General features: G+C 39.3%; 4 protein-coding genes across 6 annotated transcripts; 3 read left to right on the top strand and 1 right to left on the bottom strand.

Moving 5' to 3' along the window:
- Window positions 1–5,297: 5,297 nt before the first annotated feature.
- LOC130911165 (RNA-binding protein Nova-1-like) lies at window positions 5,298–136,684 on the top strand. Of its 3 annotated transcripts, none has more exons than XM_057828946.1 (5): window positions 5,298–5,462; window positions 11,531–11,599; window positions 44,429–44,572; window positions 110,088–110,254; window positions 124,092–136,684. In XM_057828946.1, exons 1-5 carry the CDS (start codon window positions 5,333–5,335, stop codon window positions 125,112–125,114), a joined length of 1,533 nt encoding a protein of 510 aa, XP_057684929.1. In that variant the 5' UTR covers window positions 5,298–5,332; the 3' UTR covers window positions 125,115–136,684. The 3 variants fall into 3 exon arrangements, with proteins under 3 accessions (XP_057684929.1, XP_057684928.1, XP_057684930.1); XM_057828945.1 differs by lacking the exon at window positions 5,298–5,462 and adding an exon at window positions 7,533–8,138; XM_057828947.1 differs by lacking the exons at window positions 5,298–5,462; window positions 11,531–11,599 and adding an exon at window positions 7,533–8,138.
- A 38,206-nt stretch (window positions 136,685–174,890) lies between these two features.
- On the bottom strand, window positions 174,891–180,665 carry LOC130911168 (DNA-directed RNA polymerase I subunit RPA34-like). The gene is made up of 3 exons (XM_057828953.1): window positions 180,292–180,665; window positions 180,045–180,186; window positions 174,891–177,446 (listed from the first exon to the last, which is right to left on the bottom strand). Exons 1-3 carry the CDS (start codon window positions 180,371–180,373, stop codon window positions 176,852–176,854), a joined length of 819 nt encoding a protein of 272 aa, XP_057684936.1. The 5' UTR covers window positions 180,374–180,665; the 3' UTR covers window positions 174,891–176,851.
- Window positions 179,986–185,713, top strand: LOC130911166 (interferon regulatory factor 2-binding protein 1-like). The gene is made up of 2 exons (XM_057828948.1): window positions 179,986–182,041; window positions 184,748–185,713. The coding sequence occupies exons 1-2, from the start codon at window positions 181,035–181,037 to the stop codon at window positions 185,010–185,012; spliced, it is 1,272 nt and encodes a 423-aa protein (XP_057684931.1). The 5' UTR covers window positions 179,986–181,034; the 3' UTR covers window positions 185,013–185,713.
- Window positions 185,714–204,404: 18,691 nt separating this feature from the next.
- LOC130911235 (hepatocyte nuclear factor 3-gamma-like) lies at window positions 204,405–218,566 on the top strand. The gene is made up of 2 exons (XM_057829068.1): window positions 204,405–204,723; window positions 213,881–218,566. Exons 1-2 carry the CDS (start codon window positions 204,652–204,654, stop codon window positions 215,117–215,119), a joined length of 1,311 nt encoding a protein of 436 aa, XP_057685051.1. The 5' UTR covers window positions 204,405–204,651; the 3' UTR covers window positions 215,120–218,566.
- Window positions 218,567–288,358: the final 69,792 nt, after the last annotated feature.

The following is a 288,358-nucleotide window of genomic DNA, read 5'->3' on the forward strand; positions in this document are numbered from 1 at the left end:
AACATTTTAAAGAAAATATATTTGTTAAAATTTAAATACATTCGATGAAAACAATAATACGGAGGGTTAGAAAATTACTAGAAGGGAAAAAAATATATATAGAAAATCCAAAATGTAATTTAATATATCTTCAAGTCAAAATAAAATGTATTTTAAAAGTATTACTTTAAAATGTTTAAATTTTTTACGCATACAAAAAAATTCTAGTTAAAAACACAAATATTACTAAAATTACTAAAAATGTATCATTCATTACTTCTCAAAAACCAACGTATAATAATGTATATTTTTAAAAGTCCACCCACAAATAATTCAATCAAATAATTCAATATTGATTGTTTTCTAATTATTTTGTATTTGTTGAACATTTATTTAATTTTATATTAGTATTTTTTAAATTTTATTTGATGTGCACTTTGCTTTGCAAAGCTCCCTTCAATTATACGAAATATTGAACAAATAAAAACGTGGAAAAAAATATTTGGGAAAAAAAATAATTCAATACATCTTAAAAACATATTGGTGTATATTAAAAAAAAAAAGTTCTTTGAAATGTCATATTAAAAATTCAAAAATGTTTGGTGAAAAATAGACCGTAAAATTATTTTCGGAAAAGTACAAATAAATTGGTTGTTTTTACCGATATGGTTTCATTTTTTTTTTGGGAAAATTACTGTTTCTGAATATGCTGCTCCTCCACAGTCTACCAACAGATGGCGCCAGAGGATGACCATACGAGGAATAAATCATTTTAATGAACATTACCAGCACAGATGTTTTTTTGTCTGCAAATTAAAAAGCTTCTTATCACATTCAGCGATGACTAAACAATTTATTCGTCGTCTTCTTCTTCTTAGACATGCTGTTGTGTTATTTGGACTCTCTTCGGCGTGGCGCAGACGGTGACACAGGTAACAAACAGGACCTCACAAAAAAAAAAAAAAAAAAAACATCTGCTCGTAAAAAGCCCAACTAGCACCGGCCGGGCGTGTGTTTTTACTGCCCATCGTCCCGCTTGACTTTTTCCACATGGCGGCGGCGTTGGCCGGCGGGAACGTCTGGCGAAACATCTGGACGGAGCTTGAGAGCGCAAAAGGTGCCCGCCGCTCCCGAAGGAGCTGCCACATGGTCCCTTCTAACACTGCTGCATTTTTTGCTGGACATTTTTAAATGCATAAAGAATTGGTGCTGATGGCTTGAGGAGCTTCATTTAAGTCTTTGAGGGTGATAGAAGTTCAATCCATTTTGGGCTGTCAGCCAGTGTTGTATTCATCAACGATGACTATGACGAAAATATTTCGTCGACGAACAATTTTTTCATGACAATAACGGGCTAAAAACATATTTTAGGAGACTGACTTAGAACACAAATGCCAGTTTTCGTCTGACAAGACGAGAACAAGACGAACATCCGCATGTTAACAACGTATGACGTGTAGTTAGCCTGCTTGGTTGTGTCGCTCATGTGACGTGCTGCGACCCTCCAACTCACCCACTAGTCTAGTGTCCTCTCCAGTCACCCCATTGCTTGTTTTGAGACACACTTGGTATTATTTGTCTCCTTATCTCGGCAAGAGAGAATATGCAATGTTGTTTTAGCCTTTAAAGGTCTGTGCTGAGTCTAAATGTAACTTGTAGCGTTAGCATAGCATTCATTTCACGTTAGCGTTAGGCTATTGCTAACGGCGAGCATCTTCCTCTCGGGCAACTTTTTTTTACGTACAGTTCGTGGTGTCCATTAAAAAATAATGTAGCCTACTGTTTTCCTGCTGAGTGTGTATTATCACGTAACAGATTTGTAGATGCTAAAATATAATAATTTTTTGTGTTTAAACTAACAGTTGAAGTTTATTGAGAAAAAAATGTTCATTTAATTAGAAGCTTTGTAATTAATCAACTAGATTAATCGCATTTTCCTCACGTAGCAATGTTTGTCCCAAAGGGTTTTTTTCCCCCGTTTTTGTGGATGAATGAATCTAATAATCTATCCTGTAAAATTGTGACTAACTGCATTTCTGTTCAAAACTGGAGGAAACTAGAGGAGCACTCTCAGAAAGCAGAATTCTACCTAAACAGCCAAATTCAAAACATCACCATATTTGATAGAATTGGTACTCTTCCGTTTCAAATGCAAGTTTGATAAGTTTGGTTTTTAGCAGCCATTTTAATTTATGTCTTAGTCTTTTGGGCGAAAATACTTATTAATTAGTCTTAGTCATATTTTAGTCATTTTAAAATGTGTTTGTCTTCGTCTAGTTTTCATTGACGAAAACTCTGACTAATTTCGTCTCGTTTCAGTCAACGTTTCCTCAAAATGTTTTCGTATGTAAAATTCAAAAGTTTTCCAAAAATAAATAAAGGTTTCGAACAGTTTTGAATGAGCACTGATGGATGAGCACATATTGTAGCATCTACAAGGACAACGCCAACTTACTGGTGATAATACACACTCAGCAGGAAAACAGTACATTATTTTTCAGTTGATTATTCCCACCTAGACACCACGTACTGTGTGTAAAAAAAGTTGCCCGAGAGTTTAAGAGGACACTCGCTGTTGGACTTGCTTTATGCTAACACTATTGCTATGCTAACGGTATGAGTTACATTTAGTGTGTGACGATCACTCAGCACAGACATTTTAAAGGCTAAAGCAACATTGCATATCCTCTCTTGCCAAGATAAGAAAACAAACGTTACTGTGTGTTTCAAAACAAGCAAGCCTTGAGAGGACAACGATGAGTTGGGTGGAGATGCAACACAACCAGACACTGCAACGATGCATGCTAACACTACTCATAAATATGTCACACATTGTGAACATGTAGCGGAAACTATGGCAAATTTTCGTCTCGTTCTTGTCTCATCAGATGAAAACTGGTATTCGTCTCGTCATGTTTTAGTCTCCGGAGACACGTTTTTAGCTCGTTATCGTCATGAATTGTTCCTTGACGAAATATTTTCGTTATAGTCATCATTCATGCAAACAACGTTTGATACAAACATATAGTATTTCAGACCTTTGTCACATTTAACTTTATTACTAGAGATCGGCGATCGATCGGGTCCGATCACGTCATTTTCAAAGTATCGGAATCGGCAAAAAAATATCGGCCATGCCTTTTTTTAATAAATATATATATATATTTTTTAATTAAATCGTTTTCTAATTGTATTTAACGTTACAGACATAATATGTTACACTCATCCAGAGTCTTTAGTTTAGGTTTAAGGTAGGGTTATCAAATTTTATCCCGATGATGGCGGTAATTAATTTTTTAAAAAAGGTATCACGTTAAAATATTTAATGTAATTAATGCATGCGTTGCACGACCCACTCACACATTGTCGCGCTCAATCTGTAATGGCGCGGTTTTACCTATATATAGAGTTAAAAGACAGCGTATAATGAGTAGAGTGAATTTTGGCAGCCTTTGGAGCCTTTATTTAATTGGCTAAAGCCTTGCAATCCCTCTCCTGATTAGAAATATCATGGGAAGCAATGTGGGGAAGCAAGGTTGCAATTGATCTTTTTCATAACACCTTATGTTATTTACCAAGGCAGAGAAGATATATCAATTGGTAGCACTACGCACAGTCATGGTTCCACTTCCCATCACGCATTTGGGCATGGCTACAGTATCATTTACTGAAAGCTCAACAAATACACTAGATGGCAATATTTACTCACAATATACAAAGCCACAAGTCTTTCTGTCCGTGGATCCCTCTCACAGAAAGAATGTTAATAATGTAAATGCCATCTTGAGGATTTATTGTCATAATAAACAAATACAGTACTTATGTACTGTATGTTGAATGTATATATTCGTCCGAGTTTTCATTCATTCATTCATTTTCCATGCCGCTTATTCCTCACGAGGGTCGCGGAGGTGCTGGAGCCTATCCCAGCTAACTTCGGGCAGTAGGCAGGGGACACCCTGAATTGGTTGCCAGCCAATCGCAGGGCACAAGGAGACACACAACCATTCACGCACACACTCACACCTATGGACAATTTAGAGTGTTCAATCAGCCTACCATGCATGTTTTTGGGATGTAGGAGGAAACCGGAGTTCCCGGAGGAAACCCACGCAGGCACGGGGAGAACATGCAAACTCCACACAGGAAGGCCGAAGCCCGGGATTGAACCCTTGATCTCAGAACTGTGAGGCAGACGTGCTAACCACTCAGCCACCGTGCCGCCTCGTCCGAGTTTTATTCATTTTTTTCTTAATGCATTTCCAAAATGTTAATGATCGGGAAAAATTATCGGGAATGATTGGAATTGAATCGGGAGCAAAAAAAAGCAATCGGATCGGGAAATATCGGGATCGGCAGGTACTCAAACTAAAATGATCGGGATCGGCTCGGGAGCAAAAAAACATGATCGGAACAACCCTATTTATTACCCTAAAACGGGTGGGCAAACTATTCCATAAACGGCCGCAGTGGCTGCGAGTTTTTGTTCAAACCCATCTTGAGGACAGCCTTTCACCAATCTGGTTTCTTACAAATACAGTTAGTTAATTGCAGTCAGGTGCTTCTTTTTTTCGCTGAAACCTCATTGGTTAAACTGTCTGTGCAGTTGGAACAAAGACCAGGACCCACTGCAACCCTCGAGCACCAGTTTGCCCACCCCTGCCCTAAAAGGTAATCACTTTATCTGTTCCATATTAAAAACATATTGTGCAATCTTACGAATAATCCCTTTATTCGTTCTTGCATTATCTTCAACACAGACATAGAAACAAAAACATTCAAAATAGAATCTACACTACATAACCTCTGTTTTCTGTTGGTTCTCTAGTAAATAAATAATCATAATTCACAAGATAAAGTCCTACCCCTATCTCAAACCTTATTTTCCTCATCAGAGGTCTAAGAATTTCACAATTTGCATGCTTAAATACTGGAGCGATCATTCACCGGAAAGCCTCTCGCAGTCAAAATGGATTTGAATGGCCGTGAATGCTAATATTTCAGTGCCACTGACGCCACTAGACGTCCAATCCATTTTGACTGGGAGGGGCGAGTAAACGAAGTTAGTCAAAATGGATTTGACGTCTAGCACCGTCAATGGCAGGCAATGATTTCGATGAGTATAAAGGATTAATTTGTATCCCTATGTCTTTCGTTCTATTTGTGTGCACGTGTGTCTGATTTTGTCTGTGATCGTGTGCCTGTATGTGTGCGTGCGTGTGTGCATACGCATGCGCGTGCACGCAGCCAGTGTCACCTTGGCTACATGCTACAGGAGGCAATGAGTGTGCATCTGTGCACTGGACAGATGAGAGAGAGACTGATTGCCCTGTCAGTTTAATAGCGTGTGTGTATGTGTGTGTGCGTGCGTGACAAACAGCCGGAGAGGAAGAACGAGGAGGCGAGGGTGCTCCCGCGAAGATCGAGCAGCGACCGGAGATTCACCTCTCTTTACAGCGGCGCCGACATGTCAACGCACTCAGGTAGGTCACGTGACCGGTCACATGGCGTCCATTTTCTGTCATCGCGTCACATGGTGCTTCCTTGAGCAAAGACATTTAAGGGCAGTTGAGTGATTTTGACACTTTGGAGAACTTTCTTGAAGGTTCATAAAAGGCATGCTTGAGTTTGGTTGGAAGAAGCATGCAAGTCCATCAAAATTGTTAGGGATGAACAAGAACTCAGATTGCTATGTGCGTTTAAATTTTAGGAAATGTTTCCATATGCAAAAAACATGAATGGTAGATTATTTGACCACTCCAAATGTAAGTTTAAATGGTTGACTTTTTGTGCCCCTGTGATCGGTTGGCAACACATTCAGGGTGTCTCTTCTCACTAGAATCCGCTTCAGCACCCCAAGACCCTAGTGAGGATAGCGGTAAGGCGAATGAATAAGTGAATATTTAAACAGCAAAAAGGCCACCTCAGGTATGCGCTAATTATGTTCACTTTTCTTCAGATAAAACTTTTGTGGTATAAGGACGAGGGCCACATACATTTTTTTTAAAAGTATGGACCAGTGTTGTTTTCGTCAACGATGACTATAACGAAAATATTTCGTTATTGAAATTTTTTTTCATAACGATGATAAGACGATAACGAGCTAAAAAAAAAGTGTTTTGGGAGACTAAAACATAACAAGACTAATGCCAGTTTTTGTCTGACGAGACAAGAACGAGACAAAAATGCACAATAGTTTTCGTCATATGTTCACAATGTGTGACATTTTATGTGCAGTTAGCCTGTATCGTAGCAGTGCCTTGTTCTGTCACTAATGTAACGTGCTGCTGCTCTCCAGGCTTGCACACACGCACACATGGTAAGATTTTTTTTTTTCTTCAGAGAGAATATGCAATGTTGCTTTAGCCTTTGAAGGTCTGAGCTAAATGTAACTCCTAGCATTAGCTTTGGCATTCGCAGTCGTGTTAGCATTAGGCTAATACTAATGGCGAGTGTCTTTTTTTTTTTTTTAAACATACTGTTCATGGCGCCCAGGTTGGTATAATTACTTGAAAATAATGTTCTGATTTCCTGCTGAGTGTGTATTATCACCAAGTTGGCGTTTTATTTTTGTATTCGCTACAATATGTGCTCGAAACTGTCAATGTTCATTCGAAACAGTTGGAAACTTATTCATTTATTTTTTACAGTAATTTTTTTTATTTGACCGACAAAAAACGTAGACTAAAACAAGACAAAATTAGCGTGGTGTTTGTGTAACAAAAACTAGACGAAGACAAACATGTTAAATGGAAATTGTATTTAAAATAAAGGTCTGTAAAAATTACAGTATTTGATAAATTGCCTTTTTTTTCATGACATTACGATCTAAAAAGTGTTTTTCTAAACTACTTTAACCCTATATTGCTAAATGTATCACATTTGAGACTATTTCAGAATTTTGACATTTCTTTTTGAAAGAAAAAAATGATGGATGCAAATCAACACATGCATCTGCAGGTACCATGAGAAAAACAAACAGGATTTAGCAAGGGTTATCGATATCTGAGCGCTCGATGCTGAAAAAAGGTTTCATTAGGACCTTATTTTTCAAATTTTGGGATTCTCTAAAAATTGCTTTATACTGCTGGCATTAATTAAAATTGTTCAGTCGCAGCCAGCCGCTCCCAGTCCAAATGATTTGGGCATCAATCGCGGCCAATGACACTGAAACATGATCATTCAACGTCAGCCTTCCTGGTCAAAATTGATTTTTATGTCTATCGTTGTCAATGGGAGTGAATGAGTTAAGAGAAAAACGGCTACATGAATGGTAAAAAAGCAACATGATTCTTCATAGTATCAATGTATGAGTAGAAAATTGATATTTTAGCAATAATTAACGTAAAAAGTCCGAAATAATTTCTCCGTTGCGTGAAGCCGAAGTTGCCGGGAAGCCCCTGAAGGCACCGCGAGAGCCTGTGACGTCACGCCCTTTCTTCCCATCCCCGCCCCCTCCGCAAGCATCGAGCGAGAGTAGGGATGCTCTCCGAACGCGAGAGCGACTGCAGCATCTTCAGCGAGACGACGCACAGCAGCACGTCTCTCTCTTTCCTCCTCGCGCGCGCTCCCGACTACCTGGCTCAACGCGCACGCACGAATCTTTTGTCCCTTCGACTGCGCATGTCTGCTTTTTGCATCCCTTTTCGCCCGGATTTCGTCGCAATGACACGCGCGTGATGGAAGACTGACGTGAACGCGCTTGTAGCAGCAGCAGCAGCAGCCAGCCAGCCTCTCCTGGAATCTTCTCTTCTCCCCCCCCTCCCTCGTCCACCTCGTCCTCCACCCGCCATCCTCCCTCCGGCGCGCACAGCATCTCCCACGCGCGTGCGCGAGAACCCCACACCGCTTTTTTTTTTTTTTTTGTCTATAGTGCGGACGCGCGCGCGCCACCCTCCCGAGGACTCGCCCGCGCGGCCACGCTGCGTCAAGAAGAGAAAAGAGGAGGGAAAAGAAGGGGGGATTTGAAGCGGACCGAGGCACCATCCGAGAGAGCGCAAACATGATGGCCGGCGGAGCAGTGCAGCAGAACGGCCTCTTCGCCACCCCGCACCACCACGGCCAGCAGCCGCACATGGAGGCCGACCCTCCGGACTCCCGCAAAAGACCCCTGGAGACCCCCACTGAGGCCAGCAGCACCAAGCGCACTAACACGGGAGGTAAGAGATGCGCCAGGCCGGGGGAAGGAGCGACGACCGACGGATGCACGGCTGTGGCTCGCTCCGGTCCATGTCCGGCCCTCGGAGTTGCGTGGCGACGCTTTATTATCACGGCGATTATCATTATTACCATTCTGGAGCCTTCGCTCCTGTTTAACGGAGCGTTTTATCGGCCGCGTGACGGGAATGAGACGAGCAGGCGCGACCCAGGGATGCGGAGGCGAGGCTACCACGTTAGCCTCGCCTCCAGCCTGGCTCTTTTTCCGAACAAGTGGGACGTAAACAAGTGAAATCCGGATGCGGCTGGCGCGTGAAGGCATCATGACCTTGTGTGTGAGAGTGACTGAGATAATCTCACACATCAGACGCCATCGCCCGATTAACAAGCAAGTGCGTCAGTGTGCACTCACACGCCAGCGAGTCCCTCTTATTATGATTCTGATGCTTATGAATATTCTGATGGTCCACATTACGCCATGGCAATCTCCATACTTGTTTTCTTTTTGTGTTTACATGCTGTCATGCATCCCATCACAGCATTTCAATCATCATGCAGTCACTGCAAACACTATTGTACATTTAAGAGCATATCTGACACTTAAAAACACAGAATAAATGTAATAGTCAAGCACATTTCAAATGACAAGCCGTACATTGGCAGTCATTGTTGTGCGACATCACCAAAAATGTCTACCAGTTATTATGTTTTGAAGCTAAAATACAAGTTGAAGGTTGTCAATAGGATGTCAATAGAAGGTTCTGGATTCTTAACTCATTGGATGCGATTGACAGGGATAGACAAACTAGAGTTGCTTGAAAAGTGTTTTTATATAGACCATATAATGTCGTTGGCTTATTACTACGTACAAGACTGTAACTACACATCAACAACTTTATTACTTTTTAAATAGCTTAAATGTTATTTTGTAAATTGATGCATTGGCTGCCCTTGACGGCCATGGACGTCCATTCCATTTTGACATTGGAGGGATGGCAGCGATCATTCCTGGACAAGAACCGGAGCCGAGCGAATGATCGCTGTCAGCGTTCCATATCAAAAAGGATTGCACGTCTATCGCCGTCAATGGCACTGAAGCATTATCATTTAATACCAAATTTGATATCTATTGCTGTCAATGCAGTGAATGAGTTAAGATGTCAGCATTTAGTCCAAATTTGTTTATTTTATGCTGATGGCGGAAGAGATCCTCAGACATGAGTTTAAAGCAGGCAGTTTTTTTTTTAATAACCGGCGGTACATTTAAATCGCTTCAAATCCGTTAAATCTGCGCCGCATCAAAACATTTGCCGAGTAGCTCTGAGTGACCTACTTGCCGAAAAGCTACCAGAAGAACACTGAGGCGACGACTTTGATTAGCGGGTTAAATGGCGTCGTGTTTAAGTCCACACCGTTTACAATAGCTCGTGTTTATGTTAGTGCTGCTTCTCATTGGTCAATTGAAGCAGTGATGTTTGGGTTAGTGAGTCAGTATTTGGGTCGTAGAGATCAGTGCGGTTAAGTCATGTTTTTAATCGTAACTCCAATTGGCAGTGTTTGACTCGTGTGTTATGTTATTCGTAAGGTAAGACATGTGGCCTGTTTAAATGATGACATTTGAAGTCAGTTTTTGATTATGAGCTAATGTCATATCAGTATTGGTTGGATTCATGAGTCAAATCAGAGATGTTTTGATGAATCTGTTATGATAGAGTAGATAAGTTTGGCTGGCGACTTGAATCAGTTATACTTGTGGTCAATTAATGTTTCTACGATTGACTTAAATGAGTGAGTTTTGAGTCGAATCAAAAATGTTTTGGAGTAATGTCTGATGATTTGAGTAGTGACTAAATCGATGATGTTTTGATGAAAGATTGAAATCAGTTTTAGGATTTGTGAGTTAAATCAGTGACATTATGATTGAGCTGAATTAACATTTCAATTGGTGATGATTTGAGCGGTCGATTAATTGATGAGTGACTAAGTCAAGTTTTTGAATGGAGTTAGATTAATGTTTGATAACCGATTTACGCCTGTATTGGTTTGATGGGTGGGTTCAATCAGTTCAACAGTTAATGTTTTGCATCGGAATTTTAATCAGTGATTTCATTATCGACTCGAATCGGTTGTATTTGTATGAGGGAGTTAAATGCTTCCATTGATTTGTGACTTAAATTAGCAACATTTTGATGAGTGCTTAAAATAAGCAGTATTTTGTTGAGTGACTTTAATTCTTTTTGTAGTTAAAGCTGATGTTGTAGTTAATAAAAGAAATTTGTGACGGTTTGATATTTTTACTTGTGGGTTAAATGTCTTAATCTGATTGGTAATTGAAATCAGTGTTGTTTTGGTTCGTAACTTGAATTAGTAATGATTGAGATAAATTAATGTTTACTTCAGTGAGTAAGTTTTGATGTGCGAGTCAAATCAGAAATGAGTTAAGTCTGATATTTTGAGGAGGGACTTAAATCGATGAGGTTTTAATGAAAGATTTAAATCAGTGTTGTTTTTATGCGTGTTTCAAATCAGATACGTTACGATCGAGTTGAATGAACGTTTGAATCGATAATTTGATAAGTGAATGAAAGTCATATTTTAATGGTGTCTGGGTGAGTCTAATCAATGAGGAATTTATGAGGGACTTAAATTAATACCGTTTTGATAGGTGACTTAAATCAGTGAAAGGTAAATTGATGTTTTGCACGGTAATTTTAGTCAGTGATGTTTTCTTAATTGCCCTAAATAAGTTGTATCCTAACGGTGTTTCGATTACTGACTCAAACTAGCGATTTTGATCGGCAATTTATATGTTGATAAAGCTGATTTTTACGTTCGTATCCAAAATCTGTAATATTTTCATTTGTTAAATCTGGAATATTTTTACTCGTGAGTTAAATCCTTCATATTGTGATTAATAACTTCACAATGTTTTGTCTAGGTCGCAACCACCGATGTTTTGTGTTAGGTAATTTAGATTGATGAGTTAAAGCAGCGAGCAACTGAATTGTTGATGTTTTGACATTTGACTTAAACCAGTGACGTTTTAGTGCAGCTTAGTGCTGCATGTAAAAGCCCCCCTCTCTGGGGATGCTGAGTGCAGCAGGCAGGCAGCTCGTCCATTTAGACAAATGAAAAGCTTGGGATGATGATGAAGAGCACGATGAAGAGGAGGATGAGGAGCGACTTAGCGGCCTCAGCCAGCAGACTGAAAGTGAAAGATCGTAACTTATCGCAGAGAAAAATGTCTTTGGATCCAAACGCGAACTCTAAATCAAGTGTACTTACTAGCTTTAGTTTTAGCGTTTAGCTTAGCCGTCCATTTGGTTGTTTCTGTGAACAAATTAGTTGACGCTACACAACCCCGACCCCCCCTCTCTGCTTCCTCTCTCTGTAGTGGCCTTCCTGCAGCCCCTTTTTGAAAGCGAAGGCATTGTTTTCCCACACCAAGACACTGAGACCCATGGTAAGACTGCTTCTTTCTACCAATACCTAACCTTTACACACATACACACACGTGTACACACAATACACAAGGCATGCTAATGTGCTTTCCAATGTATCCATGACATCCATTTTTTTTAATTCCATGTGTTTTCTTTCTCCTCGCTGCCAAACTGGTGAGATCTCATGACCTTTGACCTCATGCCAGCCATGCCATCATTTGGGCTTGTTTTTATTTCTCATGTGCAATTTTAAAGCCTAGACCTGAGCTAGTTTGATTAGGTTTTTTTTTTTTCTTTCAGCAACAATAAGGGGGATTTTACTTTTTTTTTTTTTTTTTTTTTTTAAATTTGATGTACAGCCCCCCCACAAAATGCATAAAGCGAAGGTCCGGACTAGGGCTGCAACTAACGATTATTTTTATAATCGATTAATCGGATTATTAATTACATGATTAATCAGATAATTGTCACTTTTTTCAATTACCTTGACAGTTTAACTTGAATTTGTTTTAGGCATGTTGTAAGTAACAATGAAGACAAAATGGATGACTATTTCCTTCAAAAATAATACTTTTTTTTTCCAGCTTCCAGACTTAACTTTAGTCTACAACTGTACTGTTTTAAGTACATAAAACCTGGTTTTTAATAAAGGTTTTGAGCATAAAACATAAGAATTTCTCAGACAAATGTCCTGTTCAATCAAATAAAAAGTTTTGCTGATTGACATTTTTTATCATGTGGGCAAAGCGCTGATATAAATTGTGCAAATGACTCATTCAAATTCTTTAAATAAACTAAACAACAAATTTGAATCAGGAAGAGATGGAGTGTAATGAATCAGTTTTCTTTATCAAACAGTTGTTCACAAGTACAATCCAAATCCAATTTCAAAGCATTCTCTCGTATGATAATTTACAGTTTGAATGGGAGCTTGTGTTGAAATGAGACGCTAAGGTGTTATATGAATGGGTTTATGTGTGTGGTTTCTTGATAAAAAGAAATGACATGAAAGATTTTTTTTTTTAGACCTGTCCTCTTCAGCTCCTTTGACATGGAGAATGGTAATATGAGTGTCCTTATAGTCTGAACAGTTTTAATGTATCACGTTGGCGTATGATATGCTCCCGTTGTGAAGAAATGAGAAATCTTTACTATCTGACAATAACACAAGTGCTTATATACTTCTCCAAAACACAATACAAAAGAACACTTAAGATTCTGATTAGCATAATTGCTAACCGATTTAGCACTTTGTGCTAAGTAGTAACGTCTCATCAACAAAGAATACATACATTGGCTTCATTTACTCACCTGTGAAGGAGGCACACTGGATCTAACAACACAAAAGTCAATCTAGCTCTCGACACTTTGTAAAGTTATTGATTCAGCAACCCTACCCGAGTGTAGCTGTGAACTCTCTTGCTTTAGTCACTGGCACATTACACACAAAGACCCAAACGGGACTGCTCTTAGCTGCCGGCAAAAGTCGGTTGTCAAAATTATTGGCAACTAATTTAGTAATCGATTCGTTGTTTCAACCTCAGTTTGGACAATAAGTTTTAATAAAGTGGAAACATAAAACTATTAAATGTAGCCTTAACCTTAAACCCTATGACAAGGAGTGGTATTTGATTTTCTAAAAGTTCACACATACTAAATCTAAAAGTAGAAAAAAAAGTTTATCGTGTATGGGACTACACATACTGCTTAATATTAATTGTATTTAAATGTTGGCTATGTCAGCAAGAACAAGGCCATTTCAAGGCAAGATTGGACTTTTTCCCTTTCAAAAATCGAACAAATAGTGCAATACAAATACAATTAATTAATTAGCTGCCATTGATGGTGATAGACGAACCAGAATTGTGTTAAAAATGACCGGTTTTTACATTGACACATAGTAACTGGCATAATAACACTCGCTACACTGAAACTAAGGACACATCAACAACTTTCCAACTGTTCTGACTGCTTTAATTTTATATTTGAAATTTTAACTAATTGCCTGTCACTGACAACGATAGACATCCAATCCAGTTTGACTGGGAAGGGGTTGAATGTTCATAGACTTCATAATGGTATTTACGGGACACAGGGCGCGGCGCCGATTAATAGGGGGCCTATCTCCGTCAAAGCTGACCGAGTAGAAACGCAGACAAAGAGCTTTTTACATTGAAAATTCTTGTGAATAAATGCTTAATTCCCTCAATCCTTTATAGATATGGCTGTAAAACAGTCTCGATTATTGGTTAAAAGTTAAAAAAAATCCTGCAGATAGCATTTATTTTATGTAAATATGTCGAAGAACGATGCTTTTCTTTAAGTCACACACCGCCTTATCACAACAAAGAGCTCTTTACGTTTAAATTCTTGTGAATAAATGCTTAAATCCCTCAATTCTTTATAGATATGGACGTAAAACGGTCTCGATTCTTGGTTCAAAGCAAAAAAACGTGCAGTTAGAATTTATTTTAAGTAAATGTCGATTGTGCTGCTTGCCTTAAAGTCACACTGTGGCGCAGCCTTACCACAGCAAAGAGCTTTTTACGCTTAAATTCTTGTGAATAAATGCTTAAATCCCTGAATTCTTTATAGATATTGACGTAAAACAGTCTCGATTATTGGTTCAAAGCAAAAAAAAAAAAAAAAAAAACGGCAGGTAGCATTTATTTTATGTAAATATGTCGAAGGACGAAGCTAGTCCGTAGCAATTAATTTCTCCCATTGATTTTTTTTCACAACGTTTCAAAATGCATGCATGGTATGAAAAATATAATAATTACTTTGAGTCCTCGAACAAATCACTCCTGATACAATCCTTCCTGTTGGTATGCGGTACAGCTTTCTTACTTTCTTACCAGCATTATATATGCTGCGTGCGTGTGTTTGTGAATAGCTCCTCAGTATGTGCCCGATGTGACCTGTCAATACCATTATGAAATCTATGGCTCGTTCATTCAATCTTAGCCATGGGAGTTGGAAAGTCCTAAATTGACTAATCTTTACACAGTCTTGAATAAGTATTAAATTTTGTCAGGTTGATTTTTACCTTTCAAGTTTTAAATTGTGCTGCATTGTGTGAAATTGGACTGAGGCAATGTTTTGACACCCTAGAAGCCTCTGATTTGCTATGTTGACCGCAAAATTTGCCCCAGATTTGGCATTAAATTTTATTTTAAGTAGTTGTAAAACGCTCTTTAAAAGTCTTAAATCTTACCCGATGAAACGTGAAAGACCCAAAACTAAACAAAGGAACTTTATATGGGAATTTTGGAGGATTACACTGTGTTTGGATGGCAGGAACTACTGCTGTACTTTCTAGAGGCCCAGAACATCTTTGACAAAACATGTTTGACTGGAAAATTTTTGTTCCAAAAAACAAGAATTTAAAATTGGAACTAAAGCTGCAACTGTTATTTATTTTAATCATCGATTAATCCGTCAATTATTTTTTTAGATTAATCAATGGACCACAGGATAAAATGTGCATCCATTTATTTAAGAAGTCATTTTTGTAGCGTGGCAGTGCAAAAAAAAAAAAATGAACATAATTATGATTCAGTTAGTGGTTTGGTCCAGGAAATGTCAGAAAATTGGTAAAATGTGGATCATTCCTTTCCAAAGTTAAAGCAGATGTATTTTAAAAATTGTACTTTGATTAAACGCAAGCAGAATCTGAGGATTTGGACAATTTGAAGTTAAACACGATCTTGAAATGGAAACAGTATATAATGAGTGGTTCAGATTCAGATGAACTGTATTGTAATTGCAGAACAACAAAATTTGCAGTCGCAGTCCTTGCAGTCCTTGCAGTCACAGCCTTGCTGTGGACCATTTTTTTCAATTTCCACCACAGGTTTTCAATAGGGTTGAGATCTGGCCTATTTGCAGGCCATGGCATTGACTGGATGAGACTTTCTAGCTCTGTGGCATGATGAATTGTCGTCTTGGAAAATGATTTAATTATCCCCAAACATATTTTCAACTGAAGGGATCAGAAAGCTATATAAAATTTCAATGTAAACTTGTGCATTTATTGAAGATTTCACCACAGCCAACCTCCCAGTGCCTTTGCCTGACATGCAGCCCCATATTATCAAGGACTGAGGGAATTTTTATGTTTTCTTCAGGCAGTAATCTTTGCAAATCTCACTGGAACGGCACTGAACAAAAGCTCCAGCATCATCATCACATCCAATGCAGATTCTTGACTCATCACTGAAAATAATCTTCATCCAGTCATTCACAGTCCAAGGTTGCCTCTCCTTAGCCCAGTGCTTCTCAATTATTTTCTGTCACGCCCCCCCAAGGAAGACGTAAATGTTTCGCGCCCCCCCAAACTCTCTGCCGCCACTGTAAATAGTATCATTTGTCTATAAAATTACTATTACATCTGCCTAACATTGTGTCCTTTTTTTCTAATAAAGAAAAAGGTAACATAGATCAACTTATAATAAAGTATAACTTTATTAACATTGTTTTTTTTGTAACAGAATACTTGATGTGCATCAATTTGCCTGAATTAAAAAAAAAAAAAATTCACATCCAAACTAAAAAATACACTCAAGGTACATTTTTGACCATTTGATACAGAAAAATAAAATGTAATAAAATCAGTAAATAATACCAAATTAAAATTGATTAGAAACATTCACTCATGAGGCCAATGTGCCAAAAAATTTGACCGAAAAAACAAATCTGAATAAAAGGGGGAAAAAAGTGTCCTTGGACAGGACAGTTTTAATTTTTGCTGCTCACAGTATTTGCCTCCTTTGCAATGGTGTGGACTTATTTTGCAATTAGCATGCTAACAATGCTCACTGGCTTACTGATATAACACTGACAAAGCAGGACGATTGTTGGCAATATTCGGCACGTTTTCACTGAAAAAAACAAGCGGCTTAACAATGAGATTGGGGTCTAATGTCTTTAAGTGGCGTCTTAATTGATTTGGCTTCTTGCTGTCTGCTATAATTATTTTTAGACACAGTAAACAGTGGTCTTTCATCATCACCCACTGTATTAAAAGTCAAAGCTAAAAGGCAAACGGCACGAAAAAAGCGCATTCACGGCGGCCGAGGTAGAACCGTAGGTGAGGGCGGTTGTCGTGACGATCCCAAGCCGAAAATGGCACTTCTCGGGCGGCGACGTGAGAACCGGACAAGACAGTGGGTCGCTGCGTGAGTGAGTCAGGTCGGAAAACGGCTTTCGAAAACGGCGGTGGCACACTGCTCTTCATATCTGTTGTCTGTGTGTGCTGAGTGCTCTTCCTTAGTTCAAAAATACTGCGCGCACTCTGAAAATGAGAGCGCCACTGCCACCTACTGAGTGGATGTGCAAGTACACTTTATTCCAGTACAGCAAAAAAAAAAAAAAAAAAAAAAAAAAAAAACATGTTCCCCGAGGTCACATGCGCCCCCCCTGGCATTGCTCTGCGCCCCCCCAGGGGGGCGCGCCCCACTATTTGAGAAGTACTGCCTTAGCCCATTGCAGCCTTTTTTTATGTTTAAGTGTCAATTATGGTTTCCTTTTAGCTTACCTGTATGAAAATCCCATTTCCTTTAGGCGATTTTGCACAGTTCTGTCACATCCCTTGATTCCAGCTTCCTCCCATTTCTTCTTTATTTGTCTTGTTGTACATTTTCTGTTTTTAAGACATATGGCCTTTAGTTGTTTGTCATGACGTTTGGATGTCCTCCTCGGTCTACCAGTACGCTTAACTTTAACAACCTTGCCATGCTGTTTGGTCCAGCTGACTGTGAACTGCCCACATGTTTGGCAACCATACGTCTAGTCTTACCTTCTTTAAGAAATTTGATAATCCTCATCTTGGTCTCAAGAGACATCTCTCTTGTTGGAACCATGATTCTTGTGAATCCACTTGGTCCAGCAGCCCTTCAAGGTGTGATAACTGCACTATTTTTAACTGCTGACTAACGAGCAGACCTAATCTGAGGCAGGGGCCCAATAAAGGAAAGGAAATTAACTGGGTAGGTGTGTATTTTCTACTCAAAATGGAGTGATTCCATATTTTTTCTTCAGAATGGAGTGATTTTATATTTATTTCCCTGCACTTGCGCTGTAAAAGTAGGATTTACTGACCACCAGTGTTGTTAATAACGGCGTTAGAATATAATGGCGTTACTATTATTTTCTTCAGTAGTGAGTAATCTAATTACTTTTCTCATCTTGGCAACGGCGTTACCGTTACTGAGCAGGGAAAGGCGTGCGTTACTATGCGTTACGATGTTGGTTGACGGACTCGAGAAAATGTTGAAAAAGATGGACTCACGGAGACGAGAGAGCATAGCAGGAGTGGGGAGGAGGCAAGGGAGTGTCACGCCGTTGCAAACGCGATGCTACTATGCTAGGTGGCTCCAATAATACCTGACTGTAGCTGATAGCCTACAAACTACACCCACATGATGCTTAGGTACATACCACATAAGGTGGGGAGAACAAGTATTTGATACACTGCCAATTGGTTTTCCCATTGACTGTGTATCAAATACTTGTTCTCCCCACTGTATATACAGAACTAGATGCAAATGACAGACACGACGGCATTAGCAACATGTATAATAAAGAACTAGATGCGTTAGTAAACAGACGCCATCTTAAAGCAGTAGACTTCTCAGGACTTAAATCTATCTTTAAATGATGAAACCGTTTTAAAACTTACACATATCGAAAATAGACAGAAGGGAAGTTAATGCAATCACAGGAGCAATTTTAACAACTTTAACGGTTGATTCACAACATTAAATGACTTCCACACATAGGATAAGTTACTATCTAGTTATCGCAATATCCGCAATACCCGTGTCTAGTTAAGTTTAGGGTAAAGAATCAGGCTAGGGCCATTGTCCCAAAAACCCTTTAAACTTCTCATTGTGTGACCTGTTTTTTTTTTTTTTGTTTTTTTTTTTTTGAGGGAAAAAAACATGAAAATGATCACCAGTTACTTTGCCAAGTAACTAATTACTCTTACATTCAGGTAACTGAGTTACTAACGCAATTACTTTTTAGGAGAAGTAATTTGTAACTGTTGACCACCACAATGGTTTTATTCATTTCTTTTAGTGTTTCTGAATGCCAAGGAGTTGCACTTTGGAACTAATTCATTATTTTTCAAGCTTTTTATCTGAGTTTGTTCTACATAATAAAATGTCTGAGTGAGTGCTCGTCCGAGACCGGTGATTCCATACTTTTTGCTAGGGGTTGTATATATCGAGGTGTTAAAAGCCATCGAATCCAAATCGATCAAAACGCAAAACATAGTGTCAGCTTTTGGGGATGTCGTTTTGTTTTGTTGTGAAATTGTGGAAAACATTCAAATTTCATTTTTTCAAATTGTGTGTGACTTGATAGCTTTTGGGAAATATCAAAAATAGGATACAAACTATAAAATCCGGCCGTCTCTGGTGTGTTAGACACTCATCAAGAAAGCGAGAGTCATTTTTAGTCGCCGTATGTGTGTTAATATACAGTACGCATGTGTGTGAGTCTCTGTGTGTGCTAGTTTGCTATCTGGTGGTCTCTGTGTGATCCAAATGGCCGCCTGCAGCACATAAATCACAGCAAATGTCTCATAAAAAGAGCTAAAGGTCCTGAAAAGATCAATGAGGAGCCCCTACAAGCCCCCCTAATTGAACTAGAAGGGTTGGTAGTGAATGATCATGTGTCAATGCCATTGACGGCGATAGACGTTTAATGCGTTTGGACTGAGAGGGGAAGGCAGCTATTGTTCGATAGTTGCCAGCCCCTCCTAGACATCTATTGCTGTCATTGGCAGCCAACGTTTAGATTCTGGTTGATAGAGCATTATAGCGCTTGATTTTCACTGCTGATGGAGGGATGAAGGCACGATTGACATTTGCGCGAGTCGCCATCGAGCGTGTCGGCCATTAGTCGCGCAACAGTTTAGAAGGAGGAGGAGGGTTCTTCTGGTTCTTGTGAATGTGTTGGAGGAGCAGATATGGCCTCCAGAGGAAGGTCTGAACTTTCAGTTGCCATGGCAACCCAACTGGATCACCGCGCTAGTTCCTCGCCTTCTATACTGCTTTCATCATCTTTTGCTTTTTCTGTTGTTGCCAGCTTCTGTCTTTGCTTTATTTACATGCTTTTCTTTTTAGTCCTCATTTTATTCTTCGTTTTTATTTAATTTTATTTCTTTTTTCCTTTTCTCCCTGTTTGTATTTCTTTGCATTTTTTACCCTCGCTTTCCCCAAAAGTTTTTTTCCCTTAATTGACACATTTCATTTCATTGTTCATCTTTGTCTTTGATTTCAACCTTTTTTTCTACTGGGTTATCTTTCTATTCTTCCCTTTTTTAAAATTTTACATCATTCCAAAACACGTCTTGTGCACGTTTCTCTTGTGCTTTATCTTTCGTTCCTCATTTTCTTTCTCATTCTGTTCATTCCTTATCTTTTCTTGCAGATTTTTTGTGAACCTTTTCCATTTCTACATTTTCCAGTCTGTCTTTCAGTTCTTGACTTTGCTTTTGAATTCTTTGTGTGGATTCCAACTTTTCATTCCTTGCTTTCCTATCGTCCCCCTTATCTCTTCATTTTCATTTACTTTTTTCCTTCCATACATCCAAGTAAGTTACTTTAGCAATCTGTTTTTCCAATCTTTAACTTCATTTTTCTGCTTCTACTTACTATGTATACTTTTTAAAACTCTTTCTTTCCTGTCACTCCTCATACATTTCATTCCCCCTTATCATTTTCTTTCATTCCCTCGTTTCAACCCTTTCCTCTTCATTCTTTGTTTTCCATTCATTTTCTCCCTCCCCTTGTTTTTTTTTTTTGTTTTTTGTTCCATAATCCCTTTGTCTTCCGCCCTTTTCACTTTCCTTGACTTTCCACTCTCGACTGCGCAACGCGTTCCAATTCAATCTGTAAATTGTTGGACTGACGCAGCGTTTTCTTTTTTCCCCCCGGAAGGTCGGGACAAGGAACATACACACACACACACACACATACACATTAGTAGTATAAGACAGGCCGTTGATAGCTATTCAGAATAGAATGTCTTGTGTTTTTGAGCTCTTCATAATATTCTGAAAATTGACAAACAGTCGTACGAATCAGTGTGAGGAACTGCGGCATTCCGGCTAGCATTTTCCTTTCCTTCGTTCTCCTCGTACATTCTAATCATGCTGTGCTCCCTTATTCCCTCACCCTCCTCTACCTTCATCTGCCCATCCATCCACCCATCGCCCGGCAACCACCACCGCCATCGATCGGGCAGGGCCGTGAAGCCAATCGCTTTGACCTCTTCTACTCCTACGCCTTTTTTTTTTTTTTTCAAAAATACTGCATCAATGTAAAAAAAAAAAAAATGAAGGCGCCAAAAGGCGGCGATGTTGGAGCTAAGCGAGGCGGGCGATTGGCTGTTGAGCATGGCGATGAATATGGATGAGAGGGGGTGATGAGAAAAGGCTGAGCCAAGCAAGGAAGACAACCACGCACCTCCCCCTCATCCCAACACACACACACACAAAATGGGAAAATGATTGTTAGCATTGTTAGCGTAGCCGGTTCCATTTGAGCTGACGTCTGTTGAAATACAATTATATGGAGAACAAAAAATCAAAGTGCTTTTGTTGAGTTTTTAAGCCTGAGTTCACAAGTTGTTGTTAGCATTGTTAGCTTAGCCGCTTCCATTTGATCTGACGTTCGTTGAAATTGTAGTTACATGGACAAAATCACATTTTTGCTTTTTTTTGATAGTTTCAAGCTTCAATACAAACTCAAAATAAACACAAATTAATTCCAACGTTGTTAGCATAGCTGCCTTCAATTGGTCTTATGTTAGTTGAAATAATTAAATTAGTGCTGCAAAAATTAATCCAATAACTCGAGTATTCGATTAGAAAAAAATATTCAAATAAAATTTTGTTGCTTCGAGTATTCGTTTAATTAAAGTGGCGTTGCTTCGAGTATTCATTTAAGTAAAATGGCGTTGTAAAGGTTTATTTTGAAAGTGTTTGCATTTCGTTTATTATTTTACTGAATCCAACTGCTCCCTGTTCAGACCAACTTAAGCTAAGTTTTTGTTTGAGCTCATATTTTTTAATGCATTCGTAATTTTGTTTATAGGGATATTTAGCCGTTTTTCGTGGGATTATTTGTCTGAACCCTTTGTTAGGAGCATTGTAAAAAAAAAATGTTGGCATTTTATAGCATCTAAGCTGGCAGACTTTTGCTAACTAAGTTAGCCAATTGTTCTTTTGTTCTACATAGATCCATATTTTTTATTTTTTTATACTGTTAGTGGCTCAGCTCAGGTATTTTAATTTTTCATTTTCCTTATCCAATTACTCGATTATTCGAACTAACTCGTTCATCAATTAATTGACTACTAAAATAATCGATAGCTGCAGCCCTAATTGTAATTACACGGGAAAAAAAATTTCCATAAATTCTTTTGTTGATCGTTTCAAGCCTGATTATACACGTAAACCACACACAGGCGACTGTTAGCATTGTTAGCATTGCCCCTTCCGTTTGATCTGACTTTGAAATAATTGTAAATAAATGGAGAAAAAAAAATAAACACCGAAAACATTAAAATAACTAGCTGCCATCCCCTCCCAGTCAAAACTGATTAGTTGTCTATCGCCAGCATTGGCATCCAATAAGTTGATACCATTTAAAATTACATTTTTAGTTAGAAAATGTTCCATAATTCATGTAAAATACAGAAAGAAACATTCTTCTTCCTTGACAATTACACCATGTTTTTGTTGCTGAATAAAAAGCCATTCAATAGACTATGTATGATATAATACTGTATGCAGAGCCTCACTGTTCCGCTTCACAAAATCGAATGTGTTACACAGTACACAATTCACAAATTATTTGCGTATCTTCATGGTAAAGCTTGCCAAAATTTTCAGCGTTACACATCAAAGGTTGGACGCCGACTTGAAATGTAGACGACACACAAACGGCGTCAAGCAATCCTCTGACAACCTCTTGATGAGCTCCAAGTATATTTTGGCATATCTTTCCTAGAGTAGACAGCTGGCGGAGCCTCACTGCTGTTTGGTGCATGCGTCTATGTTCAACCCCCCAACAAAAGACCCCCAGCACCAGGGGGGTGTTAGACAAAGCACGTACCCCCCTTCACTCCCTTAAAGGAGATGAATATTTGAATCCCCCAGAGGTCTCTCCCCCACCCCCAAACTCCCCTACATCACTGTCCAGCCAGCTGACAAACACAGGAACAAAAATGTCTTCTTTTTTTTTTCTCCCCTCTATCTTTCAATGTTTACCACAATATAGCGAGGCTTCCAAATCCGTTCGAGAAACACGAGCAAAGCGGCGAGCATTAACGAGCTCATAAAGTGGGCGCTGGCCCGTCTGGTTCTGCACGTTACGAGCGGAACGCACGTTTAATCCGCTTGTAATCCGAGAGCCGGGTGGACATTGCAAGAATTTAGCCCCAAAATGATTCCTGTAGTTTATGAAATGATAGAAATAATGGACCCTGGTGGTAAAAGTACTCTGTAGTTGAGTAGTAGTAGCGATACATATTTTAAAAATAGAAGTCCTGTTTTACATGTCAACTCAATTACTTCAGTGAAAGCGAAAGGTTCCCATGTTAACCCCTTGCATACAGTTTATCTGTAGTTGTGGGCTACAAGTAATAGACTAATCGTCAACTAATCAATTATCAAATGAATCGACAACTATTTTGATGGTCAATAAATTGTTTAGACATTGTTTGTCCAAATTGTCTTTTTCAAAACCATTTAATGGCAAATATTGTCTTATTGTTTTACTATCTTTATTTTTGTAATTTTAATAAAAGGGAATATATTTGTGGCGGAAAACACTCAGGTGAGTTGAAGTTTCGCTCTAAGAACCGCAATTTGACCAAATTTCAAAATTGTCCAATATGCATGTGTGATACGTCATTGGAAAGCCTAAAATCTCAATTTTCTGGGGGTGGAAAAGTTTTGAACTGGAGGACATTTTTTAAAAAATGGCTAATTTTCTTGTGAGAGAAATCAACACTGGATCCAAAAAGATTAGTGCAGGTAGAATAAAAAAAGCAAACGTGACGCTTACCATAGAAATAAAGATGTGAATGATATCAAAATATAAACATGGTGTGTACATCCATGAACTGGGTCGACAATAGGGCCTAGAATGTCGATCTCGGCCGGCAGTTCTCTTCCATTCGCTACTCTTTATAAGTTAAGGTGACAATTCTTATTGTGGTAACACCGCCAAAGAAAGCGCCTGCTTCGTCAGGTTTCTAATCATTTACTCTATCAACTCGCCTAGCGTCCGCTGCTGTTGACGCTAGGATCGAGACAGAAAGTAAAATCTCGCTGTCTTGCTCACCGTCACGTCAGCCCCGCGGTGCGTTCATAATTTGTTTTGCTCTTTGTAATTGCTATTTGCAGTAGTAACAGCAGTGTTTAATAAGGGTTTAGTATAGGTTTTTGGGCTGTGGAACAAATTAATGGGATTATAATGTATTCTTATGGGAAAATCCTGCTCGACATACGACTATTTTGACTTACAAACAAGGTCCTGGAACAAATTAACTACGTATGTAGAGGTACCACTGTGTTTATCATCTAAAATGTTGGGGAAAATGCAACAGTCCCCCCCAAAAAATACAATTAAGCAATAATTATGAGATCGATATCCGTGACCTATTTACAGACACTATTTATTTCATTGTGACGTAATTTGTTTAAAAGTTTGAAATGTGCGAGTGAATAATTTTATAAAGTCGTTAATTTTTTTTTTTTTTTTTTTACTTAATATTAGACATCAATTAATGATTCTAAGCTAAAAATTATACACATTTCAAATAATATAATTACTTCTTTTTATGGCTGGGTTGAATCGAAAGCGGTTGCGCAGTGTCTGTAAAGGGGCGTCTCCAGGGTAAAACGGACAAATTAAAAATAGTTCGGGGGCTTGAAGCGCCATGAAACTGCTATGCCAGCATAAACACATATTGTTCTATCAAACATAAGTTCTTTTGGCTTTAAATACAGCAGTTTATTTTAAAGAGGGGTGCAAAAGCAAAAACTGCTTTTTCAGCCTTGTCTATGTTTTCCGCCATATATATATATATATATATATATATATATATTTTAAAACCCTAAATATTTCATCAATATGTTTTAGTATCTTTTTATTTATTTGATTTTATTAAAATGAAAATGAAAGATGAAAGATGAAAAATGAAAGAAATAGTAAATTGCGTCTTTATTTTTTTTAAATAAAAATACATTTAAAATGTTAAAACTATGTATTATATATACTTTTTCTACTGCTACTATTTCTACTTTTTTAAACTTTTATCTTTATTTATTTATTTATTTCTGTTAATTAAAAAGGGGAAAACTATTTTTTCCACTGCTTTAAAACATTTATTTCATTCTTATGTGTAAATGTTTGTTTTAAACTATTTTTATATTATTGTTTTTATTGTTTATATATTAATTTAAATTTCTTAATTAGGAAAACAAATGGGAAAAACAGTAAATATTATCTTATTTTTAAAATCTTTCTAAAAAAAAAAAAAAAAGAAAAAGCAGTAAATATTCACTGATTTCTGTAGTTGTCAGTCATTCACTGAGGACTACATAAATGTTATTTGAGCTATAAATATAGTGATTTACATGATTTACTTTGGTGGACCACACAAAATGATCTATTCCCCTGAGCTTTGAGTTGACACCTCTGCTCGACCCTCATTCACTACATTGACGGTGATAGACGTCCAAATGGCACTGAAACATGATCATTCACTTTCAACATGTTTACTGCATTAAAACCAAATCTTTAAATTGACTTTACAGGCTCTTTAAGTTTATTATTCATATGTGTGTGTTTGGCGGTGGTGAGGATGAGGAACTTGTAAGCGTTGGGGAGAAAGAGGACCCCCTTTTCCTTTTGCCCCGGGGACACTAGATCCCCAGGATTTAAGCCCTCAATCCCGCAGCATGTGGCGCCTATTCTGGGCCCGCTGGGTCGGCGCTGGCCTTAGCAACAGATTGCACTGTTTACAAGCCCCGTGATGGTGTATTATTTATGATGGAGCACCCGCAAACACGTCGAGCTGTGCTTATGAAACCTGCAAATAGCACACGCTCATGAGAGGAGGGTTAAGTTGACCTGTACGGCGGGGTCATTGGTTGCCGTCATTAGGGAAATCCTAACGTTTCGAACAATGAAGTCACGTCAAAAATAATCTTGCTATGACTTGAAATATAGAATTTCTTCACCCCTTCTTAATCCAATTTTATTTGTATAGCCCCATATCACAACAAGGTTGTCTCAGAGGGCTTTAAAGAGTCAATTTGATACCCAGTCAGATACAGTAAATGAATGAGATGAGTTCATGTCCTGGGCATCCCCCATCCTTAGACCCTCCATGGCGGCAAGGAAAACCTCCAAAAACCCAGTGGGAAAAGAGAAATCTTGGAGAACCACAGTCAGGAGTGATCCACGCCCAGGACGGAATCAGAATGTAAATAAAATACGGTTTAATGTTGTTGCAGGGGATGTTTACGGTGACTCTGTGCAAAAGATAAATGATAAAATAATACTTCACGCCCTCAGTCCATTGCGGATTTTTTTTTTTTTCAATGAAAAAAAAAAAGTACAGATGAGCTATCCCGAGCAGATCGCGGAGTCACTCTCCCTCCCTCCCTTTGTTGGTCACTGGAGTTGCTTAATAAAGTTAACGATGATTGACAGACGTTCAATGTTTGGCATTGCCAGAGAAGCGAACTTCAAAGCGGTGCATGTGTCAATCATCGTTTAACTTGTTAAACAGTTGCTGTGGCAACTCACTGTGTGTAAGTGAGAAGCTTGAGCAAATTTCAGTGGACTCACTCACTGAAGCATTTAATAAAGCCAAGCATTTTTCTGCTTTATTGTTGTTTAAAAATAATTCTGTGGGACAGTAACATGTTCAAAACTTATCATAATAATAACTTTTGAAGTGCTTAAAAACATTTATTATTATGTATATATACATACTTTTTTTTTTTTTTTTTTTTTTTTATACCTTAAGGAAAAAAGTCCAAAAACATCCTGTATATATCTCTTTTCAATGATAAATCTGAATAAATACATTGAACAAACACACACAATTAAAAATTTTTTTTTTTTTTATGGGGCGCTACTTCACGGTTTTTCCCTTATCGTGGCGACTTCTGGTCCCTATTAACTGCGAAAACTGTAGCACAGAAATATATTACACAACAATTATAGTCATGACATTACCTCCTAAAGTATTGCGAGTCCCATAAAAAGAATTATCTTTGAAAAAAATCACCATTATATAACGCAAAAAAAACCTTAAATAATTGTAGTACACTATCAAACATTTACCTCTGTCAGTCCCATCCAACTTAATGTATATTCATATAAGAAATCAATCAAAATACTATAAGTGAGAAAGAAATGAGAAGAATTTAAAAAAAAAAAAAAATTTTAAATTGAAATAAAAAAGAAACACAAAGAAAAACAACAAAAACAGAATTAACAAAAATAATAGACTGCTGGCAAAACGTATTGGCACCCCTGCAATTCTGTCAGATAATGCTCAATTTCTCCCAGAAAATGATTGGGAGATCAATTACAAATACTTTGGTAGTAATATTTTCATTTATTTTGCTTGCAATGAAAAAAACACCAAAAAACATCATTAGCATTTTACGCAAAACTCCAAATATGGGCCGGACAAAAATATTGGCACCCTTTTAAAAAAAATCATGTGATGATTCTCTAATTTGTGTAATTAACAGCACCTGTTACTTACCTGTGGCACATAACAGGTGGTGGCAATAACTAAATCACACTTGCAGCCAGTAAAAATGGATTAAAGTTGACTCAACCTCTGTTCTGTGTCCTTGTGTGTACCACATTGAGCATGGAAAAAAGAAAGACGAGCAAAAAACTGTCTGAGGACTTGAGAATCTAAATTTTGAGGAAGCATGGGCAATCTCAAGGCTACAAGTCCATCTCCAAAGACCTGAATGTTCCTGTGTCTACCGTGCATGGGGTCATCAATACATTTAAAGCCCATGGCACTGTGGCAAACCTAAAAGCTCTCGGCAGTAGCCTTTGCTAGAGCTCAGAAAGCTTTCTGAGCAAAAGCATGCGTCACTGTTTGGCCTGTGTTGCCTAAGAAAAAGTCAGTTCCAAGAATACAGTCATCAAAGTATAACATTAAAAAAAAAAAAAAAAGGCCCAAAATCAAGTGGTTAATCATTAAGAATTCTACAAAATAAGTAGAAATAATTAAGTCTCAAGTTCAATAATAAATGAGTCCTATAATTTCAACAATGTTGTAAACATAATCATAATCATAAACAAAAGAGGTTCTAATAAGTTATATCATAATATAACGAATTTTGTAAAGCTGTGAGAATAAAGTAATCAAATTATAAAGAACAGGAGGAATAAAATGTTGGAAATAATATTTCAATATGTAAGATACAGTAATTGTATCACTAAAATTCCTAAAATTCCAAAAGCTGATCATATAATTATGAAAATGAAGGCATAAAATTACATTAAAGGGATCCTTTATTTTTAAGACAAGTAATTCTTAAAAGATAAATATTAGTATGAGTTATATAAATTTGATATTAAAACCCCTCTTAATGTTTTTTTTTTAAATAAAGTTTGTAAAATTATTTTAAGTGTTAGGTCGCCATTCTTGTTACGTCGCAGTGCGTGACGTCACCGGTCCCGTTGCTGAAATTTCAGCGTGTCACTCATTAGCTTTCCCCAACATGTCGTCAATTCTACCCTTCCTATTTGAACCAGATCTGAAAAGTGAAGAGCAGGACAGCACTGTCAGTCGTTCACAAGACGAGTTTCAGGGAAAAATGCGTACAGCAAATACCTGATAAGACAAAAGTTGGGCAAAACTGGTGATGCGAGAGAGTCCTGTTGGGAACTCCGGTTGGGAGCGAGATTGCATGCTGTCCGGTTTTATTAGCAGATATTCAAGGTAAGCATATTGCGTTTTCAAACTTATCCCAATACATTTATGTACTGTAGATTGTTAGCATCCAGAGCTGTCGTGTGCTTTACATACAGTACAGGCCAAAGAGCACACCTTGTGTAATCCATGTCTTGTACATTGTAACGCGTGGTAGCTAGGATACGTGTATAAAAGTACCAAAAAGGGGAGAAGTTTCCACTTATGCACATTTATTCACAAAAAATATTTTCACCTTGACCACTCTTCACTCGGGAGCTCAGCAGTATGCAAACACGCGTTCCCTGACGAACTCCAACATTGTTGTAAGGTCCACGTCAGAGTCACTGTCGTCACTGTAGCCTGCCATAGTGCTTTAATTATTTAGTATGATTTGGGGAAAACTCCCACGAAGACTAGTCAACAAAAAAGATAGCAATAGTAATCCAAATCCGCGTTTTTTACTCACTCGAAGATCCAGGAATTAGACCGATCCCATGGCAATGTCGCAGCCGACTGATCCGAAAAGCCGCTGTGGGACCGACAAATCCAAAAAATGGACAGATCCGAAACCAATATTGCAGACGCGGTGGGACCGTCGGATCCAGAAAATAGACGGATCCCTTACTTGACTGAGGATCCAGGAAAAATGTTCAGGCGCCAGTTGTAACGCGTGGTGGGTAGGATGCATGCATACAGGGACTAAAAAGGGGGAGAAGCTTCCACTTATGCACATTTATTCACTAAAAATAATAATTCCACCTTGACCACTCACTTCACTCCCCTTGTTTCCACTTGACTGGAAATTGCATCCAAAAGCAGCACATCGTGGCATTTTACTTTGCGAGTTTAGGCAGCAATAAGCAATTGTTGAACACGCTACACATTTAGAAAGATCCCAATGACGTCATCACTGCGAGCCCGCAAACCATGGCGCCAACTAACGGTCAAAATATGGATTAAATATTATAAAATATTGCCATTGATTTAACATTTTATGTGTTTCTAACAACATATTTTAGTACAAGAGAACAATTGTGGTTTATTAGAGCCTACATGTATTTAAGTTAGAGGATCACTTTAAGTTGTTAAACTGCGAGCATAAATACATAATAAATAAGATAAAATAAGTATCAAGTTCAAGTATCATGGAGTCTTGTTCACGAATAAATTTCATGCGGAAAGACATTCATAAAACTGGAACAGTACATAAGTGAACCGAACCAAAATGCAAAACCGAATCATTTCATTACATCCACGTGAACTGTTACACCCTTAGTGAAAAGGCGTCTGACACTTGAGGCGTCCATGCAGACACTCCCACTGTTGGTTTTGCATGTAGCACTTAGCTTGCGCTAATAATACTTTTTAAGAGGAAAAAAAATCAAAACCAAACCAAAAAGGTACATAAGTGAACCCAACCGAGACTCTTCAATACATCCACAGGAAACATTACACACTTAGTGATCAGTGTATCAAGTTGCATATGGCGGAAAACACTGTAGTGACTTGAAGTTCTGCTCTGAGAGCCCCAATTTGGCCAAATTTCAAAATGGTCCTATATGCATGTGTGATACAACATTGGAAAGTTTAAATCTTAATCTTCTGGGAGAAGAAAAATTTTAAACAGGAGGGCATTTAAAAAAATATTTAAACAGCAAAACCTAACTGGAGGTGAGAGCACGTGAGAGCATAATTAAAGATGCCATGATTTTAACGAGATATTATCGCGTACTAGCCTCTTTTCCATCCAAAAACTCCATGTAGCATATATCACCGAGTGTCAAGACATAGCTGTGAATGGCCACAGCTTGATTTTGGGGGGATTTTATGGGTGAAACATGGTCATATAACAAGTGTTGCGATGCAGAAATCGCAGACATCAAGGAGTGGTTGAGATTTTCATTTTCATATATTTACCCTTTTAAACATTTTTTTTTAATGTTTCTTTGTTCGGATCGATTATTTATCATCTGAAATATTGGGGAAAATGTGACAGTAACGACAAAAATAGAATTAAGCGATAGTTATGCGATAGATATCCGTAACTTTTTTATAAACGCTAATTTTTTCATTGTGACGTAATTTCTTTAAAAGTTTAAAATATGCGAGTGAATAATTTTTTAAAGTTGTTTTTTTTAAAACTAAATATTAGACATTTATTAATGATTCCAAGCTAAAAATGACAAACATTTCAAATAATAAATACGTTTACTTCTTTTTATGGCAAAGTTGCAACAAAACTGGTTGCTCGACGTCTGTAAATGGGGGTTTCCGGGGTAAAACGGACAAATTAAAAATAGTTCGGGGACTTATTGCCATGCTATGGCAGCATATAGACATATTGTTCTATCAAACACAACAGTTCTTATGGCTTAAAATACAGCAGTTTATTTTAAAGAGGGATGCAAGAGAAGAAACTGCTTTTTCAGCCTTGTCAGTGTTTTCCACCATAGACTGATACAATGAAACAATGATTAGCCACTTGTCTTCCCACTTGTCCTCGGAACTCCTGTGGTGTGGAAGAGTAAAATCAGCTTTTCTCCAATAAGTGTGGAAAACATTTAACAGAGGGTAACAAGTTATTTTTACATACAGTGGTACCTCGACATCTTATCATTTCGACATACAATCTTTTCGACATCCGACGAAAAAATTGACGTGCCATTTGTTTCTACATCTGACGACATGCTCGAAATACGACGATTTATGACAGTGCTGCAGTTTTTCCTGCAGGATGGTCGCACGGTGGATTTTCTAGTGAGAGAAATCAACATGGATTTCAAGAAGGTTAGTGCAGGTGGTGAAAAAATGAGACAGGTGATGCTTACCATTGAAATGGAGATGATCGAAAAATATGAGTGTGGTCTTCTCGTCCGTAAACTGGCTTGACAATAAGACTGTAGAATGTCTAAAGATCTCGACTGCCGTTTATATAAGTTAAGGTGACAATTATTATTATTGTAATATCACCTAAGAAATTGACAGCTTCGTCAAGTTTTTAATCATTTATTTCAGAACTTGTGCAACACAACACGCCTACTGCCCGCTGCAGTTAATGCCAACAACAAAACACTAAAAGAGAAAGGGAAATCTTTACCGCACCTATCTCACTCTGTCACATCAGCACATTCGAACCCGATTCGTTATATGATTACAGGAACTATTATTACTATTATTATTACGATTGTTATTCATAATTTGTTTTGCTATGTGTACTGTACTTTTCGGACGATAAGTCGCAGTTTTTTTCATAGTTTGGCTGGGGGTGCGACTTATACTCAGGAGCGACTTATGTGTGAAATTATCAACACATGATATAATTTCACATGTTATTTTGGTTTTTTTAGAGGTGATGGTTTGGTAAACTTGTTAGCATGTTCTTTATGCTATAGTTATTTGAATAACTCTTAATAGCTATGGCCACGTTCGCATTCTGACCTTGGCAATGTGTGTTCAATTGTGTTATTGACTTTTTTTATATTGAAATGCATGCTTTTAGTTTGTGGCGCTTTCACGCCCAAGTGGGGGCGCACTCGCACTTGTTTGCATGAAGAAGAGTGCTCCCACGCCAGAAGAAGACGGACAGGTACGCAGCGTCTCTGAGCGAGTGGGTGAGAGAGAGAGACATGGCTGCGAACCTACGTTCATTGTTTATTATTGTAAAATATCTCGACAGAGGCAACGTCTGTGTGTATCATCTTTTCTGTTGTTGTTGTGTGTTTTCCACCCGCGAATGGACACTTAGAGCCAGTTGTTTGTTTGAAAGATGTGCTAATGCTAGTGAACCCATGCTAACCGTTTGCGTCATTGCTGTAATAGCGCCTAATAATCATTTATTTTCGTTGATCCTAACCTGTTTGGTATCGAGGACGAAATTGATTCAGCAAATTATACGGACGTCCAGCATCGTCATTTGGAAGTTTAGCTCGCTGTATAGCCAGGACCGAGCCGTAGCGTCATGGTGAGGACGGACATTTTCGTTGGGCATTTTATGGCTGGTGCGACTTATACTCAGATGTGACTTATAGTCCGAAAAATATGGTAATTGCCATTTGTAATCGTACCAGCAGGATTTATTAAGGGTTTAGTATGGGTTTTCGGTCTGTGGAACGAATTAATGGAATTATAATATATTTCGATATGTAATGTATGTATTTCCAGTATGTATTTCGACTTCACAAATAAGGTCCTGGAACGAATTAAATTCGTATGTAGAGGTACCACTGTACTACATAGTAATAGAAACAACCAAAATTATGTGATTTTCAGAAAGCGAAGTATTTCCCCTTTAAGTAAACAAATTACCAGAAATAAACAGGAGAATGTTCTCAAATGACTGACAAAATTGTGGACTCATGTACTTTTTGGGGGGAAAAAAACATTCACGTCATTCCTATTTAGCAACTCCCCTGCTTTGTTAACGCGAGTCATTTATAATTAGCCAGCCTCCATGTAGAGCGGGTCAACTCTGAGGCTTTGTGCAGCGTGCAAGTGGGTCACCACGGCAAGGAGACGAGGGACAAGTGCATGATGGGAAACGCCGAGGGAGGAGTTGAAAAAACGCATTTCTTACATCACAGTGTCGATAATAAGTAAGATTGCCAGTTTAGTGTGACATTTCAGTGGCACTCTCGTAGTCATTGTCAGTAAAAAGACGGTCATGGTGTCACGTGACAACTGACGCAACACGACAAGCTCGGTGGCATGTTGTCAAACGGAGCGCGCTGAACAATGACGCCTGTTTCTTTTTTTATAATACGTTGTCATTATGGCCGCCAAAGGCTTTTGTTAGTGGCAGGCGGACAGGAAGTTGGTAGCTTGAAGTTATGCTTGCCTTCCTCTTGGGACTGCGGGCCATGGGAAACACCTGTGGCGGGACTAAGGAAGGCTTTATTTTTAGAGGATGATGTAGGACAATAAAAAGCTGAAAAGGACTCCAGGGACAGGCTTGGTCATACGAGTTTTTTGTTGTTGTTGTCAGCTCATTTTTTGACAGTTTTCGTCATGTTACGGTCGGTTAGTTGTTTTGCAAGTGTTTCTTATATGAAAGTATACAGGATTTCCCCTAGAATTTTTGGAAGCTGTGGTGGTGGGCTGCATCGGAGTTGGACAGCTTTACCATGTTGTGCCATGGTGAAATTGTGTCATATCATGACACAAGAGATTTTTTTCCCACGTTTCCCCAAGAAGAACAATACCAAAGATCTATTTGAAATATTTCATTATCCAGGCTAATGTCGTAGCTCTGACCTACGTTACATGTACGTAAAATGCATAGCTGATTACAGCTACATTACCCTACGTAATAATCTGACTTTTTTTCTCGTAGCAATAGTACGACTTACATCTCGTAGTCCTTTTTCCTTATATTTGGCCCTAATACGTACTACATTACTATAACAATAATAGTCTTTCTGTTAATGGAACAATGACGGAGATTTGCATAGGGAGGTTAGGGACATCAACTAGCAACTTTTCAGGATGCTCAAATCGTCCCCACCTATTTATAAGCAACCTCATTTGCATTATATAATGATTTATAGAGGTCATTTAGATAGAATTGACCCTACCATTATTCAATGGATTACTTTCATTATGTTCAGACTTACAGTACACTGACGCCATTTTTTCCCCTCAAACACATGTTCGATTGGCTGATGACTAGTTAAATTCCCTTGTTTTCAGTGTAAATCTACTAGAAATAAGTGAAATTATCTGCCAGTGCTTCAAGTAATTTTTCTCAGATTTCTTGAAATAAGATTATTTTCAGCTAGCTATTTTTCTTGACACATTTATTTTAAGCAAAAAGAGTATATTTAATCTTAAAAAATGAAAAATTTTTGTCAGAAATATTTCTAATTCAAGAATTGATAGTTCAAAACATTGTTAAAAAGCTTTTTTCTCCCTTGATTTGGGTGAAAAATTACCAACCTTTAGATGTATGGGCTTAATAAGAGCAAATGGTAATATTTACCTAGAGTAAATTGAAAAAAAATGACCCATTAATTTGTTAACTAGTCTTTAACACTCAAAACAATATGGAGAAAATTATTTGACTCTACAGGATTAAGACATTATAAATTTGCAGTGTGAAAGTTAATACAGATGTATTTTTGCATTGATCAATTAGCCTGTCAATTAATTTGGTGCATATTGGTGAGAGATGTAGCCTTGACCTCCATTCACCCAATCTGTTTGGTCTTATTAATGTCCTGTCCCCAGCAAAAAGTGCACATATAGGTTATGCTGTTATATCGTCCCTACCAATATTGAGACCAAACCTACGCCCTTGTAATGGACCCATTTCAAGGAGTAGGGGAAAATTCGAATTGCTGTGTAAAGAGTTTTACTAGATTAAGTGAGAAGGTGAATAGTTTTGTTGTTGTCCGTGAACTACATTTCCACACAAATGCACATAGAGGTACCATTTATCTTAGCAAGGAGACGTATGAGTCATTTTTCCCAGAGCTCGCAAAACTTGGAAAAAAGCGCGTTTATCAAGGTTTTGTTAGCCGCGATTGCGTATATCCGTCTACCGTAACAGCCTGATAGCCCAGATTTAAGTACGCCCGCCCCTCTACTATTGAATGCTTCTTTGACGTTAGCGCAGCGGTGCTCTAAAAATAGAGCAAGGCTCGATTTTTGGTGTGCTCTCGGTGCAATTTTACTCAAACAAGTCCACCGCCAAAAGTCCAATCAAAAATATTGTAATTCCCAAATGGAGGGAAGAAGGAGAGGAGTCGGTATTGGCTTACTCACTTTATTGTGGCAACAATAATAAAGAAAAACAATAACAAAATAACAGCGGGCTGCCGCGACATGCATCTCGCTGTCTTGCTTCCTTTTACGTCACAGCTCGTCTCTTAAGGGGGCCGCGCTTAGTTACGGACATTACAATGCACAATGAATAGGTTGCCACTGAACACTTCACACTAGGATGCCGCTGGTTTGAAACGGCCTTTTAAAAAAAAAATGTTTTGCAAGGCGTGGCGGCTTTCATTTTGGTGTGGCGGTGTGCCACAATCTTTTATATGTAGGGGAAACCCTGGTATAACTTTTATATAAAAAATATATATATAATCATTTTCAAAATGATAACATACAAAAAGAGGAACTAGGGCTGGGCGATATGGCCGTAAGTAGGTATTGAGCAGATTTACCTCGATAACGATAAATTCGCCTACGCGGACTGTTATAGAATTTGAAAATCTGAATCAATGTATGAACTACAAATGAACCGTTTCTCCGTGATTTACCAGTTTTCAATTTAACATGTAACAATTGTACACGCAATCTAAACATTAAATATATAAAAATGTCTTGTAAATAATAAGATTTCAAGTGTGACCATTTATAACAGCTTGTATGAGTTGAACAATATACATTATAAAAATCAATACAACAACTGTGCAAACATGTCATTGTAACACAAATGCCGTACAGCTTGAACAGTACACTTCAAACAACCTATTGTTTATGACTACTGTGACATAATTACTCAACACAAGCGTTTACTTCAAGGTTTCAGGTTTTTTTACCAGATCATTTTTTAAAAATACATGCTCGCACACACACACACTAAAGCTATATTGCTCTTATGCCAATGAAACATTTAGGATGATGGCAGTAATGAGACAGAATGACAGAATAAAGCAAGCACATACAAAAAAATAGCTGTGGCCATTAAACGGTCGCTGTTGAATTAGAATTTATGCTGAATGCTTTACCATCATAAAAGAAATCAAAGAAATCTCACACACAGAGATACAAAATAACGCAGCATACTAATTGCTAAATGCTGTCCGTGCACAATCCCCTCATTAAGTTCAGCCGTTTCGACAAGGTTGGAGCCGCTATCCGATTCCATCACGTTCATTTGTAGCCACTATTAGCCGCTAGCATTAGCCTGTGGCCTGGTTACCAGTTGAAAGCACTGAAAACACACGCTCCTGAAATCGTGAGAACTAGGGAGGAAAGTGGGTGGAGGCCGCCAAGAGTCTACTTAAGGTCGGGTGAAAGTTTGGCGAAGCTCCCTTAAGCCTGACTCCATCACGTTTGCTTGCTTGTTAGCATTAGCCCACCGGGCTTCTGTTTGTTTGAGTTCCTGATAACCACGTGACTTCATAGGTAAGCACACTGACTGCTTTTTTAAAGGGGAATGAACATAGCCAAACAACAAAGCAGGATGAAAACACTATATTTTCTTTTATTAAATTACCGAATTGACCGACATGGTCAAAATTACGTCGGTCATCGTGAAGAATTTCGGTAACAGTAAATTTTCAGTGTACCGCCCGGCTCTGAGATGAACACACAAATGTAAGATGTATAACTCATTGGTTGCCATTGCTGACAATAGACGTCCCATCCATTTTGACCAAAAGGGTTGGCAGCGATCATTGCTTTCAGCCCCTCCCAGTCGAAATGGATTGGACATCTATTGTCGTCAGTGGCAGCCAATGAATTCATATGTTTCACATATCCTTGCCTTTCATACTCTAATTGTTCCTGTTCCCCCTGTAGGATGTCTATTACTGTCAATGGCATATTTATATAAGGTAAATATAAAAATATTAGACACAATTACAAAAATTAAAAGATTCATTGTAACTCAAAAACTGAAAAATATTTTAACAATATTGCACACATTCTGGGAAAAAAAAAAAAATTACAACTCCAAATTTTCTCCGTTGTTTTGTGTATAAAATCGATCAAAATGGATGGATAACCTGCTTAAAGTTGATCGTTTATGTAGTTTTTTGTAGGAAATTTGAAATCGTTGACGGTGTGATGTCACACCACGCCTATTTATGAGAGTACCTGCCCAGTTTGTGCTTCCGACACTTCCAAAGGCTGCACAAGGTCTTAATGAGATCCACGGATAGAAAGACTTGTAGTCGGAGGAGTGCGTAGCTGCCACATGGTCAACACGAATATGGCGTAAAATAATGCTTTACTACACGGCGAAGACGTAAACAGAGAGCGGCATGCAGTTGTTGTGCAGCTAACATGGCAGGATATGTCTGAGGAGAACTTTTCTACATTTCTGTCCATGATCAAACGTAAGTAAATAGTCCTTTATTTAAAGAAAGTTTGTAGTTTTTACTTCACTGCATTCGCAGCCATTTTTAACACAAAGTTGCAATTTCTGATGGGGTTGAAAATTTGACAGAACACCGGGCACACGAAGAGGGCAATAAGCCGAGTATAGCGCTCTCCCAGCGGGGTTGTGTGCAAGAAGCCGCCGGTCGTCAGCAGAGTGGCATTTTTGGTGGACAATCAGCCACAAAATGCAAGCCACCTCCGTATTAAAATGTGTGCCATGATCCCAGTATTTGACATAATACAAAATACGATGTTTACTCACTTCCTTGTAAGTCCAATGGTCCCACAGTAGGGATTGTTTTGGCCAATATCCGCGGTGAACGGGAACCTTTTGAAACCCAAAAAGGCTCACACGCCTCTCCCTGGTGCAGCAACAATTTTCTGCAGCCGTTTGGCTGGCGTGATGTGAAAAATAAACAGATTAATCCGCAAAATCAGCTGAATCCGCAGTCCATCTGCACGCTTTAAAGCCACGCTGTATTGTGAGATGCTGACCCGGGTGACGTCGCATTCGTCCTAAACCCGAGACTGAAGCCGGAAGTCACTCATTTTCATGGCGCGGGATTCAAAAATTGATTATAGAAAACGATCGCTTCCACACACATCCAAGCGGTCCATTTCATTCAGGAGCATAAAACACTGCGTGAAATATGAAATAAACATGCTTTTTGGTGTCATACACACTTTAAAACAGTCGGGCAAGCAAAAATGATCAACAAAATACTAGTAGCTTGATGTTGTCTTTTAGTTGACAGTTGTAGCGCCTCCTGCTGCTTTGTCATGAATTTAACAGCCTGACAATGTATTTTTATGCAAATGAAAATGTCTATTCATTCATTTTCCATATTTTAACCGAAATAATTCAAAGTTGACATAGAATTTTTCCCACTCAGATGAGTGCTTCGGCCCGACTTTGTGAGGAACTGTGGCCCTAAAATAATAATCATATTTTAATCTGCTCCCCCCTGAGGTTATGTGTCCCGGATTATCAAACATGAGGATGGCACATGGACTCAAATCTGATGTGATACGCTCACTCACTAACCAGCATGTTTTTTTTTTTTTTTTTTTTTTAATTATTATTTCATTGGAGTAAATGAAGGTTAAATGTTAAGATGACATCATACCTGAGAGTATTTTCCACTCGAAGGGTTCGTTTCACAGCTCATATGGGAAGGTGTTATCTGTTGCTACTTACTACGGGTGGAATGGTAAGCCAAAATTCAGGGAATGAACACATAAAAAGTAAATAGCATTTCTTTTGTGTAAACAGGAAATGAATCAAAAATTTAAAAAGTGCTTACAGTCCAACAATCAGTCTAACAGATCGTTATGGTAGTTATTTAACTATTATTATATAACTATTGTTTAAACATTTTTAATTAATTGACATTATTTGAATCAAAATATTGTTACTCATGTATTTTGATTAAAAATTTAAAATAAGAATCATAAAGGAAAAAAGAATATTCTAGTATTCTTTTTTGTATTATTACCGTAATTAAATTACAAAATAATTTAGGAAAATAAAAATTGTTGTTGTTCAGTTTTTAAAATATTCATTAATTTTACCACATGTAGTAAATTAGGAAAAAAAGGAAAAGACTAAATACAGTAGGTTTTTTTTAAACTTATTTATTAAATATCATACAATTTGAAATCGATCCATCCATTTGATTCTTGAATAATTATCGTTCGATCGCCATCAGCTCCTCCCATTAACTTCTTCAATGCCATTGACGATGACAGATGTACAATCAAGTAGCTCTTCTGCTGTAAATTTAAATGAGTTTGCCACTTATTCAAATGGATTGGACGTCTTCGCCAGCAATGGCAACCAATTACTACTTAAAATGGATCTTCATGAATTTCAATGGATCAATGAGAGTGAATGAGCTAAACAAGAAAAGTACATAGAAAAAAATGTATACACTGCTGGCCAAAAGTATTGGCACCCCTGCAATTCTATCAGATAGTTCTCAATTTCTCCCAGAAAATTATTGCAATTAAGCCTGTCGCAATATGCAAGGCAAGGCAAGGCAAATTTATTTATATAGCACAATTCAACACAAGGCAATTCAAAGTGCTTTACATCACATGAAGATCATAAAAATCACATTTAAATCAACACAACGTAAAAACCAAGACAAAAAATCGCAAATTAATCACAGAATAAAAATAAATAAATAAAAATAAAACAAAAATAAAAATAAAACAAAAACTACTACTACTAATAATAATTGAAATCAGCAATGGAGATAAGCACAAAAAGAATAGAAAGCAGGTAGATTGAAATATATAGACAGTTATGGATATGCAGTGCTAAACAAAATCGTTTTTAGTCCTGATTTAAAAGAGCTAACAGTTTGAGCATACTTCAAATGTTCGGGTAGCTTGTTCCAGAGGTGAGGAGCATAATAACTAAATGCTGCCTCACCCTGCTTGGTTCTTGTTCTTGGAACATGCAGAAGACCGGTTCCAGACGACTTTAGGGGTCTAGATGTCTCATAGGAATCTAACAAGTCAAGCATGTATTTTGGTCCAAGGCCATTAAGTGTTTTTTAGACGAGCAGTAGAATTTTATAGTCTATCCTTTGACTCACTGGAAGCCAATGTAGCGATTTCAAAACCGGTGTAATGTGGTCCAGCTTCCTTGTATTTGTGAGGACTCTGGCTGCAGCATTCTGTACTAGCTGCAGCTTCCTGACTGATTTTTAATCAAGACCTGTAAATATACCGTTGCAATAGTCCAATCTGCTGAAAATGAATGCATGCATAAGTTTTTCCATGTCTTGTTGAGTCAGAAGCCCCTTAATTCTGATTATATTTTTTAGATGGTAATAAGCGGATTTAGTGACGGACTTTAGATGGCCATCAAATTTTAGGTCTGAGTCAATAATTACGCCAAGGTTTCTGACTTGATTTGTAGCTGTAAGTGACATTGTGCTAAGTTGGCTGCTTATCTTTGACCTTTCCTTTTTTGGCACAAAAATGATCACCTCTGTCTTCTCCACATTTAACTGGAGAAAATTCTGGCACATCCATTCATTGATTTGATGAATGCATTTACTCAGGGAGACTAAGGGACTATAATCATGTGGGGACACAGAAATGTACAGTTGTGTGTCATCTGCATATGCGTGATAGGAGATGTCATACTGTTCCATTATCGGAGCTAACGGAAGCATATAGATGTTAAATAAGAGTGGTCCAAGAATTGACCCTTGAGGGACTCCACACGTGAATTGGGTTCGTTCTGACTGATAGTTTCCGATTGACACAAAGAAATCCCTATCATGTAAATAGGATGTGAACCATGCAATAATTTGCAATAATCCATTTATCGCGTGATAAATAAAAATGAAGGCGGTAATTTTTCCGCTGCGATTTATCGCCTCGCGTGCATGTGCGTGCGCGCGTGCACGCACGTGCTGTTAAAAGTTCGGATTCCTCGTTACCAACTGCGCAAAATGCATCTTCGTTCCAGGTCTGGCAAAAACTAGCGCCGGAGCCAATCATTCCCATTATATCCTATTGTTCAACATATACCGGCCGCGTCAGTGCTCTGGAGTGACTGTGGACCATCTATGGCGCGCCGGTGTTGTTGACGTGTGGGCGCTCCCATCAGGAGTGACATTTCACGCGGGGCGGCTATTTTTCGGCACAACGCCGGATATTTACAACGAAGTCCGCAAAAACATTGTTATCGACTTGGCTCCGGCGAACAACCTCGCTTTGACAACAAACAGCTGAATGAAATTAAGAGTGCTGTGCTTCAAACTCGTCCTGTTTATAAAGGTCGATTGTCATATGCTGGTGTTGTGTATTAATGAGCAGACGTGACTTCAGCGGCGCTTGCTAACTTTTTTAATGCGCGCACACACTAGATATCATGAAATGGCAAACTAGATGTGCTACGGCCCATGCCATTGGCTACGTGAGCCCAGAGTGATTATGGGACACGTAGTCCATATACTACATCGATGAATTCTGAACTGTCATGACTGAATGGAAGTTAAGAAGGCCAAATCAATCCATACCAGTGACTATAGATAATGTTGCAAATATTGTTAATTCAGTACGTGACACAGATGGATTCGGACCACAAATAGGATGTCTTGCTCATGTAGTAAACCTAGCTGCTAAGAGAGCTGTAGCCATCAACAGTGTGCCCTGCCTCACTTTACAAACAGTAAAGATTGTTCTCAGCACTTTTATACAAATTTTTTTCAGATCAGTAAGAAGTAAGCACATAAATATTATGCTCTAAAATGCATGTTTATATGATGGCAATTTAATTTTTGCTAGTTTTTTTTTTTTTTTTTTTTTTTTTTTTTTACAGAGCATTAAATGTATTGGTTCGGAGATGGAAAATCGTGTCTCCCGTAACAAAAATCGTACCGAACCATGACTTAAGTGTATCGTTGCATCCCTATGGAACACCATTGCAGAAGCTATGACGGGAAAAGTTTTCATTTGCCTAAATGCTTAAGTTATTAAGTGCCTTTTTTTTTTTTTTTTAAACACATTTTATTTATTCTGTGTTTCTGTGCGGTATTAATGCTGTTGTTTTTTACTTAAGAGGCATGGTCTATTGTATTTAGTTGTGATTTCTTAAGTATTTTTGAATTTAAGAGTAAATATTTATCGCTTTGAAATGGGTGTATTTGATCTATTAATATATACTGTATTCGCACTGTGTTATTGTAAATTGGTTAAAAAAAATTTGGGGGGCGTAATAATATCGCATATCGCAATAATTTATGAGAATAATTATCGCACACTAAAATTTGTTATCGCGACAGGCCTAATTGCAATTACAAATGCTTTGGTAGTAATATCTTCATGCGTTTTGCTTGCAATGAAAAAAAAAAAAACAATTCAATCCGATTAAATTCCAATCATTCCAGACAATTTTTCCCGATCACATACATTTTGGCAGTGCATTAAGAAAAAAATGAATAAAACTCGGACGAATATATACATTCAACATACAGTACATAAGTACTGTATTTGTTTATTATGACAATAAATCCTCAAGATGGCATTTACATTATTAACATTCTTTCTGTGAGAGGGATCCACGGATAGAAAAACTTGTAATTCTTAAAAGATAAATGTGACTTTGTATATTGTGACTAAATATTGTCATCTCGCCATCAGTTGTTGAGCTTTCAGTAAATTATACTGTAGGCATTTAACTGTTCTGCCCAAATGCATAATGGGAAGTGGAACCATGATTGTGCGTAGTGGCACCAATTGATATATCTTCTCTGCGTTGGGAAATAACATAGGGTGTTAAGAAAAAAAGATCAACTAAAACCTTGCTTCCCCACATTGCTCTCCACGATATTACTAATTGTTGAGAGAGGGACTGTAAGGCTTTAGCCAATTAAAAAAATGCTCCAAAGACTGCCAAAATGCATTTTACTCATTTTCCGCTGCCTTTTAGCTCTATATATAGGTAAAACGGCACCATTATGATTTCAACGCGACAATGCGTGAGTACGTCGTGCAGCGCATGCGTTAATTGCTTTAAATATATTAACGTGATTAATTTAAAGAAAATAATGACCGCTGTTAACGTGATAAATTTGATAGCCCTACTTTAAGCCAAAACTAAAGACTCTGGATGAGTGTAAGGCATTTTGTCTATAACGTTAAATACAAATAGAAGACGATTTAATTTAAAAATACATATATATTAAAAAAAAAGGCATGTCCGATATTTTTTTGCCGATTCCGATACTTTGAAAATGACGTGATCGGACATCCCGATCGATCGGGACATCTTTAGTGGCAATACTTTTGGCCAGCAGTGTATATAAAATCTGAAACATTTAAATTCACAAATTCTCGCCAAATCAATGCAACAACAAGGACTCTTGTCTGCATCATTTTTTTGCTCGTTGAATATAGTAGTGAGGAGATGAGTATGTTACAAAGCACTACTTTATTCATTTTCAGTTTGCCAACTGACACGCCAGGCAGTCTTTATTTACCAATTCATGTTGGTTTATATTCCGATATCCTCTCCAAGGTTCATTTTTCTCCCCCAAGGGTTGTTATGATTTTAATCCATCGCCATCAGAACGTGGCGCACAAACATTTCGGGTTAGGTTCCGCATTGCGGACATGACAACAAGAAAGAAAAAAACTATTCGCCCACAAATGTCAAAACACATGCGATCCTGTGGAGGTACGCTGGCCGCGATTCAATTCGAAGCTAGCTCCCCGGCTTCTTGTCGCCACGCCAACGCTCTGACGAGGACCAGATTCCACGGGCCCGACGCCTAAATTAGATCAGGGCCGCGCCGCGTTCAAAGGCTTCGCGGCAAAAGCGCCGGCAGGGAATCCTCACATTATGGAAATAATGACCCATCGTGGGTATCGGTCATCGTTTGATTGTCGCTCGAGTCCCAATGGGAACTTCAATTCAATTTACATGCAATGTAATTGAGGTAAAAAAAAAAGGGCATGAGGACTGAACTACAAACAAGTTGTCATTCACTTTATCTACTTAACTCATTGCCTGCCATTGAGAACAATAGATGTCCAATTCATTTAAACTGTGATTGGACGTCTAGCCCCGTCAAGGGCAGCCAGTGAGTTAATAAATTGCTTCAACAATTTTTTTTAACAAAAATTCTGGCATGAGGAAAAAAGGTACAAACAGACCCCAGGCTGTTTTTTTTGTTGCGCTTCAAGGGAAAGTTTGCCTCGTCCTAACTTCCTGTTTCCTGTTTTTCCTGCCGCAGAGGAAGGCGAATACTTCCTGAAGGTTTTGATCCCCAGCTACGCGGCCGGCTCCATCATCGGCAAGGGCGGACAGACCATCGTCCAGCTGCAGAAAGAGACTGGAGCCACTATCAAACTGTCCAAATCCAAAGACTTCTATCCCGGTAGGAACAATCATGGATCAGTGGTGGTCAGATTGAAATGGTCGGTCTCTGAAAAGGTGAAAGATCATCAAAGATGGACCAAGATTTCTATTCAGATTGCTGAAGAATATTAAATAGCGCTGAAATTATGAATTTATGGTGGCTTGCTCGGTAGTTGTTTTGATCAAATTGTTGTGTTATTTGTTTCAGCATAGAAAACTGGATAATGGTTTGGCCTAGTTGTTTTCATACAATGGTGTCTACTGTTGTATTTGAGCATTAAAGTGCCTATGACGGGATAAATAGCATTATCATGTGAATTAGAATCAAATTTTGAGAAGATTTGACTATATTAAACAATTTGGCAAACGCAGATGACGAGAAATTAAGTCTTTTAATCTGCCGTTTAGCCACGCCTGTCTTTATAGCGCTCTAGCGTCCCCAGCTGGAGGATGACGTGGCAGGGTCACGATTTCAGCTAAATTAGAATTCAACCCATTGAGAGGGAAGGTTCAGAACGAGGAAAATATGACACAGAGCAGCAAAAATGTCATCATTGCTTCAATCTCTCTACTCCAATATTTTTACAAGATATTATTTTTATCTAAGTATTTTCCCCAATTGCTAAATAAATGATATGGTCATGACAAATAAGTCTTGTGCTAAATGGAATATGAAATATTAAAACTGCATTTATTCAGTCTGACATGGCAAAATTACTCAATAATGGTCAAAACTGTCGACTTCTTGCACCTTCCGAACGATATTTTATGCCACCATAGTTAGTCCGGCTTTTTTCATTTCCCTACCCCGGCTTTGGAGAGCGTAAACAAATCAGGAGGCATGACATCTAGCCAACATGCTAACCCAAACCGAGTGGCGTTTCCGGTCTTATTTGCACCTTTCGAAGCGAAAAATCACACAAAACTACCCTGGATCATATCACATGGCGGAGGGGTTGTCGATTGTCTTCGCCGATCGGCAACCGCACCGGCAGTAAACAAGTGACAGCTCGCTGTTCCCCTGCTGCGGGCAGTAGAGCTCGTTTGCCGGGGAAGCAGCTGGGGAATGACTGCTGGACAAACTGGCCGACGTCGGAGGAGCACGTAGCTGACCAAGCCCAACCCGAGGATCATTGATCAGAATCCTATATTGCCTGTGTTCTGCCAAATTTTGCACCCTGATCATATTTTACTCCCAAAGCTGTTGTGGCTTTGAATAAGCCCTCTTTTACATTTAGTTAGACTCTCAATGTTATCCACAAGCGCTAAATAAACAAGTAACATCGTAAGCATATGTGTTCAACACGAATATTTCGTAAATTAATGCTTAACGACACAGCGAAGACGCAAACAGTGAGAGAGCGGCGTGCAGTTGTTGTGTGCAGCTAACATGGCGGGATGACTTTTCTACATGTCCGGCCATGATCAAACGTAAGTAAATATTCCTTTATTGAAAGAAAGTTTGTAGTGTTTACTTTATAATTACTTTATTCGCAGCCATTTTTAAAACAAAGTAGCAATTTCTGATGGGGTACAAAATTCGACAGAACACCGAGCACACTAAGAGGGCAATAAGCAGAGTATAGCGCTCTCCCGGTGGGCAAGCGAAGAGGACCGAGGGGGGTGTGTGACAAGCCGCCGGTCATTGGCCGAGTGGCATTCTCGGTGGACAAGGAGCATTGTCAATTACAAAATGCAAGCAACCTCCGTATTAAAACGTGTGCCATGATCCCAGTTTTTGACATAATACAAAACACAACGTTTACTCACTCGTAAGTCCAATCGTCCCACAGTTGTCGGATTTGTTTTGGCCAATCTCGAGGTGGGGGTTTTTGAAACCCAATAAGGCTCACACGCCTCTCCCTGGTGCAGCAACAAAGCCCTGCAGCACATTTGGCTAGCATGATGCGAAAAATAAACGCATTAATCCGCAAAATCAGCTGGATCTGCAGTCTATATGCATGCTATGAAGCAATGCTGTATTGTGAGATGCTGACCCGGGTGACGCCACATTTGCATTCCTCCTCAAAACAGGAATTTATTCCTTTTCATGGCGCGGGATTCAAAAAATTGAATAAATAAAACTATCACAAGCACATTCAAGCGGTCCATTTCATTGAGGAGCATAAAATACAGCATGAAATATGATATAAACATGCTTTTTTTTCTGTCATAGGCACTTTAAGCTAACTGCTAGCAAGCATTCAAAAATGAAGTATATACTTTAGTGTATGATATGTGTAATTTTCTTTAGCTTTCCAGTTGACCTTACCTGGGGTCTAATAACCTGAAAACCATAATTGAACTGTTTTTGAGCAAACAAAATTTGCCAAAGGTTGCATTATCATGGATTGATCAACATATGATTGTAAAAGAGATGCTTGGTTGGTGTCCGGAATGATGGATGATCATGAATGATTTATGGCTTGATACTTGGTAAATGGATTTTTTTTTTTTTAAATAATTGGTGGCTGAATGGATGATTTTTTTTTCTTTGTGGAAATGATAAATGCAAAGATTTCTGTGTGACAAAAAGGAGTCACATATTCAATTCTGCGCTTGAGTTTGAATGATTTTGGGCCTTGTCAAGAATGACCCAAAAAGTATTTTTTTTAAAAGCACTTAGGGCTGCAGCTATCGAATATTTTAGTAATCGAGTAATCGGCTGAAAATTCTATCGATTAATCGAGTAATCGGATAAAACATTTTTTTTAGGTAAAGAGCAATTATAAATATACATGAGAAAAAAAGACATTTAATCCAATATTGAACTATTTTCAGTCAATCAGTCTTTATTTTCAATGTACATTGTTAAAAACAGCCAACAATTGCATCTCAGATGTGACTAGAAAAAAAAAATTCACTGCTTTCACTCAAAAAACTTCTAGATTTAAAAAAAAAAAAAAAACATATTTCTTACCTAAAAATGTAATTATGCTTGATAACACACATCACTTGAAAGCTACGCGTTTTTCCCATGTGTTTAAATTGAATTTCCATTTGTGTCAAGCTATTTTTAAGTTCTAGTTAAGTTTTAAGTTAGTCTAAACTGTAAGTGCTGATAGGATTTTGAGTTTTTGCAGTGTTCAAAATAAATGTATGATACTGTACCTGCTGTATTGGAGCACATTAGGGACCAGTGCTACTTGGTGTTTTATTCAGCAAAGACTACTGAGCCAAAACTGACAGTTAGCTTTATTATGTTTTAATTTTACACCCTCATCACGCTACAGCGCTGGGTTTTTACAGATTAAATAAAGCCTGTATGTAAGACACGTTAGCCACGCATCGACGGTGGTCATAATCAATAGAAACCTAGCCCTCCGAAGGGCTAACGTTACGTGAGCGAGTGACAGTAACGTTATATTTATTAGCGATGAGAAGTCTACTGCTTAAAGATGGCGGCTGTTTACTAACGCTGCCCAGATGCGGCCGAGTCTGTCATTTCGCATCTAGTCCTAAATGCATTTGATATCTATGAGACACATCGGACACTACCTGCTACCACACTAGCATCATGCGGGTGTAGTTTTTTTAGCAACGTCGGCGTAGTTTGTAGCGGCTGTCAGCTGCAGTAAGTTTATTTTTATTTTTTTTTATTGCTTCTTCCTCTACACACGTGACGTCAGGGCGTTGTCCCGCATTAAAAGTAGTCTGGGCAAAACGTGATGCTTAGAGCTGGCAAAATGAAACGATTACTCGAGGTGAATAAAATTACTCGGATCAGTTTTTAAACTCGAGTTACTCGAGTTGCTTGAGTATTCGTTTCAGCTCTAAAAGCACTACAGCTAACCAATTCCTTCCTGCATTAATAGTTCATATTAAGATTATTATTCATGTTGCTAACTTGTCAACAAACACTATTTTAAACTCACGAGCATGTATAGTTCTAGCTAATCATGTGTGATTATTATAAAGAAAAAAAAAGCAAGAACCCATGGTGAACAATACATCAAAAAACACTGATATGTCAAGCTGGGGGTTGTAAAATAATGTTCGCGGGCCTCAACTGGCCCCCTTGCCACATATTTGATACCCATCTTAGTTGCTTAAAATTCCCGCCGTGTGCTACATTTCGCTGCACTGTTGTCATGGCAACAGCTTGTGTGTATCTGTCTGTGTATAACACAGCCACTTGCCAGCCAATCCCAACGCCAGAATGTGCGTGTGTGTATATTTTTCCCTGCTAACACACATTTCTATTTGTTTACCACTAACACGGGTGGCCATTTTGTTTGTTTGATTCGCCGAACAAGGCGCCGTTGTTGTCGTTTGAGCCCGGCCCGCCGCACCCGCCGCATACACACACATTGCGGCAGGTGGGCCTTTTGATTTGTCACCCAGGAAGAACCTTGTCTCATTTGCATACAGATGCCCCCTTCAGCGCACACACAGCTTCTTCAGTGGAGACATGAGGAGTAGACAAGCGTCTCTTTCTTTTCTTTCCTTCTTTCACCCGCTCAGTTAACTCATTCACCATTGACGGCGATAAACGTCCGAATTGTTTGAAATGGAAAGGGCTAGCTGCGATCGCATATCGCTGTCAGCCCTCCCAGATCAAATGGATCGGACATCTATCGCTGTCACTGGCAGCCAGTGAGTCAACGTGCAAGTCTGGAAGGAGACGTCGCATCTAATGTAGACAAAAAGGACTTTTACTGCAGCATTTTGGCCGGAGCGTCTCATTCCTGTCCTCTCTCGCTCCTCGGAAGACATTAGTCACTTTCTTCCTCGCGCACCCCCGCCTTACCCGTTCCTCAACTCCCCCCCTAAATTGGACTGTACCACTTTTCTCTTATGTGAAAGAGAGACATTGAAGCTTGAAAATAACCTTGGCTCTCAAGGAGGAGATGCACATGTGATGTTGCCATGGCAACAGTGAAATATCTACTTTAGTACACCTGCTATTCCTGCATCCTTCCTTTCCTAAACCTAACTTTCTACCATCATTCTATTCTTTCATTGCCCAATAGCCATTTGTTCTTTTGCATCCATTGCTGAACCCGGTAACACTTTACAATAAGGGTCTCTTAATTAACATTAGTTAATGCATTTTTAGACAATAACTAATGTTTAAGTAACATTACTACAGACATGTTCAAAGTCCGGCCCGGGGGCCAAATGCGGCCCGTGGTCAAATTTAATCCGGCCCCCAGCCTCTGTCGTAAGATCAATAACGTCCGGCCCGCACACAGACTTAATAAATTGGTCACCAGTACTGCTACAAGCATATGAAGTAGCTTACACACTAAATGCTGCTCCTCATTTACCCATTAAAAGGCAGCAGCACTCTAAGCAACATTACCCCGTGTGACCCTTTACTTCCAATTTTCTAAAATAGCGACAAGCAACAACTAAAGTTGACTGCAATGGCCGACACTTCAAGGATAGGTGGAAATAGGACTATTTCTTCACTAAAATACACAACAACTGTGTCTGCCTCATTTGCAAAGAGACAGTTGCTGTTTTTAAAGAGTTCAATGTGAGGCGATATTACCAAACAAGACACGCTAACATGTACAATAAGATTACAGGGAAGATACGCAGCAAGAAATTGAAGCAACTTGAAGCTAATTTAATTTCCCAGCAGCAGTATTTCGCAAGAGTCGAAACAGAACACCACAAAGGCTAATTGCGAGATTGTTGAAATTATTAAGTAAAAAAAAAAAAAAAAAAGCAAATGTGACACACAGAATGACTTGCTAAAATTTGCCTGAATATATTGTTCTACGTAAGGGACGTCAGCCAAGGTCGGCCCCCCACATTTTTACCACACCAAATCTGGCCCCCTTTGCAAAAAGTTTGGACACCCCTGCATTACTATAATTAATATAATTGCTTATCTAACATTTATTAATATATTAATTAACATGAGTTAGTGCATTAGCTAATGCATTAGTTAATGCATAACCAGACAGTAACTAATGGTTTGGGAAAATTAAAAAAAATATATATATATGCCTAGGCATATGCCGGTATGAGATTTTCACGGTACGATAACCGTGAGCAAAAATACCGCGGTTTCACGGTATCACGGTATTGCAATTATAGCTCCAAAATTTTGAGATGTATGGGTTTAAAAAAAAAAAAAAAAGAAAAAGAAAATTTTTTTCCCATTGAAGAGGATTTTTTTTCAAAACATATTTGCAAATTGGAACATGAATATAATGTGAAAATAGATAAATTAACAAAAAATAACGAATATTTTATATAAAATTAAAATGAATAGAACCTAGACTATACCCACAGCCACAGCTCAAGTTGCTCAATATTAGAGTAAGAACAAGATAATTGCTATAAAAAAGTAAAAACACTTCTAAATAAAAATATACACTGTATGACTTTTTTTGAGGGGGAGGGCTCAAGTGAAGTTTCGCCATTTTCAGCCACTGTGTCAACTCTGGTCTACATGATGCCATACCTTTGTGTTAAAAAGAAAGAATTCATAAGTTAATTAAAGTTAATTTAAGTTAGTTAAAAATGTATAAGTTAGTTTTATAAATTAGTTAAAATGTAAATATTGTTGAGGAAAGGTTTCATCTACAAAAAAAAAGTGAGGAGTGAGACCTCCTTTCTCAATTAGCGATCTTTGACGCGATCCTTTTTCTTCCCCCCTTCTTCCACTCAAGCTTGTTTCTCACTCAGCGGCTGTGAGACATGAAACGTCGACGAAGCTACTCTCCCAGCTTAGCCTAGGCTAACATTCGTCTTTGTAAGTTTTAGTTAGTTTGTATATTGAATTTGAAAGGAAAATGTGTGTTTTGTTTTTGGCGAACTTTTTAATGGTGCTACTGCTATCCTGTTGAACCTAATCACATGTGGAAAAATCGAATTGTACAACGTTTTAAATTTATTCATTTGTATATTTCACCACGATTTGAGAGCTCAATAAATTGAAGAAAAGTACGCCTTGTGTTTGGAGGGTGTGTTTTTGGGTTTGCTGGCTGTTTAACAGAATAGCGTCACTGACACTCACGGCAACAAACAGGGGAAGGGTGAGCGCTGCCGCACCAAGCCACTTCGGCTGCATTTTGGCACATGAAAAATAGCAAATACCGGACTAAGGTATGACGGAAAATTTTAGTGGTTTTGAAACCGCGACGTTTTCACACCACGGTAAACCGTGAAACCGGTAACCGGCACAAGTCTATATATGCCTATATAGAGTTAGGGTTAGGGTTTAGGGTCAGGGTTTGTTAACTTAGCATTTATAGTTATAGCGTTTATCTTAGTTAAGTATTGCTTAACCTTAATTAACCATTACTGAATTTTTTTTGGACCCTTATTGTAAAGTGTAGCACACGTATCCCTTAACTAAGAAATTATAAATGCTTACGTTCCCCCCTCTTAACCTTTATTAAACATTACTGAATGCTTTTTGTACCCTTATTGTAAAGTGTAGTACACGTATCCCTTAACGAAGAAATTATAAATACTTAAGTTAGCCCCCCCACCCCCCCCACCCCTCCTTAACCTTTATTAACCATTACTGAATGCTTTTTGGACCCTTATTGTAAAGTGTAGCACATGTGTTCTTTAATTAAGAAATTATAAATGCTTAAGTTAACAAACCCAAGCCCTAATCCCTAACCCTATGTAGGCCTATATTTTTATTTTTATTTTACCAAACTATTAGTTACTGTCTAGTTATGCATTAACGAATGTATTAACTAATGCATTAACTCATGTTAATTAATATATTAATAAATGTTCGATAAGCAATTATATTAATTATTGTAATGTAGGGGTGTAACGGTACACAAAAATCTCGGTTCGGTACGTACTGTATCTCGGTTTTGAGGTCACGGTTCGGTTCATTTTCGGTACAGTAAGAAAACAAAATGGAAATTATAAATGTGCTAGTTGTTTATTAAACACTTTTGTGCTTTCAACAATGGGAACAGTAGCCTATACAAAGCTAGAATTCTGCTTAAAAAGTAGGGGGTATTTAAAGATAATAATCCAACAACAATTTGCCTTTCAGATCCCGCGTATTGGTCAGCTTTCTTTCTGAAAGAAAGAAGAAAAAATAAGTCAGGTGCTAAAGAGAAAAGCAATCTAATGACAAAGATTTTAACATGTATTTCACAAATGAAATGCCTCAATGATTTTTTATGAACGGTTTTCAAAAGCTTTATTGGTGGATTTTCTCAAGTTAAAGCGCCACACAGAAATTAATAAATTTAATTTTGTAAGCAGGATCTGTGTATTATTTTTATTGTTACGGGTGTTTTAGCTCATTTCAATTTATTTTATTTAAATGAGCTATTATTTATTTTATTATGTGTTTGTATTTTACAAATGTGATGTAGTATTTATTTATATTGTATATTTTATGTTGTATAACTTTAGTTCCAATGTGGTTATGATTGCATATTAGTTTGAAAATTGACCGGATCCACCGTATTTTTACATGAGTGACTTCCGGTCTGCTAGCTAGTAGTGTTGACGCAGGAGGGCTGCGTCTCGCGTCAAATAATAAACTCTGCCGTTCTTTTCTTGAGCTGCTTCTGGGACGCGCCTAACGTGCGGCCGCACTGCGACCGGTGTGCATTGGCTGATTGACTTTAATGGGCGCGTTTCACTGCGTTCTCGCGGCAGCCACATTGTCGCGCCGTTGACGTTTCTTACTGTCCTACCGTGTTGGTCCTCATTATAGTAGAGAAGATGGAGCAAATATAATCTACACAAAGAAACTGTAACCCGATTGACTCGCAGCCTCGAAAAGTAAGGGTTATATTACGTCAGAAACTCGTTCGGTACGCGTCCGTTCCGAACCGACCACCAAGAACCGAAATGGTTCAATACAAATACATGTACCGTTACACCCTTATTGTAATGTTACTTAAACATTAAGTTATTGTCTTAAAATGCATTAACTAATGCATTAACTCATGTTAATTGATATATTAATAAATGTTAGATAAGGGATTAAATGAATTATTGTCATGTTACTTAAACATCAGTTACTGTATAAAAATGCATTAACTAATGTTAGTTAAGGGACCCTTATTGTAAAGTGTTACCGCTTAACCCTTTATAGAGCCCTCGTTTAACTCATTGCCTGCAACTGACAACGACAGACGTCCAATTAATTTAAATTGGGAGAACTAGCAGCGATTCTTCCGCCTCCCTTCCGTTAGCTTTACATCCTTTCTTCAGACCTACTTTCCCCCTAACTTCTTCTTTCCCTTCTTTCTTCCCTCCTTCCTTCCTTTGTCGGTTCTTCTTCTCATCCATCACAACGCCGATCGGAAAAGTGCAGCAGCAGCACTTCAGGCCGTGTCAGCCAATTAGAAGTTGGCACAATGCGAGCACGATACGCGCCGCCATTCATCCTCACGCACACGCACTCGCAGTATGACAGCTTTATTACAGTGTGAGTTGATGCTAGTCCAAATATAACCTCGGTGTCTCAAAGGACAAAGCCGCAATCACAATGAGGGAAAAAGCAACAAACGTGAGAGTAACAAAGAGTCGCATAAGGAGGAATTCAATTTCATTTCCTGATCATTTGTCTTTTGATGTCACAGCCCCTGCGATGTTTGCTGCCTCATCAGTTCTTTACTAATGAAGCCGAGGCCTCTCTGCATTAAATATTCATCCCTTACACCTGTTTTCTTTTAATGACAATCGACCCGCTTGCTCGCCCCCCACTATATTGAGCACAAGCATGCGGAGGAAAAGTCATAAACTCCAACTAAAAGCAGCGAATGAATTACTATCGATGGGCTCCACACACACAATAACACCCACATACCTAATTTAAAAGCCTCACTCTATGTTGTTACATCACAAAAACACTCAGATGATCATGTAACACTTTATGAAAAATAGCTCTTTGTCTGGCGGTCTATCTAATGAATAGGCCTGTTGCGATAACAAATTTTAGTATGCATTATATTGTCTCATGAATTATTCCTATAAGCGATATGACTGTCAATTTTTTTTTAACCAATTCAACCACTAATGTAGTCACAATATACTGCTGGCCAAAAGTATTGGCACCCCTGGCAGTTTCTGTCAGATAATGCTCAATTTCTCCCAGAAAATGATAGCAATTACAAATGCTTTGGTAGTAATATCTTCATTTATTTTGCTTGCAATGAAAAACACTAAAGAGAATGAAATACAATTAAATCATTATCATTTTACACAAAACTCCAAAAATGGGACCGACAAAAGCACCCTCAGCCTAATACTGCCTAGCACAACCTTTAGACAAAATAACTGCGAACAACCGCTTCCGGTATCCATCAATGAGTTTCTTACAATGATCTGCTGGAATTTTAGACCATTCTTCTTTGGCCAACTGCTCCAGGTCTCTGAGATTTGAAGGGTGCCTTGTCCAAACATTCATTTTCAGATTTTTCGACAGGTGTTCTATGGGATTCAGGTCTGGACTCGTTGCTGGCCACTTTAGAAGTCTCCAGGGCTTTCTCTCAAACACTTTTCTAGTGCTTTTTGAAGTGTATTTTGGGTCATTGTCCTGCTGGAAGACCCATGACCTTTGAGGCAGACCCAGCTTTCTCACACTGGGCCCTATATTATGATGGAAAATTTGTTGGTAGCCTTCAGACTTCATAATGCCATGCAAACAGTCAAGCAGTCCAGGGCCAGAGGCATCAAAGCAACCCCAAAATATCAGGGAACCTCAGCCATGTTTGAGTGTGGGGACTGTGTTCTTTTTTTTTTTTTTCCCTGTAAACTGTATGTTGATGCCTTTCCCCAAAAAGCTCTACTTTTGTCTCATCTGACCAGAGAACATTCTTCCAAAACGTTCTTGGCTTTCTCAGGTAAGTTTTGGCAAACTCCAGTCTGGCTTTTTTATGTCTCTAGGTCAGAAGTGGGGTCTTCCTGGGTATCCCACCACAGAGTCCCTTTTCATTCAGACGCTGACGGATAGTACGGGTTGACACTGTTGTACCCTCGGACTGCGGGACAGCTTGAACTTGTTTGGATGTTAGTCGAGGTTCTTTATCCACCATCCGCACAATCTTTCGTTGAACTCTCTCGTCAATTTTTCTTTGCCGTCCACATCTAGGGAGGTTAGCCACAGTGCTGTGGGCTTTACACTTATTGATGACACTGCGCACGGTAGACACAGGAACATTCAGGTCTTTGGAGATGGTCTTGTAGCCTTGAGACTGCCCATGCTTCCTCACAATTTTGCTTCTCAAGTCCTCAGACAGTTCTTCGGTCTTCTTTCTTTTCTCCATGCTCAATGTGGTACACACAGGGACACAGGACAGAAGTTTGAGTCAACTTTAACCCATTTTGACTGCCTGCAAGTGTGACTTAGTTATTGCAACCATCTGTTATGTGACACAGGTAAGTAACAGGTGCTTTAATTACACAAATTAGAGAAGCATCACATGATTTTTCAAAGGGTGCCAGTACTTTTGCCTGGCCCATTTTGGGAGATTTGTGTAAAATGATAATGATGTAATGTTTTTTCCCCTTCCCTTTGCGTTTTTTCATTGCAAGGAAAATAAATGAAGATATTACTACCAAAGGATTTGTAATTTCCATCATTTTCTGGGAGAAATTGAGCATTAGCTGACAGAATTGCCGCGGTGCCAATACTTTTGGCCAGCAGTGTACATCCTAATAAATCACCTATTCAAATGGATTAAATTGCTGTTCTTAAATAAAACACAACCTATATTACAAATAATGAATATAAAAAAAAAAAACACACACAATGCGTAATGAGTCATTTGAAAGCTAGCTAAGTGCAGAATATGAAATAGGTGAGAAACCCAATGCCTTTGCCAATCAGATTTTTCATAATGGGTGTCATTTTAAAACTATTCTTAATGTAGAATTTGAAGTATGCGAGATTAACTCTGGAAATCTTTATTTTCATGTTGAACAAGACATACTATTATTTTGAAAGTACTTTTGCTAAGGCGCTTACTGTAAGCTTTACACTCAGTCATTAAAAAAAAAAAAAGTGCACGAGTCTTCTATTTTTGTCATGCATGTGATGTTAGTAATAGATTTTTTCTTTTTTCGCATCGTTTGCAAATGGTGTAAACCAGCGAGTTTTCATGTTTGAAGTATCACCTTTTAACCGCAAGTTTGCGTTTTGGAGAAGACTGCCAATGTTTTATTGCAGGTTAAAGTGGTTGGTACATTTTTCCATTAGCCTCAAAGTAGCAATGCTAATGTTTTACAATGTTTAATCCAGATGTGTTTCCTTATTTTCTTTGTCTGAACTTTAATTCTATAGTCTGTCGATGACCAATACACATCTGTGAAAGGAACTGGAGTCTTATATGCAATCACCACGCACGTGTGCCGAGTTCATGCAGCGAACGCACGCACGCGGCGACAAATCGTAGCCGGGAAAATTACCGACCTCATTTTTATTTACCGTGTGATAAATTGACTTATTGCATAATACGACAGTCTTACTAATGAGCATGTTTTCCTATCTATAGTGTGCGTCAAATTCGTTTCTAACCACAACTGATTCACCGCCATTGATAGCGATTGACGTCTGTTCAATTTTAAGTAGGGTCTGGCAGCAATTGAATGATAGTTTAGTTTTCTTTAGTTGAGCATTTTCCCCTCTAATGGAGTTGGCTTTTATTAGTTGTAAGCAGTGTTGGGCACGTTACTTTAAAAAAGTAATTAGTTACATTACTCACTACTTCTTCCAAAAAGTAACTGAGTGAGTAACTGAATTACTCTATAGTAAAAGTAACTAGTTACCAGGGAAAGTAACTATTTCCATTACTTTAAAAAGAACTTGTTGTATGTCAAAGAATTTGAAATTTTCTGAGCAGTATTCGAGTCAGTGGAATAGAGAAGAACAGACAGGTAGTTAACTTGTTAGGTGCTTCAGCAGATTTGAATTGCTTACCACAGATGTCGACAAGAGCTTTGCCCCGGGACATAAATTACACATTACATGCAGGTTCTTTCCTTTAATTTCGACAAACTTGAAATAGTGTCTATATCTCCACCTTTTAAAGGACAAATTTTCTTCTGAATGCTCTGCCACCCCGACCCTGTGCATCTGTTTTGCGTGTGTGTTGTGCCGCACGCACTGTTCCGGTTTGCTTGTGAAATCACCAGGTCTGATTGGCGTACCACGACACATGACTCTAACCCTCAGCCACTCACAATCACTTCCATCGCATCTCTCGAGGGGCCGCATTCAGGTAGGCTCGTTTCCCGACAATTCATGTCGCCTACAAAGCGTCTGCCGTCCTCAAGATGGAAGCAGAATTATTGCTGGCTGACAGTGGGAGATGGGAACGAGGCTAGCATCAGGTGTAGCAAGCACAGAAACGTTACCAAACTTTGGAAAGCATTGTCTAATTGAATGAGCAGGGACAAACAGCTTGGAGTCAGAAGTACGTGCGCTGTTCTCGAACCTGAACGCTCCCCAAGTCTTAGATGACAAATCAACAGAGCAGAGAGTCGACTCGACACGGCTGGTAGTTTCTTCAATTTATTCAGAGTAAGTAATGCACCGCTTTTGACCGTCAGTAACGGTAACGGTGTTGTAACGGCGGAAAAAGTAATTAGTTAGATTACCCCGTTACTGAAAAAAATAACGCCGTTACGTAACGCCGTTATTCCCAACACTGGTTGTAAGTAGTGATATCCCGATCGCATATTTTTGCACTCCAATCTGAGTCACCTGATTAGGAGAATCTGCTGATACAGAGTCCTGATCCCATACTGGAAAAAAACAAATCCAAACATATTACAGTTCTGTACTGTCTACAGTACTTCCTCTTCCGCTTTTTCCGGGAGTGTTTCAAAGTATTACACTTATATATTTTTGTTTCTTTTGGCAATGCCATTGTAGTTTTAGATTATTGTGTCACTTTGTAGCCCTGAAAATTTTATTTTTTTCATTCATTCATTCATTCATTCATTTTCCATGCCGCTTTTCCTCATTTTTTCACAAAAATCAAAAACCCGATCCTTTTCACCCGATTCCCATCCTCTGAAAAATGGCGCAATCGTCCCGATTTCTGATCACGTGATCGGATCGGGGACACTCTACTTTTAAGATTGAATTACCGTATTTTTCGGACTATAAGTCGCAGGTTTTTTTTCATAGGTTAGCTGGGGTGCGACTTATACTCTGAAGCGACTTATGTGTGAAATTATTAACACATTATTCTATCATTTCACATGTTATTTTGGTGTTTTGGTGTAACACTGATGGTTTGGTAAACTTGTTAGCATTTTCTTTGTGCTATAGTTATCTGATTAACTCTTAATAGCTATGTTACGTTAACATACCGGCCACCTTCGCATTTCGTTGTTCATGCATCATGTAACATTATCATAGGGTACACGTATTCAGCATGTTGTTCTCTATTCTATTTTCATCTAAATTGCCTTTCAAGATGACATATCTGTTCTATTTGTTGAATTTTTTCAAGTTTTTTTCATTTTATCAAGTACATTTCCCCCCAAAATGCGACTTATACTCCGGTGCGACTTATGTTTTTTTGCTCTTCGTTGGGCATTTTTTGGCTGGTGCGATTTATACTCAGGTGCGACTTATAGTCCGAAAAATACGGTTGCTTTTTTCTTGTGTTTTCCTTTGATTGAAATTAGTACTTTTCGTTTCAATTTTATTAGTTTTAACATGAAAGGTTTTCCTAAATTGGGTTATTTGTTAGACGAAGGATTAAAAAAGAATAACAAAACCTGTAAAAAGAAATAAAAATAAAAAATTATTCAGTCCTTTTGAATTTTGTCATTTTGACATGCAATATGGGTCTAAGCTACAAAAATTGAGGGATTTTACTTTTGTAAACTCAAAATACATTTTCACTTAGTTTTAAATATTTTGGTGAATGACGTTTATTAAATTCTAGTTTTTGTCATTTCATTAGTTTTACACCAAATATCATCAGTTTTCTAAAAGAATTGCTAGAACAAATTTATGTCCTAACCAGGGGTCGCGTTAACCGAATATTTTCCGTCGTTGACCGGTTTTTTAAAACGGTGACGGAAAAAACTGAAATCTATCCGTCATTTTGACAGGTTACAATTCACACCCCAGACCACAGGGTGACGAGTGAGCATATTAATTAGCTATTGTCACTCTTGATGCATGACGTCGTTGGCCTTACTCGGAAAAATGTCAAGGCAACTGAGCGTCCGAACTAAGGCTACGTTCATACTACAGGTCTTAATGCACGAATCCCATTTTTTCGTGTTTTTCCGACTCGAACGAGGCATTAACTTGACGGTCTGAGCGTGACAAGTCGCATAGAATGGGACCATTTCAAATCCGATCTGGGTCACTTTCGTACGTGGTCTAAATCCGATCTGGGCCACATTTTTCCAGACTGTCGCGGCGGTCTGTACTGTCCAGTCCCGCAGATCGGATTTAATGCAGCAATTACGTCATCAAAAAGCGAGAGACGGTACGGTAGCTACGGTAGCGGTGTAGCAGTGCGTTATTAGCGCCTAGCTTGCTTTGAACACGGCTTTTTAAGAAGGATCGGACTTGACAACAGTCATAAAAAAATAAAAATAGGTTTGAGGATAAGCCTGAGAATGATCGGTTTTCTCTCTGCTCCATATAAGCAATATTTCAACATTGCTTACACGGCCGAGAGTCGGGGCAAACTGCCCGTATGTGTGTGTGACATGCACGAACAGTGCGTGCATGCTATCGATCATTATACTTATATACTTAATTTGAATATAAGCCTAAAACGGGGATTATATATGCCTGTTATTTGTGTCCTCTTTTTAACAGCAACAAGCCTATGGCTACGTTCATACTACAGGTCTTAATGCACGAATCCGATTTTTTGTCATATATGTGCACTAATTCGCAGTCCGACATGCGCTGAGCATCAAAACAAATGACCATACAATCACACATGCTGGCAGTGATCCGTCATTCCAGGGATATCATATTTTGCCTATTAAAAAGAGGACACAAATAAGAGGCATAAATAATCCCTGTACAGGTTTATGTTCAAAGTATATGGATCGATAGCATGCACGCACTGTTCGTGCATGTCACACACACATACGAGCAGTTTGCCCCGACTCTCGGCCGTGTAAGCTATGGTGAAATATTGCTTATATGGAGCAGAGAGAAAACCGATCATTCTCAGGCCCTTCTTTTTTTTTATTTTTTTTTTTAAGCTAGGCGCTAATAACGCACAGCTGCTTGATGTGTGATGACGCGGTGTGGATTTTCTGTTAAGCTTGTTCGGACAGAATATTAATTAAAGATAAATGAAAACTAAATACTATTGAATATGTCATTATTAACATTTTAAAAATTTAAGTGACGGGTAAAAATAGATTATGACCGGATTTTTATGACCCTGTCAGTCAAAATGACAGACAACGAAAAAGTCTAGCGCAACCTCTGGTCCTAACCCATATTTTTATAAAAAACTTTAACTTCACTGTAACTCTTGCAACCCTGTTATGCATATAATCTAGGGGTGTCAAACGGTTAAAATTTTTAATCGAGTTAAATACAGCTTAAAAATTAATTAATCGTAATTAATCGCAATTAATCGCAATTCAAACCATCTATAAAATATGTCATATTTTTCTATAAATTAATGTTGGAATGGAAAGATAAGACACAAGATGGATATATACATTCAACATACGGTACATAAGTACTGTATTTGTTTATTATAACAATAAATCAACAAGATGGCATTACCATTATTAACATTCTGTTAAAGCAATCCATGGATAGAAAGACTTGTAGTTCTTAAAAGATAAATGTTAGTACAAATGATAGAAATTTTATAATAAAACCCCTCTTAATGTTTTCGTTTTAATAAAATTTGTAAAATTTTCAATCAAAAAATAAACTAGTAGCCCGCCATTGCTGATGTCAATAATTACTTACACAATGCTCATGGGTGCTGACATCCATAAAATCAGTTGCACCCAAGTGCCAGCAGAGGGCAACAAAACTCCGAAAAACACAACAAGTACACATTTCACTGTGCTGTCATTTTAATCTGTTTGAGCGGGGCATTTGTGCGTTAATTGCGTCAAATATTTTAACATGATTAATTAAAAAAATTAATTTCCGCCTGTTAACGCGATAATTTTGACGGCCCTAATATAATCAGATTTTTTTTTTTTTTTTTTCAAATTACTTATTTACACAAGTTTGTCCTCATGGTCAGGAGTAATGCCTAGCTAGTGTACTGTAGCTAGTGTCTACTCCTGAGAAATAGCTAACAAAGGCAACCCTGTTACCAATTACTAAATATCAAATAAATCATGTCATAAACATTTTACCATTGATCAGTAAATTGAGCTAATCAAGTTTTGATAGTATATAATAATGTATTAATATGTTGCAACATACCAGAGAAGTGAAGGCTTATTTTTTCAAGAATTACCAAGCAAATATAGCCTCCATTTCTACTAACCCATATGCAGGAAAACCCCAGATGCAAGTTCACGCAACATTTATTTTGAACCACGATGTACCTTTCATCCACTCGTTAGCTTTTGGTTATCTACCGCCGCTGTCACAGCACGCCACCATTTTAGAACGTTGCCTCTAATCCCGCTCCATGATTGCAGCACACAAGCACATCTGTCACACACACTCTACACAGTAACGCACACACCTGCCACGCACACACAAACACACGCCGTTGTAAGCCTCTTATATAGCCGCTAAGCTCCCGCGATGCAAAAACATCACAGAGCGAGGCAAACATGGCCGCCGTTCAACACTTGCTGTGATGTATTGCGTGGAACACGACGGGCAGGAGCGATCAGTATTCAAGAGTATTTATGGAACAATTTTCAATTCACCTCTGTATTTTTCACGCCTCCCTTTTCACATGCCCCATCCAGATGTTGGACAGGACAGGTGCGCGCCCCCTGACTCATGGGGCACATCAGTCAATGCCCCGTTGCTCCGCTGACAGGCGCGACTAATCGATCCATGCGCCGCATCTGCCTCCCCGGCGGGGTCAGGACCGGACCTGCCTGCCTCCTTCTCCTCGTCTCCATCTCAGCTTCGGTCACTTCGCTTTTGCGACTTTCAGGATTGTCAAGCAAGGGCGAAAAACTGACGGATATGGCTCGGTGCTCGTTATTATTGGCCTTTTAATAAGGAAGTGTTGAGGGTCCCAGAGAGGCCTAAGCATGAATAGAACGGCGGGCCTGCCAATCGATCCTACTGCATAAGTGCGTGTGTGCGTGCCTGTAAGTAAGTGTGCGTGTCCATTTTGCATGTGTGTGAGCGATGGGATAATGTCTTCTTCCAGTGAAATACGACCGTTGTAAAACCTCAAACACTTTCTCTGCCTTTCGTCACCCCTACAACACACAAACACTGAAATGTTCTCACAAACACTACGGTAGTGAAATGCTGACACAATAACTACACAACAGAAATGTTCTCATAAATACTACTGAAGCATCCTGACACTCATAACAGAATTGTTTTGCACTCACTCACTGAGCAAAAATGTCACAACAAAAATGCTCACACCCACAAACTCAAATACTGTCACACTCACTACTGACTCACATCCAGTATACAGTACAGGTAGTCCCAAGTTAACGAACGAGTTCCGTTCCTGCGCTGGCGATGTAACCCGGATTTCCGCGTTAATCGGAATTTACCTTTAAATAAGACCCTCTAAGAAAACATGTATTATACATCATTGTACTGTCCTCGCCAAGACGTTGGAGCCAAGTCCTAGCTAGACAACGAGCTAAGCTCCGAAATCACGATGTCAGACGTCCGTGTGGTTTGACATGACATCAACACTTGCAAAATGAAACTAAAATAAAGTGAAATTAAATCAGTCTCATCTTCAATAACAGCGATTCAAACTTGCGTTTAAAAGTAGCTGATGATACAGCAATAACAAACGTTTAGCATGTATCAGCTAGCATCCGCACATCACCAAAAGCAATCACATAAACTCGCCCCAAGTATTCGACCACAAATGAAAACGAACAGTAAACAGTACAAAAGGGGTTATATACTATCATCGCCTCTGGATGCTTCACAAGCAACAAATGTGCGCGCAGGCTGTCACCTCTCCTCTCGGCTGGGGTCTTCCTCATATGTGCGTGCCGTGTGTGGGATGGGCAGTGTGTAAATGCTCTTGCGTGCGGAATTATAACCTTCTCTACACTTCCTGCATTTTTAAAAATATTTTTTATTTTAACAGTGCATCTATGTACGGAGTCACAGGAGTGCTAAAATTAAAAATAAATAAATAAATGAATGAATAAATAAATGAATGAATAAATAAATATAAAGAGAAATAAATATATAAATAAATAAAACTATAACGGTATACTACTCCTGGTTGGAAAGCCCCTCCCAATGTCATTTGATTGACAGATCGTTTCTCTGCGCATTTGCCATTTACATTCCCAAAGAGGAAAGGCGATCGACAAATGACAATGACAATGTGAAAGCCAAACAGAAAAGGCAAAGGCAAAAAATACAATTTTCAATTTTTTAATAATTTTCAATGAAAAATATTGTCATTGTTTTTTCCGTTTGTGGTTGTTAATGACCAAAAGTAAATGTCAATGACAAAGTATACCGTTATATTTTTTATTTATTTATATATTTATTTCTCTTTATATTTATTTATTCGTTCATTTATTTACCCATTCATTTATTTATTTATATATGTATGTATGTATTTATTTATTTATTTATTTATTTATTTATTTATTTTTAATTTTGGCACTCCTGTGACTCCATACTATGTGTGTAAAGATTATATGCACGTAAGTTTGAGTAAAAAACAACCAACCAACAACCTATTTTGAATGATCACAATGGGAGTATGTCAGACTCTCAATGTGAAACATTAAAACTGTTCAGAATCCGGGCACTTAGACTTCCATTCTCTGTGTCAAACAGCTGAACAGGACAGGTTTATAAAAAAAAAAAAAAACAACCAACCAGGAAAACTAACGCGTTACAGCATAGCAAGTCGCCGCTCGACCAGCGGCGGGGTTGCTCCCTCCTGACTCAATGCCGAGCAAACTGGAGTATATAAAAAATGCAGAGGGGAAAATTAAACCACGAAACCGTAACGCATGGTACCCCAAGTCACACAGGCACTCCCACTTTCGTGACTTTTTGGACTGTCAAATTGTCGCCACTTCCAGGAGAGCGAGACTCACAAAACGGCCGCCCCGTCTCGGCCAATCACCCTCACACGGTACGTTTAGCAACAGCATGCAAAACACAATCTTTACATTATTATCCGATTTTGTGTAACAATTGGTACTGCTTAGCGCAGTATGCTATAGCTAATTGTCTGTGATCTTGCCATTGTTGATTTTGAATAGCGTCCGCGCTGTACTTCCGCTTCTAAGGATGCCCTGCGTGTACCGTCACAGCCTAGAGCAGGGGTGTCCAAACTTTTTGCAAAGGGGGCCAGATTTGGTGTGGTAAAAATGTGGGGGGCCGACCTTGGCTGACGTCCTTTATGTAGAACAATATATTTAAGCAAATTTTAGCTAGTCATTCTGTGTGTCACATTTGCTTTATTTATTTATTTTTTTTTAATTAATAATTTCAACAATCTCGCAACTAGCCTTTGTGGCGTTCTCTTTCGACTCTCGGGATCTTGCTGCTCTGAAATTAAACTAGCTTCAAGTTGCTTCAATTTCTCGCTGCGTATGCTCCCTGTAATCTTGTCGTACATGTCAGCGTGTCTTGTTTGGTCATATCACAATGAACTCTTTAAAAACAGTGACTGTCTCTTTGCAAATGAGGCAGACACAGTTGTTGCGTATTTTAGTGAAAAAATAGTCCAATTTCCACCTATCCTTGAAGCGTCGGACGTCGCAGTTAACTTTTTTGTTGTTGGTGATTGTTGCCATTTTAGAAAACTGGAAGTCAAGGGTCACACCGGGTAATGTTGCTTGGAGTACTGCTGCCTTTTAGTGGGTAAATGAGGAGCAACATTTAATGTGTAAGCTACTTCATATGCTGGTAGCAGTACTGCTGACCAATTTATTAAGTCTGTGTGTGGGCCAGACGTTATTGATCTTACGACAGAGGCTGGGGGCCGGATTAAATTTGACCACGGGCCGCATTTGGCCCCCGGGCCGCACTTTGGACATATCTGGCCTAGGGCATCACAGCGCCACGCCATGACGCTGCACATAAAGTAGCAAAGCGCACCCTGGTCCGGTTGCATTCACAAGCGAAGCAGACCGAAAAAAAAAGGAAAAAAAAACATGATTTTTGAGCGGACCAGAGTTTAGTTGTTTGTTCCGAACTAGAGTTCGGATGCGCATTCACAATAAACTATCTGAGAAAAAGAACTCTGCTCCATTTAAAACGGACCAAACAGTGTTCGTGTGAAAGCGCTCTTAGTGCCACCTGCGCTCGTCATGCTAACACAAGCATTTGCTAACTGCCCCCCTCAAGACAGTGATTTCAACCACGGGTGCGCTCTAATTGGTTGTTTTAGGAGTGACAGATTTTATTAAGATATCGTGCAACTTTGAAATTGTGATAAAAATGCGTTATGTCTCCATTAATGCTGTAAAATGATTATTGCACCGTTGGAATGACTGTTGGTAGTGTGCCGGTGTGCCTATTCGTGAACACACACGCAGCTCGTCAAAATGTTGGCGTGCTCACCGCGAGACATGAAAACTGCAGCACATGTTGGAAATAAAAGTCAAAACGTAAGTGTGCTCACACACATACCCACACACAAGTTGGAGCTGACATTATGATTCATGAGTGTGTGCAGTAAGAAAAGTCATGTGATCATATTAAAGACTTCCAGCTTGACTGCAATGCACACCAGAAAGTAAAAGGTGAAGAAAGATGTTCCACATGGTGTATTGTTCATTATAAACTAAATAGGCGTCCAAGCCTTGGAGGGAAGTATCACATTTAGTGCCATCGATAGCAATAGACGTCCAATCTATTTTGACAGTGAGGAGAGGGCAGCGAATGAGAGCAAAAGTAACGATACATAAATGATGAAGAAAAAAACAAACAAAATATATTACATTAGATTATGGTAAATAGGATAAAAAGGCAATAAAAAATGACTAACAGAGTAATGAATTCATAAATTAAAAAAAAAAAAAACAGTACGGTTTGTGTCAGTGTTGTTTATGGCAGCCATTTTAATTTTCGTTTTAGTCTGGTTTTTAGATGATAATACTTATTATTCTTAGTCATGTACTAGTCATCTCAAAATATGTTTGTCTTCGTCTAGTTTTTGTTGACAAAAACGCAAGACTAAATTAGTCTAGTTTTAGTCGACTTTTTTGTCGGTTAACTTAAAAAAATGTAAAATAAATAAATACATTTTTAAAAGTTTCCAACCGTTTCGAATGAACATTGACAGTCGAGCACATATTGTAGCGTCTACAAGGACAACGCCAACTTGGTTATAAAACACACTGAGCAGGAAATCAGTACATTATTTTCAAGTAATTATACCAACCTGGACGGCACGAACTGTATGTGAAAAAAAAAAGTCAGTGAGTTTAAGAGGATGCTCGCCATAAGCGTTAGCCTAATGCGAACACGAATACGAATGCCAACGCTACGAGTTACATTTAGTGTGTGACGATCATTCATCTCAGACTTTCACAGGCTAAAGCAACATTGCATATTCTCTCTGGCCAAGATACACACAAAACAAATCTTACCATGTGTGCGTGTGTGCAAGCCTGGAGACTGGAGAGCAGCAGCACGTCACATGAGTGACACAACCAGACACTGCTACGATGCAGGCTAACTACACATAAAATGTTACACATTGTGAACATGTAACGAAAACTATTGCACATTTTTATCTCGTTCTCGTCTCGTAAGACAAAAACTGTCATTAGTCTTGTTATGTTTTAAACCCAAAACACGTTTTTTAGCTCATTATTGTCCTGACATCGTAGTAAAAAAAAATTTTCGTTGATGAAATATTTTCGTTATAGTCATCGTTGACGAAAACAACACTGGTTTGTGCATATGTTTCCATGGGCAACAAAATTATTTATATGATTACATTAAAAAATAAAAATACTTCAAATATAAATATAAAAGTCATGATTTCAGTTCAAAAAATTAATTGATGAATTTGAAAAAAATTCGCATATTTTGCTCTTTGTTTTATGTAAAATAGGTTTAAAAATAATGTATCCATTTATTTTAAATCAAAATACTGTATTAGCCCGAATATAAGGCGGCCCTGATTACAAGACGACCCCCTCGTTTTCAAAACTCAAGTTTGAAAAAAGACTTTTTGAACACGAAATTAATTTTTATACAGAAAATAATTACAGTACATCCGAAACAAATGATTATAACAATATATTTCAGAGAAAAAGCATGTTATTTTGCCTCATTCAAATCTTAATATCTGAACATTTAAATATGTAAACTAAAGTGCAGTCACATTCATAAATGAATGGCTTCTGGTTTTTGAAATGTAAATAAACCAATCTATTGTGATAAAACAACAAAATTGCAATAACTGCATTATCCATCAAGGTGAAGTCTAACTGTATGTGTAGTCTTGAAACAAATCTGAATAAGGAAAAACATTGCAATGAAATAATGCAAACTGGTTAAACTAAAAAGAGCTGAGATCTGTCATGACAGAACATCGCTTCAATGATATCTGGCGCCATCTAGCGTCATGAATGGGGAGAGTAGCTGAGATCTGTCATGACAGAACATCGCTTCCATGATATCTGGCGCCATCTAGCGTCGTGAAGGTGTCTAATGTCTAGACAGTAAATATAAGATGACCCCCTCTTTTTCAGTGTTATTTCAATGCAAAAAACACTGTTTTATATTTGGGCCAATACGGTATTTTTGTGTGTGTATTTTGCCCTTTTTTCCTTAAATCTCTTATAGCTAATCTGCCATAGCTATAGCTAATGATATCTTTTGGTGGTGGTTTTGCTTACAAGTTAGCCAAAGTCAGTACTAAGCCCCATTAGTCCCTTTTTCGGAATCTTTGATAGATTCTGAACTCACCCAGATTTTTATTGGCAACCCGGTAACTGAATTTGAGACCCCTACTCTACAGTACCCTGCTCTAATCTAAAGTAATCAAATACATATTACATTTATTTTGCTTCTGTGCGCGTGTGTGTAGTTGCCTGTACTGGGTTTTAGCACATTGTTGTCAACCGTGCAAACCCAGCAAAATGTTTGAAGCAGGATGTTTTCTTTTTTTTTAATCATTCCAGCTGTGCACGTGACGATGACGGGTAGGAGAAAGGGCCAGTGAAACATGTTAAGGCATATAAAAAAGGAGAAAGGAGAGGAAAGTTGAACGTGCAGAGGTTTCTCAGAGCTTCAATAGCCACCAACTGCCAGGGACAATAGAGGGGGCGAGGCACCCTGTATGACAATGGCGCCTTTGACCCCGGTCATGAGGAGGAGGGGGTCCCCATCTGGCATGGTGCAAAGGAGAAAGTGTCTTAGAATAGAACGGAATATAGTAAACCAGAATAAGCAGTAGGAAGCATGTAAATGAAAACGTCGTACATGTTTTAAAAATTCAGCCCGACGGTAGTTTAGCAACATGAAATCTACGAATCATGTCTTTCATGAATAGATCCACAAAAAAGTCTCAAGAAGCCATGCCATAAAACACACAGGATGTCAGCCATTTTGGTTTGAAGGGGGCATTTGCAAGGGTCCTCCACAGGCTAACTTGCCCCATAATTCTAAAAATTCAGCCCCTGGAGCCAATTTGGCTTAGCCACATAAAATTTGGTAGACTAGTCCATCATGAGTACACCTACAAAAACGTCTCAAGAAGCGAGGCTTTAAAATACACAGGATGTCAGCAATTTTGGTTTCCAGATGGCTTTTCCAAGGGTCCTCCATATGCTAACTTGCCCCATAGTTCTAAAAATTCAGCCCCTGGAGCCAGTTTGGCTAAGCCACATGAAATTTGGTAGACTAGTCCATCATGAGTACACCTACAAAAACGTCTCAAGAAGCCAGGCTTTAAAATAACAGGATGTCAGCAATTTTGGTTTCCAGATGGCTTTTCTAAGGGTCCTCCATATGCTAACTTGCCCCATAGTTCTAAAAATTCAGCCCCTGGAGCCAGTTTGGCTAAGGCACATGAAATTTGGTAGACTAGTCCATCATGAATAGACCCACAAAAAAGTCCCAAGAAACCAGGCTCTAAAATACACAGGATGTCAGCCATTTTGGTTTGAAGAGGGCATTTCCAAGGGTCCTCCACAGGCTAACTTGCCCCATAGTTCTAAAAATTCAGCCCCTGGAGCCAGTTTGGCTTAGCCACATAAAATTTGGTAGACTAGTCCATCATGAGTACACCTACAAAAACGTCTCAAGAAGCGAGGCTTTAAAATACACAGGATGTCAGCAATTTTGGTTTCCAGATGGCTTTTCCAAGGGTCCTCCATATGCTAACTTGCCCCATAGTTCTAAAAATTCAGCCCCTGGAGCCAGTTTGGCTAAGCCACATGAAATTTGGTAGACTAGTCCATCATGAATAGACCCACAAAAAAGTCCCAAGAAGCCAGGCTCTAAAATACACAGGATGTCAGCCATTTTGGTTTGAAGAGGGCATTTCCAAGGGTCCTCCAATGGCTAACTTGCACCATAGTTCTAAAAATTCAGCCCCTGGAGCCAGTTTGGCTTAGCCACATAAAATTTGGTAGACTAGTCCATCATGGGTACACCTACAAAAACGTCTCAAGAAGCCAGGCTCTAAAATACACAGGATGTCAGCCATTTTTGTTTGTAAAGGGCATTTCCAAGAGTCTTTTGAAAGCTAACATGCCCCCCAAAAATTGAAGTCGCTGTAACCAATTTGATGTAGAGAGCAATGTAAAATTTGGTTCACAGGTCCATCATGAGCAAACCCTCCAAAAAGTCCGAAGAAATGAGGCCAGAAACACACAGGTGTCTGACATTCAGCAGTCTAGTGGTCATTTCCGTGAATCCCTGCCCCCATCAAATTTTGGGGAAAATTCAGCCTCTGAAACATGTCACTTAAATGGAAATTCGGTAGACATGTCTATTCGGAATCCCCCCTCAAAAAAAAAAAATAAAATGTCACGGGGCATTAACAGAAAAAACACACACAGGGGGTCTTCCATTTTTGCTTGAAGCAACCATCTGAAAGGTAATTTCTAGGCATCCCCTCTCGGGGAAATATTTTTGGAAAATTCAGCACCCGAAGCATATCTCTTGACAACATGAAATTTGATAGGCATGCTCATGATGAGTAGACACACAAAAACCATGACTAAAAACACTTTGCCTTTAACTAGTAATTTTTGGCTAATTGTTCAAATTGGTCATAGCACATAATACATACGCTGACTGCTGTTGACATGACTAGACAAGAAACACTTTTGGTGAACCCACCACGAGCCCCTCTGGCTCCACCCGCCCCCTCCTGCGAAAAAGCGTCGCCACGAGCCACATGGAGTCAGCCGGGTTGAAAGTGACAACCGCTGCTGTGATGTCACTTCTCATGGCGACGCTCCACTTTACTGCTTGCTAAGCTACGTGAACGTCACCACTGATTATTCTCAAACATACACAGTAGCACTCAGCACATGTACTGTGATTTGTTGCGTGTCGCCACAGTGACACACACATGCACACACACGGCCTTCTCGTGTTCACGCTGTGCCAATCGCTCTTGTATACACTGATTGCCATTGACTGCAACAAACATCTAATCCATTGAACTGTGAGGAGCTGCGTTTAAATTTATTTTCCTGTTGATTTCAACTCGATTTCGACACTCCCAAAACAACACTTTACAGTGATCCCTCATTTTTCGCGATAAGTGAAAAACAGCAAAGTCCCCCCAGCCCCCTGTGAGAGAATTTTATTCATGCTTAAAACACAACCATTATACATCATATTTTGTATGCTTTTGTTATGCTTGCATGAGAACATTGTAGCATAGAGCATCATTGTTATATTAATCTGTTTGAGTGTGCCTTTCCATAGCCTTGACTATTGTAGACTGTATCACAGTACAGTATGCCCAAATATGAACTGTTATGTTCCTGTGTTTTCCATTATACCCTGAATGAATACAATGGGTGTCTGTGGACCCCCTTATCAGATCCGACTCACTCTCTACCAGTCTGGACCGGTGTTCAAGGTCTCAGCTCATAGATGTTTTTGTATGGAAAAATACCCAGGTTTGTGAGATGATAAGCTTCGTTTCTTAGTAAGTTTCGTTTCACGGTGGGCTTCGGCACCGCTCTTTCAACAGTATAAATGTCCAGCCTTTATTGTACTTCTGGGTGATCACAGCTCCTGGCTGAATCACATCATTTTGTACCTGAGAGCTCTTGTTCATATAGCCTTCAAAGCAAAGCAATCCATGGTTGGGGTCTGATTCATTTCCCTAATTGAGCTATCGAGGTAACACTCGTCTTGGAGTTCAAAATTGAAAAAAAACAAAAAACATTTGCTTTAAATTGATTTACTTCTGTTTAGATCATCGTCTTGTTGCTGCATCTATCCTCTTTTTAGCTTCAACTGTCTGACAGATGTCCTCAGGTTTTCTCACAAAACATCCTGATAAACTTTTGAATTCATACTTCCATTAATGATTGCAAGTTGTCCAGGCCCTGAGGCATCAAAACAGCCCCAAATCATGATGCTCCCTCCACCATGCTTCACGGTGGGGATGAAGTGTTGATGTTGGTGAGCTGTTCCATTTTTCCTCCACACATGACGTTGTGTGTTACTCCCAAACAATTTAACTTTGGTTTCATCAGTCCACAAAATATTTTGCTGAAACTTCTGTGAAGTGTCCAAGTGCCTTGTTGTGTACATTAAACAAGCAACAATATTTTTTTAGACAGCAGTGGCTTCCTTTGTGGAGTCCTCCCATGAACATCATTCTTAGCCATAGTTTTACATACAGTTGTTGTGTGCACAGAGGTATTGGACTGTACAGGTAATATCTGTAAATCTTAAGCAGACACTCTTCGGTTCTTTTTTAACTCTCTGAGTATTCTGTGCTGAACTCTTGGCATCATCTTTGGTGGACTATCAGTTCTTGGGAGAGAAGCAATAGTGCCAAACTCTCTCCATTTCTAGACAACTTCTCTGACTGTCGATTGATGAACATCCAGACTTTTAGAGTTGGTTTTGTATTCTTTCCCAGCTTTATAGAAATCAACAATCTTTGATCACAAGTCTTCAGACAGCTCTTTTGACCGAGCCATGATGCACATCAGACAATGCTTCTTATGAAGACATTTCTTACCAGGTGTGTGTTTTATAGTGGGCAGGGCAGCCTCTCATCAGTGATTGGGATTTTGTAAAAATTGGTTTCATTTGCTCTTTAAGTCTTCTTAGGCAGAGGGTTCACTTATGCATGCTATCCTCATTAAAATATGAAAACCTATAAATGTTTGGGCGGTTTTAGTTAAAGCAGACACTGTATTTTCATCTGTGTGATTTTGACAAAGATCAGAACACATTTGATGGTGATTTTATGCAGGAATGTGAGAAATTCCAAAAGGTTCAGATACTTTTTTGTGCCACTGTACTGTACTGCAGTCAAAGGCAGCCAATGCATTAACAATGAAAATGCAAAAATAAACTTCATTACTATTGAGAGTAGTGAAACATCAAATTTACTCCATCACGACAAATTTCTGGCGACCGGTGATTGTGCAAAAACAGATAACTGAGTATTGATACTTTTGCAATCAAATATCATATCCAGTAGGGCCTACATTCTAATACAGTGGTACCTCGACATACGATCGCATCGGCACATGATCCTTTGAACATCCGACGTAAAATTTGACTCTTCATTTGACATATGACAACATGCTGGAAATTCAACGATTTATGACAGCGTCGCAATTTCATTGTTTTCCTGCAAGACGGACGCACGGCAGATTTTCTTGTGAGAGAAACCAATGTGGATCCCAAGAAGGTTAGTGCAGGTGGTGAAAAAAAGGAAAAAGGTGATGCATAGCATTGAAATGAAGATGGAAATGATAGAAAAATATGAGCGTGATGTGCGCGTCAGTGAACTGGCTCAACAATACGGCCGGAATATGTCTACGATCTCGACGGTCATCCCTCGACCCCCGTTTGCCAGTCTTTATAAGTTAAGGTGCCAATTATTATTGCTGTAACATCGGCAAGGAAGTCGCCAGCTTCGCCAGGTTTTTAATCACTTATTTGAGAATTTGTGGAACACCACACGGCTACAGTCCGCCGTAGCCGACGCCAACAACAACAGAACAAACGTTGAAGTAAAAACTCTAATGCACCTCTTACTCTGTCATCAGTCACACGGTGCGTTCAGAAACAGCATGCAAAACACAACCGCCACATTAGAACCGATTCGTTACATAATAATTTGTATTATATTATTATTCCAAATTGTATTTATAATTGATTTGTTTTGTGATGTGCAATTGGTATTTGTAATTGTACCAGCAGTATTTATGAAGGATGTAGCATAGGTTTTTGGGCCATGGAGCGAATTACCAGTAATCAAATTATAATGTATTCTTATAAGAAAATCCCAGTCGACATACGACCATTTCGACTTACAAACCAGGTCCTTAAACGAATTGAATTGGTACGTAGAGGTGTCACTGTACAACATTTCAGTTGTGGTACAACCCTACTCCAGGGCCGGCCCAGCCTATACGTAGACTATGCAGCTGCTTAGGGCCCCTGACCACTAGGGGGCCCCCAATCTGGCACTTGTTTAATTTATATTGTACGTTGTTTACTACAGTTTGCTTTATTTGACTTTTGTGAGTTTTGATTCTCGATTACAAGCTTAAAAAAAATAAAGTTCTTCCTTAACTTCTTTCTTTCCTCTTTTAGAAAAAGGTTTGGCGCTATCTACTGTAAGTACTGACAATCATTTGGGGTGAGAAGTTTGAAGTATGCAGTGCAACAAAATCTGATTAATATACAAAATATGGACGTATGGGTTGGATTGCATGTATGGGTTTCACAGTACACTGTGACGAAATGGTGGGCCAAAAATATGGGCCCCTTTGCATTATTTTGCTTAGGGCCCCCAAATGGCCTGGGCCGGCCCTACCCTACTCCCTGTTGATATTGGTGCATTTCTGGATCACTTCCTGCTGATTTTGGGGCATTTCTGGGTCACTTCCTTTGATTTGGGGGCATTTGTGGGCCACTTCCTGTTGATTTTGGGGCATTTCTGGATCACTTCTGCTGATTTTGAGGCATTTCTGCGTCACATCCTGTTGATTTTGGGTATTTATAGGTCACATCCTTTTAATGTTGGGGCATTTCTGGTCACCTCTTATTTATTTTGGGTCACTTCCATTTGAATTTTGGGGCATTTCCACATGTCAGTTCCTGTTGATGTTGTGGCATTTCTGGGGCACATTCTGTTGATTTTGGGTCACATTCTGTTGAATTTAGGGCAACTTTAGGTCACTTCCTGTTTTTTGGGGGGGCATTTCGGGGAGTCATCAGTTTTCTACCTTATTCAACACATTCTCTCAAAAGATTTTTGCCGAGCTTGCATTTTAAATGGACTTCTAACGCCGTCAATAGCAGTGAATGAGTTAATCGCTCATGCTCTCTGAGAGACACACAAGCATCCTGTAAATAGCACACATACTTTGATTTGTTCTTGCGTTTCTGCAGCAACACACACGCACACACTCGTTCACCTCTATTGGACAAAGCAGAGGATTGTGGGACGCCCATCGCCGTGGTGATGGAAATCAAAGTGACAAGCACCGTGCAGCCAGCAACCCCACCACTCCTCCCCCTTGCACTCCTTCCTCTGAGTGGCCCCCTCCCCCAACTCTCCCCCCAAGCAGGTGTAAGAGCGGCAGAGAGAGAGACGTCTTTCTTCACGTTTTGAGCCGTGTCCAGACCCTCTTGTCTTCCGGAGCCCCCACCTCGCATTGCGTGCATTTGTAGCTACTTAATAAGACGTCAATTTTTTCATATAAATGCTGATATGTTTGAGGAGCACTTAAACGCAACACAAACTTATTCCTGTTAGTTCATTTACTGCCATTGACGGCAATAAACATTGAATGCATTTAGCTTGGATGGTTGGCATTGGATGGTCACGCTACAGTGCCATTGACGGCGATAGACCTCCAATCAATTTTGACTAAGAGGATCTAGCAACGATCTTTCGATTGATTACTTCTTATATTACAGAAATGAAAGAATATGATATTTTTTGTGGGTTTTTTTTTTTTATCAAGAGGGTAATAAAAAAATGACAATTTGATCAGTAGATTAGAAATACAGTCTGAAAAACAGATTAAACACTAAATAATAGACCAAAAAAGGAAAACATTTACTGTTTTTTCCTTTTTTATTGAAATATATGTATAGCTATTTAATTATATATATATTAGGGGTGTCAAACGATTAAAATTTTTAATCGAGTTAATTACAGCTTAAAAATTAATTAATCGTAATTAGTCGCAATGAATCACAATTCAAACCATCGATAAAATATGCCATATTTTTATTTTTTTTTTATTGTTGGAATGGAAAGATAAGACACAAGATGGATATATACATTCAACATACGGTACATAAGTACTGTATTTCTTTATTATAACAATAAATCAACAAGATGGCATTACCATTATTAACATTCTGCAAACCTGTTAAGTTTCACGATTTGGACTCCCGATTTTGACCCCAATGCTCACGCCTCACGATTAGAAAGCCAAATCTCCCGATTTTCCAAAAATGTCAATTTTTTTTTTTTTTTTTTTATACGTTTTTGTTTGTCACCGTTTTGTAACGATACCATTCGGCCCGATTCGGAAAGTGACCAACAGCGAATAGCCTGGCCGTCTCCGACTTCCCTGCCCTCCCTCCCCTTCAGAGCTGGAAAAGCCCAACCCATACATCTGACAGGGAGGGAAGAGGCGAAGCACCACCGACTTCCCAAGATGCTGGCACTAATAAACCGGCTTTTAGACTGGTTCAAGTCTTTATTTTGGAAGGAAGAGATGGAGCTGACCCTGGTCGGCCTCCAGTATTCGGGAAAAGCGACGTTCGTCAACGTAATTGCCGTAAGTCTTACCTGCCAGCGATAGCTAACTAGCCTAATGCTAATAGCATTAGAGCTAATGATGGGAGAACGATGACGAGGAAGAAGTCGCTGCTTTACTGTGTTTTCGTGGATCAAACATCATGGAATATTAAACCACTGCGGTCCTACCCCCACAATATATGAATTTAAGTGAGAAAGCGTATCGTTACTTACTTGAAGTTTAATCATTTAGATTCGCTATTATGCTAAAGCTAAAGTGTATACTATACACTTTATTACATTATATCATTATTACTGTGCTGAAACAAAAAATATAAAGTTTCAATTCTAGGTTACAATTCAATTAAAAAACTGCCATGACAAAGATACTTTTAAAAACAAATATGATTAATTTTTCTAAATGATGTAATTAATGTTTTTAATCTTGCTGATTTAGTCTCACGAAACCCTAATTGGAGTGATGGTTGATGAGATGAAGAGGCTGCTGAGGAAGCTGATGTCCAAATTTGTGCAAATGGATGTGATCAGGAAAGCTGAGGATATCCTAGATGTTGATTACAGGAACAAGGAGAACTGGCATGACACAGGCAACATAGCAGTATCACATGATGCCAGACAATACATGGAGCAAGTTGAAGACTATCTCTGATGCCACCAAAAAGAGGTTCTTTGACAGTGTAGTTAATTTTTACACAAGTGTTGTGACCAAAATGAACTTGAAAAAAAATGGTTGCATTTTGTCTTAGCGATTGTCACGCGCGCGCGCGTCATCGGGGTTGGCAAACAGAAATCTCCCTATTTGCAATTTCTACAACTTAACAGGTATGATTCTGTTAAAGCGATCCATGGATAGAAAGACTTGTAGACTTAAAAGATACTTAAAGACTTAAAAGATAAATGTTAGTGCAAGTTATAGAAATGTTATATTAAAACCCCTCTTCATGTTTTCGTTTTAATAAAATTTGTAAAATTTTCAATCAAAACATAAACTAGTAGCCCCCCATTTTTGATGTCAATAATTACTTACACAATGCTCATGGGTGCTGAAGCCTATAAAATCAGCCAGCAGAGGGCGGCAAAACTCCGAAAAACACAACAATTACACCTTTCACTGTGCTGTCATTTTATTCTGTTTGAGTGGGGCATTTGTGCGTTAATTGCGTCAAATATTTTACCGGGATTAATTTTAAAAAATTAATTACCGCTCGTTAACGCGATAATTTTGACAGCCCTAATATATAGGTGTGTATGTATATTTTTTAATTGTATTAAAAATATCATATTTAGGGGTTCCCTTTTCTAATTAAGATAAAGAACTTAAAGAAATAGTAGATAAAAACGGAATATTAATGTTTCTTTTCCTTTTTTTTACTGGAAAATATATATTAAAAGAATATTTTTAAAATTTGAACGGTCCTATTTACAGATTTTTCTTTAAAAACCCCCCCAAAAAAGGTTGTAAAATTAATAGACATTTTGAAAACTAAAAATGAATAAAATGTTTTATTTAAAAATATTCACTTTTTATTGTTATCATTTATAATTTCATATTATTCAAATATATTATTATATAATTATAATTTTATTTTATTTATTTACCTTCAGTGTTTCAAAGCAACATTATGTAACGTTTTAGTTTTGGTTGATTTTAGCGACGCCGGTGGACAATAGTGGTAGTGTTTTGCCTTAAGGAAGACTACGTTTCCCATGAGGACCAGCGCACTCGTATAGTGTCGTAAAATCACCAATCAATCAAAATCAATCTCCTTGTCGCCTGCAGATGGATTAAACGACATTTCTGTTTCCAGAAACTGTGGGATTGATGAATAGTAATAAGGTAATGAATCCAGTTATGGCTAAGCAATAGCATATAAGGCTTAGCAATTGTGTGGCTTACTGTGGTATCCTTGTAGCCTCCCTTTTCTTTCCCTCCTCGGACATTTTTTTTTTTTTTTTGCGTCTTTTGTTGCTCTGCCATCTCTTCCATCTTTATAATGAATGGGGAAAGGGAGAAATGATGTATGCTGTAAAGCAATCAGCACATTTGTAGTTGTTTTATGTGGCAGGGTTCCTGCCACCTTCTTCAAAGTTATTTAGTGCTGGCGAAAGTGATACAGAACCCCTCAAGATATAAAAGGTGTCATTCAACTAGTTGTCACTCGACATATTACAAATGTGATGAAAATATTTTATAAGGGTTGAAAAGTTACCTAGCGTTGCTTTAATTGTTAAATTATAATGTGCTAAATGTAAACACATTTTGTGTCTCTTTCGTCTATCGGTGTCAATGGCAGCTAGTGAGTTAAATGGACAATTCAGTTTAGTGAAATTGAAGGCAACACAAATATAGAATCTTTGTGTGTGTGTGAGACGTCACTGTTTTCGCCACATCAATCAGTACGAAACGAAATACAACGCCGTTGAACTTATGTCAAACCTCTTGAAGGGACGCTTGTCTTTTTTATTTGTGGATTTGAATGCACTCCCCGAATTCTTATTCCTAAAAATTCAAATGAAAACCGCATGTTAAAAGCAACGTCAGCACTTGCACACACCAACATCAGAGTGTATTTCCCGCACCCTGATTGGCCCTCGACAACAATGACACTCAGCGTCGCCGGTCGCTGTGGCAACCTCCCCCCGGCTGCCACAAAAGGGTCACATTTAAAAGGTCCAAATGGGCTAATGTCTCTCTTTCTGAACACTTTCTCTGGCGCACTCTCACTCGCCCGCCACAGATGTGTACTCTTAAAGGGCCGGTGCGTCCTTTTTTCCTGCAGTGTAGAAGAAGGTGATCAAGGCAACAAAGACACACATTGAGGAGGCTTTTTCATCTTGTCTGGTGGGGGCGGGGGGCAACACACATACACACGACAATAGAGCAACTTCCACAGCTGCCCCTCCAGCTCCTTCTTTTAGTAATTCTCCCCCAGTGAAAGCCCCCAATGCCCTACTCAAGCACCCCGCCCCCTTCTTTATGATTAATCCCCCCTCCTCAAATACCGCCCCTTACCCTTTATGATTAAGCCCCCCCCCTTCTTAGTCTGGGATCCCACAAAGCCGTCAGCTGTCATGACCACTGGACTTTCCCTGTAATTGTGAGTGCGATTGTGGTGTGTTTAGGGACACTCAGGAGTAGACAGATGAAGGAAGGCCACATGAAGGAAGCTTTTTTTCATACACTTTCCTTTATTATCTTACCTTTTCTTATTTCCTCTTCTTACTCCCTATTAATCATTCAGTCCTTTTTCCTTGCCTCCACTTTTCTCCTGTTATTTCCTTCTTGTTCTTCTTCTATCCTTCTCTCATTTCCTTACCACTTTTTCCTCTGCTTATTTACTTGACCAAGGGCGCAGGTTTGCTTAGGGACGGTAGGGACATAAGACTTGTAACTTTTAAGGATGCTGATATTGTCCCCAAATTTTAAGCAATCTTATTTGCATTATATAATGACTTCAGGTATACAGGTAATTTAGATTGTCTTCCCATATGTTGTAAGGATAGAATTGACCCTACCATTATTAAGTGAATTACAGTACTTTCATTATGTTCAGACTTACATTGACCCCTTTTGAGTTGAATATTTTCCCCTCAAACACACGTTTGATTGGCTGATGACTTGACCCCCCCCTCCACCCCCTCCACACACACACAGCCCCGACAGAAATACAACATGCCGCCTCCGCGCCCTTCGAAGGCAACGGATATAACAAGTTTTTTTTTCCACCAGCAGCAGTCACTGTAAGTAATGTAAAAAGAAGTCAATGTTGTTAAGGTGGGGACCACACCACTAATTTTGCAACTGAAAGTCCGATCTGCATCACAGTTAGCATAAAATCAATCTATGTGAATTTCTTGAACTCTAGGAGAAAGCTGCTTTGAGAGAAATATCCTCCTGTATGTTTTCTACTGTTAATGCTAATTAAACTGGAAGAAATGTAGTGAACCAAGGTTTACCCCCTTCTCCCCAGTTTTCATTTTTATTTTATCTATGTGGTCTTAAAGCAGCCCAAAAAACTTTCATTTTTTGTTCAGTTTGGTTGTGCTTATGGACAAAAGCTGTAGTGTTTTACTTTACGGAAGGCTCCATTTTTATTAATATTGGTAAGGTTAAGGTTATCGTCCCTTCCAATATTAAGACCAAACCTACGCCCTTGTACTTGACGCAGAAAGTCTTTTATTGAACTTGTCTTGATTTTAGGGCTGTTGCTATCGATTATTTTAGAAGTCGAACTAGTTAGTTTGAATAATTGAAGTAATCGGCTAAGGAACATGGAAAATTAAAATACCTGAGCTGAGCCTCAAAGAGTATAAATAATTTAAAAAATGATCTAAATACAACAAAAGAACAACTGGCTAATTTACATAGCAAAAGTCGCTAGCTTAAATGCTATAAAATGCTAAAGTTTCTTTGTTATATATTTTTTTTACAATGCTCTTATCAAATGGTTCAAACAAATATTCAAAAAAAAAAAAAGCCAATAAACTAAGTTACATATGCATTAAAAGACATTACCTCAAACAGAAACTTATGTTGGTCTTACCAGGGAACAGCTGGATTCAGCCATGTGAAATGAGTTATGTCATATTCACTGTCGCCACTAGAGGGCAGTGTATCCACCTAAATCGATAAAACTAAATGCAAACACTTTCAAAACAAACCATTACAACGCCACTTTAATTAAACGAATACTCGAAGCAGCAAAATTTAATTCGAATCTTTTTTTCTAATAGAATTACTCGAGTTAATCGATTCATCGTTCCAACACTACTTGATATCTCGCCATCCACCTTTCTTTTTTCTTTCTTGTTTCTCTTCCCATTTCCCTGGATCCATTTATTTCCTCTTGTCCTCCTTTCCTCATCCTACTTTCCTTCCTATACTTCTTTGCATGACAGCCTTATGTTTTATTACTTTATTTCTCCTTCCCTTCTTCTTAATTTTTCCTTCTCCCTAACTATATTTGTTTTCCTACTTCCTTAGTTCATTTCCTCATCCTACTTCCCTTCCTTCTTCACCTGAGTCTTTTCCCCCATTTATTTCCCTCCTTTCCCTTCCCTCATTTTGCATTCCTTCATTTACTCCTTTCCTTCTTTTTTCTCTTTTTCTCCCTCCTTCTCATTTCCCACTTCACTCGTTCCATTTCCTTCCTCTTGCCTTCCTCTTTTTCTTTCCTATCCTCTCTTCCTTCCCCCTCCTCCCTGCCTTTCTTCACGCTCACCTCTCTTTTTCGCTGACATCTAAAAAGGAAAAAAAAAAAGCTTTTTCCGTCTGTTTTATGCGTGTGTTGTTGTTTGTCTTGACACAAATCAAAAGTAATCGCCTTACATGTGCTTTTCATTCATGACGATGAGCTCACACATACACACACGCACACCCGCGCACAGGATGAGCTAATGTAGCTGAGTTGGCTAAAATTGATCATGTGTCAACTGATTGTGATTCTTGATTTTTGTGTATTTTGGGGAAAACATTATACTAACATATTATTATCATACCGTTGTAAATATATCTAAAACAAAAAGCTGACCAAGATAATGAAAAAATAAGCTAACAAATGTTGCTCACATGATTTTACTGGGGACAAGTTTTTGTTTTAGAAGAATGTTTTGTTTTTAGTTCATTTTTGGGTACGGAATTCACAACAAATGACAGTTTTTCTCTATCACGTCTAGGGATGGGAATTGATACGATTTTTACGATTCCGATTCCATTATCGATATTGCTTAACGATTCGATTCTTTATCGATTCTCTTATCGATTCTAATTTCGGGAAAAAGAAGAACAAACATTTTGATTGGCATCAAGTTTATTTAATCAGAACTCACAACCTTACAAACTCACAACGAGGTCAAAAGAGGCCCAAAGCCTCAATGTTAACTGTGGCAATAAGTGGCAAATGCACAAGAATGTGTAACATTTTACTGAAACATTTTTCTAATAGAAATAAAAAATATTGGTATATTTTGGCATATAGGTCGTTGTTCTGCCTTTGGCAATGTCCCCAAACTTTTTCCTGTGAGGGCCAAATAACTTTTCGCTTCTCTGATGAGAGGCCGGGGTCAGTTTGTAACAGAAAAATTGTGACGATTGCAGGAGTGCGAAATGTAAAAAATTATTGTTTTTCAGAAAGCCACAATCAAATAACCCTCTGTGGATTCTTCTCGGAACAAAAGTAAATAAAATAAAAATAATAATATAATATAATAATGATAAATAATAATACCACTATTAATTAAATAGATAATAACCAAATAACCCTCTCTGAGTTATTCACTGAAAAAGGCCAGGAAATAAATAACACTACTGAGGGAGAAAAAAACAAAAAAAAATTCAAAATGCTCTCTGGAATTGTTCAGGGGGCCGGACCAAATATGGAGCCGCGGGCCGTAGTTTGGGGACCCCTGTTTTTATTTACCAGTATATTGAAATGCATGCCTTTTAGTTTTTATGGTGCTTTCACGCTCAAGTGGTGGCGCCCTTGCGCTTCCTCACGCGAAGAAGAGCGCGAAGAAGAAGAAATGCCGCATCCAAGCCAGTGAGCGAGTTAGTGAGAAAGGGAAACACTGCCACGAGCCTACGTTCTTTGTTAATGTTTGTAAAATATCCACAGAGCCAACCCCTGTATGTATCATCTTCTGTGTTGTTGTGTGTTTCCACTCGCGATCGGACATTTAAATCCAGTTGTGTAGTGGTTTAAACGATGGGCTAATGCTAGCGAACGCATGCTAACTGTTTGTTATGACTGTGTTAGCAGCTAATCATCGCTGATTTACGTTGATGCGAACCTGTTTGTTATTGGGGACGAAATTGAGTTGTTTCATTTCTATTTTTAGTTTCAACTGATGGTTGAATAAAGTCAGCAAATTATACCAACGTCTTCTGCATCGTCATTTGGGAGTTTAGCTAGCTGTATAGCCAGGACTGAGCCTTAGCCTCTCGGTGAGGACAGTGCAGTCTATTCCCTCCCGATGCAGTTATTTCCATCTCGCAATGACTGCAAGTCGCTTTGTTGTAATTTTTCCTCGTGAAGTGAAGACACTTTCGAGCGTTCGAACCTACGTCATTGTTATGTTTACGGCGGCAACGCTCGTGCTAAACTATCGTAACCTTTCATTTTCACCCTTTTTCCTGGTGAAGTGTAGCCAAACTTTGGAGCGAGTGGTTCTTGGCGCCATGCTAGTTTGATGCGTCTGGACAACTAGACACGTCACGACGCAATATGCGTCTTTAGGGATCGTTAAAGGGATCGTTAAGGCTTTTTCATTGTGATGTCGAGGCCTCGAAACACTCGGAACCGGTTCCGAATTGGAATCGGATTTCGATTCCCATCCCTAATCACGTCTTTGTTTTTGAACTATGCAATCCCTGATGTCTTGTGACAACTACTGCACTTAACATGTACAGTATAAGTGCTTGTTTTATGAAAATTTATAAATCATTGGCTGCAACTTGACTCGCGGTGTGCCAATACATCGATTATTACACTACCATTCACACTACCGTAGTGTACATAATGAAAAATCTCATATGATCGACTACAGTTCAAAAGTTTGGGGTCGCTTAGACCCAGGGGTTAATTTGTGCTGGATCCTGCCGGAACAAGATCCAGCACCTCTTGATTTTGGCCTCCCTGTGTTCCAGGACTTATTTGAGCAGATCCGTCACCTCTCGTGTATAGAAAATAACGTATTGGCCCGATTATAAGACGGCCCTGATTGTAAGACGACCTCTTTTTCAAGACTTGTTTGATAAAAGACTTTTTGAACATCAAATTAATTTTTATACAGAAAATAATGACAGTCTGAAACAAATGATTATAACAATATATTTAAGAGAAAAAGCATGTTATTTTGCCTCATTCAGATCTTAATATCCGAACATTTAAATATGTAAACTAAAGTGCAATTACATTCGTAAATGAATGGCTTCTGGTTCTTGAAATGTAAATAAACCAATCTATTGTGATAAAACAACAAGATTGCTATAACTGCATTAACCATCAAAGTGATGTCTAACTGTAACTGTAGTCTTGAAACAAATCTGAATAAGGAAAAACATTGCAATAAAATAATGTAAACTGGTTAAAGTAGTTGCTGAGATCTGTCATGACAGAACATCGCTTCAATGATATCTGGCGCCATCTAGCGTCATGAATGGGGAGAGTAGCTGAGATATGTCATAACAGAACATCGCTTCAACGATATCTGGCGTCATCTGGCGTCTTGAACGGGTATTATGTCTAGACCGCGAGTATAGGACGACCCCCTCTTTTACAATCTTATTCCAATGTAAAAAACACCGTCTTATAATTGGGCCAATACGGTAATAATAATATGTGGACCGGCGATTTCCGTGGCTCGTTCGTCGTCGCGCCTATGTCCGGTTCTTCCTTCTGGGAGGCTCGTCATCCCTGCACTGTCATAAGTACTTTGCGTTCCGGCACCTTATGATTTACAACCGAAGCACTGCTTAGACCCCAAACTTTTAAACTTTTCGACACGTGACGACTCGATTACGATTCATAAATGTTGAAAAACTATGATTTTCCCTATAACTCCCGAATCCTCCTGTCCAATCCACAAACAGACGATAATCCTAAACAACGCCCAAACACACCTTTCTCCTGCCCACAGCCCGCTCCGAGAGAGCCTTCACAAAGACTGAATGTTTAACTAATCGCTGTCATTTTTCCTGGGAACTTTTTGCTGACTTGTGATATGGTGACCTTGAAACGAGTCTGTCTCCTCGCCTGAGTCTTTCGGTTTCGCCTTGCCATTTGATCGCTGTCGACCTAAATAAATTGTCAACTTGTGCTTCAAAGCCTTTTCCCAGCTTTCAAAATGGAGTCAGTACAAGACGTTAAGACTAAGGTGAACGCGCGGAGTTTTGCCTTTTGGCCGGGTTGTTGTGATCTCGCCGGCCCAGGTCGTTGGATCTGCGCCAGCGCAGGTCCGGTGGTTCGGCTGGCGTGATTCCGGCAATCTGGTTAAAAGTTCAGATTCTTTCATAGGCGATAGCCAATGGCAGAGCAGCTATAAGTATGTTACATTAAGTAAACTTTAGGAGTTGCGAGTAGAGGCCCATACTCTATTTTAGCCTTTCATATCCTGAAATTTTGTAAAAAGAGGCAATATTTTCCCGTTGAGGTGTGTTGTAACATGAAATTTCCGTATATAGAGACGTTTGTAAGTAGAGGTGCCACTGTATCTTTTCAAAGAGTGATCAGCATAAAAATCGAACAGAACAGAAATTTGCTTTTAAATGGTTCCCCGGTGTTATTTTGACTTGTTAATGTCTTCAAAATTATCTTGACTTTCATTCTTGAGGCAACAAACTCCTGTGCGGCTACTGTAGAGGAAGCAAGAGGTTATGTTCATGACCTGGAAATGTGACAGTGGACACTTCAAATTTTGGGGTGGCATACCAAAACTGAAAGCCTTGTTTCCCTGCATCTTTATAATGATGTCAGAAACTGGCCAGTAGGAAACTACCAGAAATACTTACGAAAATGCCCACTGATAAACTTTGGCCGAGTGTGTTACATTTAATGTTACTAATGACCTAATCTGCACAGACTAATAACAGTATCGCTAACATTTGGAGTTCACAACAATTATGTATCATTGCGTAATAAATATATAAGTAATAAACAAAACTACCAAAGGCGCACAGATCGATCGGCCAACTGATTTAATAAATTTTGGGGGATCGAAGATTGGTCAATCACCAAAAATATAACCAATCTTGTCTGCTGATCGCTTCCAGCCACATTCATTTAGCCACATTAGCCTGCTAGCATTTGGTCACGGACATTCCTTATCACTAATATGAGCATATTAAGTGCACTTGTGTATTTCTAGACCACAAAATCATGTTTACGATTGCAATTTCTGTCGCTTGTTGCTACGTTAATGAATAGCAAATAATTAAATTTGTATTGACGTTCTGTTTCATAATTGTTTTGCAGCCGCTATATGGCCTCATTACTGTCTTCCCTTTCTTAATCAATTCAGTAAGATGGTACCTCTTTAGTGCTCACATTTGGCTCACATTCTAACTTTTGCGGCATTAAAAGGTATTAAGATTGAAAAAAAATTTAAAACTTGCAAACTTGTTATAATTTGGTCGTTCTCTTCTCCAGAAAATTAACTTATCCATTGCTGAAACATTGTGATTTTCTATTTAGAAAGCAAAATGTCCCCTAGTGGCGCCTTTGGAAAGTGTTTGTCAATGCTCATTTGTTTATACCTGCCTTGAAGTTTGACTGGTGACCAGTTTGGTTGGAATAGATGAATGGCGTTTTAACACGTTGGATGCCATTGATGGTACTATACGTCCCATACATTTTGACTGGGAAGTCTGGCAGCTCCCAATAAAAATAGACTGGACGTCAAGCGGAGTTAATGCCATACATAACAAGCGTCCACACAGTTAGCCGTGTGGTCACTCACAGCGATGACATCATCCTCTAAAAAGTTGTTGGCGACGTCGAGGCCGATGATTCAAACAAAGTGAAACAAGATGGTTTCGTTCTCTCAGATTGGCGGACTCCAAAGCACATTAAAAAAATGCATTGGAGAGAGGCCACGCCACCAAAGCGCTGCTTTTGTTTTTCTTGGGTTGAAGTCGGGAATGTCATGTCGGACTTTTTTTTTTTTTCTTTTTAAAGGAAGCGGCAGTGTTGTGACATTCAGTGTGTGTGTCAATGTTATAGCGACACACACAGAGATACAGTGGAACAAATGCAGAGCAGATTGTCGGTGCAGATGATGTAAAGGAGCAAGCATGCCGGCCGACCTTCGTAGCCAACAAGCTGTGTTGAGCAAATGTTGTGTGTGTGCGTGCGAGCGTGTCAGGAGGTCAGCCAATCACAAACACGCGCCAAGGGCGCAACTCATTCTTTTGGTTCTGCGCGCCACTTTTTGGACAGGTTGCGTTAAACAAACGCTTGTTATGCAACCTAAAGGTGACGTCTTTTTGGAGTGTGTATGTGTGTGTGTCGCATCGGTCGTCATGGCAACACATTTTCTTCATTAGATTCTTGGATTTTGACTTGTTACCATGCATACGTCAGTTTGAAAATAGCAAGTTTTTTTTTTTTAATTAACCCTTTATAGGGCACTTATTGAACTCATCGGCTGCCATTTACAGCGCTGTACGTCCAATCCATTTTGACTGAGAGGGCCGAATGAATGAAAGCCAAAGTGTATTTCTTTTTTATTCCTTTTAATTTTAGGAACATTTTCTCAATGCATAATTTGATGTATTCAAAGAAAACTATATGAAAAGTAATATTTTAAAAATTGAATGTTGGGCAAGTTAATTAGTAAACTCTGAGTTAACTCCTAAATTAATTAACGTTAATTATTTCAATTGTGCATTAATAGAGCCTACAAAAACGTTAACCTTACTCAAAAGTAGGGGTGTGACAAAATATCGAAATGGTGATATATCGTGATACTTTGTATTCCAAAAGGTTATCGATATGCTCCTGCCAAGAATCATAATAGGGTTTTAAAAGGTGTCAATGTCTAAAAAAAATAAAAATGAACGAACAAGTTGCTACCAAAATCGTCCACCATAATTGTGTCACATTTAACTCTAAGGCTGCATTGACGTTGCTCGACGCCCCATCTATTTAGACTGGGAACAGAGCATTCACAGTCATTCTGTCCGATTTTCAGGGCATTTACAGGCCACTTGCTGTTCATTTTAGGGCATTTATAGGTCATTTTCTGTTGAGTTTGAGTCACTGCCTATTCATTTGGGTGATTCCCAGGTCATTTCCTGTTCTGTAACTCAAAATAAACAGGAAGAGATCCATAAAATACCCCAAAATCAACAGGAAGTAACTGAGAATGAACAGGTACAGTGGGGCAAATAAGTATTTAGTCAACCACCAATTGTGTAAGTTCTCCTACTTGAAAAGATTAAAGAGGCCTTCAATTGTCAACATGGGTAAACCTCAACGATAAGAAACAGAATGTCGGAAAAAAAAGAGAAAATCACATTGTTTAATTTTTAAAGAATTTATTTCCAAATTAGAGTGGAAAATAAGTTTTTGGTCACCTACAAACAAGCAAGATTTCTGACTGTCAAACAGGTCTAACTTTTTCTAACGAGGTCTAACGAGGCTCCACTCGTTACCTGTATTAATTGCACCTGTTTTAAGTCATTATCGGTATAAAAGACACCTGTCCACAACTCAGTCAGTCAGTCACACTCCAAACTCCACTATGGCCAAGACTAAAGAGCTGTCGAAGGACACCAGAGACAAAATTGTAGACGTAGACCAGGCCGGGAAGACTGAATCTGCCATAGGTAAAACGTTTGGTGTAAAGAAATCAACTATGGGAGCAATTATTAGAAAATGGAAGACATACAAGACCACTGATAATCTCCCTCGATCTGGGGCTCCATGCAAGATCTCACCCCGTGGTGTCAAAATGATAACAAGAAATGTGAGCAAAAATCCCAGAACCACACTGAGGGACCTAGTGAATGACCTACAGAGAGCTGGGACCACAGTAACAAAGGCTACTATCAGTAAAACAATGCGCCGTCAGGGACTCAAATCCTGCACTGCCAGACGTGTCCCCCTGCTGAAGCCGGTACGCATCCAGGCCCGTCTGCGGTTCGCTAGAGAGCATTTGGATGACCCAGAAAAGGACTGAGAGAATGTGTTATGGTCAGATGAAACCAAAATAGAACTTTTTGGTAGAAACACAGGTTCTTGTGTTTGGAGGAGAAAGAATACTGAATTGCATCCGAAGAACACCGTACCCACTGTGAAGCATGGGGGAGGAAACATCATGTTTTGGGGCTGTTTTACTGCAAAGGGACCAGGACGCCTGATCTGTGTAAAGGAAAGAATGAATGGGGCCATGTATCGAGAGATTTTGAATGAAAATCTCCTTCCATCAGCAAGGCCATTGAAGATGAGACGTGGCTGGGTCTTTCAGCATGACAATGATCCCAAACACACAACCAGGGCAACAAAGGAGTGGCTTCGTAAGAAGCATTTCAAGGTCCTGGAGTAGCCTAGCCTAGTCTCCAGATCTAGACCCCATAGAAAATCTGTGGAGGGAGTTAAAAGTCCGTGTTGCCCACCGACAGCCCCAAAACATCACTGCTGCAGAGGAGATCTGCATGGAGGAATGAGCCAAAATACCAGTAACAGTGTGTGTAAAGTTTGTGAAGAGTTACAGAAAACGTTTGGCCTCCGTTATTGCCAACAAAGGGTACATAACAAAGTATTGAGATGAACATTTGGTATTGAGCAAATACTTATTTTCCACCATGATTTGCAAATAAATTCTTTAAAAATCAAACAATGGCTGGTATGGTTGAGGATTACCCATGTTGACAATTACAGGCCTCGCTAATATTTTCAAGTTGGAGAACTTGCACGATTAGTGGTTGACTAAATACTTATTTGCCCCACTGTAAATGACTTTAAATAGCCCAAAATTACCTCATTGCCTGGCATTGGCTGCCACTACCGGCCATAGGCGTTCAATCCATTTGAAGTGGGAGGGATGGCAGCGAATGAACGAATGTTCATTCGATGCCACCCTTCCAGTTTGAATGGATTCGACGTCTACTAATGATGAACTCATTCCAATTCACAGCAGAAGCTTGTTTTTTGTTTATTAGTTGTTTGTAGAATATCATAGAATAATTTCCTGACCAATGTATTGATAATCGTATCGTCAGATCATCGTTATCGTGAGCTTTGTATCGCAAATCGTATGGTATCGTGAGGTACCAAGAGGTTCCCACTCCCATTCAAAAGTGTGTTACTTGCATGTACAGTGGTACTTCGACATATGATCGCTTCAACGCACGATCTTTTCAACATCCGACGTAAAATTTGACTCGCCATTTGTTTCTACATCCGACAAAATGCTCGTAATACGACGATTTATGAGAGCGTCGCGATTTCATTGTTTTCCCGCAAGAAGGACGCACGGCAGATTTTCTTGTGAGAGAAATCAACGTGGGTTCCAGGAATGTTTAAGCAGGTCGTGAAAAAGGAAAATGTGAGGCTTGCCATTGAAATGAAGATGCAATGATGGAAAAATATTAGCGTGGGGTGCGCGCCGGTGAACTGTTTTTATAAGTTTAGTTGACAATTATTATTGTGGTACCATCACGAAAGAGATCGCCAGCATCGTCATGTTTTTCATCATTTATTTCAGAACTCGTGCAACACAACACGCCAACTGCCAGCAAAAACAGGACGTTAAAAGAGTAAAGTAATATCTCAACTGCACTTTCACTCTGCCGTCGGCCCCGCGGTGCATTTAGGTACATCACGCAAAATTCAACTGCCCCATTAGAACCCGATTTGTTACATTATTACAGGTATTATTATTATTATTACTATTATTTTATTATGATTCCAATTTTTATACATAATGTATTTGTTTTGCTCTTTGTAATTGCTATTTGCAATAGTAACAGCAGTATTTATTAAGGATTTAGTCTAGGTTTTCGGGCTGTGGAACGAATTAATGGATTTATAATGTATTCTTATGGGAAAATCCTGCTCGACATACGACCGTTTCGACTTACAAACAAGGTCCTGGAATAAATTAACTTTGTATGTAGCGGTACTACTGTACTACCATTGTATGTATGACTATATATGCTAATTAGCTATAAGTAGGGTTATGAGCTCATATATAAGCTTAAGCTACAACTACTGGGAGGGCACACCTAATTAGAGATAGGACAGAAAGAGGGAAGACTGGACACATTTGGGTTATGACTCTTGCTTCTAAATATACTACTTTTTAATGCGTTATTGCTTTGTGCATATCGGAACTCGTTTCATCACAGTTAATAGCAAAAGTCTAATCCTCTTAATTTTCCTACATATTTTTTTGTAATACGTCCTTACAATCTGTCCTTTTCAGATACTTAGATATGGAGAATGACAATCTGACTGTTTTTATAGGCTGAACAGTTTTAATGTGCCAAATGCGAGTTTGGTGAACTCCCATTGTGGTTATTTATCTGGTATTGAAAGTACCATATTTTGTTACCTTATTGCAGTGTTTTGTGCCGCGAGAGATCGTCAGGTGTGCCACGAGAAATTATCCAGTATCACATTTTTTTTTTTTTAACATCGTCGGGCGGAGTTGCAGCACGAAGGAAGAAGTAGGTAGAAGGTTGCAGTCGTGTGCAGATGAGCGAGCGATTGCTCGTGTCGCGTTCAAGAACTCCGACGACAATGTGGACCCCAGCGCATCTACAGTACATTATTTGATTAGACTCGTCAAGTGTCAGTACACACAAAAGTTCTTTTCCATTTTATCCATATGGGACAATCCTCCCCCTGTGTTTTATTTCAACACATTGTCGAGGACAGCAAGGTGGCTGATGGCTAGAAAGCTGAGCAGTTCTTGAACGTGACACCAGCAGCTATCCAACAGCACCATGGTGCAAAGCGAGCTTAAACGTAATCTCTGAACGAAACACCCGTCGCTTCAAAACAAGTCGATTGACTATTGTGTTCGCCATTGTGAAGACACAGAGAAACGGGTTTTTTTTTAGAGAAGAAGTACAAAGGTAAATGAGAAAGCCCTCAAAGCCAGTTACCTTGTTGCTGAACTTGTTGCTAAATCTAAAAAGTCCCACACTGTGACAGAGACATTAATATTGCCTGCCCGGAAAGCCATTGTCAGCTAGATGCTCGGCCCTGATGGCGTTAAAGACATTGCTAAAGTCTCCCTGTCTGATAATTCTGAGCTTTTCAAGTCTAACTACTATTAAAAGAAATAAAAATAAAAATAAAGAGGTACTGAGAGCTGTTGAAGAAGATTCCTGCCAGGATATTGGCTTTGTGTTCATCTAAACAGACTCAGGTTTCATACTGAGTAAGTGTAACTATTGAGAAATCAATTTATTATTAAATATACTGTACAGAAAGTAATTTTGGAACATTTTTGGTTTGTGGTATGCGCGAGATTTTTTCCAATGTAAAAACATACCAAAAGTTGTTTAAATTTCTATTTATTAAAAAAAAAAAAAAAAAAAAAGCCATAATACAACGTTCCAACATTTTAATTTTGCATATTTATTAAAAATAACGGGGAAAAAACACTTTTTTTTTTGTTTGTTTACCTTTAAAAATCACAAAGTGAATTATTTCAATGATTAAAAAAAATGTATGTCTATATATTGTGGACAATTTATACTTTACCCTAAAACATTTCCAATTCCCTGGAGTTTTCCAAAAAAAGAATCAATTTTTGAGTGAAAATGTTTTTTTTTTCTTTAGTATGTCACCTTTTTTTCTACATATATAAAAAATTCTAAGTTAAAGGAAAAAAAAAAAAATTAGTAAATTAATTAATAAAATGTTCATTCATTCATTTTCCATGCCACTTATCCTCACGAGTGTTGCGGAGGAAATGGAGCCTATCCCAGTTAACTACGGGCAGTAGGCCAAATACATTTTTAAAAAATAGAAAAATAAAAAGTTATATAAAAATAATTTTTTAAAAAATATCAGTACATTTTCCTCTGAAATATTTAAAGATAATATATTGAACACAAATAGAAAAATAACTCCTGAAATTATTATTTTTTTGATCAAAATATTCTTAAAACTACTATGTAAATATGTCTCATTCTTAAAAATAAAAAGACCCGATTTGTTCCCTTAAAACTATATTCAAAATATACAACCATCTCTCGTTAAAATCTCCAAAACTTTATGCATAGAAATTGCTATATGTTATTCCCTAGTACGTCCCAAAAAAAATTTCTCCACCACCTCCAAAGTTTAAAACATGAATTTGCCCTGTGAAGTACAGTATTTGCAGCACCTGACTTGTTGTGATTTTATATTGTATTTTCTTTTAAATCCAAAATGTTGACAAGGACGCGCTCCGTTTGCCTCAGTGTTGACATGCTAGCATTCCAAACGCGAACACACCGTTCGCCACGTCGTAAACAGCGCGCCAAGCGTCGTAAATCGGCCCGTCGTGGCGTTAACGCGTGATGTCACGGTTTTTGCGGTGTGTTTAGGGGAGCGAGGCACCAGCAGAGTCCGCTTCTAAATGGTAACAGCTTGTTTTAATGTTGTCGAGGTCTTCACGAAGCAGCTCAGTGTGTGTGTGTGAGGCTTTTGTCAAGATATTTGATCCTTGTTATATTTAGTTTAGAGTCATTAAGTCATTTAGTGAGTTAATTTGCCAGCCTTGTTTGTGTGTGCGTACATATTTTCCACACTCAAAATGTCAAATTTATGAATCTCTTTCCAATCTAAGCTTTTGTGACCGGCCAGAAACCAACAATTCTTGATGTTAATTTAAAAATTTATGCTCTGCTCTAATTACTTTTTTTTTGACACTACAAGTAACATTTTTCCAAATAAAAAATTGCTCTGATAGAAGAAAACTGAAGAGGACTTTGCAAAATGATGAATTATTTTGCTAATGTTCCTGTTTTTGGAATAGAAATAGAATAGAAAGCTTTTATTATCATTGTACAGAGAAGAATGAGATTTAAAGTGCGTACGACAGGAGAAAAAAAGTCTTAAATAGCATTATTATGTGAATTAGAATCATATTTTGAGACGATTCGACTATATACAACAATTTGGCAAAGTGCAGAGGACGAGAAATTAGTCTTTTAATCTGCCGGTTAGCCACGCCTACCATTATAGGGCTCTAGCGTCCCCAGCAGGAGAATGTCGTCGTTTTGCTATTAAGCCCATTGAGGGGGAATTATTCAGAACGAGGAAAATGCGACGAAGAGAGCTGCAAAATGTAATTTCAGTCTCTATGCCAATCTTTTTACAGGATATTCTTTTTATCCAAGTATTTTTCCTCATTAGCTAAATAAATGGTATGGTCAAGACAAATAAAAGTCTTGTGCTAAATGGAATATGAAATAATAAAAACGCATTTATTCAGTACGACATGGCAAAATTACTCCATAATGGTCAAAACTGTCCACTTCTTGCACCTCCCGAATGATATTTTATGCCACCGTAGTTAGTCGGGCTTTTGTCATTTCCCTGCCCCGGTTTCGGAGAATGTAAACAAACCATGAGGCGTTACAGCTAGCTGACATTCTAACCCGAACCGAGTAATGTTTCAAAGCGAAAAAACACACATAACTAGCCAGGATCATTTCACACGGCGGTGGGATTGTCGACTGTCTTCGCCGATCGGCAACCCGCCCCGCGGCAAGCAAGTTAGAGCTCGTTGTTCCCCTGCTGAGGGCAGAAGGCATGTTCACGGAGAAGCGGCTAGACAATGACCGCCGGAAAAACTGGCGGACATCTGAGGAGCGCGTAGCTACCACACAGTCAACACAAATATGGCAAAATAATGCTTTACTACATGGCGAAGACGTAAACAGTGAGAGATTATCTTTCCCCGTTTAAAAAAAAAAAAATAAAATAATAAAATGAATTAGTTCCAAGATCCATTATTGGGGGAAAATTGATTCCTTAACTAGAGATGCCGATCGATCGGGTCCGATCACGTCATTTTCAAAGTATCGGAATCGGCAAAAAAATATCGGCCATGCCTTTTTTTAATATATATATATATATATTTTAATTATATCGTTTTCTAATTGTATTTAACATTACAGACATAATATGTTACACTCATCCAGAGTCTTTAGTTTAGGCTTAAGGTAGGGTTATCAAATTTATCCCGATAACGGCGGTAATTAATTTTTAAAAAATGTATCATGTTAAATCTTTAATGCAATTAATGCATGCGTTGCACGACCCACTCACGCATTGTCGTGCTCAATCTGTAATGGCGCCATTTGACCCATTTAGAGAGATAAAAGGCAGCGTAAAATGAGTAGAGTGAATTTTGGCAGCCTTTGGAGCCTTTTTTTAATAGGCTAAAGTCTTACAATCCCTCTACCTATGATTAGAAATATCATGGGTAGCAATGTGGGGAAGCAAGGTAGCAATTGATCTTTATCTTAACACCTTATGTTATTTGACAACGCAGAGAAGATATATCAATTGGTAGCACTACGCACAGTCATGGTTCCACTTCCCATCAGGCATTTGGGCATGGCTACAGTATCATTTACTGAAAGCTCAACAAATACACTAGATGGCAATATTTAGTCACAATATACAAAGTCACAAGTCTTTCTATCGGTGGATCCCTTTCACAGTAAGAACGTTAACAATGTAAATGCCATCTTGAGGCTTTATTGTCATAATAAACAAATACAGTACTTATGTACTGTATGTTGAATGTATATATTCGTCCGAGTTTTATTCATTTTTTTCTTAATGCATTGCCAAAATGTATATGATCGGGAAAAATTATCGGGAATGATTGGAATTGAATCGGGAGCAAAAAAAAGCAATCGGATCGGGAAATATCGGGATTGGCAGATACTCAAACTAAAACGATCGGGATCAGATCGGGAGCAAAAAAACATGATCGGAACAACCCTATCCTTAACTAGTAATGTGAAAACTTATTGGGAAAAATGCAAATAAAAAAAGCCATGCGTGACTTAAAACACTTAAAATTAGTAATAACACAAATCTAGCTGTTATTAATTGAAATGAAAATTAATAGAAGATGTAAATCATTAAAATAGAAAACACTCAAATGTAAATTGGTGCAGATAAATACTGTAAATATGGTAAATAATGATTAATGAATGACCATGTAATATATATGAAAATAAATAAATACAATAAAAATAGTAATTAAAAAAACATTTACAAATATGTAGTGTTTTTTTGTTGTTGTTTGGTTTGAACTGGTGGTCTTCCAATCATGCATGCTTCTGACAGTGCGTGGTGGACAGTGTCAGCTGTTTTAAGCCCGCTATCTAGTCCTTCCAGACTGCAATCCCCCAAATCCATCTCTGCCCCCTCCCCATGTGACCACAACTGCCCCTTTTCTATCCTGTCAGCTGCGCACACACAAAGCCAAAGATAGACACAAACGCATTACAAGTGAGGTTAAAAGGAGAATGTTTAGATAACTTTGAGGCCTCGGGATGACAACAAGAATATACGCCTGTGTGCGTGTGCATACGTCGGCTCGTAGAAAGACAGGTGGGAGACCATTAATGCGGTTGCGCGACACTAGACACCGACCGGGGAAATGACACTCAACGGGCTGAAGACAGCCACCGTTATTGCTGTGTGTGTATGTGTGACGACACAAAAGAGAAGGTCAGGGTGCTAAAGGTGATCCGGGGCGCCGCTCAGCAAGACAGCAAATGATGCACGTGGAAGGAAGGAAAGAGAAAAGAGGAAATGCGTCTGAGTGTGTTTGTGTGCAAGCGAGCCAGTCGCATTCCTGTTGAGAAGTTTGAAACGTCTTCTCTGACTGCAAGTCACACGAGGCGTGCGTAAATCACTCGCATGCAAACGGGTGAACTTTTGACTTTGGAGGTCTGGATGACACAACTATTAAAAAATCAAAAATCTGAAAAAACACTTGCAGGGCTTCCTCCAGTGTTTTGCAAGCCTCATTGGCTACCATTGACGCTGATATATGTCCAACCCATTTGGGCTAGGAGGGCTCGCAGTGATTGTTCAGTCATGCACTGTATTGTTTAGTCATGTATTAGTCCTCTCTCAGATTTTGTCTAGTCTTAGTCGACGTTTTTCTTTGGTAAAATTAAAGAAATTTACTCTAAAAATAAGTTTCCAACTGTTTTGAACGAACATTGACAGTCGAGCACATGCTGAAGCGTCTATAAGGACAATGCCAACTTGGTGATAATACACACTCAGTAGGAAATCAGTACATTAATTTCAAGTAATTATTATACCAACCTGGACGCCATGAACTGTACATAAAAAAAAAAAAAGGAAAAAAAATTTAAGAGGACGCTCGCCATTAGCATTAGCCTAATGCTAACTCAAATGCGAATGCCAGTGCTAACGCTATGAGTTACATTTAGTGTGTGATGATCACTCAGCACAGACCTTCAAAGGCTTCTGGCCAAGATAAGAAAACAAATCTTATCATGCGTGTGTGTGTGTGTGTGTGTGTTACGTGCCAAAGAAGGCTCGCGAAGAGCGTAACATAAAACAAGCCACAAAAATGTACGAGTGGACACAAATTTATTTACAGAACAATCAAACTCGCAATGAATATGTACAGAATGCCGACGAAACGTGACTTCAGGGTAAGCCCAGGCCAAAACAACAAACAAAAGGAACTACACTTAAACCCCACCCGCTAACTAAACCCTGATCATGTAAAAGGAACAAAGAAAAGACGGCTTCTAACCTAACTTCCTACTCTATACAAAACAGGAGAAAACGGGTTGAACAGAAATGGCGACTTACCCTTACTTGCTTCAGTGCTCTTATTTACAGTGGTGAACAAAAACGATCCAATAACGAATAAACACAAAAGACCTCACCGAAAAAGCGGGAGTGTATGAAACTAGCAATCAAATGCAAACGAGCGTGAATGGCGAGCAAATAGCTGGCGAGGAGGACCGCGGCAGAATACTGTCAAATGCGACCTCATAGAGCGTTGACAGTGGCAGGTTTAAGAAGCTTGGCGCCTTTTTCCGTGGCCAATCAGCGGCGGTGACGTCGTCGGTCCGTCCTGCGTCGATCAGCTGTCGTCACAGTGGAAGGGGAAGCAGCCAGCTGGTGGAGGCGACGATCAGCTGACTGGAAGAACCTCAGAAAATTAACTATTAAACGGCCAGGGGCCGTCACAGTGTGCAAGCCTGGAGACTGGAGAGCAGCAGCACATCACACGAGTGATACAACTAGACACTGCTACGATGCAAGCTAACTACACATAAAATGTCACACATTGTGAACATGTAACGAAAACTATTGTGCATTTCTATCTCATTCTTGTCTCGTCAGACGAAAACTTTGTCTTATGTTTTCGTTCCCCAAAACCCGTTTATTAGCTCGTTGTCGTCTTGTCATCGTCATGAAAAAAAAAATCGTTGACACATACAGTATATACATTCAACATACTGTACATAAGTACTGTATTTGTTTATTATAACAATAAATTGGCATTAACATTATTAGCATTGTTTCTGTTAAAGGGACCCACGGATGGGAAGACTTGTAGTTCTTAAAAGATAAATGTATAAATGTTAGTACAAGTTATGGTAATTTTTTTAACACCCCTCTTAATGTTTTTGTTTTAATAAAATTTGTAAAATTTTCAATCAAAAAATACTGTATACTCGTAGCTCGCCATTGTTGACGTCGCCGAGCGGTGACGTCACAGCCGTTCTTCCACAGTGTCTTTAACTACGTAAGGTAATGATTGAAATACACCACAAGGCGAGTTTTAAATTACTTGGAAATCAAGTCAATGAGTGTGTTTTGTCCATTGACTGACGCCGTAGTTCCCTGTGTCCATTGTACTTCACGGTCATTTGAGTGCTGGCTTCACAACGTACGAGACCTCTGGTAGTTTTTATATTGTGACTGAATGTTGTCATCCAGTGTATTTGTTGAGCTAAACGAAATGTTTGAATAGAGTTTGACCAAAGTCTGAGTAAGTTTTATGTGTATTTTGCATCGCTATTTTTATTGGGAATGCCAGCTTTTTTTTGTAAACATTTTTTTTTTGAGAGATATGAATGTTATTTTTGTTGTGCTTTCACTAAATGATACTTATGTTTGTTGTGAATGAGTTGCCGAAGCTTATGCCAATAAACGGCGCGGTCCAATGAACGCCTGTGTCCACTGGCCTTTCTCTCCCTCTTAGCTCTTAGTGCGCAAAAACGGCGTCATTGTAATCTGTTTGAGGCAATGCATGAGCGGGTCATTCCGCGGAAGTGTTAAATGTTTCAAATATTTAACGTGATTAATTTAAAAAATTAATTACTGCCCTTTAACGCGATAAAATTGACAGCACCACTTTTTACGTATAAATTTTTGTAAATAAGTGCTTAAATCCCTGAATTCTTTATAAATATGGCCGTTAAACAGTGTCGATTCTTGGTTAAAAAGCAACAAAAAAAAAAAAGGAGCAGTTAGCATTTATTTTACGTAAATATTGCGAATTAGGACACCAATGCCGTAGCGGTTAATTTCTCCCATTGATTGTTTTCATGTTTCAAAATGCATGCATGGTACAAAAAAATATAATAATTATCTTGGACCCTCGAACAAATTACTCCTGAGACAATCCTTCCTGTTTGTATGTGGTACAGCTTTAGTACTTTTTCAACTTAAATCTGGCGTTGGATCCCTGCATGTGTTGACTCATTGCGACCACTGTAGGACAGCCCCCTACTTGAAGGCGTTGCGCAGTGGCTGACGGATATGACCTGTCAATACAATGATGAAGTCTATGTTGATAGATTGATTTCTTAAATAATCAATAGATGCGGCCCTAAGAGGAGGTGACTTAATCAAAAATCAATTGTAGGTGACCCAAAATTAAGGAAGTGACCCAAAAGTCCCTCAAAACTAACAGCAAGTGACCCAGCCCCTTACAGATAAAGAGATTGGACACCTATCGCCGTCAGTGCCACAAAATAAAACATGATCAATTGATCAAAGTTTACTACCGTGTCTTTTTCAATTGAATTGATATCTTCCAGTCAAAACTTTCTAAGGTCTTGTGCAGACTTCAAGTCATTGCACTGCTGTTTTTAAGGGAGGCTTGCAGGTGACTTGGGAAGGGACTGGTGCGGGGGTGCATTCAATTGGGGGTGTTGAGGCAGCAGCTGCAGCAAATGAAGAAAAAAAAGGTGACATCAGTGAGGAGGAATTTTCTCTCCTTTTTTTCCCAACTTCTTTTGTTTGACACCAGCCTTTACATCTAAGTCGCTGACACATGAAGCAAAGCAGAATGGGGGAACGGCAACAGGGGTCCCTCGCGCCGTAGAAGCTTCTTTCGTATAAAAAGTCATTACACATTCACACATGCGCCAACACGTGGAAGCCGTCAGGTGCGAACGTCACTTTTTCACTGACCTTTTTCCTAATTGGAGCTCATTTGGAGCCGGAGCCGGAGCCCCACCCCCACGTGTGTGTGTTATAACTTAAGGCCCAATTTTATCCACATAGGACTCGAGCGAGAACACGTCCAACTTTCCTTCCTGCTCGTGATTACATCAACACATGATCGCGCACACACACAGACCCACACGCTTATGACATCAGCAGCAGCTGCATAAAATGGTGTGTGTAAGTCTAATTTGTACATTTACAAAGTTTGTCGCCAAGGTTACAGTAGAAGAAAGCTTTCATTCAATAAGGTGTTAAGTGTCATGCGATGTCAGTATTTGCCCAGATATTACTTGTAAAAAGTTGTATTATTTTTAGTTGAAAAGGGCATGTACTGTTTGTAAAGTTTAAGTAGTCAGGATTTTTTAGTGTAAAAAGCTGTATCTTGTCATAACAAATCGTGGTGTAGAGAAAAAATATATCGGACATTCTTTTTATATATATATATATATATATATATTCTTTATATATATATATATATATATATATATATATATATATATATATATATATATATATATATATATATATATACATATATATATATATATACAGTGGGGCAAATAAGTATTTAGTCAACCACTAATTGTGCAGGTTCTCCCACTTCAAAATATTAGAGAGGCCTGTAATTGTCAACATCGATAAACCTCAACCATGAGTGACAGAATGTGGGAAAAAAAAAACAGAAAATCATATTGCTTGATTTTTAAATAATTTATTTGCAAATCATGGTGGAAAATAAGTATTTGGTCAATACCAAAAGTTCATCTCAATACTTTGTTATGTACCCTTTGTTGGCAATAACGGAGGCCAAACGTTTTCTGTAACTCTTCGCAAGCTTTTCACACACTGTTGCTGGTATTTTGGCCCATTCCTCCATGCAGATCTCCTCTAGAGCAGTGATGTTTTGGGACTGTCGTTGGGCAACATGGACTTTCAACTCCCTCCACAGATTTTCTATGGGGTTGATCTCTGGAGACTGGCTAGGCCACTCCAGGACCTTGAAATGCTTCTTACGAAGCCACTCCTTTGTTGCCCTGGCCGTGTGTTTGGGATCATTGTCATGCTGAAAGACCCAGCCACATCTCATCTTCAATGCCCTTGCTGATGAAAGGAGATTTTCACTCATAATCTCTCGATACTTGGCCCCATTCATTCTTTCCTTTACACAGATCAGTCGTCCTGGTCCCTTTGCAGAAAAGCAGCCGCAAAGCATGATGTTTCCACCCCCATGCTTCACAGTGGGTATGGTGTTCTTCGGATGCAATTCAGTATTCTTTCTCCTCCAAATACAAGAACCTGTGTTTCTACCAAAAAGTTCTATTTTGGTTTCATCTGACCATAACACATTATCCCAGTCCTCTTCTGGATCATCCAAATGCTCTCTAGCGAACCGCAGCCGGGTCTGGACGTGTACTTTCTTCAGCTGGGGGACACGTCTGGCAGTGCAGGATTTGAGTCCCTGGTGCGCATTGTGTTACTGATAGTAGCCTTTGTTACTGTGGTCCCAGCTCTCTGTAGGTCATTCTCTAGGTCCCCCCGTGTGGTTCTGGGATTTTTGCTCACATTTCTTATCATCATTTCGACGCCACGGGGTGAGCTCTTGCATGGAGCCCCAGATCGAGGGAGATTATCAGTGGTCTTGTATGTCTTCCATTTTCTAATAATTGCTCCCGCAGTTGATATCTTTACACCAAGCGTTTTACCTATTGCAGATTCAGTCTTCCCAGCCTGGTGCAGGTCTAAAATTTTGTTTCTGGTGTCCTTCGACAGCTCTTTGGTCTTGGCCATAGTGGAGTTTGGAGTGTGACTGACTGAGGTTGTGGACAGGTGTCTTTTATACTGATAATGAGTTAAAACAGGTGCCATTAATACAGGTAACGAGTGGAGCCTCATTAGACCTTGTTAGAAGAAGTTAGACCTCTGACAGCCAGAAATCTTGCTTGTTTGTAGGTGACCAAATACTTATTTTCCACTCTAATTTGGAAATAAATCATTTAAAAATCAAACAATGTGATTTTCTGTTTTTTCCCCCCCACATTCTGTCTCTCATGGTTGAGGTTTACCCATGTTAATAAATACAGGCCTCTCTAATCTTTTCAAGTTGGAGAACTTGCACAATTGGTGTTTGACTAAATACTTATTTGCCCCACTGAGGTAAGATCTTAAACCCGAACCTGACCCGACCCGAATTTTTTTATTTTCCTAGAACTAATCCATTTTTCCATCACTTTTTTTTCTCGAAAATGATGTTGAATTCTTGGTTTCACTTTTATTTGTCATAAGACTCAAAATGGCGACATGACACCTGTCATAACGATGAATGAGGGCTCAGATGTCATTGAGTGTCGATTAGTAAATTATGTCACTTTTGATGCAATATTGAGATTTTTTCAAATGTCTTTGGGTTTGGATTACAGTTTAGGAATTGTGTTAAGGTTAGGACACTTAAAGACATCTGTCATAAGCATTCATTAATGTTCATGACAGTGTCATGTCATAATTATGACAGTTCGACTTTTGGGGCAGACGGTAGGGGCACAACATGATCCTACCACATGATCATTGATGACCCTGAAACGCAGTGTCAGCAATAAAATCAACTTACACAAATATTTAGAATAAGAAGTTGAAGTTAGCATTTTTTGTTTCCCATCATTTTTGAGGGGAATTCTAAATCAGACTGCTTAGGACAGCTATACTTTCCACCAAGATCATCATACATTGAATATGGTACGCCCACCGGTGTTGGGCCAATGTAGTTACCCCCGTCAAAAATTGTATCCCCTAGGCGAAGCCACTGTGCTGCACTGATTTCCGTATTTTGGTGATGAAGTTATCTACAAGATTTTAAAACATGGCCCATCCATAAAAAAAAAAAAAATCCCTATCAAAGAATGTAACATTACTCACTGAACATAAAAAAGGAAATGTTTTACTATTTTACTCGAATGGATGACCTTTAACTGTTATTACTGTAATTCAAGTCCTGTATGGAGTTTCTCCAGTTTAATAAACGTCGATGTCCAAGATATATAACTGTGGTTCCTTTCTAGCTTCAAATAATTGTTTCAGTCAACATGACTCATAACTAACTTGTGTGTGCTTCCACGGCAAGGGGATACAATTTTTGATGGGGGTAACTACATTGGCAAGACATGGGTGGTGGTTCCGTTGTAATAATTAGAATCTTTAGTGGGGCAAATTGAAACTCCGCTCACCATTTTGGCGGTGCTCTCTGGTGTTTCATGGTCCATATTTTCAATCCTTGGTTCTTGCTCAGTAGTTGTTGTCGCTTTTGAAAGCTTAGGTTTGAAAAAAATGACATATCCATCTTGCCTTCTGTCCTCTGGTAGTTTTGGCTAAGCAAATCAAATGACCTTCTAAGGTGCTAGTCACATGATCTGTAATTAATAATAATAATTTTAACCCATTATAAAAATATATTTTTTTGTTCATTTCATTTATTTTTGCTGTTTGTTTTATTGCTTTACAACTTTTAAAGACAATATTTTACCGGAAAACTCTTAAATTTAAAATCATATATAGGAAAGTCAATTACATGCTTTGATACTTTGCAGCCAACAGGGGGAGCATGGCCCCGGACCCCCCCTTAAACTCCGCGTATGACACCAAATTCAAATAAAATGTTACTGAATTCTTCAAACAAGCAGTAAATTTCTAAGAAACAAAATTCAAAGTTTTCAAGGGAAAATATTTTTTCCCCAGAAAATCCAACTTGACAATTCTGATAAAAGTACTGTAAATCTTTAATTTCTTTGTACAGTTCCAGAAGGAAAAAATATTTTCCTGAAAAAAGTGTCAACGTTAATCCAAATGTAATGGAAAGTCAAAGTCGTAGGTTTGTAAATTAGTTTGTATGTGGATATCCATGACACTGATGTTGTACATGCACGTTAATGTATAAGTGCACCAAGAAAGGTCACCTTGACTTGCATTTCGGAGCTTTTGGGAAGAAGGAGGACTACGCGCCCGTTAGCGGCGTCCGTCATTAACTGGCGGCTAATCCATCAGATGTGATCAAAGGTAGCCGACTAACGCCGGCTAATCCTTCACCTTGAGGAGATCTCTTTAATGAGCTTACTGAGGAAGTCCTCTCTTCAGCGCCATCATCTGGTCCTCGGTCGACTTGCTTTGCCGCCGCCAGAACATCTGAAGGAGAATTCGTATTCGGATGAAGTTCTGTTGTTTGTTGTCAGTTTCTCAGTTACTGTTTTGCTATCAGTCTATTTTATGATGCTTGTGCTCGCAAAATGTATTAAATTAATAATATACAATCAGCAGTGACATTCTCAGGTCAGCAGTGAGCCCGAGAAGAGGAAGAAGTGAGTCATAACGAGCGGGCGTTTAATAAAACGCAGCCTGAATGATGATGATGATGATGAGCGTTCCGCATGCTTGCAGGAAGTGACGCCCTGGATTAGTGAATGCTCACGTTTCGGTGCCATTGACGGCGCTATACGTCCAGTCCATTTTGACTGGGAGAGGGCGAAGGTTCATTTGCTCCTCTCAGTCAAAATGGATTGAAAAAATATATTATCAATTAATTGTGTGACTTAATCTGAGCTGTTCCCTGAATATTTGGAATGGAAAAAAATGGCGGCACAGATGTAGCATAACCCCAACAGTGTCCTATTCTCACTCATGCCAAGACAATGGCCTGCTAATCCTCACTCCTGATTGGATGAGGAAAGATTACCCAGAGGGCACCAGCTGTCAGGGAAAGGCCGGGCCCAGTTTCCGTGTCACACACACACACACCCCTACACCCCCCCCCCCCACACACACACACGCACACGCGCAAATACAAACAAGTATGCACACGTACACTAACACTGGCAGCCGTTTCGCTACGCAAATGCTAATGCTAACATGGTAGGATTCATGATAACTAGAGCTGTCAAACGATTAAAATTTTTAATGAAGTTAATCACAGCTAAAAAATCAATTGTAATTAATTGCAATTCAAACTATCTCTAAGATATGCCATATTTTTTTTGTAAATTATTGTTGGAATGGAAAGATAAGACACAAGACGGATATATAGCGGAAAACACAGACAAGACTGAAAAAGCAGTTTCTGCTCTTGCACTCCTCTTTAAAAGAAACTGCTGTATATTAAGCCAAAACAACTGTTGTGTTTGATAGAACAATACGTCTATATGCTACCATAGCAGATTCATGGCGCATTAGGCCCCCGAACTATTTTTTGTTTCAACCCAGCCATAAAACGAAGGTAATTAATTACTTTTATAATTCAAAATGTCTACCGTTTTTAGCTTAGAATCATTAATTGGTGTTTCATATTTCTTTTTTTTTTTTTTTTTTTTTTTAAACGACTTTTAAAAAATATTCACTCATATATTTGATACACTGCCAATGGGTTTTCCCATTGGCAGTGTACTTGTTCTCCCCACTGTATTTTAAACTTTTAAGCAAATTATGTCACAATGAAAAAAATGGCGTCTGTAAAAAAGTCACGGATATTTACCTCATAGCTATCGCTTAATTGTATTTTATTTGTTTCTGTCGCATTTTCTCCGATATGTTAGATGATAAATAATCGATCCAAACGAAGAAAAATTGAAAAGAAAAATGTTTAAAAGGGTAAATGTATGAAAAAGAAAATCTCAACCTCTCCTTGATGTCTGCGATTTCTGCATCGCGACCTTTGTTATATTACCATGTTTCACCCATAAAATCCCAAAAAAATCCAGCTGTGGCCATTCACAGCTGTGTCTTGACACATGCTACATGGAGTTTTTTGATCGAAACAAGGTAAGTACGCGATAATATCTCGTTAAAGTCATGTCGTCTGTAATTCTGCCCTCGCGTGCTCTCACCTCCAGATAGGGTTATTCAGTTAAATTTTTTTTTTTTTTTTTAGAAAATGCCCTCTTGTTCCACATTTTTCTTCCCCCAGAAAATTGAGAGTTTAAGCTTTCCAATGATGTATCACTCATGCATTTCGGACAATTTTGAAAGTTGGCCTAATTGGTCTCAGCGGAACTTCAAGTTACCTGAGTGTTTTCCCCCATATACATTCAAAATACTGTAAATAAGTACTGTATTTATTTATTATAACAATAAATCCACAAGATGGCATTAACATTATTAACATTCTTTCTGTTAAAGGGATTCACGGGTAGAAAGACATAAAAGATCTTCTTAAAGTTCTTAAAAGATAAATGTGAGTACAAGTTAGAGTAATTTCATATTAAAACCCCTCTTAATGTTTTTGTTTTAATAAAATTTGTAAAATTTTCAATCAGAAAAAAAAAAATCTAGTAGCTCGCCATTGTTGACGTCGCCGAGCAGTGACGTCACGTGTGCTCCCTGCCGTTCTTCCAGTGTATTTAACTATGTAAGGTAGTGATTGAAATACACCACAAGGTGTTAATGGCAAGTTTTAAATTACTAGCCTGGTACACCAGACTCAACGCTGTTCCAGCTATTGAGTCTGGCCACCCTTCCCACGGAAACAATTTCCAGGGCGGAGCAAGCCACAGCATACAGACAGCGGAGTGGACCAATCAGCGACGGGCAGACGTGACGTTAGTAAAATGGCGACTTCAGGATGACGGACTTGCGCGCGGAAGTAAACATATGAAGAGAGCGGAGTTTATTCGACATGGCTAGCGCGAGACAGATTGTTGTCAGTGACTCGTGTCGATGTGTTTTTGGTCATTTAAAACTGATTTTACCGTGGATTGGAACATATTCTCGGCTCTGCCGTTCACCGTCTGTGTTGCTGAAGGGACGACTTTCGACGCGCAAGAGTGACGTTGCTCGTGAAGAACACGTCACGCAAATAAACGAATCTGATTTGTCGATTGATTTTGTATCTGCTCGAAAAGGCCGTCAATGGGATGGGTCCCAGACTATTTCTCTCTGTTTGAAAAATACAGGGAGAATAGTCTGGCAGAGCCAGGCTATTAAATTACAGTGGTACCTCGACATACGATCGCTTCGACACACGATCTTTTCGACATCCGACGTAAATTTTGACCCGCCATTTGTTTCTACATCCGACAAAATGCTCGAAATACGACTATTTATGACAGCGTCAACACGCCAACAGCCCGCAACAATAGGACATTAAAATGAAAGGAATATCTTAACTGACTCACTCTGCCGTCAGCCCCGCGGTGCGTTCAGGTACACCACACAAAATACGACTGCCGCATTAAAACTCGATTTGTTGCATTATTACAGGTATTATATTTATTATTATTACTATTATTATTATGATTTTTATTCATAATGCATTTGTTTTGCTCTTTGTAATTGCTATTTGCAATAGTAACAGCAGTATTTATTAAGGATTTGGTGTAGGTTTTCTGGCTGTGGAACGAATTAATGGAATTATAATGTATTCTAATGGGAAAATCCTGCTCGACATACGACCATTTCGACTGACAAACAAGGTCCTGGAACGAATTAACTTTGTATGTAGAGGTACAACTGTACTTAGAAATCAAGCCAATGAGTGTGTTTTGTCCCTTAACTGACGCCGTAGTTCCCTGTTTACTGGTCCATCCACGGTCATTTGAGTGCTGGCTTTTGCAACGTACGAGACCTCTGATAGTTTGTATATTGTGACTAAATATTGCAATCCGGTGTATTTGTTGAGCTAAACGAAATGTTTGAATAGAGTTTGACCAAAGTCTGAGTAAGTTTTGTGTGTATTATGCATAGCTATTTTGATTGGGAATGCCAGTTCTCTTTGCATTGAGCGCTTTTCTATTTGTGAACATTACTTTTGTTGCGCTTTCACTAAATGATACTTATGTTTGATTTGAAGGAGTTGCTGAATTTCATGCCAATAAACGGCGTAGTCCAATGAACGCCTGTGTCCACCTTTCTCTGCCTCTTAGCTCTCAATGTGCAAAAAAAGGCGTCATTGTAATCTGTTTGAGGCAATGCATGAGCGGGTGTTTCCGCGCATGCGTTAAATGCGTCAAATATTTTTATATTTATTTATTTATTATTGTTGAGGTGGTTGCAGCTCAACGTTGCATTCGTAGGGAGAATACGTTGTCTTTTACTCAAAACTCGGCGTATTTAATTTCCATTGACATGCGGATACATCCTCTCTCATTGCTGTCTGTACAGGCAATCCCACAAATTAAAGTCATCAAAGTCAAACAAGAAGAAGTAATAAAAGTAGCACTTTAGACAATTAAGTCCTATCCTGCCATCTTGTGGCGAAAAGTTAATATGTCAATAATAACAAGCAATAGGAACATTATTTCCACATCAACTGAGGACACATTTATGAATACAAAACATTTCCTCCACCATTTCTCTCAACAATTATTTTCAATATTTTTAAATAAATATCACTCCCAGCCATTTTCACCGGTGCACCCCCCTTGCTCCCAGCCGTTTTACTGGATTTTGACTGATTTTGCAAGGCCCACAGAAAATTCTATGTACAAAAGAAAGATTAGACTCCTTTCTTTCAGCAGGAAAAAAGTTTGTTCATATCTTTTTCCATTCTTTAGAAATCAGCATTAGAAAATAGCTTAGTTTGAGCAAATTTCCAATTTCTGATGAAAAAACAGAGAAAAAAAGCATACATTCAAACATAATTTTGACTTTAACACAACTATTTTTCGCTTTTGTGACATCCCGAACATCTGAATAACGTTTTCCTTCTACAAAATAACATAAACAACAAGACAAATAGAGCTTTTAATAGCAAAGTAAAAATTTATTTACACATAACTAAACTACTGAACTGAGAGATGACGCTGTTGTGGCCGCGACAGCCGGAGTAAACCCTCATCGCTGCCTGTCACATCAAGATGGATTTTTTTGAGTCTTTCTTTTGTGTTGATCACTGCCTCGTGGCGGAGTTCGCCTGGGGAACTTGTGTGGGGCATGTTGTGTTCCTGGGGGGGAACTGGTTTGGCCGTGCACGTTTCCGGCTGAGTCACGGTACACTGAAGGGTTGCGGAGGACGCGAGCGGCCGAGCATGGCGGCGCGGGCTCTGCTCGGCGAGCAGCATGGACTCAACGGCATCGTCCGCTGCACTGGTGGTCCCGGTCGTTCTGCTCGGTCATCCAGCGCCTGGCATTCCGGGCGTCCTCCCGGCTGTCCTGCTCGGTCGTCAGCCGCCTGGCATCCTGGTCGTCGCACTTGGTCGTCTTCCGCCGGCGCCCTGGCCGTGTGGCCCAGCCGTTCGTTCTGTTGAATCGGGTTGCGGGTCTTACCAAATGTGCTACTGCCCTCCAGTGGCCAGTTTTATTGCTTTAAAATGCATTTTCAGCATTGTGCTTTGGAGCGAAGCTGCATCAGAATCTACAGATGTCTCTTGTGGAAAAAAAAACGTAAAAGACGTATAATTTCATTTTTGGGACACTGAAACAATTAAAAATAGGACGTATTTATATGTTTTTGGGAGCAAATGAGTTAATTAAAAAAAATAATTAAAAAAATACCGCCATTAAAGCGATAAGCTTGACAGCACTAATGATAACACGTTGGTGTTTGTGTGTGCAGGTACTACGGAGCGGGTGTGTCTGGTTCAAGGCACGGTGGAGGCACTCAATGGCGTCCACGACTTCATCGCTGAGAAAGTACGAGAGATGCCGCAAAGCAGCCAGAAGTCCGAACCAGTCAGCATTCTACAGCCACAGACCACAGTCAACCCCGACCGCATCAAACAGGTCGGTTTCAGACTATTCAAGTCGAATTGAGTTCATTCCGTGCGTGTTAGGAGTAGTCGGTATAGCCTCAAAATGATAACACCAAGGAAATTTGCAATGACGATATTTATACGGTAGGAGAACAAAATACAGCCCAATATGTTTGTGATTGCTGCTTCGGATGATCTTTTCATTTACACTGCAATGTAAACAGAGCAAATCTCATGCAACAGACACTTTGAAAAGCAAACAAAAATACTTAAAGACCAAATGTGAAATTAATTTCATAAAATGCCAAATAGGGTCACAATTAAAGTAATTAAACATTGTCCAACAAATAAAGCATGTAAAAATAATTTATATGTTGTATATTTGACAAAATAATCGCGTTTCTGAAGTTCGAGCGTGAAAGGGGACGAACCCGGAAGTGATACGTCACACTGAGAACAGCGATGGCAGCGCTCCATACTGCCGCCATACAAAGCCCTTCAAACAATGATTCAAACAGTGATATAAGCGATAGATCGAGTGCAAGTGAGGAGATCCAAGTTTTTGAAGAGTTGGAGGAAGAGGTTGGAATTTTATGTTGGACCGTACATGTATTAGCCAGACGCTAATCAGGATGCAAACAATGTGCCCAGACTACCTGACATGGAAGGGAGACAAGACCCATCGAGATTACAAGATTGGTAAGATATAGGCTGTTATTATTTTTAGGATTTGAAGCATGTCAGGTAAATAAACCACCTACTATTGCCTGGGATAAAAGAAAAGTTTTGACGAATCCCCGATCATGTTGTGGAACGAACAGTAGAAGCTAGCGAAGTTGGCTTTTATTTACCTGACATGTTTCGGCGAACACTTCCGCCTTCAGACCCTCTGACGAAGGCGGAAGTGTTCGCCGAAACATGTATAAATAAACCACCTACTATTGCCTAGGATAAAAGAAAAGTTTTGACGAATTTATGAGTGTAGGAAAAATGAACTCAATACAACTATGATCGGGGATTGCCCTGAGTTAGCTTTCGGCTAATGGAGCTACCTTCTACTATTCATTCCACAACAGGTGGCGGCTCTGGTTTGACAAAGTCATCAGTCATCTATCCAAAAATCACACATACTTTTTTGCAAATCCTTGATCATAAGCAGACCGGTTAAGGAAGCAGGCATCTTCGAAGTGTTTGTAGCAGAGCACACTACTCGATGATGGCGTGAAATTCATTCGCTTCGTACGAACGAAAGATGTCCATTTACGTGCCCTGCTATCCTTTGGCCACTCATACAACTTTTCTTCAGATTGAGAACAATACATCACCTCACACCGCCGTGGCATCTTAGCGAGAAGCAATGCAACAATACTGTTCTATAGCGGACTTCCCTCGCAGTTCTCTGTGTGACGTAATTTCCGAAGAGTTCCAAAGATTGTCGAAGAAAAGCATTTTCGTTGTCAAGGGCGTTGTTATGGGTTAAACAAAGAATCTGGAAGGGCTGCGTTAAAAAAAAAAAACGAAAATATGCTTATAATTGTTTAGCCATTGATATTATTCAAAAACATGGTTGGCCAACCTTACTTCACATTTGCTCTTTAAAGCAACACTAGGTAATATTTCAGTTTTGGTCGATTTTAGCAATGCCAGTGGACAAAAGTGGTAGTGTTTTGCCTTAAGGAAGACTGCGTTTTCCATGAGGACCAGCGCACACCCGCACAATGTCATAAAAGCATGATCTTATTCATGATTAAACAACATTTATGTTTCCAGAGGCTGTGTAAATGATGAATGGTGATAAGGTAATGAATCCAGTTGTGGCTAAACAATAGCATATGACGGTTAGCAACCGCGTGGCTTAGTGTGGCTAACCACCCCACCCGTACTCGTCATGAGTTCGGATAAGGGGGAGGGGGGGTGTCACGCCAGCGAGTGAAAGCCGAGCCAATGTTTATTCTTGAGTATCCTTTTATACTGGTAGCCTCTCTTTTTTTTCCTCCTCCTCGGACAAAACGTTATGTCTCTTTTGTTGCTCTGCCATCTTTGCAAAATTTGCGTGAAAGCACTCGCGTCGGCTTCCGTCTTTATAATGAATGGGGATAGGGGGAAGTGATGTATAGTGCTGGCCAAAAGTATTGGCACCCCTGCAAATCTGTCGGATAATGTTCAGGTTCTCCCAGAAAATGATTGCAATAACAAATGCTTTGGTAGTAATATCTTCATTTATTTTGCTTGCAATGAAAAAACACAAAAGAGAATGGGAAAAAAATTAAATCATTATCATTCTACACAAAACTCCAAATGGGCCGGACAAAAGTATTGGCACCCTCAGCCTAATACTTGGTAGCACAACCTTTAAACAAAATAACTGCGAACAACCACTTCCGGTATCCATCGATGAATTTCTTACAATGCTCTGCTGGAATTTTTGACCACTCTTCTTAGGCCAACTGCTCCAGGTTTCTGCAATTTGAAGGGTGCCATTTTCAGATCTCTCCACAGGTGTTCTATGGGATTCAGGTCTGGCCACTTTAGAAGTCTCCAGTGCTTTCTCTCAAATCATTTTCTAGTGCTTTTTGAAGTGTGTTTTGGTCATTGTCCTGCTGGAAGACCCATGACCTCTGAGGGAGATCTAGCTTTCTCACACTGGGCCCTAGATTATGCTGCAAAATTTGTTGGTAGTCTTCAGACATCATAATGCCGTGCACACGGTCAAGCAGTCCAGTACATGAGGAAGCAAAACAACCTCAAAACATCAGGAAACCTTACTGTGGTCTTTTCTTTGAAGGCCTCGTTTCTTTTTTCTCCTGTAAACTTTATGTTGATGCCTTTTCCCAAAAAGCTCTACTTTTCTCTCATCTGACCAGAGGACATTCTCCCAAGACGTTTTTGGCTTTCTCCGGTAAGTTTTGGCAAACTCCAGCCTGATTTTTTATGTCTCTGGGTCAAAAGTGGGGTCTTCCTGGGTATCCTACCATAGTCCTTTTTCATTCAGACGCTGACGGATAGTACGGGTTGACACTGTTGTACCCTCGGACTGCGGGACAGCTTGAACTTGTTTAGATGTTAGTCGAGGTTCTTTATCCACCATCCGCACAATCTTTCGTTGAAATCTCTCGTCAATTTTTCTTTTCCGTCCACCTCTTGGGAGGATAGCCACAGTGTCATGGGCTTTACACCTATTGATGACACTGCGCACAGTAGACACAGGAACTTTCAGGTCTTTGGAGATGGACTTGTAGCTTTGAGTTTGCCCATGCTTCCTCACAATTTTGCTTCTCAAGTCCTCAGACAATTCTTTGGTCTGCTTTCATTCCTCCATGCTCAATGTGGTACACACAAGGACACAGGACAGAGGTTGAGTCAACTTTAATCCATTTTAACTGGCTGCAAGTGTGATTTAGTTATTGCCACCACTTGTTTTGTGCCACAGGTAAGTAACAGGTGCTGTTAATTACACAAATTAGAGAAGCATCACATGATTTTTCAAAGGGTGCCAATACTCTTGTCCAGCCCATTTTTGGAGTTTTGTGTAAAATGATAATGATTTTAAAAAAAATTCTCTTTTGTGTTTTTTCATTGCAAGCAAAATAAACAAAGATATTACTACTACTATTATTACCAAAGCATTTGTAATTGCAATCATTTTCTGGGAGAAATTCAGCATTATCTGACAGAATTGCAGGGGTTCCAATACTTTTGGCCAGCACTGTATGCCATAAAGCAGTCAACACATTTGTAGTTTTTTTTTTTCCTGCCACCCTCCTCAGAGTTTATTAGTGCCGATGAAAGCGATACAGACCCCCTCAAGATATAAAAGAGGTGTTATTCAACTAGTTGTCAGTTGACGTATCATCACAAATGTTATGAAAATATTTTTTAAAGGTTGAAAAGTTACCTAGTTTTGCTTTAAGTGTCAACATTTGAATAGCTGTCCACTGTAGTGACCACTGTGCACGAAAGAAACATTTTGTTATCAAGGTGTCAAGCCTAAAGTCTGGCGGGAAAGTAGGGATAGGAAACAGGACGTGATGGAAGGAAATTCAGGGCAGGGAGAGTTGACGTGAGGCAGGAAAGCCACACACATCCCAAATACACCCCCACACCTAGATAATGGCCCTCAAGTTAACAACAATTAGTTGCATTGATTACTAACCTGGCCATTATTACTCTCCCTCTTCATGAACGCAGCTTATCGACTGGTCGGGTTTGGCAGCGTTAGCATCTATTGACAGATCATGTCTGCCAAAGGGGACACACACAAAAGCTTGCATATAATTAAAAAGGCATAAAGATTTGAAGGCTACAAATCAAACTTAGTACTAACTGCTATTGAGCTCGTTGACGTAATCTAAAAAACAATTCTAAAACGAGTTCTAAAATGTAAGTGAGTCAACAATTTGTGACCCCATCGCGGAGGTTAAGTCATACAATTTGTATGCCTCGTAAATCAACTCAGTTAACACCAGCTGCCGGTCATGGTGCCAGCTGATGGATAATGAGAGCGGTCGCCGCCTATCAAAAACGCATAGCCCATTGTCACTTTTGTCTCGCCGCCTTCGATAATGACCTGAAGAAACTTTAACCATAGCTTGAAATAGACTCAACATGCCCTATTATTTATGCGTGAGGGTATTTTATAAATAGTCGCTAGAGTGACAGGCTTCTTCCTCGATGACAAGTCAGAAAATAGATAGAACTAGCGTTGATATTAACTTGCTAGCATGTTTGGTGATGAGGTTTTGTTGTGAATTTCACAGTGACTATTTTTGGCTGTAAAATCTGAAGTCTTGTCTAGGCCACTTACTGTGTCCGTTTCCCTTTGACCTCAACCTTGGACAGCTGTTTCCTACTTCCTGTTTTTGCCTCAGCTGGCAGAAAGTCCACAAAATGTCTGCATGGAGTTGAACATGCAAACGTTGCTGAAATATATTTTGAGGAATATGAATGAGTATTTACATTTTCTAGAGCCCTGTAATTTGTTCTTGCTTTGATTTAGCTGTTTTTTTAGGGCTGTCAAACGATTAAAATTTTTAATCGAGTTAATTACAGCTTAAAAATCAATTAATCGTAATTCATCGCAATTCAAACCATCTATAAAATATGCCATATTTTTCTGTAAATTTTGTTGTAATGAAAAAATAAGACACAAGACGGATATATACATTCAATATACGGTACATAAGTACTGTATTTGTTTATTCTAACAATTAATCAACAAGATGGCATTAACATTATTAACATTCTGTTAAAGCGATCCATGGATAGAAAGGCTTGTAGTTCTAAAAAGATAAATGTTAGGACAAGTTATAGAAATTTTGTATTAAAACCGCTCTTAATGTTTTATTAAAATTTGTAAAATTTTCAGTCATAAAATAAACTAGTAGCTCGCCATTGTTGATGTCAATAATTACACCATGCTCACTTATGGTACTAATCCATAAAATCAGTTGGACCCAAACGCCAGCAGATGGCGCCAAACACCAAAAAAACAAGTAACAAGCGGACATTACACTGTACTGTCATTTTAGTCTGTTTGAGCGGGGCATGTGCGTTAATTGCGTCAAATATTTTAACGTGATTAATTTAAAAAATTAATTACCGCCCGTTAACACGATAATTTTGACAGCCCTAGTTTTTTCTTTTTTAAACAATCGAAATAAGTCATTGCTAATTTTTATTAAAGAATAAAAAATGCAGTTTACGTAAACATTTGAAAATGTTCATTTGGTTTATTAATAACTGGTTAAAATGTATTGAGTCATTGTTTATGCTTTTTTTTTTTTTTTTTTTTTTTTTTACAAATAATTAAACCAAGTCAAATATTTTTATTATTTTGTAAAATTAAAACTGGCCTTTGAAAAAAATCCAAAATTAATATTTGATCATTTTTCGTCATGAATAAAAAAAATGTCAAAATAATTTAAACGTTTTCTATTTTGTTTAATCATGTATTTATTCATTTATGTACCTATTGTGGATAATAAAATTAAGTCAAATATTATAATTTAAAAGCCATTTTTAAAAAATCCAATTAAATCATTCTAAATTTTTATTTATGAATAAAATACATGGAAAATACATTACAATTGACGCAAAGATTTTTACATTTTTTCTATTGTTTAATAACTATTTGGTTGAAATTTTACAAATAATAAAACTAAGCCAAATATTTGTATTGTTTTACAAAATATGCTTGAATATTTTTATTCTCTTGTAAAATATGCTTCTTGAACCTCAACAGCTGATTGGTTGGCTGAAGCATCAGTGTCGTTGTAGGAAAGAACAGTAATGTTCCAAAAGTGTGAGAAAGAGGAGCAGTAGCAATTTATTACTGCAGAACACCACGTGAATAAAAGATGGTGGTTGTGATCATTAGTGAGGAATCAGACATCAGTTTCGACTTCTTTTTAACTTCCCACTTGTTCTTCATCGTTTGTGGGTGTATTGGTAGGAGGAAAAGACTGCTGGGTACAATCTTTTTCAGCTAGCTCCCTTATTGCCTGTTACTTGTCTTTTCGGTTTTAATCTCTGTCCTCTATGTCCCCGACTGCCAAAAACCTTAGTCTGATTAAAAAACGGAAAAGTCGGACAGCACAGGCTTCAATATGTATAATGGATTCCATTACATTCAGAGGTGGGTCGAGTGGCCAAAAATTTTACTCAAATAAGAGTAGGGTTACTTACTCAAGTAAAAGTGAACGTAGTCATCCAAAAATGTACTCAAGTACAAGTAAATAAGTATCCAGTGAAAAGAATACAGTGGTACCTTGACATACGATCGCTTCAGAACACGATCTTTTCGACATCTGACGTAAAATTTGACTCGCCATTTGTTTCTACATCCGACCACATGCTCGTTCTACACGCTAGTTCTTAAAAGATAAATGTTAGTACAACTTGTAGAAATTTTATATTAAAACTAGGGTTGTTCCGATCATGTTTTTTTGCACCCGATCCCAATCGTTTTAGTTTGAGTACCTGCCGATCAAGATATTTCCCGATCTGATTGCTTTTTTTGCTCCAGATTCAATTCCAATCATTCCCGATAATTTATCTCGATCATATACATTTTGGCAATGCATTAATAAAAAAATGAATAAAACTCGGACGAATATATACATTCATTTATTGTTGTCTGTCACTGGAGTTTTATTATCAATCCCATCCAACAAAATGACGGTCATATAGTAAGCTTTATTTTTTTTTCATAAAAAAAAATAAAACATAACATTGGTATGAAATTTTGTTGTTTAATTTTGCTATTAGAAATGTGGTCTTTTTTTATATGTTTAAAATACTGTACAAACACACACAACAAATGTTTACTATCGTATCGTTTTCACTCTGTATGGAACCATATCGTTCTTAAACTGTATCGAATCGCTTGGCCATAAAAATGTATCGTTTTTTAATCGAATCGTAACCTGTGTATCTAGATACATATCGAATCGGCTTCATGCCAGAGATTCCCAACCCTAGTTACTACCCACCTCTGATTATATTTGTAGTTCTTTTTTTTTAATTTACAGTTGTACCTCTACTTAAGAAACGTCTCTACATACAGTACAGAGTTTTCAGGTTAAGACACACCTCAACGGGGAAGACAAGAATTGCCTCTTGTTACGAAAGAAATTTCAGGATACAATAGGCAAAAATACAGTGTGGCTGGTGCTCTGGAGTTTACTGAACGTAACATGCTAATAGCTGCTCTGCCATTGGCTACTGTGCAATAATATAATTCTAAAATGTATTTGTTACATTTTGATGCATGTTTAAGCATTATAAAAGATTTATGCCTGAATTTTGGGGGGCTTGGAACGGATTAGGGCATTTAAATAGTAAACGAATATCTACTTACAGAATTTTCAATTGAGGTACCACTATATTAAAGTGCGTAAGACACCAAAAAGCATGTTTATTTCATATTTCACACAGTGTTTTATGCTCCTGAATGAAATGGACCGCTTGGATGTGTGGAAGCAATCGTTTTATATATTCAATTTTTTAATCCCAGTCTCGGGTTTAGGACGATTGCGAATGTGACGTCACCCAGGTCAGCATCTCATAATACAGCATTGCTTTATAGATTGGATTCAGCTGATTTGGCAGATTAATTCATTTATTTTTCGCATCAGGCCAGCCAAACGGCTGCAGGCTTTTGTAGCTGCACCAGGGAGAGGCGTGTGAGCCTTTTTGGGTTTCAGAAAGTTCCCGTTCACCCCAAGATTGGCCAAAACAAGTGTGCGACAACTGTGGGACCACTGGACTTACGAGGAAGTGACACACGTTTTTATACCGAGGTGGCTTGCATTTTGTGGCTGACATGCTCCTTGTCCACCGGGAATGCCACTCTGCCGACGACCGGTGGCTTGTCGCACATCCCCCCGCCGGGAGAGCACTATACTCGCCATACTATACGCTTATTGTCCTCTTCTTGTGCCCGGTGTTCTGTCATATTTTCCAGCCCATCAGAAATTGCAACCTGGTGTTAAAAATGGCCGCGAATACATTGATTACAAAGTAAATTCTACAAACTTTCTTTAAATAAAAGACTATTTACTTACGTTTTATAATAGACGGACTTGCAGAAACGTTCTCCTCAGACACGTCCTGCCATGTTAGCTGCACAACAACTGCACGCCGCTCTGTTTACGTCTTCGCCGTGTAGTTAAGCATTAATTTACGCCATATTAGTGTTGAGCATGTGGCAGCTACACGCTCCTCTGACGTCGGCCAGTTTGTCAGGCAGTAATTCTCCAGCTGCTTCCCCAGCAAACACGCTCTCCTGCCCGCAGCAGGGGACGAGCTGTAACTTGCTCGCCGCCGGGCGTGTTGCCGATCGGCGTAGACAGTCGATAACCCCACCGCCGTATGATATGATCCCGGGTAGTTTTGTGTGATTTTTCGCTTAGAAAGCTGAGAATAGACTTTGAAACATCACTCAGTTCGGGTTAGCATGTCGGGTAGCTGTCACGTCTGGTTTGTCTACGCTCTCCTAAGCCGTGGCAGGGAAATGACAAAAGCCAAACTAATTCCGGTGGCATAAAACATCGTTCAGGAGGTGCGACAGTAAAGGTGAAGTCGACAGTTTTGACCATTATGGAGTAATTTTGCCATGTTGTACTGAACAAATGCATTTTCAATATTTCATATTCCATTTAGTACAAGACCGTTATTTGTCATGACCATACCATTTATTTAGCAATTGGGGAAAATACTTTGATAAAAAGAATATCCTGTTTCAATATTGGAGTAGAGAGACTGAAACAATGACATTTTGCAGCTCTCTTAGTCGCATTTTCCTTGTTTTGAATAATTCCCCCTCAATGGGTTGAATTCTAAATCAGATGAAACCATGACCCTGCTGACGTCATCCTCCTGTTGGGGACGCTCGAGCTCTATAATGGAGGCGTGGCTAAATGGCAGATTAAAGACTAATTTGTCGTCATCTGCGATTTTTCATATTGTTGTATATAGTCGAATCGTATCAAAATATGATTCTAATTTACATAATAATGCTATTTAAGACTTTTTTTTTCTCCTGTTGTAGGCACTTTAATGTTTTCGCCTTGTTGTCATGCACATTTGGTAAAAGCAAGAAGCGCCCAAACCTTAAAATCTTTAGTTCCCTCTATGTCCGCTAGATGTCACTATTTGAATTTCACCTCCTTGTTTTCTTCACGTAAATTCTCGTCCTCCTCCTCTTTTCCCTCCTCCTCTTCAAGGTCAGGTCTTTTCATTTGCTTTCAAAGTTGATGTTGCTGTTCTTTGTAAAGCTTTGCACTCACTCTGAGTCACTCCCACACTCACTTGATGCAGAACAAGCTCACTTGTTCAAAAATTCTACCGAAACGAAGACACCAAAATGAAATGGAGTAATAATGATTATCGTTTATGCGCCCAGATTTTTTTCAGTTGTTTGTTTGTTTAAAAATGACAGTACTGTATTAGGAAATTTCATTCAAATTTTTGAATCATAGGTTATTTATATTTTTGATTCATTGGCTGCCATTCACAGCAATAGAATGTGGCTCTTTTCATCCTTCTGCTGTGAATTTAAATCAATTTACTACTTCAAGAGTTCTCATTTAGTTTTTAAGAGCCACGTGATTGGAGGTCTATCCTCGCCAATGGAAAGAATAAAAGAGAAAAGTGGCGTGTTTTCATAAAATCAAGAAGGCATTTAAAAATGTTGTAGAATTTCTTTGAATTTTGTTTTTCAAAATTTTTTCTTAAAAGCCCTGTGTGTGCGCATTTGGTTGCCTTTCCCAAGCCTCTTTCGTCTCAATACGGTACTAAAGCAGTTTCCATGGCAACGGTGACCCATGAGTCTTTTTTTTTCTGTAAAACAGCTTTTAACAACCCCCAACCCTCCCTCCCCCAACTCAACAGTGTCCTTCGCTCTCTGTCGTCAATGTTTTGTTTTTCACCTCGTTGCTGTGGCAACGCTGCACTGTCCTCAATATCTTCCCCGTTTCTCTTGGTGTCACTCATTCTGCTCGTATTGAAACGATACATATGGCAAGAGGTAGGCGCCATGTTCTAGGCTGTCAGACGCGAAATTAATCCTTTACACTATGAGCATTTTTTTTGTGAAATTAGGGGTTGGTTTTCTCTATTCAGAAAGTTAAAAAAAAACAGTCCAAACATGCCTTATCTTTTGATTACTAAATCATCAAAGGATTACGTCATGAACTTTTTTCACATTTTTAAAAGTGTCATAACCAGCTAAAGTTGAAGAATTTCAAATGCCAAATATGAAAAATCATACACATTGCTTAATTGCTGAAAAGCTATAAATCTCAGTGAGGTTTTGACAACTGATCATAAAAATTTGACATTTTAGCTATAATTTGACATATTGCACATCGAGCCTGAGCAAATGAGCACGGAGTAATTTACATTCCAAAAATTGCACTTTTTGACAATAGTTTGTAAACGGTAGACATTATTGCCATGAAAACCATTTTCTATTCATTTTAATGAAATGAAGCTTCATCTTTTACATCTGTGAGGGGTCTGTTCATGCCTTTGGCTCAACCTCTTACCGTCTTAGCACTTGGAGCTCTGGCAGGGGGTCGATCTGAAAAAAAAAAAAAATTATATCCTCTATTGTTTACGGATAGCCATTTTCATACTGTATTTTCAAATTCACACATGAGTATCATATATAAGTAAAATAGAATGATGTACTCTCGTAATCTATCATTGAATTTCTAGGTTTTTAACAGATTTTTAGCAGCTTACAGACACAAAAGAACACATTTTTTGTCATTGTTTAGATGGGCAATAACACAATAGGTTAATGATTCAGAGTGACTCCGTTCGAGGTAGGGCTGGAGGACTCCTATCTTATCTAATTGGACTGGATGGCTGATATGTTCATGATAAATGGCTATACAGTGGGGCAAATAAGTATTTAGTCAACCACTAATTGTGCAAGTTCTCCCACTTGAAAATATTAGAGAGGGCTGTAATTGTCAACATGGGTAAACCTCAACCATGAGAGACAGAATGTGGAATAAAAACAGAAAATCACATTGTTTGATTTTTAAAGAATTTTATTTGCAAATCATGGTGGAAAATAAGTATTTGGGCAATACCAAAAGTTCATCTCAATACGTTGTTATGTACCCTTTGTTGGCAATAACGGAGGCCAAACGTTTTCTGTAACTCTTCACAAGCTTTTCACACACTGTTGCTGATATTTTGGCCCATTCCTCCATGCAGATCTCCTCTAGAGCAGTGATGTTTTGGGGCTGTCGTTGGGCAACACGGACTTTCAACTCCCTCCACAGATTTTCTATGGGGTTGAGATCTGAAGACAGGTTAGGCCACTCCAGGACCTTGAAATGCTTCTTACTAAGCCTCTCTTTTGTTGCCCTGGCTGTGTGTTTGGGATCATTGTCATGCTGAAAAACCCAGCCACGTCTCATCTTCAATGCCCTTGCTGACGGAAGGAGATTTTCACTCAAAATCTCTCGATACATGGCCCCATTCATTCTTTCCTTTATACAGATCAGTCATCCTGGTCCCTTTGCAGAAAAACAGCCCCAAAGCAAGATGTTTCCTCCCTCATGCTTCACAGTGGGTATGGTGTTCTTCGGATGCAATTCAGTATTCTTTCTCCTTCAAACACGAGAACCTGTGTTTCTACCAAAAAGTTCTATTTTGGTTTCATCTGACCATAACACATTCTCCCATTCCTCTTCTGGATCATTCAAATGCTCTCTAGCGAACCGCAGATGGGTCTGGACGTGTACTTTCTTCAGCTGGGGGACACGTCTGGCAGTGCAGGATTTGAGTCCCTGGTGCGCATTGTGTTACTGATAGTAGCCTTTGTTACTGTGGTCCCAGCGCTCTGTAGGTCATTCTCTAGGTCCCCCCGTGTGGTTCTGGGATTTTTGCTCACATTTCTTGTTATCATTTCGACGCCACGGGGTGAGATCTTGCATGGAGCCCCAGATCGAGGGAGATTATCAGTGGTCTTGTATGTCTTCCATTTTCTAATAATTGCTCCCACAGTTGATTTCTTTACACCAAGCGTTTTACCTATTGCAGATTCAGTCTTCCCAGCCTGGTGCAGGTTTACAAATTTTGTCTCTGGTGTCCTTCGACACCTCTTTCGTCTTGGTCATAGTGGAGCTTGGAGTGTGACTGACTGAGGTTGTGGACAGGTGTCTTTTATACCGATAATGAGTTAAAACAGGTGCCGTTATTACAGGTAACGAATGCAGCCTCGTTAGAATGGTGTTATACTTATATAGCGCTTTACACTATCTCGCCATCCACCTACTGGTGACGGAGCAGGGTTCAACGCAGCAATGTGGGGTTCAGTGTCTTGCTCAAGGACACTTACACGAGTTCATCAGGGCGGAGACTTGAACCCACAACCTCTGGGTTGGGGGACAACTACTCTACCACTGAGCCACGCCACCCCAGTTAGAAGAAGTTAGACCTCTTTGACAACCAAAAATCTTGCTTGTTTGTAGGTGACCAAATACTTATTTTCCACTCTAATTTGGAAATAAATTCCATAAAAATCAAACAATGTGATTTTTTGTTTTTTTCCTCATTCTGTCTCTCATGGTTGAGGTTTACCCATGTTGACAATTACAGGGCTCTCTAATATTTTCAAGTAGGAAAACTTGCACAATTGGTGGTTGACTAAATACTTATTTGCCCCACTGTATCAGTCAATACTGATTTATTTTGCATTGGTCATTTGGCCTATTAATTAGGTTCATATTCATTACAAATGTAGCCGTGACCCCTATTCACCCTGTTTGTTTGGTCTTATTAATGTCCCGGCCCCAGCAAAAAGAACGACTGTTTGATTGCTGCCAGCCTCTAAGGACTCATATTGGATTCGACATCTATAGCTGTCAATGGCAGCACATTATTTAATACTTAAAAATACACATGAATACATTTTTAAAACCCGATCATTTGTACCTGATTCAGATTCTCTGAAAATGACATTATCGGGCCCGATTTACGATCACATGATCGGATCGGGGCCATTCCTATGACCTTGTATCTGTATCAAGAGTTTCTTTGTTTGTCATTACGCAAGTGCAACGAAATCCCATCGGCGATCAACGAAATTTCGTTCCAGGTTCAGCATCACAACATCACAGATTACATGGGGTACAGGCCAGCCTGCCTGCCAGATCGCTACTTAAAGCGCTCCGTACAGTGTGACAAGAAACTATATGGGGCGTGGGGTATTCTATACACAGTGATATATTAATTATATTTATATTTAGATCCTTTTAGATTGTTCTTTAGAAAAGTAGCAAATGAACTACGCCATTTTACATTTTGTGATGAAGGTGTAACATTGGTTTGTGGTGCTGTTTTTGCAGGCCAAGCTGATCGTGCCCAACAGCACGGCGGGTCTGATCATCGGCAAGGGTGGCGCCACTGTCAAGGCGGTGATGGAGCAGTCGGGCGCTTGGGTGCAGCTGTCTCAGAAGCCTGAAGGCATCAACCTGCAGGAGCGCGTGGTCACCATCAGCGGCGAGCCCGAGCAGAACCGCAAGGCCGTGGAGATCATTGTGCAGAAGATCCAAGAAGACCCTCAGAGCTCGTCCTGCCTCAACATCTCCTACTCCAACATCACCGGGCCTGTGGCAAACTCCAACCCCACCGGGTCACCGTACGCCAACTCGGCTGAGGTCATGCCGGCTGCGGCAGCGGCTGCCGCTGCCACCGCATCCTCGCTCCTGGGTCAGGCGGGGCTGGCGGGGGTGGGCGCCTTCCCCGCCACCATGTCCAGCCTGTCGGGCAACGACCTGCTCACCATCACGTCCGCCCTCAACACGTTGGCCAGCTATGGCTACAACACCAACTCTCTGGGGCTGGGACTCAACCCGGCCGCCACTTCTGGGGTCCTGGCCGCCGTGGCCGCCAATGCCAACCCTGCGGCGGCGGCTGCCGCTAACCTGCTTGCGTCCTACGCCAGCGACGCTTCCACCAGCGCCGCCCACCAGGCGGCGGGGCTGGGCGGTTTCTCCCTGGGCTCGCTGGCCGCCGCCACCGGAGCCACCAATGGCTATCTGAGCGCCACCTCGCCGCTGGTGGCTTCCTCCTTGCTGGCCACCGAGAAGCTGGCGGAGGGCGCCAAAGAGGTAGTGGAGATCGCCGTGCCCGAGAACCTGGTGGGCGCCATCTTGGGCAAGGGCGGCAAGACGCTAGTGGAGTACCAGGAGCTGACTGGCGCCCGCATCCAGATCTCCAAGAAGGGCGAGTTCATCCCAGGAACCCGGAACAGGAAGGTCACCATCACGGGATCGCAGGCGGCCACCCAGGCGGCGCAGTACCTGATCAGCCAGAGGATCACCTACGAGCAGGGGGTGCGCGCCACCAACCCCCAGAAAGTGGGCTAACCAGGAATCAACAGAGGGAAGAGGAGAGGAGAGCGTCCCCCCGCCCCCAGCCCGCATTGTCATCTCAGTATCCCCTCATGAAAAAAAAAGTGCTGAGACGACAAAAAAAAAAAAAAAAAAAACATGTGTAAAATGTAAATAAGTTTTATTACTTAACGTCTTTCTGGACTTTTTATTCCTTTATGTTGCGTAAATTAAGATGTTTTGTTTGTGTACTGTGGACACGCTGAATGACAGGAAGTAGGGGAGGGGAGCCCCCCAGCCCCACCGCCCACCTCCTGCAGGGTTTTTCTTTGCCCCTTTCCCCCTCTTTTCGCCCCCTCCTGCAAAGGTGTGCGTGTGACAGAACAAACGCACTTCCCGACTCCCAAATCTTCCGTCCCACATTGATGACCTCACGTAGCGAGCGATACTGTGCCGCGCGGCGTGATGTCATCTTCGCTATTTATTCTTTATCCAGAGGAGTTGAATGTACATGTTTTAATTTAACGTTTTTGAACTGCAGATGAATGCTAACGCCACATAGTGTAATATATGTCTTATTTAAGCCGGGGCGACGTAACCTGTTTGAGGTCTCCTCGTTAGCGTCTTACCCCGGCCCCCTCCTTATCTTCTCCCTGGCGCGCGCTAAAACATAAAATGGAGTCCCTGCCGGGAAAAGCACTCGGGACTAACTACTGAAAACAGGCGACGAGGGTGACAAAGTTCAAAGGTTACTGCCGTGCTCTTTTTGTGTCTTTTTGTGCTGTTTTTGTTTTGTTTCTTGGGTTTTTTTGTTTTTGTTTTTTACAGTCGGAGTACACTGAATTGTTGTCTTAATGCACTGTGAAGCGAGGGGACGCAACTGGATGACTTTTATGTATGGCAGGGAACACTAACGAATATGAAATATCAATGATTATATATGAATATTCCGCACGGTGAGGCGTCTTCAGGAAAGGACGGGATGTCCAGTGGGAGCATCAGGAGAGGGAGGGCTAACTTTTACTTCATCGATAGGACAGTAGTACTAGCTTGCGGGTGGCAGAACCATAAATGTCATATATATATGGCTAGATTGCTTATGAGTGCGGTAAGCAAATGGGCACAGACGTCGTCACTTGTGGGTCATTTTGCGTCTGGGCCATTCTGTAAACATTTTTAGTCAATGGAGCATGTACAATGAAATCATCAGCCACACAGTCATATAAATGTCAATCGAGCCTGGAGCATAGCAGCGTTATGACCATTTGTTATCGGCCAAACTTGGTGAATCTGTCAAAAATTTGGCAAGTTCAGCAGATTTTAGTAGACTACGTGCTCTATAATAGAGCAGGCGAGAGAAGTCCACTTAAAATTAACGCAGTGGAAGTACAAATGAACAGTTTCAATTTATAGAGATGCACGATAATATCGGTCACCGATAATTATCGGCCGATAATGGCAATTATGACGTCACACAGATAATCCAGATGAAACGAAATTCACCCGATAATGCAATCCGATAATTATATACTTGATTTATCCTCCAAATGTGTGCAATCAACAGTTTTGTCCAATTCTGCCTGTTTTAAGGAGGTGTTTTTGCAGTGTAGTAATGTGATATATGTTAGGAATGGCTTACTTTTAAAGGCATTTTTGTGCAACTTGGGTGTTTACTCTCGAAGTAATTGTTGCCAAAAGCTTACCATTACACAATGTCATTGCCATTGTTTAGATGTTGGAATTTACTACTTGTTCACATTTGATGTGGGAAAAAATTAGCACTAAATTACATTTTTGCACACTAACATTTGATCTATGTATACTTTAAAATTTTACATACACATTTGAATAGAATTATCGGCGTGACATTATCGGTTATCGGGTGAAAGGGGCAGGAAATTATCGGTTATCGATATCGGTTGAAAAATGTATTATCGAGCATCACTATTTTCAAATCACCTGTTGGAAAACCTTCCAAAATAGATGAAGATTTGTATCTTTCTCACTTAGTAACTGGAGGAGTTTCAAAAATCCCTCCCGTTTTTAAGGGGTACTTTTGACGTTCGTCATTCTTTTCTGCCACCCGGAAGTCCCCAATCACCTATAGCTGACTGAAAAGGTCTTATTTGATGCAAATGTGAAAAGTCAGCTGCGGGGGTGCGTTGGATTCATTCACCCTGGCGAGCCCGTCCGAGTGAGAACTTCTTCCTCTCCAATAGTTTGTCTTACGCTGGCGTCGCCGGGCCGGCGAGGCTCTCTGGTAAGGAGGCTTCTTTACTCCATTTTGAACTTCATCCTCACGCACCCCCACCCCCAAAACACCCAACTCACATCCCGACGCCGCCCCCCGCCCTCGTCCGCCCCCTACCACATCGCTCCACGGGCGGCGGCCATGATGCATGCCTCCTCTTCTTCTTTGTCGTCGTCTTGTGCTGCTGCTGCTGAGGATCTTTGAGGAGTCGAGCAGGCGGTCCCTCTCTTCTTGTATTTGTCATTCTGCTAACTCGGGTGCGCCAATTAGAAATACAGTGACCCCTGCCCGCTTTTCATAGTCACGGTTTCTCGTTTTCGCTCATTTTTTGTGTTTTGTGCTCAGGACAGAGTGATAAGTATTACTTTGACGTCTCCTTGTGGCGTTTTGATGTCAACTTTGTGGAAGTGGGTTGAGGAGTTTCCTTTCGACGTGGTGCTTAGCCGCTTGGCGTCAAGGAACTATGTTTAAATTGAGTTTACTGGTTGCATTTAATCGTTTTGGGGGGGTTATAATTCCTCATATTTTCACGGGGTCACTGTATTGATGACATATCTGTGGCTTGATTAGCATTTTGATTGGCTAGCGTGCAGCCTTGCAGACATCCTGTCGCGGGCGCTGTTGTAGAGACAACCTCCTTTTGGATTTGATTTCACAACTAGCGGAGCAATACAGGTTTTGTCTCGTCCTGTCCTTTCTTCCCATTTTGACGCGTTTTGGAGGTTGTTTTTTTGTTTTTGTATCGGTGGAAACGCTGCTGCTGAGAAATGCGAACTGAAAAACAAACAAAAAAACATATCGCGTGTTAAGTTTGACTCGTTTGCCGCCGTAGACGGAAATAGATGTTCAATCCATTTGAATTCAAACGGATCGGACATCTATCGCCATCAATGGCGGCGAACGAGTTCAACAAAAGTCCTCACATTTGTAAGTAGTCGAAAAAGCTGTGCCAAATTTTTTTTTCTTGGATTTGATATCGCAGACAAACAGTACTTTTTATACCAGGAAAATGTGAAAAAGTGCCAAATGAATGAAGCGTAACCGCATCAGTGTTACGCCGGATGCTCCCACAATGCAACAGTGGAGGGGATCAATACAACATAGCGATGGCTTAGCATAAAAATAATGTGACTCCCGAGCATTCTTAAACCTTTTTCTAGTCAAGATGTATTTTGTGGGAATAGATGTTAACCTTTTTGCACGTATATTATGCATGACGTCAAGTGTGAACAAAAAAAAAAAAAAATAGTCTATGTGTCGTCCGTTATCAACAAAATCCCCAAACAAAACCCTCAAAAGTCCCAAATCACAGCTTTCTTGTGTGTACCTTATCATTGCTCAGCCCACTGTTCACATTTTTGTTTTTGTTTTTACACAAATCAGTATTTCAGTCGCGATATTGTCTTTAGGAAAAAGAACAAAAAAGAAGAGCTACCTCGGAAGCCCTAAAATGAGTGAGGTGACTTCTAGTACTGCAGCTAATTTGCTCCAAAAAACAATTAAAAGAACAAAAAAAAATATTTGCACTACTTGTGTTATACGCCCGAGCTTAGATACGCATTTATGCTAGCATGCTAATATGCTAACTGGACATTTGCGACATTTTTACAAAAAATGTTCCTTTCTTATTCCTTTCTGTTCTTACCATCCATATTATGGGACCCTTTTCTGCCCCTATTCGCCACCAGTCACCCCTCCTGAAACTACCACTTTGAAATACCAGCAATTGTTGACTGCATTTGTCATATCACTGTTTCCCGTTTCTTCTGTTTTTTTGGGGGGGGTTTTTTTGCTAGCTTGTGTCCGACTAATAACAAGATGCCATTTGTGTGTGTGTGTCTGTGTAGACTGTTTACCCCTCACGAACACATACAAGCCCCTTTCACACATACGTTCCACGAAAAAAACGCAACAATTCAACCCAACATCTTCCTCGAAGTCAAATTTTGGTTGAAGTAGCAATGGCCCATTCCGAGTTGGTCCAAAAAGTTTTGACAGACCGTGCGGAAGGTTCTTTAGAAAGCATTGTGTTTTTGCTATTATATTCTAGTTTTAGTGTTTTGGACAGAAATGCTTTTTAGATTCTTGTATAGTTTAGTAGTTTCTTAGTCTAGTATCAGAATTCATTGTCAAAAGAATTCAAAGGTTTTATTCGAAAAAAATACAAGTATATTCGACATCTACGCTAGCATGCTTAAGTTAGCAGAGCAAACAAGCTAAAACATTAGCAAGAACTAGGCGCTACAATTTATAACAAATATGTCAAAATCAGGGTAGCCCTTTTAGTTCTAGTTTTTGGATGAAAATACTTGTTACAAGTCATATTTTAGTCATAGTTTTAATAAGAATTTAAAGGTTTTAGTCTGGTTTAGTTAGCATGAACTCGGTGCTCCATTTACACACAAAAAAAAGTCAAAATCTTGTCTCTAGCAGCCGTTTTAGTCTTAGGGGAGGAAATACTTATTAGTCTGTTATACTTTTGTCATTTCTTAGTCTAGCGTTAGGCGACAACCTCTCAAAAAGTTTTATTAAGAATTCATAGGTTTTAATCTAGTTCATATGTCAGCTAGGACGTTGAAGTTAGCTAACATCAGCATGAACTCATCGTTCCATTTGCACCAAAAATATGGAAAACAAACATTACTTTGATCACAGATCACTTGAACGAAATTGAAGATATTTTAAAATGTTTTACAATTTACCTTTGAATACAGCAAAACGTCATACATTGCAAACGTCTAACAAGCAACTAAGCATTTTCGTCTCGCCAGGCAAACAGTCAAATGTCTCATTATATTTAATCATCCGGGACACTTAGGGCCATTTCAAAGCGGCAATCGAGTGTGAAGGATTCAGCGGTAACCCATTCATTGTGTATGTGTGAGCGGACTTCTCGCCGAAAGTGAGCGCTGGACGGCCGTCTTGGGCGGAACAGCAAGTTTGAATGTGCGCCGAGAGGCAAGGCCGAAAATAGAGACTCGCTCTATTTTCAGAGCGCCACCGCGCTTATGTCAACAACGAATCCGATAGCAGAGGGGCAAGCGCACTTATATCTGTGCTATAAAGCTGTTTCAGCGGATGGATACACACAAATCACGGCCGACGAAATCTTAATAAATTTGCTCTTTTTTTTTTCGCGAGCTCTGGGACACTCCAGAAATGATTCTCATACCTCTCCTTGCTAAGCTCATTTGTACATGTGTGCATTTGTGTGGAAATGTAGTTCACGAACAACAGTAAAAACGATTCACCATCTCACTGAAACTAGTAAATGTCTTTATACGGCTATTATAATGCCCCCTACTCCTTGAAATAGGAAACATCACTGTTTTCTTGTGCAAGAATGAAAAACACGCATTGGTGTGAGGGACTATAGTAAATATGCTTGCCGCTTTTCACTTCCCGACAGCATCAACGTCAGGCTACGTGGCTCCTCCCGTGGACCGCTCTCCATACTGAGCTAACCATAGTGTGAAAAGACCTTTAGTCTTAGTTTTTGGATGAAAGCACTTGTTAGACAACGTCATTTTTGAGTCATTTCTTTGTCTAGTTTTAGTTAGAATTGAAAGGTTTTAGCCTGAAAAAAAACCCAAATTCTACCAGTAAACGAACATGCTGAATTTAGCAGTGCAAACAAGCCAACACGTCAGCATGAATTCGGCGCTCCATTTACATTAGAAATGAGTCCAAATCTTGTTTTTAGTAGCTGTTTTAATATTAGGGAGTCTGTCATATTTTTGTCATTTCTTAGTCTAGCTTTAGTTGGCGAACTCTCAAAAGTAGCAAGTTTTAGTAAGAATTCATAGGTTTTAGTCTATTTTTAGTTTCTATGTCAGCTAGCGCGCAGAAGTTAGCAGCGCAGCTAATAAATTAGCATGAACTCAGCGTTCAATTTACAGGAAAAATGTCGAAACCGTAAACATTAAAATAATAACAGATCATTTGCGGAACAAAATTGTTTATCAATGATATTTTCACATGACGTGTGTTACAACTTTGAATTAAGCAAAAAACGTTAGGGATTGTGGACATCTAACAAGCTACTTAGCACTTTCGTCTCAACAGGCAAATGTCTCGTTAGTCATTCGAGACGCTTATTAAGCTTGTTATCGTGATCTCATCGTCAACTATTTTCGTTATTGTTAACAAAAAAACCGAACTTCCCAATTCGGTATTGCTAGCTTCGACACGAAACGTCCCGCTGCCTATGATCAGCAGTGCAAATGGTCTAAAAGCGAAACGTCTGTGTGAAAGGGGCTTCGTTCACACCCTCTTCTTTGCACTTCCACTGCCCACACACTTTATCCCCTTCCTTCGTCACCAGTGCCAAACTTCCAGAGGACGCGCCCCGAAAAAGGGCGTTGCCGATCATTCCGAGCTTTGCGTCGCTCTCGCGTCGGGCCAGCATGCTCCGCCCCTTTCATCACATGACGACACCCCCTCTCCCACCACCACCCTAGCACCTCGTCCCCCAGCAGGATTAACCCTCCGTCCGTCCCAGGCCTGTCCCGCGAGCCGCCCATCCCCGCCAGCTGCTTCCTAACTCTTCTCATGTCGTTCTTCAGCTGTGGAGCGCCTCATTGATCGTGTGCCATAGTGTTGGGGGGCACCTGTCACCCCTTCCTCACCCTTTCTCGCTGTCTCCTCTTTCGCTCCATTTGTTGAGAAGGAGCTTGCAAACGCCCCATTTTTTCTAACGAAGATTTTTTGGGGAGCCAATTTTCACCTCCTCCTCCTCCACCACGCCACCACCCCTTGCTCGCTCGCTCATGAACTTTATTATCGATCTTCCTCCTCTTCCTCCTCCTCTGTTCATCTCCAGCTGTCGGGACAATAACTCTCCATTCCATAAGTCCAAAAAAAAAAAAGAAAAAAAAAAACAACCTCTGTGAGACTGTGCAATGCTCGCTGATATGATTCTTTTTGTTTGTTTGTTTGTTTGTTTTCTTGGTTTCTTTTTCTTTGTTACGGAGACCCAGACGTGACGTGGGGGTGGTGGAGCAGTTCATTTGCCAATTTGTGGAGAGTGTTACTCCATTTTGGACGTTAAAGACTAAATTACTGACGGCAATGGTTGTCTGATTTTTAAATACATATCAGGGTTCCTACAGGTTTCATCAAGTGACATATAAGACTTTTAACCCACGAATAATGACTTTTTTTTTTTTTTTAACTCATTGGCTGTCATTGACGGTGCCAGACGTCCAATCCGTTTAGACTGGGAGGGGCGAATGAACGAACAATCAAAGTGGATTGGACATCTAGCACCGTCAAAGGCATTGAAAGCAGTTTAAATGAATTGGCTGTCTATTGTCCTAAATGGAAGGCAAAGAGTTAAATACTATGAAAAAGGGTTAGTAAAAAAGAATATACAGGTAGTCCCCGGTTAACGAACGAGTTCTGTTCCTGCCCTGGCAATGTAACCTGGATTTCTACGTAAATCTGAATTAGCCCTTTAAATACAAAACACCCTCTAAATTAAAAACAAACAAAAAAACTATCAAAACACCTGTATTATACTCAGTGTTGGGCACATTACTTTAAAAAGTAATTAGTTATAGTTACTCACTACTACAAAAAGTAACTGAGTAACAATTACTCTATTGTAAAAGTAACTAGTTACCAGGGAAAGTAACCATTTCCGTTACTTTAAAAAGAAGTTGTTGTATGTCAAAAAAATTTGAAATTTTCTGAGCAGTATTCGAGTCACTTGAATGGAGAAAAACAGACAGGTAGTTGTGAGTTTGAACCTTGTAATATTTATCGCACCTCACCAGCAACAGATTTATCCTACACTTGAAGGGCAACAAAAATAAAAAGATTTGAATTGCTTACCACAGATGTCGACAAAAGCTTTGCCCCGGGACATGAATTACACTTTACATGCACGTTCTTTCCTTGAATATTGGCCAACTTGAAATAGTGTCTATATCTCCACCTCGTAAAGGACAAATTTTCCTCTGAATGCTCTGCCATTATATCCCTCTGCATCCGTTTTGCGTGTGTGTGTTTGCCGCACGCGCTGTGTTCCGGTTTGTGTGTGAAAACACCGGCTCTGAGGTACGTGCGCTATTAGTTATTTATAACGGCGTTATTCCTAACACTGATTATACGTCATTGTACTGTCCTCGTCAAGACGTTGGAGCTAAGTCCTAGCTAGACAGTGACGATGTCAGACGTCCGTGTGGTTTGCGGACTTTATTCAGCTGCTCATGACAACATTTGCAGAATTAAGCTAAAATAAAATGAAATTAAATCAGTCTCATCTTCAATAACAGCAATTCAAATTTGCGTTTATAAGTAGCTGCTGATACAGCAATAGGAAACGATTAGCATGTATCAATTAGCGTCCGCACATCATCAAAAACAATCATATAAACTCGCCCCAAGTATTTGACCACAATTGAAAACGCACATTAAACCGCCGTCGCCTCTGGATGTTTCACAAGCAACCAATATGCGCGCAGGCTGTCACCTCTTCGCTCAGCTTCTTCCTCATGTGGGCGTGTGCCGTCACTTGTGGGTGTGTAAATGCTGTCGCGTGCTGAAGTACAACCTGCTCTACGCTTCCTGCGCCAGAATTAAAGCATGCATCACAAAACAAAAGTCAACCCCAAAAAAAAAAAAAAAAAACGACGAGAGGCAGGCGTTGTATAGTCAAAATTGCGCAGTTCGGGTCCATTGTAAACTGTGTTTTTAGTCATTTTAATTTTTATAATTTACATTGCAATAACATTCAAATACAGACAGTCCCTGGGTTACGAACGAGTTCCAGTTCTACGCTAGCGATGTCACGTAACCCGAATTTCCGCGTAAATCGGAATTAAACCTAAATACCCCCTAAAATTCAAAATAACTCGTGTAAAAAATGGGTTAGCGATTATTGCACTGTCCTCGCCAAGACCTTGGAGCTAAGTCCTAGCTAGACAGCGAGCTAAACTCAGATATAACGATTTCAGACGTCCGTGCAGTTTGCTGACTTTATTGAGCTGCTTGTGACTTGCAGAATGAAACTAAATTAAAAATGAAATTAAATCAATCTTCCATAACAGCAATTCATATTTTCGTTTACAGTGATCCCTCGTTTTTCGCAGTTAACGGGGACCCCCACTCACACAATAATCGAAATCCGAAAAGTAGAGGCGGCGCTTATTTACATTTTTTTTCTTTTTTTGGTGTGTACAGTGATCCCTCGTTACTTCACACTTCCAACTTTGTACCTTCAGTCCATCGCGGATTTTTTTTTTCCAATTAAAAAAAAAATACAAATGAGCTGTCCCGAGCCACTCGCGTAGTCTCACTCTCGCTCCCTCACACGTTGATTGACGGATGAATGATTTTTTTATCTTGGCAGAGTCACAAACTTCAAAAATTGCCGCATGCGTCAATCATCTTGAACTTGTTAAACAGTTGCTGTGGCAACTCATTGTGTGTAAGTGAGCAACTCAAGCGGAATTGAGAGGACTCACTCAATGGAGCATTTAATAAAGCCAAGCATTTTTCTACATCTTTATTCTTGTTAAAAAATGATTCGGTGGGACAGTAACATATTTAAAACTTTAAAACACAATTATTATATTTGAGGTGCTTAAAAAAATTAATCAAAATATTTTCTAATTTTTAATCATACTTTGGGAAAAAAAAGTGAAAAACATGTCCTATACATATCTTTTTCCAGTGCTAAATCTGAATAAATACATTGAATACACACACAAAAAAGAAGAAAAAAATTTGGGGTGGTGGGGGGTTTCACTACTTCGTGGTTTTTCACTTATCGCGGCGGGTTCTGGTCCCCATTAACCGCGAAAAATGAGGGATCACTGTATTTATTCAAATTTAGAACTGGTAAGCGATACATACAAGACATGTTTTTTCCCTTCTCCCCAAAGTGGAATTCTTTATTAAATGCTTCATTGAGTGAGTCCTCTCAAATCCACTCACGCTGTTTAGAACAGCACACAACACACTACAATTCAGCACCTTTGAAATGTCCAAATTATGTAATTTGGTCAAAAATTGTAGGACTGGATACATTTTAAACCTTTTTTTTGGGGGTTAATCGTTTACGGAAAATTTTGCAGGGCCGTTTAAAAAATTCCCTACGTCGAGCGAAAATTCCGGTCGTGTCAATACTTGAACGGTGCCGATCGGTGCAACGATTCGGGCTGAAAAAACAAGAATAAGATGTACAAGAAAAATTAAATAAGTACGATAAAGTTGCAGAACAACACTATCTGGTTTTTTTCAAAGACCAAAAATAGTCATTTTTTTCTATAAAGGGTTAAAGGTCTTAAGTGTCGACTTTTAGTAGTTACCTCTCTCCCTGAAAGGTTTAAGACACTTTATCAAGATTATTACTTTCTAAATTGGACGTCCATTGCCGTCAATACAGGCCAATGAAGCCACAAAACTGTGTGAAAAAATGTATATTTGTGGCTACAAAATAATTGTGTCCATGAATTTTTTTTTCTTTACCCCCAAGTAATGTCTGGTGCTCCGTATTTTGTGGCTCATCATCGGGGACAAAAAAAACTTTAAAAAAAAAAAAAAAAAAAAAAAAGGGCGACTATCAACAGAAAAAAGTTGTTTCTTCACCTTTTTTTGTTGTCATTGTAAATAATCTTATTTGTGCAGGGCGGGGCAGCATAAAGACTTTAGCTGTGCTCTTGTTAGTCGTGTTCGTCGTAGCTGCTGTATTTCCCCTTCGTTTAACAAGCCGGACATATCAATTCCCTCGATTTTTGTTTTTCTTGAGCTGGCTCGCGGCGCTGCTAACTTTGTGCAATACAGTCGAGTTTACAGCCAGCCATCAACACATATCCTCCTCCACGCCATCACATGATCAAAAAGTATTAATACCGCTAGTAAGTGATGATTTTTCATTTCACCGCATGGCTCTCTGTGACTTCCACCCCCCTAATTTTATGCTGCCCGTCGCCCCATTTCCACACACACGAGCTATTTATTTTCTAACTCATGAAAAATATCAAGTCAAAAGGGAACGACTGGAAGAAAAGAAAAATTTTCATTATTTTTTTTTTTTTTTTTTAGTATCCTAATAGTGGTTGCTTTTTAACACCGTTGATGAGCTGACGTTAAAAAAAAAAGTATTGAATATTTAATGTAACTGTAGCATTGTGTTTGTAAAGAGACAAAAAAAAAACAACCTAGTGAGTTTGTGTTTGTTAACTTGTGGATTACCAGTGAAGTGAAGGCCATCTAGTGCTAAAAGTAATACTACTACTACTAATAATAATAATTACTATTATTATTATATGATATATGAGGTCATTTTCTAAGGATTCTTATTTTGCCACAGCAACAGCAGTCATTATAAATGTTCATTTTAGCATCACCTGTCTTCTGTTGTCTTATTCTTCACCTTCCACCACACTCTGCATCATCACACTTTAACACATCGGGGGCTGAGTACGTGAGTTGGGGTGTGTGTGAGTGAGTGTGGGTGGGGCTAGGGTACGGGGGCGGGGTTTTGTCGTGTCCAGTGTCCACCAACAAGCTAAAACCAGTCAGGCTTCCATATCTCCTCATGGAAGCTCCTGACGTAGTTATAGCTGCCAATCATGTGACCATCATGTGATCTGACTCAGCTGACTGTTCATAACCCCACCCTTTTTTTCGAACCCCCCCACCCCACCACCAACCAAACAATCAACCACCGCCGCCGCACCACCTTTCAAGTCACCTGACCAAACCAAATCAACCAATCACTGTCCTCCTCCACTGCTGCTGCTGCTGCTGCTGCTGCTGCACACCATGATGTTCTCCATTGATAACATACTACTGTACTACTAGTGGCATCCTATGCGCTCACGGGTCTGCAGGTTTGGGGTGGACCACACGCGCTTAAAGGACAACAATCGGCTACGTTTACGTCTTTTCAGGTAAAACAATCAGCCCCTTAAAGGACAACAATCGGTTACGTTGACGACTTTTTAAAACAATGGCTTTTATGTACTACTAAAAACAATCAACATGTGGGTCCCTGTACCTTTCGGGCATTCCTTATTTTCTTCTAATTTTGGAAAAACGGCAAACGAGTCTTCTTCGGTGTTCTATAATACAAGTGAGGAAATGAAATACATTCATTAGTTTTCCCCAAGTTTACTTTGCCGAGCAAGACCTACTGTTTCTTATTCTGCAGCGCTAATATTAGCTATTACTACAATTTTATAACCTTACCACCATGAAACAACACGTCTGACTCTATCCTGCTATTCGATGGCCTACCGCAAGCAACACGTCACTTTTGCTCATTAATATTCATGACGTTAGCAATTGTGGCTAGGTGAGTCAAACCTCCCGTTGGTCCCTAATAGCAAATGAATGGAAATAGTGTCCGAACGAGATGTTTACTGAGCTAAACCTACCAATTCTTTCCGAAAAATGATGTCGCAGGTGCCCAATTCACTGTTAAAGATGTGGAAGAACATACAAATGTTCAGTTAAAGAGATGGCTTGAGTGTCAAGGGCTGAAAAAGACGAGCCGACCTGATCCAGAGTTAGCTTTTTTATCGAAACCGTTTTCTTGTGTGCATTGCCTTACGCCATTGACAATGACGTTCTCCTGTTTCAACAATCTATCCTTTACCAGCATATGCCCTGTGTTTCTTATATAGTATATCCTCTGGTTGTCTTACGTCTCCAACCATTCTTAGGGGCAGTTTACATTGCTATTTTTGTGTAGCGATCACAAATGCTACTCAGGGACAGCTAACGGACACTTTTAATTTTTTCCTTAATAACAAGTCTAAACTCTATAATTTATTTACACTTCCCCCTTACTAAAGTTGTTGTTTTTCCAACAGAAAAGGTTACAGTGGCAATCAGATGCCATTTTAATTTTTTTCAGGTCATTCATTGTCAGATTGAAGCAGCACGGCAAAACGCCACGCTAAAAAGTAAGTAAAAATATCAGAATGGTTGACCTCTGAAGGACCATTGCCCCCAACAAAATGTTTACTGCATATAAAATGTGAATGGCTTCACCTTGCTGGCGTTAAACTGGCCTTTTGGACGTCCGCGCAAGTTTTTGAGTTTTTGGTTTCGGGAAACCAATGAAAAAAAACATCCTTCATGTGTTGTAATGTCTAGAGTCGTTTCTACAAGTTTCGTAGCAGCAGTGTTTGATCGGCATGTTCTCTTATGAAAGATTACCGGAGAAAACAAGCAGAAATAATATGGTTTGTATGCGAGGGTGTGTCTATTATGTCCCATTACACGTTACGATGACGACGTCACAGTCTAAAAATAGCATTCGTGCGGTACGCTATTAAAAGAGAGGCGAGGCGGTCAGCTAAGCATGGTGCGTCATGTTTCAAAGTCGGAATGCTTCGAAATTGTAGCGCTAGCTAATATTAGCCAAAGGTGTTAGTGTAACCTGTATTGCATGGTCAGGACAGGTCAGGACTTGCACCCGCGCCACACGACGTGTCCAGCACGGCAGGGAAGTGCGCTGACCACTAAGCCAATAGCCCTGGCTAGCAGCTTTAGCTGCCAGCACACTCTCTTCTTGGGTAAAAAGCTGCAGAAGAAGAACGTTATTTTTGGGTCACGGCATTGCGCACTTGGGGAAAACAAATGGTCGCATTTTATTTCCTGACTTGAACCTGGATAAACGCTTGTTTACCAGTTATTAATTTGGAAATGGAAGACGATTCATTTCTCGGAATCAGTCTCATTTTACAATTTTTTTTTTAACTAGAAGGAAAAAAACGAATATCCGAAATGTACACTTCCCAAGTCCAAGCTGTAAGGGCATCACGTATCATCGTTCTATCGACGTTCCTTAAGGACAGGGTAGCTCCTTGAAAGGACCTCTGAAATTATTTGCTGGTCTTTTAGTTGTTTCAGATGTTGTGTGTGATATTGAATCACTGCTAACATCTAATGTTAAGATAATAAATAACAATTTTCACTTTTCCACTAAGCAGTGAAGTATTTTGCACCCCAACTTCATCACGAAGACAAGCTGTAGATTTCTCGAGAACCACATTAGTATTACAGGAGTAGCATTACCTGTAGACCTTAATGTTTACTTTTTTAATAAGTGTGTGCTTTTGTAACCAAAGGCTGGTGAAGTAGTTTAGGGCAGCTTTCAGATATGAAAAGGTACAAAGAATGCTTGACTTAGGACCAAAATGTGTCCTGTTCTGTTTTCACACTTGTGCTTAGTAATATAAGTGATCAAAACCCATAGCATTTAAACTTAACCAAATGAAGTGTGCTGGCAGAGCAGTGGCTTCAGAGTACATTTGTAAATGGACTAAACATGAAAACTTGTGAATGCAGCTTTAATAACTCTAAGACGTGAGGTAAAGACAGATCATGAGATTGCGGTCAGGTCATTATAGTCCTTGATACAGTGGGGCAAATAAGTATTTAGTCAACCACCAATTGTTTTCCTACTTGAAAAGATTAGAGAGGCTTGTAATTGTCAACATGGGTAAACTTCAACCACGAGAGGCAGAATGTGGAAAAAAAAACAGAAAATCACATTGTTTGACTTTTTAAAGAATTTATTTCCAAATTCGAGTGGAAAATAAGTATTTGGTCACCTACAAACAAGCAAGATTTCTGGCTGTCAAAGAGGTCTAACTTCTTCTAACAAGGTCTAACGAGGCTCCACTTGTATTAATGGCATCTGTTTTAATTCATTATCGGTGTAAAAGACACCTGTCCAAAATCTCAGTCAGTCACACTCCAAACTCCACCAGAGGACACCAGAGATAAAATTTTAGACCTGCACCAGGCTGGGAAGACTGAATCTGCAATAGGTAAAACACTTGGTGAAAAGAAATCAACTATGGGGGCAATTATTAGAAAATGGAAGACATACAAGACCACTGATAATCTCCCACGATCTGGGGCTCCATGCAAGATCTCACTCCGTGGCGTCAAAATGATAACAAGAACGGTGAGCAAAAATCTCAGAACTACACGGGGGGACCTAGTGAATGATCTACAGAGAGCTGGGACCACAGTAACAAAGGCTACTATCAGTAGCACAATGCGCCGCCAGGGACTTAAATCCTGCACTGCCAGACGTGTCCCCCTGCTGAAGAAAGTACACGTCCAGGCCCATCTGTGGTTCGCTAGAGAGCATTTGGATGATCCAGAAGAGAACTGGGAGAATGTGTTATGGTCAGATGAAACCAAAATAGAACTTTTTGGTAGAAACACAGGTTCTCGTGTTTGGAGGACAAAGAATACTGAATTGCATCCGAAGAACACCAGACCCACTGTGAAGCATGGGGGTGGAAAAATCATGCTTTGGGGCTGTTTTTCTGCAAAGGGACCAGGACGACTGATCTGTGTAAAGGAAAGAATGAATGGGGCCATGTATCGAGAGATTTTGAGTGAAAATCTTCTTCCATCAGCAAGGGCATTGAAGACGAGACGTGGCTGGGTCTTTCAGCATGACAATGATCCCAAACACACAGCCAGGCCAACAAAGGAGTGGCTTCGTAAGAAGCATTTCAAGGTCCTGGAGTGGCCTAGCAAGTCTCCAGTTCTCAACCCCATAGAAAATCTGTGGCGGGAGTTGAAAGTGCGTGTTGCCAACGACAGCCCCAAAACAATACTGTTCTAGAGGAGATCTGCATGGAGGAATGGGCCAAAATACCAGCAACAGTGTGTGGAAAGCTTGTGAAGAGTTACAGAAAATGTTTGGCCTCCGTTATTGCCAACAAAGGGTACATAACAAAGTAGTGAGATGAACTTTTGGTATTGAGCAAATACTTATTTTCCACCAGGATTTGCAAATAAATTCTTAAAAAATCAAACAATGTGATTTTCTGGTTTTTTTTTTCCACATTCTGTCTCTCATGGTTGAGGTTTACCGATGTTGACAATTACAGGCTTCTCTAATATTTTCAAGTGGGAGAACCTGCATAATTAGTGGTTGACTAAATACTTATTTGCCCCACTGTATGCCCTACTCGGAGGGGACGTCAGGACCGACCAGAGACGAGATCGACTGCAAAGGGGTCCCTCCGGAAGGTTAGGGTCACTTGGATTAGGCTTTATTTTGAATGCTTCCTGCAGAGGTCTTTGGAGACCTTAGGTCAGACCAAAGATCGACTGCAGTGAGCTAACCAAAGGGTTAGGATCATATGGATCAGGCTTTATTTTGAATGCAACCTGGTTGCCTTCTTGCAGAGGTCTTGTCCATCTTGGAGATCTCAAGGGAGATCTTGGTAGGAAATGCACAAATTTTTGTCTCTTACCAAGGTGGAACCTCAGTGGTTGGCTAAAAACCTTTTCACACTGCACTTGCATCGAACAGAGCACCGTTGATGAAGCAATTCGTTAGTGAATGTATCGTCTGGGTCACGGTGCAGCAACGTGACGTCGGAAAGCACCTAAGTGGGACTGGCGGACAGATTTAGTCCTGTTTCGGCGGACCTATTTACAGGTAATGTCATGAGGACAATGGAGGAAGCCTTGATAAATCTGCTCAGTTTCCCGAGCTTCGGAACACAGGAAAGCCATAGTACATCTGAAAATGGTTATGTTCCGTCAAACCTAGTAGAGTCTTTTGCCTGCTTCTAATCTCTTCAAACGTCATTCTTAAAATGACTAAAGTCAAGTACTATTTTCTCGCAACACTGAAAGACACATCTTATTGACAGTCATCTCAGAAAATCCTCTGTGTTTACCTCCTAGTGTGCCACTAACACTTTCAAATACAAGTACGCTGGCGCCATCGTTTTGCCGCGCCCCACGCTGAGCAAGTGCGGTGCGTATAGGCCTTAAAATAGAATGCTGTTAATTTAGGCAGCAATATTTATGAAGATGTTCGTACCTCCACATATCAGAATGTTCACCTCGAAACTGTAAACTATAGACTGCTTGGTGGAAAAGTGTCAAGGTTGGGCGTTGTCCTCCCCCAGAGCTGCAGACTCGTGTTCATATTCTTGATATACGTAGCACATCGTCCTCCTCGAAGTCCACCTTACCCCGTTTCCATGCCAACCGGAGCGGAGGCAGTTGCACGGCAACCAGCCGCAGGTAGAGGCCCGGAGGAAGGAAGACCAAGTCAGAGTCTCGCCGCCGATTCTCAGGGTTTCGTGGTAGTCCGTTAGAAGGCGTTTCGCGCCCAAAGAGCAGTCAGGTCCACCCTTTTCCTCCGAGCCAGTCATCAATTGATAGCATCGATTTTCCGCAGAGAGACGCTACTAACTTTAATGTTTACAACCCAAAACGAGACCAACAACGCTGTGGAAAGAATGTCAAGCGACAGAGCGAGCGAGCGGATGCTTCTTTGTCGACCGACCACAAACTTTTGCGCTTACTTTTGTCTGTGACGTGAGCTCATGTACTTCTTGTGTTGGAATCATTGCATGTGACTGTGAGGGTGTGCAATGAAACTGCGGTGCTGGACCATGACGATGGTCAAGGTACCCTTTTTTGTGACGTCTGTCCAGCGATCGCTCGTGGACCAATGAATGCTAATGTGTGACCATGCAAAGCTGTCAAGTTTTGTTGATTTGTACATGGTCCAATAAACCATTGAAGCAAAGTCGCATCTTTAGTCATGTGACCTCAGGTAAGTGGAACGGAGGCGATCTCATTGGGGGGCTCGACCCGTCTGTCACGCATCAGTCCAGAAGGGTCCGTCCGTCCGTTCTCTTGACATATTCATCTACCCACAATCCTCTTGTGCACCAGAGCCATCTGATCAGCCAAAACCGCCACATCCGCCATGACTCCACAACACGCCGGGTTCCTGCGGGTGCCGCTGCTCCCTCTCCATGCCATCGGTCCAGTGGCTTTTTTCCGGCGCTAGTCGCAAAGTCTCCTGGGAAACGGAGTCCTCATTCACAGCATGGCCCGACCAACCTCCCGTCACTCTCCTCCTCCCACACTCTTCCTCCTTCCTCCTCATCTACCAGATAAAGAAGCTCCTCCGGCGACGAGGCGCGCTAGTAGCGTGTAACTACATACTGACTGAGGCCATTTTGCTGTTCGACGCTTTAGCGCGTAAGATTTTAGACTAATCATCAGCTCCTTAACAAGATTATTGTCCATGAAGATGAAGGGGACGCCAACTTTGTTACAGTTTGGGTGGAACACTTGCTTTTCACAATCTCACGTGTACAAATCTTGACCAAAATGTTCAATATGTGGCCTGTAGGTTCTCTGGTGTCAAAGTTTTGGACCCACCAAAATATCAAGGTCTAGTTTAAGCGGCACAAGGGCAAACGTATAAAACACATATCAACGGAAATATTCAAATTCTTCCACAATTTTAACCTGATTATCTCTAAATTTGTGCGATTGTACAAAATAGCTAGACGCTCAGTGGACTGGTGAATAAGTGGTTGGCTACGATCCTTATGGTTGTCAAAGTTGAAAGTGCACCGGAAACTAGGTGAAAAATGAGTTGCCACAAATTATATCGATTCATTCATTAAATTGAAGGTCTTTCGGCTTGCTTTCCATCGGGCTTACTAAGGAGCCATTTACATGGTGACGCTCTGAGAATACGTCAAATTTCATGTGTGCATTTATATGGTTACGTCTACATTTGAACGAATTCGCAATTTAGCATGAAAACAATGTAGTATTCATGCCAGGCCATAGACTTTACTATTAGTTAAAGGGGATTGGGGCTGATCCTTAAGGGGCCTATTTTCAAAAACTTCAAATATTTTCAAAACCAAAGCCACTAGCGACCTAAAACCAAAATGGAGTCGTTCCAAAATAAAATCCTGATTCATTATTTTTTTTATATAAGTATAACAAAACAAACATGGCTATAAAATTCCCAGATTTTACGCCAGATGCACAAAAATCTCCGGATGCATAGATACTCACCTTTATTTTCAGGATCAATAGCAATATTTAACTTATCATATAAGTTTTTGCCAGATATAGCAACTTAAATGTCAAAATCCAACATGGCGGCCGTCACAAAATAAAAAGCTTGTTTAAGTTAAAAATTCTTGTAAATAAATGCTTAAATCGCGGATTTTTAATAGATATGAACATAAGGCAAGGTAAATTTATTTATATAGCACAATTAAACAGAAGGACACAAGGCAATTCAAAGTGCTTTACATCATATGAAGATCATAAAAATCACATTTAAATCAAAAGAACGTAAAAACAAAGACAATCGAAATACGAAATAAAATCATACATAAAAATCGCATTTAATCACGAATAGAATAAAAAATAAATAAATAAATAAAAAATAAAACCAATACTACTACTACTGTATTTTGGTCCAAGGCCATTAAGTGTTTTGCAGACTAGCAGTAGTACTTTATAGTCTATCCTTTGACTCACTGGAAGCCAGTGTAACGATTTCAAAACCGGTGTAATGTGGTCCAGTTTCCTTGTATTTGTGAGGACTCTGAATGCAGCATTCTGTACTAGCTGCAGCTTCCTGACTGATTTTTTATCAAGACCTCTAAATATACCGTTGCAGTAGTCCAATCTGCTGAAAATGAATGCATGCATAAGTTTTTCGATGTCTTGTTGAGTCAGAAGTCCCTTAATTCTGGCTATATTTTTTAGGTGGTAATAAGCAGATTTAGTGACGGACTTTAGATGGCTATCAAATCTTAGGTCTAATTACACCAAGGTTTCTGACTTGATTTGTAGCTGTAAGTGACATTGTTCTAAGGTGCCTGCTTATCTTTGACCTTTCCTTTTTTGGCCCAAAAATGATCACTTCTGTCTTTTCTAAGAGGATTTTCAGGGCTGCCAGGCCCCCCTGGTGGTCGAAAAGTGTCACTGCATGTAATTGACTTTCCTATACAATATATGATTTTAAAATTAAGAATTTTCCGGTAAAATATTGTCTAAAAATGTTGTCAAGCTATAAAACAAAAGAACAAAAATGAATGGAATGAACAAAAAATGATATTTTCATAATGGGTCAAAATTATTCTTCGAACAGATTATGTGACTCGCACCTTACGTAGACAGTCATTTGTATGCTTAGCCAAAACCACCCGAGGACCCGAAAAGGAAAGATGGATAGGCTATACGTAATTTTTTTTTAATCTAAGCTTTCAAAAGCGACAACAACTATTGAGCAAGAACCAAGGATTGAAAATGTGGACCATGAAACGCTAGAGACCACCGTCAAAATGGTGAGCGGAGTTTCAACTTGCCCCACTAAAGACGCTAATTGTACAACAGAGCCACAACCCGTCAAAAATTGTGTCCCCTGGCCGCGGGACCGTGCACACACACATTAGGTATGAGGGTTGTCGACTTAAACAATTAATTGAAGCCAGAAAAGAACCACAGTTATATATTTTGGACATCGACGTTTAATAAAATGGAAAAACTCCATATAGGACTTGAATTACAGTAAGAACAGTTATAGGTCATCCTACGAGTAAAACCGTGAAACATTGCCTTTTTTAACGTTCGGTACATATGTTAAGGTATACGAAAGAAAAAAAGGTTGTTGTTTTTTTTTGATGGATGTGCCACGTTTTAATACCTCGTAGATAACTACATCACCAAAACACAGAAATCAAGCAAATCAATGCAGTGCAGTGGCTCCACCCAGACTGGGGTAACTACATTGGCACGACACCGGTGGGCGTACCATATTCAATGGATGGCGATCTAGGCGAAAAGTATAGCCTAAGCAGCCTGATTTTAGAAATCCCCTCAAGAATAATGGGAAACAAATAATGCTCACTTTCAACTTATTACCGTATTGGCTCAAATATAAGACGGCCTTCATTATTAGAAAACCCCCTCTTTTTCAAGATTCATGTTTGAAAAAAAGACTTTTTGAACACCAAATTGTTTCTTATACAGAAAATAATTACAGTACATCCGAAACAAATGATTTTGCCCCATTCAAATCTTAATATCTGAACATTAAATATGTAAACTAAAGTGCACTCACATTCGTAAATGAATGGCTTCTGGTTTTTGAAATGTAAATAAACCAATCTATTGTGATAAAACAACAAAATTGCAATGACTTCATTAACCATCAAAGTGAAGTTTAACTGTAACTGTAGTCATGAAACAAATCTGAATAAGGAAAAACGTTGCAATAAAATAATGCAAACTGGTTAAACTTGAGAGTCGCTGAGATCTGTCATGACAGAAAATCGCTTCAATGATATCTGGCGCCATCTAGTGTCGTGAACGGGGAGTGTAGCTGAGATCTGTCATGACAGAACATCGCTTCAATGATATCTGGCGCCATCTAGCGTCGTGAATGGGTATGATGTCTGGACCGTGAATATAAGACGACCCCTTCTTTTTCAGTCTTATTACAATGCAAAAAACACCGTCTTATATTCGGGCCAATACGGTAATTAAAGATTTGTCTGCGAGCCGGATGCAGCTGTCAAAAGCGCTAGATCTGGCTGGCGAGCCATAGGTTCCCGACCCCTGATATAAAGGCAAGGCTATTCCGCAACACAATTGTTGCGTCTTGGTGTTGCAGCGTTACCATGTACAGTAAACTGCCCTTAAATTGCCAGCATTGCCTCATATGATGGTGGAATAAGCAATAACAAGAAAAACCTTCCGAAATGCTTATTGTGGTAATAAAAGGCCACAAATATACACCATTTAAAATCAAGTAAGGCAATATCATTTTTTTTAAACAATGGCAACAGCCATCAACCAAATAGGTCTTCTAACAAATGACTGTGAAACTGGAATTTGAACGTTTTACAATGTGTGTTTAAAAGAAAAAAGCCAAAGAACAACCAAATCAATTCTTCGACACCCACTGAAGTGCGAGGCATGGCCAAAATTTCAAATGTTCCCCAAATAGCATTTTTCCAGGAAACGAGTGGAGCTGTACTCACATTGCAGTGCATCATGGGAGCAGTCTTTGCTTCGTGAATCTGTGTCAAGACGCTTCTTGTAGATTCTGAGCACATGATAACTCTTGGTCATTTTAACAAATAAAATTCACGTTCAAATCAAGGGCAGCACTTTCAGGCAAGTCTGGTTCACAGTTGAGAGGTCTTGAGTTGAGATACAACAAACACAACAATCTGAAAACGATGTCTTTGGTGTAGCCGTGCGGAATTAATTAACTGCGAGCTAACGCAAAAGTGGGGCGTTGGGATGTCACCCCTTTGCTGCGGAAAACTATCTTTAGCTTAAAACTTCGTCTTCCCTATGCAGAGATACGCTTCCTTCACGCCGGATTATCTGTCTTTGTCAACTCCGGCGCCATTAGCTGCATGGGAACGAGAGGATGAAAATGGATTGGACCGCATTGCCGCTTTTAACGAGCTCGCCAAGAATAGGCACAAGTAAGGAGGACCAGGTGTTCTCCGGAATTCCCTTAATGCTCATGAAGAGAGATGAATTGGCTGGAACACGGAGGTATCCAAACTACAGCCCGCGGGCCAACTGCCGTCCACTACCCATTTTTTTATTGGCCTGTAGAAAATTATGAAAATATCTATCATAATGGCTCACACAAGAATCTTGAGTTCAACCTACATTCTGTTCCACTTTTAAAACTAGACTAGCTAGTCACTTATACAGTGCCTCTCCATTAGCTCAGGGATCCAAACCTGATACTGTATTGAAATTAAAGTTGTCCAATAATACTGGGTAACCACTAATAGCATTCTATAACTACATAATATGAAAATCAATGTTACGCTATGGGTGAATATGCAAGTGGCCTTCAAAGTGAATCTAGATACCCTCTGCCTTAACACAAGGGCTGGTCACTGTTTAAAACAGCAGATATGCTTGTTGACGCTCAGATTTTTTCATGGCAGATGCTTGGGATTTGTGATGTGAGCAGAACATTTGACTTCATGGTGCAAAAATTAGATGAATAATAAATGATTGAAAAATAATGAAATTTACACTCATAACATATAACTACTTTGTTACCTGAGAGATAGTCACTAAGAAAATTAGAAAAGTAATAAAATACAAAAATATGTGCAAAAGCCCAGCAAAATGCATCTTGGGAATTGTCATTGCCTGGATGCATTTGTCATGCTTTGGTGTTTGATTGCCCACTCGTGGCTCTTTGGAGGAACTACTGTAAACCTGATTAAATTGCAAATGATTTACTTACCGGATTGGCCCGAATATAAGACGGCCCTGATTATAAGACGACCCCTTCTTTTTCAAGACTCAAGTTTGAAAAAAGACTTTTTGAACACCAAATTATTTTTTATACAGAAAATAATTACACTACATCTGAAACAAATGATTATAACAATATATTTGAGAGAAAAAGCATGTTATTTTGCCGCATTCAAATCTTAATATCTGAACATTTAAATATGTAAACTAAAGTGCAATCACATTCGTAAATGAATGGCTTCTGGTTTTTGAAATGTAAATAAACCAATCTATTGTGATAAAACAACAAAATTGCAATAACTGCATTAACCATCAAAGTGAAGTCTAACTGTAAATGTAGTCTTGAAACAAATCTGAATAAGGACAAACATTGCAATAAAATAATGCAAACTGGTTAAACTTGAGAGCTGAGATCTGTCATGACAGAACATCAATTCAGTGAGATCTGGCGCCATCCAGCGTCGTGAATGGGGAGAGTAGCTGAGAGTTGTCATGACAGAACATCGCTTCAATGATATCTGGCGCCATCTAGCGTCATGAATGGGTATAATGTCTAGACCACGAATAGTGTTATTTCAATGCAAAAAACACTCTTATATTCGGGCTAATACGGTAATTATAGACATTATGGCTCATTTCAATTTATATTATTCATATGGGATTTTTGTTGTTGTTTTCTTATTTTTCACAGAATGTTCATTTTAGTTGGAAAACCTTGATTTTTTACATTTACCATTATTAAAGCATCCAGTGGGGCATTGCAATAGAATTAGCAATAACACGTAGAGTGCATGACCGCGTATACAGGTATCGGATTTGTGGAGTTGGACAATATCGGTTATCGGTTACAAAATCATTATTGGACAACTCTAGTTGTAATAAATGTAGGAAAATGTGTATTCATTGTTGTGTTTTACGTAATAACTGTATATGGCGGAAAACACTCAGGTGACTTGAAGTTTCGCTCTGAGACCCCCAATTTGGCCAAATTTCAAAACTGTCCTATATGCATGTGTGATACATCATTGGAAAGCTTAAAATCTCAATTTTCTGGGGCAACAAAAAAATTTAACAGGAGGGCATTTAAATTAAAAAAAAAAAAATTTTGAACAGCAAAACCCTAATTGGAGGCAAGAGCACGCGAGAGCAGAATTAAAGACGCCACGATTTTAACGAGAAATTATTGCGTACTTACCTTGTTTCGATCCAAAACTCCATGTAGCATGTTTCACCGAGTGTCAAGACACAGCTGTGAATGGCCACAGCTGGATTTTCTTTTTTATTTTATGGGTGAAACATGGTAATATAACAAGGGTCACGATGCAGAAATCGCAGACAACAAGGAGTGGTTGAGATTTTCGTTTACATATAGTTACTATAGGCGTACGAAATTTCCGATTCCTAGATTATTCGCGATTCGGCTGTGGAAGATTCGAGAACGATTCACATTCACGATTCGCCGCCTACGTTCTGCCGACTCCAATCTCCTCACACCCATCACTCGCACTAAGCTCCGAACCTTGGGGGACCGAGCCATCGCCGCTGCTGCTCCCTCACTCTGGAACTCACTCCCAAAACCCATCAGGAACTCGGACTCATTACAAAACTTCAAATCACTCCTAAAAACCCACCTGTTCAAACTAGCTTTTCCCACCTCTTAATTCTGTCTATGTGTTGTGTTATGTAAAGCGTCTTTGAGTGTCCAAAAAAGCGCTATACAAGTTTGATGTATTATTATTATTATTATTATTACAAATATCCAAATTCCGATTATTGAATTATACCAAGTAAAGCGGAAGTAAAACACAGTCAGCGCGGTCTTTGGGACCGAGAGTAAATATCATGTTCAACTCATGCCGCTAGATAAAAAAACAATCATACCTGACTGCAGCTGACAGCCGCTACAAACAACGCCCAGTTGCTAGTTGCTACAAACATACGGCTACAGTAGATATCATATATGTAGAACTAGATGCAAAATGACAGACGACGTCGGTGTTAGAATGTGTATTATTGAACAGAGATGCGAAATGACACTTTCCGGCGTAAGTAAACAGCCGCCATCTTAAAGCAGTAGACCTCTCTAGAAGGCTCTGTTGTAGCGAGCCTAGTTAACTTTTTATCTGAAATACTCCTATATCGGCAGAATCTTGTCTTGAATCTATCCTTAAATGATGAAATAGTTTTAAAACTTTGACAAAAGTAGACAGAAGGGAAATTATGGAATAACTGGAGCAATTTTAACAACTGTAGCAGTTGATGCACAACATTAAACTAATTGAATGTAATTTAAAGCTGCTGATACAGAATGGGGACTGGAGTTTTTTATTTACTGTTATTTATGTTAACTTGATACCGAAATAGTTGTTTGGTCTAGCCTGAGAGGATTTTTGAACAATTTTGGAACTAATGTACAAAACATTTAAAAAAAAAAAAAAAAAAGGAGGGGTGTGCATCAATAATCGTTTTATAATCGAATCGGAGCCTCTGAATATTAATCGTAATCGAATCGTTAGGTGCCCAAAGATTCCCAGCTGTAATAGTTACTCTTTTAAATGGTCTTTTTTTCTTTTTTTTTTGTTTGGATCGATTAGTTATCATCTAACATATCGGGGAAAATACGTCAGTAACAAAACAAATACAATTAAGCGTTAGTTACAGTATGAGGTATACAGTATATCCGTGACTTTTTTACAGACGCCAAACTTTTCATTGTGACGTTATTCGCTTAAAAGTTTAAAATATGCGAGTGAATAATTTTTTGAAGTCGTTTTTTTTTTTTTTTAACTAAATATTAGACGTCAATTAATGATTCTAAGATAAAAATGACAGACATTTTAAATAATAATTACTTACCTTTTTTTATGGCTAGGTTGAAACAAAAGCGGTTGTGCGACGTCTGTAAACAGGGGTTGTCAGGGTAAAACTGACAAATTAGTTCGGAGGCTTAGTGCGCCATGAATCTGCTATGGCAGCATATAGACATATTGTTCTATCAAACACAAGTTCTTTTGGCTTAAAATACAGCAGTTTATTTGCAAAGAGAGGTGCAAGTGCAGAAACTGCTTTTTCAGTCTTGTCTGTTTTCTGTCATATATATGTAGAAAAATAATTCAACGTGACCAAAAGGTTTGGACACCACTGCTCTAAGATGTTCTTGTTAAAAATAAAAATTGGCTATTCCTGCCCAGTCCTGTGGACTTTGGGAGCATCAGATTTGAACCATGAACCTCAGAACTGTGAACCTGTCGTAACCACTTGTTTACTGTGCTGCCTTTTCTTTAAATAATCCAAGTAGAACACAGTAAAAATAACTAAAAATAAAAGCACAAATAAGTAGAAAACCTGACAGTGAGTGAGTGTGCGTGGGTGTGTGTGCATGTCACACTTTTAACTAGACATTATTCTATTTTGTGCATCTCATTTCCCAAAATGCAATATAGTAGTTTATATTAAACTCAAATGAGTGGCCTTTGTAAATAAAAACAATATTTTGGCAGCTAAAACCGAAGCTCACAAAGTGATCTTAAAGATGTGGAAAAAAAAAGAAATAAAGCTGATGAGATTGTGTCTTTTGTGGAAAATATAAAATGCAAATAAAGGTTTATATAAAAAAATAATAACAATAATGATAATAATTCTAGTATTTTATTAGTTCTGCTTCAAGTGGGCGAGAACAGCAGCAGCAGCAGCAGAAAAGGAACCAAAGGTAAGACTTTAGTTGAACTATGGCGCCCTCTTTTGTGGCTCTCTGTAATGCAGGCCGAGAGCAAATGAATTCAAGTTTCCACTGACACGACACGACTCGGCCCACTTTTAACTTTTAATGAAACTAACTTCAATTGACGAAGATGAACGTCCAAGCCAGGATTCTTGGCCTCGAGGATTTGTGATTGGCTGCGATGTGTCATCAGTTAAGCGTGACATATGTTCTCCAAGCAGCTCTTTTTGCAGCTTGCTGCTGTTGCCATAGTAACTACATCACTCTCACGACGTCCTCCGTTGTGCCGACCTCTTATGTGTGTTTGCACGTGTATCCTTCACGTGTCCTTAATGACAGCTGCACCCAAACTGGCCAAAACGAATGATTATGTTTCACTGCCATTGACGGTGACAGACGTCCAATCCATTTTGAACAGCGAGGACGGTTTGCAATTGTTCAGGTTTTCTCACACATCTCAAAAACATTAATCAGTGTCTAATCCTTAAATCCATTAAAGGGAAAATGGAGGGGGGAAAAAAAAAAGTTTTAATAAAGTTTACCACTAAGAGACGGCCATTAGATTTGAACCCAAAATGGAGTGGATGTATACTAGTGATAAACTAATTTAAAGTGCGTACGACAGGATTAAAAAACAAAAAGTCTTAAATAGCATTATTATGTGAATTAGAATCATATTTTGAGACGAATCGACGATATACAACAATTTGGCAAAGCGCAGATGACGAGAAATTACAAATTAGTCTTTTAATCTGCCGTTTAGCCACGCCTAAGCCTGTCGCAATATGCAATAATTCCATTTATCGCGCGATATATAAATATGAAGGCGGTAATTTTTCCGCTGCGATTTATCGCCTCGCGTGCACGTGTGTGCGCGCGTGCGGCAGACATGCTGTTAAAAGTTCGTTACCAACTGCGCAAAATGCATCTTCGTTCCAGGTCCGGCAAAAACTAGCGCCGGATCCAATCGTTCCCATTATATCCTATTGTTCGACGTATACCGGCCGCGTCAGTGCTCCGGAGTGACTGTGGACCATCTATGGCGCGCCGGTGTTGTTGACGTGTGGGCGCTCCCGTCAGGAGTGACATTTCACGCGGGGCGGCTATTTTTCGGCACAACGCTGGATATTTACAACGAAGTCCGCCAAAACATTGTTACCGACTTGGCTGCTACGAATAACCTCACTTTGACAACGAACAGCTGAATGAAATTAAGAGCGCTGTGCTTCAAACTCGTCCTGTTTATGAAAGCCGTCATATGCTGGTGTTGTGTAGTAATGAGCAGACGTGACTTCAGCGGCGCTTGCTAAATTTTTTAATGCACGGTTGCGCGCACACACTAGATATCATGAAATGGCAAATTAGATGTGCTACGTCCCATGCCATTGGCTACGTGAGCCCAGAGTGATTATGGGACATGTAGTCTATATGCTACATCGATGAATTCTAAACTGTCATTTGTCACATGAGGTTAAGAAGGCCAAATCAATCCATACCAGTGACTATAGATAATGTTACAAATATTGTTAATTCAGTACGTGACACAGATGAATTCGGACCATAAATAGGATGTCTTGCTCATGTAGTAAACCTAGCTGCTAAGAGAGCTGTAGCAATAAACGGTGTGCCCTGCCTCACTTTACAAACAGTAAAGATTGTTCTCAGCACTTTTATACAAATTTTTTTCATATCAGTAAGAAGTAAGCACGTAAATATTATGCACTAAAATGCATGTTTATATGATGGCAATTTAATTTTTGCTCGTTAGCAAAAAAAAAAACAAACAAACATACAAAAAAAATGAAACAAAAAATACAATTGTTATTTTTTTTTTTACAGAGCATTAAATGTATTCAATCGGATCGAAAATCGTGTCCCCCGTATCAAAATTCGTACCGAACCATGACTTAACTGTATCGTTGTATCCCTATGGAACACCATTGCAGAAGCTATGACGGGAAAAGTTTTCATTTTCCTAAATGCTTAAGTTATTAAGTGCAATTTTTTTTTTTTTCTAAACACATTTTATTTATTCTGTGTTTCTGTGCAGTATCAATATTGTTTTTTACTTAAGACGCAGGGTCTTTTGTTTTTAGTTGTGATTTCTTAAAAAGTATATTTGAATTTAAGAGTAAATATTTATCGTGTTTAAATGGGTGTACTTGATCTATTAATATATACTGTATTCGCACTGTGCTATTGTAAATTGGTTAAAAAAAATTGGGGGGGAGCAATAACATCGCATATCGCAATAATTTATGAGAATAATTATCGCACACTAAAATTTGTCATCGCGACAGGCCTAGCCACGCCTAGCATTATAGGGCTCTAGCGTCCCCAACAGGAGGATGACGTCGGCAGGGTCATAGTTTCATCTGATTTACAATTCAACCCAATGAGGGGGAATTATTCAGAATGAGGAAAATGCGACGAAGAGAGCCGCAAAATGTCATTATTTCAGTCTCTCTACTCCGATGTTTTTACAGGATATTCTTTTTAACCAAGTATGTTCTCCCAAGTGCTAAATAAATGGTAATCCAAGTATTTTCCCCCAATTGCATAATAAATGGTAAGGTCATGACAAATAACAGTCTTGTGCTAAATGGAATATGAAATAATAAAAATGCATTTAGTTAGTACAGCATGGCAAAATTACTCCATAATGGTCAAAACTGTTGACTTCACCTTTACTGTCGCACCTCCCGAACAATATTTTATGCCACCGTAGTTAGTCAGGCTTTTGTCATTTCCCTGCCCCAGCTTCAGAAAATGTAAACAAACCAAGAGGCGTGACAGCTAGCCGACATGCTAACCCGAACCAAAAGCAGTTTCTGCTCTTACACTCCTCTTTAAGATAAACTGTTGTATTTTGAGCCAAAATAACTGTTGTGTTTGATAGAACAATATGTCAATAAGCTGCCATAGCAGTTTCAAGGAACTATTTTTAATTTGTCGGTTTTACCCTGGAGACTCCCGTTTACAGACACCGCGCAACCACTTTTGTTTCAACCCAGCCATAAAAAGAAGACATTTTATTTATTATTTGAAATGTATCATTTTTAGCTTAAAATCATTAATTGATGTGTAATATTTAGTTGAAAAAAAACGACTTCATGAAATTATTCACTTGTATATGTAAAACTTTTTTAAAAAATTACGCCACAATGAAAAAAAAAAAAAATTAAAAGGGTAAATATTTGAAAAAGAAAATCACCACTCCTTGATGTCTGCGATTTCTGCACTGCGACCCTTGTAATATTACCATGTTTCACCCATAAAATCCCCCAAAAATCCAGTTGTGCCATTCAGAGCTGTGTCTTGACACTCGGTGAGACATGCTACACGGAGTTTTTGGATCGAAACAAGGTAAGTACACGATGGTATCTCGTTAAAATCATCAGCACTGTCTTTAAATATGCTCTCTTATGCTTCACCTCGAGTTAGGGGTTAAGGTTTTTCTTTTTTTTTTTTAAATGCCTTCTGTTAAAAAATTTTCTTCCCCCAGAAAATTGAGATTTTAAGCTTTCTAATGATGTATCACACATGCATATAAGACAATTTTGAAATATGGCTAAATTGGGGGTCTCACAGCAGAACTTCAAGTCACCTGAGTGTTTTCCGCCATATACAGAGTCAACCACTAATAGTGCAAGTTTTCCCACTTGAAAATATTAGAGAGGCCTGTAATTGTCAACATGGGTAAACCTCAACCATGAGAGACAATGTGGGGAAAAAACAGAAATCACTTTGTTTGATTTTTAAAGAATTTATTTGCAAATCATGGTGGAAAATAAGTATTTGGTCAATACCAAAAGTTCATCTCAATACTTTGTTATGTACCCTTTGTTGGCAATGACGGAAGTCAAACATTTTCTGTAACTCTTCACAAGCTTTTCACACACTGTTGCTGGTATTTTGGCCCATTCCTCCATGCAGATCTCCTCTAGAACAGTGATGTTTTGGAGCTGTCGTTGGGCAACACGGACTTTCAACTCCCTCCACAGATTTTCTACGGGGTTGAGATATGGAGACTGGCTAGGCCACTACAGGACCTTGAAATGCTTCTTACGAAGTCACTGGCCCTGGCTGTGCGTTTGGGATGATTGTCATGCTTAAAGACCCAGCCACGTCTCATCTTCAATGCCCTTGCTGATGGAAGGAGATTTTCACTCAAAATCTCTCGATACATGGCCCCAGTCATTCTTTCCTTTAAACAGATCAGTCGTCGGGGTCCCTTTGCAGAAAAACAGCCCCAAAGCATGATGTTTCACAGTGTGTATGGTGTTCTTCGGATGCAATTCAGTATTCTCTCTCCTCCAAACACGAGAACCTGTGTTTCTACCAAAAAGTTGAATTTTGGTTTCATCTGACCATAACACCTTCTTCCAGTCCTCTTCTGGATCATCCAAATGCTCTCTAACAAACCGCAGACGGGCCTGGACGTGTACTTTCTTCAGCAGGAGGACACGTCTGGCAGTGCAGGATTTGAGTCCCTGGCGGTGCATTGTGTTACTGATAGTAGCCTTTGTTACTGTGGTCCCAGCTCTCTGTAGGTCATTCACTAGGTCCCCCCGTGTGATTCTGGGATTTTGGCTCACTGTTTTTGTTATAATTTTGATGCCACGGGGTGAGATCTTGCATTAAGCCCCAGATCGAGGAAGATAATCAGTAAAGATGCACCGATACCGATACTGGTATCGGTAGGGGGCGCCGATCCAGCCCGAAATGGTTGTATCGGTATCGGCGAGTACCAACACGGCGCCGATACCATTTACCGGTCCAATATTATAACATTTGACCGCCGCCTTTTTTTTTCCTCCTGGCGCTCACTACACTCTGTCTCTGTGTTGTATGATGACACGTGAAATTCAAGCAGCTGTCGCTATTGGCCTGCTCCAGACCAATGAGAGCGGGCCAATAGCCACTCCTAACCAATGACAAGGCCGCCTTTTCATATGGTTGAAACACAAACCAGGAGTAATGGCGGCGGTCGGGAAGTATTTCAAAATAGAAATCCCGTCGATTAAAATCAATGACTGCATGCAAGATTTGCGGCCTGAAAGTTTCGAGATGTGGAGTTAAATTGGCCAATTTCAATACCTCGAACCTGATAAAACATTTGAAGACGAAATGTGAACGAACACAACGAGTTTGAGCCTGCAAGAGCAGGAGTGGTATCCAGAGGAAGGGTGCTGGACCGGAGCAACAATCTCTGGTCAGTTCCCTACGTCTACTTTACTTTTATTGTGTTTCACTGAAAGAAATGCCGCCGTAATTTGGGAACTGTTTCCAAAGTAGGGTTGCCACCTTTCAGAAAGAGAAATAAAGGACTACCCCCTCCCGAAAAAAGGAGGCTAATAGAGAGACGGGATGCTGTGGTCAATTATTATTACTTATAATTGTTAGCGTCCGCAAATGCGGAAACAAGGTTGGAACTCGAAGCAGACAACAAGCGGGGGATATGTACAAGGGCTTAATGATTCCAAACAAACAAAAAAATAACACACGATCGCGGGATAGATGAAATAACAAAAGGAGTCCGTGACAGCAGGTCGATGGAGCTCAATACTACAAACTCGAAGGTTAACTAAGACGATAGGCAGCGAGCCAAAAAGCCAAAATAAAAACACTCAAATACCTGCACAGGGTATAGGGTTACAAACGAGAGCAGCACACTAACAGAAAAAAAACCAATGCAGGGGCGTAACAAGCAAATGTTGCGAGACTATAGTGCGAGATGTCAAATGGCGATCAGCAAGGCAAAATACCTTTGAGATCACCCGTGCTTAAATGCTGCGCTGATGAGCCTGCATTGGATTCAGGTGCGACGTCAGGAAAGCCCCCATGACCAGCCCAGCAACAAGACACAATCTAACCAGCAGCAGAATGTGACAATAATATCATGAAAGTTGCACTGTTTGGCCTTTGAGAGGTTTAAAAAGGTTTATTCAGTTCATTCTGAGTTTATTATTATGAATTTATTTTTACTTTCTTACTGTTGGGCTAGCATTATACATGTTTTATTAATTTCATAAATGTAGCACTATTTTGGCCTTTGAGAGGCAAAGGTTTATTCAACTATTGTCTACTAGGGTTTAGTAGACTATTCACTTTGTACTAGTCTTTTTCCTATTTTGCAAAGGTAAGCAACAGCCTGACAAAGCCTTGATAGCAATGATTTCACATCCAATTATGTAGCTCTTTGGAAAAAAAAAAAAAATATATATATATATATATATATATATATATATATATATATATATATATATATATATATATATATATATATATATATATATATATATATGTATATATATGTATATATATATATAAACGGGGCCATGTCTGGGCCATAGTAGAGTTTGGGGTGTGACTGACTGAGATTGTGGACAGGTGTCTTTTATACTGATAATGAGTTAAAACAGGTGCCGGTTGCTTGTTTGTAGGTGACCAAATACTTATTTTCCACTCTAATTTGGAAATAAATTCTTTAAAAATCAGTCTGTTTTTTTTTTTCCACATTCTGTCTCTCATGGTTGAGGTTTACCCATGTTGACAATTACAGGCCTCTCTAATTTTTTCAAGTAGGAGAACTTGCACAATTGGTGGTTGACTAAATACTTATTTGCCCCACTGTACGTAAAAGTTTTTTTTTAATTATACTTTGGGGGAAAAGGTAAAAATATGTCTTATATGTATCTCTTTCCAATGATAGATCTGAATAAATACATTGAAAAAAAAGTACAATTACTTTACAAAATTAACCCCAAGACAACAAATTTCAAACTTAACACAGATTGCACGTCTAACGCCATCAATGGCAGACAATGAGTTAATGACAGCCAAAAGTGAGTGAGTTGGGGTGTGCAGACATAGAGAGGTTGGCGAAGGGGCGATTTGAGAGTGGGTGGGGCGACATTTGTCGTTGCTGCAGCAGGGATCACGATTGATGTCTGCCGCAGTCTCCCGCAGTGTTTAATGTTTGGAAGTAAATGCGAGTTCGTGTTCATTCATGCACATATTGATTTTTGGCAAAATGGTATGTAGGGGTGTAAGACATTGATGACCCCCCCCTCCTCACCATTACCCTGGTCTTTGGCAGGTCCCCGTTGCCATAGCAACACTCCCGTTGCCGCAGGCTAGCAAGAGTGATGTGCAGGGCTGTTTGGAAATAAAAGAAAGGGTTAGGGAGGAACGGGAGGTGGGGGAAGGCACAAAGAGAGGGGGGTTGCCTCTCCCAATTCATTACCTCTATAACGACAACCCCCCCTTGGCCCGGCCCCCCTTCACATCCCATCACAAGCATCAGCTGAGCCCGGCGAAGGCCGCGGAAGCCGTTCAACAGTCCGAACACGTCGCAGCCAAACTTCAAGCTGCATTTATTATTCATCCTCCTTGACTCGCCTGCGTACACACAAACATGCGTGAAAGACAATCAGAATCTTCGCAGAGGAGAAAAACGTACACAATACTGTCAGTCAAAGTCAATATTAGCATTGAACGTTGACGTAACATGAATTTTTTTTTTTTAAATTAAGATTTTGTGTCCTTTCAGTTGTTTAGTATACTGTAAGATGCTCCAGTTCTGTGGGATTTTGCTTGTGAAGGACACCTGAAATTGGTCAAAATGTGTCAAAATAGCTAAATATATAAATATTGGCCTCCATAATTATTGGCACCCCTGAAAAAGATGTGTTTTTAGCTTCTAATAATTTTTTTTTTATTCAAATAATATGGGACCTTAATGAGAAAAAAATCTCAGTCTCATCTGACCAAAGCACACAGTCCCAGTTGAAGCCTGGGACCGTGTGTATTTTTGTGTGAGACCAAGATTGAGCTTTTTGGCAACACTCTAAGTGGGTCTGGCGTGCCACGAAAGATGCGCATGCTGAAAAGCACCTCATACCCACTGTGAAGTATGGGGGTGCGTCAGCGATGCTGTGGGGCTGTTTCGCTTCCAAAAGCCCTGGGAACCTTGTTAGGGTGCATAGCATCATGAATGCTTTGAAATACCAGGACATTTTAAATCAAAATCTCTTGCCCTCTGCCCGAAAGCTGAAGATGGGTCGTCACTGGGTCTTTCAGCAAGACAATGACCCTAAACATATGGCCAAATCTACACAGAAATGGTTCACCAGACACAAAATCAAGTTCCTCTAATGGTCATCTCAGTCCCCAGACCTTGTTTTGTTGGCAAAAGGGGGTTTTACAAAGTATTAACACCAGGGGTGCTAATAATTGTGACACACATTATTTGATGTCAAATAATTTTTTCTTTATGTGGGATTTTTTTCCCTACTGCACTTGTATTGAAGGTTGGATTTTTCTCTTTTTTTCCATTAAGGTCCCATATTATTTGAATTAAAAAATATATATATTAGAAGCTAAAAAACTTATTTTTATAATTATAATTATAATTATAGAGGGCACATACAGTATTTGTATATATATATATATATATATATATATATATATATATATATATATATATATATATATATATATATATATATATACACATATATATTAGGGCTGTCAAATGTATTGCGTTAACGGGCATTAATTAATTTTTTAAAATTAATAACGTTAAAATATTTGACGCAATTAACGCAAATTACCAGCACAGACAGATTTAAATGACGGTACAGTGAAACACCACTTGTTAATTGTGTTTTATGGAGTTTTGCCGCCCTCTGTTGGTGCTTGGGTGCGACTGATTTTATAGGCTTCAGCCACCCATGAGCATTGTGTAAGTAATTATTGACATCAACAATGGCGGGCAACGAGTTAATTTTTTTATTGAAAATTTTACAAATTTCATTAAAACGAAAACATTAAGAGGGGTTTTAATTAGGGCTGTCAAAATTATCGCGTTAACGCGCGGTAATTAATTTTTTAAATTAATCACGTTAAAATATTTGACGCAATTAACGCTCATGTCCCGCTCAGACAGTATTCTGCCTTTTGGTAAGTTTTACAGCAAGGTTTTTTGTGCTGTCTAACAGCGAACTCTTGTGGTCACTTTGCGACATGGTTTATTGCTTTCTTGCCAGTTCAATATGGCTGCACGACGTCTCGGGCTGACGCCTACGTTGTAATGTTGTGCTCGTATGATCCTTGGACAAGATTTGTCCGTAAGTATGGTTGTTGTAAAGAATGTACATATTATGTTAGTAAGCGAAATGTTATATTTTTTGTATTAGACGCTTTTTGTTTGTTTAGTGAACCTGTATAGCGTGCTAAGCTAACGTTGTGGCTAATGCAATGCTTGTGTACTTTTTTTGTAGTTTCACTACGGTCTAAAGAGGACAGTGGTTTGAGGCCATTTTATTAATAAATCAGATGAAAAAGGAAGAAGTCTAATTATTAAGGCGTCGTTCACTAGCTGTCTAGCTTTGGAAAAAGTAGACGCTTCGGAGTGAGGACAACATAGACAGATTTAAATGACAGTAGAGTGAAATGCCCACTACAGTTCTTATGTACCGTATGTTGAATGTAGATATCCATCTTGTGTCTTATCTTTCCATTCCAACAAATTATTTTACAGAATATATATATAATTTACAGAAAAATATGGCATATTTTATAGATGGTTTGAATTGCAATTAATTGCGATTAATTACGATTAATTAATTTTTAAGCTGTAATTAACTCGATTAAAAAATTTAATCGTTTGACAGCCCTAGTTTTAATATAAAATTTCTATAAATTGTACTATTTCTATAAATTGTCTTTCTATCCATGGATCGCTTTAACAGAATGTTAATAATGCTATTGCCATCTTGTTGATTTATTGTTATAATAAACAAATACAGTCCTTATGTACCGTATGTTGAATGTATATATCCATCTTGTCTTGTCTTTCCATTCCAAAAATAATTTACAGAAAAATATGGCATATTTTATAGATGGTTTGAATTGCGATTAATTGCGATTAATTATGATTAATTAATTTTTAAGCTGTAATTAACTCGATTAAAAATTTTGACAGCCCTAATATATATATATATATATACATATATATACATATATATATATATATATATATATATATACACATATATATATACATATATATACAGTGGGGAGAACAAGTATTTGATACACTGCCAATGGGAAAACCAATTGGCAGTGTATCAAATACTTGTTCTCCCCACTGTATATACTGGACTGTCTCAGGAAATTAGAATATTGTGTATTCTAATTTTATGAGACAGTCCTGTATGTTGGTGCTATCGTCAACTGGATGTACAGTATATATATACATATATATATATATATATATATATATATATATATATATATATATATATATATATATATATATACATATATATATATATATATATATATATATATATATATATATATATATACAGGACTGTCTCATAAAATTAGAATACACAATATTCTAATTTCCTGAGACAGTCCAGTATATGTATATATGTATATATGTATATATATATATATATATATATATATATATATATATATATATATATATATATGTATATATATATATATATATATATATATATATATATATATATATATATATATATATATATATATATATATATATATATATATACACATATGTACCGTATTAGCCTGAATATGAGACGGCCCTGATTATAAGACGACCACCTCATTTTCAAGACTCAAGTTTGAAAAAAAACTTTTTGAACACCAAATTAATTTTCATACAGAAAATAATTACAGTACATCCGAAACAAATGATTATAACAATATATTTGAGAGAAAAAGCATCTTATTTTGCCTCATTCAAATCTTAATATCTGAACATTTAAATATGTAAACTAAAGTGCAATCACATTCGTAAATGAATGGCTTCTGGTTTTTGATCTATTGTGATAAAACAACAAAATTGCAATAACTGCATTAACCATCAAAGTGAAATCTAACTAACTATAGTCTTGAAACAAATCTGAATAAGGAAAAACAATAAAAGCAATAAAATAATGCAAACTGGTTAAACTTGAGAGTAGTTGAGATCTCTCATGACAGAACACCGCTTCAATGATATCTGGCGCCATCTAGCGTCGTGAATAGGTATAACGTTTTGACGGCGAATATAAGACGACCCCCTCTTTTTCAGTCTTATTTCAATGCAAAAAACACTTATATTCTTATATTCGGGCCAATACGAATGGTATATGGCGGAAAACACAGACAAGACTGAAAAAGCAGTTTCTGCTCTTGCACCCCTCATTACAAATAAACTGCTGTATTTTAAGCCAAAAGAACTGTTGCGTTTGATAGAACAATGTCTATATGCTGCCATAGCAGATTCACGTTGAAATAAGCCCCCGAGCTAATTTTAATTTGTCCGTTTTACCCCGGAAACCCCTATTTACAAACATCGCGCAACCGCTTTTGTTTCAACCCAGCCATAAAACCAAGGTAATAATTATATTTATTATTCAAAATGTCTGTCATTTTTAGCTTTGAATCATTAATTGATGTCTAATATTTCATTAAAAAAAAAAAAATCATTCACTCCCCTATTTGAAACTTTTAAACAAATTACTTCACAATGAAAAAAATGGCATCGGTAAAAAAGTCACAGATATCTACCTCATAACTATCGCTTAATTGTTTTTTTTTTTTTTTTTCTGTCGCATTTTCTCTGAAACGTTAGATAATAAATAATCAATCCAAACAATGAAAAATTGGGGAAAAAACAAACAAACGTTTAAAAGGGTAAATATATGAAAAACAACATCTCGACCACTCCTTGATGTCTGCGATTTTTGCATCGAGACCCTCGTTATATTACCATGTTTCAGCCATAAAATCCCCCCCAAAATCCAGCTGTGACCATTCACAGCTGTGTCTTGACACTCATTGATACAAGCTACGCGCAATTTTTGGAAAAATTCCTCCTGTTCAAAATTTTTTGTTCCCCCAGAAAATAGAGATTTTAAGCTTTCCAATGATGTCTCACACATGCATATCGGACGGTTTTGAAATTCAGCAAATTGGGGGTCACCACTCCACACCTTCAAGTCACCTGAGTGTTTTCCGCCATATATACAGTGGGGCAAATAAGTATTTAGTCAACCACCAATTGTGCAAGTTCTCCTACTTAAAAAGATTAGGGAAGCCTGTAGTTGTCAACATGGGTAAACCTCAACCATGAGAGACAGAATGTGGGGAAAAAAAACAGAAAATCACGTTGTTTGATTTTTAAAGAATTTATTTCCAAATTAGAGTGGAAAATAAGTATTTGGTCACACTATTGGAGTGTCATGAGTGTCAGGAGAAAAAAAGGCTGCGTTCTGTGTTACCAGACCGGTAAATGGTATCGGCGCCCTGTTTGTTGGTACTCGCCGATACCGATACCACCATTTTGGGCCGGATCGCCCCCCCCCCCCACTGGTATCGGTGTATCAGTCGTTATTTTTAGCCTCGGCAATTGAGCAACGTTACGGTGACGACGTCATGAAAAGGCAAAAGACCTCCGGGTCGCATTTTAGAAAGAAGAAGAAAGAAGAGCCTAAACGTGAAAAAGACAGGTTTGTTATGATGAAAAAAACTTTTTTTAATTGCATATATATGCACGTATACTTGCCGCAATTGCAAGCTAGAGTAAAGCTAAATTATACTGTATCATTAGCCAGGCCTGTTTTAGAAAGATTTTCAGTATTCAGCCAGCTGTGGATCAGTGTCAGTCAAATTTACTCACTCTCCCATTTTAGAGAAAGTTGGATAAAGTGTACGGTTGACTACAATTGAGGTTGGGCACCAGCAAATATGTTGCCTTTGGTACCTAATTGGTCAGGAATGGCCGTGACCCTGGACGTCCTGTATTTACCTGCTATATTTAGCATAAGCAGATTTTAAGGGGGGCCCCCTGGGGGCCGAAAAGTGTCATTGCATGAAATTGACTTTCCTATGTATATAAAAGTTGTAAAGCAATAAACTGCACCAAAAATGAATGAAATCAACAACAACAACAAAAATTCAAAATTAAAAAGTCAAAATTATTTTTTGAACAGATCATGTGACTAGCACCTTAGACGGTCATTTGCTTTGCATAAAATAAAAAATAAAAAATTGAGGAAGGCTATTTTATTTTTTAAATTATTTTTTTCTATGATTGACAATATTTTTTTTGATTAAAGCAACTTTTTTTAGGATTGAATGATTGAGACACATATGTCCTACCCATAATATGGCCCAAACACAAAAGGGATTGCTTCAATAAAAAAAACTTTTTCAATAAAAAATTAAGTGTTCAAATGCAAATTTTTCAACCTCAAATCTATATTTTTTCCCATTCAAAAACAAAATTCTATGATTGAAATTTTTCTTTTTTTGATTGATTTTTCCTTTTGAAAATATATTTTTTAAGCAACTTATTTTTTGATTGAATAATAAAGACAAAAACATCCTAGCCAAAATGTGGCCCAAACACAAATCAACATTACTTCAATCAAAAAAGTTGCTTCAATGAAAAAAAAAAAAAAAAACTTGACTCCAATAAAGAAAAATTCAAAGAAAAATAGCTTTCACATGCATTTTTTTGAGTTTCAAATTTATTTTTGCATTCACATTTTTTTTTTGATTGAAGCGACTTTTTTTTAAAATTCAAAATATATATTTTGATTGAAGCAAGTTTTTTTTTTTTTTTTTAATTGAAGCAACTTTTTTTTGATTGAATAATAAAGACGCAAATCTACCTCCATATGGCTCCGCCCAGGGGACACAATTTTTAACTGGGGTAACTACATTGGCAAGACACCGGCGGGCGTACCATATTCAATGGTTGACGATCTTGGCGAAAAGTATTGCCTAAGCAGCCTGATTTAGAATTCCCCTCGAAGCATGATGTGAAACAGAAAGGCTCATTGTCAACTTATTATTCTAAATATTCTTGTAAGTTAATTTTATTGCTGACACTGTGTTTTGGGGTCATCAACATGTTGTGCCCCCCTGCCCCAAATGTCAAACTCCGCCTATGATATTTAGTTACCTAATTGGAAAAATATATGAGAAATAAGAAACGACTTTATTAACGGTGCTCGACATCTAATCTATCTTGACCAGCAGCAACATATTGGACGCCTAACGCCGTCAATGGCAGCCGATGAGTTGAGCCAAGTGATTTTTCTGAAATGTGTTGTTGCCAACGTATGACCTTGTGAGTGATGTGTCGTCTCCGCATGAGCAGATGTCGGAGCTCATTAGAAGTCAGGACCACACTCGGGTGCGGAGGAGTGCCAACGTGACGACGACGAGGTGGATGACAATCCTAAAAAAACACACAAAAACACGTTCACGGCAGGGAATGCACTGGGAAGACGCCGACAGAACAACAGTATTGATTTGGTGAAATTCGAGCGGTAAATGAGTAAAGTGGTGTGCGGCGACACCTGCTGGACTGATTTGGAAAGGTTAACATTGCTGACCGAGTACAGTTCTTCTTTTGGATTTAATATGGTCAAAATTCATGTTATTGTTTCAATTCAATGTAAAGTGGTTCAGTTATGAGGTGAGTGAATGAAAAATATCTACTTGACTTAGCCTGTTGAACCCAAATTGTTGAAAGAGCCATACTGGAACAAAAAAAGAAAAAACAACAGGGCCGTGCAGAGACCGATGGAGGGGCAGGCGCTCATATATCAAAAGGGGCACATGAACACAAATTTAATACACCTTAGATAACTTCCAGTTTAACCAGCTTTACAGTATAATTGGCTGTGACTGTGACAGACTTTAATTGGGAGGGGGGAACAGTGAATAGAAATCAACACTGTCATCAACACTTTCTGGCTGTGACTCAGTCAGTCTTTGCCTCTTTTCTTCCTTCTACCTCTATATCAAAACTTCCTTCCCCAACTTGTAGTTCAGCTGAGAACAAACCACATTACATGTTCATTGAGCCACCATCAGCATAGTTTTTTCCAAACTAGTACTTCATTATTAGAGAACTCAAAGATGTGTACCTTTCTAGATAATGTTGTGAAGAGAACCGACAAATATGGTTGCCTATAGGGAGTAGAGACACACGGGTCGAAATAGCCTTGGGCCGGGGGGGTGGGGGTAATACATTATTAACTCATTCATTCCCAGCTATTTTCAACAGTGCAACCCCCTTCGCTCCCAGTCGTTTTACTGGATTTTGACTGATTTTGCAAGGCCCACAGAAAATTCTGTTCTATTGCTATATAAACAGGGGTGCACATAATTTTTTTGCCCAGGTTCTCAGAGGAGGACCTGGAGATGTGACTTGGTCCTCATTGAGCTTGAGAGCCGACCCGCCTGATGCGATAAATTTATGACAAGCTTTACTTAGAGCCAATTAACTTTAATTAATTACATTAACAATTAATGCTTGATTAACATCAACTGGCACAACAAAATTGCCATTACTTTGAAGTGAAATGTAAAGAAATAAAAAGCACCAATTCAAAATAAAGGGCATTATGCGGCTCCCACATTAACTCCAACCCTTTTTAAAAGTGGGATGTCCTCTTCATAAGACCTTATTGAACGTGCATGTTTAGCTTTGTAAAATGCGAGCAAAAACACGTTTGTCAGTGCATGTCGCTGTTCATTACCTTTATTCCGCCACTTGTCCATAGGGCGAGCGGGGTCCTGTTTGACATCGATAGTTTGCTTAATTGCCACATGCTCTCTGTTTTTTTTCGTGCTTTTCAAAGTTTGGATGGCTGAAATTCTTTGACCCTACATAAAATGCGCTGCTCTTATCGGCGACATTGGGATTCTCACGGCACATTTTGTACCGCATTTCCGTGCAAGCATCATTTGCTTCTAGCCATGGTACCTCCTACTTTTCAGCAAAAGTCCTTTTTTTCGGTAGCTCCGGTGACGTATCTGTCGTCTGTCTTTTGACGGGGGTGGGGGAACGCGGAAGTAATTACTCAGTGTGGCCTGCCTCTTTGACATTTTGAGAAGTTATTTTCTCGTGTCCGCCGCAAATACAGTGGTCAGCCATCGGTACGCAAAAGCGTATGGAAGTCGTTGAGGGCCAGTGCGTTTGTCTACGACGTCCGGTACGCATGCGCGCATGCGGACCACTTATGTGCACCCCTGTATATAAACATGGAAGCCAGCAAAAGAAAGATTACTCTTTTTCAGCTGGAAAAAAAAAGTTCAATTTTTTCCCCCATTCTTTGGAAAGCAGCATTAGAAAATAGCTTAGTTTGAGCAATTTTCCAATTTCTGATGAAAAAACAGAGAAATTGAGCTTTTTGTGAAAGCATACATTTCAAACATAACTTTGACTCACACAGCTATTTTTTGCTTTGGTTACATCCCAAACATCTGAATAATGTTTTCCTTTTACAAAATAACATAAACAGGACAAATAGAGCTTTTGATAGCAAAGTAATAATTTATTTACATATAATTGTGAGATGACGCTTTTGTGGCCGCAACAGCCGGTTAAACTTTTCCCTCGTCGTCGCCTGTATCTGCTCCGCAAGCAGCACAGACTCAACGGCATCGTCCGCTGCACTGGTGGTCCCAGTCGCTCTCCTCGGTCGTCCAGCGCCTTGCATCCCGAGTGTCCTCCCGGTTGTTCTGCTCGGTCGTCCGCCGCCTGGCATCCTGGACCTCCATTTAGTCGTCTTCCGCCGGCGCCCCGGCCGTTCGTTCCGTTGAATCGGGTTGCCGGTCTTACCAAATGCGCTACTGCGCTCCAGTGGCCAGTTTTATTGCTTTAAAATGGATTTTCAGCATTGTGCTTTGGAGCTAATTTGAATTAGAACCCAGAGATGTCCTGCGACACTGAAACAATTAAAAATAGAACGTATTTATACGTTTTGGGGAGCAAATGAGTTAAAGTAGAAAACTATATATGAGAAAATTACGTATTATTTCAAAAAAAATCCCCACAAGAAACCTGCTTTAAGAATTTTCACTACAGTAGTTGCTCGAACATGGCTTAATAGGGTAACACCATTTGTTTTCAACCACCAGATGTCTTCAGACTCCTCACCACACACCCAGGTCACAGAAGAACAGCGTGCAGGGGTAAGGGTGTTATGAGCCGGCTTAGCGGCACACAGACGCCTTTAAAAAAGGTGTTTTTGGTCTTCAAGTAAAGTACTCAGTGGCGTGCCAGCACTGTCGGCCAGCACACACATACGCACAAAAAAAAAAAAAAAAAAAAAAAAAAAAAAAAAAAAGATTTGCGGATTTTCCGCACTATAAAGGTGCACCTGAAAGCCTCCAATTTTCTCAAAAGCCAACAGTGCATCTCATGATCTGATGTGCCATACAGTGGGGCAAATAAGTATTTAGTCAACCACCAATTGTGCAAGTTCTCCTACTTGAAAAGATTAGAGAGGCCTGTAATTGTCAACATGGGTAAACCTCAACCATGAGAGACAGAATGTGGGGGAAAAAAACAAAATCACATTGTTTGATTTTAAAGAATTGATTTCCAAATTAGAGTGAAGAATAAGTATTTGGTCACCTACAAACAAGCAAGATTTCTGGCTGTCAAAGAGGTCTAACTTCTTCTAACGAGGCTCCACTCGTTACCTGTATGAATGGCACCTGTTTTAACTCATTACCTGTCCACAACCTCAGTCAGTCACACTCCAAACTCCACTATGGCCAAGACCAAAGAGCTGTCGAAGGACACCAGAGACAAAATTATAGACAACAAAGGCTACTATCAGTAACACAATGCGACGCCAGGGACTCAAATCCTGCACTGCCAGACGTGTCCCCCTGCTGAAGCCAGTACACGTCCAGGCCCGTCTGCGGTTTGGATGATCCAGCATTTGGATGATCCAGAAGAGGACTGGGAGAATGTCTTATGGTCAGATGAAACCAAAATAGAACTTTTTGGTAGAAACACAGGTTCTCGTGTTTCGAGGAGAAAGAATACTGAATTGCATCTGAAGAACACCATACCGACTGTGAAGCATGGTGGTGGAAAAATCATGCTTTTGGGCTGTTTTTCTGAAGGGACCAGGACGACTGATCTGTGTAAAGGAAAGAATGAATTGGGCCATGTATCGAGAGATTTTGAGTGAAAATCTCCTTCCATCAGATGAGATGAGATGAGACGTGGCTGGGTCTTTCAGCATGACAATGATCCCAAACACACAGCCAGGGCAACAAAGGAGTGGCTTCGTGAGAAGTATTTCAAGGTCCTGGAGCGGCCTAGCCAGTCTCCAGATCTCAACCCCATAGAAAATCTGTGGAGGGAGTTGAAAGTCCGTGTTGCCCAACGACAGCCCCAAAACATCACTGCTCTAGAGGAGATATGAATGGACAAATGGGGCGAAATACCAGCAACAGTGTGTGAAAAGCTTGTGAAGAGTTACAGAAAACGTTTAGCCTCCGTTATTGCCAACAAAGGGTACATAACAAAGTATTGAGATGAACTTTTGGTATTGAGCAAATGCTTATTTTCCACCATGATTTGCAAATAATTCTTTAAAAATCAAACAATGTGACAATGTTTTTTTCCCTACATTCTGTCTCTCATGGTTGATGTTTACCCATGTTTACAATTACAGGCCTCACTAATATTTTCAAGTAGAGAACTTGCACAATTAGTGGTTGACTAAATACTATTTGCCTCACTGCATATATAGATCAATATTGGTTAATCATGACATGACATTCCATTTAGCTCAACTCCATCTTGTGGATGCATAACGCAACGTCAACCACTACTACTACTAGTACTGCGCCTTGTAATGCAGTGCACCATATAGAGCCTACCCACCGACGTCATAAAACCACGTGCTCGCTGTATGGTTCCGCCCACTTGTCCGTCATTTTGACTCTGTATTAGCCTTGTTTTCAATTGATGGCGGAATTTAAAATGCATTTCATGGAAGACCCGGTGCTTTCTGATGCCGCAAACTCACTGGATCTGTTGCATAAAAGGCGTTATGTGGAAAAGCTTCGTTCTATACAGTCGCCAGATCCATATTTGATGCCTAAATCGATGATTTTTGACCGGCTGCCTTCGCCGTCTCTGCCTGACCCTGATATTTACAACTATCTTGTCCACACAAAATCAGCCTATTCTCACGAAAGTTTGAAAAACTTTAAGAGCTTGGAGGCTTATAAATGCTACGTTGCTGGTTGGGTGAAACAGGTCCTCGTACACGAAAATTCGGCAGGAATCTTGTGCTCGGAAGGTGAGTTACGAAATTTTCAATTCAAAATCTTTTGTTCTTGCTAACATCCACTGTCAAGTCTAATGTATTTCGTGTCATTTGTCAATGGAGCTAGGGCTTTTAATGTTTATATGGTTTAGCGATAGCACTCTGACTACATACATACGTGTATGTTGTCGGCGATTAGCCTAGCAATGATCTTAATTGTGGTTATTTGTCAGCCCCGTAGACGAGGCCAGTTTCTTTCACTTGGTACCAGCTAAATATTATTCAAAAAATAACGATGGTGGAAGAAAGGGAAGTCACAAACATCTTGAATTTGAAACTATGTCGTACTACGTCGTATGTTGTCGGCGATTAGCCTCGCAATGATCTTAATTGTGGTTATTTGTCAGCCCAAAACCCCCTAAGTATATCTTAAATGCATCTTACCGGATATAAAATGACTACTACATAGTCTGTGGTAATTTTTTGGTGCCCAGTTTTCACGTCGAATTGCAGCCGTCCATTTCGCTCTCCTCTTTGGATCCCTCGGAATACGGTAAAACTTCAAGTCTCTCCTTCCATCTTCTCTGTTAGTGCAACCAACAGCCACACACGCCTTCACCATTTTGATTATTAATGTTAAGGAGCAGAAAAACACGCCGTAAATAGGAGAAATGTACGTAGCCGTAACAGGTTAACACTATGTTTTGACGGACAAGTGGGCGGTACCATTCAGGAGAGGGGAGTTGTGACGTCACGTGGGTAGGGTCTATAGATGAAAACGGCTTTATAACAGGCCATTCATTGAAGGTGCGCCTTACACGCTGATGCACTTTATATTGCGGAAAATACGCTAAATGTTGATTTTGCCTGAAGTGCATCCTGTAGAGATTACGCACCACATGACAACTCTGTTGTATGATGCCGCCTCAAGTTTAACTTCATTATAATAGTAATGAACTAGAAGAATGTTTGAGTCATGTTTGTCCTCCTACAGAATCCATATTACAACAAAAAAATGTATTTCCCTCCCATCTTTTTCCATTTTTAAAGAAGTTTGAAAACGCTCCAGGGAGCCACTGGGGTGGCGCTAAAGAGCCGCATGAGGCTTTAGAGCCGCGGGTTGCTGACCTCAGGTTTAGAATGATATAGTACACACACAAATTTGCATATTAGACAATGTTTTATTACATTATTATGGGGAGGAGGGTTAGTACTGGACATATTTAACCCCTTTCAGGAATGGTGCTCACTACAGTGGACATCTATTCAAAAATTATTAGGATAACTCATTCACTGCCAGCCTAGGTCACAAAGCATGTGTTGTAGTAGTTAGTAAAAGATTACTTGCTCGCTTACATTCCCTCCCAGTTAAAATGGATTGGACATCAATTGCCGTCAGTGGCAGCCCAAGAGTTAATGCTATGTGAGCTCTCAAGAGAATTATAAAATTAAACGAATAAAACAGCACAAAATACACATGGGCCGCACTTATTTGAATTTTTTTTTATTTTTATTGCCATTTGTTTTATAGTTGATGTTTTTGGTTTTTGTTTTAGAATTATTTTATATTACACATGGCTTTTTTGCGTTTTTAATTTTTTATTGAAGTAATAATTGCCCCCACCAAAAAAAAAAAAAAAAAAAAATTCAATATTTATTTTTTTCAATAATTGCCCATTGTAAAATACATACAAGCAACACCAAAACTACAATTGTATGTCTTAATACTGTATTCTATCTTAAGTCACAAAATATTGTCCCACATGCTGCAATTGACTGCACGTAATAGAAACATTTATGAAAAACTATATAATTCATGCATGAAAGGGACACTTACAGTGGTGGCCAAAAGTATTGGCACCCGTGCAATTCTGTCAGTTTCTCAACTTCTCCCAGAATATGATTGCAATTACATATGCTTTAGTAGTAATATCTTCATTTATTGTGGTTGCAATGAAAAAAAAAAAAAAGGGAGAATGGGGTAAAATTAAATAATTATCATTTTACACAAAACTCCTAAAATGGATCAGACAAAAGTATTGGCACCCTTCTCTAATTTGTGTAATTAACAGCACCTGATACTTACCTGTGGCACATAACAGGTGGTGGCAATAACGAAATTACACGTGCAGCCAGTTAAAATGGATTAAAGTTGACTCAACCTCTGGCCTGTGTGAAAGCCCGCCCGTCTCGTCAGACCATAGGACATGGTTCCAGTAATCCCTGTGCTTTGTTGACATGTATTCAGGAAACTTTGCGGGCTTTCTTGTTTACCGTCTTCCGAAGACGCTTCCTCCTGGGGTGACAGCCATGAACACCAATTTGATGTAGAGTGCGGTGTATGGTCTGAGCACTAACAGGCTGAGCCCCGACCTCTTCAATCTCTGCAGAAATACTGACAGCACTACTGTAACGAGTCACATGACATTTTTTTAGGGAAAATGACAAGCAGTACTCAATTTGGACAATTAAGGATATACGTAGTTTCTAAGGGGTGTACTCTTGATGCCAGCGGTTTAGATATTAATGGCTATATTTTGAGGGGAAAATAAATTAATTCCATTATGTAAGCTGCACACAGACTACTTTTCATTATGTCAAAGTGTCATTTTGTAAATGTTGTCCCACGAAAAGATATACTTAAATATCTGTAGAAATGTGAGGGGTGTACTCACTTTTGTGATACGCTGTAAACATAATGTCCCAGAGGTGTTCTATTGCGTTTAGGTCAGGTGAACGTGAGGGCCAGTCAATCTTTTGTTGATTTTCATCGATAATTTTTGTGTGATTTTGTTGTCAGCACATTCAACGATGGGAAAAAAATTATTCAATATATTTTCCCCCTCCATTCTCTTTTAAATTTTTTCATATATTACTGCCAAAGCATTTGTAATTGCCATCATTTTGTTTTAAAAAACAAAACAAAAGCAGTTACTCAAAATGTTACTCATTACTTGAGTATTGTTTTCACCGAATACTTTAACTTGTACTCGAGTACATTTTTTGGATGACCACTTTTACACTTGAGTAATAATTTAAAGTAACGCTACTCTCGAGTAAATTTTTTGGCTACTCTACCCACCTCTGCTGTAGAGTGATGAGGGTGTAAATAAAAACACAATAAACCTGTCAAATTTAACTCGGTAGTCATTGATGGATAAAACACCAAGTAGCACTGGTGCCTAATATGTTCCGATACAGCAGGTATCATAGATTTATTTTGAACACTGCCAAAACTCAAAATCCTATCAGGACTTAACTAACTTAACTTAGCTAACTTAACTAGAACTTAAAAACAGCTTGATGTCAATTCAATGTAAACACGTGGGGGGAAAACACCTTTTAAGCGATGTGTGTTACCAAGCATAATGACATTTTTAGATAATAAGATTTAAGAAAAAAAAAACAAGTTTTTAGAGTTACAGCAGTGAATTTGTCTTTTTTTCTAGTCACATCTGAGATAAAATTGTACATTGTTGAAAACAGCATACAACTAAAATAAAAACATTGTCTACAAATGGTTCAATATTAGGTGAAATGTCTTGTTTTCTCGCATACATTCAGAATTACTCTTTACCTTAAAAAAAAAGTTTCATCTGATTAATCAATGGAATTTTCAGTAGAATACTCAATTACTAAAATACTCGATAGCTGCAGCCCTAGTACACTGCTGGCCAAAAGTATTGACATCCCTGCAATTCTGTCAGATAATGCTCAATTTCTCCCAGAAAATGATTGCAATTACAAATGCTTTGGTAGTAATATCTTCATTTATTTTGCTTGCAATGAAGAACACAAAAAAGGATGGGAAAATATTAAATCATTATTATTTTACAAAAACTCCAAAAATGAGCCAGACAAAAGTATTGGCACCCTGTGAAAAATCACGTGATGGTTCTCGAATTTGTGTAATTAACAGCACTTGTTACATACCTATGGCACATAACAGGTGGTGGCAATAACTACATCACACTTGCAACCAGTTAAAATGGATTAAAGTTGACTCAACCTCTGCCCCCTGTCCTTGTGTGTACCACAATGGGCATGGAGAAAAGAAAGAAGACTAAAGAACTGTCTGACAACTTGAGAAGCAAAATTGTGAGGAAGCATGGGTAATCTCAAGGCTATTAAGTCCATCTCCAAAGACCTGAATGTACCTGTGTTTTCAGTGCGCAGTGTCATCAACAAGTGTAAAGTCCATGGCACTGTGGCGAACCTCCCTAGATGTGGACGGAAAAGAACAATTTTACAAGAGATTTCAACAAAAGATTGTGCGGATGGTGGATAAAGAACCTGGACTGACATCCAAACAAGTTCAAGCTGTCCTGCAGTCCGAGGGTACAACAGTGTCAACCCGTCCCATCCGTCGGCGTCTGAATGAAAAGGGACTATGCTGGGATACCCAGGAAGACCCCACTTCTGACCCAGAAACATAAAAAAAAGGCCAGGCTGGAGTTTGCCAAAACTTACATGAGAAAGACAAAATCATTTTGGAAGAATGTTCTCTGGTCAGATGAGACAAAAGTATAAGTTTTTGGGGAAAGGCATCAACATAGAATTCACAGGGAAAAAACTAAGCCCTCAAAGAAAAACACGGTGCCCACAGTCAAACATAGCGAAGGTTCCCTGATGTTTTGGGTTTGCTTAGCTGCCTCTGGCAATGGACTACTTGACCGTGTGAAGACCGTTATGAAGTCTGAAGACTACCAACAAATTTTGCAGCTTAATGTAGGGCCCAGTGTGAGAAAGCTGGGTCTCCCTCAGAGGTCATGGGTCTTCCAGCAGGACAATAACCCAAAACACACTTCAAAATGGTTTGAGAGAAAGCACTGGAGACTTCTAATGTAGCCAGTAATGAGTCCAGACCCGAATCCCATAGAACACATGTGAAGACATCTGAAAATGGCAGTTTGGAGAAGGCACCCGTCAAATCTCAAGAGACCCGGAGCAGTTGGCCAATGAAGAATGGTCTAAAATTCCAGCAGAGCATTGTAAGAAATTCATTGATGGGTACCGGAGGCGATTGTTGGCAGTTATTTTGTCTAAAGGTTGTGCTACCAAGTATTGGGCTGAGGGTGCCAATACTTTTGTCAGGCCCATTTTTGGAGTTTTGTGTAAAATGATAATTATTTTTTCATTTTCTTCTGTGCCTTTTCATTGCAAGCAAAATAAATGATGATATACTTTTGGCCAGCACTCTATATATGGGCAGCACCGTGAAACATTGGATATCATGGGTTCTAATCATGTGTGTTCAGGTTTTTTTGCTAACGCATTCCAAAAAGATATTTGCTCAATTGACAACCAAGTTGTCTTTATGTTAAAATGAGTGTACGCTCGTGCGACTGGTCAATAGGTCTGCAACCAATCCAGGGTGTGAGGCACTTTTGCTGTAACAGATGAACGGCATTTCCTTTATTTATAACGGAGAATATCTTTGACTTACAAGGATGGTCACAGAACAACTCGTACGTGAAACTAGTTGATTAGCTGGCGACCAGTACAGGGTGAAACAAAGCCTCGGTCAGCTAGGACAGATACGTCCAGGCACTTGGCTTTCAAAAATAGCTCAAGTTCAGTTCTGAGATGATGAAATTTAGTAATCATCCGTTTTGTTTTTCTTCTTTTTCTTTTTGGATGAGCTGTCATCTTTAGGCAAAATGTCCTCTTCCTGTTCACTTTTCACATGCACAATGGACACGTCCTTCTCTTCGTCATCCCAGTCTTTCTTTTTCCTCTTCTTTGTCCTCCGTTCCTGGACTGTTTCCTCAACTTCTTGTTTGATCGGCAATTCCTCTTCCTCAGTTTTGATATGCTTGTCCTTTTTTTTCTTCTTCTTCTTCCTCCTCTTCCCGTCTCCATCCTGGGCTTCCCTTGTCGTGATGGGCGTCTTGCTTCCGAATGGCTGGAATCTCTGCTTGAGTCCGGGCGGGAGTGCTGGCGCGGGGGGTGCGTGGATGACGTGGGGCTGCATGCGGTCGCCTCCGTAACTCTCGCATATGCTCAGTAGGCCGGAGAAGGCGGGTCCGACCGTCGGGGATGACGAATCGGCGGTGAGCAAGCGGAGGTCGGAGGTGGCGTGATTGGACGATATGATGTTGTACACCTGCTGGTGGTGGTCTCCCCCGTCCACTGCTGAAGGGAGCTTCAGAGTCTGAAAACCGGAAAGGTTCACGTCCACACCACGCAAACTGAAAATAAAGAAAGCACACTGTAGTTGACGGATTACTTTCCTTGAATGGATAGCAACAGACATGGGCGTAGGTTTGGTCTCAACATTGGCGTTACAGCATCTGCATGTACACTTTTTTTCTGGGAATGAGACATTAATAAGACCAAATAGATAGGGTGAACAGGGGTCAGGGCTACATTTCTCACGAATATGCTGATGTGTTTCTTACGTAAAAATGGAAAAGGTTAAAATAGTTTTATTCATGGGAGAAAGTTATTTTTCAAATTGGGGGAATTTCCCCTGGTTTCATATAAAGGCAATTTACAATGGTTGCTTTTTGTGTTGTTGTTTTTTGGGGGGGGGGGGGGGGGGCATTACTTAACCCTTAGATGCACAAGTTACTGGACCCTACACTCTTCCATAAGTGGGTCAAAAATGAGCCATATTAGAACCAATGTGTTTTTATGCCATTTTGTAGTGATGTTACGCTCGAAGCAGACGCTCGAGACAAGTGTCGAGCGCTCGTGGCAGAACTATCACGAATCAGTCGTTCCGATGTCTCGCTGGATCCGGTGGAACAGCTCGTGACGTCACGCTCGAAGCAGACGCCCGACAAGTGTCGAGCGCTCGCGGCAACATGTATTCCGATAGGTTGTACTGATGTCTCACTTCATTCAGTGGAAAAGCACCTGGCCGCGGAAGCAAAGCGTTGTGATGTCACACACGTGTCGGCCATGACCGTGGACGTGTCACTCAGGTAGCGAGGGGTCGAGTCAGTCAATTTAGTTCAGTCAAACTCACAATGCTTATAAAAAGGGGAAATATCCCTCAAAATGTTGTGGGTTGTAAGGAGAGCTTTTGCGCGCATTACGTCATATTGAGAACGAGCGAGAGTAAAGTGAAATTAGATCAGATTACACATTAATTTGCAAATGCACATAGTATAGGCATTCATTGACACACTATACACTGATTTATATAATACGCGCACACACACGCGCACCCCTCCGCCCCCGCACCCCCCCACACACACACACACACGTTACTTTTTGTGTCTGTCTGTTTGTCAGTTTTTGTGTTTGTTTGTCTATCTGCCAGTTTGCATATTTGTTCGTGCCATGTAAGAGAATATTCTCAAAAGCTGGAGAAGTCATTAGCAGAAAGAGGAACCGGCTGAAACCAAATGCTGCTGAGATGATTTTGTTTTTAAATAAAAATGTGTGAAACACCCAAATCCCCATCCCAGTGTCACTAGCATTCTATACACCTACCATCAAGAGTTCCCTATTCCACAAGCATTTCCGTTTTTCATTTAAAAGTAACAAAACAGCTTTTTTTGTTTGTTTGTTTTCGTTACCATTATTATTATTTTTTTTTTAAGTAATCTGGGGAAGAATAAAGAATAAATTTCATGTTAGGGGTCGAACCCACTACTGCTTGCACACTAGGCAAAGTATGTAACCACCATACGACCCACATATTTAGTTGCTCAGATGACACTTGGTTATATTAAAGTTCAATATATTTGTGTACACAATTCAGTTTGATGACATCCAACAGATGTCATCAAACTGAATTGTGTCAAATGCCTCGTAGCACTGAACCATTTCAACACATTTGCTTCAGTGATACAGAAAGCAGTGGTGAAGCAGTGTCGTGACTCACCACACTGATTCGTGGCAAATGCTTCATAACACTGAACCATTACGACACATTGCTTGATATTGATTCACTGCTTCAGAAAGCTTCGGTTTCTCCATCACTACCATTTTGGTGAAGAAGGGAGTGTGGAGGGAGTTGAAAGTCCGTGTTGCCCAACGAGAGCCCCAAAACATCACTGCTCTAGCGGAAATCTGCACGGAGGAATGGGCCAAAATACCAGCAACAGTGTGTGAACAGCTTGTGAAGAGTTACAGAAAACGTTTGGCCTCCGTTATTGCCAACAACAGAAAACGTTTGGCCTCCGTTATTGCCAACAAAGGGTACATAACAAAGTATTGAGCAGAACTTTTAGTATTGACCGAATACTTATTTTCCACCATGATTAGCAAATAAATTCTTTAAAAATCAAGCAGTGTGATTTTCCTGTCCCCCCCCCCCCCACATTCGGTCTCTAATGGTTGAGGTTTACCCATGTTGACAATTACAGACCTCTAATATTTTCAAGTGGGATAACTTGCACTATTAGGTGTTTACTAAATACTTATTTGCCCCACTGGATGTCTGAACATAATGAAAATAATTCACTTAATAATGGTAGGGTCAATTCTATCCTTACAACATATGGGAAGATAATTTAAATTACCTATATAACTTAACTCATTATATAATGCAAATAAGGTTCCTTAAAAGTTGGTAGGGACAATTTGAGCATCCTAAAAAGTTGGTAGTGTTACGTCCTTACCGTCCCTATGCAAACCTACGCTCTTGGCGACAGAGTTCGCCATTTTGCATAAAATTGTGACATCACAAAACATAATTCAGGGACATCTTAGTGGGGTTTATTTTAGGACAAATGTGTTTTTTTTTTTTTTTTTTTCTTCTTTAGGGCTTTTTTGTGACACGATCAACAAGAAGTGACTAAATAGAAGGAACAGGAATCAAATAGGTGACTGACCATCGTGGATCAAAGCTGGGAGGCGCTTTAACTAGCCACAATTCGCTCTTGGTGCTCTTCAACCTCTCCATCAGCGTACTGGTGCAAGGTTTGTGGTTCAGGCACACAAAGTCATCAGGACATTTATACGTGCTGCTCTTCTCTACAAAGGAGAAAGATATTCCATTCAATACCTCACACGTTCGATGGATCGAATGACATTTAGATGCTTGCTCTTTAGAAAATGTGAATTTGTTTGCCGATTTACCCAATTCTTTTCGCTTAAACGACGCCTCCGCTGGCAACTTGTCCGCCTCGTCCTCGCTCGAGGAAGAAATATCTCGGAGCATTTTTTTTAATATTTAAAAACGACTTAAAAGTTTGTTTAAATTGTTTCATTTGGGTGTTTTGCAGAAATGCACGCGTGCCCGTGGACACCCAATTGAACTGTGAACTCTTTGTACGTCACTTCCTGCGTCGTCCACGTTTGTAGTCCAACGACAAGACGTGGGGGCATTAACTTGCTTTGAAACAGTCTGATTAAAAAACTTCATCATCCACAATGCAACGCGCTTCCTAACGCGAGTCTGGGGGCGTAGTTGGTTACCTCGCTTGCAGTGCCATCTGTTTGTAGTCCAATGAGCACACGTGGTGCGTTGCTTAGCTTTGCTAGAGTTCGACATAAAAACTACATCACCCACATTACACTTCAACTAGTTACGTAAGTCTTTAACGTTCTCGGGGAGAGCGGGTTGACAGCATTGAACAGGCCGAAGTGGGTAAACAAATCAGAAATGTGAGGGGGGGACATCGTCTAAATTGCCAAAGTTTTGTTTCGGTTTGCATTGCTATTATGTTTGTACTTTTTACAAAACCTGCCGCAAAGATTTGAAAGATAAGCTAGTTAGTAAAGAGCGCCAGCTATAAGTTAAATAGGTTGCGTTAGCTAACGTGTGCTCGCTGGGGTTAGCCGGCTAGCCAGCCCACCAGCGGTCTTGCCTTCCGGGCGTCATGTCGTCTCCTTCGTCGTCGTCGCGGCGCCAGTGGTGCTACCTGTGCGACTTGCCTAAGATGCCGTGGACAGTGGTGTGGGACTTTAGCGAGGTGGTGTGCCGCGGCTGCGTCAACTACGAGGGCGCCAACCAGATCGAGTTCTTGATAGCCAGCGCGCGGCAACTGAAGCGCAGCCACGGCATTCAGGACGGGAACGTCCGCTCGCCCGGACCGGGACCTTCGCCTCACAAGCACGCCGTGCCTAGCCGCGGAGAGCCGGCGACGGACGGCGCTCGGTCGCAAGGTGAGCGCTTCGACCGCGGAGGCCGAGGAGATGGCGGCGGCGTATCCGCGGCTCGGGTGCCGCCCAACGGGCTGCACCGCGAGGGTCAACCGCCGCAAGAAGTCAACCGACAGAGTCCCAGCGGCAGCCGGAGACCCATGATCGGGGCGGCCATACCCCCGAATTTAGTGACTCAGAGCATAGCCGGGATCCCCCACGGGCTGCTGGCGGGCATGCCGGCCGGCCTGACTGCCAGGACGGCCCCCATGAGCGGCCCGATGATCTTCCCGGCGCCGGTGCTAGCCGAGATGAACCGCCGCCAGCTGGGCATCGGCATGGGCATCGCCCCCTTCATCACACCGGAGCTCGAGCGGGAACTGAGCTCGTCCCAGCCCAAGTCGCAGTCCCAGGGTCACGCGGGATCCAGCAAGAACGCCGGCTTGCCCTCCTCGTCGGCCTCAGTCAGTCAGACCAGCCCAAAGCCCGCGTCGTCGCCGGCCAGACAGCCGCGAGCCCCCGCCTCCCGCGCCGGGGGAGAGCCGCTGGCGTCCGGCGGGTCGTCAGAGGCTGCCACAGCCGCCGCGGCCGCGCTGCCCCACAGCGGAGCGTCCGAGATGGGCTCGACGTCAGGCGGCAGCAGTGGCAGCAGCAGCCTGACCGGAAGCACCCTGTCCTGCACGCTTTGCCACGAGAGGCTGGAGGACACCCACTTCGTACAGTGTCCGTCCGTGCCGGGACACAGGTGTGTACACTCGATGCTTTTTTAAAGTATGATACTGAAATGTTGTATCCGGTTACCATATTAGATAGTAAAACTGCAACAGTATCAATACTCAGCCTATTTGTTTTTGGAAGACCACAGGTGACCAGAAATATAAACATCTAAAAGACACTTATTTTATAATGCTAGGCAAAGGTTGCTAATGATACCACATTGACTCCCAAAGACAAAATATTTGGTGATTTGCTATGATTCAGTTAAATCCAAGGGCCTCTATCAATTTAATTCAACATTTACACATTGGGCATACACTTAAGTTTCACCTGAAGCCATGAAAATACAAAGCAATTTTGACCAGGGCTGCAGCTATCGAATATTTTAGTAGTTGATTAATCAATGGACTAGTTAGTTTGAATAATCGAGTAATCGGATAAGGAACATGAAAAACTAAAATACCTGAGCTGAGCCTCAAAAGATATATATTTTAATGAGGATCTGCGTACAACAAAAGAACAATTGGCTAAATTACATAGAAAAAGTCTGCTAGATTAAATGCTATAAAATGCAAAAGGTTTTTTTGTTTGTTTTTACAATGCTCTTAACAAGTGGTTCCAGACACATATTCCCACAAAAAACGGCTAAATATACATATAACCTAAATTAAGAATGTATTAAAAAAAAAAAAAACATTAGCTCAAACAAAAACTTAGCTTACGTTGGTCTTAACAGGGAGCAGTTGGATTCAGCTATGTGAAAAGAGGTAGACCAGAAGGCAGTGTATCCACCCTCATCAATAAAACTCAATGCAAACACTTTCAAAATAAACCATTACAATGCCACTTTAATTAAACGAATCCTCAAAGCAACAAAATTAAGTTCGAATATTTTTTTTCTAATCGAATACTCGAGTTAATCGATTAATCGTTGCAGCACTAATATTGATGTTTTTGACCATTTTATTGCAAATTTTAAAACATTTGAATGAAAACTTTGTGTTTCAATTGATTTGATTGAATGGTTGCTTACCAGATTTATATTTCGGTTCAGATCATTTTATCGTTAAGAGTGTAAATTACCACATTCACAAAATAGGAAAGTGATTCTTTGGACAAACATTCGATATTTGCCGGTATTAAGAAGTCTGCCATGACTTAATCCAATACAAGGGCCTTTGATCGATGTATCGCTACACCCGCTGTATATATACACAGTGGGGCAAATAAGTATTTAATCAACCACCAATTGTGCAAGTTCTCCTACTTGAAAAGATTAGAGAGGCTTGTAATTGTCAACATGGGTAAACCTCAACCATGAGAGACAGAATGTGGGGGGAAAAAAAAAAAAAAAAATCACATTGTTTGATTTTTAAAGAATTTATTTCCAAATTAGAGAGGAAAATAAGTATTTGGTCAACAACAAACAAGATTTCTGGCTGTCAGAGGTCTAACTTCTTCTAATGAGGTTCCACTCGTTACCTGTATTAATGGCACCTGTTTTAACTCATTATCGGTATAAAAGACACCTGTCCACAATTTCAGTCAGTCACACTCCAAACTCCACTATGGCCAAGACCAAAGAGCTGTCGAAGGACACCAGGAACAAAATTGTAGACCTGTACCAGGCTGGGAAGACTGAATATGCAATAGGTAAAACGCTTGGTGGAAAGAAATCAACTGTGGGAGCAATTTTTAGAAAATGGAAGACATACAAGACCACTGATAATCTCCCTCAATCTGGGGCTCCATGCAAGATCTCACCCCGTGGCGTCAAAATGATAAGAACGGTGAGCAAAAATCCCAGACCCACACGGGGGGACCTAGTGAATGACCTACAGAGAGCTGGGACCACAGTAACAAAGGCTACTATTAGTAACACATTGCGCCGCCGGGGACTCAAATCCTGCACTGCCAGACGTGCCCCCCTGCTGAAGAAAGTACACGTCCAGGCCCGTCTGCGGTTCGCTAGAGAGCATTTGGATGATCCAGAAGAGGACTGGGAGAATGTGTTATGGTCAGATGAAACCAAAATAGAATTTTTTGTAGAAACACAGGTTCTCGTGTTTGTAGGAGAAATAAGACTACATTGCATCCGAAGAACACCATACCCACTGTGAAGCATGGGGGTGGAAACATCATGCTTTGGGGCTTTTTTTCTGCAAAGGGACCAGGACGACTGATCTGTGTAAAGGAAAGAATGAATAGGGGCCATGTATCGAGAGATTTTTAGTGAAAATTTCCTTCCATCAGCAAGGGTATTGAAGATGAATCAAACAATGTGATTTTCTGTTTTTTTTTCCGCTTTCTGTTTCTCATGGTTGAGGTTTACCCATGTTGACAATTACAGGCTGTCTCTAATATTTTGAAGTGGGAGAACTTGAACAATTAGTGGTTGACTAAATACTTATTTGCCCCACTCTATACGTTAAAAAAGATTCAAGAATAAGTTAAATATTTATCAATATTTGGCGGAAAACAAAAAAACATTCCTACATCAGCTCTCATCAGTACTATTGATACTTGGAAAATCATGAATTTTAGCATACCAGATGTATAAAACGTAAAATGTGTGATTCCATAGTATAAAATTGACCATAAATGATTTATAATTCAAGTATATTATACATAAATATGTGTGTGTGTGTGTGTGTGTGTGTGTGTGTGTGTGTGTGTGTGTGTGTGTGTGTGTGTGTGTGTGTGTGTGTGTGTGTGTGTGTGTGTCACCGTACAGGTTCTGCTTCCCCTGCACCCGAGTGTACATTCAGAGCCGGCGAGGTGACGGCGAGGTTTACTGCCCTAGCGGTGATCGCTGCCCGCTGGACACGTCAGCCAACAGCCCCCCTTGGGCGTTCATGCAGGGCGAGGTGTCTACCATCCTGGGCACCGGCATGGCGCCTGCCCCCTCCGCTGCCCCTCCCGGAGCCGGACCCGGCGGGGCCAACGGGTCTGCAGCGCAGAGCGTCGACGTCACCGTCAAGAAGGAGCGGGAGACGTGATGGCGGTTTCCGTGACAACCTGGAACAAAGGCGGGGAAAGGCGGTGAATGTTGCTTCAGTAGCGTTGACGGCGAGGGATCGAACGTCCCTCGCCGTCAACGGGCATGAATGACATGGATAAAATGCTGACAACAACAACCCAATGAAAACATACAATTTCACGTGATCTGCCTTTCATTGTATGAATGTACAAGTGATATCCCTTCTAAAAAGTTCCTGGTTGTTTCTATCGAAATGGTTTGCGGCATTTCAGAGCAAAACTGTTGTTTTACTTCATTAAGTTCTATGTCCTTTTTTGTTGTTGTTGTTTGTCTTATGGTAAAAGCCGATTGTTCCTCACACACGAACCAACCAAAGCCAATCTATGTGTATACAATCTATACGGCCACATGCTAATAATGCTAACGGTGTAAGACAAGTAAGTGCCTTCCCGCCGCGGCGATGACGAATCTGCTAGCTCGTCTTTTGACTTAAAAACTTCTTGTAAAAAATGTGGAAATAAACCAGACGTGGAAAACAAAAAAGTTTGTTGTGTGTCTACTTCTGGCCGCAAGGTGACGTTGTGGTGCTAGCTAAATCTGTCCATGTAAATTTCAATAGGATTTTAAGAAAGTGGATGTGTGGTTTCCTCCATTAGTGTCAACTCATTACCGCTATTGTTGAAGCAATTATACACGTGTTAATGGACGACGTGGGGAGCATTCACATGAAAAAGAAGCGACCGGGGAGGCCACACACAGTAGATGCGTATTTAAAGGGTGACAACATATCACATACATGCCCGTGTGAAGACAGTTAAGAAGCAAATGAGGTGCAAGCAGGGGCGTCACTAGCCCGAATACGATACATGGGGCACTGGCGAGAGAGCAAAAATGTTTTTAGCACTTATCATAAAAAGTCAGATTTAAACTACAGGCGTCGGGGGGAAAAAAGATAAGAAACACCTTAAAAAAAAAAAAAAAAATCAACTTTAATGTGGAAGTCCGCCTTTTGCGGCAATTACAGCCTCAATTCTCCGAGTTATTGATTCATACAACTTGTGAATTGTTTCCAAAGGAATTTTAAGACATTCTTCAGTTAGGATACCCTCTAACTCTTTTAGAAGAGATGGCAGTTGGAAATCGATATTTTAATTGAATCTCTAAAACTGACCATAAATGCTCAATAATGTTGAGGTCTGGGGATTGTGCCGGCCATATGAGATGCTCAACTTAATTAGAATGTTCCTCATGCCATTCTTTAACGATTACAGTGCTGGCCAAAAGTATTGGCACCCCTGCAATTCTGTCAGATAATGCTCAATTTCTCGTGGAAATTGATTACAATTACAAAAGCTTTGGTAGTAATATCTTCATTTATTTTACTTGCAATGAAAAAACAAAAGAGAATGAAAAAAATTTAAATCATCATTTTAACATAAAACTCCAAAAATGGGCCGGACAAAAGTATTGGTACCCCTGAGCCAAATACTTGGTAGCACAACCTGTAGACAAAATAACTGAACAAACGCTACTAGTATCCATCAATGTGTTTCTTACAATGCTCTGCTGGAATTTTAGACAATTTTTCTTTGGCCAACTGCTCCAGGTCTCTGAGATTTGAAGGTTCCTTCTCCAAACTGTCATTTTCAGATCTCTCAACAGGTGTTCTACAAGATTAAGGTCTGGACTCATTTCTGGCCATTTTAGAAGTCTCCAGTGCTTTCTCTCAAACCGTTTCCTAGTGCTTTTTGAAGTGCGTTTTGGATTATTGTCCTGCCGAAAGACCCATGACCTCTGAGGGAGACCTAGCGTTCTCATACTGGGCCGTATATTATGCTGTAAAATTTGTTGGTAGTCTTCAGACTTCATAATGCACACGGTCAAGCAGTCCGGTGCCAGAGGCAGCAAAGCAACCCCAAAACATCAGGAAACCTCCGCCATGTTTGACTGTGGGGACCGTGTTCTTTTCTTTGAAGGCCTCGTTTTTTTTTTGTTGTAAACTCAATGTTGATGCCTTTTCCCAAAAATCTCTACTTTTGTCTCATCTGACCAGAGAACATTCTTCCAAAACGTTTTTGGCTTTCTCAGGTAAGTTTTGGCAAACTCCAGCCTGGCTTTTTTTGTCTCTGGGTCAGAAGTGGGGTCTTCCTGGGTATCCTAGAGTCCCTTTTCATTCAGATGCCGACGGATAGTATGGGTTGATACCGTTGTACCCTCAGACTGCAGGACAGCTTTAACTTGTTTGGATGTTAGTCATCTAGAGAGGTTAGCCACAGTGCCATGGGCTTTACAGCTATTGATGACACTGCGCACGGTAGACATAGGAAGAGTCAGGTCTTTGGAGATGGACTCGTAGCCTTGGGATTGGCCATGTTTACTCACAATTTTGCTTCTCAAGTCCCCAGACAGTTCTTTAGTCTTCTTTCTTTTCTCCATGCTCAATGTGGTTCACATAACGATACAGGACAGAGGTTGAGTTTACTTTAATCCATTTTAACTGGCTGCAAGTGTAATTTAGTTATTGCCACCACCTTTTATGTGTCACAGGCAGGGGCGGACTGGTAATCTGTGGGTTCTGGAGGATCACAGAACGGCCGGTGCCGTGGACGGCCGGCGGCCGCCATTCATTATACATCACTGTTTTTATCCCCTCTATCCTCTGATTATCTACAGTTCACATCCAATCCGACAGGTGGCAGCAATGCGCCTGGCTGTTGACTGCCAATCTGATAGACTAGGAACGAAGAAAGCACAGAGTAGCCTTCATTGGTTCCTTCCTTGTGGAAGCAAAATAGCGACGAGCGTTAATGGACAATATGGATGGTGGTGGCAAAAAACAGAAAAGAGCAGGATGGCGCGGAGAAGGTTAGGGAGAAAAAAATTAAACTGGAGAGTGAAGCATTAAAATGTCATAAGTCGACAAATATTTTCGCAAGCAGCAGTCTGGCTGCAACGGCCACGTCGGATAACAACAGCCCAGCTCCCGGCAATGGTGAGAGGGAGCGGCAGCCGCTCTGACGTGCAGCCGGTGCAGGGAGAGAGAAAAGAAGAAGGAAGTAAGCTGGAGGAAGTTCCCCAGACAAGCGCAGAGCAAGTAAATTGGGATGAAGAGGGTTACTTGCTCGGTATACTGGCAATTGTTATCCACCAGGTAGCTACATTTTAAATGAAATAAATGACAATTAAAGGGTTAGTGCCAGCTAATCGATGTACCCGTTTGCAATCGTGTCAAGTTACAGTATGCTCGTCCTACTATCCCACTCTTAAGAAAAAATATTTTAGCCGTAAAACAATGTATGCACACGCAGCATGGCAATATTAATTCAGAAGAAATATAACACAATATTAATAAAATGAATAGTTTTACTTTAAAGTTTAGGTAGTTAAACTGATATGATATACAATATATTTTTAATCATTTATATATCGTTTTGTTGTCTGGTTAATACTTTCCAATGAAGGTTATGTATACAGGATTTGTCTTGAAATGTTTATTGTATTTTCATTGAAATTGATTATTTGTATGGCAGGGGTCTCCAAACCGGTCCTCAATGGCCGCTGTGGGGCCTGGGTTTTGTTTCAACCGATCGAGTACCGACAGTTTAACCAATGACGTTTCTGCTAAAACAAGCAGCACCTGACTGCAATCAACTGATTCCACTTGTAAGACACCAGATCGGTGCAGAGGTGTTGTCTTGTTTTGTTAGAATGAAATAGAATGAAATCCTGTGCCCGCCGCAGCCCTATGTGGAATAGTTTGGAGACCACTGAATTATGGCATAAACAATGAAGTCATTTTATAGACAGAGATATATAGAGATATATTATAATCAATTGGATACCTAAAACTTGCTTTGAAAAATAAATTCTTTAATTTGTTTATTCAGGTTGATCATAGAGCTAGTACAGAAAATGAATCCAACTCCAGTTCAGACTTGCAGTACTTTGAGCGCCCCAAGTCAGACAGTCACAGTCTAGACACATTTTCTTAATTTTTCTCTGAAAGTGCACGAAATTGATGCATTTTACAATAAAATGTAAAAAAAAAAAAAAAAAAAAAAAAAAATTCTCCCCGGGGGGACATGCTCCCGGACCCCCCTAGGGGTTCTGTGTTTCCTTTCGTAAAGCGATTCTTGTGGGCTGGGCTGAGTCAAAGTCCAGGGCTGCTTTTTAGTCCCAGTCCGCCCCTGGTCACAGGTAAGAAACAGGTGCTGTTAATTACAAAAATTAGAGAAGCATCACATGGTTTTTCAAAGGGTGACAATACTTTTGTCCGGCCCATTTTTGGAGTTTTGTGTAAAATGATAATGATTTAATTTTTTTTTCATTCAATTTTGTGTTTTTTTTTCATTGCAGGCAAATAAATGAAGATATTACTACCAAATCATTGGTATTTTCTGGGAGAAATTGAGCATTATCTGACAGAAATGCAGGCCAATACTTTTGGCCAGCAGTGTATGGTACAGCATTTTTGCCTTATTTGTATCTCAAAACGAAAGATGCTTGATCGAATTGTGTTGTTCACTGTTCATTTAAAACTGGTCTTAAACTCATGTTGTTTATACAGTGCCTTGCAAAAGTATTCGGCCCCCTTGAATCTTGCAACCTTTCGCCACATTTCAGGCTTCAAACATAAAGATATGACTTTTTTTTTTTTTGTCAACAATCAACAACAAGTGGGACACAATCGTGAAGTGGAACAACATTTATTGGATAATTTAAACTTTTTTAACAAATAAAAAACTGAAAAGTGGGGCGTGCAATATTATTCGGCCCCTTTACTTTCAGTGCAGCAAACTCACTCCAGAAGTTCAGTGAGGATCTCTGAATGATCCAATGTTGTCCTAAATGACCAATGATGATAAATAGAATCCACCTGTGTGTAATCATGTCTCCGTATAAATGCACCTGCTCTGTGATAGTCTCAGGGTTCTGTTTAAAGTGCAGAAAGCATTATGAAAACCAAGGAACACACCACGCAGGTCCGAGATACTGTTGTGGAGAAGTTTAAAGGCAGATTTGGATACAAAAAGATTTCCCAAGCTTTAAACATCTCAAGGAGCACTGTGCAAGCCATCATATTGAAATGGAAGGAGCATCAGACCACTGCAAATCTACCAAGACCCAGCCGTCCTTCCAAACTTTCTTCTCAAACAAGGAGAAAACTGATCAGAGATGCAGCCAAGAGGCCCATGATCACTCTGGATGAACTGCAGAGATCTACAGCTGAGGTGGGAGAGTCTGTCCATAGGACAACAATCAGTCGTACACTGCACAAATCTGGCCTTTATGGAAGAGTGGCAAGAAGAAAGCCATTTCTCAAAGATATCCATAAAAAGTCTCGTTTAAAGTTTGCCACAAGCCACCTGGGAGACACACCAAACATGTGGAAGAAGGTGCTCTGGTCAGATGAAACCAAAATTGAACTTTTTGGCCACAATGCAAAACGATATGTTTGGCGTAAAAGCAACACAGCTCATCACCCTGAACACACCATCCCCACTGTCAAACATGGTGGTGGCAGCATCATGGTTTGGGCCTGCTTTTCTTCAGCAGGGACAGGGAAGATGGTTAAAATTGACGGGAAGATGGATGCAGCCAAATACAGGAACATTCTGGAAGAAAACCTGTTGGTATCTGCACAAGACCTGAGACTGGGACGAAGATTTATCTTCCAACAGGACAATGATCCAAAACATAAAGCCAAATCTACAATGGAATGGTTCAAAAATAAATGTATCCAGGTGTTAGAATGGCCAAGTCAAAGTCCAGACCTGAATCCAATCGAGAATCTGTGGAAAGAGCTGAAGACTGCTGTTCACAAACACTCTCCATCCAACCTCACTGAGCTCGAGCTGTTTTGCAAGGAAGAATGGGCAAGAATGTCAGTCTCTCGATATGCAAAACTGATAGAAACATACCCCAAGCGACTTGCAGCTGTAATTGGAGCAAAAGGTGGCGCTACAAAGTATTAACGCAAGGGGGCCGAATAATATTGCACGCCCCACTTTTCAGTTTTTTATTTGTTAAAAAAGTTTAAATTATCCAATAAATTTTGTTCCACTTCACGATTGTGTCCCACTTGTTGTTGATTCTTGACAAAAAATTAAAATTTTATATCTTTATGTTTGAAGCCTGAAATGTGGCGAAAGGTTGCAAGGTTCAAGGGGGCCGAATACTTTTGCAAGGCACTGTATATTACCTGTTTTGGACCCTCGCGTTCTTCACTCATCAGTTAATACTTGAACTTATACAATGAGGAAAAAATGTTTGCATGCAATTTATGCTGGGCAGACAATTTGTTCAATATTAAATTTAATGAGCAAATTGTCAATTAAAAAAAAACAGTTGACAATCAGTGGTTTCTCTTGTATACAATGACTTCAGGGTAAAACAAACCTAATCTACAATCGTAATAATGAAGTTGATATTTAAATGAATATTTATTTTAAAAAAACAAAGTAAAATATACAATACAATAAAACCATGAGTAAATAATACTCAATTTTAATTGGTATTAAATGATATAATCTGTGGCAAAAGGTTAAATAGATCTTTTTTAGTATATTATTGTTGATGAATTTAGGTAATATTCACGAAGTAAAATTGGGTAAACTTTACACTATCAAACTGATTGTAAATTGGTACCTCAATTTTATTGAGTAAATTCTATAGGTTGTTTTTTCTGGTATAGAATGATCATTTTTCTGCGACTCTTCTGTCTGATGACATCACTAACAGGATTATCAGACTTAATTGAATCATTACACGTTGTCCCCTTGATCCGCCCAGGATTTGCTTGATGCCAGGTGCGTGTGCGTGCCCCCCTCCCCTTCCTGTTGTATCCTAAACACCCCCCTCCCCGGCCGACGACCTCCCGCATGAGCTTCATTCCACCACCATTGAGGCAGCTGCCATTCACATGCACACGCACCGTCTTGTGTATTCCACGTGCATGCGCATGCATGACGTCATTATTCTAAAATCCATGCCAAACGTTCATTTGGGATTACCAATCCCCTGTCAGGCGATGAGTTCAATAATATTCAAGAGTTACACACACAAAAAAAATCTCAAGTAAAGAAAAAGCTTTGGTCTCTCTCAAATGTGCGAGCCTAAAAAGTTTCCTCTCGCCAAGGTGTTAAAGGGAGGCGACAGCCACGGGAAATAACGACTTTCAAGCCGCCTCCTCTGCTTGATCCCTGGGGCCACAAACTGACGGACAGTCTCCCACAACAACCTCATGCTCAACATGTCGGAAGAACCGGAGTTGCTTTTAAAAAGAACTTTTTGTACATTGACCACACAATCATTTAAAACACTCAAACTAAAAACTTTCCTTCTGTTCAAACGGTTTTAATGTTATTTCATAAATGACTGCCATTGACGGCGATAGACGTCTAATTGATTTTGACAGGGCGGAGCTGCAGTGACCGAGCAGTTATTATTATTATTAATATAATGCAGTGCTTCTCAATTATTTTCTGTAATGCCCCCCCAGGAAGACGTAAACGTTCCGCCCCCCCCCAACGCTCTGCCGCCATTGTAAATATACTAGTATCATTAGTATACAAAATTCTTATTATTATAAGTACACCTCTGCATAACAGAGTGTTCTTTTTAATATTAAAGAAAAAGGTAACATGGATCAACTTACAAAAGTGTAAAAAAAAATAAAATTAATAAAAAAATTAAAAAAATACATCCATTCTGTAAAAATATACTCAAGATACATTTTTGGACCGTTTGATAGTGAAAAAACTAAACTTTATTAAAATCAATAAATAATAATGAATTCAAATTGATTAGCAACATTAACTCACGAGGACAATATGCCCAAAAAATTACCCCCCAAAAACAAAAAATAATAGAACAAAAACCACAATGTCATTGAACAGAGACAGTTTTTATTTTTGCTGCAGGCAGTATCAGCTCCTTTCCTACGGTGTGGAGTTATTTTTCACTGAGCAACTTTGGTATGCCACCTCATTAGATTCTGACAGTGCTTGCTGGTTTACTGATGTAACACTGACAAAGCGGGAGGATTGTTGGCAATATTTGGCATGTTTTTGCTGAAAAAAAAAAAAAAAAAAATCCTGCTGTCGGCTGCAAACATTTTTAGACAAAGTAAACAGACCGACCTTTCCTCATCTCCTGCTGTACTAAAAGTCAAAAGTCAAATGCTAGATATGCTTCGTCATATTTCCTTGTCTCAGCTTTTCATATCTCCAGTGTTCTCTGCTGCGTTCTCGTTTGGTTAAAAAATATTGCGCACACTCTGAAAAAGAGATCGGCACTGCCACCCACTGAGTGGATGTGCAATTACACTTTATTCTAGTACGGTAAAAAAGCATGTTCCCCAAGGTCACATCATAAGCGGATTTTAAGGGGGGGGGGGCAGGGGGGCCAGGACCCCCTGGTGGCCGAAAAGTGTCACTGCATCTAATTGACTTTCCTATATTTACCGTATATACAAGTTGTAAATTAATAAAACTGCAAAAAATGAATGAAATAGACAAAAAACAAAAATTTATAATGGGTCGAAATTATTTTTCAAGCACCTGAGACAGTCATTTGATTTGCATATAATTTTAAAAAGATATATGTATATTAGAAAATATATATTTTTTAAAATGATCCTTTTATTTGATTGAAAAAATATATATATATTTTTTTGATTGAAGCAACTTTTTGGGGGATTGAATGATTTAGACACAAATGTCCCAATCATAATATGGCCCAAACACAAAAAGGATTAATTCAATCAAAGAAAACTTTTTCAATGAAAAATTAAGTGTTCAAATGCAAATTTTTCAATCTCAAATATTTTATCGCATTCAAAAACTTTATTCTATGATTAAAAATGTTCTTTTTTTTTAATTGAAGTGATTTTTCTTTTTGAAAATCTATATATATTTTTTAAGCAACTTATTTTTTGATTGAATAATAAAGAGAAAAAAGTCCTAGCCAAAATGTGGCCCAAACACAAATCAACATTACTTCAATCAAAAAGTTGCTTCAATGAAAAAAAACTTGACTTCAATCATAAATAAATAATATAAGAATGAATCAAAAAAAAAAAAAGCTTTCACATGCATTTTTTTTTTAAATTCAAATTTATTTTTGCATTCAAACACATTTTTTTTAATTGATTTTTTTTTTTTTTTTTTGGTTGAAAATAAATATTTTGATTGGAGCAACTTTTTTTGATGGAATAATAAGACCAAAATCTACCTCCATATGGCTCCACCCAGGGGATACAATTTTTGACTGGGGCAACTACATTGGCAGGACACCGGCGGGCGTACCAAATTCTATGGATGACGATCTTGGCGAAAAGTATTGCCTTAGCAGCCTGATTTAGAATTCCCCTCAAGAATGATGCTAAACAAAAAACGCTCATTGTAAACTTATTATTTTAAATATTCTTGTAAGTTAATTTTATTGCTGAAACTGTGTTTTGAGGTCATCAACATATTGTGTCTCCCCTGTCCCAAAAGTCAAACTCCGCCTATGGTCACATGCTCCACCCACAGCATCGCTCTGCGCTCTCCTGGGGTGGCCCGCCCCACTATTTGAGAAGTACAGCTATAATGTAATGTAATATAATAATTAGGGGCGCTCGGGCCTCATGCGAAAACTTGTGGGCGTAAGGACCACAGGGGAAAAGTTAAAAAGAGCATCAAACAAGTGGCGCTCAATCTCAGCTTTGAGAAGCCCGTGATCAGGTGCGGCAGTGGAGGACGCCAGAACTATTGCGTGTGTTGGTCGGATGACTTTTAAATGTCATACACGGTGGATGGTAATATTTTCTTTATATATATTGATTGATAATTGAAGTTATTATTACCGTTACTGTCATTAAATTATTTCTTATAAATGATTTAGCTTCCAGGCACCTGTACAAGGGCGTAGATTTGCATAGGGACGGTAGGGACATAACACTACCAAATTTTCAGGATGCTCAAATTATCCCCACCAACTTTTAAGCAACCTTATTTGCATTATATAATGACTTCAGTTGTATAGGTCCTTTAGATTGTCTTCGTATATGTTGTAAGGATAGAATTGATCCTACCATTATTAAGTGAATTACAGTACTTTCATTATGTACAGACGTACACTGTCCCCTTTACTCGCTGAATGTGCACTGTAAAAATTAACCTATAGAATTTACCCAATAAAGTTGAGGTAACAATTTGCATCTACTTTTTTAGGGTAGATTTAATTCCATATCCTGAGTATAAAGTAATTGAAATAAAAAGCTATGAAATACTTAAAGAAATTGGGTAAAATTTACCTAATGTGTATGTATATATTCAACACATACCTACTCAATAAAATTGGGTAAAATTACCAAATATTTATGTGTATATTCAACAGATACTTACTGAATGAAATTGGGTAAAATTTATCTCCATTGCTAGTAGGTAATACCTGATAATTCATTCATTCATTCATTTTCCATGCCGCTTTTCCTCACGAGGGTCGCGGAGGTGCTGGAGCCTATCCCAGCCAACTACGGGCAGTAGGCAGGGGACACCCTGAACTGGTTGCCAGCCAATCGCAGGGCACAAGGAGACACACAACCATTCACGCACACACTCATACCTACGGACAATTTAGAGTGTTCAATCAGCCTACCATGCATGTTTTTGGGATGTGGGAGGAAACCGGAGTTCCCGGAGGAAACCCACGCAGGCACAGGGAGAACATGCAAACTCATCACAGGAAGGCCGAAGCCCGGGATTGAACCCTTGATCTCAGAACTGTGAGGCAGATGTGCTAACCACTAAGCCACTGTGCCGCCATACCTGATAATTGATGTTGATTTATAAGATTTATAAGATAATATTACTATATAAATCTTACCAACCCTCTCATTAACAGAGGGGTGTCCTAAAAACTAGCACGGACATACACGAATGGGACCACTTCAGAACCATTTTGCAATAAATGAGGGGCTTAGAGGAACGTCATCACTCGATATTAATATCTGAACCCCACGCCCCCAATTCACTGCAAAACTGACACGAATTTGTGTTTTAATCGTGCTAGTTGTTAAGACAACCCTCTGTTATTGAGAGGGTTGGTACGCTCCATTAGCCGCGAGAGCTAAGCTAAGGAAACTAATATCTCAATAAAAACCATAATACTGTATCTAAAAAACCGTTGTAGCACAAACGATTTACATCATTTTCATTAAAAAAATGCGTCTGGTGTTACAATTGGGAATTGTGCTATTTTTTTCTAGTTGAAATGGTTTAGGACATTGCATTTTGCCTGACACCTATCGACCACAGTTCTTTGGGGTATATGTTACCCTATTTTTCCATGTGATAGTTGTTGTTAACGAAGAGGTAGTATGTGTGAAATTTACCCATTATTTTATAATTCCTTGGGTGACAAGGAAGATTAGGCAAATTTTATACAGTTTGGATAGATTATATTTACCACTCTCCAAAATCGCTTTTTTCAGTGTGCCAGTCCCTTTTTTCCCCTTTTCCCCCCCCGACAGAAATACAACATGCCGCCTCCACCGCCCTTCAAAGGCGAGGGATATGATTATTTTTTCCCGCCAGCAGCAGCCGCTGTAAGTAATGTAAAAAGACGTCAGTGTTGTGGAGGTGGGGAACACTCCACTAATTTTGCTACTGCTACAGTGCTTCAAGTCAATTTTACTCACTCAGATTTCTTGACATAAGAAAAACAGCTAGCTGAAAAAGCTTCACAGACTTATTTTAAGCAAAAAGTTTGTATATTTAATCTTAAAAGAAAAACTTGTTTGTCAGAAATTTTCTTAATTCAAGAATACTGTTCAAAACATTTGAAAGAATGTTTTTCTTGTTTTAGTTAAAAAAATGACTAACTTTTATATGTATGGGCCAAGGGTGTAGGTTTGCACAGGGACGGTAGGGACATATCACTACCAACTTTTCAGGATGCTCAAATTGTTCCCACCAACCTTTAAGCAATCTTATTTGCATTATATAATGACTTCAGGTATACAGGTAATGTATACTGGATTCCTATATGTTGTAAGGGTAGAATTGACCCTACCATTATGAGGTGAATTATTTTCATTATGTTCAGACTTACATTTACCCCTTTTCGCTTGCTGAATGCGCCGGTCGATTTTTTCCCCCCTCTCAAACGCACGTTTGATTAGCTGCTGACTTGACCAGCCCCGACAAACACATGCACGCTCACACTCACACAGCCCCGACAGAAATACATGTCGACATACTGCCTCCTCCTCCCCCTTCGAAGAGGAGGGATATTAGAAGTTTTTTTTCAGCCAGCAGCAGCCACTGTATGTAATTTAAAAAGACACCAATGGAGCTGAGAAACACACCACTAATTTTGCTACTGAAAGTCCGAACTGTATCAGAGTTAACAAAACATTAAACTGTGTGAACTTGCTAACCTGCAAAACTCAAGGAGGAAGCTGCTTAGAGAGAAGTAGAGATGTCTCGATTGATCGGGATGCCGATCGATCGGGTCCGATCACGTCATTTTCAAAGTATCGGAATCGCCCCAAAAATATCGGACGTGCCTTTTTTAAATATATATATTTTTTTATCGCGTTAACGGCGGTAATAACATTAAAATATTTAATTGCGGTAATAACATTAAAATATTTAACACAATTAACGCATGCGCTGCACTACCCACCCATGCATTGTCGCGTTCAATCTATAATGGCACCGATTGACATATTCATAGAGCTATAAGGCAAAAGTAAAATGAGTAGGGAGATTTTGGCAGCCTTTGAAGACTTGTTTTATTTGGCTAAAGCTTTACAATCTCTCTCTCAACAATTAGAAATATCGTGGGAAGCAATGTGGGGAAGATAAGTAGTAGTTGATCTTTATCTTAACACCCTATGTTATTCCACAACGCAGAGAAGATATATCCATTGGTACCACAACGCACAATCATGGTTGCACTTCCCATCATGCATTTGGGCAGAAGTTAAATGGCTGCAGTATCATTTACTGAAAGCTCAACAAATACACTAGATGGCAATATTTAGTCACAATATACAAAGTCACATTTATCCTTTAAGAATTACAAGTTTTTCTATCCGTGGATCCCCCTCACAGAAAGAATGTTAATAATGTAATGCCATTTTGAGGATTTATTGTCATAATAAACAAATACAGTACTAATGTACTGTATGTTGAATGTACTGTATATATTCGTACAAGTTTTATTCATTTTTTTCTTAATGCATTGCCAAAATGTATATGATCGGGAAAAATTATCGGGAATGATTGGAATTGAAAGGGGGGCAAAAAAAAAAGCAATTGGATCGGGAAATATTGGGATCGGCAGATACTCAAACTAGAACGATCGGGATCGGATCGGGAGCAAAAAAACATGATCGGAACAACCCTAGAGAGAAGTGTCCTGCTGTTTGTGTTTTCTACTGTTAAGGTTAATTAAACTGTGAAAAATGTAGTGAACTCTGCTGGAAACTATGGCGCCAGAAAAACGTTAGCAAGAAGCTGCTTGCAGAGAGAAGGGTGCTGCATAACTTCATGTTTCTCACACAACACAACAAACCACATAATCATAATTAACTAAGTACATTTTTAAGAAAATGTAGCGTTGCGATCGACTGGTTGATCGTGATCGATGTAATGAGCACCCCTGATTTAGCATATCAATTAAATAGGTTCATTTTCGCGAGAAATGTAGCCCTGCCCCCCGTTCACCCAATCTGTTTGGTCTTATTAATGTTCCATCCCAAGCTAAAAGTGTACATGGAGATTGTTCTGTTATATCGTCCCTACCAGTGTTGAGACCAAACCTACGCGCCTGGTCTGGGCTCAATACGAGCAAATATTAATATTTACCTAAAGTACCGTATTGGCCCGAATATAAGACGGTGTTTTTGCATTGAAATAAGACGGAAAAAGAGGGGGTCGTCTTTCGGTATATTCGGGGTCTAGACGTTATACCCATTCACGACGCTGGATGGCGCCAGATATCATTGAAGCCATGTTCTGTCATAACAGATCTCAGCTACTCTCAAGTTTAACCAGTTTGGATTATTTTATTGCAATGTTTTTCCTTATTCAGATTTGTTTCAAGACTACAGTTACAGTTAGACTTCACTTTGATGTTTAATGCAGTTTTTGCTATTGTGTTGTTTTATCACAATAGATTGGTTTATTTACATTTCAAAAACCAGAAACCATTCATTTACGAATGTGATTGCACTTTAGTTTACATATTTAAATGTTCAGATATTAAGATTTGAATGAGGCAAAATAACATGCTTTTTCTCTCAGATATATTGTTATAATCATTAGTTTTGGATGTACTGTAATTTCTTTTGGTATAAAAATTAATTTGGTGTTCAAAAAGTCTTTTTTCAAACTTGAGTCTTGAAAAAGAGGGGGTCGTCTTATAATCAGGGCCGCCTTATATTCGGGCCAATACGGTAAGTGGAAGAATCTGACACATTAATATGTTAACTAGCATTTAACACTAAAAAAAAGATGGAGAAAATTATTTGACTAGATTCAACAAAAAATATCAGATTAAGACGTTATAAATTTGCAGTGTGAAAGTTAGTATAAGTCAATACAGATTTATTTTGCATTAATCATTTAGCCTATCAATTAATTTGCTTCATATTGGTGAGAAATGTAGCCCTGACCCATAAGCGGATTTTAAGGGGGGGCCAGCCTCCCCGGTGGCCGAAAAGTGTCATTGCATGTAATTGACTTTCCTATATTTATATAAAAGTTGTAAAGAAATAAAACTGCAACAAAAATGAATGAAATTAACAAACATTTTTTATAATGGGTCGAAATTATTTTTCGAGCACTTTAGACAGTCATTCGCTTTGCATATAATTTAAAAAATATATATAGAGAGAAAAAGTATTTTTTAAAATGATTTTTTTCTTTGATTGAAATTTTTTTTTTTTTTTTTTATTGAAGCAACGTTTTTGGGGATTGAATGATTTAGACACAAATGTCCTAATCATAATATGGCCCAAACACAAAAAGGATTGCTTCAATCAAAGAAAACTTTTTCAATGAAAAATTAAGTGTTCAAATGCAAATTTTTCAATCTCAAATATTTTTTCGCATTCAAAAACTTTTTTCTATGATTGAAATGTTTCTTTTTTTGATCAAAGTGATTTTTCTTTTTGAAAAGCTATAATTTTTTAGGCAACTTATTTTTTGATTAAATAATAGAGAGAAAGATATCCTTGCCAAAATGTGGCCCAAACACAAAGCGACATTACTTCAATCAAAAAGTTCCTTCAATCAGATAAAACTTGACTTCAATCACACACACACAAAAAAAAATTCATCCAAGAAAAATAGCATTCACATGCATTTTGTGAGTTTTTTGAGTTTCAAATTTATTTATTTTTCTTTTTTTGGTTGAAAATATATATTTTGATTTAAGCCACTTTTTTAAAAAATTGAATAATAAAGATGCAAATCTACCTCCATATGGCTCCGCCCAGGGGATACAATTTTTGACTGGGGTAACTACATTGGCACGACACCGGCGGGCGTACCAAATTCAATGGATGACGATCTTGGCGAAAAGTATTGCCTAACCAGCCTGATTTAGAAATTCCCATCAAGAATGATGGGAAACAAAAAACGCTCATTGTCAACTCTTGTAAGTTAATTTTATTGCTGACACTGCGTTTTGGGGTCGTCAACATGTTTTGCCCCCCCCCCCCCCCCGCCCCAAAAATCAAACTCCGCCTATGTGGCCTGACCCCAATTCACCAAATATGTTCAGTCTTATTAATGTTCCGTCCCCAGCAAAAAGTGTACATGCAGGTTATGCTGTTATATCGTCCCTACCAGTATTAACCCTTAAAGACCTGCAACATGAAGCACTTATCAGAGAATCCCAAAATTTGAAAAATAAGGTCCTAATGAAATCTTTTTTTTTTCTTCCAAATTTGTAAAAAGAAATGTCAAAATTAATATGTGTAATAAGCGCTCTATCTATAACCCTAGGTAAATCCTGTTTTTTTTTTCTCGTGGAACCTGCAGATGCACGTGTTGACTTGCGTCAATCTTTTTTTTTTTTTTTTTCAAAAAGATATGTCAAAATTCTGAATTACTCTCAAAATCATGAAATTTTGGAGGTATCAAATATGATACATTTGGCCATAAAAGGTTAAGACCAAATCTACGCCCTTGCCCGTCTAAGGGAAAGCGTGCGTCTTAAAAGTGCTTTTCTTATGTTGTTGAAGCAGTGTACTTTAATTGTGTGTGCACGGATTAATGTATGCTGTCTAATGTTTTAGCACTCCCCGCGTGGTGTGTCACTGCCCCCCCCTCCAAAAAATAGTGTTTTATGGGTTCAGTTTTTTTTTTTTTTTTTACTTATTTATAACGGGATCGTGCAATAAGCATGCGTGGCTGGCGTGTGCGTTTTTTAGCCAGAGTGGCTTTTAATAGTGCTTTTTATTTATTTTATTTTTTTTCAAACTGGTGTGTTAAATTGGCCTCTGCGTTTTAAAATTGTTTGTGTTTTTACACCAACCTCGCCAGTTTAAATTCCCTACACGATTACTTCCCCGTCCTTTTCTTTTTATTTTTTATTCAAAATAAATACTTTGTTTTTATCCAGTCCTATATCCACATGTTCAGTTTATTCGGAACGAGGCTGCATTAATGAGATTTTATTGTTTATGTTGCTGTGCCATTTTTGGCCACTAGATTTATATTAATATTACATTTCCAAACGCTTAAAATGTGTTTTCAAATGGAAAAAGTAAAAACGGTATATTATTCGTTTTCATTTTTTTTTTTTTAGATGTTCATGAATGTTTATTTAGCTATATTTTTCGCTATTATTATTATTTTTTTAAATAGCTATTAATGTTATTTCATGATTGATCGCAATAGAGGTCCAGTCGACGTGGACAGAGGAGCTGGCAGTGATGTCACATTATTATTATAATAATTATTACTATGCCTACAATGTATGTACATATTAAAATAAAATAAAAATAAATAAATATAGGGATAACAGTAAGTTTTTCATTCTAATTGTTTTATTTAAAATTTTTATACAAATTTAAATTGGTTGAATTAAAGAATGTATTCTCTTATGAATATTTATTCATAAAATATTTATACATTTAATTGTAGCTTTTAAATTGACGTCTATTGCCGTCCGGAGCGCTGAAACATGATACAATGCCAAGATGGATTTGATGTTTGTCGCTGTCAATAGCAGTGAATGAGGGAATGGCGTTTGAAAGAAGTGATGGGATTATTGTGGGTCCTGCCCATAAACGGATTTTAAGGGGGGGCCATGACCCCCTGGTGGCCGAAAAGTGTTATTGCATATAATTGACTTTCCTATATTTATATAAAAGTTGTAAAGCAATAAAACTGCAACAAATGAATTAAATGAACAAAATTTTTTTTTTTTTACAATGGGTCGAAATTATTTTTCGAGCACTTTAGACAGTCATTTGCTTTGCATATAATTTTTAATATATATATATATATATATATATATATATATATATATATGTTAGAAAAAAAATTAAACGATTTTTTTTCTTTGAAAATATATATATATTTTGATTGAAGCAACTTTTTGGGGGGATTGAATGATTTAGACACAAATGTCCTAATCCAGGGGTGTCCAAACTTTTTGCAAAGGGGGCCAGATTGGGTGTGGCAAAAATGTGGGGGGCCGCCCTTGGCTCACGTCCTTTACGTAGAACAATATACAGTATTAAGCAAATTTTAGCAAGCCATTCTGTGTGTCACATTCGCTTTATTATTATTTTATAATTAATAATTTCAACAATCTCGCAATTTGCCTTTGTGGCGTTCTCTCTCGACTCTCGGGCTCTTTCGAAATACTGCTGCTGTGAAATTAAACTAGCTTCAAGTTGCTTCAATTTCTCGCTGCCTATCTTCCCTATAATCTTGTCGTACATGTCAGCGTGTCTTGTTTGGTAGTATCGCCTCACATTGAACTCAACAGCGACTGTCTCTTTGCAAATAAGGCAGACACAGTTGTTGCATATTTTAGTGAAGAAATAGTCCAATTTCCATCTATCCTTGAAGCATCGGCCGTCGCAGTCAACTATATTATTTTGGTTAATTGTCGCCATTTTAGAAAATTGGAAGTAAAGGGTCACACGGGGTAATGTTGCTTAGAGTGCTGCTGCCTTTTAGTGGGTAAATGAGGAGCAGCATTTAGTGTTTAAGCTACTTCATATGCTGGTAGGAGTACTACTGACCAATTTATTAAGTCTGTGTGCGGGTTAGACATTATTGATTTTATGACAGAAGCTGGGGGCCGGATGAAATTTGACCATGGGCCGCGTTTGGCCCCTGGGCCGGTCTTTGGACATGTCTGTCCTAATCATAATATGGCCTAAACACAAAAAAGGATTGGTTCAATCTAAGAAAACTTTTTCAAGTGTTCAAATGCAAATTTTTCAATCTCAAATATTTTTTCGTATTCAAAAACTTTTTTCTATGATTAAAAATGTTCTTTTTTTTTTGATTGAAGTGATTTTTCTTTTTGGAAATCTATATATTTTTTGAAGCAACTTATTTTTTGATTGAATAATAAAGAGAAAAAATGTCCTAGCCAAAATGTGGCCCAAACACAAATCAACATTACTTCAATCAAAAAGTTGCTTCAATCAAAAAAAAAAAAAAAAAAAAAACCTTGACTTCAATCAAAAATAAATAAAATAACAATGAATCAAAGAAAAATAGCTTTCACATGAATTTTTTGTTTGTTTGTTTGTTTGTTTTTGTTTCAAATTTATTTTTGCATTCAAACACATTTTTTTTTAATTGATTTTTTGGGGTTGAAAATAAATATTGTGATTGAAGCAACTTTTTTTGGATGGAATAATAAAGACCAAAATTTATCTCCATATGGCTACGCCCAGGGGATACAATTTTTGACTGTGGTAACTACATTGGCACGACACCGGCGGGCGTACCAAATTCAATGGATGACGATCTTGGCGAAAAGTATTGCCTAAGCAGCCTGATTTAGAATTCCCCTCAAGAGTGATGGGAAACAAAAAACGCTCATTGTCAACTTATTATTTTAAATATTCTTGTAAGTTGACATCAACATATTGTGCCCCTCCTGCCCCAAAAGTCAAACTCCGCCTATGGTGCTGCAACAGCCGGGGTGGCCGCCGGTCCGACCGGGCCAATAAACAGCACGCCAGGGGGCCACATCGGCCTTTTTTTTTTTTTGCAGGAGGGCGCCTCCTTCCTGACATATTGAAATTTACTAAGGGGTGGAGGCGAGGTGAAGTACTGGGGGAGGCTAAGTAACGAATTTTGAACAGGGGGCGGGTCTCCGGGTCCTACCTTATAAAGCAGTCCGATTGGCGTCTCTCCTCACCCCGTCCTGCGCTAACCTCAAGTCCGGCCTCCAGCCCTCCGTTTGAGGGGGCTCCACGTCTGCAAAAATAAAAAAGAAAAGAAAATAAGAACCTGGAAAACGATGGCCACATGAAGTTGTTGTGACTTTTTACACGAAGGAGCTTTTTTTGTCGTGTGTGCAAACAAGGATTTTAACTTTTGGGGAAAAGAGTTAAAAGTTGAAAAAAGTGTCAAGGTGCGACAGCTCATCCAATTCCTCTCAAGGTTTTCTTTGTGGGGATGTTGAGCTCTGTGAAGATGGAAGCCCACGACATACCAGAGTGGAATACTTTCTACAGCGAGGCCAGCGAGGTAAGCGAACGCAACACGCGCGTTAAAACTGCTGCAAAAACATCATTATAGTTCATATAATTTTTTTTTTTGGAGGAAAATCGGATTGAAAATGCTATTTTTCTTAACTTAAGTCGACTTGAATGAAGTCATTCGCAATTCATTGGTACATTTATCGATACAAAATTATAAGAGGCCAAGAAAATTCTCAAAAATTAATGTTTGACAAGCTTATAATTAACGACACTATTCAATTTACAGCTCAAATGCGCCAGCAACACATTACATTTACATTTACAAGCCTAAATAATAAATAATAAGATCTGTGAATACACAAGTACATTTGCATGTTAAAACATAAATAAAAAAATAAATAAAAGTATATTTACAAGCCTAAACTGATATGAAAACAAATATGTGTTTAACGCATTTTAGGAAAAAATGTTTTTTTAAATGCTTGAACAATATCATAAAGATATAATACATTAGTTTTTCTAATAGTTAACATAAAATATGAAGATGCATTCATTTATCACACACATTGAATCCTATTTTGTCAAAAATAATTGACATTTTACCACCTAAGAAAACATAGTCGTATATTTAACCTTCATACTTCGTCAAAAATGAAGCAATCATTCTCGTTTGATGACGTAATTATAGTTGCTTGTTCGCACGGCAAACAAATGCAAATAACAATTTAAAAAACACCGCTAGGTGTTAATGTAATTCAAAGTTAATGTCATCAACTGCTGATTAAATTAACACGTTGCTCAAGTCCGAGCGAAGTGCGAGAGTTCCTTCCAACTTTAAATATTATCGGTTCTTTGAATATTGGTATGTTTTTGAAGCAAATATAATATGGAAAAAAAGATTTTCCATTTTTCCGCAGTAAAACTGTGTGGGAGAAGAAATCAAAAGGGTCTTGCTGACGCGCTCTTGCGCACTTTGACGTTCACGCGTGAGTGCGAAATCCGTGCGCACTGAGAGCTTCATTGTGCATTGACCAGGAAAAAAAAAATAGAAGACGACACTCACTAAAAGCCTCCTTCACATTAGAAGAGAAGAAAACTCTGAAATAAAGTGAATTCACTAATGGTTATTTTTCTGTGCCATTGACTGTGATAGCATAGGCGGAGTTTGACTTTTGAGGCGGGGGGGGGCAAAACATGTTGATGACCCCGAAACGCAGTGTCAGCAATAAAATTAACTAACAAGAATATTTATAATAAGTTGACAGCGAGTGCTTTTTTGTTTCCCATAATTATTGAGGGGAATTCTAAATCAGGCTGCTTATAGGCAATACTTTCGCCAAGATCGTCATCCGTTGAATATGGCCCGCCGGTGTCGTGCCAATGTAGTTACCCCAGTCAAAAATTGTATCCCCTGGGCGGAGCCACATGGAGGTAGATTTGTGTCTTTATTATTCAATCAAAAAAAAAAAAAAATCCTTCCATTAAAATATATATTTTCAACCAAAAAAAAGTCACTTTAATAAAAAAAATGTATTTGAATGCAAACTAAAATAAAAATGCATGTGAAAGCTATTATTCTTTGATTTTGTTTGTTTTTTTGTTTGTTTTTTTGATTGAAGTCAAGTTTTTTTTTTTTTTTTATTGAAGCAACTTTTTTGATTGTGAAGTAATGTTGATTTGATTTTGGGCCACATTTTGGCTAGGACATTTTTGTCTTTATTATTCAATCAAAAATAATATTATTTGATCAAAAAATAAGTTCCTTCAAAAATATATTTTCAAAAAGAGAAATCACTTCAATCAAAAAAAGAAATGGTGTCGTGCCAATGTAGTTACCCCAGTCAAAAATTGTAGCCACATGGAGGTAGATTTGGGTCTTTATTATTCAATCCTAAAAAAAAGTTGCTTCATAAAAAAAAAGTGTTTGAATGCAAAAATACATTTGAAACTAAAATAAAAATGCATGTGAACGCTATTTTTCTTTGATTTTTTTTTTGTTTTTTTTTTTGATTGAAGTCATTTTTTTTTATTTTTTTATTGAAGCAACTTTTTTGATTGAAGTAATGTTGATTTGGTTTTGGGCCACATTTTGGCAAGGACATTTTTGTCTTTATTATTCAATCAAAAAATTAGCTGCTTCAAAAATATTTTTTCAAAAAGAGAAATCACATCAATCAAAGAAAGAAACTTTTCAATCAAGGAAAAAGTTTTTGAATGCGAAAAAAATATTTGAGATTGAAAAATTTGCATTTGAACACTTCATTTTGTATCGAAAAGGTTTTCTTTGTTTGAAGCGATCCTTTTTGTGTTTGGGCCATACTATGGGTAGGACATTTGTGTCTAAATCATTCAATCCCCCATAAAGTTGCTTCAATATATATATATATATATGTGTATATAAACGATTAAATTTTTAATCGAGTTAATTACAGCTTAAAAATTAATTAATCGTAATTAATCGTTAACGCGATAATTTTGACAGCCCTACTATATATATATTATATATATATATATATATAGTACTGTGCAAAAGTCTTAGGCAGGACACCTGCCTAAAACCTTTGCACAGTACTGTATATTTTTATTATATTACGTATATACAGGATATACTGTATGTATATATTTTCGCCAAGTGGAAGCTTCCATGATCCTAATAAATTTAATAATTAAAAAAATATATATACAGTACTGTGCAAAAGTTTTAGGCAGGTGTCCTGCCTAAGACTTTTGCACAATACTGTATATATTTTCAATCAAAGAAAAAATCATTTGAAAAATAAAATTGCCCTCCCCTATTTTTTTTTGGTTTTTTTTTTGTGAAAATTATATGCAAAGCAAACGTTTAAGTTGCCAGTCACATGATCTGTTCAAAGTCTAATTTTGACCGATTATAAAAATATATTTTTTTCTTCATTTCATTCATTTTTGTTGCAGTTTTATTGCTTTACAACTTGTATATTTGTATCAGAGTCAATTAAATGCAATGACACTTTTCGACCACCAGGGGAGGCCTGGCCCCCCTTAAGATCCGCTTATGACGTCCAATCCATTTTGATTGAGAGAGGTTGGCAGCGAGTGATCGCTGAAGAAAATTGGACGTACATTGCAAGGGCGTATAGGTTTGGTCTCAACATTGGTAGGGATGATCTAACAGCATAACCCGCATGTACACTTTTCGCTGGGGATGGGACATTAATAAGACCAAACAGATTGGGTGAACGGAGGTAAGGGCTACATTTGAACCCAATTGACTGATAGGCTAAATGATCAATGCAAAATAAATCTGAATTGACTTATAATAACTTTCATATGTATTGGTTCACCTGATACACCGTTCATTTCAAACCTATTAAAAACATTTTGAAAACTTCCAGAATAAATATCTGTATTTTCTTAGCAAATTTGAATTCCAATATTTGAACATAACTTTAAATGGTAAATGGTGTTAAAAATTATATTAACACACACAATTAATACAAACTTGATAAAAATCTCTTAACTATCCAGGAATGCTAAAAACTAAAACATTTGTCTTAAGACCACTCAACATTATCTGTCTAAATAAGGAAATTAAATATAACTGGAAAAAAAAAAAACATCTTAGGCGCGGAAAAACAAACCAAAAAATAGTAATAATAAAAAGGAGGTTTTCATCAGGTGAAACACTATTTCTTTTGTCCACAAGACAGCCAAACTCAACAAAAAAATGAAAGTTCCTTTCAACTGCTTTAAGACCACATAAATAAAATAAAAATGAAAATTGCGGAGAAGAGGGTAAACCTCGGTTCACTACATTTCTCACAGTTTAACGTTAACAGTAGAAAACACATACAGGAGGACACTTCTCTCTTCTCTCAAAGCAGCTTCCTACTGTAGTTTTGCAGGTTAGCAAATTCACACAGTTTAATGTTATGCTAACTCTGATGGAGGCTGGACTTTCAGTAGCAAAATTAGTGGTGTGTCCCCCCCCACCTCCACAACAATGACGTCTTTTTCCTAGGGCTGTCAAAATTATCGCGTTAACGGGCTTTAATTAATTTTTTAAATTAATCACGTTAAAATATTTGACGCATTTAACGCACCTGCCCCGCTCAAACAGATTAAAATGACAGCAAAGTGTCATTTGCACTTGTTACTTGTGTTTTTTGGTGTTTTGCCGCCCTCTGCTGGGGCTTGGGTGCGACTGATTTTATGGGTTTCAGCACCATAATTATTATTGACATCAACAATGGCAAGCTACTAGTTTATTTTTTGATTGAAAATTTTACAAACTTCATTAAAACGAAAACATTAAGAGGGGTTTTAATATAAAATTTCAATAACTTGTACTAACATTTATCTTTTAAGAACTACAAGTTCTATCCATGGATCGCCTTAAGAGAATATTAATAATGTTACTGCCATCTTGTTGATTTATTGCTATAATAAACAAATACAGTACTTATGTACAGTATGTTGAATGTACATGTCCGTCTTGTGTCTTATCTTTCCATTCCAACAATAATTTACAGAAAAATATGTCATATTTTATAGATGGTTTGAATTTAGATTATTTACGATTAATTAATTTTTAAGCTGTGATTAAATCGATTAAAAATTTTAATTGTTTGACAGCCCTACGTTTTACATCAGCAGCTGCTGCTGGCTGAAAAAAACTTCTAATATCCCTCCTCTTCGAAGGAGGCGGAGGAGGTGGCATGTTGTGTTTCTGTCATGGCTGTGAGTGTGCGCGTGTGTGTTGTGTCAAGTCATCAGCCATTGCATTTGCCACGTGCATTTGAGGGGAAAAAAATAGACTCATTCAACAAGTAAAAAGGGAAAATTCACGTCTGAACATAATGAAAATAATTCACTTAATAATGGTAAGGTCAATTCTATCCTTACAGCATATGTGAAGACAATCTAAATTACTGTACATATATAACTGAAGTCATTATATAATGGAAATAAGGTTGCTTAAAAGTTGGTGTGGACAATTGGAACGTCCTGAAAAATAGCTAATGTTACGTCCCTACTGTCCCTATGCAAACGTACGCCCTTGGTCCATTGACATCAATGGCACAATGTTGAAAAAAAAATTAAGGTAAAATACAAGCAGTTCTTTGCCTTGCGAGAATTTTATCATTAAGATACACAAAAACAGAAAATTGCACATAAAAAAACACCACGGTTGTTTCGGTAACTGTATATTTTACAGTAGTTCACAGTTTTTTTTAAAACTGAAAATCACAGCAGCGTGAAAAAAACCTTGTGATCCATATGTTAAACGGTCTTGATGGTGACGTCACTGGGCTACATTTCGACTTCTTGTCACTGTCATCATTACAGTCGAGCGTGGTGACTGCAGAGCGACAAAAGGCTGCGTGTAAGAAAAACTTACTTCTTGAGAACTCAAAACAGCGTGCTATAGCAGATGAAGTTGGCCTATTCACTCAGAAGTCAGCATGCTCGACAGGCGCAGAGACAGTGTGAGTTCAAACCCAGATAGGCAGCAGGGGCGTGACAAAATATCGGAATGGTGATACAGTGATCCCTTGTTTTTCATGTTTAATGGGGACCAGAACCCGCCGCAGTAAGTGAAAAAAAAAACGCCAAGTAGCCCCCCCCCAAAAAATAAATAAAAATTGTCTTCAATATATTCAGATTCGGCTCTGGAAAAACATACCTACAAGACATGTTTTGTCACTTTTTTCCCAAAGTATCACTAAATAATTATGTATTCCGAAATGCACCGGTTTCGTCACAATTTGGAGCCGTTGATCGCCTTCCCAAAATAGTCGTTTTTTAATATTTTGGATATATATATATATGTGTGTATGTATATATACAGTATGTATATAAATTAGGGGTGTCAAACGATTAAAACCTTTAATCGAGTTAATTACAGCTTAAAAATCAATTAATCGTAATTAATCGCAATTAACCGCAATTCAAACCATCTATAAAATACGCCATATTTTTCTGTAAATTATTGTTGGAATTGAAAGATGAGACACAAGATGGATATATATATTCAACATACGGTACATAAGTACTGTATTTGTTTATTATAACAATAAATCAACAAGATGGCATTACCATTATTAACATTCTGTTAAAGCGATCCATGGATAGAAAGACTTGTAGTTCTTAAAAGCTAAATGTTAGTACAAGTTATAGAAATTTTATATTAAAACCCCTCTTAATGTTTTCGTTTTAATAAAATTTGTAAAAATTTCAATCAAAAAATTGAATTGTTGATGCCAATAATTACTTACACAATGCTCATGGGTGCTGAAGCCTATAAAATCAGTCGCACCCAAGCGCCAGCAGAGGGCGACAAAACTCTGAAAAACACAACAAGTACACATTTCACTGTGCTGTCATTTTAATGTTTGAGCGGGGCATGTGCGTTAATCGCGTCAAATATTCTAACGTGATTAATTTAAAAAAATAATTACCACCCGTTAACGCAATAATTTTGACAGCCCGAATATAAATATAATAAGTATTTAGTCAACCACCAATTGTGCAAGTTCTCCTACTTGAAAAGATTAGAGAGGCCTGTAATTGTCAACATGGGTAAACCTCAACCATGAGAAATAGAATGTGGGGGAAAAAAACAGAAAATCACACTGTTTGATTTTTAAAGAATTTATTTCCAAATTAGAGTGGAAAATAAGTATTTGGTCAACTACAAACAAGCAAGATTTCTGGCTGTCAAAGAGGTCTAACATCTTCTAACGAGGTCTAACGAGGCTCCACTCGTTACCTGTATTAGTGGCACCTGTTTTAACTCATTATCTGTATAAAAGACACCTGTCCACAACCTCAGTCAGTCACACTCCAAACTCCACTATGGCCCAGACCAAAGAGCTGTCGAAGGACACCAGAGACAAAATTGTAGACCTGCACCAGGCTGGGAAGACTGAATCTGCCATAGGTAAAACGCTTGGTGTAAAGAAATCAATATTATCATTATTTTAAACCAAGAATAAAGAAGTAAAATGCTTGTTTTTATTAAATGCTTCATTGAGCGAGTTCACTCAAATCTGCTTACAATGAGTTGCCGCAGCAACTGTTTAACAAGTTAAACGATGATTGAAGCATGCAGCGCTTTGAAGTAAGCTTCTCTGGCAAGATCAAACCTTAACCGTCTGTCAATCATCGTTAACTTTAATAAGCCATTCCAGTGCACTGCCTGACCAAGAAAGGCAGCAGGAGTGAGAGTGAGAGACGACGTGATCGGATTGGGACAGCTCTATAAAATACTGCTAGGGTTGTTCCGATCATGTTTTTTTGCTCCCGATCCGATCCCGATCGTTTTAGCTTGAGTATCTGCCGATGCCGATATTTCACGATCCGATTGCTTTTTGTTACTCCCGATTCAATTCCAATCATTCCCGAGAATTTTTCCTGATCATATACATTTTGGCAATGCATCAAGAAAAAAATGAATAAAACTCGGACTAATATATACATCCAACATACAGTACATAAGTACTGTATTTGTTTATTATGACAATAAATCCTCAAGATGGCATTTACATTATTAACATTCTTTCTGTGAGAGGGATCCACGGATAGAAAGACTTGTAATTCTTAAAGGATAAATGTGACATTATATATTGTGCTAAATATTGCCATCTAGTGATTTTTTATGAGCTTTCAGTAAATGATAATTCAGCCATTTAACTTCTGCCCAAATGTATGATGGGAAGTGCAACCATGACTGTGCGTAGTGGTACCAATTGATATATGTTCTCCGCGTTGGGAAATAAAACAGGGTGTTAAAAAAAAGATCAAATACTACATTTCTTCCCTACATTGCTTCCCACGATATTTCTAATTGATGAGATGGGGATTGTAAGGCTGTAGCCAATTAAAAAACAGCTTCAAAGGCTGCCAAAATTGTCTCTACTCATTTAACGTTGCCTTTTAACTCTATGTGTACGTAAAACGGTGCCATTATAGATTGAACGTGAAAATGCGTGAGTGGGTAGTGATGCGCATGCATTAATTGCGTTAAATATTTAAAAGTTATTACCGCCGTCAACACGATAAATTTGATAGCCCTAGTTTAAGCCAAAACTAAAGACTCTGGATGAGTGTAAGACATTTTGTCTGTAAATTTAAATACAATTATAAAACAATTTAATTTAAAAAATATATATATTTTTAAAAAAGGCATGTTCGATATTGTTTTGCTGATTCCGATACTTTGAAAATGACGTGATCGGGACATCTCTAAATACTGCTTTTATTTATCTATTTTTTAATTGAAAAAAAGTACACGATGAACTGAGGGTGCAAAGTTTGAAGAGCAAAGTAGTGAGGGATCACTGTATATCGTGATACTTTGCATCCCAAAAGGTTATCGATACGCTTATGCCAAGAATTGAGATTACGTTTTAAAAAGTTACCAACAAATTGCTACAAAAATCTCACGCCGAATCCATTAAGACCAGGAGGGGCGAATCAATCAATCAACTTTATTGATATACCCCTTTACCAACGTTTGTTCATTCGAAACCAGAGCTTCCGCAGTCACTCTTTCCGATTTTCAGGGCATTTACAGGTCACTTTCTGTTGAGTTTGAGTCACTGCCTATTCATTCCCTAAAATCAACAGGAAGTGACCCATAAAATGCCCCAAAATCAACAGGAAGTGAATGACCTGAAAACTACCTCGTTGCCTGGCATTGACTGCCACTGACAGTCGGAGAAGTAGGAGGGGCACGTTTGAAGAGGGAGGGCTTTATTCATTGCCACTCTCCCAGTTCAAATGGATTGGACGTCTACAAGTGATAAACTTAGAGCAAAAGGATGAATATAGATTTTTTTTCTGTTTATTAGTTGTTTTGTAGAATGAATTCCTGACTAATGTATCGATCATCGTTGTATCGCCAAATTGTGAAATCATTGCTATCGTGAGCTTTGCATTGTGAATCTTATCTTGAGGTACCAAGAGGTTCCCACCCACAATAGGCAGTGCAGTTATGTCAACATTTACATCAGACAGGTTACACATTTATACTTTTTACAGTTGTTTGCTATTATACAGTCACAATGGTATTTTTATGGGAGTTTGTTGTAATTTTAACAGTAAAGCATTGACGGTACAATTCTGGCAACCGGAGTTGCTTTTATTTTATTGTAAATTTAACAGTTTTTTAAAGTGCAGCCAAAGTGTTCACAGACAACTGTTGTTGTTTTTTGTCACAGATGTATTCATCGCCCAGCAGCATGAACACTGCCCTGGCATCGGTGGGCTCTATGGGGCCCATCAACAGTTATATCAACCTAAACCCGGCGGGCAGTGGAGGTGGCAGCCTGAACATGGCGTACCCCGGCTCGGGTCTTAGTACATCCCCGCTGGCCTCCATGAGCTCGGGCACAGCGCACATGCCGCTTTCCCCGGTGGCGCCCTCCTTGGGCTCAGGCTCGCTGACCCAGCTGGGTCCGGCCACCGCCCCGGGCTCGCTGTCACACTACGGGAACATGGGCCAGTCCATGAGCCAGCTGGCCTACCCGTCGGGCGCCTCCCTGAGCCGCGGCGTGCCCAAGGAAATCCCGCCCAAACCGTACCGCCGTTCGCTGACCCACGCCAAGCCGCCCTACTCATACATCTCGCTTATCACCATGGCCATCCAGCAGAGCGGCAGCAAGATGCTCACCCTCAATGAGATTTACCAGTGGATCATGGACTTATTCCCGTACTACCGGGAGAACCAGCAGCGCTGGCAGAACTCCATCCGCCACTCACTGTCCTTCAACGACTGCTTCGTCAAGGTGGCCCGCTCGCCCGACAAACCGGGCAAAGGCTCCTACTGGACGCTCCACCCGCAGTCGGGTAACATGTTCGAGAACGGCTGCTACCTGCGGCGCCAGAAACGTTTCAAAATTGACGACAAGCTAGCCAAGAAGGCGGCGAAGGACGGCGGCAAGAGGGGCGAGGCGGCCGGCGAATGCAGCCCAGCTGGCGGCGGTTCGGACGAAGCTGACTCGGCCCACTCAGACAACTCCCACCCGGGTTCCTCCGACGACCAGTCCCTGCCCCGTGGAACCGCTAACAGCTCCTTGCTAGTACCGCTGGACTGCCCGCCGCCAACTGCCCCCACCGCTGTGCCGCCCTCCTCCTCAGCCTCCATCTTCCACTCCCAGTCTGCCCACCTCCTTCCCGGCGCCATGGGGCAGCACATGGAGCTCCCCAACGACGCCCTTAAGTCCCTGGACCCCCACTACAACTTCAACCACCCCTTTTCCATCACCAACCTCATGTCCAACGAGCAGAAGATGGACCTCAAGTCCTACCAGGACCAGGTGATGGCGTACAACAGCTACGCCGCCGCCGGATCACCCGTGGCCGCCAAGCAGATCTACGATAGCCCCGGACCGGCTGCCATGGACTCTGGTGCTTACTACCAGACACTTTACAGCCGCTCTGTGCTCAACGCGTCCTAATCTAAAATGGAGGTTCTTGGAGAGACTCAAAAAAAAGACACCACCTTTGGAAAGCCGTTGGAGCATTCAGTCATTTACTCATTGGTCTAGCACCATCAATGGGAGCCAATAAATTAAGATCCAGTTTAAATTCCATGTAATAGTACTAACTACTGGCAAAAAAAAAAAATCTACCCTCTGGTCGAACAAGTGTGTCCTACCAGGAATGTTTTTCCTCATGTTATCAGATCAACTGTCTTTCTCGTAAAATTTTTTCAACTACTAGTGAGACTTTTGTCCTACTCCGAACTCATAGCATAGACTTCATAGTGATATTGACAGGTCAGATTCCACCTTCACAGCGCCACGCCTCCAAGTAGGGGGCCATCCCACAATCCGCTTCAGTTATTCGCAGTCGGTTGCAGCGACACATGCAGCGATCCAACGCCGGATTTAGGTTGAAAAAGTACGAAAGTTGTACCGCATACCAACAGGAAGGATTGTCTGTGATATGTGATAAGTGACATGTTCGATGATTCAAGGTTATTATTATAGTTTTCGTTTTTTCACAAGAATTTTCAACGTAAAAATCTCTTTGTTGTAAGGCTGCCGCCACATTGACTAACAGACTGGGATCGTACTTCGACATATTTACGTAAAATAAATGCTAACTGCCTGGTTTTTTGCTCTTTAAACAAAGAATCGAGACTGTTTTAAGTCCATATCTATAAAGAATTCAGGGTTTTAAGCATTTTTTCACAAGAATTTTCACCGGAAAAGCTCTGTTTCCATAAGGCGGCCGCCACATTGACTAAAAGACTAGCATCGTACTTCGACATACTGTATTTACGTAAAATAAATGCTAACTGCCCGTTTTTTTTCTCTTTTAACAAAGAATCGAGACTGTTTTACGTCCATATCTATAAAGAATTCAGGGATTTAAGCATTTATTCACAAGAATTTTCACCGGAAAAGCTGTGTTTACATAAGGCGGCCGCCACATAGACCAACAGGCTAGCATCGTACTTCGACATATTTACGTTAAATAATTGCTAACTGCACGTTTTTTTGCTTTTAACCAAGAATCGCGACTGTTTTGCATCTATATCTATTAAAAAATTGAGGGATTTAAGCATTTATTCACAAGAATTTTCAATGGAAAAGCTCTGTTTACATAAGGCAGCCGCCACATTGACTAACAGACTAGCATCGTACTTCAACATATTTACGTAAAATAAATGCTAACTGCATGTTTTTTTTTTTGCTTTTAACCAAGAATTGAGACTGTTTTGCGTCTATATCGATAAAAAATTGAGGGATTTAAGCTTTTATTCACAAGAATTTTCACTGGAAAAGCTCTGTTTACATAAGGCAGCCGGCACATTGACTAACAGACTAGCATCGTACTTTAACACATTTACGTAAAATAAATGCTAACTGCAGTTTTTTTTTTTGCTTTTAATCAAGATTCAAGACTGTTTTACATCCATATCTATTAAAAAAAAAATTGAGGGATTTAAGCATTTATTCACATGGTTTTCAACGAAAAAAGCTCTGTTCACATAAGGCGGCCACCACATTGACTAACAGACTACCATCGTACTTCGACATATTTATGTAAAATAAATGCTAATTGCACGTTTTTTTGCTTTTAACCAAGAATCGAGACTGTTTTGCGTCTATATCTATAAAGAATTTAGGGATTTAAGCATTTATTTCCAAAAAATTTCAACGAAAAAAGCTCTTTGTTTGTGATTCCACTCGGTCACAATGCAGGCCCCCTATAAATTGGCCCCACGCCCCGTGTCCCGTCAATATCATTAAGAAGTCTATGCCAATAGTATACGAGCTAACGCCTCGTAAACAACTCATGCGGTTTTCTCCACGCAGTGCGGCAAAGTTGTTCAACAAATTCGGACATAGAGAGCACTAGTACATGGATTTTAATCTGGATTTGAAGGATCTGAAATAAATGTCCAAAAGGCTTTGCTCACCACATTTTTTGAAGGACCATAATTGTATTCCCCCATTATGGAGACTCCCTGGTTACACACAATTATGAAATTGATGATTAAGATGGACTCTGTACAAAGTGTAAATAGCGGCAATGTGTGCGTGAGTGCATGGCTGTGTCAAAGGGGTATTTGCATTTATTTATAAAGGGAATAAATTTTAATATATCTTACATTCTGCTTTGTCCAAACAGTTACAAATGTGTGCTTCAGGTGTTACTTTCACGTTTTAAGCTTCATGTTACACAAAATTTCCGTGAGTACCGCATGCCCTTAACGGGTTATTCTGGAATAAGGGATGTTCCGAAGCTCATGAATATTGGGACTTGAATGTCCTGGTGTGGGAAGATTTTAGAATCAGATCAGTTCTGGAATAAAGGTGTTCTGGAATAAATTATTATTCTGAAGTAGGCGGCAGGAATGCCTTCTAATGGCGTTGTTCTTTTTTTAAATAAGCAATGTGATGGGAATAAGATTGTTTTGGGGATTTTGGAATGTTGTCTTCTGCTACTTCCAGAATGAAACACAATTCTGGAATGAAGAAATGTTCTGTTATGGGAAATATCCAGAATAGAAATATTCCGGGAAAAAATCTGTTCCAGCAAAAAGTACTATTTAGGATTAATGAATCTGCTGGCAATCTGTGATTGGAAAGATCTAAAATAGGATATTGTGGGAATACTTTCAAAAGATGTTTAAGAATATCATTTTTGTAATAAGTAATGCTGTGGAACAGGAATGTGTAGGGATGGGAACGATCTGAAGTAGTAATGTTCTATACATGACAAAGGATTATTCTGGAATAAGGATAAGGTTATAGAATAGGAATGCTCTCGAATATAAATATTGTATTTTGAGAGGAGTGTTTGCGGGATTGGAATGATCCGGATTATAGAGGAAGTTTGGAAAATGAAGGCAAAGTAAACTGTGGTAAATACTTTAAAAAACAACATTCCGTGTTTCATTTTCGTTTTTGTTACCTGTTAAGAGTTGCTTAACTCGGACCGGACCATTCATTCACAAGTGTGTGTTGTGTGCATATGTATGAAGTCAGTTACTAAAACGAGAGGGGAGGAGAGATGCACTATGGGAGATTTACATACAGTACTTTGCACTATGGAGCTCCCACTGGCCAGGTGGGCTGATAGTGTGCGCGTTTGTGTGTTTGTGCATGTTTGTGTGTGTTACCATTCCGAGTGGGGGTGGTCTCTCTGAGGTTCAGCAAAACTGTCACATTGCGGTCAAAAGGGCCTTTCCACATGATCACTTATCGATAAAGTGGAGGACGAGAAACATCGAGGTCACATGACGGAAGAAAAAAATGTCGCATTTAAGCTATGTGGTCGCTTTTTGTTTTCACACTTGTTTTTTTAACTGCGTGTCCTTATAATATATTGTTCCTTTTTCTTCTCAATGTGATGACCAGCATTTTTCTTAATAAAAAGGTTCAAATGGGGCAATTGCTGTATTTGTGTGTTTTTCAGAGAATGTAATTATTGACTGCCAATGGATTGGACATCTAGCGCTGTCAATGGCAGCCAGTGGGTTAAATGAGTGCCCTGTAAGGTTTTATAAACAGTCATAATTTTTGCAAGGAGGAGTTCAAATTATATATTTTTTATTTACCATGCCAAAATGTGTGTCGGTCACACTAATACTTTAAATTGATTTCAATAGTCCTCCAGGCTGCAAGACCACTGATTCAGACAAAAGCTTACCGTATTTTCCGGACTATAAATTGGACTTGTTTCATAGTTTTGTGGGTCTGCAACTTAGGTGCAATTAATACAGTCGTACCTCTACACAGGGCTGTCAACAGGCTTGCAGGGGCCCAGGGACAAGAGACCATTATAGGCAACCCCCGCCACCAGCTTATCACGACAACATACCGTAATTGCTGGACTATTGGGCGCCCCTGATTACAAGCCTCACCCAGTACATTTTTAAAGGAAAAACCATTTTGTACATACATAAGTCTCTCCTGCCTATAAGCCGCGTGTGCCCACTTAGTAACAAGAGACATTGACAAAGAAATATACAGTTTTCAAAATTTTAATAACACACCTTAACTTTTCGTTCCAAACAGCGCCGGCAAACACGGCAGTTATATAGCAGCGGAATGGAAGTTACATAGCATCAGCATGGCGGTGCAGCACTAATTGTGCTGGTTAATAAAAACATAAAAGTATTTGTTAGCAATCTTCATCTTCCTCCTGTGCATTCAAACCATGGAAGTCTTCACCCTCAGTGTTGGATATGAAGACGCTCAGATGCACTTCGCCATGCACCTACTCCTCGCGTCTCTCCTTCGCTGTCGCCTTCAACGTCTCCCATAATGAGGCAAATTCACTCCTATCCCGTATTGTCCTCGTCACGCAGCAGAATGGCCCCTTCGAAACCCGTTGGCGATGGCGGACTCTTTCACAGCGCTTCACGCTGCCAGGCTCCCCCGGCAAACCTGTGCAAAAGCTGCTCTTTGCATGCGGCGAGTCTTGGCAAACGATCTCTCGCCGCTCGTCATCAAAGCTTCCCATACAACTCGGATGGCCAATTTAATTTCTTCGAGCATTTTCCATGATGCAGGTATGCCAATTCTACTCATGCACAAAGGCGGATGCACAACGCACAAAGTTACACTACCGGTAATCGTGCAAACCAGCGTCTTCCTCCACACATATATTCCACGTGTCTCACTCCAACATTTCATGCTCGAGTGCCCCTGGCGGCCGTCAGAAAAATACACAAATTGGCCGCATCATTGCACACGCCGCAGGACCCAAAATGAGGGGAAAAAGTAGCGGCTTGTAGTCCGGAAAGTACAGTACGCAGTACTTTTAACGCTTTGCAAGCAATCACAGTGTAATTTTTCAAATGATTTAATCTGAGATGGACAGTTAAATTTAATAGACGGTAATGTGATGTGACACAATATAAACAAACAATTTCCATCGATTGTCCCACGTTGGCTACAATACAATACAACTAAGAGTGCTATGCCTGCCTGCTAGGCAACAAAACAGTATAGCTAAACATCCTGTGCCTGCCCTCTAAACATCCCTGGGGTTATCAAGCCCTCAAACAGTGATGTGCCTAGATTTTTTGACAGCAAAGTCATTCATAACATCAGTGAAATCCAGGTTTTCAGGAAGCTCATGCTCAATGGAGAGCATGGCTAGGTTGTTAAGCCTGCCCTATGAAATGGTGGAGCATAGGTAGGTTTTAATATTTTCATTTTACTGAAGGCTCGCCCTCCTCCAGCTACAGTCACTGGCAAAGACAAGAAAATGCGTAGCAGTGTGCTAAAATACACAGTGGGATGTAAACCTGAAATAAATCCTGCCGCCAGACGCGAATCTGTTCAGCTTCTCGCACCTGCTCCCCACAGACTAACATATATCCCTGATCCCCCATCAACTTTTCTCTCCTCGGCTTAACGCGAGCAGCATGTCTTGTCATACCGCAGCTCAATAGGCTACGAGCGGCCGGTGACAGACTCGAATCGGGCTTTGGTCACGGTGATCGCGAATGTAAACGTTGACGTCACTTACTGACATCAACATCCACAGCCAACTGTAACCCTAATTCTCTGGCTTCCTGTCTCCCTTTTAAAGACTTCATAATTTTTTCTCGTTCACCTCTATGATCTTCATCTCTTATTCCTTTTTTTCCCCCTTTTCTGCGCACCTGATTTATGACGACTCGCAATGTTTATAACAATGACAGATTTTAATTTCCCGCTTCAGGGCACGTATGTAGTGTAGCCTTGAGTGTGCCAGAGCGGGGTCAAACCATTGTCTGCTAAGACAGAGGGGTGGGGGGGGGGGGGGGGGGGGGGGTTGTGCAAAAAAAAAAAAAAAAAAAAGAAAAAATATGTATTTGTAATATTTCATATGTTTAAGTTTTTAAGTATATATCGTCTAGAACATAATATTTAATCAGACAATGATTTAAATAAAAAAGAAATATGTGAATGTAAAGTTAAATTAAGGGTCATTCAGGGGCCCCTGTGGTCCTGAGGCCCGGGACAACATACAGCGGGGCAAATAAGTATTTAGTCAACCACTAATTGTGCAAGTTCTCCCACTTGAAAATATTAGAGAGGCCTGTAATTTTTAACATGGGTAAACTTCAACCATGAGAGACAGAATGTGGGAAAAAAACAGAAAATCACATTATTTATTTTTTTAAGGAATTTATTTGCAAATCATGGTGGAAAATAAGTGTTTGGTCAATACCAAAAGTTCATCTCAGTACTTTGTTATGTACCCTTTATTGGCAATAACGTAGGCCAAACATTTTCTGTAACTCTTCACAAGCTTTTCACACACTGTTGCTGGTATTTTGGCCCATTCTTCCATGCAGATCTCCTCTAGAGCAGTGATGTTTTGGGGCTGTCATTGGGCAACACGGACTTTCAACTCCCTCCAAAGATTTTCTATGGGGTTGAGATCTGGAGACTGGCCAGGCCACTCCAGGACCTTGAAATGCTTCTTACGAAGCCACTCCTTTGTTGCCCTGGCTGTGTGTTTGGGATCATTGTCATGCTGAAAGACCCAGCCACGTCTCATCTTCAATGCCCTTGCTGATGAAAGGAGATTTTCACTCAAAATCTCTCAATACATGGCTCCATTCATTCTTTCCTTTACACAGATCAGTCGTCCTGGTCCCTTTGCAGAAAAACGGACCCGAAGCATGAGGTTTCCACCCCAATGCTTCACAGTAGGTATGGTGTTCTTGGGATGCAATTCAGTATTCTTTCTCCTCCAAACACGCGAACCTGTGTTTCTAACAAAAAGTTCTATTTTGGTTTCATCTGACCATAACACATTCTCCCAGTCCTCTTCTGGATCATCCCAATGCTCTCTAGCGAACCGCAGACGGGCCTGGACGTGTACTTTCTTCAGCAGGGGGACACGTCTGGCTGTGCAGGATTTGAGTCCCTGGCGGCGCATTGTGTTACTGATAGTAGCCTTTGTTTCTGTGGTCCCAGCTCTCTGTAGGTCATTCACTAGGTCCCCCGTGTGGTTCTGGGATTTTTGCTCACCGTTCTTGTTTTCATTTTGACGTCACGGGGTGAGATCTTGCATGGAGCCCGAGATCGAGGGAGATTATCAGTGGTCTTGTATGTCTTCCATTTTCTAATAATTGCTCCCACAGTAGATTTGTTTACACCAAGTGTTTTACCTATTGCAGATTCAGTCTTTCCAGCCTGGTGCAGGTCTACACCATAGTGGAGTTTGGAGTGTGACTGACTGATGTTGTGGACAGGTGTCTTTTATACCGATATTGAGTTAAAACAGGTGCCATTAATACAGGTAACGAGTCGAGCCTCGTTAGAAGAAGTTAGACCTCAATAACAGCCAGGAATCTTGCTTGTTTGTAGGTGACCAAATACATATTTTGCACTCTAATTTGGAAATAAATTCTTTAAAAATCAAACAATGTGATTTTCTGTTTTTTTCCCCACATTCTGTCTCTTATGGGTGAGGTTTACCCATGTTGACAATTACAGGCCTCGCTAATCTTTTCACGTAGGAGAACTTGCACAATTGGTAGTTGACTAAAAACTTATTTGCCCCACTGTACCCGGTTGCCGCCCCCCGTCAACGGGCTTGCCTCTACATACAAAGTTAATTCGTTCCAGGACCTTGTTTGTAAGTCGAAATGGTCGTATTTCGAGCAGGATTTTCCCATCACAATACATAATAATTCCATTAATTCGTTTCACAGCCCGAAAAACCTACACTAAATCCTTAATAAATACTAATGGTACAATTACAAATTGCAATTACACAAAGCAAAACAATGAAAATTATAAATAAAAATCTGAATAATAAAATAATAATAATACTTCCTGTAATAATGTAACGAATTGGGTTCTAATGTAGCGGACGTTTTTTGCTGTACCTGAACGCACAATGGCTGACGTAACGATGAGATAGAGAGTGAGGTTCTATTTTAATTTCTCTTTTAATATTTTGTTGCTGGCATCAGCTGCAGCGGAAAGTAGTCGTGTTGCACAAGTTGATGGAATAAATTATTAGAAACCTGATGAAGCTGGTGATTTCTTTGGCGACGTTACCATAATAACAATTGTCACCTTAACTTATAAAGACTGGCGAACGGAGGTTGGAGGAAGACCGTCAAGATCGACATTCTACGGCCGTTTTGTCGAGCCACTTCACGGATGCACACACCATGCTCATATTTTTCTATCATTTCCATCTTCATTTCAATGGTAAGCGTCACTTTTTCCTTTTTTCAGCACCTTTACTTAACCTTCTTGGAACTAGTGTTGATTTCTCTCACAAGAAAATCCGCCATGCATCAGTCTTCCGGCAAAAAAAAAGAAACTGCGGCGCTGTCGTAAATCATCGTATTTCGAGCGTGTCGTCGGATGTAGATACAAATGGCGGGTTAAATTTGACGCAGGATGTCAAAAAGATCGTGTGTCAAAGCGATCGTATGTCGAGGTACCACTGTATGGTTTTCTTTCTTTTTTTTTTTTTTACTCTGACCACTGAGAGTCTTGTGTTTTCTAGGCCATAGTTATCTGAAAAACTGTTAATATTTTACGTTAACGGATGCCTATTTAACCTGTTGCTCTCCATTTTACTATTATTAATGTAAGGTATTATGTTTTTTTGGGGTTTCTGATGAATTACAAAATTGCTGGCCAAAAATGTGATTTATACTCCAGTGCAACATGTATATGGCGGAAAACACTCAGGTGACTTGAAGTTCCGCTGTGAGACCACCAATTTGGCCAGATTTCAAAATTGTCCAATATGCATGTGTGACACATCATTGGAAAGCTTAAAATCTCAATTTTCTGGGAGGAGAAAAATTTTGAGCAGGAGGACATTTTTTAAAAAAAATATATTTTTTTTTAATACAGCAAAACCCTATCTGGAGGTGAGAGCACGCGAGAACAGAATTACAGACGCCATGACTTTAACGAGAAATTATCGTGTACCTACTTTGTTTCGATCCAAAAACTCCATGTAGCATGTATCACTGAGTGTCAAGACACAGCTGTGAATGGCCACAGCTGGATTTTTGGGGGATTTTATGGGTGAAACATGGTAATATAACAAGGGTCACGATGCAGAAATCGCAGACATCAAGGAGTGGTCGAGATATTCTTTTTCATATATTTACCCTTTTAAACGTTTTTTTCAACTTTTTTTTTTGTTTGGATCAATTATTTAACATCTAACATATCGGAGAAAATGCGACAGTAACAAAAAAAAAATACAATTAAGCGATAGTTATGAGGTCGATATCCGTGACTCTTTTACAGACGCCATTTTTTTCATTGTGACAATTTGTTTAAAAGTTTAAAATATGTGAGTGAATAATTTTTTAAAGTTGTTTTTTTTTTAAAAACGAAATTATGAGACATCAATGAATGATTCCAAGCTAAAAACGACAGACATTTTGAATGGTAAATATAATTAATTACCTTTGTTTTATGTCTGGGTCGAAACAAAAGCGGTTGCGCGACATCTGTAAACGGGGGTTTTCAGGGTAAAACGGACAAATTAAAAATAGTTCGGGGGTTTATGCGCCATGAATCTGCTATGGCAGCATATAGACATATTGCTCTATCAAAGGTGTTTTGGTTTAAAATACAGCAGTTTCTTTTAAAGAGGAGTGCAAGAGCAGAAACTGCTTTTTCAGTCTTGTCTGTATGGCGGAAAACACTCAGGTGACTTGAAGTTCCGCTGTGAGACCACCAATTTGGCCAGATTTCAAAATTGTCCGATATGCATGTGTGATACATCATTGAAAAGCTTAAAATCTCAATTTTCTGGGGTAAGAAACATTTTGAACAGGAGGGCATTTAAATTTTTTTTTTTTTTTTTTAAACAGCAAAATCCTAACTGGAGGCGAGAGCACGCGAGAGCAGAATTAAAGACGCCACGATTTCAACGTGATATTATTGTGTACCTACCTTGTTTCGATCAAAAAACTTCATGTAGCATGTATCACCGAGTGTCAAGACACAGCTGTGAATGGCCACGGCCAGATTTTTGGGGGATTTTATGGGTGAAATATGGTGATATAACAAGGGTCGCGATGCAGAAATCGCAGACAACAAGGAGTGGTTGAGATTTTCTTTGTCATATGGTTACCCTTTTAAACGTTGTTTTTCAATTTTTCTTTGTTTGGATCGATTATTTATTATATAACATATCGGGGAAAATGCGACAGTAACAAAAAATACAATTAAGTGATAGTTATGAGGTAGATATCCGTGACTTTTTTGCAGACGCCAAATTTTTCATTGTGACGTAATTTGTTTAAAAGTTTAAAATATGCGAGTGAATAATTTTTTAAAGTCGTTTTCTTTTTTTAAACTAAATATTAGACATCAATTAAGGATTCCAAGCTAAAAATGACAAACATTTTGAATAATAAATATCTTACCTTCTTTTTATTGGCTAGGTTGAAACAAAAGCGGTTGCGCGACGTCTGTAAACGGGGGTTTCCAGGGTAAAACGGACAAATAAAAATAGTACAGGGGCTTAATTCGCCATGAATCTGCTATTGCTGCATATACAGTAGACATATTGTTCTATCAAACACAACAGTTGTTTTGGCTTAAAATACAGCAGTTTATTTTAAAGAGGGGTGCAAGAGCAGAAACTGCTTTTTCAGTCTTGTCTGTGTTTTCCGCCATATACTCTTTTGTCTTTATTGTGCATTCTTTGACTGGTCCAAAAAATATGAAAGATTGAAAAACTCCAACAGTAAGCCTATGGAAATTTTCAAGTATCGAATTTGCACGTGAGTGATGGTGAGCCTGGAAGCGCCGTTGCGGTGGTCAAACGCATCTTCATTTTCTTGTTGAGACAGCTCGGTGCCAAATGGACGCGGCGTGCGGCAGACTAAACATGGCCGCCTCACACTGAGAGCCTCAAAGAGCATTCGGGGTGAGTCCCGTCCGCCGTCCTCGAAGCGTGGCTGCTGACCTCGTCGCGACCCAGCCGCCGAGTCAACAAAGACGGCGGGAGGAGGAACGATGTTGATTTTTGACCGACAGCGGCGACCGATCGCCGATGAGTCGGCAGACGACATCAAAGCGGCTGTGAACGACATCTTAAATGATGCGTCACAGTCACAAATGGTTGCAATTTTTTCTGAACGATGCTTGTTTCTTTTTTAAATCATTGGCTGCCATTGACGGCGATAGACGTCCAATTAATTTTAACCTGGGAGGGTTGGCAGTGAATGATCATGTTTCACTTTGTTTCAGTGCCATTGACAGGACATTGAATATCCAATCCAATACATTTTAACTAGGAAGGGCTATTGAACGTTCATTTTCTGGAACCCTCCCATTTCAAATGGATTGACGTCTAACGCTGTCAATGGCAGTCAATGGGTTAATTTATTTTCAATAAAGTACTACTAAAATTGGAGTCATTAAGTAGGCTAGTAGAATATAAGATAGTTGTAGAATCATCCAAAGTAACCGTAACAAAGGATTTCTTGTAGAGTTGTCCAGTATTATCAGGTAGCCGATAATATCGGCCGATAAAAGCATTTTTAAATGATATCGGAAAATATCGACATCGGATTTTCATTATTGTTTTTGGGCCAATATGCATGTTGCCTTCAAAGTGAATGTAGAAGCCTTCTGCCTTTGTACCAGGGCTGGTCACAGTTTAGCTCAGCTTCCCTTTATTTTTCACTGATTGTTTATTTGGAAAACCTTGAAGTTGTTACATTTATCATTATCAAAGCACTGAGGGGCATCATAATACAATTAGCCATAATATGTGGAGTCCACGACTGCATTTATCGGATTTTTGGAAAAACAAACAAAAGTCATTATTGGACAACGCTAATTTCTTATTTTCATTTTAGTTAAATGTATGACTGCACGTCATGCTGTATACATTTCCGTTTTTGGCTTTGAACTTTTTTTTTTATATTAACTCATTCACTCCCAGCCATTTTCACCTGTGCAACCCCCTTCGCTCTGGGATGTTTTACTGGATTTTGACTGATTTTGCAAGGGCCACAGAAAATTCTAATCTATTGCTATATAAACATGGAACCCACCAAAAGAAAGATTAGACTCTTTCAGCAGGAAAAAAAAGTTAGTTCATATCTTTTTCCATTCTTTAGAAATCAGCATTAGAAAATAGCTTAGTTTTAGAAATTTTCCAAATTTTTGATTTTTGTAAAAGCATACATTTCAAACATAACTTTGACTTTAACACAGCTATTTTTTGCTTTTGTGACATCTCAAACATCGGAATAATTTTTTGCTTCTACAAAATAACATAAACAGCAAGAGCTTTTGAAAGCAAAGGAACAATTTATTTACACATAACTAAGCTATTGAACTGAGAGATGACGCTGTTGTGGCCGCGACAGCAGGGGTAAACTTTTCCCTCATCGCCGCCTGTCTCATCAAGATGGATTTTTTTGGGTCTTTCTTTTGTGTTGACCACTGCCTCGTGGCGGAGTTCGCCTGGGGAACTTGTGTGGGGCATGTAGTGTTCCTGGGGGGGGGGTCTATTACTCCTTGATGTCTGCGATTTCTGCATCACGACCCTTGTTATATGAGCATCTTTCATCCATAAAATCCCCCCAAAAATCCAGCTGCGGCCATTCACAGCTGTGTCTTTACACTCGGTGATACATGCTACATGAAGTTTTTGGATCGAAAAGAGGTAAGTACGCAATAATATCTCATTAAAATCATGGCGTCTCTATTTATGCTCTCTCGTGCTCTCACCTCCAGTTAGGGTTCTGCTGTTTACATTTTCTTTTTTAAAATGCCCTCCTGTTCAAAAATTTTCTTCCCCCAGAAAATTGAGATTTTAAGCTTTCCAATGATGCATGCATATAGGACAATTTTGAAATTTGGCCAAATTGGGGGTCTCAGAGCGGCACTTCAAGTTACCTGAGTGTTTTCCGCCATATACTTTTTAATGTGATATTGGTACAGTATCGGCATCGGCCAATATCACACAGCTAATGATTTAAATTAATTACTGGGATTAAACTTTCCAAAAAGAAGGCAAAAGTAGGAGAGCGCGATTGTCCTGAGGGAAAAGTGAAAGTTTTGCATATGCGCTGACAAGAAGAATACGATGAGAAGCAGCACAAGAACGGGGAGGAGGGAAAAGCACCAGTGACACTGTTGTCTTCCATTTAAGCCCTGGGGCACAACAGACGACTTAACCGAAAGCAGAAATACAAAAACTGGAAGTGAATAAGGTCAAGTAAAGGGAGAACATGAAAAAGAAATAAGGAAAAAGGAAATATTGGGGGATACAGAGTCCAAAATTATATTTAAAAAAAAAAAAAAAAATTAAATTAAAAAAAAGAGAAAAAAGAGTGTGTATGTGCGTGTGTGTTTTCAGGCGCTAGGATGCAAATGAAGCGGTGCATCCTGGATCCTGTTAGGTGGATGCTGTGTTTACTCTGCTTATTGCCTGTGGGGAAGGAGGGCCGAGGAGGAAAGGACTTACTGTACAGTTCTGCCTGCGGACATGCACTCTCTCATTCACAGGTGATAAAATGGGACACACACATTCATGTCATACGTAGTTATACCATATGTTATATTTGAAAATGGATATACAGTGGGGCAAATAAGTTTTTAGCAACCACCAATTGTGCAAATTCTCCTACATGAAAAGATTAGAAAGGTCTGTAATTGTCAACATGGGTAAACCGCAACCATGAGAGAAAGAATGTGAAAAAAAAAAAAAAACAGATAATCACATTGTTTGATTTTTAGAGAATTTCTTTCCAAATTAGAGTGGAAAATAAATATTTGGTCACCTACAAACAGGCAAGATTTCTGGCTGTAAAAGAGGTCTAACTTCTTCTAACGAGGTCTAATGATGCTCCACTCGTTACCTGTATCAATGGCACCTTTTTTAACTCATTATCGGTATAAAAGACACCTGTCCACAACCTCAGTCAGTCACAGTCCAAACTCCACTAGGGCCAAGACCAAAGAGCTGTCGAAGGTCACCAGAGACAAAATTGTAGACCTGCACCAGGCTGGGAAGACTGAATTTGCAATAGGTAAAACGCTTCGTGTAAAGAAATCAACTGTGGGAGCAATTTTTAGAAAATGGAAAACATACAAGACCACTGATAATCTCCCTCGATCTGGGGCTCCATGCAAGATCTCACCCCGTGGCGTCAAGATAATAACAAGAATGGTGAGCAAAATCCCAGAACCACGCGGGGGGACTTAGTGAATGACCTACAGAGAGCTGGGACCACAGTAACAAAAGCTACTATCAGTAACACAATGCACCGCCAGGGACTCAAATCCTGCACTGCCAGACGTGTCCCCCTGCTGAAGAAAGTACACATCCAGGCCCATCTGCGGTTCGCTAGAGAGCATTTGGATGAACCAGAAGAGGACTGGGAGAACGTGTTATGGTCAGATGAAACCAAAATAGAACTTTTTCGTAGAAACACAGGTCCTCGTGTTTGGAGGAGAAAGAATACGTAATTGCATCTGAAGAACACCATACCCACTGTGAAGCATGGGGGTGGAAACATCATGCTTTGGGGCTGTTTTTCTGCAAAGGGACCAGGACGACTGATCTGTGTAAAGGAAAGAATGAATGGGGCCATGTATCGAGAGATTTTGAGTGAAAATCTCCTTTTATCAGCAAGGGCATTGAAGATGAGACGTGGCTGGGTCTTTCAGCATGACAATGATCCCAAACACACAGCCAAGGCAACAAAGGAGTGGCTTCGCCACTCAAGGTCCTGGAGTGGCCTAGCCAGTCTCCAGATCTCAACCCCATAGAAAATCTGTGGAGGGAGTTGAAAGTCTGTGTTGCCCAACGACAGCCTCAAAACACCGCTGCTCTAGAGGAGACCTGCATGGAGGAATGGGCCAAAATACCAGCAACAGTGTGTGAAAAGCTTGTGAAGAGTTACAGAAAACGTTTGGCCTCCGTTATTGCCAACAAAGGGTACATAACAAAGTATTGAGATAAACTTTTGGTATGGACCAAATACTTATTTTCCATCATGATTTGCAAATAAATTCTTTAAAAAATCAAAGAATGTAATTTTCTTTTTTTTCCCCCACATTCTGTCTCTAATGTTTGAGGTTTACCCATGTTGACAATTACATGCCTCTCTAATATTTTCAAGTGGGAGAACTTGCACAATTAGTGGTTGACTAAATACTTATTTGCCCCACTGTATGTCCACAACCGCACAAAGTAGTCAGAATTAAATGAAACATTAAAATCTTTATTGATTGTCAAGAGTAAAAGTAGCGATGTTGCTGTAAATTTTAGATTAAACCACAGGGGTCAAATGCAAAAGTTTAGGAATACTCGAAATAACATGGCAATTTTGATGAAAATCGATACACATACAGTGCTGACCAAAAGTATTGGCACCCCTGCAATTCTGTCAGATAATGCTCAGTTTCTCCCAGAAAATGATTGCAATTACAAATGCTTTGGGAGTAATATCTTATTTTATTTTGCTTGCAATGAAAAAACACAAAAGAGAATCATTTTACACAAAACTCCAAAAATAGGCCAGACAAAACTATTGACATCCTCAGCCTAATACTTAGTAGCACAACCTTTACACAAAATAACTGTGAACAACCGCTTCCGGTTCTTCTTTGGCCAACTGCTCCAGTTCCCTGAGATATGAAGTGTGCCTTCTCCAAACTTCCATTTTCAGATCTCTCCACAGGTGTTCTATGGGATTCAGGTCTGACTTTAGAAGTCTCCAGTGCTTTCTGTCAAACCATTTTGTAGTGCTTTTTGAAGTTTGTTTTGGGTCATTGTCCTGCTGGAAGACCCATGACCTCTGAGGGAGACCCAGCTTTCTCACACTGGGCCATCCATTATGCTGCAAATTTTTTTGGTCGTCTTCACACTTCATAATAACATGAACACGGTCAAGCAGTCCAGTGCCAGAGGAAGCAAAACAACCCCAAAACATCAGGGAACCTCCGCCATGTTTGACTGTGACTGTTTGACTCCTTTTTATTTGTCATTTTAACCCTCCGTAACTCGCAACTTCGTTCTATCGGCCAGTTTCTTCTGCAAGTTCCAAGATCGAGACTTACAGTGCGGTGATCGATCTTTTGCGGTTGTTGCCCCCAGGTTGTGGAATAGCCTGCCCCCTGAAATCCGTACCATTACTAATATAGGCCTCTTTAAATTGTATTTTTTTTAGACTCAATTTTCTCCTGACTAGGGTAGCCTGGTTATATTTTTTAAGGGTTTTAATTTGTTTGGATTTTATCTGTTGTATTCTTTTGTTTGCCGTATTTTAGCGTGATGCATTGTTTTTGTTTTTTTTCCCCCCTCATTTTATTGTGTAGGACTTTCTTGCCTTTTACCGTAATTTCGGACAAAAAGCGGCTATTTTTTCCCCTCATTTTGAATCTTGCGCTTATAGTCTAGTGCGGCTTAGTTGTTGATTTATTTGGGTTCATAGGTAACACTTTATTTGACGGCGGCGCCATAATACTGCCATAAGACCATAATAATTATGATATAACACTAATGGGCATTAATGAATGCTTATGACGGATGTCATTAAGTATCATCTAGCAAATTATGTCACTATATCCATTTATCTCCAGCTTGGATCTTTTATATCCATTCAAAAGTGAAAAAATTTGGCAGATACAGTGCCTTGCAAAAGTATTCGGCCCCCTTGAACCTTGCAACCTTTCGCCACATTTCAGGCTTCAAACATAAAGATATGAAAATTAATTTTTTTGTCAAGAATCAACAACAAGTGGGACACAATCGTGAAGTGGAACAACATTTATTGGATAATTTAAACTTTTTTAACAAATAAAAAACTGAAAAGTGGGGCGTGCAATATTATTCGGCCCCTTTACTTTCAGTGCAGCAAACTCACTCCAGAAGTTCAGTGAGGATCTCTGAATGATCCAATGTTGTCCTAAATGACCGATGATGATGAATAGAATCCACCTGTGTGTAATCAAGTCTCCGTATAAATGCACCTGCTCTGTGACAGTCTCAGGGTTCTGTTTAAAGTGCAGAGAGCATTATGAAAACCAAGGAACACACCAGACAGGTCCGAGATACTGTTGTGGAGAAGTTTAAAGCTGGATTTGGATACAAAAAGATTTCCCAAGCTTTAAACATCTCAGGGAGCACTGTGCAAGCCATCATATTGAAGTGGAAGGAGCATCAGACCACTGCAAATCTACCAAGACCCGGCCGTCCTTCCAAACTTTCTTCTCAAACAAGGAGAAAACTGATCAGAGATGCAGCCAAGAGGCCCATGATCACTCTGGATGAACTGCAGAGATCTACAGCTGAGGTGGGAGGGTCTGTCCATAGGACAACAATCAGTCGTACACTGCACAAATCTGGCCTTTATGGAAGAGTGGCAAGAAGAAAGCCATTTCTCAAAGATATCCATAAAAAGTCTCGTTTAAAGTTTGCCACAAGCCACCTGGGAGACACACCAAACATGTGGAAGAAGGTGCTCTGGTCAGATGAAACCAAAATTGAACTTTTTGGCCACAATGCAAAACGATATGTTTGGCGTAGAAGCAACACAGCTCATCACCCTGAACACACCATCCCCACTGTCAAACATGGTGGTGGCAGCATCATGGTTTGGGCCTGATTTTCTTCAGCAGGGACAGGGAAGATGGTTAAAATTGACGGGAAGCTGGATGCAGCCAAATACAGGAACATTCTGGAAAAAAACCTGTTGGTATCTGCACAAGACCTGAGACTGGGACGGAGATTTATCTTCCAACAGGACAATGATCCAAAACATAAAGCCAAATCTACAATGGAATGGTTAAAAAATAAACGTATCCAGGTGTTAGAATGGCCAAGTCAAAGTCCAGACCTGAATCCAATCGAGAATCTGTGGAAAGAGCTGAAGACTGCTTTTCACAAACACTCTCCATCCAACCTCACTGAGCTCGAGCTGTTTTGCAAGGAAGAATGGGCAAGAATGTCAGTCTCTCGATGTGCAAAACTGATAGAAACATACCCCAAGCGACTTGCAGCTGTAATTGGAGCAAAAGGTGGCGCTACACAGTATTAACGCAAGGGGGCCGAATAATATTGCACGCCCCACTTTTCAGTTTTTTATTTGTTAAAAAAGTTTAAATTATCCAATAAATTTTGTTCCACTTCACGATTGTGTCCCACTTGTTGATTCTTGACAAAAAATTAAAATTTTATATCTTTATGTTTGAAGCCTGAAATGTGGCGAAAGGTTGCAAGGTTCAAGGGGGCCGAATACTTTTGCAAGGCACTGTATCACTTAATGATATCTGTCATAGGCATTCATTAATGCTCATGGCAGTGTCATGTCATAATTAGGATGGGCTTATGAAAGTTTTACGGCACCACTGTCAAATAAAGTGTTACAAAATACCATAGTTATCAATTAATGAAACAACTGGAACAGTAACTGAAGAAATAATTAGCACAGAATATGAATTTTGATTGTTATTTACATCTGTAGCGCTGCATTGCATGCTAGGAGGCACGTTGGTCATCAACAGTGTTGACAGCAGGTGGCAGCAGAGATTGATTGTCTCCCCCAAGGGAGCAGCGATGGCCGAATGAAGCTTCTCAAAGCAATGATGGTGGTTCATTTGGTCTTAGACAGTCTTGTGATGCTACTGTCAAATAAAGTTTTACTGGTTAATATTTTTTGGTATAAATAATATCCCATAATACAGTAAGGACAGCTGCGGCTATTAGTCCAGTGCGGCTTATCAATGAACAAATGCCATTTTCGTGTCAAATTTAGTGGGTGGCGGCTTATAGGGGTGCAACGATACAGTTAAGTCACGGTTGGGTACGATTTTCGATACGAAGGACATGATTTTCGATTCGATTCAATACATTTAATGCTCTGAAACAAAAAATACAAGTTTATTTATTTATTTTTTTTTTTAATGTTTTTTTTATTTTGCTAACAATCAAAAAGAACAATGCCAACATATAAACATGCATTATAGAGCATAATATTTATGTTCTTACTTCTTACTGATCTGAAGAAATTTTATATAAGTCCAGAGAACAATCTTTACTGTTTGTAAAGAGAGGCGGGGCACACTGTTGATTGCTATTATTTACTTAGCAGGTATGTTACAACATGAAAAAAACATCCTGTTTGTGGTCCGAGTCCATGTACGTACTGAATTAACAATATTTGCAGCACTATCTATAGCGGTGTTTTTCAACCGGTGTGCCGCGGCACACTAGTGTGCCGTGAGAGATCGTCAGGTGTGCCGCGAGAAATTATCTAATGTCGCATTTATATATATACACTCACCAGCCACTTTATTAGGTACACCATGCTAGTAACGGGTTGGACCCCCTTTTTGCCTTCAGAACTGCCTCAATTCTTCGTGACATAGATTCAACAAGGTGCTGGAAGCATTCCTCAGAGAGTTTGGTCCATATTGACATGATGGCATCACATAGTTGGTGCAGATTTGTCGGCTGCACATTCATGATGCGAATCTCCCGTTCCACCACATCCCAAAGATGCTCTATTGGATTGCGGATCTGGTGACTGTGGAGGCCATTTGAGTACAGTGAACTCATTGTCATGTTCAAGAAACCAGTCTGAAATGATTCCAGCTTTATGACATGGCGCATTATCCTGCTGAAAGTAGCCATCAGAAGTTGGGTACATTGTGGTCATAAAGGGATGGACATGGTCAGCAACAATACTCAGGTAGGCTGTGGCGTTCCCACGATGCTCAATTGGTACCAAGGGGCCCAAAGAGTGCCAAGAAAATATTCCCTACACCATTACACCACCACCAGCAGCCTGAACCGTTGATACAAGGCAGGATGGATCCATGCTTTCATGTTGTTGACGCCAAATTCTGACCCTACCATCCGAATGTCGCAGCAGAAATCGAGACTCATCAGACCAGGCAACGTTTTTCCAATCTTCTATTGTCCAATTTTGATGAGCTTGTGCAAATTGTAGCCTCAGTTTCCTGTTCTTAGCTGAAAGGAGTGGCACCCGGCGTGGTCTTCTGCTGCTGTAGCCCATCTGCCTCAAAGTTCGACGTACTGTGCGTTCTGCCTACCTTGGTTGTAACGGGTGGTTATTTGAGTCACTGTTGCCTTTCTATCAGCTCGAACCAGTCTGGCCATTCTCCTCTGACCTCTGGCATCAACAAGGCATTTCCGCCCACAGAACTGCCGCTCACTGGATATTTTTTCTTTTTCGGACCATTCTCTGTAAACCCTAGAGATGGTTGTGCGTGAAAATCCCAGTAGATCAGCAGTTTCTGAAATACTCAGACCAGTCCTTCTGGCACCAACAACCATGCCACGTTCAAAGTCACTCAAATCACCTTTCTTCCCCATACTGATGCTCGGTTTGAACTGCAGGAAGGAGATTGTCTTAAACCATGTCTACATGCCTAAATGCACTGAGTTGCCGCCATGTGATTGGCTGATTAGAAATTAAGTGTTAACGAACAGTTGGACACGTGTACCTAATAAAGTGGCCGGTGAGTGTATATTGTAATGTCCGTAACTGTGCAGGCCCTTGAAGCGGCCATCTGACTGCAGAGTGGTGATGTAGCAGGAAGCAAGCAAGGAGGGAGGGAGAACGGCGTGAGAGCAAGTTAGCGGTCGCATGTTGTGGATGCCGCTGTTATTTTGTTTATTATTTTCCATTGTTGCCACAATAAAGTGGGAAAGTCATCACCGACTCCTCTCCTTTGTATATTCCCATTTGGGGCTATTACAATATTTTTTTTTACGTCGTCGGGCGGAGTTGCAGTAGGAAGGAAGGAAGGAAGGAGTAGGTAGAAAGTTCTCGGTCGTGTGCAGATGAGCGAAGTTTGCTCGTGTCGCTTTCAAAAACTGCTCAGATTTCTAGCCATCAACGACCTTGCTGTCCGCGACAATGTGGACCCCAACACGTCTACTGCACATTATTTGGTTAGACTCGTCATGTGTTGATATACTCGAAAGTGTCCTTTCTATTTTATCCATATGTGACGACCGTCAATCCTCCCCCTGTGTTATATTACAACACATTGTTGAGAAAAGCAAGGTGGCTAATGGCTAAAAATCCCAGCAGTTTTTGAATGCGACACGAGCAGCACAGCGCCATGATGCCAAGCAAGTTTAAATGTCATCTCCAAACGAAACACCCGTCACTTCAAAACAATTGGATGTTGTTCACAGAGAAACAGGCAACTTTTTTTGTAATATAAAAACTACGACAGAAAATGAGAAAGCTCTCTAAGCCAGTTACCTTGTTGCTAAATCCAAAAAGTCCGACACCGTGACAGAGACATTAATACTACCTGCCTACAAACCCATTGTCTGCGAGATGCTCGGCCCTGATGTGGTTAAAGACATTGCTCAAATCCCCGTCTGATAATTCTGAGCTTTTTCAAGCCTAAGTGCTATTAAAAAAATGATAATAATAATTCAAACCAAAGACTGAGAGCTGCTGAAGAATAAGGACTTTGTGTTCATCTAAACAGGCTCAAGTTTCACACTGAGTAAGTATACATACTGAGAAATTATTTTATAATTGAATATACTGTACAGCAGGGGTCGCGTTAACCGAATATTTTCCGTCGTTGACCAATTTTTTAAAACGGTGACGGAAAAAACTGAAGTCCATCTGTCATTTTGACAGGTTGCAATTCACACCTCAGACCACAGGGTGACGAGTGAGCATATTAATTAGCTATTGTCTCTCTTGATGCATGACGTCGTTGGCCTTACTCGGAAAAATGTCAAAGCAACTGAGTGTCCGAAGTTTCTTCAAAAAGCCCCAAAACGACGATGGTGTTGACAAAAGAGGTGAAAAAACAGGGACTGCACAAGCGGGCACACAATTCAAGTCCATGTGCACCAGGAGGAAGGTGTAAGACTCCGTTCAGGCCACAGCAGGTGAACTGTTAATTTCATTGTTCCATATGTTATGTAGCCTACCTACTGTGGCCACAGTCAGCTGTTTTTGTCACTGCGGAGAAAAAGTTACATATTCATCTGCTTGATGTGTGATGGCACGGTGTGGATTCTCTGTTAAACTTGTTCGGACAGAATATTAATTTAAAATGAATAAAAACTAAATACTATTGAATATGTTGAAGCGGTATGCAATGCACTAATGTGAAGTAATTTCATAAAATGCCAAATAGGTCCAGAATTAAAGTAAACAAACGGTATTCAACAAATAAAGCATGAAAAAATAATTTATATGTTGTATATTTGACAAAATAATCGCGTTTCCGAAGTTCGAGCCTGAAAGGGGACGAACCCGGAAGTGATGCGTCACACCGAGAACAGCGATGGGAGCGCTCCATACGGCCGCCCTACAAAGCCCTTCAAACAATGCTTCAAACAGCGATATAAGTGATAGATCAAGCGCAAGTGAGGAGACCCAAGTTTTTGAAGAGTTGGAGGAAGAGGAGGAGGAGGTTGGAATTTTATGTTGGATCGTACATGTATTAGCCAGACGCTAATCAAGATGCAAACAATGTGCACAGACTACCTGACATCGAATGGAGACAGGACCCATCGAGATTACAAGATTGGTAAGATATAGGCTGTTATTATTTTCATGATTTGAAGATGCAGGCATTTGCACATCATTTTATGTTTTTGTCTATCTGATGACATTGTTTAAAAAAAATAATAATCAGACTGCATGTTCATTTTGGCAGATCCGGCAGCGCTCATGCATATAAAATAGTAATATAAAAACGTTGGGGGGGAGAAGGAGATGAGTCGTTGATGGCTTTTTCCACTTTAATGTGGCAACAATAAGAAAACAAAATAATAGCGGACTGCCGCCACATTCGACCGCAAAGTTTTGCTTGTCGCTCATCTCCGCCTCGCCTCGTACTTCCAGCTACTACTACTTCCTGGGGCTATCGGCAGGAAGTGGCGTCTAATGGCGTGAGGAAATGTAGTTTTTTCACACAAGCGAACAGATTACAAAGCACCACTTCAGTGTTGTCCCGAGACTACATTTCCCATGATTCACTGCGGGACTTGCGCTGTCAACGTTCACATTTGACAGCATTGTGCAGCTGTTAGCTCGCCATTCACGCTCGTTTGCATTTGATCGCTAGTCTGATACACTCCCACTTTTTCGGTGAGGTATTTTGTTTATTCGTTATTGGATCGTTTTTGTTCACCACTGTAAATAAGAGCACTGAAGCAAGAAGGGGTAAGTCGCCATTTCTGTTCAACCCGTTTTCTCCTGTGTTTTTTAGCGTAAGAAGCTAGGTTAGAAGGCTAGTGGCTGTCTTTTCTTCGTTCTTTTTCATGATCAGAGTTTAGTTAGCGGTTGGGGTTCAAGTGTAGATTCCTTTTGTTTGCCTGGGCTTACCCTGAAGCCATGCTTCATCTACATTTTGTACATATTGCCTTGAAAGGTGGAAAAGCGCTATATAAGTATAACACCATTTACCATTTACCATATTCTTTGCGAGTTTGTTGTGTAAATTTTGTGCCACTTGTGAAATTGTGTGGCTCGTTTTATGTTACGACCTTCGTGAGCTGTCTTTGGGACCTAACACTAGCGAACACAACAACAACTATGCCACGACTATTGCCACGAGTTGGCTTTCGGCTAACGTCGCTAGCTTCTACGGTACATTCCACAACAGTTGGCAGCTCTGCTTTGACAAAGTCATCAGTCATCTATCCAAAAATCACAGTTACTTTTTGGCAAATCCTTGATCATAAGCAGACTGGTTAAGGAAGCAGGCATCTTCGAAGTGTTTGCAGCAGAGAACACTACTCGATTATGGCGTGAAATTCATTCGCTTTGTGCAAACGAAAGATGTCCATTTACGTGCCCTGCTATCCTTTGGCCACTCATACAACTTTTCGTTTGAGTGAGAACAAAACATCACCACACACCGCCGTGGCATCTTACCGAGAAGCAATGCAACAAACAATACTCTTCTATGGCGGACTTTCTCGCACTTCCCGGTGTGACGTAATTGCCGAAGATTGCCGAAGAAAAGCATTTTCGTTGTCAGGGGCGTTGCTATGGGTTAAACAAACAATCTGGAAGGGTTGCGTTAAAAAAAATAATGAAAATATGCTTATAATTGTTTAGCCATTGATATTATTCAAAAACATGGTTGGCCAACCTTACTTCACATTAGTGCTTTAAGAGTCTTGTTAGCTCGAATTGCTGTGTCCAGCCGCTGTAGCTCTGCTGCTCTCTGTGAACTCTCTATTCAAGCCGGAACGCGCGCAGCTCTTAAGTGTCTCTGTCACGTGACTGTGTCGTAGCCGCTAACGCGCTCGGCCAAATGGACACACAAGTACAGAAGGTGAATTATGCCAGGCAAAGGGTCACCACAATGTCATTATCATTTTAAAATTTTAAGTGACGGGTAAAAATAGATCATGACCGGATTTTATCACCCTGTCAGTCAAAATGACAGACAACGAAAAAGTCTAGCACAACCTCTGCTGTACAGTAAATAATTTGGGAACATTTTTGGTTTGTAGTGTGCCGCGAGATTTTTTTCCAATGTTAAAACGTGCCGTGAGTCAAAAAAGGTTGAAAAACACTGATCTATAGTCACTGGTATGGATTGATTTGGCCAGTTTAACTTTCATCCAGTTTTTAATTCATCGATGTAGTATATGGACTACGCGTCCCATGATCACTATGGGCTCACGCAGCCAATGGCATGGGGGGGATCTAACGTAGCACATCTAGGTTGCTATTTGATGATATCTAGTGTGTGCACGCGAGTGTTGTCGGGCATTAAAAAAATTTAACAAATGCCACAGAAGTCACGTCTGCTCATTACTTCACAACACCAGCATTTGAACAGGACGAGCTTGAAGTGTAGCACTCTTAATTTGCCATTCATTGTTCATCATGTAACCGTGAGTTAGCTCTCTGTGACCCACAGTCTTAACCTGTCTTTTGTCAAAGCGAGATTATTCGCAGCAGCCAAATCGGCAGACTTTGTTAAATATGTACGAGTGGGGATAGCATATCAGTTTACCCAAACTGCTGCCAAACAACGAATCTGTACGATATAAAGCCGGCAAGCCGCCTCCTTAAGTTTCTGTCTTTCCACACGAGCAATGATCCTTGAACGCCACAGCTCCCACCTTTCATGCAGTTTGGGGGAGGAGTGGAGGAGGTGGGCTGCTAGCGGCAGAGTTTGTTTATTCAAGGTAAAGCTCTGCCGGACATTTTAGCGAGAGAGACGACAAAAATAAATTCGGAAAATACATTTTGGGAGCTTTTCATTTGGATCGAATGTTTTTGCGTATTGAATCGAACGGTTCAATATAAAGCATAAGTATTGTTGAATCCTTAGCGGCTTATAGTCAGGTGCACCTTATAGTCCGAAAATTATGGTATTTACAATATAGTATATATTTTGCCTTGTTGTAAAGCACTTTGAGGATCTCTCAGGTTTTTGTAAAGGGCTATATAAATAAATTTGATTGATTGATTGATTGATTGATTGATTGATTGTTCAAAATAGTTGTCCATTAAAGAGCATATGACAGGAGAAAAAAAGAGTCTAAAATAGCATTATTATGTGAATTAGAATTATATTTTGAGACGATTCGACTATATACAACAATTTAGCAAAGCGCAGATGACGAGAAATTTTAATCTGCCGGTTAGCCACGCCTACCATTATAGGGCTCTAGCGTCTCGAACAGGTGGATGACGTCAGCAGAGTCACGATTTCATCTGATTTAGTGTGCAGCCTATTGAGGGGGAATCATTCAGAACGAGGAAAACGCGACGAAGAGAGCCGCAAAATGTCATTGTTTCAGTCTCTCTACTCCAATATTTTTACAGGATATTCTTTTTATTCAAGTATTTTTGCCCAATAGCTAAATAAATGGCTTGAGAAGGACCAGTCAGCCCGTTGAGGGGGAACTATTCACAACGAGGAAAACGCGACGAAGAGAGCCGCAAAATGTCATTGTTTCAGTCTCTCTACTCCAATATTTTTACAGGATATTCTTTTTATCCAAGAATTTTCCACAATTGCTAAATAAATGGCATGGTCATGACAAATAACAATCTAGTGCTAAATGGAATATGAAATAATACCATGTTGTCCTGAATGCACCTATTCAGGACGACATGGCAAAATGACTCCATATTGGTCAAAACTGTCGACTTCACCTTTACTGTCGCACCTCCCGAACGATATTTTATGACACCTAAATCGGACATGTCATTTCCCTTCCCCGGCTTCGGAGAATGTAAACAAACCAATAGGCGTGACAGCTAGCTGACATGCTAACCCGAACCGAGCGATGTTTCAAAGTCTTGAAAGCGGAAAATCACACATAACTAGCCCGGATTATTTGACATGACGACTGGGTTGTCGATTGTCTTCGCGGATCAGCAAACTGCCCGGTGGAGAGCAATTTACAGTTCGCTCCCCGGAGGAGGGCGGCTGCAGTCGTTGTGCAGCTAACGTACAGCTAATGTGCATGAGGAGAGCTTTTTATATGCCTATCAATGATCAAACGTACCATAATTTTTGGACTATAAGACGCACCTGACTATAAGCCGCACCCACCAAATTTGACACAAAAAAAGCATTTGTTCACAGATAAGCCGCACTGGACTATAAGCCGCAGCACTCTTCACTGTATTATGGAATATTTACACCAAAAGATAGTAACCAGTAACACTTTATTTGACAGTGGCACCGTAAGACTGCCATAAAACCAAATGAACCACCATGAAGCTATGAACCAATGGGCTGAAAAGCTTCATTGCTTCGAGAAGCTCAATTTGCCCATCACTGCTCCACCTGCTGTCAACACTGTTGTCGTCCAACATGCCACCTAGCATGCATTGCAGCACTACACATGTAAATAACAATCAAAATTCATGTTCTCTGCAAATTATTTCTTCAGTTACTGTTTCAGTTTCATTTATTGCTAGAGATGGTATTTGGTAACTCATTATTTGAAAGTGGCCCCATAAAACTGTCATTAGACAATCATAATTATGACATGACATTGTTATGACAATTAATGAATGCTTATACCAGATGTCATTTAGTGTTATCCGGCAAATTATCTCACTTTTGGATGGATGTAAAAGATCCGAGCTGAACATAAATGGAGATAGTAACATAGTTTGCCGGATGACACTTAATGACATCTGTCATAAGCATTCAGTAATGCCCATGATAGTGTCATGTCATAATTATGACGGTCCTAAGACCAAATGAACCACCATTGCTTTAAGAAGCTTCATTTGGACATCATTGCTCCCTTGGAGAGACAGTCAACTTCTGCTGCCACCTGCCGTCAACACTGTTGTTGTCCAACCAGCCTCCTAGCATGCATTGCAGCGCTACAGATGTACTGTAAATAACAATCAAAATTCTTGTTATGTGCCAATTATTTCTTCAGTTGCTGTTCCAGTTGTTTCATTAATTGCTAGTTATGGTATTTGGTAACATTTCATTTGACAGTCGTGCCATAAGACTTTCATAATTATGACATGACACTGCCATGAGCATTAATGAATCCTTATGACAGATGTCATTTTGTGTCATCGGCAAATTATCTCACTTTTGAATAGATTTAAAAGATCCGAGCTGGACATAAATGGAGTTAGTGACATAGTTTGCCGGATGACAATGACATCTGTCATAAGCATTCATTAATGCCCTTGACAGTGTTATAATTACGGCGGTCTTATGATGCCGCTCTCAAATTTAGTGTTACTATTAACCCAAATAAATCAACAAATAAGCCGCGCTGGACTATAAGCCGCAGGATACTGAGGGAGGGAAAAAAGTAGCTGTCCAGAATTTACGGTAAGTAGTCCTTTATTTAAAGAAAGTTTGTAGTGTTTACTTTGTAATCGCTGTATTCGTATTTGACATAATACAAAACAAGATGTTTACTCACTTCCTCGTAAGTCCAATGGTCCCACAGTAGTAGGGCTTGTTTTGGACAATATCCACGGTAAATGGGAACCTTTTGAAACTCCAAAAAGGCGTCTCCATCATAAAGCAAGATTTTTCTGCAGCCGTTTGGCTGGCGTGATGCGAAAAATAAACGTGTTAATCCGCAAAATCAGCTGAATCCTGAGTCCTCATACACAACAGTACGGCTGTTTAGTGAAGAGGACGCCTTCTCCCGTACACGTCACAGCGCCCTCCTCCTCAATGCAAGACCGAAGCCGGAAGTCACTCATTTTCATGGCGCGGGATTCAAAAAACTAAATAAGAATAGCGATCGCTTCCACACACATCCAAGCGGTCCATATCATTCAGGAGCATAAAATATAGCGTGTATTATGAAATAAACATGCTTTTTCATGTCACATGCACTTTATTGTGATCATCAATTACTTGTCAACAATGGTGGGCAGCCCTAGTTGTTAGATTTTTAGACAATTTAATGTCCCTGCATGTACTCATGTATTAGTTTTCTTAAAATCTGCATCAAAATATAATAACTTTTCCTTCAGTCTTTTTGAGTGTAATCCCAATGATGAAAACCCCAGAGTGGTCAGGGTTAATCATTACTGAGTGACTAAGTTGACTTCGAATGATGACTAATACCTAATAAACGCATTAATGCTGCAACCCAACCTTCGTTTTGCTGCCGATTGCACACATATGACTGCTATGTCTAAAAAAAGTGACCTAGTAACAGGAAGTTCTTTTACAACATTTAAACATATAAGTATAAAAAAGGCGGCAGACGAATACACGCACACACAATGAGTTAGTGTGTCAGTCAGACGTCCAGATAAACGTTTAGACTTTGTCCCGTCGGGCAAGGAGAGGACTGATAAAAAGAAAAGAAAAAAAAAAGAACATTCTAGCGTTACACACACACACACAGAGTGATTACATTAAACAACATAGATATGTTTGTGATTATACAGTATAGGTGGATTATAAGGCGAAAGGTGTCAAAATCTTGTTATTAGGATTCTACTTAATCTTCATCCCAATTCATATACGATGAAAAAAAAGCAGAATTTTTGTCTTCTTCTGTGTTTTTCATCAAATGTACGTCGTTTTTTTTCTTTCAGACTTCCCGTTGCCGCTGACCCACTTTCCCTCCCAGAATCATTAAACATTTTTGTTCTTATCGGCCTTCCTGGACTGTTATGACGGCACACCTGCACACCGTATTGCTGAAATATATTGCATATTTTGGGCTATAAGGCACGACTTTTTTCTCTATGTTTGAAATTTGTGACTTTAAACGTATTGGCTGCCATTGATGCTGAAAGACGAACTAGAATTGCCAAGAATTTATGACCAACAGTAACTTTGGCATATTAGCATTTAAAACCTTGAAAGTGAGGAAACACATTAAAAACCGTCCCATTGTCCTAACGGCTTTAATGTTAGATCATAAACTAATGAGGAAATGTCTTATTTGTAGATTTTACAGGCTAGCTAGCATTCTTACTCGTTAAAAATCAGATATCTTCATTTGTTGGAACTTTGGGTGCGCTCAGAGAAGACCTACTAGAATCGGTGTTCTATTACTGAACAACAGTTACCGTGTGTAGTGCGTCTTTTGATAGGGCATAGACTTCATAATATATTGACTGGACACGGGGCCGATTAATAGGGGGCCTATCCACGTCAAAGCTGACCAAGTGGAACCACAGACAAAGAACTTTTTATGTTGTAAATTCTTGTGAATAAAAGCTTAAATTCCTTAATTCTTTATAGATATGGACGTAAACCAGTCTCAATTCTTGGTTGAAAGCAAAAAAATGGGCAGTTAGCATTTATTTTACGTAAATATGTCGAATGTGCTGTTAGTCTTTAACAGTGTTGGGCATGTTACTTTAAAAAAGTAATTAGTTATAGTTACTCACTACTTCTTCCAAAAAGTAACTGAGTTAGTAACCGAATTACTCTATAGTAAAAGTAATTAGTTTCCAGGGAAAAAAAAGAAGGTGTTGTATGTCAAAGAATTTGAAATTTTCTGAGCAGTATTCAAGTCAATTGAATAGAGAAGAACAGACAGGTAGTTGTGTTTTGAACTTTGTAATATTTATTGCACCTCACCAGCAACAGATTTATCCTACACTTGAAGTGCAACAAAAATAAACAAATTTGAATTGCTTACCACAGATGTCGACAAAAGCTTTGCCCCGGGACATAAATTACACTTTACATGCACGTTCTTTCCTTTAATTTCGACCAACTTAAAATAGTGTTTATATCTCCACCTCGTCAAGGACAAATTTTCCTCTGAATGCTCTGCCATCATATCCCTCTGCATCCGTTTTGCGTGTGTTTGCCGATCTTAAGATATCAAAATGGTGAGTTTTCTTTCACTGGCCTGACCTGGGCAGGGTGCCAAAGACGGCCATATTTTTTTTTTTTGCCAACATGCCAAATTCAGTAAATGACTCCCTGATACAAGGTTAAATCTTTTTCCTATCTGGCATGTATGAGAGGTATCCCAGCCTGAACACGACTGCATTGAAATATTACCCATTAGGCCTGGCACCCCCTGCTGGGGATAGGAAATTGCCTTTTTATTTTACTAGACAGGCTCCTCCTCCAAGGGGAAAAAAAATCAGTTGACCTCAAACCTGCATCAGGGGGGTCTTAAGACATGTGTTCAGGTGGCCGATGAAAAATATCGAAGTTTTGTTGGAGCAGAAAGGTCGAATTGGCCCAATTAAACGATTCATTTTGGTCCCTCCACAGATTTTCTATGGGGTTGAGATCTGGAGACTGGCTAGGCCACTCCAGGACCATGAAATGCTTCTTACGAAGCCACTCCTTTGTTGCCCTGGCTGTGTGTTTGGGATCATTGTCATGCTGAAAGACCCAGCCACGTCTCATCTTCAATGCTTTGCTAATGGAAGGAGATTTTCGCTCAAAATCTCTCCATACATGACCCCATTCATTCTTTCCTTTACACAGATCAGCCGCCCTGGTCCCTTTGAAGAAAAACAGCCCCAAAGCATGATGTTTCCACCCCTATGCTTCACAGTGGGTATGATGTTCTTCGGATGCAATTCAGTATTCTTTCTCCTCCAAACACGAGAACCTGTGTTTCTACCAAAAAGTTCTAGTTTGGTTTCATCTGACCATAACACATTCTCCCAGTCCTCTTCTAGATCATAAATAGTCTCTCTAGCGAACCGCAGCCGGGCCTGGACGTGTACTTTCTTCAGCAGGGGGACACGTCTGGCAGTGCAGGATTTGAGTCCCTGGCGGCGCATTGTGTTACTGATAGTAGCCTTTGTTACTGTGGTTCCAGCTCTCTGTAGGTCATTCACTAGGTCCCCTCGTGTGGCTCTGGGATTTTTACTCACTGTTCTTGTTATAATTTCCACCCCACGGGGTGATCTTGCATGGAGCCCCAGATCGAGGGAGATTATCGGTGGTCTTGTATGTCTTCCATTTTCTAATAATTGCTTCCACAGTTGATTTCTTTACGCCAAGCGTTTTACCTATTGCAGATTCAGTCTTCCCAGCCTGGTGCTGGTTTACAATTTTGTCTCTGGTGTCCTTCGACAGCTCTTTGGTCTTGGCCATAGTGGAGTTTGGAGTGTGGCTGACTGAGATTGTGGACAGGTGTCTTTTATAGCGATAATGAGTTAAAACAGGTGCCATTAATACAGGTAACGAGTGGAGCTTCGTTAGACCTCGTTAGAAGAAGTTAGACCACTTTGACAGCCAGAAATCTTGCTTGTTTTTAGGTGACCAAATACTTATTTTCCACTCTAATTTGGAAATAAATTCTTTAAAAATCAAACAATGTGATTTTCTGTTTTTTTTCCCCACATTCTGTCCCTCATGGTTGAGGTTTACCCATGTTGACAATTACCTAAGCTGCACTAGAAGCTATAAAGCAGGGGGAATTACAGCTACTGAGTTCTATCTCCTTTTTCTCCCTCTACCTACCACTTATCTTACTTTATTTCTATTTTCCAATGTTAATATCTAGTTGTCTAGTCTCTTCATCACTAGTCACCTGGTATCCCCTTTCCCCTCTCCCCTCTAAGGAGGGGTTATTTTTCAGCTGCAGCCTGCTGACTGTCCGGACCCCTGGCTGGATGGACGTCCTCGTGGCTGCCCCCGTCTCATCTGGCGAGATGGACCTCTTCTTGTTCCTTTACTCCACTGCATCTTTACGGACTGTAACTTCGCCTGCTAATTCCCGTTAGCAGTCCTGGGGCTTCCTGTCTATCCGTCCTGGGAGTGGATCTCTCCTGACTGTGGTACTCCCCAAGGTTTCTCATTTTCTCCCAAAGACTCTGGAGTTTTTGGAGTTTTTCCTTGCTGACATGGAGGGTCTAAGGATGGGGGATACCCAGGACTTGAATTTATTTATTCCTCTTCGTTGCTTCATTTGCTGTTTCTGATTGTGTATCATATTGCCTCTGCAAAGCCCTTTGAGACAACGTTGTTGTAAACCGGGGCTATACAAATAAAATTGAATTAAAATGAATTGAATTGAATTACAGGCCTCTCTAATCTTTTCAAGTAGGAGAACTTGCACAATTGGCGGTTGACTAAATACTTATTCTTACTTATATACACTGTATTCCATATTAAACATGGACCCCTGTGTTTTATAGTCAGGTGTGGCTTATTTAGGTACTTTTTTTCTTAGATTTGAAGAAACTTGGGTGATGCAGTTTATCGCGACAGAATTAACAGAATTTCATAATGACATTTTCCGAGCATTACAAACTCTATAACTTTTTTAAAGGGAAAAAGCTAACCTGCCGTGCCAGTCCGTGTCGGCTTGTGTTCTGCTGTGTCTCGTGGATGTTTGTTCATGCGTCACACAGGAGATCTCATGGCAAATATCCTCAGGACCTGAGGAGAGGGGGGGGGGGGAAAGATGATTTCATGAGGCCGAGAGGCGACAACGACAAAAACGACAAAAGCACTTTTTGTGTTAAGGCGAAGAACACCAGAGAATGAATATACAGTATTTTGCTGCCATTGATGGGAATAGACATCCAATCCGTTTTGACTGGGAGAGGCGAATCATTCCAACCCGCTCTCAATTAGAATGGATTGAATGTCTATTGACCTCAATGATAGAAATAGTTACGATTTAAAAAAATAGTTGCGTGTCAGCGAGTTTGGACTATTTAACTTCACATTGTGAAATCATTTTTTGTCAGAGAAAAATATGATATTACTTAATTTTTAGCTGATTTATGTGTGATAAATGATTGTTTGATTAATGTGGCCAATGGTCTGTGCGTGGATGTGTAAGAAAGCATCACAAGTGTGACTTTGCAAATATGCCGACAACACAGATTAGTTAGCGGCAAATATTTGCAGCAAATCAGAAAATTGGTGTTGTTTGAGAGCCTCACAGACAAACTCTGATTGTTTAATATGACAGCGGCTTCACGTCTCAGCTCTTTTCATCACGCTGTCAATGGCCACTTCACTAGGTACAGAAAAATAACAGTAGTAGCTCGGGTTGGCGATTTAGGTGAGACATTCAAAATGGCGGTTATTGTGTTTGTAAAACAGTTTGTGATATATCGGTTGTTGTGAAGTAGTGGAGGAAAAGCACAGACAGGCATGAAGCCCTGAAGTTATCTTATCACTCATCACAGGTGTGTGGACCACGCCCATTACCGGTTTCCATCTGCGGCTTGCTCATAGCGGGTGTGTGCGTGCATGTGCCTAGAGGTGGGTACGCGCATAAGAGATAAATGTTAGCCCTGGGCAATAGTTACGAATTCTAATCTGAATTAACCACGTGAGATTAATTGAGAATACCCTGCACGAGATTAATTATCTGGGTCTTTGCCTTGGCAAAGGCCAAGAGAGTGTAGTTCTGCAACTTTATTATTGTTTCAACATAACTTTCAACTTATTCTCCGCATTTTTTCGGCGCGCTGCGTAGCCTGGACAATTTCCCCAATCGACCCCCGTTCAAGTATCCAAACAACCGGAATTTTTGGGCGACGACGGCCATTTTTCAAATAGGGCCGAAAATTTTACGTTCGCCCGTATACAGCGATTTTCCGTAAAAAAAAACAAAAAAAGTTTTCCTAATGTATTTAGTCCTACAATTTTTGACCAAATCACGTAATTTGGGCATCGAAAAAATCCGGGACGGTGAGTGGCATAAAAAGTTGGATACAGAATTGGTTAACAATTTACGCGGGAATTTGCCAAAAACTTTCCCATTCATTTTTAATGGGAAATTTCCCATTCACTTCCAATAGAATTTCCAATGGAATTTAGATTGCGTTCATGCCATGTATGTCGAATCTATTGATGCTAATGTACTTGGATTCCATTGACGCCTATATAACTCGATGCTGTTGACGGCCATGAACGTCCAAAAATTTAACCATTCATTTTCAAAGGGAAAAAAAAAGAATGTTCCCAAATCAACAGAAAATTACCAGATATCAAAAGGACGTGTCCCCCAAACTCCCCCGATTTCATTGACGCCATTGTTGCCATTGACGGCCTGGACATCAAAATTTCCCTTTCATTTCGAATGGAATTTACTTTGTTTAATGCCATTGACGGACATGTTTATGTTTATGTTTATTGATAGCCCTGGGCGGGGCTAACGTCTCCAACCAGCAAAGACCCAGAGTGAGTAATTTCTTCAGATATTGTAGTTTCTAGTTGAGATTAATCTCTGGCAATTAATGTCATGCCTTCTGTGTTTAGCACACTTATATTCTAAGTGTACTGCCATGTTAATTGCCACTCACGGTAATAGACGTCCAATCCATTTGAACTGGGAAAGCTCCAATGTCAGTTCCCAGTTCCTACTTTTGTGATGATAATGGACGTAAAGGAAGTGACCGGGAGGAATTAAGAAAATGATGATAGGTCTGCATGTGAACTTGAGAATAACCGGCATCCTATTATGAGCAGAGGTAAGCAGCTAGCATGCTAGCGCAACACCAGACGTAGGTGAAGAGCAGAGGCGGTCGCACCGGCGTGACAACACACTTCATTAACAGAGTGTGTGTGTGTACAGCTGGATACACGAAAGACACACGCACAATGGAGCAGTTCACCATCAGCTGGCAGAATGAGCGCATCCAATGCACAACAAAGGAAATCTCTCCCACCTGCTTAATTTAAACTGTACATGGTGTTGCTAACAAATTTACATCATTTTGAAAGCAAACATCTTGGAAACTACCAAAGTTAGTGCAATATTAAAGAGAAATTAAGTTTTGTAAATTCTGTGTCCAACAGACGGTAGTCAGATTTTTCCAAACACATAGCCATATCTAATCCCCTTAAAATATTTGGTACGAGGTCGGAATTTGTTTTCTAGCTGGAGGACTTTTCCAGATTTCGCATTGAAGGCACACTACAGTCTTGGCTGTCTGCGTTTAATCACATTCCAATAAAATGACTTTTCCCAATCAGAAAATAAAGATTTTCTATGTTTTGTTTTTTCCAATTTTTGTGAAAATTTGAGGTAGGGCTGAAGCTATCGATTATTTTAGTAGTCGATTCATCGATGAACTAGTTAGTTTAACTAATTGAGTAATCAGATACGGAACATAAAAAAATAAAATACGAAAGCTGAGCCTCAAATGGTATAAGAAAATAAATAAATGAGAATCTATGTTCAACAAAAGAACAATTGGCTAACTTACATAGCAAAAGTCTGCTAGCTTAAAAGCAATAAAATGCCAACTTTTTCTTTTCCACAATGCTCTTAACAAATTGTTCAAACACATATTCCCACAAAAAATGGCTAAATATACCTACAGTATAGACTAAATTACGAATGCATTACAAAAAAAAACATTAGTTAAAACAAAAACTTAGCTTATGTTGGTTTTAACAGGGAGCAGCTGGATCCAGCCTTGTGAAAAAAGTTATGTCATATTCACTGTTGCCACTAGAGGGCAGTGTATCCACCCAAATCAGTATAACTGAATGCAAACACTTTCAAAACAAACCATTACAACGCCACTTTAATTCAACGAATACTCAAAGCAGCAACATTTAATTCGAATCTTTTCTTTTAATTGAATTACTCAAGTTAATCAATTAATCATTGCAGCACTAATTTCAAGAAGAATTCCTAAGTCATTGGCATGTGAAATGACACTCTGTACATCCTGGACCATTCCAGAGTTAAAAAGAACACTGGGCCAAACTAGAGGACCACTCTTTAGTCTTTGGCCTAAGGAGCCAATTTCAAAGCATCACCATATATGGTACATATGGTACACCACATAATGTACTCTCTGTTCTCATCATATCACCTTCATAAGCGGATTTTAAGGGGGGGGAGCAGGACACCCTGGTGGCCGAAAAGTGTCATTGCATTTAATTGACTTTCCTATATTTATATAAAAGTTGTAAAGCAATAAAACTGCAACAAATGAATGAAATGAACAAAAGAAAAAAATTTTTTTTTATAATGGGTCGAAATGATTTTTCGAGCACATTAGACAGTCATTTGCTCTGCATATAATTAAAATATATATATATATATATATATATATATATATATATATATATATATATATATATATATATCAGGGCTGTCAAAATTATCGCGTTAACGCGCGGTAATTAATTTTTTAAACTAATCACGTTAATTAATTATTAATAATAATAATATATAATTAATAATTAATATTTGACGCAATTAACGCACATGTCCCGCTCAGACAGTATTCTGCCTTTTGGTAAGTTTTACAGCAAGGTTTTTTGTGCTGTCTAACAGCGAACTCTTGTGGTCGCTTTGCGACATGGTTTATTGCTTTCTTGCCAGTTCAATATGGCTGCACGACGTCTCGGGCTGACGCCTACGTTGTAATGTTGTGCTTATATGATCCTTGGACAAGATTTGTCCGTAAGTATGGTTGTTGTAAAGAATGTACATATTATGTTAGTAAGCGAAATATTATATTTTTTGTATGAGACGCTTTTTGTTAATGTTTAGTGAACCTGTATAGCGTGCTAAGCTAACGTTGTTGCTAATGCAATGCTTGTGTACTTTTTTTTTGTAGTTTCACGACGGTCTAAAGAGGACAGTGGTTTGAGGCCATTTTATTAATAAAAGGAAGAAGTCTGATTATTAAGGCGTCGTTCACTAGCTGTCTAAATTTGGAAAAAGTAGACGCTTCGGAGTGAGGACAGCATAGACAGATTTAAATGACAGTAGAGTGAAATGCCCACTACAGTCCTTATGTTGAATGTATATATCCATCTTGTGTCTTATCTTTCCATTCCAACAAATTATTTTACAGAATATATATATATACTTTACAGAAAAATATGGCATATTTTATAGATGGTTTGAATTGCGATTAATTACGATTGATTCATTTTTAAGCTGTAATTAACTCGATTAAAAATTTTAATCGTTTGACAGCCCTAATATACTGTATATACATATATTAGAAAAAAAAGTTTAATGATTTTTTTTCTTTGATTGAAAATATGTATATATTTTTTGATTGAAGCAACTTTTTGGGGGATTGAATGATTCAGACACAAATGTCCTAATCATAATATGGCCTAAACACAAAAAGGATTGCTTCAATCAAAGAAAACTTTTTCAATGAAAAATTAAGTGTTCAAATGCAAATTTTTCAATCTCAAATATTTTTTCGCATTCAAAAACCTTTTTTCTGTGATTAAAAATTTTCGTTTTTTTGATTGAAGTGATTTTTCTTTTTGAAAATATATTTTTTTGAAGCAACTCATTTTTTGATTGAATAATCAAGAGAAAAATGTCCTAGCTAAAATGTTGCCCAGACACAAATCAACATTACTTCAATCAAAAAGTTGCTTCAATCAAAAGAATAAAAAATACTTGACTTCAATCAAAAATAAATGAAATAAAAATGAATCAAAGAAAAATAGCTTTCACATGAAGTATTTATTTTTTTAGTTTTTTTTTTGCGTTTCAAATTTATTTTTGCATTCAAACATTGCATTTTTGCATTGATTTTTTTTTTGGGTTGAAAATAAATATTTTGATTGAAACTTTTTTTGATGAAATAATAAAGACCAAAATCTACCTCCACATGGCTCCGCCCAGGGGATACCATTTTTGACTGGGGTAACTACATTGGCACGACACCGGCGGGCATACCAAATTCAATGGATGACGATCTTGGCGAAAAGTATTGCCTAAGCAGCCTGATTTAGAACTCCCCTCAAGAATGATGGGAAACAAAAATCACTCATTGTCAACATATTATTTTAAATATTCTTGTAAGTTAATTTTATTGCTGACACTGCGTTTTGGGGTCATCAACATATTATGCCCCCCCCCAAAAGTCAAACTCCACCTATGATCACCTTCCCTGGAAATTTGAGTTAAACAGGCTAATCAGTTATCAAGTTATCGCAAAATTCCTTTTCTGACCTCTGTGACCTTTGACCTCATTGCCTCCAAATTTAATCACCTCTTCTGTTTCATATTAAAAACACAACATAATCGCGTTACTCTTTCTTGAGTTATCTTGACCACAAACATATAAATACAAACAAATATTAAGAACCCAAATACATAAATTACTGGCAGAGGTGAGTAAAGATGAACTTAGTGCAATGGTTCTTAAACTGGGTTCGATCGAACCTCAGGTTCGGCAAGAAAGACATGGAGGGCCCCATTTTAATACACTGACTAAATCTATACAACATGATATTTTAGACCAGGTTTTGTACAGGTTTGCCCCCAATTTACATTCATTATGTTTGTGTTAAACGTACGGTCCACATAGTGAATCACATGTTTTTATTTTGACACTTGCGCTGTAAAACTGGAGACTGGAGGTTTTTTTTATGATCGAGTGCATTACTATACTTGGGTCACTTTTGGGTCTGCAGCCACATTTGTTCACTCGCCCCCTCCCAGTCAATGGCTGCTAATAAGGTAACAAGGAAGTGACCCAAAGATGCACCAAAACCAACAGGAAATGACCCGAAATCAACAGGGAATAACCTGGAAATGCCCCAAAATGTACAGATACTGATTCACGAGTATCCCAAAATAACAAAGAAGTGACCTAAAATGAACTCCTTGGCTTCCATTGACAACGATAGACGTCCAGTTCACTTAGAGGAAAGACTGACAGTGAATGCTCATATTCTAGTCCCACAAACCGCGCTAGATGTCCAATCCATTTTGTTTAGCAGTGGCGAATCATTCGCATTGTGGATATCTAATACCGGCAATGACAGCCAGTTAGTTAAATTGATTGGTCCAAAGTACACTGGTTCAGCCTACGTGAGCTCTAAATGCCTAAATGTGGCCTGGAAAACAAAATGAGTTTGGCACCCTTGCCTTTTTCCAATTTCTTTCAATTGCTAGTCCTCCATCAATCAGATGAAGGACTAGCAGAAACTGGTTTGCTCAGTGCAAGGTTGACTCACACTTGATATGAAGATGTATATCAGAACTATGAGCAGTGTGGACTCAAATTTTGATCTGTTTTAAAAAAACATGCTGTCAAATGTGGTGAAATTTGAACCGGAATTCGCCTAGATATTAGCTTGCTAGCTTAGATAGAGTAGTATTGAATATGAAATTGAGTTCCGAAGTGTTCGGTAAATGCTCATGTGAAACTCAGGGATTCGGTAGCTTTGGCAAGGTTAAAAACCACTGACTTACTGTCTGCCATTGAGGCGCTAGATGTCCAATCCGTTTTGACTAGGAGGGGCGAATGAATTCATTCACTCCCAATGCCAGTCAATAAGTTAAAAAAGTAGTTCGTCTGGGGTCCCAATGACTGACAGCTGTAGCTTCCCAGACCTCCCCTCTCATCCTCACAGGAATTCCATTCTCACTTTCACCCCTCTGTGACTTTATGTTGTTTGCCCGCCGCCTCCAATCATCGGACCCCCAGCCTACCCCAATTAACAACCCCCCAACAGACACACACACATACATAAGCATTGAGTGCGGCACCCAGCTGTGTCAGATTAGCAGGCCTCCGCCCAGGCCATTAAGACGGCAGCTTTGAAATTAGCACTCACACACCACAAAAGCCCACGGAGGAGGATGTAACGCCATTCGCGCAACTCAAAACCCCGCAAGTTAAGAAATCTCATTCACGCCAAGTAGCAGGCAGTGGTGGCCAGATGAGTGACGGGCGAAGAGGGTGGAATGATGAAGAAAGTGAGAAGAGGGAGGGGATGATCCAATGAATGCTGCTGTGTCTTCAGCGTGAGCGTGTGTGCGCTTTACAGTTAAGTACACAAGCTCTTCTTATTTCCAGGAGGAAACACATAATTTGACCCTCTGAAGCTACCGTAGATGTGAAGATCACCGTTTTAAACACAATACTGTATGTGCCTGCAATTGAAAACAGGCAAAAAGAGGCAACTACAGTGGGGCGAATAAGTATTTAGTCAACCACCAATTGTTCAAGTTTTCCTACTTGAAAAGATTAGAGAGGCCTGTAATTGTCAATATGGGTAAACCTCAACCACGAGAGACAATGTAGAAAAAAAAAGAAAATCTCATTGTTTGATTTTAAAGAATTTATTTCCAAATTAGAGTGGAAAATAAGTATTTGGCCACCTACAAACAAGCAAGATTTCTGCCTGTCAAAGAGGTCTAACTTCTTCTGACGAGGTCTAACGAGGCTCCACTCGTTACCTGTATTAATTGCATCCGTTTTAACTCATTATCGGTATAAAAGATGCCTGTCCACAATCTCAGTCAGTCACACTCCAAACTCCACTATAGCCAAGACCAAACGCTGTCGAAGGACACCAGAGACAAAATTGTAGACCTGCACCAGGCTGGGAAGACTGAATCTGCAATAGGTAAAACACTTGGTGTAAAGAAATCAACTGTGGGAGCAATTATTAGACAATGGAAGACATACAAGACCACTGATAACCTCCCTCGATCTGGGGCTCCATGCCAGATCTCACCCCGTGGCATCAAAATGATAACAAGAACGGTGAGCAAAAATCCCAGAACTGCACGGGGGACCTAGTGAATGACCTACAGAGAGCTGGGAACACAGTAACAAAGGCTACTATCAGTAACACAATGCGCCGCCAGGGACTCAAATCCTGCACTGCCAGACATGTCCCCCTGCTGAAGCCAGTATACGTCCAGGCCCGTCTGCGGTTCGCTAGAGAGAATTTGGATGATCCAGAAGAGGACTGGGAGAAAGTGTTATGGTCAGATGAAACCAAAATAGAACTTTTTGGTAAAAACACAGGTTCTCGTGTTTGGAGGAGAAATAATACTGAATTGCTCCGAAGAACACCATACCCACTGTGAAGCATGGAGGTGGAAATATCATGCTTTGGGGCTGTTTTCCTGCAAAGGGACCAGGACGACTGTAAAGGAAAGAATGAATGGGGCCATGTATGGAGAGATTTTGAGTGAAAATCTCCATCCATCAGCAAGGGCATTAAAGATGAGACGTGGCTGGGTCTTTCAGCATGGCAATGATCCCAAACACACAGCCAGGGCAACAAAGGAGTGGCTTCGTAATAAGCATTTCAAGGTCCTGGAGTGGCCTAGCCAGTCTCCAGATCTCAACCCCATAGAAAATCTCTTGAGGGAGTTGAAAGTCCGTGTTGCCCAAAGACAGCCCCAAAACATTACTAGTTTAGAGGAGATCTGCATGGAGGAATGGGCCAAAATACCAGCAACAGTGTGTGAAAAGCTTGTGAAGAGTTACAGAAAACGTTTGGTCTCCGTTATTGCCAACAAAGGGTACATAACAAAGTATTGAGATGAACTTTTGGTATTGACCAAATACTTATTTTCCACCATCAAATCAAATAATGTGATGTTCTGTTTTTTTTCCCCACATTCTGTCTCCCATGGTTGAGTTTTACCCATGTTGACAATTACAGGCCTTTGTTTGGGGGACGGGTATCGATAAGCATTTGCTTTTTCCCGTCATTCCTTTGCCTGTCATCGTCTTTCTTTCGGGCAAATTCCACACTCTGAAACTGTCAATGATTATGATGATGATGACAATGACAATAAATTCATTCATTCATTCATACAGGCCTTTGTAATATTTTCAAGTGGGAGAACTTTCATAATTCGTGGTTGACTAAATACTTATTTGCCCCACTGTATTTACATAGTGAGGCACTATTTGAGAAATTGTGCATTTTATCTTGCGCTATGCGCTTTGCATTTTGACTAAAGTTTTCAAGCTATTTAAAATGAAAATAATCAACACACACAAAATATTAACCTTGCACCAATTTTAGAAGGGATGGGAACCTCCGGGCCGCTCGCGATACGATACGATACGATACAAGGCTAACGATAACGATTATCTATCGATATCGCAATACGACAATTATTGATACATGAGTCACAATGTCATTCTACGACATTCTATACAACTGACAAACAGAAAAACAAGCTCTTTTTATCCTTCTGCTGTGAATTGGAACGAGTTTATCACTAATAAACATCCAATCTATTTGAATTGGGAGGGTTCAAAACGGATTGGACATCTATGGCCGTCAGTGGCAGCCGATGAGTAAATTTTAGGGCATTTCACGTCATTTCCTGATAATTTTGGTTTACTGAAAGGGAATTAACTCGAGAATGTCTCCAACTGAATACAAAGTGACTTAAAATAAACAGGAAGTAACCTGTAAATGCCCCAAAATGACCAGGAAGTGACGTGGGGTGGCGTAACCCAGTGGTAGAGTAGTCATACCCCAACCCAGAGGTTATGGATGCGATCCTCCGCCCTGATGAACAAAAGGGCAGTTTACATGGCGACTCTGCGACACAAAGACGCAATGACTGAGTTGCTGACTAGCCTCGCGTGCATATGGTGTCGGCGAAGACGAAAAATTCTGAATCCTGCCTCCAAAGTAGAAGAATCCGATTGCGGGGGGTTCATGGGGGCTTCCTCGGCATGCATATCAAAGGCGCGAGACCGTGCCGTTAACTTCAGCGCTCGTACACGTCACATTGGGCGTGCGCAGCGGTGCTACTAAATATCAAAAACAGCAAATATGGCAGAATGTTGGCTTTAATTTACTGTTTTAATAATAATTTTAAATTAGATATGTTGAACGTTTCAATTTTTGTGCCTTTTGAACAAAAGAAAAATGACATTGCCTCGAGTGGGCGGGCATATTTTTTTCCGGGCTGAGGGAGCTTGGTGGGGTCAAAGAACATCATTCTCTGTTGCCCAGTAAATCTGCACTGTCCCCTAGGGCCTGGCATGAATACTACATCATTTTCACGTCAAATCGCGACATTGTTTAAATGGAGACGCAAATGCAAATGCAAATTGAAATTTTTCGTATTCTCGGAGAGTCACCATGTAAACAGCCCCTAAGTATCCTAGAGCAAAATACTGAGCCCCACGTTGCTCCTTTTGCTCTTCCACCAGTAGGTGGATGGGATTTAGTGTTAAGTGCTTTAAGGGCCTTGATGGTGCAAGGCAATATACAAATATACAGTAACTCCATTACCATTACCACCTGTAAATGCCCACAAAAGTCTGTGAATCCTCTGGTTTCAGTGCCATTGACAGCCACTCCAGTCAAAATGAATTGGTTGTCTACTGCAGTCAATGACAGCCAGTGCGCTTACGAGCTTACACTATTCTAATGGAAGATTTTAGTAGCAACCCTTGGTTGTTTAAACAGTGCCACCTTTTTAAAACTATAGAGTCTTGTGAAAAAATTAGGACACACCATGAAATATTCAGTTCTTTATTAAGAAATGTTCACATATCAATGTCTGATTTTGTTTTTCTTTATCTCTGGAAAAGAAAGTGATTTAATTGCGGGCAAACAACAAAAAATAACATTGTTTTACTCATTAAACTAAATATATCAACAAATATGCATATTCTAACTGAGGAAAAAGTTAGGACACCCTACAATCTAATAGCTAGTGTTACCCCCTTTGGCTGAAATAGCTTCAGTGAGACGCTTTTTGTAGCCATATAAACCCTACTCACGTGACGTCACAGCCACGCCCCCGCGCCATGTTGTCCGTCTACTCGTCATGTTAATGCATTAGCGCTTCGTAAATTCCTCCTATCATGGCGTGTTTTTCTGCTCGTTAACATTAATAATCAAAATGGTGAAGTTGTGTGTGGCGGTCGGTTGCAAAAACAGAGAAGATAGACGGAGAGACTTGAAGTTTTACCGTATTCCGAGAGACCCGGAGAGGAGAGCGACATGGGCTGCTGCAATTCGACGAGAAAACTGGGCTCCAAACGACTACCACAGATTATGTAGTAGTCATTTTATATCTGGTAAGATGCATTTAATATATATTTAGAGGGTTTTGGGCTGACAACCACAATTAAGATCATTGCTAGGCTAATCGCCGACAACATACACTCAGACGTTGTGAATGAACTACCTGAAAATATATCATTATAAGGGGATAATAAGACAGTTGTCATACAATTAATTTACAATTTCACTATTGAGGTCAAAAGCCAAAAAATAAATTCAACTAGGGACAATCTGGAGTAGTGCTATCGCACTTCATATTTATTACATATTATATATGTATGTAGTGAGAGTGCAATCGTTAAACCATATAAACATTAAAAGCCCTAGCTCCATTGACAAATGACATGAAATACATTAGACTTGACAGTGGATGTTAGCAAGAACAAAAGATTTTGAATTGAAAATTTCGTAACTCACCTTCCCGAGCACAAGATAGATTCCTGCCGAATTTTCGTGCACGAGGACCTGTTTCACCCAACCAGCAACAAAGTATTTATAAGCCTCCAAGCTCTTAACGTTTTTCAAACATTCGTGAGAATAGGCTGATTTTGTGTGGACTAGATAGTTGTAAATATCAGGGTAGCAGATGTCAGGCAAAGGCGGCGAAGACAGCGGGTCGAAAAACATCGATTTAGGCATCAAATATGGATCTGGCGAATGGATAAACTGAAGCTTTTCCACATAACGCCTTTTATGCAACGCATCCAATGAGTTTACAGCGTCAGATAACACCGGGGCTTCCATTAATTGCTCTATAACTTGCACGACTAATTGAAAACAATGAGAATAGGTCTAAAAAAATACGGACAATATGGCGGCCGGATACAGCGACACGTCATTTTGTGACGTAGGTGAGTAGGGTCTATACCAGTCTTTGACATGGGTCTGAAGAAAGTTTGCCCGAATTCTCAACGCAGAATACTTTCAGCTGTGAAATGTTTAAGGGGTTTCTTGCATGTACAACCCATTTCAAATTGCCCCACAGCAACTCAATGGGATTAAGATCTGGGCTTTGACTTGGCCATTCCAGGACTCTCCATTTCTCTCCTTGGTGGATTTACTGGTATGTTTTGGGTCATTGTCATGTTGCAGAAATAAGCGGATTTTAAAGGGGGGCCAGGCACCCCCGGTGGCAGAAAAGTGTCCTTGCATGAAATTGACTTTCCTATATATAAAAAAGTTGTAAAGCAATAAAACTACAACAAAAATGAACAAAATGAACAACAACAACAAACATTTATAATGGCTCAAAATTATTTTTTGAACAGATCATGTGACTAGCACCTTAGACAGTTTTGCTTTGCATATAATAAAAAAAAAACTAGGGGAGGGCAATTTTATTTTTCAAATGATTTGTTTCTTTGACAGAAAATATTTTGGGGGGGATTAAGGCAACTTTTTTGGGATTGAATGATTTAGACACAAATGTCCTACCCATAATATGGCACAAACACAAAAAGGATGGCTTCAATCAAAGAAAACTTTTTCAATGAAAAACTAAGTGTTCAAATGCAGATTTTTCAATCTCAAATATTTTTTCGCATTCAAAAACGTTTTCTATGATTGATTTTTTTTTTTTTTTTTGATTGAAGTGATTTTTCTTTTTGAAAATATTTTTTTTGAAGGAACTTATTTTTTGATTGAATAATAAAGACAAAAACGTCCTAGCCAAAATGTGGCCCAAACACAAATCAACATTACTTCAATTGAAAAAGTTGCTTCATTAAAAAAACCTTGACTCCAATTAAAAAAAAAAAAAAGAAAAATTAAATCAAAGAAAAATAGCTTTTACGTACTTTTTTTTATTTCAAATTTAGTTTTGCATTTTAACACTTTTTTTTTTTTTGATTGAAGCGACTTTTTTTTTATTGAAAATATATATTTTGATTGATGCGACTTTTTTCTTTTATTGAAGCAAATTTTTTTGACTGTAAAATAAAGACAAATCTACCTCCATTATGGCTCTGCACAGGGGATACAATTTTTGACTAGGGTAACTACATTGGCAAGACACAGGCGGGCGTACCGTATTCAATGGTTGACTATCTTGGCGAAAAGTATTGCCTAAGCAGCCTGATTTAGAATTCCCCTCAAGTATGAAGAGGAAAAAAAAACGCTCATTGTCAAATTATTATTATAAATATTTTTGTAAATTAATTTTATTGCTGACACTGCGTTTCAAGGTCATCAACATGTTGTGCCCCCCCTGCCCCAAAAGTCAAACTCCGCCTATGGTTGCAGGGTCCAGTTTTACTTCAGCTTGAATTTTTTCACAGATCAGTGCAAATGTTCTTCAAGCACCCTCTCATATATGATAGAATTCATGGTGGATTCTATGATGGTGAGCTGGCCAGGTCATGCTGAAGCAAAGCATCCCCAAACCATGACACTTCCACCTCCATGCTTCACAGTTGGCATGAGGTTCTTTTCCTGGAATGCTGTATTGGGTTTACGCCAAACATGTACTCTGTTCTGATGTCCAAATAATTCAGATGCATCTGTCCAAAGAACATTATTCCAGAAGTCTTGGGCTTTGTCTACATTCACTCTGGCAAACTTCAGTCTGGCCTTCATGTTCTTCTTGGAGAGCAAAGGTTCCCTCCTTGCACACCGCCCATGAAGGTTAAACTTTTGAAGTCTCTTTCTGATTGTACAGGCATGCACTTTCACATCAACAGTAGCAAGAACCTGCTGTAGGTCCCGTGATGACATTTTAGGGTTTTTGGAGACTTCTTTTAGCATCTTGTGGTCTGCTCTCGGTGTGAACTTGCTTGGACAGCCAGACCTGGGCGTGTTGGCAGTTGTTTTGAATGTCGTCCAGTTGTAGACTATTTTACAGACAGTGGAATGGCTCATTTTATATTCTTTTGAGATTTTGAGGGCAGCGCTGAACAGCCACATGTGGCTCTAGAGCCACGGGTTGCTTACCCCTGCCCTCGGCATTAACGAGCGACAACAACAGTTAGGCCCGGTGGCCTATTTGAATAGCTGCCCCGCCAGCGGCCATTTTGATTGCTCTCCACCTCCGTGTTTTTGACACTCTGTGCAAGGAGAACATCCTACCTGAGCTAAATATTCCAACTATGACCCTTGCAAGAAAGAAACCCCCCATTCACTCTCACTACCTCCTGTCAAAATAAACACATTGCGCGCTCATTTAGCGTGTGTGTGAGTATTTATAACACGCGGCGCGGTATCTGACATAAGCGGCGGCGGTGCGTTGGGCCCTTCTGGCAGATAGCGGGGCCGCCGCCGGCCCGGCGGGGGGAACTTTCCTGGCTCGGGGAAGCCTCGGGACAATCCCGCCTTTCATGGGGGCTGCCGACGCGGGCCCGGGGAATGTCTCTCTCGCTACCGCTGCACCCCCACCTCAAATTAAGACGTCCCCTCCTTCCCCACCGTTCTCGTCGCCAATGCTAAACCTATTTTGGAGCTTTTTGGAAGCAGAAAAAAATGCATATTTATGGGGAAAACACATGACAACAAGTAACTTTGAGACGTTCCACATTAAAAATTATGTTTTTGTGGCATTTGTCTCCTAGCAAATGTATTTTATTGAATTTCTTTCTGTGCTATCAAAATGAACTCATTCAGTATCAGCCCTCCCTGTCAATAGCGTACACCAGGGCTTTCAAACTCACAGTTATGTTTTTATTTAGAGAAACAATAGGTAACTTTTCAACCTTCATAAAATAACATTTGTGATGACATGTCGACTGACAACTACAGTAATTTCCGGACTATAAGCAGCTACTTTTTTCCCTCATTTTGAATCCTGCTGTCTCATACCTGTAAACCCGAGGGCCATTGGCAATCTTACAAATAGTGGCGTAAGCCCTTACAAATTGGTGACTAATCCTACAACGTTTTATATAGCGTGCAATATGAAACAAAAATAAAACTCAATTTTTAAAATAATATGAATTTATCGATAATATTGTCACATATAACCTGGTGCAATCAAAGAACAATCAATATCTTCAGCTACATCATGATTACTAAAGTTTAACAGTGACTTTAGTTATAATTGTATGTAGCACTTTTGGCAATTTCTATCATGTCTTTTGATGGCTGCACTTCAGCTCGCAGTTCAGTTTGACTTGAAGGTAGTTTCTTAGTGTGTCCAATTCTAAATTAAAAAGGTCAATTGATAAAATGAACTGACCGATGCAATCTTTGAGTCAGGGAACATTTCTTTTGCTAATACTGAGAAGTGATCAGCAATAGTTGTGGGCAAATTGTGTTCGGCAACAAATTGGCAGAATAAAATCTCCGCTTTCGTCACTTTTCATTCTGCAGACTGGATCTTTATGACCAGTGTTGTTAATCTTACTTTTAAAAAGTAATTAATTACAGTTACAAATTACTTCTCCCAAAAGGTAATTGAGTTAGTAACCCAGTTACCTGAGTGTAAGAGTAGTTAGTTACTTGGCATAGTAACTGTGGTTACCTTTCATATTTTTTTTTTCATTTAAAAAAACCCCAAAAAAACATAGAAACCTTTGCTATGTCTGGAAGCCATTTAATGAATCAACCGTTAAAGTTGTTAAAATTGCTCCTGTTTTTGCATAATTCCCTTCGGTCCACTTTCGATATGTGAAAGTTTTTAAACTGTTTCATCATTTAAAGATAGATTCAAGTCATGATTTTGTCGATTTAGGAGTATTTTAGATAAAAGATCACTTAGGTTTGCTAGGAAGGTTCACTACAACAGAGCCTTTCTGAGAAGTCTATTGCTTTAAGATGGCGGCTGTTTACCAACGCTGGCAAGTGTATCATTTCGCATCAAGTTCATCTACATGTGATATCTAGCGTAGCATCATGTGGGCGTAATTTGTAGGCTGTCGGCTACAGTCAGGTATTATTGGAGCCACCTAGCCTGGCATCGCGTTTGCAAGGGCGTCACAACTCCCCCTTTCCCACTCCCGTGCTTTTTTTCTCCGTGTCTAGGACTTTTCTCGCGCCATTCAACCAACGTAGTAACGCATAGTAACGCACATTGTCTCGTTGGCGAAACGGTGACAAAATCCGAACGGAGAAAACACAAAAAAAACTAATGCACGAAAAACGTACAGATATTGAACGTACGGCATACACATTAAAAAAATCAGTGCTCACTTGTACAAATTACGCCGAAACCGTGCAACTTGACAGGTATGCGGTTCATGTTCCAGTGAGGCTTATTTGTTGATTTATTTGGGTTAATAGACAACACTTTATTTGACAGCGGCGTCATAAGACTATATATATACCAGACTATAGACCAGGGGTGGGCAAACTATTCCACAAAGGGCCGCAGTGGGTGCGGGTTTTTGTTCATACTCACCATGAGGACAACTTTTCACCAATCTGGTTTCTTACAAGTGCAATCAGTTGATTGCAGTCAGGTGCTTCTTGTTTCCACTGAAACCTCATTGGTTAAACTGTCTGTGCTGAATCAGTTAGAACAAAGACCAGGACCCACTGCAGCCCTCGAGGACCGGTTTGCCCACCCCTGCTACAGACTATATATAGACTAAGACTATATATAGATTACACTATCATGGGCATTACTGAATGCTTATGGCAGATGTCATGAGGTGTCATTGGGCAAATTATGGTACTAAGTTGATTTATACCAGCTCGTATCTTTTGCATCCATTCAAAAGTGAGATAATTTGCCGGATGACGTTATATAACATCTGCTATAAGCATTCATTAATGCTCATGACAGTGTCATGTCATAACTATGATTGTCTTATGACAGTCATATGCGCCACTGTCAAATAAAGTGTTACCAAATACCATAACTAGCAATTAATGAAACAAATGGAACAGTAACTGAAGAAATAATTAGCACAGAACATGAATTATGATTGTTATTTACATCTGTAGTACCGCAATGCATGCTAGGAGGCATGTTAGACAACAACAGTGTTGACAGCATGTGGCAGCAGAGGTTGACTGTCTCCACCAGGGGAGCAGTGATGGCCAAATGAAGCTTCTTGAAGCAATGAAGCTTTGCATCTAATTGGTTCAAAGGTTCGTGGTGGTTCGTTTGATTTGCTGGCAGTCTTACAATGCCGCTGTCAAATAAAGTGTTACCGATTAATATCTTTTGGTGTAAAAATCCAATAATACAGTAAGGAAAGCTGCGGTTTATAGTCCAGTCCGGCTTATCTACGAAAAAATTTCGGTTTTGTGTCAAATTTGGTGGATGGCGGCTTAGTCAGGTGTGCCTTCTAGTCCGAAAATGACAGTACTTGAATGACACCTCTTTTACTGTATATCTTGAGGGAGTCTGTATTGCTTTCACCGGCACTAATTAACTTTGAGGACCACACAAAAAAATACAAATTTGCTGACTGCTTCATGGCAGACCCATAAATTGTCCTTTTTTGAGCCTCTTAACTAATTGGCTGCAATTGACAAAGGAATCCATAATGAGGCTCTTAAAAACTAATTTAAAACTCTTTAGGTAAGCTTATCACTAGCAGACGTCCAATCCATTCAAACTAGGAAGGTTTGCAGCAAATGAACATTCGTTTATCCGTTCGATTCACAGCATTGCCAATGGTACTGAAAGAGTTAATGGTAAATACCGGTATTGTTAAATGTTTCATCATTTTGATAAAAAGGAAAGAAACATTAAATATTCAATTTTTTCATTTGGTGTTTTTTAATAAAAAAAAACAAAAACATGAAAAACAGAAAATATCCTCATTTAACATTTTTTTGTATTTTCTGTATTTACATTAAAAGAAAAACAATACATTTTCTGTTGTAGTTACTCATTTAAAAAATCACTCAAGAAGAAAACAAAATAACTATAGTATACTTTTTTTTTAACAAATATTTGCTGATTAATTTTTATTTATATATTTATTTATTCTTTTTAAGAGGGGAAACATAGATATCACCAGCGTTGTCACTAATGCGTTCTAAGTAACGCATTATTGTAATCTGATTACCTTCTTTCATTAACAAGCAATCTAACGCGTTCATTTTTCTAAACCAGTAATCTGATTAAAGTTAGTTTCCTTAGTGTCTGTGCATTACTATTTTTCCTTCATTCTGGAGGGTTCCAGCAATAGGTTTGAGCCGCTACATGCACGGCCGTTCTGTATCTTTGCCGTTGCAACGGCGGTAGTCGGCGAGCATTGTTTACATCATATTCGTGTTGCACATTTATTCCGTGATGTGAAGTGTTCATTTAGCATCTTTGGGATGTGTTGTAAATCCGATTAAGTGTAAAGTGCTTAGTTGCCGCCACGTTTGAACACGTGTGTGTGTGGCGTACTTCCGGGTTGTGCGCGCGCATCCGTGCCCGACCCCACCTTTGCGTTTGTTGCACTGTTCATTTGTGTGTGGTTGATTATTGTGCAGTCAATTTGAATTGTATTGCATTGGTACTGATATGCTGTTAACCCTCATCTGAATTTCAGAATTTTGACATTAAGCTTAAACTTCAAGTTAGCGGGGTTTTAATTAGTTGGTGGAGTGGATTTCAAAAAATTCCAAGCAGTTTGTCAGATATTTGTTAGTTTCAGGGCTCCTGAGTGGCTAAGCTAGCGCAAGTCAATGGTGGTTGAAATTAACTATATCGACCAATTAAACCCACGCTAACCTGAACATTAAGCCTTATGTGAAAAATTCTGATCTTCGCCTTTAAATTCAATTATCAATTATTTTTCTGTTGTCATGCTTATGTTGAGGCGACAAAGCAAGAAAAGTTGGTAAAACCTAACTGATAAATTACTTTTAAAGTAACTTAGTTACTTTGATAATAATCAATAAAGTAACAAGAATACGTTTTGAGGCATAATCAATAATCAGTAATTAAACTACTTTTTCAAGTGATCTGTGACAAAATAGAGTGATATGCGAAAAGTCGGGAGTCGGCGGCCATCTTAAAGCAGTGGACTTCTCTTATGGGAAAATCACATGCCTTGGGGTTGAAGATTTTCCGCAGTAAAATACTCTTAACTTTGCAAATTCTTGACATATTTTCGAACAGTTTGGTTCATAATTCACAAAGTGTGTTAACCTGGGTATGACTAAGGCTGGAAGCTGAAAAAAGGAACGAATTAAAAATGGGAATAGTAACATTTTTAATTGAGAAAATATTTGTTATTCAACAGAAATGAAGAAGATTTGGACCAAATTTAGGTCAGCAATGAATCTAATAGATTAATCGACTATCAAAATTCTTATCGATTAATGATTTGCTAATCGATTATTCAGTAGAATTACCAAATACATAATTAATTATGTGCCCTAACTCTATTTTCTTAAGTTATCTACTGCCATTGACGTTGATAGAAGTCGAATCATATTACTCTTAAAAAACAAGTTAACATTCTTTAAATTAGTCCTGTAGACGTCCAATGCATTTGAACTGCGGTTCAACATTCGTCCGTTTGCTGTCTACCCTCCAATTTCTAATTAATTGGACGTCTATCACTGTCAATGGCAGAAAATGTGCATTCACCTCTGGTTAAGACTTTCGCATAGTTTGAATGAATATGAAGTTTTATGCACGACTGTTTGGCTGAGGTTCCTCGACAACTGTACTGTAAGAAAATGTCCATATGAATATTCCTCTTGTATGTCATGTTATGGAGGCCGCCGTTCAAAACATTCCTTCATCGGCGAGTTCCCCACATAATCTCCCCGAGCTGCCCGTTTCCCCCCACCTTGAGTTCCACAAAGCTACCTTTTAAGCGTGTTTAAAATTAGAATGTGCTGCCTTAGTAGCGAGGAAGGGAGAGCGACTCTCCGGCTTTTGGAAGATGCTGCCGCTCTCTTCCCGTAAGGACGTTGAGTGGCGTTATTCAAAGGGTTGCGGTGAGAAGGAGAGCCAAATAAAGATGGCATCCATGTGGACAGAGGAAGAGAAAAGGGGAGGGGATCGGGGGATCGGGTAGGGATCCAAGCCACCTGGGACACGGAAAATAACCACAGGCCAAAAAGGTGAATTTTAGTTTTGTCAGACGACTGGACATGTTTTCAAAAATTAAGGTGCTGTCCCTAGGAGCTTTTGAAAATCATAGACTTCATAACGTATTGACTTGACACGGGAAACGGGGCCGATTCGTAGGGGGCCTATTTTCAAAAACTTTTACAAATATTTACAAAACCAAAGCTGCTACCGACCTAAAACCAAAACAGGCACCTACCTTAGCCGTATATGTGTCGCCACGAGCAGCGGCATAAAAAAATTCAGTCGTTCCCTTATAAAATCCCGATTAATTATTTTTTAGAATTTAGAAGAATAACTTAAAATGGCTATAAAAGTCTCAGATTTTACACTAGATGCACAAAAATCACCAAATGCAGTGATAATCACCTATATTTTCAGGATCAATAGCAATATTTAACATATCATATAAGTTTTTGATCAAAATACCAACTTTTTTTTAATTTATCTACTGCAAGCTAATAAATCACTCAATATCAAAAACTTAATGCTTGAGGAAAACATGCAAAATAAATTATAAATAATATGTAAATAGATTATTAATACATTGTATAAACAATCACGACTTATTATAGAATAGAATAGCCCTTTATTATCATTATACACTATATACTGTTAGCGAATGAGGCTAGCGGCCGCCTGGCGTAACAGGAGCTTGTCTGGCGAAAATTATTGTGAATAAATGCTTAAATCCCCGAATTCTTCATAGATATGGACGTAAAATGGTCTCGATTCTTGGTTAAAAGCAAAGAAACCGTGCAGTTAGCGTTTATTTTATGTATATTGACAAAGGACAATGCTACTATGTTAGCGAATGAGGCTAGCGGCCGCCTTCCGTCAAAGGGGCTTTTCTGGCGAAAATTCTTGTGAATAAATGCTTAAATCCTCGAATTCTTCATAGATATGGACGTAAAACAGCCTTGCTTCTTGGTTAAACGCAAAGAAACCATGCAGTTAGCGTTTATTTTATGTATATTGACGAAGTACAATGCTACTAAGTTAGTGAAAGAGGCTAGCGGCCGCCTGGCGTAAACAGACTTTTTGTGGCGAAAATTCTGCTGGAATTTTAGACCATTCTTCTCTGGCCAACTGCTCCAGGTCTCTGAGATCTGAAGGGTGCCTTCTCAAAACTGCCATTTTCAGATCTCTCCACAGGTGTTCTATGGGATTCAGGTCTGGACTCATTGCTGGCCGCTTTAGAAGTCTCCATTGCTTTCTTTAAAACCATTTTCTAGTGCTTTTTGAAGTGTGTATTGTGTCATTGTCCCGCTGGAAGACCCATGACCTCTGAGGGAGACCCAGCTTTCTCACATTGGGCCCTACATTATGCTGCAAATTTTGTTGGTAGTCCTCAGACTTCATAATGCCATGCACACGGTCAAGCAGTCCAGTGCCAGAGGCAGCAAAGCAACCCCAAAACATCAGCGAACCTAAGCCATGTTTGACTGTGGGGACCATGTTCTTTCCTTAGAAAGCCTCATTTTTTTCCTGTAAACTCTATGTTGACTCCTTTTCCCAAAAAGCTGTACTTTTGTCTCATCTGACCAGAGAACATTCTTCTAAAACGTTTTTGGCTTTCTCAGGTAGGTTTTGGCAAACTCCAGCCTGGCTTTTTTATATCTCTGGATCAGAAGTGGGGTCTTCCTGGGTATCCTACCATAGAGTCCCTTTTCATTCAGACGTGGACGGATAGTACAGGTTGAAACTGTTGTACCCTCAGACTGCAGGACAGCTTGAACTTGTTTGGGTGTTAGTCGAGGTTCTTTGTCCACCATCCGCAAAATCTTCCGTTGACATCTCTCGTCAATTTTTCTTTTCCGTCCACATATAGGGAGGTTAGCCAGAGTGCCATGGGCTTTACACTTATTGATAACACTGCGCACCGTAGACACAGGAACATTCAGGTCTTTAGTGATGGACTTGTAGCCTTCAGATTGCCCATGCTTCCTCACAATTTTGCTTCTCAAGTCCTCAGACAGTTCTTTGGTCTTCTTTCTTTTCTCCATGCTCAATGTGGTACACACAAGGACACATGAGAGAGGTTGAGTCAACTTTAATCCATTTTAACTGGCAGTGTGATTTAGTTATTGCCACCACCTGTTATGTGCCAAAGGTAAGTAACAGGTGCTGTTAATTACACAAATTAGAAAAAGCATCACATGGTTTTTCAAAGGGTGCCAATACTTTTTTCTGGCCCATTTTTGGAGTTTTGTGTAAAATGATAATGATTTTTTCCCCCCATTCTCTTCTGTGTTTTTTTTATTGCAAGCAAAATAAATTAAGTTATTACTACCAAAGTATTTGTAATTGCAATACTTTTCTGGGAGAAATTGAGCATTATCTGACAGAATGACAGGTGTGCCAATACTTTTGGCCAGCACTGTATAGATTATATGGTCACCGAGTTGTGATTGATAAAAATCTTGAGAAAACAACAACGAAAGCCTAATATCATTACTTGAGATGTTACAACCGTAGCTCAATTGCACTCACCAATTGGAAAATAACAAATACTGTAGAAGCATGGATTGGCGTTCTGTATATTTCCTGGAAGTGGAAACCCCAGCCAGGGGTTGCATCACAGTGGCTGAGACAGGTGGAATATCTCAAGGCAGCAGTTTTGTGAGTTTTTGTGTGTGTGTTTTGTTCCTGGAAGTAGGAACAATCTGACAGGCGAAAAAGTCATGAAAGTGAAACCGATCGTCCGCCTGTGTGACTTGGGGTACCACATAGTTCACTTTTGTGGTTTAATTTCCCCCTTCGCATTTTTATTGACTATACAATATGTTATAGCCACGCTGCTGGCTGAGTGGAGACGTAATGCCCGAGGCGAGCTCTGTAAGTCCGTGCAATCCCTGACAACCAAAGGGCATCGAATTGAAGCATATCATTGCAACGTACCTTTGAAGTGTCCAAGATCAATATGAGAATGCGCCATGAGTAGAGGTGGGAATCTTGGGGCACCTAACGATTTGATTACTATTCAGAGGCTACGATTTGATTATAAATCGATTATTGATGCCCCCTAGTTATTAGCTCCTTTTAATGTTTCTTACATTAGTCACCCTCAGGCTAAAATAAACTACTATTTCAGTGTCAAGTTAACGGTTCAAAACAGTAGATAAAATACTCAAATCCCTATTCTATACCAGCAGCTTTAAACAATATTCTATTAAATTTAATGTTGTGAATCAACCATTAAAGTTGTTAAAATTTCTCCCGTTACTCCATAAATTCCTTTCTGTCTACTTTTGACATGTGCAAGTTTTAAAACTGGGTCTTGCAGCAAGACGATGACCCTAAACATATGGCCAAATCTACACAGAAATGGTTCACCAGACACAAAATCAAGCTCCTCCCATGGCCATCTCAGTCCCCAGACCTTGTTTTGTTGGCCAAAGGGGGTTGTACAAAGTATTAACACCAGGGGTGCTAATAATTGTGACACACATTATTTGATGTCAAATATTTTTTTTCTTTATGTGGGATTTTTTCCCCACTGAATGAATGCACTTGTATTGAAGGTTGGATTTTTCTCTTTTTTTCCATTAAGGTCCCATATTATTTGAATTTTTAAAAAAATATATTAGAAGCTAAAAAACATATTTTTCAGGGGTGCCAATAATTATGGAGGGCACTGTATAGCAATAGAACAGAATTTTTTGTGGGCCTTGCAAAATCAGTCAAAATCCAGTAAAACGGCCGGGAGCGAAGGGCCTTGCTCCGGTGAAAATGGCTGGGAGTGAATGAGTTAATAACATCTGTCATAAGCATTCATTAATGTAATAATGACGGTCTTATGACACCACTGTCAAATAAAGTGTTACCTATTAACTCAAATAAATTAACAAATAAGCCGCACTGGACTATAAGCCGCAGGTTTCAAAATGCGGGGAAAAAGTAGCTGCTTATAGTCCGAAAATTACGGTAGTTAATTTCCTGTTGGTTTTGAGCATTCATGGATCATTTCCTGTTGATTTTGGATTTTCTGCTGACTTCGTATTGATTTTGGGGCATTTACAGGCCACGTCCTTTTGATTTTTGGTCTCTTCCTGTTCATTTTTAATCACTTCCTGCTGATTTTGGGCGATTTACAGTACGTTTCTTTTCTGTGGAAAATTATATTGTCATGGGCACTGTATGTTTTATAGAAATTTAATAGAAGCATTTGAAATGTATGGAACAGTGTTTATCAAATTTTGATGGAACTATGTTTTCGTCCAAAACTGATGGTATCTTTTGTGCGGCTTCATTTTGTGATTTTTTTTTTCATGTGTAAATTACATGAATGGGACAAAAACTGGATGACAAGTAGCATTTTGAAAATTTTCAAAATGTATGTTTTTTGCCATTGCAAATGAATGGAGCTTTTTTGTCAAGAAATAAAATGTTTTGGTTTTTTTTTTTTGGCTCAACCGCATACTCGAAATAACTTGTATTATGTGATTTTTTTTTTTGAATAGTTGTGAACAGTGTGAATTGGTCAAAGCGTGTGGGCTGTGCACTGTGCCGAAAAATGTTTACGTTGTGCAAAAAAACGTGTTAATTGACAAAAAAAAAAGACCGTTCATGTCAAGTGGTTAAAAACAGTTACATTTTTCAAACAATGACTCATTCTACAGTTTTTTCCAATCCACATAATTAACACATAAAAACTTTCACAAAATCAAGGCGTGCAAATGTTATCAAGCAGTTTTTGCCAAAACCGTATAATTCCGTCAAAATCAGACAAAAACTTCCCCTTCCACTATCAGTGGCCCCACTCATTTCCAATGGCTCACTCAACTCCCATGAAAACAACCTGCAAAAAAATCTCCATCAGTCGTCATTATTTCTGTAATAAAAAGAGGAGCAGGACGTGCCCAACGGGCGTTTGCGGACCGGAACAGCAAGCTTCCCTGTGTAACGTCTCTAAAAATTGCATTTTCTAGTTTTGGGTCGTTGCATTTTGATGACTGGAAGCAAGTCGCCCTGGATCCGGTTGTCACGTCACTCGTTCTTGATCCCTTCCAGGAAACTGCCAAGGTTTTCACCGTCAACAATGTGTACTCAGGCATGACTCATGCGCTGGCAGCATCTAACCCAGATCGCTAGGTGTGTGTATGTGTGTCCGCAAAACTTTAGAGATTGACACCAATGTGATGAAAGTCCAATCGACGTCGACTAGTCTGATGATGTTGTTAACTCCTTCAGTACCACTGATGATGATGTCTTTCCTTTCATCCTGATGTGGATTTAAATGAGTGTATCACTAGTTTTATATTTAGTAGATGTCCAATGATACATTGGACATCTAATGCTGTCATTGTAGCCAATGAGCTAATATATTTTAAGAAGAGCGCAAAATCGGGGTAGGCTAACTACATTATTGTCATTTTGCTACTCTGTCCCTTTCAGACAATAGGTTTTGAATAAATGGTGGCAGTTTTCATTGGAACTTACTGGATGGTGGATTTTTGATGACTAAATGAGCCATGGGAATGTATAGTGGGCTACCGTAATTTTCGGACGATAAGCAGTGGTGAAAGTGGTTAGAATTTTTTGCCGGAACTCACTGACGTGAAGGTCGCTACGGAGCCAGAAATTGTTTTTTTGTTTTTTTTTTTTTGGGGGGGGGGGGTCAAAACAACTGAAATGCAAAGAAAACTGTTTTGGACAGTTATTTCTATAACATAAAAAAACTGATTTTCATTTAAAATTGTATTTTTTCAATGATTTGCAAAATAAAAAGTTAAACAGTAAACTCCAACCTCCATCTCCTCATTTTTCTTTTCACTCATTTCCTCACATACTAAATGCCAAATCCCAACTACTTAAGAACATAGGATGTATATTAAAATTTAAGTTAACGTAAACGTTTACTTTTTGTTGTTTTTTAATAATAAAGATATAAGTAACATACACTCAGAAAAATAAGTACAAATGACTTATATTATGCAGAGTTTGAAGATCGCGCAAACATTGACTTTTTTTAAATCATAAGGAAATGAATAAGTAGCTTAACATAAATGAACAAATATAAGTCCAAAGTGCACATTGACAGCTAAGATGTTCTGAATCTCCCCATCAGAGCAAATAAAACTAAATATGATAAATAAGCCTCCCTAACTCTTGCCTCGCTCTTAAAGATTTGATCCATTTTCTGTTGCATTGCCCTTTTTTTGTTGTTGCATCAATTCAACAAACTTTTTTTTTTTTTGCTGTTTCAGAAAACATGCACATTTGAACCAATCGGCGCTAACTATCTATGGTGATCACATGTCAGTATATCAGTCAACTGAATGGATAAATGAGTCCAGGCGTTCTGCTTTGCTGCGTGCATTTGCACATTGACGTGACTCATCATCGTCAGACTCCGATAACTGCAGCAGCTGGGGAAACCTCCATGCCGTCCGTGGAATAAAATAAATAATAAATATCGGTGGAAACGGATTACGCTACACAAGCCCTTTATTGTGCTTGTTGTTAACACTTGTGTATGTAAATCTGATGTTGGTAGATTGTTTTCTTTTTGGAGATGAAATGCATGTGTGGCAGCTTTGTATATATATATATATATTTTTTTTTTACATAGCGTTTTGACAGTTGCTGTCATATTTTTGGAATCAAAGCACCGTGTACCGGAACAGCATTCCGACCCTGAATCTTATACCGAAACTGCGTTCCTGACCGTTCTGGCCAACTTTCACCCCTGACGATAAGTCACACCTGAATATTAGCCGCGACCCACCAAATTTTGACACGAAAATGGCATTTGTTCATAGATAAGCCGCACTGGACTATAAGCTGCAGTTGTGCTCACTGTATTATGGGCAGTGCAATCTAAAATGTTACTTAGTAACGCGTTACTGTAATCTGATGCCTTTCTTTCAATAACGAGCAATCTAACGCGTTCATTTTTCCAAGCCAGTAATCTGATTAATGTTAGTTTCCTCAGTGCCTGTGCGTTACAATTTTGTTGTTGCCTCATACTGTATGTAGAATAAAGAATACTGTCGTCATGTACGAAGAGCATTTCAATAGAAAATAGTGCTGCAACGATTAATCGATTAACCCGAGTATTCGATTTGAAAAAAATATTCAAATTAAATTCTCTTGCTTCGAGTATTTGTTTAAATAAAAAGGCGTTTTAATGGTTTATTTTGAAAGTGTTTGCATTTAGTTTAATTGATTAGGGTGGATACACTAACTTCTGGTCTGCTGCTTTTCACATGGTTGAATGCAACTGCTCCCTGTTAAGACCAACATTTTTATTTGAGCTAATGTTTTTTAATGCATTCATAATTTAGTTTATTGGTATATTTAGCCGCTTTTTGTGGGAATATGTGTCTGAACCATTTGTTAAGAGCATTGTGAAAAAAAACTTTTCTAGCATTTTATAGCATTTAAGCTAACAGACTTTTTCTATGCAAGTTAGCCAATTGTTCTTTTGTTGTAGATAGATCCTCACTTTTTAAAAATGCTTTTATACCGTTTGAGCCTCAGCTCAGGTATTTCAATTTTTCACGTTCATTATCCGATTACTCGATTATTCGAACTAACTAGTCCATCGATTAATCGACTACTAAAATATTTGATAGCTGCAGCCCTAATAGAAAATACTGCTCTTGAGTTTGGGAGTGACATCACATCTTATGTTTTCTCGTTGGAAAAAAAAACTGGTCACGTGTATTACCATGCTGTGTTCACGCCGTCTGCCACGGCGGTCATCAACATCGCCTGGGTACCTTGTCAGAATATACCACAAACGGCTGCATTTGCTCAATGGAAATATAGCCATTACTTGACATTCCTGTCCAGTAAAGATGACAAAAATATCTCTGTGCGTTGCAAACTCTGCGCTGGCTTAGAAAGACTGTCGACCACTAAAAACTCGACATCCAATTCAACAAGGAAGCACTTGGGAATTACAGCACAACGTGAAAAAACTTGAAACGAAGCCGACCGGTAATGAGACAGCACTTCTACAGTTTGTAACCAGCCTTTATAATATGTGAAATTATGTACATTTTATAGTTAGAGTTTGTAATCATAGGCGGAGTTTTACATTAGTGGGACTGTGGGATAATTGCATGTTGAAGACTCTGAAACAAAAGCCAAAAGTTTGGTCACACGTCATCATTTTTGTGTTTTATATATTTTCACTACCATTGTAAATTCTCACCGAAGACATCAAAACGAACATGTGGAATGGCAAAAAAAGTGAAATAAATGAAAACAGGTTTTGTATTCTACAGTCTTCAAAGTATCCACCTTTGAGGTGTCTCCAAACTTTCGGCCAATACTGTATACAGTATATATACACATCTTGACACTGTACGAGTTCAATCAACTGTTAAAGTTGTTGTTGGTAGCGTTTGAAAGCTTAGGTTTAAAGAAATCCTAAATATCCATCTTGCCTCCTCTGGTGTAGTTTTGGCTAAGCAAAGCAAAGGATAGTCTCCAAGGTGCTAGTCACATGATCAGTTTGAAAAATGATTTTGTCCCATTATGAAAACTATACGTTGTAGAATTTTTGTTCATTTCATTAATTTTTGTTGCTTGTTTTATTGCTTTACAACTTTTGTAGACAACATTTTAACGGCAAGGTCTTTATTTCAAAGGGGAAGTTCCGAATTTTTTACATTAGGCTTAATCTTGGAGTTAGCGAGGGTTTGATTAGTCGTTGGAGTTGATTTAAACAAATTTCGTGCAGTTTGTCAGTTATTTGTTAGTTTTAGGGCTCCGGAATGGCTGAGCTAGGGCGAGTCAATGGTGGTTGAAATCAACTCCATCGACTAATTAAACCCCGCTAACTCAAAGATTAAGCCTTATGTGAAAAACTCAATTACACGCGATGACATTTTTCTGTTATTTTTATGTTGAGGCAGCAAAAGGAGAAAAATTGGTAAAAAATAACTGATAAGTTACTTTTAAAGTAACTTAGTTACTTTGATAATAAAGTAATGAGTACAGATAATTTTTTTTGAGGTGTAATCAGTAATTAAATTACTTTTTTAAGTAATCCGTGACAACACTGATTATGGGATATTTACACCAAAGTACGTATAATAACTGGTAAAACTCTATTTGACAGGCAAAATAAGACTGTCTTAGACCAAATAAACCACCACGAAGCTTTGAACCAATTGGGTGCAAATATCTGCTGCCACCGGCTTTCAACACTGATGTCGTCCAACGTGCCTCCTAGCATGCATTGCAGCACTACAGATGTAAATAATGGGGGTGTCAAACAATTAAAATGTTTAATCGAGTTAATTACAGCTTAAAAATTAATTAATCGTAATCAATCGCAATGAATCGCAATTCAAACCATCTATAAAATATGCCATATTTTTCTGTAAATTATTGTTGGAGTGGAAAGATGAGACACAAGATGGATATATACATTCAACATACGGTACATAAGTACTGTATTTGTTCATTATAACAATAACTCAATAACATGGCATTACCATTACTAACATTCTGTTAAAGCAATCCATGGATAGAAAGACTTGTAGTTCTTAAAAGATAAATGTTAGTACAGGTTATAGAAAATTTGTATTAAACCCCTCTTAATGTTTTCATTTTAATAAAATTTGTAAAATTTTCAATCAAAAATATAAACTAGTAACCCGCCATTGTTGATGCCAATAAATACTTACATGATGCTCAAATGCTCTTGGGGGCTGAAGCTTATAAAATCAGTCGCACCCAAGCGCCAGCAGAGGGCGACAAAACTCCGAAAAACACAACAAATACACATTTCACTGTGCTGTCATTTTAATGTTTGAGCGGGGCATGTGCGTTAATTGCGTCAACTATTTTAACGTGATTAATTAGAAAAATTAATTACCACCCGTTAACGCGGTAATTTTGACAGCCCTAGTAAATAACAATCAAAATTCATGTTCTGTGCTAAATATTTAGTTGTTTAGTTGTTTCATTAATTGCTAGCCATGGTATTTGGTCACACTTTATTTGACAGCGGTGCCATAAAACTGTCAAGAAACCATCACAATTATGACATGACACTACCATGAGTATGAATGCTTATGACATATGTAATTTTGTGTCATCTGGCAAATTATCTCACTTTTGAATGGATGTAAAAGATCTGAACTGGACATAAATGGTGCATTATTTGCCAGATGATACTTTCGTTGATTAGCCACAGTGCCATGGCCTTTACACCCTTTGATGACACTGTTCACTGTAGACACAGGAACATTGGGTCTTTGGAGATGGACTTGTAGCCTTGAGATTGCCCATGCTTCCTCACAATTTTGCTTCTCAATTCCTCAGACAGTTCTTCGTTCTTCTTTCTTTTCTCAATGCTCAATGTGGTACACACAAGGACACAGGACAGAGGTTGAGTCAACTTTAATCCATTTCAACTGGCTGCAAGTGTGATTTAATTATTGCCACCACCTGTTATGTGCCACAGGTAAGTGACAGGTGTTGTTAATAACTAATTAGAGAAGGATCACATGATTTTTCAAAGGGTGCCAATACTTTTGTCCGGCCCATTTTTGAAGTTTTGTGTAAAATGATAACATTTGTTTTTTCATTCTCTTTTGTGTTTTTTCATTGCAAGCAAAATAAATGAAGATATTACTACCAAAGCATTTGTAAGTGCATTCATTTTCTGGGAGAAATTGAGAATTATCTGACAGAATTGAAGGGGTGCCAGTAATTTGGCCAGCGGTGTATATACAGTATATATACAGTGGGGCAAGTAAGTATTTAGTCAACCACTAATTGTGCAAGCTCCCACTTGAAAATATTAGAGAGGCCTGTAGTTGTCAACATGGGTAAACCTCAACCATGAGAGACAGCATGTGGGGAAAAAAACAGAAAATCACATTGTATAATTTTTAAAGAATTTATTTGCAAATTATGGTGGAAAATAAGTATTTGGTCAATACCAAAAGTTCCTCTCAATACTTTGTTATTTATCCTTTGTTGGCTATCACGGAGGCCAAACGTTTTCTGTAACTCCTCACAAGCTTTTCACACACTGTTGCTGGTATTTTGGCCCATTCCTCCATGCAGGTCTCCGCTAGAGCAGTGATGTTTTGGGGCTGTCGTTGGCCAACACAAACTTTCAACTCCCTCCACAGATTTTCTATGGGGTTGAGATCTGGAGACTGGATAGGCCACTCCAGGACCTTGAAATGCTTCTTACGAAGCCACTCCTTTGTTGCCCTGGCTGTGTGTTTTGGGATCATTGTCAAACTGAAAGACCCAGCCACGTCTCATCTTCAATGCCCTTGCTGATGGAAGGAGATTTTCACTCAAGATCAGTCATCCTGGTCCCTTTGCAGAAAAACAGCCCCATGCTTCACAGTGGGTATGGGGTACTTCGGACACAATTCAGTATTCTTTCTCCTCCAAACACGAGAACCTGTGTTTCTACCAAAAAGTTCTATTTTGGTTTCATCTGACCATAAAACATTCTCCCAGTCCTTTTCTGGATCATCCAAATGCTCTCTAGCGAACCGCAATCGGGCCTGGACGTGTACTGGTTTCAGCAGGGTGAAACGTCTGGCAGTGCAGGATTTGAGTCCCTGGTGGCGCATTGTGTTACTGATAGTAGCCTTTGTTACTGTGGTCCCAGCTCTCTGTAGGTCATTCACTAGGTCCCCCCGTGTGGTTCTGTGATTTTTGCTCACGATTCTTGTTATCATTTTGACGGCACGGTGTGAGATCTTGCATGGAGCCCCAGATCGAGGGAGATTATCAGTGGTCTTGTATGTCTTCCATTTTCTAATAATTGCTCCCGCAGTTGATTTCTTTACACCAAGCGTTTTACCTATTGCAGATTCAGTCTTCCCAGCCTAGTGCAGGTCTACAATTTTGTCTCTGGTGTCCTTCGACAGCTCTTTGGTCTTGGCCATAGTGGAGTTTGGAGTGTGACTGACTGAGGTTGTGGACAGGGGTCTTTTATACCAATAATGAGTTAACACAGGTGCCATTAAATACAGGTAACGAGTGCAGCCTCGTTAGACATCGTTAGAAGAAGTTAGACCTCTTTGACAGCCAGAAATCTTGCTTGTTTGTAGGTGACCAAATACTTATTTTCCACTCTAATTTGGAAATAAATTCTTTAAAAATCAAACAATGTGATTTTCAGTTTTTTTCCCACATTGTGTCTCTCATGGTTGAGGATTACCCATGTTGACAATTACAGGCCTCTCTAATCTTTTCAAGTAGGAGAACTTGCACAATTGGTGGTTGATTAAATACTTATTTGCCCCACTGTATATATATATATATATATATATATATATATATATATATATATATATATATATATATATATATATATATATATATAAATTTATATATACATATATATATGTATATACTCATTGTCATGTTCAAGAAACCAGTCTGAGATGATTCCAGCTTTATGACATGGCACAATATCCTGCTGAAAGTAGCCATCAGAAGTTGGGTACATTGTGGTCATAAAGGGATGGACATGGTCAGGAACAATAGTCAGGTAGGCTATGGCGTTCCAACGATGCTCAATTGGTACCAAGGGGCCCAAAGAGTGCCAAGAAAATATTCCCCACACCATTACACCACCACCACCAGCCTGAACTGTTGATACAAGGCAGGACGAATCCATGCTTTCATGTTGTTGACGCCAAATTCTGACCCTACCATCCGAATGTCACAGCAGAAATCGAGACTCATCAGACCAGGCAACGTTTTTCCAATCTTCTATTGTCCAATTTCGATTAGCTTGTGCTCATTTGTGGCCTCAGTTTCCTGTTCTTAGCTGAAAGGAGTGGCACCCGGCGTGGTCTTCTGCTGCTGTAGCCCATCTGCCTCAAAGTTCGACGTACTGTGCGTTCAGAGATGCTCTTTTGCCTACCTTGGTTGTAACGGGTGGTTATTTGAGTCACTGTTGCCTTTCTATCAACTCGAACCAGTCTGGCCATTCTCCTGGTTTGGTTGAAGCAGAAGAGTCCAACAGGAGAAGTGAAAATGACTGAAGCCATTTCGTCTCACCACAAGTTTTGAACAGTCATAACTTCTACAACATATCTGCGCCAAACATCTCATGCTTGTTGAGTCATACTCTGGAGGGTCCTGTAGGGGTCATTTGCATCAACCCTACAGCGCCAACTAGTGGCAATAGAAAGTCACTCATTTTTCTAATATATGTCCAGTTCTTTTCAGGTTGGTCATTTTAGTTTCAAGACCTTTTGAAATACTTCTTTTACGGCCCATGTCCACATGTCTCTGTCTGTTGCCGTGACGAGCCTTTATTCGCTCCTTTTTTGTAGTACTCTGTCCAATAGGGGTTTTTATCTCTTAGGTGTGTGAATGTAAAGAGGCAACTTTCGAGCATGTTAGGTTCTAATGAGATGATTAGAGAGGACGATCTGCCACCACCCTGACCTGCATACGGTCCGAGTTGCGTGACGTCCGAGTTGCGCTAGATTGCGAGGGCCCGTTCAGTCCTGCTTGCAGGCCTAGTTATAATATATATATATATATATATATATATATATATATATATATATATACACAGTGGTACCTCTACATACGATCATTTCGACACACGAACTTTTCGACATCCGACGTAAAATTTGACTCGCCATTTGTTTCTACATCCGACGACATGCTCGAAATACGACGACAATGGCAGCACCGCAGACGAATGCACGGCGGATTTTCTTGTGTGACAAATCAACACTGGTTTCAGAAAAGGTTGGTACAGGTGGTGAAACAAGGAAAAAGTTGACGCTTACCTTCTAAATGAAGATGCAAATGACAGAAAAATATGAGCGTAGGGTGGGCATCCGTGAAATGGCTCAACAATACATCTCCACGGTCCTCCTCCGACCATCGTTCGCCAGTCTTTATAAGTTAAGCTGACAATTCTTATTGTGGTAACATCTCCAGAGAAATCGCCAACTTCGCCACGTTTTTATCATTTATTTCACAACTTATTCAAAACAAAAACACCTTCTGTCTGCCGCAATTGACGGTGTTCTCAAGAAAACATTCAAAGTGAAAGTGAAACTCAAGCTCACCGGTCTGTCTCTGGCATGTCAGCCCCGCGGTGCGTTCAGGGTCAGCAAAAAACGTCCGCCACATTAGAACCCGATTCGTTACATTAATACAGGAATTATTATTATTATTATTATTATTATTATTCCGATTTTGATTTATAATTTATTTGTTTTGCTATGTGTAATTGCCATTTGTAATAGTACCAGCATTATTTTTAAAGGATTTAGTGAAGGTTTTTTGGCTGTGGAACGAATTAATGGAATTATAATGTATTCCTATGGGAAAATCCTGCTCGACATACGACCATTTCGACTTACAAACAAGGTCCTGGAACGGACTAACTTCGTATGTAGAGGTACCACTGTATATATATATAAGTCTATGGTATATATTTTCTATACTGTTTATGATGAAAATGTTATCCCCCGACTACGGGTCTGTTGTCTTTACGGTCAAACGTTGGACGCTTTTTAGCATCATATGGGTTGTTTGAAAGAAAAATCAAAGAAAAAGGGCTTTGGTGCAATAATGTCCAATAATGTCCAAGTCCACTCCTTTCATTTCCCTGACAGCTACATGTGCCCAAATCTTCAGTTCAACCAGCTCGAGGGATAAAGAATATACACACTTTATTTTACACTTGCACGGCAGTTAACAATGTTGAAATGTTTAGCGGAGCTGTCGCACCATCCTAAAAGCAAACATGGGTAGTTCCCGTTGAACACTTGGACAGAAAACAAGACAAAGTGAAGGAGGGAACAGAGCCGCTGGATGTGAGCAAACACGACTGGTTGGACTGGTTGCGGCACGGAACATTTCATGGAAGCCGCAGGAAAGTTACTGAGTGGGATGGGATGGACTTTTTCTTCGCTCGAAGATTCATCACAATCTACCAATGTATAAATACATGCTACATTAGGGGTATCCAACTCCGGTCCTCGAGAGCTCCTATCCAGTTTGTTTTCCATGTCTCCCTTTAACACACCTGAATCAAATGATCAGTTAGCAAGCTCTGCAGCAGGCTGATAACGATCCTGGTTATTTGAGTCAGGTGTGTTAAAGGAGGGAGACATGGAAAACAAGCTGGATAGGGGATCTCGAGGACCGGAGTTGGATACCCCTAATGTAGCATGTACGTAGTTATACATTGGTAGATTGTGATGAATCTACCAGTGAATGATGAATCTGTGATGAACCTTGTTGCCTGGCATTGGCTGTCAATAATGACCATAGAAGCAGGAGTGGCTGCCATTGACGGTGCTCGACGCCCAATCCATTTAGACCGGAAACGTTCGTTCATTCGGAACCAAAGCATTCACATTCTTTCCGATTTTCAGGGCATTTACAGGTCACTTTTTGTTCATTTAAGGGCATTTACAGGTCATTTCCTGTTGAGTTTGAGTCACTGCCAAATCATTTTGGAGACTCGGGGGTCACTTCCTGTTCATGAACTCAAAATAAACAGGAAGTGACTAGAGCTGGGAATCTTTGGGCACCTAACGATTCGATTACGATTCAGAGGCTCCGATTCGATTATAAAACGATTATTGATGCACCCCCCTCCTTTTTTTTTTTTTTTTTTATTAATGTTTTGTACATTAGTTCCAAAATCATTCAAAAATCCTCTCAGGCTAAACCAAACTACTATTTCAGTATCAAGTTAACATATAGCAGTAAACAAATATACAAAAATTACAGTAAATAAAAAACTCCAGTCCCCATTCTGTAACAGCAGCTTTAAACTACATTCACTTAATTTAATGTTGTGAATCAACTGTTAAAGTTGTTAAAATTGCTCCCGTTATTCCATAATTTCCCTTTTGTCTACTTTCGACATGTGAAAGAAAGTTTTAAAACTATTTTAAAGATAGATTCAAGTCAATATTTTACCGATTTAGGAGTATTTTAGATAAAAAGTTAATCAGGTTTGCTTGGAAGGTTCGCTACAACAGCCTTGCAGGGAAGTGTACTGCTTTAAGATGGCGGCCGTTTACTAACGGCCGCCATCTTAAAGCAGTAAACAGTACAGCTTTTTGTAGATGTGCTGTTCACGCTACCGAATCAATGGTCCATCTAGTCCTATATAAATGATATCTACCATTACATTATGTGGATGACGTACTTTGTAGCAGCTTTTCGGCAGCAGTCAGGTATGTTGTTGTGTTTTTTTATCTCGTGGCATGAGTTGAGCTAGAGCCGTGAGTTGAGCATTGGCATTACCCGAGGGGCCGGGTAATGAGAAGCATGATGTTTAGCTACTCTCGCTGCGTTCTTCCTCGTTGTGCCCCGAAGACCGCGCGGCGCGCTGAGTGTGTTGTACTTCCGCTTTACTTGGCATATTTCAATAATCGGAATTTGGATGTTTGTGAATCGTTCTCGAAACTTCTACGGCCGAATCGCGAATAATCTAAGAATCGGAAATTTTGCACACCTCTAGAAGTGACCCATGAAATATCCCAAAATCAACAGAAAGTAACTGAAAATCAACAGGTAACGACCTGAAATGGCCCAAAATTCCCTCAATGCCTGGCATTGCTTTCCATTGACGGCCAAAGACGTTCAATCCGTTTGAAGTGGGAGGGATGGCAGCGAATGAGCGAATGTGCCACCTCCCAATTCAAATGGATTGGACGTCTACTAGTGATAAACTCATTCCAATTTACAGCAGAAGCTTCTTTTTCTGTTTATTAGTTGTTTGTAGAATATCCTGGAATGATTTCCAAAATGTATCGATAATCATTGTATCGCCATATCGTCAAATCATCGTTATCGTGAGTTTTGTATCGCAAATCGTATTGTATCGTGAGGTACCAAGAGGTTCCCACTAGAGGTGGGAATCTTTGGGCACCTAACGATTCGATTGCAATTACGATTACGATTCAGAGGCTCCGATTCGATTATGTATGGATTATTGATGCACCACAACCCCCCCCCCCCCCATTTAATTTTTTTGTACACTAGTTCCAAAATTGTTCAAAAATCTTCTCAGGCTAAACAAACTACTTTTTCAGTATGAAGTTAACCGTTAAAAACAGTAAATAAAATACTCAAGTCCCCATTCTGTATCAGCAGCTTTTTAAACAACATTCAATTAATTTAATGTTGTGAATCAACCATTAAAGTTGTTAAAATTGCTCTCGTTATTCCATAGTTTCCCTTCTGTCTACTTTCGACGTGAAAGTTTTAAAACGGTTTCATCATTTAAAGACAGATTGAAGTCATGATTTTGCCGATTTTTTTTTTGTTTTTGTTTTTTTGTTAGATAAAAAGTAATTAGGTTCGCTACAACAGAGCCTCCTAGAGAAGTCTACTGCTTTAAGATGGCTGTTTACTAGCGCGGGAAAGTCTGTCATTTCGCATCTATTTCTTGGTATATAATCTAACACGGCCGTCGTCTGTTATTTCACATCTAGTTCTAGATATATGTGATATCTACCATAGCCGTATGTTGCCGTATGTTTGTAGCAACTAGCAACTGGGCGCTGTTTGTAGCAGCTGACAGCCGCAGTCAGGTATTATTGTTTTTTTGTTTTTTTTTTTATCTAGCGGCATGAGTTGAACATGATATTTACTCTCGGTCCGTTCCTCATTGCGTCCTGAAGACCGCGCTGACTGTGTTTTATTTCTGCTTTACCTGGTATAATTCAATAATCGGAATTTGGATTTGATGATTAGGTGGGATTCTGCTCTCTCAACATCTGCCAAGAGTTTAATGAGTGCCCTACATAAAGTTAATACTGTGATCTGACAGCAAGCGTTTATAGCCGAGACAAAATGATTGAATGGTGTCCACAGATAAATATAGTTAGCTAACAAATGGTAGCATAGCCATGTAATAATGTACTTCTTGTTATTGTTTGTTCTCCTCCTCTTCTGTGTGATTCCTTCCTTTCTATCCCCCCATAACCCCTTCCTCTTTTCTGCTTTCACTTAATAAATAAAACATGATGACCACCACCACTAACCACAATGAGGATGAGAATTCCGCCAAACGGCGCAGACAACAATTTTTTTACATACGTCAATGAAAACAACAAGAGGAATCACACTGCACACATACAGATGTACGGAGAACTGCAAGCGCTTTTACACACAAACTCTCATCCACTTGTTCCCTACTTTTGGCCATGAATAGCAAACTAAACAGAAAGATCTTAGTAGAAAAAGGAAAAAGGTCAGAGTAGTTCGTAGGTAGCAAAACAAACCTCACATGACCCCAAAGGTAGCAAAGCAACAAATTAGACACCACAACTGTCGGACTTTCCAATAAAATCTCAAAAAAGTGTGAACACTAAGGGTGTGACAAAATATCAAAATGGTGATAGATCGTGATACTTTGTATCCCATAAGGTTATCGATATGCTCCTGCCAAGAAATGAGGTATCGTTTTAAAACGGTGTCAATGTCTAAAAATAAACCAACAAGTTACTACCAAAATCTTCCCCACCAAAAATTAAATCATGATTATTTTACAGAAAACTCCAAAAATGGGCTGGACAAAAGTATTGGCACCCTTTGAAAAATCATGTGATGCTTCTCTAATTTGTGTAATTAACATCACCTGTTACTTACCGGTGGCACATAACAGGTGGTGGCAATAACTAAATCACACTTGCAGCCAGTTGAAATGGATTTAAGTTGACTCAACCTCTGTCCTGTGTCCTTGTGTGTACCACGAAGAAAAGAAAGAAGACCAAAGGCAAGGCAAGGCAAGGCAAGGCAAATTTATTTATATAGCACAATTCAACACAAGGCAATTCAAAGTGCTTGAACTGTGCGAGGATTTGAGGAGCAAAATTGTGAGGAAGGATGGGCAATCTCAAGGCTACAAGTGCAGCTCCAAAGACCTGAATGCCTTGTGTCTACCGTGCGCAGTGTCATCAATAAGTGTAAAGCCCATGGCCCTGTGGCTAACCCCTTTGATGTGAACAGAAAAGAAAAATTGACAAGAAATTTCAACGAAACACTGTGCGGATAGTGGATAAAGAACCTCCGGTAACATCCAAACAAGTTCAAGAGGTTCTGCAGTCCGAGGGTACAACAGTCTCACCTGTACTATCTGTCGGCATCTGAATGAAAAGGGACTCTATGGTAGGATACCCAGGAAGACCCCACTTGTGACCCAAAGACATAAAAAAGCCAGGTTGGAGTTTGCCAAAACTTACCTGAGAAAGCCAAAAGCGTTTAGAAAGAATGTTCTCTGGTCAGATGAGACGTAAGTAGAGCTTTTGGGGAAAAGGCATCAACATAGAGTTTACAGGAAAAAAACAAAGCCTTCAAAGAAAAAAACACAGTCCCCACAGTCAAACATGGCGGAGGTTCCTGATGTTTTGGGGTTGCTTTGCTGCCTCTGGCCCTAGACTGCTTGACCATGTGCAAGGCATTATGAAGTCTGAAGACTACCAACAAATTTTACAGCAGCATATGTAGAGCCCAGTGTGAGAAAACTGGCGTTCCCTCAGAGGTCATGGGTCTTCTAGCAGGACAATGACCCAAAACACACTTCAAAAAGCACTAGAAAATGGTTTGAGAGAACGCACTGGAGACGTCTAAAGTGGCCAGAAATGAGTCCAGACCTGAATCCCATAGAACACCTGTGGAGAGCTCTGAAAATGGCAGTTTTGAAAAGGCACCCTTCAAATCTCAGAGACCTGGAGCAGTTGGCCAAAGAAGAATTGTCTAAAATTTCAGCAGAGCATTGTAAGTAACTCATTGATGGATACCGGAAGTGGTTGTTCACAGTTATTTTGTCAAAAGGTTGTGCTACCAAGTATAAGGCTGAGGGTGCCAATACTTTTGTCAGGCCCATTTTTGGAGTTTTGTGTAAAATGATAATGATTTTTTTTTTTTCATTGCCTTTTGTGTTTTTTTATTGCAAGAAAAATAAATGAAGATATAAGTATTTGTAATTGCATTCATTTTCCAGGAGAAATTGAGCATTATCTGACAGAATTGCAGGGGTGCCAATACTTTTGGGCCACACTGTACATCCATTCAAAAGTGAGATAATTTGCCGGATGACACAAAATGCCATCTGCCATAAGCATTCATTAATGCTCATTGCAGTG

The sequence above is a fragment of the Corythoichthys intestinalis genome, unplaced genomic scaffold, assembly GCF_030265065.1.
Source record: "Corythoichthys intestinalis isolate RoL2023-P3 unplaced genomic scaffold, ASM3026506v1 HiC_scaffold_23, whole genome shotgun sequence".
NCBI lineage: Eukaryota > Metazoa > Chordata > Actinopteri > Syngnathiformes > Syngnathidae > Corythoichthys > Corythoichthys intestinalis.

Excerpts from the sequence above, each read along its gene's own strand:
- LOC130911165 (XM_057828945.1), top strand. The coding sequence starts at position 7,982 with ATGATGGCCGGCGGAGCAGTGCAGCAGAACGGCCTCTTCGCCACCCCG. Across the intron at positions 8,139-11,530 it reads CAAGCGCACTAACACGGGAG|TGGCCTTCCTGCAGCCCCTT; the intron begins GTAAGAGATGCG and ends CTCTCTCTGTAG. Across the intron at positions 44,573-110,087 it reads ATCCAAAGACTTCTATCCCG|GTACTACGGAGCGGGTGTGT; the intron begins GTAGGAACAATC and ends TTGTGTGTGCAG.
- LOC130911168 (XM_057828953.1), bottom strand. The coding sequence starts at position 180,373 with ATGCTCCGAGATATTTCTTCCTCGAGCGAGGACGAGGCGGACAAGTTG. Across the intron at positions 180,187-180,291 it reads GTTTAAGCGAAAAGAATTGG|AGAAGAGCAGCACGTATAAA; the intron begins GTAAATCGGCAA and ends TCTCCTTTGTAG. Across the intron at positions 177,447-180,044 it reads CCCAGCTTTGATCCACGATG|TTTGCGTGGTGTGGACGTGA; the intron begins GTCAGTCACCTA and ends CTTTATTTTCAG.
- LOC130911166 (XM_057828948.1), top strand. The coding sequence starts at position 181,035 with ATGTCGTCTCCTTCGTCGTCGTCGCGGCGCCAGTGGTGCTACCTGTGC. Across the intron at positions 182,042-184,747 it reads CCGTCCGTGCCGGGACACAG|GTTCTGCTTCCCCTGCACCC; the intron begins GTGTGTACACTC and ends GTCACCGTACAG.
- LOC130911235 (XM_057829068.1), top strand. The coding sequence starts at position 204,652 with ATGTTGAGCTCTGTGAAGATGGAAGCCCACGACATACCAGAGTGGAAT. Across the intron at positions 204,724-213,880 it reads TCTACAGCGAGGCCAGCGAG|ATGTATTCATCGCCCAGCAG; the intron begins GTAAGCGAACGC and ends TTTTTGTCACAG.